Here is a 251,026-nt window from a genome sequence, read left to right as displayed (position 1 = left end):
ATGCATGTTAGCGCGTACAATGATACATTTCCAAGTCTATAAAAACCATCAAGACTGAGTTTTATCACTTTGAAATGCAAGCTGAAAAGTCATCATTGTTGCCAAAACGAATGACGGGCTACTTAGCCTTAAGCAGTGCTAAATGATCTGATATTAATTTCAATCCAATTCCGTTTGATTTTATGAATGTACCACCATGTCGCGAATCGTTTGAACATTATTCTTCATGAAAATGACATGTTTTCTAGTTAAAACGAAGAATTTAATTTTAAAATAACGATATTAGTTACACAAGTGTTGTTTTTAAATCCGGACATATGAATCAAAAAGCCGGTCACTTTTGAATCGAATTCCGGACACTCGTATTCTAAGTAGTTGAATTCAAATTAAATAAAAAAAAATCATTCAAATGTGACCTTTAGACTACATTTTATTAAATTTATTAATGGAAACTCATTATAATGATTTGAAGAATTAACTGTTGAGAATATTTCACATTTCGGTTACTCACTCTCTTTGGTTGCAGTAAGAATCCGATTACCTGTAATAATCATTATCATTGGAGCTATTTTTCCGCAATTATTCAATTTTCATCCGAACATATCCTTTTTCTGGCTTTCCTTTAAGTTTTCTCCGCATTTTCCCTCCCGAATAGTTATTTTTTGAGGCAAAATATAACTTGAACGCGTAGCGTCCGGATATTAACCCGTTAACGCCCAAGGTATCTCACAATTGGAATTCAGCTCCGTTTTTGTTATTCATAGTCGTATTCCCATAAAGTAAACCTTATTTCACCAAAAAATTTCAAGTCTATGGTGGGGATCCAAAAAAATTCTTGAAAGTATGTCGTCCATATCTAGCTGTTCTATAAGTTTATTTTCGAGATTAAGGTGAATATAAATCGAAGCCAAACCTCAAATTTTCAAGAGCACGGATCTGGAGAACCAAACGTCTGTTTAAGCTGGAAACTTAATCGATTGGTCACTAGCAGGTGGTGACCAATCGATTAAGTTTTCAGCTCAAACGGGTATTCGGTTCTCCAGATTTGTGCTCTTGAAAATTTGAGGTTTGGCTTCGATTCATCTTCACCTTAATCAAATATATTTTCATGCAGTTCGACCCATTACAATGTAAACAAGTTGGAAAAACTGCTGGTGAGGGGTAATTCATAAATTACGTCACGTACAGAAGAGGAAGGGGGTTACAATGAAACATGACTATCCATATAAAAATTGGAATCCATACAAAAATTGTGAAACAGAGGAAAATTGTGGAGGATGAATATGGCAAAACTTTGCGTAACGTAATTTATGGACGTACCCTGATAAAGAAATTGCAACATAAAGAATAAAAATTTCAGAGGCGATAGGTGATGCCAGAACTAAATCATTTAGTGACTTCAATTCAATTTTCTGCTCTACCACGTAAGTAAGATACAGACATACATACATTTCCATACATCTACATGTACAATTATGCACACTTAAACCATTTATACCAAAAACAAAACAAAAAATCTTACATCAAATATTTTGATTTAGAAAAAAACCTACAGATGTTTCAAAATAGTCTTCAAAAAGATTATATAAAACTTGCCAGCTGATAATGAAAACATAACTATCAAAATATTTTTTCTGGGTCAAGTTATTAGTATACAATGTGTCTCGGATCTGACAGTGATCGAAATATATATCCGAATTTCCTTAGTGCTGATCAAAAGTTAGTCCTTCAGTCCAATGACAGTCAAATATTGGACTCCAACTATTACATGCTTTACAGATGTGAATATTTGAAGCCAACATTATTCGGCTATAACGTTGAAGTTACTGCATCACTAATGCATATAGTCTCATTCACCGATAGAACCGAATCCACGCGGTCCAAGATTTTTAACACTAGAGCTGGCCGGAATACCTGGGGAGCATACTGAAGCGTGCCCGCTCTAATGTCACAATTCTTGGTCCGAGTGAGTTCAGCAAGGAAGGCTCTTCACTGCTACCTCAACGCGTCGCTGGTTCTAAAAAGTAAACAACCATACAAAACTACGACCAAACAATGGTGAAGACGTTATCAATTTTCTCGAAAACATTCATTTTGGGAATTAAGTAGAATTTTCTGATTAAATTGGCAACAATGCCCTGCAGTAGCGCGTAGTAAATAACTGCTTGTAAACAATATCTTTCAAGCGCATTTATTACCTGTAATTTTGCGAATGTTAATTTTTACTTTTCCACGTTTAAGTCATAAAACTGGTTCTGGACTTAGGTTGGCGGCTATTCAATTTTATTCTCATTTGACAGCCGCCCTTCACCCTTGGAGTTCAGTTCATGGATGGATAAGTCAATTTGTCGGTTTTTTCGTTCTTCACTCCCTTCAAAAGATCAAAAGATCTAAATGGTGTCAAGGTTCATCTAAAAATGTAAGGAGCATTGCATCCGAAATAAGCGATTGTTGCTCGAATCGATAGTAAGTAACCATTGTTTTGATCTAGGCAGACCAATTTCTTATTGGTTGTTTCCTTGATGTTTCGCACAAAATTGCAATTCCCAGCTAATATGTTATTTTGCGAAAATATCTCCTTTAGTTGATCATCGTTTTCGAAGATACCAAATTTTTCATCACTGGACTTCAATCATGAGAATGACTTCCAAACTAAGAAGGTTTTAGGCGAATAGTTTTCTATTAGTTGGATTTCTATTAGTTGGATTTAATCAGTTGACTGATATATAAGCGAGTAGTGCCCAGTAGTGCCATTTAGGTGATTTCCGAAGTAATAAGTTTCCAGGCGCATAGGTCTCATTAAGTTCTCCAACTTTGTCAAAAACACTAACTTCGTATCCAATCTCTAGATTGAGATAAAAGCAAATAATATGTTTGTCTACTAGCGCCACCTTTCGAGAATTGTCCAAACTACTCTGTTTCGGGGCGAATAAATCTCATTTAGTTGAACACTTTTGTCGAAGATACCAATTTCGAGAGTTCGATTTTTTTCAGTCTCATCGCTGGACTGATGTAAAAAAATAAAATATTGGACCACTAGCGCCACCTTGTGAGTGTTTTCCGAACTAATATGGTTTTAGGCGAATAGGATTCATTTAGTTGTTCAACATTGTCCATGACACAAACTTTGTATCTAATCACTTGACTGAGATATTAGCAAATAAAATCTTTGCCCACTAGCGCCATCTTGCGAGTGTTATTATGTTTTATGTGACTAAGTATCATTTAGTTGTTCAACATTGTCGAAGACAACAATTTTGTATCTCATAACAGAACTTAGATGCAAGCAAATACAATATTTGCCCATTAGCGCAATCTAGTGAATGTTTTCCGAACTAATAAGTTTTTGGGCGAATAGATCTCATTCAGTTGAACACATTTGTCGAAGACACCAATGTTGTATCTCATCACTGAACTGAGATATAAATAATCAAAATGTTCGATCGCTAGCGTCATCTTTTGAAAGTATTATGAACTAAAAAGGTTTTAGGCGAATATGTCTCATTTAGTTGATCAACTTTGTCGAAGACATCAATTTTGTATCTTATAACTGGACTGAGATACAAGCAAATAAAATCTCTGCTCACTAGCGCCATCTAGTGAGTGTTTCCCCAATTAGTTTTCTGGTGACTAGATCTCATTCAGTTAAACACATTTGTCGAAGACACCAACGTTGTATATCATCACTGAACTGAGATATAAACAATCAAAATGTTCGACCATTAGCGTTATCTTTTGAGTGTTTTCCGCACAAATAAGGTTTTAGGCGAATAGTTCATATTTAGTTGATCAACTTTATCGAAGACACCAATTTTGTATCTCATAACTGAACTAAGATATAAGTAAACAAAGCTTTAGCTCACTAGTGCCATCTTGGGAGTGTTTTCCGAATTTATAAGGTTCTATGCGAACAAGTATTATTTAGTTGTTCAACTTTGTCGAAGACACCATTTTTGTATCTCATAACTGGGCTAAGATATAAGCAAATAAAGTTTTAGCTCACTAGCGCCATCTTGGGAGTGTTTTCCGAATTTATAAGGTTCTATGCGAACAGGTATTATTTAGTTGTTCAACTTTGTCGAAGACACCAATTTTGTATGTCATCGCTGGACTGAGATATAAACGAAGCAAATATTTGTACGCTGGAAAGTTGTTTCATATGTTGCTTATAAATGCGATATTTGTTGGCGTCTGTGCGCCACCTGGTGAGTTAATTCTGAATTAAAATAGTTACCAAGTGGAAGTCAGCAGTCCTGTGATCAACTTTGCAGAAGACAGTTTTCTCCTAAACCTTTTTATTTTCAAGATATTTGCACTACAAGTACTGTCCTATTTATAGGACGCTGGGCGTTCGGGGCTTCTGTCCTATTTTTAGGACGCTGGGCGGATATGGGTTAAAACAATGGATCACTGAACCGGACACTCATTATTCGCTTGAAAAATATTCTTCTACACTACTTTTCGCCGCTTCGATATATTCAAATTGTTCATTAACTAGTTTGTGCACACTAATGTTACCAACACTGCACAAACAATGCACTCTTCAATAAATTATCGTTCACTCAACGTTCCTCTTAATTTTTGACCAGCTTGAACCACAAAAGCTGCACCGAAAAATAAGTTGTCAAACTGGGGTTACAGTTATGTTTTTATTTTTTTTAATTTTCTGCCAATGATTACTAGATGCGAAATCGTAGTAAAGTGACAAGCAATGTTAAAAAAGTAAGATGTAAATAATGAAAACCACATTATTTTTCAAATTTACATGAAAATCAATGAATGTAGTCGGAGTGTCCGGATATTGATACCGTCCGGATTTTGATTCATCACGGTACTAGTGCCGCCAGGTGGAAAATTTTCGCATTTCAATGACCACCGCATACCGTGATGAATCAAAATCCGGACGGTACCAATATCCGGACACTCTAACAATATTCATTAATTGAAGGAAAGATTAAATGTTTTTTTTTTGCAAGTTTTCAATAAAATCAACTATTTAAGATACTTCTGATCATTTTACTGTTTGTTTTAATCTAGTTAACATTGCCAAATAATTAATAAAATGAAAATTAGTTTCGCTGCTCTGGCTGGACGTCATTTCTTCACAGCGCAGTTACAAACGCACGTCGAGTGTTTATCCGTGAAAAATATGTTTCATTTTCGTTATTAGTGTAGTAATTTCAACTCAAATAGAAATAAAACGATAGTTTTACTATTTAATAACCTTACAGCCGTTCAATATGGTGTAAATGTGTGCTGCGGGGTGTGAAAAGAGGGTGTCCGGGATTATGGCCAATTGTCTCAAATCCGGACATTACATTATATCTCCTACTTAAATTGAAGTGAACGAATATTTTAAAAGTGATAGTGAAGGAAAACTAGCCAAACAACTATAGAAGGCAGCATTAATGGAAATGAAACGAATTATGGGGGAAAACCGTGTGATTTTTTATTACTACCTTTGAACTCTAAGGAAGTGCAGTGCAGGGAATTCAAATATACATTTCACTCATCATTCCTGTATTTCAAGCACTATGAGTCGCATAAATACTTCAAGTTGTATGATATATGGTATTTAATTGAAATTTAACATAATTTCCGTTATTTTTGTGCAAATAAATCAATATCGAAACAATTGTCCGGATTTCGATTCAAAAGTGTCCAGATTTAAAGACAACACTTGCTGCAGGTGTCCGGATTTAAGGACAAGAAATGCTTCCTACCGTGGTGAATCAAAATCCGGACGGTACCAATATCCGGACACTCTGATAATTATCATTAATTAAATGTAGAAACGAGCAATCATTTGTATAATTTTATCCATAACTTCTTCTTTCAAGCCTATTAAGCATTTATGTTACATTCATGATCTAGTTACCTTTGCCTGATAATTAATAAAAATAAAAACAAAAATGTAGCTCCAGTTTGACGTGATTTCTCTGCAGTGTAGGTCATATTACAAAGGAAGCCTTGACGAACGCACAACTACGCGTTGCAATATTCAGTTGACAATAATATGTTTAATCAACCTAATTTTCGAAGTGTTCTGAATAATAAGTGAACGTAACGTATATTTCGAAGTCCTGAAGCACTACATTTGTGATAAAACGTGAAAATATACTCTAAGTGGTATAAAAAGTTACTATCCGGAATTGCAGACAAGTGGCTTGAAATTCGGACATCATTGGGAAGCACTGTATTTTACTTTTGTAAGCCAATATTTTTGAAGTTAGTATACTAGAAAGGCAGACAATATTAAAATTAAAGTGTTACGAGTGATTATAAGTGCTAAGAAAATCAGTGCGATGTGTTATTTGATGTTGTCCAAACACCAATCGCATGTGTTCGCAAGACTCCTGAACAAGTAGAGGTAAATGAACCACAAACTCACTGAAATTTATTTCTTTATGTGCCTCACAGATCAAACGCCTGCATCAAATGATCCTTTAAGTTAAATAAATGCAATTTTATAGATTTTATTCCAATAATCCAAGCTGCGATACAGGTGTCCCGATTTTGATTCACAAGTGTCCGGATTTAAAACCAAGGTATGAGTCAGATGTCCGGATTAAGGGACAGGGCATGGTTGATTATTTTAATGTTTTTCATTATATTTTCATAACTTTTGGCATGAAAATCATCGTTTATACTAAGATCTGGTATATATCTAAATGCGTCAATATTACATTTCAAATTAAATCGAAAAATACTTGTCTAAAACTGAGTTCGAATACTTGTATCTACATAAGTATCCGGGTATTGATGCATCACGGTACCGATTTTCGTTATAAAATCGTTATTTTTGAGGTAAAATATATAACTCTTATAAATATCTGGTGTAAGCTATTCATTAAGAAATAGAACTTTAATTGTTTACCCATAATTCTTATAGAAAATGGTATTTAAACATTTGTCGCTGCTTAAGTGTCCGGGTATTGATGCATCACGGTATTAGGCCTTAATCTACTGAACAATTTTACTGAACATCATGACGGTCGTTACTATGAATTTCGGTCGAAAAGAGTGGTCGTTAAAAGAATCGTAAAAAGAACGGTCGTAAAAAGAGGTTGGAGTGTATTAGCAATTAATGACATATTCGATGGCGGTGATTTTAGCGAGAATTGCTCAATACGAAAAGATCCTGGATTAACCGAGAATCGAACTCAGACACTTTCATCATAGCTTTTCGGTTGAGGAAAACCCTATATTTGTATGTGTTGCACTGTGTAATTAAACAGTTATTAAATTTTATTTTAACCCTACAATTAACTCACTAGGAATGAGGCATGTTAGCGTTGTACCATTCCTTCTGAGTAGTAAATCTTTGAAAGGATTCTTCGGCAGGTAATCTAGAACGCTGTTCCAGAAAGCAGGTGCTTCAACTTCGGCTTCGGCTTCATTCTTTTTACACCCACTAAACTTCGTGCTGGCGCCCAGTTCGTACGAGAGAATGAGTGTTTATTGACTCATTTTTCTCGCATTTTGAATCAAGAGAATGAGTTCTCAAACGCGCAAAACTTCATGAACGTACCCCACAGCACACGTTGCTACTATCATCTGTTCCGAAGCTTTTCCACCCCGGTTGTGGTAGCGTAGGTGCGAGCGGAGGTTTCGAATGCATCTCCTATCTATAGCATGCAGGGCGATGTGTGTAGGTATTGGATGCTGCTGTGTAGAATCTGTCCGGAATTGTTCAGCTGGCGCGCCTAAATAGAACAGGGCACTATTATCATCATCGTCATCGTCAGAACCTGGAGCAGCAGCAGCATAATCATCGGTAGCCGCATCATGACATAGTCTCCTATAAAAGCATTTCCCATGCCAGAACTGGGTTGCATTCGATTTGTGTCTGGCATTTCGGTTGGTGCATTCCAGTGACTCCTAGCGAGACAAAAGATTTCTTATCATCGTCCGTGAAATAGTGATCCGTTCAAACCCTGGGAAAAGCCCTGGTTTTGATTGACGACATCAATCGTTCCGGTATTGTGGGCTTCGTCATCATTGTTATGCTGCTGGGTTGACCGATTGGATATCAGTTCTGCTGCTTCTACCCAATATCCTCGCCAGTTACTGTAGGAGTTGGCGTGACGACGAGTGACGGTTGGTGGTAGTGATTGTTCCAGTTTCCGGTTCGTTCCACGCGACGCATAGTATAGAAGTGGGGGAGTGATAACCGCGCAAGGAGGGGTGAATAGTGGGAAACGGAAGGTGTTAAGTCCTGTCTCTGAGGAAAGGGGACATACAAGTGCCTTTCCACATCGTGCGAAAACCATTCAATCGTTGCTCGTCGAAGCGGAAGGATTGCTATCCTGCGGATATATCCATTGCTGTTAACACAAGAAGGAACAAGCCATTCTATTTTTTTGCGATATAGCAAAAAATAATTGAAGATTTTATTTCATTATCCAAAGCGAGAGATAATTAGCTCATTTGAAGTTACCCACTGTCGGCGCTGAGAACCCTTTTCCAAACGATAAGAAATTTGCATAAATCAACCAGTTGTACGTTCGGGCGGTGCAAACGGAGAAAGACAGTTGCGAAACCTGAGACGAATCTTTTTTTTCGGCAGCAAAGTGTGTGTGTGTTAGGTGTATAAGAAGAACCGGAAGATACGAGAAACTGTGAATCTGATCAACGATAAACTGATTTTCGCTGCCGATTACTTTTTGGAGAAAAAGTTTGGGATTTCGGACGTTCCTGATTTATTAGGTGAGTAAATTTTACGAGCATTGGATACAATCAGTCAGTGTTAAATTACACATACATAAAAGTGAAAGGCATTACAACGAGCAAAATCTAACTATAACTTAAGATACCTGATCAAAATTTGGTAATTATATCGCAAGTGCTGCTTTCAAAATAATTAATGAATAATTAGTTTCCTCATGTTGAGTGTAAACGTTGTATTTCTGTTATAAAAAATAGTAGTCAATAATTATTATACTCGAAGCAATTGACTTATGGTTAACACACTGTGAAAAAAAATAGTCTTTGATAATATTGTTGTTGCTAGCAGTACTGCCATTCCCAAAATGCGATTCTTAAACATAAAAAGTTAGAACTGTTAAAACATTCAAAATCAATCCAAAATTTAATATCCAGAATTATAAGATAAACCGATAAATCATTAAATAATCGATTTAAATCTAAACCAACTTACAGCTTAAAGTTAGAATGGTCTCGAATAGATAGCAGTTTAACACTACGAGCTCCGGAATCAAATATTAGTTGTACCGTAAAAAGGGGTAACTTTGATAATGCGGGTAACTTTGATAGTGCGAGACCCACAACATACTAAACGAAATAACGATGTTTCCGTTAATGAGTTAAGCAAAACGAATGCAAAAGTAAAGAGTATCAGTATGACACTTCATGTCAAAGCTATTTTCGTTGGAATAAAGTGCATTTGAGAATTTATAAGCAAATTAAAAAAAAAAATAGATTTTAGCATTTTTGCAATGCTTATAAACAATCTCTTCTACGATGACTATTTGATGAAGTCATAATCAGTTCGTCACTTATCCTTGACAGCCTAGTTATAGAAGAACATGAATTCGGCCTCAAATCTCTTAGCGAAACCCATTTTTACAAACTGGGACCATTTTTGTAATCTAAGTCAGAAATTTTCATATAGCGTTAAACGCCTAGAGGTATGCAACGCCCTATAAATGTTCCGTAATTCATTCAATTTTGTTCGATTTATACTCCATTATCAAAGTAACCCCAAAGCAAAAAACCGACTTTCGATTACATGAAAAATAATATATACATAAAGAATAAATCTTTTGGAAATCTATCAAGTGCAATCGATAGCTGGGATGTCAGTACTTGTTTTAAAAATATAAATTGTAATTCTTTGAAACAGAATGCATAAATATTGAAGTTTTCTTCGAAAAAAATATCAAAGTTACCCCGTTTTACGGTACCTTAAACTTCAATCAGCTATATCTGAGCAATGGTTCAACCGATTTTCGAAATTCTTTTGCGTATGTCATGTCCATATTCCATAGCTTTGCACGGTTGGACAAATTAGTTCCTAATGGTGTTCAAATTTCCCCTTGCACTAGAAAAATACAATTTTTTTGCACACTGAAGCGGCATGAAAATCGTTGCAAATTTCACCGCAAACATTACCCAGATAACAAGACAAATAGTGAAGATAATAAGAAGCAAGAGGCCTTCCTTAGCCAAGTCGTTAGAGTTCATGGCTACAAATCAAAGCTATCTGAAGGTGTCTGGACAGGGATGCCAAGTATTTTTTTAATCTGGTAGATTTTGAAAAAGTTGTCTGGAAAAATCTGGATCTCCTATTTCGTATATAAAGAACCTTACAAATTCATTACAAAATTTTGTCTGGATCATCCAGATTTTTGTAAAATAGGGCCACAAAAAATATGGAATATTCCAGACAAATCTGGAAGGTTGGTAACGCTGTGTCTGGATTAGATTCCCGGTTGGTCCAGGATCTTTTCATTGTGGAAATTTTCATGACTTCCCTGGGCATAGAGTATTATCGTACTTGCCACACGAAATATGAATGCGAAAATTGCAACTTTGGCAATGACAGCTCTCAGTTGATAACATTGAACTTTAAGCTGAGAAGTAGTCTCTGTCCCAGTGAGGATGTATTGTCAAGAAGAAAAAGAAGAAGAAGCAACAGAACATATTTCGAGCATCCCTAACGAGGCAGTTTTATGTAGATGGATTTCGACAGCCAATACTTCTAGTTCTATGGATAGAATCTTTGACAAAGTATTTGAAATAAGTACATTTTAATCCCTTTTGGATTTGATATTGATAGGTTTCAACTGATCTAAACAGTTTTATCTCTTAATAGTAACATCTTAGTTAAAAACTTCCTTCTGCAATGTATTTTAATAGTTATTTTTGACATTTTTTCGATACAAATTTACTTGTAAAATTGCAAAAAACATGTTTAAGTAGGACTATAAATTTTTGATTACATTCCAAATTAATATTACTGCAAATAAAAAAAAAAACCTTTTTTTCAACTGCTGACAAAAAGTTGAACCGAAATTCAAACTAATGACAATTATTCAGACATTAATTTGATTGCAGCAGTCCGAAGAACATTTTTGGGTTGAAATAAAAATTCGTGATTACACTCAAAACTTATTTTGATCAAAAAACTTCAAGAAATCTAAGGTTTTTAACCTGTTTGCCTACAAATCAAATGCATCGCTTTAAAATTTAGTTTTGAATTTGAAGAGTTGTAATATTTATACTGTTTGCCTCTTTATTAAAATTTGAAGCAATGACATGTAATTTTTGCGGTAAGAATTCGCTTTAAGAAGTTTGTCTAACGTGTTTTGAGTATAAATACAATATTTTGAATACGATCAAAATTTGTTTTCCAAAATAAAACTACTAAATCACTTATATTGTTATAGCTATTTGCCTAAAGATCGACTTTCAAAGCGATGATATGTATGAAAACTCTTGTTATTTTACCTGTTTGCCTGCCAATAGAAATTCATGGTTTTGACGTATTTATTTTTTCCAATCAAGTTGATATGCTAGAAAGTAATAGATTTTTTTACACTTTGAATTTATTTTTTGTAAAAATTTGCTAATAAACCCATTTGCTTGAAAATCAACATTCAAAGCAATCTCTAAGATGTCCATGAGCATAATTAGCACCGTAAAACGGGGTAACTTTGATTGTTTTTTCGAAGAAAACTTTAATATTTATGCATTCTGCTTTAAAGTATTACAATTTATATTGAATCAATTACGGAACATTTATAGGGCATTGCATACTCCTGGGCGTTTAACGCCATATGGAAATTTCTGACTTAGATTACAAAAATGGTCCCAGTTTGTTAAAATGGTTTTTGCTAAGAGATTTGAGACCGAATTAATGTTCTACTACAACTAGGCTGTCAAGGATAAGTGATTTAATATGTTGTGGGTCTCGCACTTTCAAAGTTACCCCGTTTTACGGTAATTAAGACTCATAACTTTTTGTACTTAAAAATCTAAGAAATATTCTATTTTGTTTGCATGTGTTTTTTTTTCGAAATTTGTTTTAGAAAATTTAGATTAACATAAAAAGACTGTTTCAGTAAAAAAAAAATGATTCCTATACATATTTTGGTTCCAATACAAACATGTTTAATGGATTTCAAAATTCAAGTTTATATATAAATGTTTTCGTAGTTTTTGAATTAAATAAATAAGGAGTTGATTCAAGAAATTATTTGTCTGCTCAAACATTTTTACATGTCTTTAATACTAAATATTATAAAAAAAATACATGCCAACGCTTTAAATTTGGATAAACACACAAACAGGATTTCAAAATAGGGGTTTTGGTAGTTTTTTTTTAATTAAAATAAATGTATAGAAATTATCATTTAACAAGCCATGTTATCCACAATTGAATTTATGTAAAAAAAATATCATAGGCTTTAGGGCCTATGACGTTTGGTCGAATGAAATTTGGTCGAATGACGTTTGGTCGAATGAAATTTGGTCGAAAATACATTTAGTCGAAAGGGCATTTGGTCGAATGGACATTTTGTCGAAAATCACTAAAACATATCGTTGAATGACATTTGGTCGATTGACGTTAAGTCGATCGAAAGTTTTGATCGAAAGCCTTATTTGAATAGATCATTTCAAGATTATTTGATGAAATAGACATGCGGTCAAAATGCAACATTTGTACAATGAATTGTATGCCTAGAATTCATTTTATCAAAAGTTCATTTTGAGCAGCCTTAATTATCAACTGTTGTTGGATAAAAGAAAAAGGAAACGTTTTATGAAATCCTTATTTTAAACTTCATAAGGCCTTTTGTTTGTGATTTGATGTTTTGGATTTCAATGGATAATTGAATGCACTTTTGGGACGTACACATTGGCTGAAATATTTTGCTTTAGTAAGTTCATTATTCTTTTATAATATCATCATTCTTTGGAAACTGGTCAACAAGTTATTTTATTACCGTAAAATCGGGTGTAATTGATCAGAAGGGTGAAATTGATCATCGTATCACACGATTTTATTTATTCGTAATGGAGCACAACTATCAATGTAAGCTGCAGTAAATGAACGTTGTTTGTCGTAACTATTGTCGAATTGTGTGTTGTGAAGTTTTTTGCGTTGAAAAATGTGTATTACTATGAAAATAATGTAAATTTCAAAATCATGCACGGTGCAGTATTGAAAAACACCTATAAACTTCTATTTCTAAGCAAGGATTTGAACATAGTATAAACCTGAAAATTTGTGAGGATGCTTGAGATATATCCCCAAACCAGATTTCATCACCAAAACTCGTTCCAATTAGCTCAAATGGTTGAATTAATTGAATTTCTGTTAGATATCATTGAATTCCTTAGGAAATTGCATACATTTAGGCGTTTTCCGCGTAATTCATGAAATTTAACTATTCGTTATTTATATAAATATTGCATTGCTAACAATTTTACAAGCATATTCGGATTCAGGAAGCTCAAATTTATCATGTAGAGTTGTTTTGAAAACTAACAATAATGACATTGACAAGTGATCAATTTCACCCCGAAATGAGATTCCCTGATTTTTTATTTTAGAGATATTTGTTAACACTAAAATGACATTTGTTAGAAAATTTCGGTATATGAGTCGATGAGGTACACCTTCGTACTTGTTTTCCTGCATTTAGTTGTATGGCATTGTTAACATTATAGAATACAGACTAGAAAAACCGTTAAAAATGATCAATTTCACCCGAAATTACGGTACTCAACATTGCAATGTGAACATAATTATTGTTTTTTGAATTTATTATTCTTTCAATATATAATCATCGTTCGTAATGTTGTGCTGGTCTTCTACTGATGGAAGCATTCGGAAAGAGTTCCCGTTTTTTTTTAATTTCCAGGTATTGAAGCTCACCGTAAGGGTAACATATTGTAACCCTGAAATCAGACTCAGAACGACAGGAAAACCATGCTTTTAAGACAATCTTTATGATGAAGTGATTCTTTAGTGTTGGCAACAGGATAAGTTTCTTTGACTTTTGTCAATTAACTTAGTATAACTTCCTGCTACATAACATTCCCTAAACAAATATATGACTTTGTTGATGATTTTGATAACTTCGTGTGAATAACAGAGTTTGCGGTGGAAACTTTAAAAGATTATGATAAGAACACCTATAAATATGTTGATGGAAAATACGTAAACATCGGGTGAGGTAAGACGAGTTGACTGAGGTGACAAAAGTTGGCTCGCATCTATTTGAGATCAACTCGTCTCGACTTGGAGGACAAGCCTGAATGAAAAAGCAGCATGAAATATCGATGAAGCAAAGGCTTGGAACAATGTGTCAGGAGAGTATGGGGTTTCTCCGACATTACCCGGAAGACCATTTACCGGAATGAACCATTTACCGGAAAACCATTACCCGGAAGGACCATTTACCGGAAAATTGATTCTCTATTTCTCGCCTTTTTCATCCAAAAGACAATTTACACCGTCTTCAGCCAGAGGCTGCACAAACTGAACATAACTAACATTAGACAACGGACATACGGAACGACCAGTGGTCAATGAAGAATTTTTCGTTTGACGAAAAGTTTTCTCCGACTGGGGCGGGAATCGAACCCACACTCCGTAGCACAATACACCTAACCGACTGACGCCACTAACCGCACGACTACGAAGCCCACGTCCTTTTAACCGTTTTGCGGTCATTCAGGTCAGTATTTTGACTTGAAATATTTAAAATGATCACCAACGATAATGGACAGGGGATGTTCTGCCTTCAAAATACATAAGCATCGAAGAGGAGACAAAGATATCTTCATACTTGATCATGTCAATATGCACCATCTTCATATGTTTGCATTTCATAGATGATTCATCCTTCTTTTAAAAATAAGCTATTCTTTCAACTTATCTTTGCAGCTTGTCTTGGCTGGATTGGCTAAATTTGGTTACAATTATGTAACTTTATTTTTGACAGTCTCCAAATTTTAAATAATAAGCAATGTTTAAAAAATTTTTGTCGCTTCTGTAAACGTCAATCAACTGAATGCAAATCATCCGTACCTATATCTCTTTTTCTAGAATGACCCATTTCCGGTCATCTGATATTTACCCTTTTTTCTTTGGTTGGCGGTTCTTTCGAGTTCCACCGATCTCGGCATTTTTGGCAAAATTTGTTTAGTCGAAAATTACCAAATATCTTCTTCTTATGATTGCTTCTGTTCTTTCTAGTATATTATCCTGATATTGGATTCGGGGTACAGCCATTCAGAGTTATGACATTCGTAGAAAAATAGCACCATCAAGCAAATTCAAAGGAAAAGTAGATCTATTAAGATTCAATATTTCGGAATCCAGAAATGGACGTTACAATGGCGTATAGTGTCCCTACTCTCGATCATCAAGGCACTCTTAGGTCCCTTAAATCAAGGCGATTTTTTACGGTGACATCGACAAGCACATGCGCTGCATGCACAGTTTGATGAGCGTGTCTAAGCCACAGCGACGCAATTTCGCAGCGTTTTTTTTTTTGTCCTGTCGATCTAGATGGTTTCATATAAGAGTGCTTGCAGCGACTCAACAACGAAATCGCGTCGATTTTTTGTCGATGTCGCTTAAAAAATCGTGTTGATTTGGGGGAGCCTTAAACTGCCCATAACTGCATATTTGTCACATTCGACATTTTTGACGATTTCGAGTTAACACCGTAGAACATCATCAAATCATCAATACTTTCGACTAACTTAATAAAATCTATTAGTTTGTTCTAGAAAGTTCGGAAAAAATACCAAGTTGTTTTGTCACATTGCTTGATATAACCGCATAACAGTCACATTGAGATTATACGTGGGTCTCGTAATGTTGTGACAAAGAAATTTCTATCAGAATTATTTTCTGACTATTCACCCAATATGTGAGACGAGTTGGAGAAAATTTCAGCTTCATATATGCATTGTTGAATTCTCGGTAATTTTTTGAAATTTTGGGGCCTTCCCATACTGACGAGAAATTCACATTTGGTACTCCATTTACTCAGTGCCTACTTTTGTCGAATGTTACAAATATGCAGTTATGGGCAGTAAAGCTAAAATGATAATTGCACTGTTGTATGTCACTTCCCTCGCAAGATTAGTGATTTTTTTTTATTTTTTGATACAATATTTAAATTGGATTCTAAACTGTGATTTGAAGGGAATAACAAAGCCATCATAAAACCAAACATTTTCAAATGCTGAGATCTTCCATTTACTACAATGCACCCAATCTCAATCGTTAGGCGATTTTTTCGATTACAAAACAATATACATAACAAAAGAATTTCTTTTCATTCTTTTTATCCTTGCCTGTAATGTTTAGTTAGTTAGGTTTGAAGACATAGTTTTTCGATCTATAGGGAGCCGGATCCTATTCTTGGCACTTTTGATTCACTTCGGCAGTGAGGTTTTTTGAAAGCTACTTAGTTTATATTTGGCCACAATGTGCGGCGTACTGTAGTGCCTCTTTTTGCAAAAAAAATCAGATTATTCGAGAAAAACCTGTGGAAATGCCCAAGTAGCTCTTCACCCTATCAGGCAATTCTGTTTTAATAAAATCACAAATAAATGACATGTGCAATTAAATTTTGGTACCATAATATTCGTTGCGACAAAGTGAAGCTATTAAGAAAGATCAAGCTGAGGTTGGTAGAATTGAATACCGCCGGTTCAAACATATATCTAGTTGGCAAATTTGACGACGTTTCAGAGCTAGAGTACTTACATACTTGTCAAACTCTGAACGAACAAATGTACTGAAAAAGGACGTCGACAATGGAAGATTTTGCTTTCCGGTACAATTCCGGTAAATGGTTTTTTCCGGGTAATGGTACTAACTGACTACTAACTACTAACTAAATAAAAATGGTTCGACTGTTTTTGGATAACTGTGCCACATGCTGGGTTGTTCCGAATACCGGTTCATTAGTGGAAGTGGCCATGTTATGGACGAATCTGAAACCTGGCTTGCCACATATCAATTTTAATGAATTTTTTAATTCAAATCTAAAGGTGGTTCAGATGTATTTGAATGACTTGACCACATGTTGGATTGTTCCGAATTCCCGATTTCATGGGGGAAATTCCTGGTTTCCTGGTGAAAAGGCCACTAAATTGTCGGTTCTGAAACCTAGCGGGCAACTATAAACTTCATAAGTTCCCAAATCAAGGCTAAAGAAGGGTAATTCAAACGTTCTTGGATGATTTGATAACATGCCAGGTTGTTTTGGATACCCCGTTCCCCAGAGGAAGTGGTCATTATATCTATACCTATCTTGCGATATATCAAACTTCTTGAATTTGCAAATTAAGTCAAAAGAAAAATAATTCAAGAGGTTTTGGATGACCGGGCCACATACTGGGTTATTCCGGATAACTAGTTCTTCGGTGCAAGTGGCAAATATGTTGGCGGTTCTAAAACTTAATTTGCGATGATATTGCAAACCAAGTCCAAAGAAATGTCAATTCGCAGATGAGTTTCTGTCGAGGCTGCAGCTGTAAGAGTCGATATAGGAATTTATTAAATCTTATAAACTCTCTAACTTACTCATCCACTCTTTCTTTCTCTAACTCATATATTTACTCATTATCACACAAACAGAAAACTTTGCTTTCCATCCCAAACTATAAAATCGTATTTCTTCACTTTCCCACACAAGGCTCCGTTTGGCACATGTCATTTGGGGTCATGCACAAATTACGTCACGCTTCAAGGGGGACCCCCTCCCCCCCTTGGAGCGTAACGTAACGAGCCGAGCGTGACTAGCCTTACAAAATTTTCGGAGGACGCATACAAAAAGTGTGAAAAAGGGGGGGAAGGGGGGGCCGAAAAAGTTGAAATTTAGCGTAACATAATTTGTGTACCATCCCTTTGAGCCTTCATTAGGTGCCTTAACGTAGTCTTGAGAATATACGTCCTCTATTTTTGGTACAATATATACACATAAGAATGGTCATCTACAGCAGTATGCTTAGCATATAATTGGTCACACCTATCAGTGGGACTGTTATGCGTAGAAATTCACCAAAAACATCGTATTTCTAGGCCTATTAGTCCCACTTTAAATTTTGTAGCTAAATTTACTTTTATCCCATAACATAAACTCTTGACTCTTATGAACATACTATTCTTTATACTATTGTAAAAATTTTTATTTAATTTACCACACACCTGGTCGATACGAGGCCTAAATGTGTTAAAATCTTTAAACGCGTTTTTCTCGATTGCATATTTTGGAACATGGGGCAATTATGCGTATAACGGCAGTATATTCGATAGAGATCTTGGAGGAGCAAGGACATCCGCACAAATTAATACAATACACCATTTACTCACATGAATGGTTAGGGGCCTTTGGAGTATTTCTAAACTAACCTCTAATCATTTATTACGGTCGTAGATCCCAAGGCCTATATACAATAGAGTCATTGAAGAACCAAATATCCGTAGAAACCAATAAAATGTTCCGATGACTTGTATGAATGGTTAAAATTAATACGACACAGATTAAAAAAAACTATTGATAGACCATTGAACACGCTTGTAGATCCTAAAGCTTGTATTGATGAAGTCCGTGGAGGACCTAGGACATCGGTATGAATTATAACAATACCGTAAAACGGGGTAACTTTGATAGTTTTTTCAAAGAAAACTTGAAAGCCCAAGCATTCGCGTTTTTGTTTTGTGTCTTCTGAGTGATTTCTTTCTCAGTTAGTCTGTATACGTTAAGTAAAGCTGAAAGTGGATTGTAGCTGCTCAGTCAAGGGTGAAAGATCAATTTGTGAGCTCGTTTCATGCTTTTATTTCAAATCTGTAAGATATGTATGATCGCACATTTAATCGTTACAATGGTGGGACGCAAATATGATTTTTCAATGAACTATGAATGTGAACAAAAACTTTTAATGGCTCGACACTATAAATGTCGACTAGCAAAAGATTATTTGGTCGGCGTTAAGTCAGAGTTAACCAAATGACATTGTATTTTAAGAAAAATGGGCTTAAAGTCTAACGCTTTGTATTTTTTTTAACTCGTTACAATTTTTGGTTCAATATTTCTGAACATCTATGTGTTACTTTCAAACAAAATTATGTGAAGTGATAATCATTAAAAATCATAATTCAAACTTATGATAGAACGATTTTTTGATTGACTAGTTGTACTTGGTCCACTCTGACTAAAGTCCACCGTTCCGTGAGTTGGTTCACTCTGATTGAACAATTTCTAGGAAAATTACAATCATTTAGTGCTGGCATGGTCAAATTGGGTGTATATCTCAAAAATAAACAGATTATCAAAATCATTGGGACTATGATAGCTTGAAAATTAAGGTTTTACAGGGCCGGGCATAGAAGACCAAAAATATTCAAATATGTGTTCAGTAGAGTGATGCAAATTTTGAAATGTTTGCTCCTCTATGCTTAAATGATTATAATTATGATAAATAGTATCTTCCCAAAGTTTGAAGTGATTCGGAAGAAATTTGACTGTGCACACGCCATTTGAAGTTTATATGGAGATTACTATGGAAAACGTCAATCTTTTGTGTTCAGCCCTCTATCTCGTCGTCATAATATTTTATGGAAAAGTAAATATATTCTTCTAATGTGAAATCCTCTCAGCTACAACTATGCCGAAGACTACATTTCGATTGGGCGTCAGGATAAATTGCTATTCATAATCATAAAGTGGGTTTGCATTTTGCATGCTTAACCAACTGCTCGGCAGGCAACAGTGGTGCTCCTGGCGGGAAGAATAGATCAAAGTAATCCAGGCTACTATGTTCTACAGCAAAAAAGCAGTGTTGCTCTGAAAGTAATTGAATGATCATCTCAGCATGATTAAGACTTTGTTATCAATAATATCAAATTATCCTTACGTCTCATCGAAATATGGTCTTCTTCAGAGTTGTAGCTGGGAAATTTTCACATGAGATGAGTGTGTTCACTTTTCCATAGATAACTAAGACGAACAGTTAGAGGATTGAACACAAAAGGTTTGCCTTTTCCATAGTAATTTCCATATAAACTTCAAATAGCGTGTGCACAACCAAATTTCTTCCGAAACACTTAAAATTTCGGGAGGATCATTTTTATTATAATTGACATCGTTTAAGCATAGGGGAGCAAAAACTTCAAAATTTGCATCAGTCTAGTGTTCAGTCACAGTGGACCAAGTGTGAAAATCTTGAGTACCGACCAAAATTTACTAGTCCAAAAAGCGGGGTCTAGGACATTTCATACACACACCATAGAAGTACCATAAACTTCTATAAGACTCTGAAATTGACTCAAAAAATGCAATAACACAGCGTAACAAAAATTACATTTTTGCGTGTCTCAAGGATCAAATTATGTGTCTCTAGTAGATTTTGGGTCGCTTAATCTGTTACCGCTCTCAGAAATGTTCCAGCACGTCACTGATACTACTGGTTTTATTGATGTTTACATAAAATTTAAAGTATGATTTATCTTTTTTTTGTGATATAGTCTATCAAACATGCTTAACAGGACTTTTACTTTCAATTTAGATACAATTTAGTTGAAATTTCACTTTAAAATTTAGTTTAAATCGATTTTTTCCAACTTGCTTGCAGTCTGCATATAAAATTTTTCGTTTCTCTTATATGGCAAAATGCAATACCTTTCTTAACGACCAAAAAAATAACATATTACCATAGAAAATATTATGAACTTTGTTGATAAATTACCGTACAAGCTGGCAAACTTGCATGCAAGTTGGCTGAAACAGTCAAATTTTGCATTTTCAACAGTCAATATCTCGAAAACTAGACGTGCCATGATATTTCTGAAAACGGCAATGGACTCAACAACCCTGAAATTAGTAAATGCTTGAGACAAAAACGTGTTCCGCAGTGTAATCAATCAGTTTATTGCTTTTCAACACTTGCTTCGCTCTGTCTGCGAAAAATTGTTGCAATTTCTGAGCAAATCCAAATATGGTAAATGGTCAAAAATCAAAATCAAATGCATCGAATTAAGGTGAAGATGAATCGAAGCCAAACTTCAACTTTTCAAGAGCACGGATCTGGAAAATCAAACATCCGTTTAAGCTGAAAATTTAATCGATTGGCCACAAGCTGGTGGTGACCAATCGATTAGGTTTTCAGCTCAAACGGGTGTTTGGTTCTCCAGATCCGTGTTCTTGAAAATTTGAAGTTTGGCTTCGATTCATCTTTTCCTTAAGTGATATTTATGAATTTCTAGTGATGGATGAGTAGAAGAATCATTCAATGTCGAAAAATCTGACAAATCTCTTGAAATGATTTTCATATCCTCGCATTCCTCAGCGCACTGATCATTTTCGCTGTTATGGTAATGAGCACTTGATCCACTCTGACTGCATACTTTTATTGATTTTTATTAATCACCCAAAGTAGGGGGAGATCCCCCAGTACCGGACAGCACCCAATACCGGACAAAGTCGATAAATTGAGAAATCATGGTCCAATCAAGATGGTTTATTAGAAGAAAAGAAACCTATTATGGAAACTAAGATTTGCATAGAATAACACTTCCTTGAAATATGCAAGCTTTTTTGGAAAAGTTGGAATGTTTGAAAATCGTCAAAAATTTGACGTATTGCCTTAAATTTGAGTCTATTCAGTAATTATTTGGAATATGAAAAAATACTTTGGATCACGCAAGCATAATCCAACATAATCATAATTTCATAGTGTAAATGTATGTTGTACTATAATTGAACAAAATGTTAACAAACTACAATTTCTGCCAAGCACCTCCTGTCCCTCAGTTTCGGACAGTGTCTCAAAATACATCCATTTTTCATGGATTCCGTCGATCATGGTATCAAACATGCAATAAAATTAACAAGAATGCACATTTAGAACATCATCGTAAAATGTGCTATTTTTCATCATATATGAATAGTTTTTAATAAACATCTTGCAAACTAAGAAAAACACAAATCGTTCTTGTAAATGTTGCAAATGCATTGAATTGGCAAAAAAATACTATTCCAATAATAAAAACATTGAGCGATGTTCAAATTTACAGAATTCGATGCATTTTCAGATCGTGTCCGGTATTGGGTCTACAAATGAACTTTAACACTTCACTTTTTGAAAAAAAAAAACTAAAATCACTAAGGTGAGCAAATACCTTTAAACTAGAACTAGATTTTACCTGTAATCGTATACAGGAGGTCATTTTTTAATTGTGTACCTAATCAAATGAAAGGATTGTCAAAATTACAAATTCCTGCTTGTTTGGCAGGTGGTCAATCAATGTGTTTATGTATTGTGTGTGTGAAGGTTAGGTATAAGTCTAAACAGCCAAGAGTACCCATTTCCTTGATCTTTGTTTAGTAATTTATTGTGGTTTTGTTTGAAAATTTCTATGCTTTCCGCTACGTCAAGCTTCCAAGGATTTGAAATATGTCGTAAGAGTTTGATATTTTTTGTGTTAAGGAAATGTTGTTCATTGTAAATATGTTCTGCAACTTTTGATTTGAAATGGTGTACATGTCCTTTTTCTGTGTCTTTGTGTGCTTGTGGACAAATTGGGTGTATATCTCAAAAATAAACAGATTATCAAAATCATTGGGACTATGATAGCTTGAAAATTAAGGTTTTACAGGGCCGGGCATAGAAGACCAAAAATATTCAAATATGTGTTCAGTAGAGTGATGCAAATTTTGAAATGTTTGCTCCTCTATGCTTAAATGATTATAATTATGATAAATAGTATCTTCCCAAAGTTTGAAGTGATTCGGAAGAAATTTGACTGTGCACACGCCATTTGAAGTTTATATGGAGATTACTATGGAAAACGTCAATCTTTTGTGTTCAGCCCTCTATCTCGTCGTCATAATATTTTATGGAAAAGTAAATATATTCTTCTAATGTGAAATCCTCTCAGCTACAACTATGCCGAAGACTACATTTCGATTGGGCGTCAGGATAAATTGCTATTCATAATCATAAAGTGGGTTTGCATTTTGCATGCTTAACCAACTGCTCGGCAGGCAACAGTGGTGCTCCTGGCGGGAAGAATAGATCAAAGTAATCCAGGCTACTATGTTCTACAGCAAAAAAGCAGTGTTGCTCTGAAAGTAATTGAATGATCATCTCAGCATGATTAAGACTTTGTTATCAATAATATCAAATTATCCTTACGTCTCATCGAAATATGGTCTTCTTCAGAGTTGTAGCTGGGAAATTTTCACATGAGATGAGTGTGTTCACTTTTCCATAGATAACTAAGACGAACAGTTAGAGGATTGAACACAAAAGGTTTGCCTTTTCCATAGTAATTTCCATATAAACTTCAAATAGCGTGTGCACAACCAAATTTCTTCCGAAACACTTAAAATTTCGGGAGGATCATTTTTATTATAATTGACATCGTTTAAGCATAGGGGAGCAAAAACTTCAAAATTTGCATCAGTCTAGTGTTCAGTCACAGTGGACCAAGTGTGAAAATCTTGAGTACCGACCAAAATTTACTAGTCCAAAAAGCGGGGTCTAGGACATTTCATACACACACCATAGAAGTACCATAAACTTCTATAAGACTCTGAAATTGACTCAAAAAATGCAATAACACAGCGTAACAAAAATTACATTTTTGCGTGTCTCAAGGATCAAATTATGTGTCTCTAGTAGATTTTGGGTCGCTTAATCTGATACCGCTCTCAGAAATGTTCCAGCACGTCACTGATACTACTGGTTTTATTGATGTTTACATAAAATTTAAAGTATGATTTATCTTTTTTTTGTGATATAGTCTATCAAACATGCTTAACAGGACTTTTACTTTCAATTTAGATACAATTTAGTTGAAATTTCACTTTAAAATTTAGTTTAAATCGATTTTTTCCAACTTGCTTGCAGTCTGCATATAAAATTTTTCGTTTCTCTTATATGGCAAAATGCAATACCTTTCTTAACGACCAAAAAAATAACATATTACCATAGAAAATATTATGAACTTTGTTGATAAATTACCGTACAAGCTGGCAAACTTGCATGCAAGTTGGCTGAAACAGTCAAATTTTGCATTTTCAACAGTCAATATCTCGAAAACTAGACGTGCCATGATATTTCTGAAAACGGCAATGGACTCAACAACCCTGAAATTAGTAAATGCTTGAGACAAAAACGTGTTCCGCAGTGTAATCAATCAGTTTATTGCTTTTCAACACTTGCTTCGCTCTGTCTGCGAAAAATTGTTGCAATTTCTGAGCAAATCCAAATATGGTAAATGGTCAAAAATCAAAATCAAATGCATCGAATTAAGGTGAAGATGAATCGAAGCCAAACTTCAACTTTTCAAGAGCACGGATCTGGAAAATCAAACATCCGTTTAAGCTGAAAATTTAATCGATTGGCCACAAGCTGGTGGTGACCAATCGATTAGGTTTTCAGCTCAAACGGGTGTTTGGTTCTCCAGATCCGTGTTCTTGAAAATTTGAAGTTTGGCTTCGATTCATCTTTTCCTTAAGTGATATTTATGAATTTCTAGTGATGGATGAGTAGAAGAATCATTCAATGTCGAAAAATCTGACAAATCTCTTGAAATGATTTTCATATCCTCGCATTCCTCAGCGCACTGATCATTTTCGCTGTTATGGTAATGAGCACTTGATCCACTCTGACTGCATACTTTTATTGATTTTTATTAATCACCCAAAGTAGGGGGAGATCCCCCAGTACCGGACAGCACCCAATACCGGACAAAGTCGATAAATTGAGAAATCATGGTCCAATCAAGATGGTTTATTAGAAGAAAAGAAACCTATTATGGAAACTAAGATTTGCATAGAATAACACTTCCTTGAAATATGCAAGCTTTTTTGGAAAAGTTGGAATGTTTGAAAATCGTCAAAAATTTGACGTATTGCCTTAAATTTGAGTCTATTCAGTAATTATTTGGAATATGAAAAAATACTTTGGATCACGCAAGCATAATCCAACATAATCATAATTTCATAGTGTAAATGTATGTTGTACTATAATTGAACAAAATGTTAACAAACTACAATTTCTGCCAAGCACCTCCTGTCCCTCAGTTTCGGACAGTGTCTCAAAATACATCCATTTTTCATGGATTCCGTCGATCATGGTATCAAACATGCAATAAAATTAACAAGAATGCACATTTAGAACATCATCGTAAAATGTGCTATTTTTCATCATATATGAATAGTTTTTAATAAACATCTTGCAAACTAAGAAAAACACAAATCGTTCTTGTAAATGTTGCAAATGCATTGAATTGGCAAAAAAATACTATTCCAATAATAAAAACATTGAGCGATGTTCAAATTTACAGAATTCGATGCATTTTCAGATCGTGTCCGGTATTGGGTCTACAAATGAACTTTAACACTTCACTTTTTGAAAAAAAAAAAACTAAAATCACTAAGGTGAGCAAATACCTTTAAACTAGAACTAGATTTTACCTGTAATCGTATACAGGAGGTCATTTTTTAATTGTGTACCTAATCAAATGAAAGGATTGTCAAAATTACAAATTCCTGCTTGTTTGGCAGGTGGTCAATCAATGTGTTTATGTATTGTGTGTGTGAAGGTTAGGTATAAGTCTAAACAGCCAAGAGTACCCATTTCCTTGATCTTTGTTTAGTAATTTATTGTGGTTTTGTTTGAAAATTTCTATGCTTTCCGCTACGTCAAGCTTCCAAGGATTTGAAATATGTCGTATAAGTTTGATATTTTTTGTGTTAAGGAAATGTTGTTCATTGTAAATATGTTCTGCAACTTTTGATTTGAAATGGTGTACATGTCCTTTTTCTGTGTCTTTGTGTGCTTGTGGACATGTACACCATTTCAAATCAAAAGTTGCAGAACATATTTACAATGAACAACATTTCCTTAACACAAAAAATATCAAACTCTTACGACATATTTCAAATCCTTGGAAGCTTGACGTAGCGGAAAGCATAGAAATTTTCAAACTAAACCACAATAAATTACTAAACAAAGATCAAGGAAATGGGTACTCTTGGATGTTTAGACTTATACCTAACCTTCACACATACAATACATAAACACATTGATTGACCACCTGCCAAACAAGCAGGAATTTGTAATTTTGACAATCCTTTCATTTGATTAGGTACACAATTAAAAAATGACCTCCTGTATACGATTACAGGTAAAATCTAGTTCTAACATACCCACACACTTTTTCTAGTATAAATAATAGATCCATGCGATGTTCTCTTCAAGTCGAGCACTCGACACTGAAGAAGTCTGTAAGTCGCAGACGAAATAGGCCTATCTGTCAAGATAAGCAACACATATTAGAGTTTAAAGGTATTTGCTCACCTTAGTGATTTTAGTATTTTATTTTTATTTTTTTTTTCAAAAAGTGAAGTGTTAAAGTTCATTTGTAGTTTTAAACATACTCTAATAATCCCTCCCAAAGTTTAATATAAAAAAGTGTAGCGGTATTGGGTGCCAACTTTTAAGATCGATAAATTTGGTACTAAAATACATCATCAAAATGCAATGTCAAAATTTACATTTTTATTTTCAAATTTATTTTTGTACACTATAAAAATGATAATATTTATCATAAATGAGTAACAAGAGCACATGAATCCAATATATTTTGAATTATGAATTTAGTGGCTTAAGTGTCCGGTACTGGGGGATCTCCCCCTTAATTTATTACATATCTCAGGCAGTTTACAATATTCATCAAATCTGCTCGAAGCGAAATGAAGGTAAGGTAATTCCGCATCTAATAAAAGAATAATACCATTTTCTCATAATTTGTAATTGGTCCCCTCTGACTTAACGCCGATCATTTTTATTGGACAAACTGTGAGTGATTCGCCACTGCAATTGTCGGCTTAAGAGTGTTCTGTGAGATTTTTTTTTTCTTTTCATATAAATAATATCATTTTTTTCTGAAAAGTTGAAATCTTAAGTTTATTTGCCATAAAAAAGGTGGAAATTGGTTGAGCTGTTCAAAAGTTATGATTTTTTTAGAAATAAAAATATAACGCTGAGACCAACATTATGTGCCGATGAAAAATGACTGATTTTTTATTTTCAAAAATATATATCTCAAAAAATAATAAAACCGCACATCGCTGAAGAATTTACAGTAAATGTAAAATTTACTGAACTTTCAAGAAAAAATGAGAACAGCAATAGCCCTTTTGGTCCTGAGGTCTTCGTAACACGAAAAAACGGATATTAATGATATTTTTTTTTTGTAAAAAAGAAACATTTTTTTTAAATTGTATAGTTTTCTTGAAAATTCAAAATCTTTAGCTTTAATTTCCTCCAAGAAAATTGAAAATCGGTCAAGCGGTTCAAAAGTTATAATAATTTAATAAATAAAAATTTTGCAAAATCGGGATTTTTCTGGTCACTCTATTTTTGAAATGGTCTAAATAAAAAAAAATCCAAAAACACATGTATCCTTATTTCATATAAGGAACAAAATAAAAAAAATCACGTAATTTGGTGACCCACTAGATCGGTTTTTCATGGAATGGCTGCTACATGGATTTTTTTTCACATCAATTGAAAATATTATATTTAAAGGTATGTTTATATCACACAAATAATTGTTTATCATGGACTAATCGCTTAACAAAGTGAATCCTGTGACTAAACGATCCACCCCATTCATTAACAAACATCCCTCCAAGTAACCTTTGTGGAGATGCAGAGGAAAACACGGTTTCCAAATAGCAAATGTTACACACTAACATTCCTTCCCTCAATCTCACCTGACTGCAAGGACGTGGCCAGCGCCATTGTTGACCAATTATGCACACTAAAGAAGATTATGTCCAATCCCAGCCGAACTTCTAGTTGATTCTTTGTGCATCTTCACTGACTTCGGTAAATCATGGAATAGCAATCATTGATATGTGTAGTCAGTCTAAACTAAGCTAAGCTAATCCAACATTTATATTTCTGCTTAAACATGTTCGCTGAACACATGTGATTTTTTTTGGCATAGATTACAATCTAATCTATGCCAAAAAAATCACAGGTTATCACTTTGAAAATTGATGTATATGCAAACAGGTAAAAAATCTACGATTTTTTGAAATTTTTATTAAAAAAAGATTTGAGTGTAATCCCCAATTTATATTACAACTCAAAAAAGTTCTCTGCACTAGAAGAATCAAATAACTGTCGAAAAAATTAAACGCAATTGCTTTAAACTATGGTTTATAAGAAAACAGGTATCTTAAAAGGGTATTTTTTCAGTAACATAAGTTATTACACTCAAATCAAAATTTTACATTTCTGCTCGAACATGTTTATGACACTTAATCAAGCGAAATTATGTCGAAAAAATAGCTAAATTGTCACGGACATTAAGTGCATTGTTGTTAATTGCAGATGGAAGTTTTCAACTAGGAAGTGCATAACTTAATAAACTGATCTACTTGAGTTACAAGTAATCTAGATCGCATCTAAAGCGACCAAAATGTAGTGTAACTTATTCCGAAAAACTTTGTCAAAGATACCAAACCTCTTGCATGCATATCCAGAGCACTAGAAGCTTCAGCGGTCGAAATCAGCAGCCTACCCTATTTTTGTTTGGTACAGTTTATGTAATCCTACAAGTCTTGAGAATATGAACAACTTGATCCCGGAGCTTCGCGTAACTTTATGATCCTGGGACTCCTAATGTTAATCATGCTAGATAACACATAATTTATTATAGTGAGTTACTAAAATATCTAGTAAAATGTAATCGTAACCTTATTAACTACTATCACAGATACAGCAAGATAATTGTTACGAAAAAATTATGAAATTCATTCTAAGAATTACCCAAGACCAATTCATGTAAGTAGCATGACGAATTGTTTAATTGGTTATGAAATTTATCGAGTAATAGTAACCGATAAACTAATAGGTTTAAATATCAGATTCAAGTTGCTTCGCACCCGTTTTCCGGAGTATGGGACCTGCTCATGAGAATTTGGCTAGTGCATTTTTGTCGTACCAATTGTTCTAAAATCGTTTCCCTGGTATTTAATTTTGTATTTTTTTGTATTGAGTGCATTACTGTGCTAAAACGATAAAAGTGTTCAGACTAAAATCAGTCAAACCAACATGGGTACCCGGTATGGTTTTATCTCCTTCAATTTAATTCGTCCTCGAATTGGACACACTTGACCGCGATATATCCCACAAAAGTAGAGCTATTAATCATTTCATCCAGGCTTACCCAAGTAGTTTTTATGTGTCAAGCGAGCTGTGTCATGCAAATAGAATAAAAATTGTGGAAAATATTAGCAACCCTGAACTCAATAAGCTGCATATCCAATACACCGAAAATCATGGGTAAAGAGAACGAACAATTAATTATTTCACTCCATTAATATTCTCACTCCTACTTTTCTAAACAATACGCATACCGCATACCGCTGCACATCATATTCGCACAATATGTAACTGGCACGATTGGTCATATGAAATCACCATGAACGCAATTTTTTCATATAATCTACCACTACACTAGATACTCGTAACCTCCTTCGATCTTGATCCAAACTTTTAGAACTTACTGACCTTTCTTAAATTACGTTTGTGACTTGAAAACTCTCTTAGCAATCAAAACTTACTCGCTAATACCCAGCCAGCATGATTCGTTTTAAATCGTAGAGTTTTATTGTTCCTACACTTCGGAACACAATTAAGAGAAGATGGCCTGCATCGTTTTGAAATGGAGCCTTTTTCAACCCCACAATACACCGGCCAAAGAAGTTTTCCTTTCCGCCTTTGTAGGAATGTCTGTACTAAAACAACACGATGCTTTGAAAAGAAGGAAAAAGGAAAACATTCATTCTCGAAGCTGTTGAACGCAAAACAGTAACCAAACAGAATAAAGGAACAACTTAAGAAGCCTTCTTATAAGTTTTTGCTTGTTTAGTCACAGTTTGAATGTTCTTCTGGAGAGAAGTTCTTCCTGTTTCTTGAAATAAAGTCAAGCTGGGCTATCTTAAAGGATGGCGAATAAATGTTTAAGTGTTTTTAAAGCTTCGCGTTGGTAGGCACAATAATACCAGCTGCGCTGGTTCATGGATGGAATGAACAGATTCACACCTAACCAACAGCTTCGAGAACACCTTACAATTATTGTAAACAAATGATTAGAAGTGAGGAAAAAATAGTGGAATTTTAGGTCTTTTTTAAATCTTTCATTAGTATCATTTCATACATTGCTTTTTTTCTTAGATGTTGGTATTCTGTGGTAGCCAATACTATCATCTTATTGAAGAAAGTAAATCAAGATATTATTACTATTTTGTTAATAACATATTACATTGCATATGCCGTAGCCTCCTAAGCAACTTATTTTGTTTTAAACAAAAAAAAATGGTTGTTGAATATTTTCTTTATTGAGTAGAGCATCTTCAAATAAATAATGAATGAAATTCATCGACAACAGCAGCACTCTTTGGTCGGAAATGTATATGAAACCATTTGTCCCTTATATTTGGTATTTACTTTTTTCATAAAAACTTCAAGCGTGGTCCCCATTAAGGTTTACGGATTCCGCTAAAATTTTCCCAGTAGCTCCTGGAAGTCCAAACAAAAAAATTGGGGGTGTAACTCAAATTGTTGAGTGTTTTTTTTATATGAAATGCAATGACCCAATTACTAGTAACCCGATAGTCCGATTTAATGCTACGACATAATATTTGTTCAATAACATATTTTTAATAATAATCATTATTATCTTTATTAGGGAGATTTTCAGCTCACTGCTGGTTCATCTTCTTATAAAAATGAAAATAGTTCTGAAGCTACCTTAAGGGCAGCAGCAGATTACAGAGCATAACTTGATATTTTCTTACTCACAGTTAAACTTATTTTAAAATTTATATGGAAGGGCTTATCAAAAAAAAATGGTGTCAGAGTATTTTAAATGTATATGTTACATGTAAATTTGTGTTAGATACTGTCGAAAATTCTTGCGTATTCTCCGCAAATCTTCGAGAGCCAGACAGTTACTTACGATATGCTCGTTTTCCACAAGATTCGCATTGTCGACGAAACCTGGTTGCTTCTCCGCTCATGTCATGGGATATTCTGCTAAACCTGGTCCTTAATCTTGAAAGAACAACCTGCTCCCTTCGAGTCGGCAGATCTTCCCATGGGTTAGTAGTGTTTTTGACCTTGCGGCATAATAGTGTTTGTTCGCGCCGACATTCCTGTGACCAAGCGTCCCAGATTCGTTTTTTAATCCATGTCTTAATGTCATCTCCGGGAATTTTCATTGATAACTGTGGACTATTTCGACCAGTTCCTGCTCCTACTCGGAACCCACATGAAAGTCACGTCGATCTCAGTTTTATCCAGCGCGGCCTTGATGCCCTGGATGCATGGATGTTTGTTTGTTGGTGACTGGATCGCATCCAGAACACTGGCTGAATCTGTGGCAATTAGGATCGGTTTGTCACCTGGTGAGATAACTGCCTTATAAATTGCCGCTGCTTTAGCCGAGAAGACTGAACAAGCATTTGGTGAACTGAAGCATGGTTGTTTTTTTTTCACCCAGGATTCCTAGACCGACCTTGTCTCCAAGTTTTGAGCAGTCGGTGAATCTGATTTCATGATCCCTATAGGTGTTTGCAATCATCTGAAGAAAGTGAGCTTTCACTCTCTCAGGTATGACCTTTCTATAGAAATTTCTTTTATGGTTCCATTTATCTTTGGGGCTTTGACCGTCCAGCTTCTTGGTCCAACTCGGTGGAGCCCGGCCACCGGTGGAAGCTGCACTTCGGCCACTGAAGCAAGAGCCAAACTTGCTTGCTTAGCTAAGAAGCAAACCGGCCCCTGATCTCTGGTGCGTTCAAGATACCCTATCTTTCGGTAGCAGAGTGTGAGGATGGTCTTGAATTGGAAAGGAAGTACACCCAATTCAGCGCATGCTGACAAAGCTGGGGTTGATGGAAGCAATCCTGACAGGTGGCGAATACACTTATTATAGATAGCTGCTTTATTAGATCAGTGCTAGGTGCTTTATTAGATCGTCGAGGGTTCTACAGGTTACTTCTTTGCCGTGAAGAAGCCGGCTGCACACCATTGCATCAGCGACATTCTTCAAGGTTGCTCGATTGCTTCGTGAACGCTTCTGTGAGATACTTCTTATCATGCTGACTCGGTTTCTGCAGGCTACCTTAACGTGAGCCTGGAACGAATGGTTCCGATCCAAGGTTATTTCAAGAATTTTAACTCGATTCCTCATAGGTATTGGGATCTTATTTATAGAGATTGTAATGTAATGACTTCATCGAATAGAATTCGTTCAGTGTAGCTTGCTATAAATTATGTAAACCTCTGATCACCAATACAATCAATCAGATATCAAATGTGAAATTAATAACGCCTTGTATCGATCATGAAAACTATAACAGATAAAAGCTGCCATCGGAGTGAGCTCTTTTGGCTTTCAGCTATCAAGTACTTAAAGTGTTTTAATCGAGTCTAAGAAAGACAATTAATCTTGGTTCACCCTTACTCTACTCTGCTGCTTTCGTCTACTGCTGTTTGTTCCCCGGTCGGATACTAAAACTTGACGACGAGGCAACCGGACATCAACGCACCAGTGCTGTAAGTAAAAGCTGTCAGTCAGTGTTCCAGCTCAGTTAGAGTGCGGTCGGCTTACAGAACGGTGCGAATGAAGCGTGCGATCGGCAAACAGCGGCAGAAAGAAATACGGAGGTTTGTCCATCAAAATTTGGTATCGTTTTTTTGGTGGTTAAGTAAGTAAAAGCGGTAGATTTTTCGCCGTAAAGTGAGTGATATTACAATTTCGAGAAAACTGTGGATAAATTGTCCGGATATTCAACCTAACCATTGTTCTCGGTGCAGACAAATTTCTGTGATCGGCCATCTTGAATGCAAGCGTCGGTGTATTGTTCTAAAAGCACATAATAAAAATCTTTTATTCCTATCTCAAACGCGACGTGTTGCAAAATATTGATTTAGAAGCATTTATTAAGAGTGATTTATTTTTCATGCAATCATTTAGTTGGTCTGGTGGCTAAAAAAAATCCTACGAGTGTCTATCGGAGTCCGAAAAGTTCGAGGAGTTCGTGAAATCCCTTCCGTTCCACATAGGATTGGCAACGCTAGAGGGCCGGCGATCACAATCCGGTTTATGTGCATAGTGAAAACCATAGCGTCAACGCAGATTCAGTGAAATTCGACACACCCGGCAAAGTGATCGGTGCTCGCTATAGCGTCGTTGCGAGGGGCATCGCTAAGAATAATCAGCCAAGCAACAAACGAGGTCATCGTACTTCACTGGATCAACGACCGGCCGACGTAACAGTGTGTGAGTGAACAGTAATCTGGTGAGTTTTTACGATTTTTTTTCCTTGCCAATCTAACGGAATTCTTATTGGAATTTTATATTTTGATTCTTTACTGCACGTATCGGCAAACTGATTGAAAAACACCCATTTTCCACAATATTTTTCGCTGCCTTTTTCTTTGTAATTTTTTTCAACCCGTGGATTATTGTTTGGCTCTTTTAAAACTATTTCTATACATCTCAATAGAATTTGATTTTGAGACAATGGCATTAAATGGAATTGCTACAATGATTGAACCATATAGAAAGGGCTCATCGTTTTGTGACTGGGTAGAGCGACTTGCCTATTGCTTTGAAGCTAACGAGGTTACCGATGAAATGAAAAAGGCACACTTGATAACATTAGGAGGACCAGTTATGTATTCAGAACTCAAATTATTATATCCAAATGGTGGCTTGGCTACTGCTGTCTATGCGGACATCGTAGCAAAGTTGAAAGCTAGACTTGATAAAATTGAGCCCGATGTGATACAACGTGCTCAATTCAATTCTCGGATCAGGCAAAATGGAGAAACTTTAGAAGATTTCGTATTAGCCCTTAAACTTCAAGCCGAGTTTTGCGGTTTTGGCGATTTTAAGAACATGGCGATACGAGATCGCATTGTAGCTGGTTCAAATGACAAGGCCCTCCAACAAAGGCTACTTAATGAAGAAACCTGAAAAGATTATTACGACGTGGCAAATTGCCGAAAGCAATGCCAAAGCTTTGGGAAACAGGGAAAACAGCTGGGATCAAATTGCCTCTTTGAAAATGGCAGACCCCAACACAGTTGGAGCCGCCATGGGAAAAATAGCTCGTACTTTTGAATTTGCAAAGCAAGGTGAGCACTCTAGAGGTCCTGTTAAAAGCCGTTTAGGTCACAGACAATGGACGGAGCGTCATGGACATTTTGAGCGACGGCGTGATGAATGGGGTAGACCTAGGCCGCTGCAGCTAGAAAAATGGCGAAACCAGGAATACAGAAGGCCATCACGGTTTGCTAACTTCACGTGTGACTACTGCGGAATTAAGGGGCATATTAAAAAACGCTGCTTCAATCTGAAGAATTTGAAAAGAAATGCCGTCAACATGGTGCAGAACCTGAACCCTATTCCAACGGTAGATGAGGACCTGCAGGAGCTAATGAACAGGATGACTGCAAATGATTCAGATTCCGAAGACGACGATATGGACGAAGGTGAGAACGGTAGTGAAGAATTTGAATGCATGAACATCACCTCTATTAACAACATTAATAATCCCTGTTTGTTAGACTTATTTATTGAGGGTAAATTACTTAGCATGGAGATAGATTGTGGGTCTGCTGTGACTGTGATAAACAAGCGACAATATTTTTCTATAATTGACAAACCTTTGAAGAGATGCAATAAAAACTTAGCAGTTGTTAATGGTTCAAAATTAGATGTGCTCGGAGAAGTGATTGTTTCGGTCAAATTGAGAGGGAAAGAAGCAAATTTAAAGCTTTTAGTACTCGATTGTAGCAATAATTTCATTCCACTTTTGGGCCGTTCTTGGTTGGACGTTTTGTTCCCAAACTGGCGAAATTTTTTCTCGAATCATACCTTGATAAACAATTTGATGAACGAAAACAAAGAAGCAGTGATTAATGATTTGAAACAACAGTTTTCTAAAGTTTTTGTTAAGGATTTTTCAACACCTATAGTAGGTTTCAAAGCTGACTTAGTTTTGAGAACCGAAGTTCCTATTTTCAAAAAAGCGTACGATGTACCATACAGATTGAAACAAAAAGTTGACGATTACTTGGATAAGTTAGAAAATCAGCGAGTAATAACTCCAATAAAAACTAGTGAGTGGGCTTCTCCAGTGATAGTTGTTATAAAGAAGAACGATCAAATTAGACTTGTGATAGATTACAAAGTATCGATTAACAAAATGATGATACCTAACACTTACCCACCTCCAACGGCACAGGATTTGTTTGCAAAATTAGCGGGGAGTAAAATGTTTTGGGGGCCCAGATTGCCGTAGCGGTAAACGCGCAGCTATTCAGCATGACCATGCTGAGGGTCGTGGGTTCGAATCCCACTGGTCGAGGATCTTTTCGTAAAGGAAATTTTCTCGATTCCCAGGGCATAGAGTATCTTCGTACCTGCCACACGATATACACATGCAAAAATGGTCAATCGGCAAAGAAAGCTCTCAGTTAATAACTGTGGAAGTGCTCATAAGAACACTAATCTGAGAAGCAGGCTTTGTCCCAGTTGGGACGTAACGCCAGAAAGAAGAAGAAGAAGAAAATGTTTTGTGCCCTTGATCTGGAAGGCGCTTATACCCAGTTAGAGTTAACAGATCGTTCAAAACATTTTATGGTAATTAATACAACTAAAGGGTTGTACACAGTGCTGGGAATGGTAATAGTAGTAGGCTTGAATTTCGCGAAAATCACGTGGCATTCCCAGTACAGTAGTTCTAAAACGTGAATCTCATCAAGTAGCCTATGTTGGGTGAATGAATTTTCTGAATCGTGAGTGTCATTGAAGGCTCTAAATGCGGAAAATGCAGCGGGAAATAGAACATTTTTCTACAGTAATTTTGGGTTGCCCTTTGCAACGGGTGTTTTGCGATTTTCAAGGCTCTTTGCCTACAGCAGCGGTAGGCGTGAGTTTCACTGGCTTTGCTGACTGCGATTGGCTTTGTTTGGCTACTGTAGAATGAATTTCAGATTTTTTCCCAACCCTGGTTGTACACATATAATCGACTACCACAAGGTGCAACATCAAGCGCTGCTATATTTCAACAAATAATGGATCAAGTTTTGCATGGTATTGAGGGGGTTTGCGTTTACTTGGATGACGTGCTGATTTCCGGAAAAAGCATTGAAGATTGTGCTTCCAAATTACGTGAAGTTTTATCAAGATTATCTAAAACTAATATTAAGATAAATTTAGACAAATGCAAGTTTTTTGTAAACGAACTAGATTACCTTGGCCATGTAATAAGTGAACAGGGCTTAAAGCCATGTCCCGAAAAAAATTTCTACAATCATAAACGCAAATGTGCCACAAAATGTAACCGAGTTGAAATCTTTTTTGGGTTTGATTAATTATTATCACAAATTTATACCCAATCTCTCAGCTAAACTGTATCACTTGTAAGGGTATGCGATATGGATTTTTTCCATGTCGATACGAAACGAAACGATACGCGGAATATTTTGCGCTGTTAATGACGAAACGAAACGAAATTTAAAAATGTTTCGTATAACTCGATACGAAATCAAATATCTCACGGAATTTTTCGAAACGAAACGAAATTTTTGAATTTGTTTCGCGGAATACACGTTTAAGTTTTTTTTTCTTGTCAAAAGCTGGAAATTTGACAATAGGCATAAAAACGTATTTTTATATCCTCTACCATATAGAAACCTTAGCGTTGCCCAGCGGAATCCTTACATGTTTTGGTAAAATTCTTTTCTGTTTGTTTGAAATCTTCTTAATAACTTTTTAAGGTTTAATTTCAACATATCTGACACTCACACAAGGCAATGAGTGGGTTTAAGAGGAAAATAACCATCATCGTTCTACACATTTTCAAAACCAAAAAATTTCACTTCAATTTTTTTTTGCTCAAAATTGAAGCAACGTTCATGAACATCTATCATTGCATTACAATTGTTATATGTAATACGATGATAGATTTTCATGAGGATATCTTGAAATTTCAACGTAAAAACTGTTTTTTTTTTTATTTTTGATGATAGCTGATGATTGCATGATGGATTCTTGAGCCTTAATTTAAATGTAGCAACTAAGAAGTGAGTCGAAAAGCAGTTTCAAACATTCAAAACAATCTTAAAAATATTGAGAGGAGATTTTTATAAACGCCTTACAATTTTTTTAATCATGTGGATATGCTAATATATACCATAAAACACGGAATAATGGTCTTCATTTTTTTTTGCTGTACTTTATGCTTTGTGGCTTGAATGAATGTGATTGGGGACACAAGTCGATAAGTGATCATGAAAACACTAAACTGAGAAGCAGACTCTTCCCCAGTTGGAACACAACGCAAGAAAGAAGAAGAAAAATAAGTAGAACAGAGAAATCACTGGAATATTTGCTTTAGTATTTGCTGGAGTATTGAATTAAATTAAATTTTAAAAAATCCATCAAACTAAGAAATCAATCAAGATAAATTAAAAAGAACTGCAAAAGTAGATATTGCGACAGCAACATAACCAGGATTGCCTGTTGGGGTAATTTAGAAGTTCCTAATAAAAAAAAGCCTTGTATAAACTGTGAATTAATTCTTGGAGGGATCAAATCTGGATGAATGCAAACTTTAAGAGTAAACCTTGTAGAAAATACTGAAGGTATTTCTATTATTTTGTAGAGCAAATACTGGAGAAATGATCCTATTCCAAAATCTGTGAAGGAATTTCTGGACGATTTCTGGAAGAAATAAGGATTGTTGATATTATCTCATTTTCAGATTCTTTGTTTTAAACTAACTACAAAATCACATTTTCACTAAATTTTGAGCCTCGAGAGTATTTTAAAAATATTTGAAAATTTCGAAAAATATGTTTTGAACCTGGACTACATAGCATAGAGCAACCGCAAATAAGATTGACAAATTCACCCATGTTCGTTCAGACAATCCGTCTTTCAATGAGCTAAATTTAATGTTTGGCTTCAGTGAATCAAATTGTCATCAATACAGATGAAAAATAAACAAAACAGCATGCTCTATCACAACCGTTTGTCCTAACTTGTGCGGATTGGAATACAATCTAAAGCAAAATTGTCATGATAATCACAAAGTGCAACATTGTTGCAACCTTTTCAACTCGTGATTAATCAGTTATTTTAAACACAAAACCAAATTTGTTCTATAAAAACTGATTTGTTATTTTTACTAAAACAAATCATCAAAATCGATCGAAAGATGGCGAAACTAGAGAATTTCGAAACTTGATAGATTATCAATATTCACATTTTTTTTTAAATTGGGGGTCGTCAGGAAATTATGTCACGTTATAAGAGGAGAGAGGATTTGGTGGTGTGGTACAGCGTGAATAAACCTAGATTCATTTTTCGATATAAAATAATGTATGCATCTTCCTTGTTTAAGGTGAATATAAATCGAAGGCATACCTCAGAATTTCAAGAGCACAAATCTAACGAACCCGACAGCGGGTCAAGCTGAACACTTGATCGATTGGCCATCGAGTAACCAATCGATAGAGTTTTCAGCTTGAATGGACGTCTGGTTCTTTAAATTTGTGCGACAAACAATCGCTGCGATTTCGCTGCTACATGTAGAGTTTTATGACACAACAACGAAATCGTGGAGAGCCTTAACGTTCAACGCTCCGTCATTGTAATCATCGTCATCATTGAAACTTCAAAAGCAGTTTTTCTGTTGAAAACTGAAAATTATTCGATGAAAATGTGTTCACTGTGTTGCGGTTGGAAAACAAAATACTGTGAACACTTTTTCATGTAAAATTTCTTGATTTTGAACGAAAAAACTGCTTTTGAAAATTCTGAAATCAATGACGGATCCTGCCCCCTTAACTCATTGATGCGTGCTATTAGTTTTCTCTTCTATTCTCCTGCTGTTCTTATGCAGAGTTAAAAGTGACGTCATAGCGGGAAAGCACGAAAGAGAACTAATGCGCGCATCAATAATCTGCACCACCTTAGCAAGTTCAGAGCATCAGGGACTCACGCTCCGCAGCTTATTTTGACATTTGTGTACAAACAATTTTTGCGATATATTAACGGATTTGCTCAAAAGGACACGCGATGTTCCCCGGAGGAAACCGTGGTTTTGCTCTCTTCATTCTTATGGAAGATAACATTGCGCTAGTTCATCAAACGCAGTTGTTCCTTTCCTGGGCTATTCGCCGCGAGGAATTTAAGGCAAATGGGCGTTTTTGGAAATTTTACAACGGCAGTGCAGTTTATCATATCCTGCGGACCAGTCAATACTACAGTCATCCCACAGTTATGGATAGCACACGGATATGGATCTAAGTTGGATTAAACGAAGAATATATCATCAAATAGAGTAGCAATTACGCAGAACCCATTTTACCTACGAGAACCATAAATCTATACAGCATCGCAGTCAACAATAACATGCTTAAACACATTTGTTCCATTCGTAGGAAATAAACTGTCATACATATGCCTAGAAGCGTTGATTCATATCTGTGGGGCATTGAAACCCATACCACAGTTATGAATCTAAGATAAGACGATTCCTAAAGAAACGCCAAAACGTATGCTTTCACTAGCACACCATTCAGTTTGCCTCGCAGATAATTTGCTGTTATAGTGTTCTGATACATGATATGAGTCGATTTGATCCATAATACGGACCCATTTTTGACTGTTGCTGCTAGGAGTAGAAGCGAACGCTTTGCTTTTTTTGTTCGAAATTAAACTCGAATTTCGCGAAATTCCGTTTTATTCCGTTTGTTTTCAATTTTCCGTGGAAATATTTTAACAATTTGGCGAAACGAAACGAAATAGCAAAATTCAAATTTCGCCAGTGCGAGTTCCGTGGAATTCCGCGGAATTTCGTTTCGAAGCGTACACAGAAAAAAATATTTAATTTTCAATGTGATGTAAACTGAAGTCTACTGTAAAAATAAATCAAATTCGTGTGTTGTTACAGCATCATGTAAATTTAAATGAATATCCATTCAATTTTCAACTAGAAATGGTTGAATATTACATGATCGTGTAAATTTAAAGTGAATTCGATTGAAAAAATAATTGATTGGTCGTTGAAATTTAGGTTTATTTTGATGCTCCAAATATGTGCATGAAAATAAACTTAAATTTACAACATATTTTTAGCTGTGTATTTGACGGAATCATTCGGTATTTCGCATACCCTTAATCACTTGTACAATCTATTGAAAAAAGATGTGAAATTTGTCTGGGACAGTAAATGCAATAAAGCCTTTAATGATTCTAAGAATGCACTTTTGGAAACCGATCTTCTTGAATTTTATGATCCAAACAAACCTATAGTTGTTGTGTCTGACGCTTCGGGGTATGGTCTTGGAGGAGTCATTGCCCACATAGTAGACGGTATTGAAAAACCAGTAAGTTTTACTTCATTTTCTCTTGATAAATGTCAAAAATCGTACCCTATTTTACATCTGGAGGCTCTTGCTTTAGTTTGCACAATAAAAAAATTTCATAAATACCTTTATGGAAAAAAAATTCTAGTTTTCACAGACCATAAGCCACTTGTAGGGATTTTCGGCAAAAAGGGAAAAAATTCAATTTTTGTTACGCGAATTCAAAGATATGTTTTAGATTTATCTATTTACGACTTCGAAATTCGCTATAGGCCTTCTGCCAAAATGGGTAATGCAGATTTCTGCTCTCGTTTTCCTTTGCCTCAATTGATTCCTAATGAAATACACACAGACTTTGTCAGAAGCATTAATTTCAGTAAAAATATTCCGTTAGATTATGTTAAAGTTGCCAATGCAACCAAGAATGATGAATTTTTACTCAAAGTGATTTCTTACATGAAGAATGGCTGGCCTGACAGAATAGACAATGCATAGGAACCATTCAGGAATTGTTAAAATGAAAAGACTGGCCAGACAATCCGTTTATTGGTTCGGTATCAATTCACAGATAGAAGAATTTGTAAAAGAATATGAAGTGTGTAATAGTACGGCAGTTGTTTCTAAACGAAAAGTAGAATCTGAATGGATTTCTACTACAAGGCCTTTCAGTAGGATTCATGTGGACTTTTTCCATTTCTCCAGTCACACATTTTTATTGATAGTTGACAGCTACTCAAAGTGGGTGGAAATATAATGGATGAAAACCGGTACTGAGTGTGGAAAAGTCCTCAAGAAATTGGTAGCCTTTTTTGCCAGGTTCGGTCTCCCGGACGTGTTAGTTTCCGACGGAGGTCCTCCATTCAACTCATTTGCATTTGTTTGTTTCTTAGAAAATCAAGGAATTAAAGTTTTCAAAAGCCCTCCATACCATCCAGCCAGCAATGGTCAAGCGGAACGGTTTGTGAGAACGGTAAAAGATGTATTGAAAAAATTCTTATTGGAAACAGAGTTCCTAAATCTTGAACTGGAGGATCAGATTAATTTATTTCAAATCAATTACAGAAATAATTCTATATCGGCAGATGGACATTTTCCATCCGAAAAAGTGTTTGCATATATACCAAAAACATTAATTGACCTTTTAAACCCAAAAAAGCATTTTAAAAAACTATTACTAAAACCAGCTAAAACTTTCAATGACGATAATCAACTAGAGGTCGTTTCCAAGTTGAAACGAAAAGATCCTTTAGATGATCTGATGGAAGGCGATGCTATTTGGTATCAGAATCATAAGCCTGGCCATCTAGCCAAATGGGTTAAGGCAATTTACTTAAAACAAATCTCTCAAAATTTGTTCCAGGTGCTAATTGGAAGCGTTGTGGTCACGGCACACAGGGCACAGATTAGGACTACTGGAGTAACGCGAGGAGAGATAAGGCCGAACGTGGTGGTATCCAAGCAAAAATCTATGAACGTGGACGAGAGGCCGAGAGATCAAGTTTCCGACCCTGTAGATTTTGAAATGAATGAGTGCAATAGTGATAAATACCACCAGAAAGAAGAAAATTCTTCTAAGAAAAGAAAAAACCTGCCGACTGGGTGGACGAACCACTTCGGCGTTCGAAAAGAGAAAGAAAAGCAAAAAGAGATAATGCATTTGTGTACAGTAAGTGAGGTAAATACCCTATCAGAATGAATATTTAAGAAAAAAACATTTCCATCGAATTCACAATAATTTCAAATTTTTTGTCAAGTAAAAACAGATCAGAATTATTTTATTTTTATTTTTTCAATACTAGGATAAGAAATATCTAAAAGGTGAAGGAGTTGTAATGTAATGACTTCATCGAATAGAATTCGTTCAGTGTAGCTTGCTATAAATTATGTAAACCTCTGATCACCAATACAATCAATCAGATATCAAATGTGAAATTAATAACGCCTTGTATCGATCATGAAAACTATAAAAGATAAAAGCTGCCATCGGAGTGAGCTCTTTTGGCTTTCAGCTATCAAGTACTTAAAGTGTTTTAATCGAGTCTAAGAAAGACAATTAATCTTGGTTCACCCTTACTCTACTCTGCTGCTTTCGTCTACTGCTGTTTGTTCCCCGGTCGGATACTAAAGAGATGTTTGCCGGTGGTCGATGATTGGAGTTACAAATATGAATTCGCGCGCATTTCTCCGCCGAGACATCAAATCCTGTCTTTTGGTCCATTTTTCCACGTCCGGGAAAAGGCTTACATGTTGCCTGAGATGCCCCATTTAATAAGTTTTTGTAAGATTCCTGACCAAACTCGGTTATAGGCCTTTGCTAGATCTTACTTACCTTACCAGTCAGGCTAAGGCCTGGGTGGCCTCTGCTGTACGTAGGAGACGTCTCCATTCGACTCGGTCCATGGCTGCCCGTCGCCAGCCACGCATTTTGCGAAGGGTCCGCAGATCGTCCTCAACTTGATCGACCCATCTTGCTCGCTGCGCACCACGTCGTCTAGTGCCGGTCGGATTGCTTTCGAGAACCATTTTCAACGGGTTGGTATCCGACATTTTGGTGACATGCCCGGCCCACCGCAGCCTCCCAATTTTTGCGAGGCGGACAATGGTTGGTTCTCCCAGCATGGTTCATCCGCCTTCTCCAAGTTCCGTCTTCCATCTGCACTCCGCCGTAGATGGTCCGCAACACCTTCCGTTCGAAAACACCAAGGACGCGCTGATCCTCTGCAGGTAGGGTCCATGTTTCGTGCCCATAGAGGAGTACCGATCTAATCAGCGTCTTGTAGATGGTCAACATCGTGCGATGGCGAACTTTGCTCGATCGGAGCGTTCAGCGGAGTCCAAAGTAGGCTCGATTTCCAGCAACGATGCGTCTCTGGATTTCTCTGCTGGTGTCGTTGTTGGCGGTCACCAGTGAGCCCAAGTACACGAATTCTTCGACAACCTCGATTTCATCACCGTCAATATGAACTCGAGACGGGGGGCGTGCCGTGTCTTCTCTTGAGCCCCTCGCTATCATGTACTTCGTCTTTGACACATTTATGTTCAGTCCGATTTGCCTAGCTTCAGCCCTTCAAAGTTGCGTGCAACAATATCAATGTCGTCGGCGAAACCAAGTAACTGAACGGACTTTCTGAAAATCGTGCCACTCGTGTCTATCCCCGCTCTTCTTATCACACCCTCTAAAGCAATGTTGAACAGTAAACACGAAAGGCCATTACCTTGCCGTAACCCTCTGTGAGATTCGAAGGGACTCGAGAGTGTCCCTGATACTCGGACTACGCACATCACTCGTTCCATCGTCGCCTTGATCAATCTTATCAGTTTGTCCGGGAAACCGTATTCGTGCATAATCTGCCATAGCTGTTCTCGATCGATTGTATCATAGGCCGATTTAAAATCGATAAATAAATGATGTGTGGGTACATTGTATTCGCGGCATTTCTGCTACACCTGGCGGATGGCGAATATCTGGTCCGTTGTTGCTCGTTCGCTCCAAAAACACGTGTATACTTATTTCGGATAAGGAACAAAATAGAAAATTTTCACGCAATTGGGTGACCCACTAGATCGGTTTTTCATGGAATGGCTGTGTATGTTGTGAGCTTTTAGAAAATTAAACAGCTCGTCCTCAGTACCATTCAAAGAACAAGCGCAAAGAACAAGCGTTTCATTTCATTTTCTTTTCTTTGTGCAATTTGGAAGAATACTTCTTCATTCAATTGTTTTTTTAAAAACAATGGATCACATGAATAAATTAATTTATTACATTTTTGAAAACTTCAAAGCTTTGCAGAAGCGATTTATAAAGAAATGATGAAACCTTATTAAATTCAATGCCATTTCCTTATGTTACTGCATTGATAACTTACGAAGCTTTAAGCCATTTTTGTCACAGGTCAGGTTCAACGCTTTTTTGTGACGCTTCCATGAATCATTATAAAAAAAGTAGTCACTTCTGTACGAATAGCCTACGACGGCATAATAAAAAAAAACTCAAAATCGGCTTATTGTCCACCAAGCACTTCACTTTACTTCCTCAATTTTCTCACTAACTGCAGCCACTTTGTTCTACCGGAAGTCAACGAAAAAGCACTTCACCACCACAAGTATTGACGGGCTCGGTAGGGAGCAACCAACCGTCGGCAACACACAGGTGCAGTCAATCGTCCATATTTTTTACTCTATTTTCGTTTAAAAGAGCCACCCCTTAAACTGATTGGTAAGCTCCAAATTTTCTTCTTTCATAAGGGATAGTAGTTTGGAATGCTGGTGAAAGCCCTGCACTATAAAAGTGTATATCTTTTTCATATGAAATATCTAATTTTCATTTATAGGCTCGTTTTTTAAATATGAAACAAAGTGACAAACAAACTAAAATATGAGACATTTATGTATATTGTAACCAAATTTGACATGAATACAAATTGACTGTACACTTGAAGTTCGATTGTTGTATATTCAAATCAATATGCTTCAGCAAAGTTAGTCCTAAATACTAGAATTAGTTCATAATAACATTATTTCATTCACTTTCATCGGTAGCACACAACTATTCAATACCACTCATTATAGAGCACTCTACCGTACACAATCGATCCTACTTTCGTTTGTGCTTGATGATACCAAAGTGGCTTTATGTCATCATCATGGTCGTCTATTGCCTGCCTCGTTGTGCAATGTTGATAGCCATAAGCTCCAAAGGTGAACTGTCTTTCCAGCAAAAAAAAAAAAAAACTTTCACAGCTACAACACCTGTTTACGGTTCCACCTAGCAGCAAAACGTGGTCAAAAACTGGGTAGAGCAGACACACAACATTTAAATTCACTGCCCTACAGTGGATTGAGGCGTAGGGATAAAAATGAAACACCACAGAATAGTAAGTTTCTACACCATCGTAGGGAGCAAATGTTGACTATAACTAATTGACGGAAAGCTACGCATAAAACACCACGCAGTGAACAAATACGGATCCAAACCTGCAACTTTTAGAATAATAATAAATCTTCGAGCTGTTTAGTGGGATGCCTATAAGTAGATGAAAACCCGGATTTATTACTATACCGTCGATGGGTGTGACAATGAACCTAGGGGGCTAGATTGGGTCAAAACGAAAAAAAAAACGAATTATGAAATATTTCATCTAATAACGCTAATATTACTAAAATTAATACCTCATATGTTAGGGAACATATTATTACAAATAATTCATCAGAATATACATTGTTAGAAAAAGTAGTTTTTGTTCACTATATCAATAAACTTGCATGTTGAAACCTGATGAAATTTACAACATAAAATTTCTTCTGTGCAAAGTATCACGCATGTACTTTAACGTCTATCGTTATATAAGTAGAAGGTTGAAAGTGTTTTCATTACATTTAACACGTATTTTCTGGAATTCATTTGATTTTTCCACAAAAAAAAATCATATTTTTCGGTACGGTGTCAAAATATTAAAAATGGGGGTGAGATTGGGTCAAGCAAGAACGATAGTAAATGTTTTTACAAGTCCACTTTTTTGACATTTTTTTAGTGCCGGATGTTCTCTTTTTGCATTAAGATGTGTTTATTATTGCTAAATACAGCATCGCTGATACATAAAACAAGTCAACTTGAGGATTCCGTGCATTGAATAACAATGCAACGCATTTTGACAACTTCTCAAACTAGCAACTGTGTTTGGTGCGCAGCAACATCGTAAAATTTTATCAAATGGATTGTTTTTTTTTTTGGAATTTAATTATTTATCATTGTTTTCATATTATAGAAACATCTCACGGAAGTACAAATGAGTTGTTTCGCTGAATTACCGGTATTATGATGTCAACATCTGCCTGAAATGTATTGATCGTGGAATGTCGCACCGAAATTTAACTATTTGCGAAGGTTTAAAATAATCACTGGTTCTGTACACCTTTGGGGAAACTGAATAGGCTTTATGGCAATGGGATGAGATTTTGAAGACATTTGAGGGAAAAAACAAGAAAATTTATGTAAACTTGACGATAAATGTTGGGTTTACAAGTTTTTTTCTCATAGCTCTTCTGTTTTTTAGTATATTCGTTTTTAACCTTCGGGCTGTCGCGCTGTTGTATTTTGTACAACAGTTGTGATTTATATGCTATCATTTTGCATCAAACATATTTATCGACACCAAACCAAAATGTATTCCTCAAGAATCTTCTTAAGAACAATACTCGACAGTTTTTATCTGGATTTCAAGATATGACGATTTCAAACTGTGGTTTCCTCGAAACGTATAAGTGCGTTAATGTACATGGAAGTCGCATAATAATTAACGCACTATGTACGTTTCGAGGAAACCACAGTTTGAAATCGTCATATCTCGGAATCCAGATAATATAGAAACTTGGGGTCTTTAGTAAAGTTGTTCTGGAGGTGAAGCGCTATCTGATGGTACCTCATTTAATTTGGAATTTGACCGCTAGGTGGCACTAGTGGGCATGGAATTTTTACTTTTGTTTTGCAGATTTTTCAGGATCCTGGCCATTTAGAAGGATGTCGTCTTCGGCAAAGTTGTTTAGTAAGTTAAGGACTATCATTTTTCGACTTTTTAGACAAGTACCTTTGGCAAAGTTGTTCAGAAGCTCAGGGACTATCATTATTTTAATAAATCTCTAACTTTAAGGACTAAACAAAGAAGGAATTTGAGCTACTGAACAACTCTGTCGAGGACACCATCTTTCTAAGTGATCAGGCTCCTGAGATATTTGCGAAACAAATGTTTTATGCTCATTAGCGCCGCCTAGTAGCAACATTTTTAATCAATTAGCTCAAACAATGATAGTCCTTGAGTGATCGAATAACTTTGCCGAAGACGCCATCTTTCTAAGCGGTCAGGATCATGAGATCTGGGAAACAAAAGCTTAATGCTCACTAGCGCCGCCTAGTGGCAAAATTCCGAATTTCTTGGCTATGATAATGATAGCCCATAAGCTACTGATCAATTTTGCCGAAGACGTCATCTATCTAAGTGGTCAGACTCCTGAGATATTCGCAAAACCAAGGGTGTTGTACAAAGTACAACGCGCGACTACTCGCGTTACAAAAATACGCGCGACGACCGAAAGGTTAAGTGGGTTCGTCATACTTATGAAACATCTTAGATATCTTTTCGTCTTGTTTGCATCATATTTCATCTATATTATTCAGCTGTGAATTGTTTTGCAATTATATTCTCAAAAACAAGTTATTTCAATTACATTGACCCAATGTCACCCCCTTTATGGGTGAGATTAGGTCATTTTTATTTCACTTGTAGTACCGCTGTGAACGAATATTTTTCTTTAATTTTTTGAACAGTTGTTAATGTACCATCAAAGTACATACAAACCAAATTTTGAGTTTATTGGAGTTAAATTGCAATAGTTATTCAATAAATAAATCGTACAAATCCCTTTTTGACCCATTCTCCCCCCAACGACGGTACCATTTAATTTCACTAGATTGTTTGTATTCTTTGTATTTCGACCTTAACTGTAAGGCCGTTTTCAGTGTCGTGTACATGTCGAAGTCGAGTCTAGTACACAACGTCTACTTAACTTTTGGAAGTAAGAAACGGTAACATATAAATAATTTTATTCGAAAATTCAAAAGTTACCATCAGGTCCACCTGCAATTCTTTCAAAGATCCCACCAGGCATCCCATTAAAATTTTCTCCAGGTAATTTGTCAGAAGTTCCTACAGGAATTCTATCAGCAGTTCTTCGAAGGAGTTGTTTTAGGGATATAATCATGTTCGTTCAGAAATCCCATCAGGAGTTTTATCAGGAATCTTACCAGGAATTCCTCCAGAAATTTATTCAGGAATTTCGCATTATATCAGAAGTTCTTCAGGACATTCCATCAGAAGTTCCTTCAGAGATTCCACCTGGAACTTTTCCAGGGATTACATCAGAAGTTCTTCTAAGAATTAAATCAGGAGTTCTTCTGAAGATTACATCAGGAGTTCCTTTACGGATTTCATCAGGACAAGGTGTCTACTATCTGGAAAAACCTGGAAAACCTGGAATTATCACGGAATTTTATTCAACCTGGAAAAAACCTAGAATTCTCAGGGAATTTGAATTACAATCAGGGAAAATATTTTGAGGCAGTAATTACCATTACTTTCCTGAATACTCTCTTCAATAACAAAAATTCGGCTACGCCGCTATCATAACGTTACTTACGTTTTTCAGTGAGGATCTTTTCAGATATGGAACTTTATCGCTTTATCTAAACATCAAATATCTTCAGGTATATTTGATCAGTATTGGATTCACATATCTAGGGCTGGGGGCAGGGTTTTTTTTTCAGAGACTTGGTCTCTATTTTTATTCAAATCTCTAATAAGTCTCTATTTGTGATGAAAGGTCCCTATTTTAACCAATATGGTCTCTAAAGGATCTTTTTCCCTATCTTGCTATTCCGATGCAATATTCTATAAGGCCTCGAGAAACTGTCAGAGCCTGTTACGAGACTATTCAACTAATTCTTTCAAAAATTCTTCACATATTTCTAGAGAAAATGTTCCAAGAATTTTCTTTGTGTTTTCTCCAGATATTTCATCTGGAATACTTTCAGGGACTAATGCAGGATTCTCTCCAGGAATTCTTCAAAAGATTCCTCTACCAATTCTACCAGCAATTTTTCAAAGGATGCTTAAGGGAATGTCACCAGAATTTGATTCAGGACATCCTCGAGCAATTCACCTCCAGTCATTTCCTTAGAGATTACTTCAATTTTTTTTAAAGACTATTCTAGGACTTCCTCGAGATATTTTTTCAATAATTCTTCAACCGAATTTTCCAGCTGTAACTCTATCAGATCTTCCAAAGATTCCCATAGAATATCTTCCAAGAAGCCCGCAAAGGATTATTCATAAGCTTTCAGGTTTTTTTAAAGAATTTCTATGCCATTATGTCCACATTCACTCCAAAGAATTGTTACAAAAAATCCTCGAGTAATTAATCAGTAAATCTATTAGGAACATTTCATATTCGACCTGTGTTTCGTGGTTCCGTTACTTTATTATTTATTTCTGAAATTTCCTTTGCATTTCAACCAAGGATTACAGCTATTTTTCCAAGAAATCCTTCGATCATTCCTACCAATTACTTAGCAATTTCGTTCTTCAAGGAGTTGCTTCACAGAGATTCAATATTGATCTGTTTTTTTTTCAATAATTTAAGCAATTACTTTTAAGTTTTGTCAAGAGTTTCTCTAAAAATCCTTATTTATCAAGAATGACTTAAGAACGTACACAAGTTTTTTTTAGAGGTTACTCTTATATTTGCTTTGGAAATTCATCACGTAAAACTTATGGAAGAATGCTGGGCAAAATCTGTGAAAACTTCATTGAGAAATCTCTTAATTTTACAGGAGGAGTTACTGATACTAGAATTTCCTGGATTTCTTGTTACTGTAATTTGCAAAGAAATCTTAGAAGCTATCTCTGGAGTAATTTCTCAAGATATCCTTAGAGAAATTCGTAATCAAAATCTTAAAGAAATTATGAATGACAATTATGTAAGAAATCTTGAGAAATCCCTGAAGGCATTTCAGGTTGAATATTGCAACATGTTTTAAACGGGAGCCTTAGACGATGTTCTAGGAAACCGATGGGAAAATCACCGAAAAAAAAATCTTGAGGACTAGAGATATTCTCGAAAAATATCTGAAATTATATATGAAGTAATTCCTGGTGGAATCTTCGAGGTAGTTCCTGTGATTTTTTTGGAAAAATTCAGGTTGTTATTTAATTTTGAAATTGTTTATCGGCATATCGGTCTATTTTGCTCGAAGTAAGAGGGAGCATGGAGAAGAAAGCAATGAATACTAGATGCATAGGTACCGTAAGGGAACGGCGAGAGAAATTGGATTAGATGTTGAAGAGGGCATACCATATGAAACAGTATTACTTGAAACGTCACTTCCTTGTGGCTAACGTCCCCTATGGGAACGGCTTGGGTGTGTTTTGAGAATGACACTACCAAGACAGCCAAAAGGAAGGAGGTCTCAAGCGCCCTAATACTGTTTGGCGATCAAGCAGGTTCTATCGATCGATGGCTTATATTATTGGGGAATTATTACACAATCATGGATGGTTTGTCCATATCATGTGTATTTCTCCCCGATAAGCCACACACATGATCATTATTTATGAACTGCGTTTTTATCTTTTTAGCCGTTTGTTATTTTTACATACAAAGGTATCGACCGTGATGATTTTATTTTGAAATTGTTTATCGGCATATCGGTCTATTTTGCTCGAAGTAAGAGGGAGCATGGAGAAGAAAGCAATGAATACTAGATGGATAGGTACCGTAAGGGAACGGCGAGAGAAATTGGATTAGATGTTGAAGAGGGCATACCATATGAAACAGTATTACTTGAAACGTCACTTCCTTGTGGCTAACGTCCCCTATGGGAACGGCTTGGGTGTGTTTTGAGAATGAAACTACCAAGACAGCCAAAAGGAAGGAGGTCTCAAGCGCCCTAATACTGTTTGGCGATCAAGCAGGTTCTATCGATCGATGGCTTATATTATTGGGGAATCATTACACAATCATGGATGGTTTGTCCATATCATGTGTATTTCTCAAAACACACCCAAGCCGTTCCCATAGAGGACGTTAGCCACAAGGAAGTGACGTTTCAAGTAATACTGTTTCATATGGTATGCCCTCTTCAACATCTAATCCAATTTCTCTCGCCGTTCCCTTACGGTACCTATCCATCTAGTATTCATTGCTTTCTTCTCCATGCTCCCTCTTACTTCGAGCAAAATAGACCGATATGCCGATAAACAATTTCAAAATAAAATCATCACGGTCGATACCTTTGTATGTTGTTATTTAAGATATCCAAAATAAAATTCTTAGCGAAATACCTTAGGAAAATTCTTGAAGTGGTTTTATGGGAAATAATTACTAAATGAACTCCTGGAGAAAAAATCAAATCTTCAAAATTGAAATATCTATCCATTTATGTAATTTGAAGAAATCTTCAGAGTTATATCTGGATCTTTGGGCAAATACCTGAGATTATTTCTGATGAAATTCCTTGAGAAAATCATTGAAAAAGCAATCTTACAAACACTATTATTTGTCGTAATATCTCGAGGAAGTTCAAACAAAAAAATATTCTCAGAGAAATGTCAGGTCTGATTCCATAAAAAATCAAACTCTTTTCTCCTGGTTCCTGTTAGGTTTCGATTTGTTTTTTGATTACTGTTAGGTCTCTTTTTTCAAGCAAGAGGTTTCTGAATTTCCTATTTTCACAACACTCAGTCCCTACCAGCCATGCTTCATGAACAATTTCTAAAATTAATGGAAAATATTCTATTTCTGAAAAACTGATTCCGGATAAATTATCTGGAATTCAAACAACTTCGAATTATTTTTTTTAAAATCATGATTTTTTCAGAGCTCTTAAAAGTTTTCGAATGAAATGCAATCAATTAATCATTTACCTAAATTATCACATTTGTAAATGTTATACAGGTCGGATTCGATTAAACGGGAACTTTATTATCCGTTTTCTAAACACGATGATAGACAGAACTTTTACAAACAAAATAAAAAAACACCATCATCATTAAATACAATTCACATGAATATTCGAGTTAAGCTTTAATGTTGTTAGCACATTGTTTTATAATGTCTAGAAGAGTGAATACACTTTAAAACACTTTTTAAAATTTTCATTAGTTTGTTTTGGTCATATCAAATTAGAGTATTTCTTGAACCTGGAGCTAATTTATAAAACCTGGAAAAAACCTGGAAATATCAGGGAATTTCATTTCGGTAAACGAGTAGACACCCTGCGAGGAGTTCCTCCAGTGGTTGCATAAGGAGTTCCTTCATAGATTCCGCCTAGAATTCCTCAAGTAATTCTGTCTAGAGTTTCTCTAGGAATCCATCAGGAGTTCTTCTAAGTCTTTCAACAGGAGTTCTTCTACGGATTTCATCGGGATTTCGTCCAGATGTTCTATTGAGAGTTCCTCCAAGGATTCCATCAGGAGTTCCTCAAGGGATTCCATTAGGAGTTTCTCCAGAGATTACATCAGAAGTTCTTCTAGGGATTGCATCAGAAGTTCCTCCAGGGAATTCATTGGGACATATTCCAGGGAATCTATTGAGAGTTCCTCCAGGAAATCCATTCGGAGTTCATCCAGAAATTTCATCAAGAGCCTCAAGGGATTCCATTAGGTGTTCATCTAGATCCAGTATCCATCTGGATACGAGTTTCTTAACTAGTCTTATAAGAAAATTCGTTCACGCATTCCGACAAGAGTTCCTTCAGGGATTCCATCAGAAATACCTCTAGATATCAGAAGTTCTTCTAGGGAATAAAGCAGGTGTTCTTCTGGAGATTTAATCAGGAATTCTTTTACGGATTTCTTCAGGAGTTCCTCCAGGGATTCCATTAGGAGCTCCTCCAGAGTTTCCACTTGGAATTTCTCCAAGAATTTCGTCAAGAGATTCTCTAGGGATTCCATCAGGAGTTCTTCTAAGTCTTTCAACATGAGTTCTTCTAGGGATTTCATCAGGAGTTCCTCCAGTAGTTTCATCAGGAGTTCATCAAGGGTTTCCTTCAGGAGTTCCTCCAGAGATTACATCAGAAGTTCTTCTAGGAATTACATCAGGAGTTATTTCAGGGATTCTATCAGCAGTTCCTCCAGAGATTCCACCTGGAATTCACTCATATTATCTGGAATCACTCCAGAGCTTTCATCAGGAGTTCCCATTGGTATTACGCCAGGAGTTCCACCAGAAGTTTCATTAGCAGTTCCTCCAGGAATTACATTAGAAGTTCTTTCAGGGCTTACAGCAGGAGTTTCACTAGAGATTCCATTAGGAATTCATTCAGGGATTCCATCCATTTTTTCTCTAGGGATTACACCAGGAGTTCTTCCATTGATTTCGTAATTAGTTTCTGCAGGGATTTCATCAGAAGTTCTTCCATGGATTTTATCAGAAATATTTCTAAGATTCCGGAGGAATGGTCCTCCGGAAATCTAGGGGGTTGGTGTCAGGCCCTGCAAGCCAACCGTAAAAACACATCAGCACAGGAACGTCAATGAGAGAATACGGACCGGAACAATCGGCAAAGACCACAGCGACGAAAAAGGACTAGCGATTGGAAACTCGGTACGTGGAACTGCAAATCTCTCAACTTCATTGGAAATACTCATATACTCTCCGATGTACTGAAGACCCGCAGTTTCGACATCGTAGCGCTGCAGGAGGTGTGCTGGATAGGAGCGTTGGTGCGAACGTTTAGAGGTAATCATACCATCTACCAGATGCGGCAACACACGCGAGCTGGGAACAGCTTTCATAGTGATGGGTGATATGCAAAGGCGCGTGATCGGGTGGTGGCCGATCAATGAACGAATGTGCAAGTTAACAATCAAAGGCTGATTCTTTAACTTCAGCATAATCAACGTGCATAGCCCCGGAAGCACTGATGATGACAAGGACGCATTTTACGCGCAGCTCGAACGCGAGTACGACTGCTGCCGAAGCCACGACGTCAAGATCACCATAGGAGATTTGAACGCTCAGGTTGGCCAGGAGGAGGAGTTCAGACCGACGATTGGTGCAGCAAAACGTGGAACGGTACAGACTGAAGCGGAAACAGCAAACCCGCCTATTCCGGGACAAAAAGCGCCGCCTGGAAGAGGTGGAATGCCAAGAGATGGAGTTGCTGTACCGTTCTCAAGAAACGCTGAAGTTCTATCAGATGCTCAACACATCCCGCAAAGGCTTCGTGCCGCGAGCTAAGATGTGCCGGGATAAAGATGGGAGCATCTTGACGGACGGACGCGAGGTGATCGAAAGGTGGAAGCAGCACTACGATGAAAACCTGAATGGCGCAGAGAACACAGGCACAGAAGGTCAAGACCACGAAGGCGATGGCTACGTCAGCACAGCAGACAGCGGAAACCAACCAGCTCCCACGATAAGGGAAGTTAAGGATGCCATTCAACAGCTCAAGAACAACAAGGCCGCTGGCAAGCCGAACTCATCAAGATGGGCCCGGACAGGTTGGCCGCTTGTCTGCATCGGCTGATAGTCAGAATTTGGGAAACGGAACAACTACCGGAGGAGTGGAAGCAAGACGTTATATGCCCTATCTACAAAAAGGGCGACAAACTGGAGTGTGAAAATTATCGTGCAATCACCATCCTACACGCCGCCTACAAAGTGCTATCCCAGATTCTCTTCCGTCGTCTATCACCTATAGCAAACGAGTTCGTGGGAAGTTATCAAGCAGGTTTCATCGACGGTCGCTCGACAACGGACCAGATCTTTTCCATGCGGCAAATCCTCCAGAAATGCCGTGAGTACCAGGTCCCTACGCACCATTTGTTCATCGATTTCAAGGCGGCATACGATAGTATCGACCGCTTAGAGCTATGGAAAATCATGGACGAGAACAGCTTTCCCGGGAAGCTCAAAGGATGATTAGAGCAACGATGAACGGTATGCAAAACTGCGTGAAGATCTCGTGCGAACACTCCAGTTCGTTCGAGTCTCGGCGGGGACTACGACAGGGCGATGGACTTTCGTGCCTGTTGTTCAATACTGCGCTTGAAGGTGTTATGCGGAGAGCCGGACTTAACAGTCGAGGCACGATTTTCACGAGATCCGGAAAATTTGTTTGCTTCGCGGACGACATGGATATTATTGGGAGAAAATTTGAAACGGTGGCAGATTTGTTCACCCGCCTAAAACGCGAAGCAACAAGAGTCGGGCTAATGGTGAATGCGTCGAAAACAAAGTACATGCTGGTTGGCGGAACTGAGCGCGACAGGACCCGCCTAGGAAGCAGAGTTACGATAGACGGAGATACCTTCGAGGTGGTGGACGAGTTCGTCTACCACGGATCCTTGTTGACGGCTGACAACAATGTTAGTCGGGAAATACGAAGGCGCATCATCAGCGGAAGTCGTGCCTACTATGGGCTCCAGAAGAAACTGCGGTCAAGAAAGATTCACCCCCGCACCAAATGTACGATGTACAAAACGCTCATAAGACCGGTAGTCCTCTACGGGCATGAGGCGTGGACTATGCTCGAGAAGGACTTGCAAGCTCTTGGGGTTTTCGAACGCCGAGTGCTAAGAACGATCTTTGGCGGCGTACAGGAGAACAACGTGTGGCGCGAAGGATGAACCACGAGCTCGCTCAACTCTACGGCGAACCCAGTATCGTGAAGGTAGCTAAAGCTGGAAGGATACGCTGGGCAGGACATGTTGCAAGAATGCCGGACAACAACCCTGTAAAGATGGTGTTCGCCACGAATCTCGTCGGAACAAGAAGGCGTGGTGCGCAGCGAGCTAGGTGGATTGACCAGGTGCACCAGGACCTGGAGAGCGTGGGTCACAGTCGAGGATGGAGAGAAGCGGCAATGAACCGAGTGAATTGGCGAATTATTGTTGGCGAGGCTTTATCAAGATAATTGATCTAAAGCCAAATATGTAAGTAAGTACTTCTAAGATTCTAAAAAGAATTCCTCTTGGAATCAATTAATTGATTTTTTTTTCTCCCAAAATTCCTTAAAGTATAAATCCCGGAATTCCTCCAAAAACTCCGCAAGGATTTTCTCTTAGGATTTCTACTAGAAATCCTCCACATAAATCCTCCAGGGATTCCACTTTTAAATATTTTACCGGTGATTTTTCCAAGAAGTCAAGAGCTGGACCTGAGGTTTTTTCAAAGATTTGTTGAAAAAATCGTTCAGGGATTCCGCCAAGATGTTGTCAAAAGAGTCCACAATGAATTTCTCAAAGGATAAGTAATTCTTTCAGAGACATTAGGAGTCGTCCGTAAACCACGTGGTCATTTATAAGGGGGGGGGGGGAGGGGGATAGGTTGGTCCGGGCAATGAACGCGATCCATACAAATTATAAAAATTGTGTATGAACAAATGACCAAGAGGGGAGAGGGGCGTCTAGAATCTCAAAAAAAAAAAAAAAATGACCACGTGGTTAATGGACTGCCCCTTACCAGTATTTTTTCGATTTATTTCACCAATAATTTTTCGAGAGATGTGTTTCACCAGGAGTGGTTCCAGAGTTGAAAATGGGAATTTAACCACATTTTCACCAGAAAAAAAATATCAGAATTTCGCCAAAAGTTGCATTAGAAACATTTTCAAACCAGGATTTCCCTACTTAGAATTTATTCAAAGTTATTAGAAATACCGCCAGGGATTAATTAACTGGAAATGTTTCCCAGGGGCGCAAGATTTTTCTGGATTCAACTGAAAACCTTCCTTTCTCTACTCTAAATATTCCATAAGAAAGCTTTTACAAAATTCCGTAGAATATTCCTCAAGGAATAACACAGATACTTACACAGAGGATTAAACAAAGCATTTCTCTAGATACCTCCAGGTTCAATCCCTGAGGTGGGCTAAAATGGAAGAATTTTGGAAACGCTTCTGAAATAATCCATAGAAAAGTTTCTGCAGAAATCCTGATAGGAATCACCATAGAAATCGCCTAAGAAATTCACAGTGAATTCCCTGAATAAATTCCTAAATATATACCTGAGAGAACTCCTACATCGTTTGCACTAAATTGTACAATTTTAGGTTGTACAATAGGGTGCCCCATTATAATATGAGAAAAATCGTATTGTAAATGTCTTAAGTTACACCCTCCAGAATGGTCCATTTTGACCCCCAGAAGCTACTGTGAAAGTTTGGCCGAAGAAGTGAGACCGTTAGAAGTGAGGAGAGTCTAAACGATCTTGAAATTTGTTTGGACAGAATCGAGATGAGAATATATATGAGTAATATTGATTTGATGATTCTCTGATTCTCCAATCAATAAAGAAGATATTGCAACAATCCGAATCTTTTTCTTAATTAAATGGTAAGAACTCAGCAAGCATATTGGGATTCAGTTGAGGTTCCCGACTTAGCATATACGTTTTGTATTAAACTATCGTCATTTAAACGAGTGGCCACAGAAGATGAAACATCGAATTTTTAGTTTGGAAATAATTTTCTGCGCAAACAAATCTACGCCTTTAGTTTACCGTTGTACAGTGGTCACACTATAACGGATTACCCGCTATTATGATTCATTTCCATGAGAATTGCATGTGGAACTGGGTGACAAATAATCATGACCCTAGTGTGTGAGCAGTGCACTTATTTTACCCCATTTAGTTCGATGAAATTGAAATCATTATACAAACTAGACATGGAAAGCTGTCAAAATTGTTCAATTTCACCTGAAATTATGGAATTATCCAGGCATAGGCTCTATTGAGATTTTCTTCCTTTAAAAAGCAAAACTGAGCTTCAGTGTCCTTTAGCATCACTTCTGTGTCTAATCGGATACTCGCTTTTCCTTCGTTTGTGGACACCCCATCCCAGGACCTGGTGCCAAGTTATAATTGAATTTCACTCGCTTGAATCGCGCGGCTATCCTTTCATGTTTTGACGGCGATTTGTGTGCCAGTTTCATTTTCCGATTTTATCTGTACGCCAAACGTGTCCCGCTGCATGACACTTGCCAGAATAAAAGTCAGGAATCCATTGCTCAAAAATGGTAATTTGTCCTTCCACGGAACCAATTTGCGCCTCGTTTTGGGCCTCAATCTTCCCGCATTTCAGGGCGAGCCCGCACAGGAGCAGTTTAATTTCGTTTTGATTGAATCATAGCCAAACCAACTGGGATCGCTTTATGCACCCGCAAACGAGAGTCGGAAATAGTACCAAAGGCAGAGACGCTGCGGAAATCTAATCAGGATGTGATATGCAGCGAGGTCACTGCGTCTGGTAAATATTATGAGTTGCTTTGCCTGATGCTTTGGAAGAGCATGGTAAAATGATTCTTATCGCTGTGCATTTTGCATGCAGAACACAATCAGAAAATGAACCACAACTTTGGAAAATGGCACACTTATTCCACAAGCAGATCCACATAAGGTAGGAGCACTGGTTTTCGGCCAGTCTTAGATAAATTTGGGACATAAGGTACATGTTGAATCCAAACTAAAACACAATTGCTTACCATCTACAATGTATTGGGGTGTTTGTCCGCGGACTCCCGAAAAGCTTGCTGAAACGAGCACCTAGCAGCGAGCCGTTATTCTGCGGTTACCAAGGTTGGGAAATAGTGGAATAAAAGGTCAAAGGATAAAACATTGAAAGACAAATGGTTGAAATTGATTTGCCTATTAGGGATTTTTTTCTACTTCGAAAAACGGTTTTGCCTTCGACCAGGATTTTGTTCTTTCGACCTTTTCTCTTACGACTTTCTGTCATTTCGACGTTTTGTCTTTTATATTTTTGTAATAAATTCATATCAGTCATATCCATACCTTTATCTAAATCTATGCTTGACGTATTTAATGGTTTTAAAAACCTTGGATGCATCAAAAGAAAATAGATCCGATAGAGTTTCACCAAACTTCATGAAGATTTATAAATCTAAATTAACTGCTCCTTAATTATGGCTTTTTGGATTCAGCAACCGTAAAAATATGGACCGACTTCGTGAGTACCGTCTCAGACCAAAACCGGGGCTTCTACCCTAATACAGAATTCCAATGGAAACTTTCATCATCATAACCGACCACCATAATAATTGTCTCATTTAATTCAATCGGTATGGTCAACGTTGCAAGAGGGTTAGCTTTTTGATAGTCTATTTATTCTTCTTGTCATGTATCCGTAGATGCATTCCTGACCGTACGGTGCGGGACTCAATAAGATGGAATTGAACAAATTGAAAGCTTGAGCGCTTCAAGATTTCACAGTTTCCATGTCTTACTCGGTGTTAGGGAAATTCTCCAATCGAAAAGCAAAAAATCTCACAGTCAATAGCATTTATATACAAATGTATGTATGTGCTACGCTCATGCGCCAACAGACATGATCTGCGAAAGTATGACAGTAATAATGATGCAGATAGCGCAGGTGAACCTTTATCAACTGTTATGGCAGTCGACAACGAAGACAAATTGCAGAACAGTATCGGGTTCCTCTTAATAACGACAATTGGGTAGCAGACAAAGCAGAGACGACAACAATCCACGTAATGGGCCGATTCTCCATTCAAGAAGTAGTAGAACGCACATACGAGGGTTTCGTGACCATCAAAATTACAGAATCTTCGTGTGTACACTCCGAGCAGTGAGTGACGCTCCATACATGGGTGCAGGAGATCTGATAGTAGCGGTGGCGAGAGCGTGTGACGCAACTATGCCGAGAAAATTGGAGCCAAGGAATCAGCGGCGTCCTGCATACTGATGGAACGACAAACTCAACACCCTTCTGTTGAGAAGGATAGAGTATGGCAATCCGTTGAATATAAAGCTCATAAACAATGAAGGCTTTGCTTAGACATTAATGACAAGTTTAAGAGCATGTTAAAGAAAAATCAGTCTTTCAACGAACGTTAAGCAGTAAACGCAAAAACGAAGACTAGAACCTTAGAATCATTCACTTGGAGAACCACCGGTCACAACACCTTCGTGCAGCCTACTTGAGATCCAGAAGAAGCGTGCAGAGAGCTAGACTGGAAGTCAACATGGAAGAGCGTAAGGTGACCTACCGGTAATCCGCATTCAAACGGGAGATAGTGTCGAGTAAATTGAATTGCCAGTAACACCAGCTAAAATGTGCCCCGACAAACTGAAGTTGATAGTGGATGGTCTCTTTCCTACGCATGCTTCCACCGCGTGGCCACCCACACAGTACGCTGACGTAGGTGAGATGAAGAAAATGCCGGTATCCAAGTTTCTAACGCCGAGCTGATAACGGCTGCGGAAGGATTGAAGCTAAACAAAGCTCAGGATCCAGTTGGCATCCCTAACGTATTGCTAAGGGCAGTAATATTGACGTTCCCAGATTTAGGACGGCGGCGTTTGCAGAAGTGTCTAGCTCCCAGACAGATCGGAGGTGCAGAAGTTGGTGCTGCTTCTAAAACCTAGAAATCCGGCAGGAGATTCTGCTTCATATAGACCAATATTCTTGCTGGTTACTTTCGGTATACTTCTGGAATAGGCAGGCTGACGATTGGCGAGAACGGATTATCAAAAAGGCAGTTCGGGTTCTGTAAACAGACTTCGACGGTGGATGCTGGTCTCCGAATAAAACCGAGTACTGGTTTACGACACAAACCAGGAACGGATGTCAATTAAAGTAATAGCGGGAGATCCTCAGAGATTCATACTTGGTCCAACACTATGGAATACGATGTACGATGGAGGGACAATCGAACGCAATTGACGCTGGCATGGACGTTCCGGCTCATGGTTATACGGGTGGCGAGTCCCTACCGCACTATATCGTCGGAGGCAGTGTGCGTTGTCGCCGGAATGATCCCCATCTGCATCATTCTGGTACCGTATGCTACCATCAAAGGGACACTAGGAATGTGAGGAATACCATCAAATTGGATACAATGGCCAAGTGGCAGCAGGCTGAGTGAAATAACTCGGATAAAGGAAGGTGGACCCACATGCTCATTCTTACCTAACGTGTCAGTGTGGATGAAAGGAAAACATGAAGAAGTCAACTTCATCCTGGCCCAGTTTTTGTAAGGCCATGGATGCTTCCGGAAATATCTGCACAGAGTTTCCACATGGTCCGGTCTATCCAAATATCGAAGAGGCTGCAAAGAAGATTGCGTGAAGACCAGAGAGCTCCGGACTGCGATCAGAGTAGGCTTAATCTTCCGTCGTAGACTAGATCGAGTAGAGTGGGTGTAGCGTAGTATCGGTATTAAGTCGTCGGGGCGTCTGCAAACCGAAAGTCATCCTTCAACCGGAATTGCAGAAATTATCCTGGCACTTGGTTGAACAACGTCCAGTCGGAGTAAGCTGAGTCCGCCGCCGGGGTCTAGCTGAGTAATTCGCGAAGCAGCACCGCCAGATGGTCGTCGGAGCACCTGTGAACAGGGAGCTTCCCACCACCGGAATTGCAGGGTCGACCTCGGCATCTTCCCGGCCAGCATCGGAGTACGCTAAGTCCACCGTCGGAAACTAGTTGAGTAGCGTAGTAGCACCGGCAAAAGGTCGTCGGAGCGCCTGTGAACCGGAAGTTTCTCTCCACCGGAATCGCAGGACCGACCTCGGCATCTGCCCTGATAGCATCGGTTCGGGAGATCTTCCGCCGCCGGGGAAATTTTCGTCGGAGTAGGATCCAGAAGAAGTTCAACAGAACTCTAACGCGAGGCCAGCCCAAAAGAAGTATGCGTCGTCGCACAGAAAGCTGTCCATAACCCTGGCGAGATCTTCAACCGCCATTTGGGCAAAACGAGTAGTCGCAGAGACACCGTAGAAATGTCATAGTGAGCAGCGGCATATCAGCTAAAACTCAGTTGCTGATTGCTCGGCTGTGCGGATCTCAGCAAAAGAATGAAAATCAGCCGAGCTCTACTGAGTGTGTAGGGAAACGGTTTCTTGTCCGTCTCTAGTTTTAGCGTTTGCTATGAACGAATCATTTGAGTGCGATAGATTGAGAATGGAATACAGAAGCAATTAAAAGATACAACTACAAAGAACGAGGAAAGCGCCGGGCCTGAGATTGAACCCATGACCTTCTACTTATGAAGTAGAAGCGGTAGCCATTAGATCACCAACCAAAACCAAAAGGTTTTGACGGCTGTTTGTTCCATATAAGTGAGTACTGAATGTTTATAATATATGTCTCATACACATCAAACGCATATCGTCTTGAGCAGGAAAGCATGTCTAGCACTTATCTATAGAATACTGTATTTTGGTAGGTACTATACCATAATCAAATATTGCTTAGTAATCCAAGTATTCACCACATCATTTTGTATTATTTGGTATTTGAAAATACCTGATGTGGAATACCTTTATTTTGTGTTCTAGGGCAAATTTCTCCTGCTCATCATTATTTTTATACCGATAAGTTGCTATAAAGCTAACTTTTTTCTTGTAAATCTGAAAACTGAAACTGAGTTTCCCAGAAAATCGAACTGAAATCAAATCAACTTTAAATGTTGCAAAAACAAACGAAAACCTGCAGCACGATTCGACCGTGGTACAAAAGATTGAAAATGGCAACGCAGAAGTTTGTTTGATTTCCAATCTTGGTAAAAACTCGAGTCGCAAATGTGCCACCGTTATGCCAGTGGTAGCCAGTCGCTGGGAGATGTAACAAATGTTTAAGTTTAATCAGGTCCAGATTGCCATCCGTTTTGCCGTCCTTCGTTCGGCTTCCAAAGAGGAAGTAGCACATGTGAGTACAAGAGCAAACCGGAACCCGGTGAATATGGGTGTTTGCATTATGGGACAGCATCCTGTTGCCTGCGTGCTATTCTCTACCTTTGTATTGTCGTTGTACGCATATGTGTCCCATGTTACAAAATAATGAACTGATGGACACGTGATTAAATTTTTTTTCATATTGAATATACTCCTGGACGGTAAAAAGTCAAAATGGACAAGACGTAAAATGGGACAATTTTGCGTATAACGGCAGCTCACGGATGGGACCACCATCAATATCGAACGGAAGGTCACCCACTACCGCCAATAACGCCGGATATAGGAACGGGTTAGACGACGGAGGGGGTAAGCGGCACTCGCTTTGCTTACATTGTAATAATTCATACGGCACTAATGCGTAATGCTGACATTATGGTGCACAAATGTATGGTCCAATAATAGCGGCATGGCTATTTGCATTATCATCCACCGGTATCATCCAAAGTCAGGCATGAGGTAAACAATGTCTTCAACCCTCTGCGGTTGCAATTCTGTCGTGTAAATCATGCCGGTAGATCTTTCAAGGGAACTGTATACTTGGCTTTAATTGAGAAATCCTCCTGGATATTAGCTAATTTGCTTCAATTCTTTTCGCTCATCAGTTTTTTTAATTTCAAGCCTAATTTAGGGGTCATGCACAAATTACGTGCAGGGGGGGGGGTCGAGCCAAGCGTGACAAGCCTTACAAAATTTTCGGAGGACTCATACAAAAAGTGTGAAAAGGGGGGGTGGAGGGGGTCGAAAAAGTTTAAATTTAGCGTGACATAATTTGTGTACCATCCCTTATAAGATCCCCACTTAAACCAAAAGATTAAAACTTTTTTATTTAAGTACCGTAAAGTGCCGTAATTCAGCGCAGTTAAGGAATAAAGCGATTCAAATTGTTAACTGAAAAAAAGTATTGCATCAATAAAAAAGCTTTATGAGTGGATCGCTAGCAAATTCAATTTAAATTATGGGAAAAATATAAACTAGACTGTATTCATAATTTAAAATTGAGTTTTTTTTTAAATAGTTCACTTGTACAAATTGCCTAATTCCGCGCACTTTTGAAACGCTTTTCCATATTCCGCGCAGAAGAACGCCTAATTCCGCGCACTCGCGAAGCAATCAAATTAACATTAATTTCAATGTAAGGCAGAATTCATTCATTACGTAACGCTGAAATAGAAAATTTACAACCCCCTCCACCCTCCATAATACTTTTTGTATGAAAAAAAGTAAATTTTTGTATGAGCCGTTTAGTTTTATTTCTTATATTTTTATGACCATCACATGAAACAAAGATAAACATTTGTTATGGTCTTTTTATTAACGTGGCATTGATACTTGTGAATTTCGTATAGGGGAATGTGGGGCAGTTTGGAGACCTTAAGGAAATTCGATAGCAGTGCAGAAAATATTATAGAATAGGGTCCTAAAGCCCTGTCCTGATTTTAGTGCCAAACGCTTAAATTTAGGCCAAAAACACATGTTTACTCAATTTTCTAATGTTTTCCGTTGGTTTAAGCCCAAAAAACATTTTTTTTAGATTTTGTCACATCCTTTGGCTTAAACTCAAATTTTGGGTGTATTTTGTTTTCCGTGTCCCTTACGAAAAGTCAGATAGGAACAACCCCAGTGGTCGATCTAAAACCCTTGTGGTGTTTTTGTCGACTAAGCGAACGTCGAACATGATCAAAAGTGTCAAGGTTCATTTATGGACCAAATTTTTAAATTAAAGTTTAAACATGATATAGCCATTATTTGAGCGGGAAAAATTGCTAAAGTAGTTACAGTAACATGCTTTTTCGTGTTATTAAATAAAAACAAGATTTCATTAAAAATTTTAGGACCCAATTATCAGTATTTTGTACTATTTCCAGCAATTTTTAGATCCGCACGATTTCCGTTGTCCTATAAAGTTCACGAATGAATGAATGATTTTTCAAAATTTGTAATTTTTCGTGTCGATTTTTTATCGACGGGATGATATGAGCACCCTATTTTAGATTGTGAAATTATCTCATAGAATCATGTAATTTAATTATTTTGTTCACTCAACTGGCAAGTAATTAGTGTTTAAAAACGCTTTTTGCAAAAAAATTAAATTTCAAAGAACATTGTAACAATCAATCATCAACATTCTACCATCAGTGCACCAGTTTTCGCTCATGTTCCAGTACCCCGCTCACACTGAAAAATGATAAGTTTACACAACGTAAATTTGAAAACTTTAGCCGCTATACAATTGAAATCGACAAATAGAATCTGTGGACATTTTTTTGTGTATTTACTCAAATTACCTTACTTTTTGATCTCGTGAGCGGACTACTGGAACATGAGCGGATACTGGTAAATACGTTGATGGTATTTCGAGTATAATTTATTCATTTTTCTATTACTTTAGAAAACTGACTTATAACATACATATTGCTTAATTTCCTTGCCAGCTTTGGAGTTGCATTTTACTTCAGTTGAAATTTCAAAAATTTATGCAGTTTCCAAGAGGTGCTCATTCCAATCCATTGGCGAAACCACCCCGACTACCCCTATAGGTATTTGTATTCTGCATTGTTCATACAACACAAGAACCAGTTCGCTTTATTGCTTGGAATCGATATGTCTTAAAAAATTCAATCAATTGTATCCGCTAATGCCACGGGTACCTGAAACTTAAATCTGTTAAGCAAACTAGAAACCTCAGAAGATCCATAAAGTTTATCCATAAATTACGTCTCACAAAATATGGCCATTTGCAATCTCTCTTCCCCGTATATCATACTTTTTGTTATTTGTGGTTCACAATGTTAAGTAAATTATGTGTGCACAGATGTATAGATTCTCTCCTCTTGTGGTTTATTGTTCAGACAACAATTTCAAAATTTTTATGGGCTTTGGTCTTTGGACAAACTTTTCCTCTCACCATGAATGACCACGTGGTTTCTGGACGGTCGCTTTAAGTTTCCCTGTAAGTGAGCTTTCCCGAGATTCTGCTTGCCCGTGAAACGTATTTATGCATGAAGACACTTTTCATTGAAATAGTTAGATGTGAAGACGAATAAAGCATGTTTAACTTGTTTATTGTTCAGCGAAGAACAGTGCGCGGAATTAGGGCATTATAAAAAAACGTGACCTAATTCCGCGCATTACTTTTTGGGGTGAGACTCAATAATTATGCTAATATTTGCTAAGATTTCAAAGAAGCATCATGAAACATATCTGTTGCAAGTAGTTCCATAGAAAATTGCATAAAAAATAAAACATTTTCAATAAAAAAATCGCTTTTGTTTTTGTCCTACAGTCTTAGCACGGACGCTAAGGAAATCATAAAAATGGCGTCAACTTCGACGGGCCTCCACTGATTATTTTTTTACGTCGCGAAAAAATGCCTTATTTGCTTTTATTGATGATTCGAACTTATTCTAAATAGTAGTAGCATCAAATGGCATTGAAAGTTGTTGCAATATTGATGTGTATTTTCATATATAAATCGTTTTGTATGAAATGCGCGGAATTAGGCAATGCGCTGAATTAGGGCACTTTACGGTACTCATATAGCATTCACTTATTGACAGAAAAACAAAACTTTGTCTTAACAGAAACATTTTGTTTTCATACAAATTTCCAGGCTGGCATTTGTGTATGCTTTTTCAACATGAGCTTTATCAACACTAGCAGAAATGCTCATCAAAATATGAAAAATAAAATTTTAATGATTCTTGAATTGCCTACCCAGTATACTGTCCATACTCGCATAACAGTCCCATACTCTATGTGATTTCCTATATAAATGGGACTGTTATGCGATTATGGGCACTATAGAACGAAAGAATCCATAAAAAAAAACTACTTCTAGAATGCCGCTTTGCATACAGTAGTTTGAATCATGATGACCATTTCGAACAAAATGGCATCTAATTAAACAAACACAGGCCAAAAAAGCATTCCGGCCAAACAATATTCATCTCAACATAACTCGACCCAGCTTCTCCCGACACTTCTTCAGTTACGCAGTTGCATGTACTCAACGATCTTCCATAGCAGACTCAGTTCATTCCCAGCTTGCAGTGGGAGTATACCCCTGCCAGCAAAACAAAATCCTCTTAACTGTACAATTTATAACTTCCCGTTGGAAAGTGGCAATGTTCGCCCAGTTCTCCAGCGTCAGATCTCGTGCGAGCGTTGGCCAGTTATAGTTCTAACCTAGGCTGAAGCGTATACCACGGTGCTCCCTAGACCGTTGGGGGTGAGTCTTGTCGCACTCGGCCCCACCAGCTATCATGTACTTTGTCTTGGTCGCATTCAACACCAGTCCAACTATAGCTGCTTTGCGTTTCAGGTGGGTGTACAGTTTTGCCATCTTTTCAAATGTTCGCCCGGCATGTCATCCACGAAGCAAAAAAAATACTGGATCTCATAAAAATCGTAGCCCGTCTGTAAAGCCCGGCTCTCCGCATAACATCTTCTAGCGCAATATTGAACATCAGGCACGAAAGTCCATCACCTTGTAGGGATCCCAACGAACTGGAATGTTCGCCTGAAACCTTCACACAATTTTGTACACCTTCCATCGTTGCTCTTATAAGTCTCGTGAGTTTCCCGGGAAAGCTGTTCTCGTACATAATTTTCCATAGCTCTACGCGGTTGACACTATCGTATGTCGCCTTGAAATTGGTGAAAAGGTGATGCGTTGGGACCTGGTATTCACGACATTTTTTGAGGATTTGCCTAACTGTAAAGATTTGGTCCGTTGTCTATCGGCCGTCAACGAAGGCGGCTTAATAACTTCCCACGAAATCGTGTTGACAGACGACGGAAGATGATCTGGGATAATACTTTGTAGGCCACATTCAAAATGGTGATCGCTCGAAATTTCTCACAATCTAACTTATTGCTTTAATGGCGCTGAGCAGATATTCCATAGCAGACGTGAACTGAAAAAAACCTGTAAAAAAACAGACGTGAACTCATGTTTGCAATTCCTAGAGTGGAATAAAGAGCGCACTGAGTAGAGCTACTTTTGTTTTTGCAGCTGATAATGAACACTGAATCTCTCCATCAACTGTCACTATCAAATGAGCCACATACGCACATCCTGATACACTTTCCCCAGTTAACACAAACTCGTATACGATAGCGCATAAGAATACAACTGTGGTGGCGATATACGTACATGCGCCATAAGGCTGCATGCAAAATGTACGTATATCGCCTCCACATTTATACTCTTATATCCAATCATATACGATGGTGTGTTTACTGGGTCGTCCGTAAATATATAGATCTAGATATCATTGACTTGTTGCGGGTGAAATTCATCGAAGGAAACGTGGAACGCATACTTTGTCAATCTTCCGGTACTGCTTAATCCATCTTATCCGTAGGTCGTATAACTGCTCTGCGATAGGTTCCTCCCAGTGCGTGCCTGTGCGCCAAATTTCCTCTATCAAGATTTTTCCGTGTGCAAGGAAATCCTAATGGATCATACAGCTTTATAATGATACGCAGCATCTGACGCTTCATTGGATTTGTCGACTCGTTACCTAGAACATCCTCAAATCCGTGCTGGTTGAATGTAATGATGTCTTTTAAAGAAATCCACATAGCTCCTAGAACACGCTCGTCTTTGTCCACAGGCAAGGGCTTACTGATTGCTGAACTCGATTCTTTTAGAAGCTCTAATACCTATTTCTTATTGGATAGAATTTTCCCAAGTTCAAAACCAGCTGCTGAGTGTGTCTCTTGCACTTATTTCACGAGCTCCACTGCTTCTTCTACTGAGTAGACACTGTCGAGGAAGTCGTCGACGTAGTGGCTCTTGGTTACCGCTTCTACTGCTTTAGGATACTGTTCACTGCATTCAGACGCATTCCAATTCTTTTTGAACTGCGCTGTACACGCAGCACAGGAGTACCTCTAGTATTTCTAGTACCTCTAAGCTCGTAGAACCGAACATAGCAACGTTGATCACGTATACTCGCATTTTTTTTACTGTTTTTGCAAAGAAACAATTGTGACCAGTGCTGGGAATGGTAATAGTAGTAGGCTTGAATTTTCGCGAAAAGCACGTGGCTCTCCAGTACAGTAGTTCTAAAACGTGAATCTCATCAAGTAGCCTATGTTGGGTGCACGAATTTTCTAAATCATGAATGTCTTGAAGGCTTTAAATGCGGGAAATTCAGCGGGAAATAGAACATTTTTCTACAGTAATTCTGGGTTGCCCTTAGCAACGGGTGTTTTGCTACTTTCAAGGCTTTTTGCCTACAGCAGCGATGGGCATGAGTTTCACTGGCTTTGCTGACTGTGATTGGATTTGCTTGGCTACTGTAGAGTGAATTTCAAGATTTTTCCCAACCCTGATTGTGACCATTTGTATTCATCTCATATGAGAATATGTAGAAACATGTCCCGAGGTTGCTTCCAAAATACTACGAGCTTTTTGATCTTGTTCAGACCTAACGGTCTTTATTACATCGGCTTCCTCTACGGCGAAAAACTTCTTCATCGAATCGTACAGGTCACATTAGCTCATTTCCTGTTCAATGTGGAGATTCAGTTGCTCTACAGTTTCTTCGTACCAAGAATTTCTTCCGTAGACACATCAGCCGAGACGAGCTTTCGTTGCAACGGGATCATTCTTCTCTTCTTCGTGAACCTTCAGACTGATAAGGAGATGTACATATTTAATCCCGATGATAATACCAGGTTTTGCATTAATATAATTGAAGGCTGGCAGACCCTGTAGGTGTGGATAGTCCTTCGACAGCTCACTGTAGTTTAAACATTGACTGGGTCATAATTCACGCACTGTCCGTACGTTGCTTATCTGAAATTAATCCCGGTTACCAGTTCCAAAAATATCGACCCTTTTGGAGCCTTTTAGTGTCTGCCGATCTTGTCCGTCCATCCTAACCAAAAATTGTCCGGGTGGATTTCGATTTCTAACTGAACTGCAGTCGTCTCTTCCAATAATGTCGACGACGACACATGATCCAGAAAAGCGTAGTTTCCACTTGTTTTCCGTTTCCAGAGAGGGTAATTGGCAGATAACGGAAGAGGGAAAACATCACCTCAGACCCAATTCTCACTCCCTCTATTTTATTTCACTTTTTGCATGGCTTCTTCTTCTTATTGGCATTACGTCCTCACTGGGACAAAGCCTGCTTCTCAGCTTAGTGTTCAATGACCACTTAAACAGTTATTAACTGAGAGCTTTCTTTGCCAAAGTTGCAATTTTCGCATTCGTATATCGTTTGGCAGGTACGATGATACTATATGCCCAGGAAAGTCAAGGAAATTTCCACTGCGAAAAGATCCTGTACCGACCGGAAATTGGACCCAGACACCTTTAGCATGGCTTTTCTTTGTAGCCGCGGACTCTAACCGATCGACTAAGGAAGGCCCCATGACTTACATACTTAAATTCGGAAATCGACCTTGGTGAACGGATTCGCCGAGAACCCAACAGATGATATCTCGGTAAAACTGTTACCGAGATCTCGTTAAGCGTCTAACATTGATCGGAATGGCTCATCTCGTAAAAAAGTTCGTTTCATCATTTTTTGATGAAACATTTCCAAAGCGTAAATTGCGCTTCTCCTTCTTATATTCATGAGCTACTGAAAATTAAGATGTTTCGAAAATTGCATTTAGTTCATGCGTAAATTTAACAACTTTTTGAAACAACGATTTCAATGGTTAAGGTTGACACTACCAAAGATTCATGTCTCACATAAGTTGTGCAAGCGATATGAGCAAGGAAAATGTGATTGTTAAGAATGTTCAATTAGGCAACATTAACGAATTACTGTTAAGAATGAAGAATTTCCTTTTGAAATTGCCTACCTTTAGGCGTATTGCGCGGCTCGAGGTGTTTTTAATTTTAAAATAACTCAAAAAGTAAATGACTTGTAAGCGTTTGGCCATCATATTCGACTTCAGAGGCCATGATTTAAGTAAGTAACGAGCTTTTCAATATAATCGAACGTTGATCAATATTACCTCATATCAGCTAAATCAAAAAATCGCCTAAAACATTTATATAAACATGCTTAAAACTTTCACGAAACAAAATACAGTATATGGTCACGTGCTATTGGTGGCAGTACTTGTTTTAAAAATTTAAAACTAGCAGCATCTGCATTTTGAAATGAAATATACAAGTAAAATCCCAAAACCTGATCAATGTTACCCAGGATAACGGTTCCGTAAAACGGGGTATCAAGGATAATGCAGGTAATTATGATAATGTGGAACCCGCAACATACTAAATGAAATAATATAAATTCTGTTGATCAGTCAAGAAAAGCGAATACAAAAGCGAAGAGTATAAGTATGACACTGTTGGAGCTGTTTTCGTTCGAATCAAGAACATTTGAGGCTTTTTATTTGAAATTGATGAGATTCTAGCATTTTTGAACCGCTAACAAACAATCTCTTCTACGTTTTCTATTTGATGCAGTCATAATGAGTTTGTCTCTTATTCCTGATAGCCTAGTTATAGGTTGTGCTTCGTGAAGCCCAAGCAGGACAGTTCGGTTTTGCGTCGTCCGATAGATTTAGCTCACGGTTTCGCGCATGTTTTCGTCGCCGTAGATTTTTTTTTCCTGTTTTGGAGCGTCTTGCTGGGTAGTGCTTCGTGAAGCCCAAGCAGGACAGTTCGGTTTTGCGTCGTCCGGTAGATTTAGCTCACGGTTTCGCGCATGTTTTCATCGCCGGAGATTTTTTTTTCCTGTTCTGGAGCGTCTTGCTGGGTAGTGCTTCGTGAAGCCCAAGCAGGACAGTTTTTACATTCAGAAATGGAATAGTGAAAAGTGAAAAATGAAAAAGTGATTTGTTTGATTTGGGTCCTCAGTACTGTTGATTTTTGGCTGCCCTAAGTTCACCGAACCATCCGGAAGTGACAGGCAGCACATAAATTTAGAGAATCAATCCGGTGAGTTTGTTCCAGTATGATACTTTTTCTTTTGTGAGCCTTCCGAATCGTTTTTGTCCGCGTCGTGGAACTTCTGATCGTTTCTTGAACGGAAAATGTTATTTTCGGAGTTTGATAATTATGTTCAGATTGCGCATTCTGTCCGGGCGGGTGTTACGCAACTAACAATCGGTTGTGGATGCTTTTTAACCGTTCGATGACCCTGGAGGAATCGATTCTGCTTTTCGTATAATTTTGAGCAGAAAAACCGACTGTGTTATCCTAGGGTGTTTAGTTCGAACGCGCTTCCTTTCGTTTTTCGATTATCTAAAAATACAGTACCACCCAGTACAGTTTTTCAATGGGCACAGTACAGTTTTTCAATAGGCGTGATTTTTTTTTTTTTACGCGTATCGTTATTTTATACAATCCGATGACCCTGGAGGGATCGGTTTTGCTTTTTACTGATTATTGAGCAAAAATATTACTGCACAATCGACAAGCATTTCGCGAAATACTATTTATACTATAAATAAGCTATTGTTTTCTCTTTTGATTGCCGGCATTCAAAAGATTAATTTGAAAACGCTTAAACAACAAATATTTATGGTCTATCGCCAGCTTTCTAGGCGAATCCTGACAATATACCTTCCCCAACCTCCAACTCCGTAGCACTTATGAGGGTGTCGCTGAGTCGGTGGCCTCTCATTAAGTAAGTGCTACATCAATATTTCCTTCCCCTATCCCAAGTTACGGTAAAGATGGGCGTGGCCGGGAATAGCGATATTCATGCTTTTAGTATTCTTGTTTATGTTTTGAACAAGGTATACTCCCCTGCCTTGTTCTTGAAAGTAGTCAGGATGAGATTATTAAAAAGAAACATGAATGTTGCTAGTATCCAATCTACGAACTATACCGTAACTACGCTAACGCTAACGCTATTCCTGATAGCCTAGTTATAGTAAAACATGCATTCAGCTCAGATTTCATGTTTTTTTTCCTGAAAATAACGATCTAGGGAGCACCGTGTGTACCAATTGCATGCTTTCTGCTCTCATTGCAATACTTGGGAGGAAATTCCCGGCTGGCAGTAGAGCATCATCGTCATCAAGTGTAGAGCTACCAGGAGCAATCTTCTAACTTTTATAGGACTCGTCTTTTTGAGCAGTGCACTAGACTTTATTCGTCGTATCCGTTTCAGGAGAGGCAGCTGTTTGTGTTTTATTGTTTCTTTTAGGGGCTTAGTAAACATCGAGGTGAATGTGGTGAGACGGAAACATGCTCTAGTTGTAAGACTATTTGAAGGAAGGCTTTATTGGTACTTATTGTGGTAGCTAACAAATGGCGGGTATGAGAATATTTCACAACTTAGTAGAGGAGAGCGGGGTAGATGGTTCCGTTTGGACAATTGACAGCGGCTTCGATTTTTGGTGGAAAATTGTAGCAATTGGTTCTGAAATTTCGAATGGTATTACAGCGATTCACATAGATTCTCAAAGACTTCCATCATAATCCCAGTATTTTCATAAAAATCTCAATATTTTTCATTATATAAACAAAGAAACCCTCAGCAATTGAAATCGAGCGAAATTGGTCGAAAGGGTGGAATTGATCATTGTGCCACTAGGGCGATTCGAAATTGAAAAAGTTTGAAAACCCAATCTCTCATATCTTCCTTACCATCCTTACCATAAAAATAGTGTTCTGTGAAATTTTCAGCTTTCTAGGTGGTGATTTGTAGGTGGCCTAAAGACGATGATTTCCTTATAAATGGAAATTACTATGGAGAAATTAAAATAAAATGTTCAAGATACGTTAGTAGTATAATGTAAGTACAAACTCATCATCTTATAGTGAAAACTCGTTCTTGGGACCTTAATGAAGAATGTTGCTGAAGAAACAAATCCTTTTTGAGCTAATTTTGTTTGGGATTTTTGTAGATGTTTGAAGGAATATAATCCCATATGAAGCCAATTAATAGCAAATAAACTAATGAATATCTCTTCAGCAAATTGCTTTGGTTTGAAGAATGAGTTTTCACTATGGGATGATGAGTTTGCACTTGCATTCAGTTTTAACGTGTTTGTCGGAATTTCTCCATAGTAATTTCCATATACGCCTACATCGGCTTTGGGCCACCTTTAAATCACAACCTTAAAAGCAGAAAGTTTCACAGAACACTATTTTTATGGTAAGGATGGTAAGAAAGATATAGGAGATTGGATTTTCAAACTTTTTCAAAATTTGAACCCCCCTATTGTGCCACACGATATCATTTCATACAAATGAAGTCTCAATAACAATGTAACTTGAATCAGTGTTTCTTGTCTTAACAATTATCGATTTTCAGTTTGCGAAGTTTCATTTTTTCTTCGAAAAAAAGGGTTGTTTTAAAATATTGATATCTCTAAAAATAGCAGATTCTAAATATTTTGATGTCATTGGAAAGATTCTCTTTCTTTCTGTTTATGGTGAAATAACTGTGAGGACGTATTTGTTTGAAAAGATTGATTAACTTTTGAATGCAGTATGCTTTTGTACAAAAAACGTCTATAACTTCAGAAATAATCGAGATAGCTCTTTGGCGGTATCACAAAAAATGCACACAATTGAAAGTTCTTAAAGTGTCCAGTTCAAAGTATGTATAAGAAATTGACGCTTCAGGATACATTCACTTTAAACTACATTTCATATGATAAGACAGTAAACAAAGATAGTTTGCCGAGGACCTGGGATTGAATCCCATAACCGAGATATTCACTCAAAATTTCAGTGACGACTTCCTTCGGAAGGGAACTAAAGCCGTTGGTCCCGAAATCTCGTTAATATTGATAGAAAAAAAGATGGTTTTGCTAGTATAATCAAAATATTTACTATTCATTTTCCCCCTCCAATTAGTTCATCTGAATATTGTCTTTGTTAATATCTTCAACTTTTATTCTCTCGAGGTAGGCGATTCTGGTTGCACATTAGAAATATCCACCAGCTCTAATTGTCCATTTATTAGACTACGGTCTTTCTCCTCCCAATACCATGTTTTCAGAGATCCTTTTGTGTCCGGAATCTGGCTTTAACATTCATACTGCTGTTTTTGCATGAATTATGGTCCCAACGCTTGTCATGAGTATGCAAATAAATTACGACAAATTAAAACATTTTCCCCTGGAACCCCTCCCATGCAAACATGCTGCAGAGAGATGCAGTGTTTGCACAAAGCTTGCCCACGTTTAACTGCAGCCGACTTGGTTCCACTGATGGCTACAGTCCAAGGGAAATGGGAAGCATTTACCTTTACATTTTGTCCGAAATATTAAATACAATTCCACATTTGCTGCACCATGAGCTCTACCACCCACTACCGCTCAGCATCATCCGTTTATGCAGGCCAGTTCCCATTCCAATTCATCCATCATGGACCGATGGTTTTGTACCGCAAAAAGCGGATTATTTTTGTAAATCCGATTTATCAGACAAGAAGATTTAACAAGAAATGTTCGCCCAATTCTGCCCATTTGGATGCAGTACAGGCGGTGGATATCATCCACAAATGACGATAGAATCTATGGAAGGAGAATGCAAGTTTTTTTTTGTTGAAGTAAAGCTCAATTTATTCGTTTTCATGTAGGGAAAGTGTACCAGTTATGGCCATAGTGGTTCCCTATTTGATCATATGTGTAGATTCGAAAACTTTCACATTTTTAATATTTTTGAATGTTTTATCATCAAGATACATCCTTTATCTTACTCCTAAAACACCCAAAAAAAATGCAAAATGTGAATAAATTCAAGTTATCATGTATGGCGAAATAGGGAAACACTATGGCCATAACTGGTACACCTACCCTAAGTAGTTTAAAATATTAAAAAAATAATTTTCAACGTTGTTAGTAAAAAGCTCCTTTATGTTAACCAATCATCAAATGAATTAATTGCCCTTTTCAACTTTTATGTTCACGAGTTGTTTCCCAATATTTTTCCTATCAAAGGTAGGGAAGAATGTTTAGGAGCTAGCCAACGAGGCAAACGAAAAATCAAATATTTATTTATAGTGATAATAGAAACAGCAGGGACAAAAGTCGAAGGGCGTATCAAACCAACCTCGACTTCATATGATCGACAGGGTACTAGATCCTGTATTGACTAGATACTTAACTTCGTCTAACCAAGTTATTTGAACCCCTCTTATCGTGACAACATGTCTACTTAGAGGTTTCAAATTAAACTGCCTTAAGCGATAGAACAGTGCAGTGAAGTGTTACAAAAGCAGTACTTTTCAGTGCTCAAAAAACGGTATTTTTCAGTGCTATAAACACTATTTTATAACTGTTGATCCCTTTACGATCCTTGTTAGGTCTCGTGATTATAAAAAAAACATTATGGCATTTTACGAAAAGGGCTTTCGCAAGAATATTGTTTAGTTCACTTTAACAAAATTGATCCAGAAAATATTAAAGCTCCGTGTGACATAGGAACAATTCCATAAACCTGAAGTTAATTTTAAGAACCCCACTCAATACCGTCGGTGCAAAAAGTGGGGTCATGGTACAAAACATTGCCGCATGGATGCTAAATGCATGATTTGCGGATATTCTTCTCATGCTAAGGTTGTCCGTCCTGTGAAGTAATATACTAAAAAATTTGTATGCGCAAATTGAGAGGGCAACCATAATTCTAACTTTTAGGATAGCCCTTCGCGTTAACGAATCGTCGAGGCTCGCACCAGGCAGATGAACTATAACGTTTTTCATTTCAGGAATTCACCAAGCAGAATCTCCAACAATGTTTATTTTTCATTTTGGCGATGGTGGAATTTTCTACATCCTTAACAAGAAACTCTCAGAGTGTAGCTTATAATTTTTGATGTATATTTAACAAATGTTTTCAATTGTAATATTTTCCTAACAAATGGAAAAATACCTAAAAATACTTATTTTACAACCAGACATACATTCTACAAAAGCTTCCAGCTATCATCCAAATAGCTTGCTTTCCTCCATCAGTAAACTCTTTGGATAGGTTTTCAACAGAATGGTGGTCTAAAATGGACATTCAACCACTCATCAACTTTTACGTGAAAAAATATTTGATTCGTTCCACCAAATCTGGAGGCTATTCTGCTGGTCTTGCTCTTCTAGGCATGGAAAAAGCATTCCACAGTGTTTGGCAAGAGGGCTTGATATGAAGGCTTACATTTTGTTACACACACTTTAGGTTAATTACCGGGCACCATTTTGGGACCAATGTCCCAAATATTCAGAGGAATATCAAAAATCTTTGTTTGTGGATGACACAGGCCTCTCCGCCAAAGTTCTTTGGCCTACGTGGCATCTGTGGTAGATTGGATGATATTATTTCCTAACACAGAACACCTAGTATAAGAAAGAAATGTAATGTTTGGAATGATACTAATGAAGAATTTAAAAAATCTAACCTAAATAAGTTATACCTGATAATTTTACCACCACGTTCATTGTTCATTTTTTCCTGATGGTGGTGCTAATGCAGACAATTCAGCTCGTCGAGCGATATGCCTATCGGTTTTGTTTCGCTTCTATAACAGTCTTTAAGTATATACGTACCCCATTGACTGGAATGCTACCAATGTCAATCTGTAATGAGGGTTGGCGTCTGACAAAAAAAAGTTCATCGAAGAAATCCTATGAATGGAATAAATTCCTGATCCCTGATACGGATCTACTTTTTGGCACCGTTCGGTTCTGGCTCCTGTATATTGTTCTGTGGAACTCGATGGCTCCCTGGAGAGAGCTTGAAACCAGAAACCGTCAATAATTTTGTACCTCTATTGTCTTTAGGCGGCATGGGGATCCAATAAAGATGGGTTCGTTTGTATTCATTGTGCCACAAAACTTCACAAAAGATACGTTCAGATGCTCCAATCGGCAGTTGATATTTGATGGTTGGATATTTTATGGAAGAAATCATCATATTGTGGTTTCTGTGACATAGCGTCTTGGTTGGGACAACCATTACTCTAAATTTCGTTTAAAATTATTAAAACATTTTTATAAATTTTAACAGTTCAACCTTCATTACTTTATTTTTTGCTATTTGCTTGCCCAAAGCAGCTGTGCGTTTTATTTTATTTTTTATTTGTTTATTTCAACGGAGAAAACTGTTAGTTTGCTTCAAAGGATTATTAGATCATGGAACGATCAATTAAACTTTTACATTATTTACTGACTTGATTTTTGAGATGTAAGAGACGCTGTTTAAAGAAAGACACACGAAATATGGGCACAAATTCACCATGCTTCTATTTCAATACTATTGCAGATAAAAGTTGTTTTTTACACATTTGATTCTCACACCCACCTAGGTAGGTGTGCACCTTATTCTTTAAGAATATAGGATAGATGTTCTAATTAGGGATGCCGTAATTCATTTATTTAGTTAACAGTTAAACAGATAACACTGAATCAACAATTTCACACCCCAATACTCGGTTCGTGGCCGCATCTCTCCATCCTCGGTTCTGCCTCATGCTTGCCAAATCGATGCGCACTTGATCCGCCCACCTAGCTCGCTGCGCTCCATGCCTTCTTGTACCAAACAGATCCAAAGCGTACATCATATTTGCAGGGTTGCTGTCCGGCATTCTTGCAACATACCCTGCCCATCGTATGCTTCCAGCTTTGACCACCTTCTAGATACTGTGTTCACCGTAGAGTTGGGTTAGCTCGTGATTAATCCTTCGCCGCCTCACACCCTTTCCCTGCACACCGCCACACATTGGTCCAGCTTTGAAGAATCATGGCAGAAATTGCGCATTCTCAATATTCCACTATTTTTAGCCATTACAAGTGTTTTGGAACATGATTTAGGGTTGAAGACTCTATTTTGGGCATAGTCACAATTTTTTGTTTGTCAAAAAAACAAAAAACAAAAATGCTGTTTTTCATACGTTTTTTGGCTCTCAACTTTTTCAAACAACAATCGTTAATGCAAACCTAGACAAGAAGAATCTTTTTCAATCGATTCCTTAGTCTTAAATGCGTGTTTGAGCTAGATATCTCCGCGGGAAGTGGCAGGGAGCGATTTGTGCGATATAAAGAAACTCTTCTTTAAATATTTGAAGTACCTACAACAATAAGTATTAATTTAATAAGGTTAACGACACTTGAAAATAAATTTGCATCCGAAGATGTTAAATCTATATGAGAATGAGTTATTGACTAGAATAATAACATGCTGAAACCCAAATTTACATGCGTTTTGGTGAAAATTGATTGGTTGAGTTTTTAAGCAAAAATTTAGGTTTTTGGACATGTGCAGCAATTTAACGTCTGAACATGCAGAAAAACATGTTTATTTTTACTTCTCGTACGTATTGTCAACTATCTGATATAGTAGATGAATGTTTGACCTTGTTTTTCAACTAAAAACATAGTTTGTGAATAGGGTTTTTGCCAACTATATGAAAATCTGGACCAATGTGCGCTAAAGATCGTCCTAAGCACCCGGCGTTCAAAGACTCCAAGTGCTTGCAGGTTCTCCTCGAGCATCGTCCACGCTTCATGCCCGTAGAAGACTACCGGTCTTTTGGGCGTGTTGTACAGGGTTTAATGCAGGGTTGAATCTTTTTTGACTACATATTTTTTGATGATGCGCCTCCGTATTTCACGGCTTACATTATAATCAGCCATTAACAAGGATCCAAGATAAACGAACCCGCCGACCACCACGAACGTACACTCCCGTGCATAAGTTTGGGTTCACCCCCTCAAAAACATGCAAAAGTATTCAGTCCACATCTCTGTGATTACACGTCCAATTGAAACTCTCTAAGCCGCATTTGAAAGGCAAAAGGTTATTCTTACTTCGTGTGTATGTTTTCGACAACATTCTTTGAACTTTGTATACTAAATTTTTACTTAAAGTTGTGACTTTTTTCAAAAAACACACTGAAAAATCATATCTTATTTCCTCAGCATTGGCTCGACCAAAATTTTTAATCAAAGTGTCATTACAATTGTAATCTTCACGAAATTTTGGCGGTAAAATCTGGAAAGTATTCAAAATCAATGAAACAGTCAGTCAAGTCATCGTGCAAAAGTTTGGGTTCACCTGAACTTACGTAAATCTGTGAAACCTCAAACCAATCATATACGCGCCATTATTTGCGCTCAAAAAAGCTTTAAACTATTAAAATCGTATAAATTGACGCTTATATTGAGCTGTTCGGTAATCCATCCGCATGGTTATTAAATTAATTAACTCATTACGTGTGGTAAAGATGGACAAATTATGGGTGAAATTATGAAAAAAATCCACGTGCTCGGCTGGGATTTGAACCCAGGACTCTTGTATGCTAGACGAGCGCTTTACCAACTAAGCTACCGAGCCACTTGGTGACCCAATAATTTGTATATCTTTACCACGCGTAATGAGTTAATTAATTTAATAACCATGCGGATTGGATTACCGAACAGCTCAATATAAGCGTCAATTTATATTAGAGTGTTTCTGCCTCTCTGTAGTAGTCATGTCGTCACTTGAGTGAGAACGACAAGTTGATAACCTTCCCACATCTTTACTCTTCCACAATACAGTTGTTGTGGATGCGATGTAGGTACAATAGGCAAACAGTTTCAACACTAAATAAATCGCACTCGCTCTTTCCGCGTGTGTAGTAAAATGAGATGGATGGCGGGAACGTAGCTTGTCCGCTGACGCTGCTGTGATGGCGGCAGCGACGAAGGGTCTGAGCTCGGAGAGTATGGCCGAATTAACGTTGCGGAGGAGGTGGAGGCTGGACGGAAGGCTTCCGATTCAGTCTTCTACGAGAGCCGCAACGATGGTTTGTCGTGCTTCCCGGGTTTGACCGGCTCTTCAGGGTCTAGGCCAACGTACCATCGCACGGCTTTGCCTTGGGAGCTCTGACCGCACGCGATGAAATTAAACCCCTCACCGTCAGATTTGGTCCGATCCGACGTACGACAATTGGCTACGTACAAGGATCGCGCTCTCGGACTCCGTTCACCTGGGTTGTAGCGTAAGGTGAACTTACAACGGTTTTTGGCGACCGTCGGAGATCTTCGTTTGAAAGGTTGACGAACTTCACCTCCCTCCGTTTAGCTACCTTTATGGCGGGCCTTAGTTGATCGCGTGCTCAAATGCTTGACGATGATTGCGCCGGAGACGCCACGGGAAAACCCCAAAACTCCACTTGTCGAAACTCTCAACCAGCCCGTAATACACTAAGCGCTGGCAAGTCCAACGCGAATGGCGAAATTAGCATATTGTCAAGAACGCAAATTATTTTAAACTCAGATAATTACTTTTTTGTACGAATTCACAAACACGATTAGAAGATTCACTCGACCACGGTCAAAACGACCGGAAACAACACGTACAATTTACTACAAATACACACAGACACAAAGAACCGTTTTAACCACTTCACTAAAAAAATCACCTTTTCACACAAAACTACCTTCGGTACGTTAACAAAGGACACAGCAAAATCTAAAAACTCGAAACTTAAAAGCTGCGATAACTTCAATACTCCAGCCTTCTTAAGAACGAAATGACCGAGCTTAAATCTTTTTTGCTTAAAGAAATCTACATTGAACAATCCCCTTTTTGTCTACAGAATCGCGCCAACGAATCTTTCGAATAGCGATCTTGCGTTTATTTGGGTTCGTCAAGATGGTGTAAATGAGTTACATATAGTTACATTTCGTCAATACTTACAGATAGTTATTTTATTTCACAAATTTTACTTAACAATTTCAAACTATTATTTTACTTAAAAAGAGAAAAACGTCGAACCGTTTTTCTGTTACTTCCAATAAACTTAAATTCAAAATATTACCTTAAATTCAACGAATTCATGTCAAAATTATTTTGCTTAAAAAAAGAACGTCCCATCGTTACAGTAGATAATTGCATCCCACTTTTACGTCATCTAGTGTATTTATTTTTTGCTTGATGTGGTCATGTAATTTTAAGATCGGATTTAACTTTATGTCGCATGATTCGCTTCTTTTATGTGGATAGAATTTCACAATAAATTTTCGAAGGCTGTAGATTTTGTCCGTTTTGTTTTGCTTAATTGCTTTTCAAGAATAAAATATCAAATACGTTTATTGAATTCGGCTTGATTTAGTATATGGCTCAAAATAAAATGTTTTTAAACAAGTTTCTGGCTTACTGAGGCTTAAGATTTAGAGGGTCCTCTGATGATTATATGTACAAAGTAAGGTGTCGTTGTCTTGCACTTTGCTAGTCGTGTCTGTTTTGTACTCTCGTTTATGCAGTAGATTTAAGCTGTTTTCGGCATTACCTGAGCTTTTTTTATGAATTTGTTTAATCCGTCTTGTGATGTGTATCCAGTTTGGCTGAAAGTAGATTGACATACCAACGAGCGAGTGAATATTTCTTGGTTTTGTTTTCGACTCGAATGCGTTTTGCCTATATCAATATTGAACAAACAACACTAAGCCGCCATCACTGACCACCGTAGCTTTTCATACTGTCCCCAAACGCAACGTCATCAAATCATCTGAGCGAAGGTTTAGCCATCTATACTTGAAAGCAGTAAGCATCGCTGGAGAGATAGGGTTTGTCGAACCGCAAAATGGCAAATCTATGTACCGCATGTAAAGTTGAATTTTGCGCCGAAGATATAGTGGTATGCTGTAAGATTTGTGATAATCTTCCTCATTTTCACGCAAAATGTGTTGGATTAACCTACGACGAGGGCTGCGCATGCTTACATCAAAATATATTTTGGATGTGTGATACTTGCAGGCATTATATTGAAAATGGTCGTTTCCGCAATACAAAAGTTGAGGCAAAATCTGATGATTTTGCCACAAAATCAGATGTTACCGCAATAAAAGTTGAAATAGAGCGAATAAGCCAGATTGTATCCGAAATGTCATCACACTTTCCTGAACCGAGCAGAATTTCAATTGATGCTGATCCAACTAAAAATTCATCACCATTGTCGTCGACAAAATTAACCGCATCTGATCAAGCCGTGTTCGAAGATTCCAAAGAAGATACCAATCTGGAGCTGTACGTTTCTAATATCGCAGTCGATGTACCCGAGAATGCAGTCATGGAAATGGTGTGTAAATCTTTAGGAGCGAGAGAAGTTCTTGGTGTCAAGCGTTTAGTTTCCGCCGGAACCAATATTTATGAACTGGACTACGTGTCTTACAAAATTACCGTCGACTCTAGATTCCGAAGTTATGCTATGAGGCGAGCAATATGGCCAGATGGAGTTCAATGCCGTGAATTTAGAATCAGCACTAAAACAGTTTGGAGACCTGAAAGTCAAGTAGATCAAAGAATAGTTTGATAATCCAGTTTTGCTATTACATCGTTTGTGTCATTATGTGTGATAATTGATTGTTCTGTTTCTATTGCTTTGTAAAAGTCTGTACAGCACTAAGCGAATGTATGTTTTGGTTTGTTAATTTAGTTAATTTAGTATATAAGGAAATAGTCTGTGCGACATAGTCGAAGATGAATAAACAAATAAATCATTAAATCATTATTTTTGAATCCAAAACGACGATATTCTGTTAAAAACTACTGTTCTATAGCGTTAAAATAAATGCTACCAATATCAATTTTCTGGATGATTTAGGGGTTCCTACCCATTACCAATTCAGTTTCTCTTCTAACCTGATTTTCTTGGCCTCTATAAATTTTAGTTTGTTAAAAACTAATTTCTAATGCTAAGAGCTGGCTACGCTACTGTTCTTGTCCATGATTTTCCATAGCTCTTCGCGGCCGATTCTATCGTATGCCACATTGACATCGATGAAAAGGTGATGCATTGATATTCATGACATTTTTAGACAATTTCCCGTACAGTAAACATATGGTCTGTTTTCGATCAGCCGTTAACCAAGCCGGCTTGATAACTTCCCACGAACTCGTTTACTACAGGTGACAGACGACGGAAGATGATCTGGGATAATACTTTGTAGGCCGCATTTAGGATGGTGATCGCTCAAAAGTTCTCACAATCTAACTCGTCGCCTTTCTTCTAGATGAGGCATATTCCTCCTTCTTTCCACTCGTCCGGTAGCTGTTCTGTTTCCCAGATTTTGCCTTTTAGCCGGTGCAGACAAATGGCCAGCCTTTCCGGGCCCATCTTTACGAGTTCAGCACCGATACCATTCTTACCAGCAGATTTATTGTTCTTAAGCTGGTGAATGGCATCCTTAACCTCCCTCAAAGTGGGGGCTGGTTGGTTTCCATCGCCCGCAGTACTGACGAAAGCATTTCCTCTGTTATTTTGACTTTCATTGCCTGTGCTCTCAGTGCCATTCAGATGTTCGTCGAAGTGCTGCGTCCGCCGTCAAGATGCTCTCATCCTTATCCCTGCACATCTCGGTTTGCGACACGAAGCCGTTGCTGGATGCGTTGAACTTCTGATAGAATTCACGTATTTCTTGAGACTAGCATAGCTGATCCATCTTCTCGCACTCCGTCTCCTCCATGCGGCGTTTTTTCTTCCAAAAGAGGCGGGTCTGCTGTTGCCGATTTCTTAAATCAAAATGTTCAAATAAAACGTTTTAGTTCAAACTATCATCACAAATAACACTCTAAATATCCTTAAGAAAACTACATATATAAAAATATTTATTTGTTGCTATGATTCTCGTTTTAAAAGTCATACCCATACTTTCTGGGATACCCTATACATTTCCGGTTCTCTGTTCTTTCAGTGCTAACATATCTTTGAGCTTTTAGTGGAATACTTCTACTTTAAGAGATATTTTATTTATTTTATACAGGGTTTTCGTGAAAATGCTCTTATATTAAAGGTGAAGCAAGAAGATTCTTTATTTTTTTTTAATTTAGCATTATGCTGCTACAAAACCGATCTTTGAAGATAAATTTACTTTACTCAAAAATAAAACAGAACCGCAAATTCGCAGGTGCTCTGGCCAAACGATCGAATTTATGCATAGGAACGTAATAAAATTTTCACCAACACAACATTTCCTGCATTATGCAAACCCCATTAAGTTCAGTTTAAATCTGCATCCACCCGGTGGCATTCCGTCCAATGTCGTTTATTGCAGGCTAGTGTCATGTCTAGGAGCATGTTGGTGGGATTTTTCCTAGATCCTGTTCGTGCATGCTGCGAGAAACCCGGTGTTAGCTCGATGTCGGCCTGGTTGTGGAACACAGAAGACGTGTCAATGGCTTTTATACTGAACCCCTATCAGCAGCCGGTACCTGGGACATAATTTTTGAGTGTGTATTGAACGTACATGCGGAGAATAGTTTTGGAGTGGTGCCCAGCATGTTAGATGCATCCGGCGGCGAAGTGGTAATAAGAAGATTTAATGTCTGGGATGTTTCGTTCCGAGAATGAATAACGGCTCCCGGTTTCATTTGAAAAGCAGAGAAATGGCTATAAAAATAGATAAAAGAATTGTGCAATTACAAAACTCTCATAAAAAGAGACAGTGACATCATCTTCAGCCATTAAGCTTAACAAACTGTAACATAAAATAAAAAACTGATTATTTTTATCATAAATGGGGAACAAGAACAAATAAAACCAATACTTGTAGAATTATGAATTTACCAGCTTATGTGTCCGCCCTACTTAAATAATTAAAACACGTATTGACGCAGATATTCTAATGTGATCAATCAAAAAGTATGTCTCTTAGTAGACAGATCTGAGTGCAAGAATCCATTTGCTTTAAATTGCTTGCGTATGTAACGTATTTTTTTCCTTTCCCGTTCGAACAATTTATTATCAACATCTTTACGAGAATGAGCTCCATCTTCTTCTACCTTGCCACGATACATTATTAGGGGCACCAGGGGTAAAATGCACCATTGTGGTAAAATGCGCCACCGCAATATTTCCAAGCTAAAAGGTACTCTAGTCAAATTTTAGCGACCTTGGGGTTTAAGATATGATTACCGCAATCTCATGACTGTTTTTCAGTAATTGCGAGATTAATCATGTGACTTCCCTGAAAACCCAATAAAAATAATCCTTTCGACGGAGGACGCATATTATCGCGTTTTCCATTACGAATACGAAAAAAAATCAAACTGACATGAATCATGTCCCACTATCATCAGTCCCAGTCGCTTCCTCAGCCAACAAGTGGCTCACCCCATACTTTCATATTGGATCCAGGACATAAAAAGCACCAAACACAGGAAAACGGTGTGAAAATCCACGAGACACCACATACAGAGCCATCTAAAGGTTGACTCCCACCCACTTCCACTGATAGCGGCAAGAAGGGCTCGGTTTGGTCCTGATCTTTTCTTCCTTTGGCGATGCAAGAAAAACCAAAAACTTTTCTCCCCATCTAACAAGCTACAAGTTTAATAGGCTGACGACGGGACGAGATGGAAGGAACGTACGAATAAATTAGGGCGGCAATCTGAAAAAAGCAAGCAAAACCCAGAAGCGGAAGAAACTTTTGGATTCTGGTGAACTGGAGATGATTTTCCCTTTCCTAGATAGCTCTCTGTTGATTTTGATCATTGCAAAGATTTAACTTTTTCACCTCGCCGCCGTATTAAACAGATCCCATTCATTCGAAAATTTCGTATATTTTATACAGCAGGACATCTTCATGCCGAAATAGTGGGAAGGCAGCCAAATGAAAAATGATTTGACTGGAAATTGACTGATGCTATCCCGACATATCAATGTACCTGCAGGGTTGGCTTGTTTCTACACATGAAATCGAATTTGGCTGTATATTTTCAAAAAGAAAAATTCTATTTAGTTATTTTTTAACGCTTTAGAAAATTATTGCTTTATTCCATATACCTAAAAGAAAAGATTTTTTTTTATGGATTAAATAGAAATTCAATCGTGGAATTTAAAATAAACTATATTTTAAATGGAAGTTTAAATCCTGTTCTGCATGATTGGTGAATAAGATCGCTAATAAATTTGATGAATCGTAGTTTAAATTTCATGTGCTCTATAATAAAATCAATTTTGCACATCTTTAGCGACCTGTAGCTCTATATTGTGACGTGCTGCAACATTTCTGAGAGAAGTATAGATTTTATCAACTCCAAGTATACTAAAGACACATGGTTCGATACTTAAGATATCCAAAATCATGGAAATGTATGATTTTTACAAGATTTGAAAAACGATGCAGGTAAATCACCTTTACGTGGAGGGTCACGAGGTAAAATCTACCGGGGCAGGCACGAACGAATGTCCAGTGGCTAAATGGAAGGCCTGCCCCCCTTAGACCACTGCGAGTTGGGGTGTTGCCAAGAATGTGCGACCGGTGCCGCTTAAAATTCCACCACGACTAAGCAGAATTAACGGTACCGTTTTGATTAAAATTCCGGACAGTGATTTAAGTTAACATTTTCAATAGCAATCCATTGGAATTTTATAATACTTAACTAGTTTTGACGTCTTTCTTACGGTTAAGTGCGTTTAATTAATTTTTTGATTGTTGAACAAATCAATAGTGTTTTTCAAGAGGTGTCTGGATTTTGAATCAAAGTGTCTGGAATATAAAGCAAAAGTATGGTTGTGTCCGGCATAAAAATCATAACGAGGCCGAACATTTCTATTTATTAAAATGAATTCAATCAATTCAATTACCTAATAGCTCTACATGTTTTTCCTCTTCTAGAAACCCATCTACGATTGATTTGGTCTTAACCGACTATAGTCACCTTTGTAGCCAACTCATGCTGATTTTGATTCTGATCATGTCCCTGTTACATTTCAAATATCCCATCAAGTGATTCTCAATCGTATCAGCTCTACTTTTAATTATTTTCGAGCTGACTGTAATATATATTAAATGTATATCGATTACTTTCGATTGATCGTAATATTTTTTTTTACAAACAAAACTTGAAACTTCAAGTTGCTCTTGAAACTTTAATAAATTCCATTGTTGAAGCCAGGGGCATTGCAATACCAAAAAGTGAAGTAAAATTTGAATTCGTGATTATAGACGATGATCTTAAACCCTTGATCCGTCTTAACAATGCACTCGCGATCCTGATATGAAAATTGTATGGTAGGATCTCCGCCATGGAACTTCGACCACGCATTAACTTTTACATGTAGCAAATTTCACCAATTTTTTTCCAACAAATCTGGTATAAAGGCTTGACTTAGAAAATTAAAAAACTTTAATTTTCCACGATTCATTGTTAGAATAATTCAAAGTTATCTGTCAAATCGTACAATTTAGGTTAATTATCAGAACTCCAGGTCTGAAAGATTTCCTGTAAGAGCTGGTGTTCCTCAAGGCAGCATTTTGGGACCAATATTACAGCATATTTTCACATCTGACTTACTTGAATTACTGCAGGGATGTCAGAAATCAACATAACAAAGGCCAAAAGTTTGGATATTTTTCTACATACTTGCAAAAATGGAAGATTTCTCCTAATGCTTCCAAAACTCAACTAATGATATTCCCACATAAACCAAGAGCTCTTTATTTGAAACCTTCAAGTACACATGTTGTCATGTTGAAAGGGGCTCCAATAAATTGGTCAGATGAAGTTAAGTATCTAGGGCTCGTGCTAGATAATAATTTATATTTCAAAAATCACATTGAGGCCATTCAAGTCAAATGTAACATTTATATAAAATGTTCAAGAACAAGCTTTTGATATTCAAACAAATTTTCAGGCCAGTCATGCTGTATGCTGTACTAATATGGACAAGCTGTTGTAATACCAGGAAGAAAGCTCTTCAGAAGATTCAAAATAAAATGATTGAACAATTGAAAATGATTCTGAAGCTTCCTTCCTGGAGTTACATAGAATATCCAATGTTGAACATTGGAACAAATGTCAAACAAAATAACTAATAATTTCAGGCAAAAATCGTTGCAATCTTCTGTTGCCATTCGATTTCTATTCTTTTTTCATTCTATTTCTATTCTATTTCTATTCTTTTTTGTATCTGTGTTTACATTATTATTCGTTTCGTTTCACTACGAAAAGTATTGCAAATTCCGCATATCGTTTCGTTGCGTATCGCCATGGAAAATACTCATATTGCATACCCTTACATCATAGAAACTTTAAGCGTCCGTAATATGAATCAAAACGGCATATTAACTGGATAATATGCGTTGCATCGGCGACATTCTACTCCCTTAGTAGAGTCGGGTGACACTGGCCCGAAACGGCGAGTGGGATAATGGCGCAGGCTGCCCCGTCCCGTAAACTGTGGCAGGCCTTAGAGTACGTTACTAATTCGTCACCTGGTTGTTCCAACTGAGCGGGAGTAGACTCAGATGCAATTACTTGACTTGCAACGATCCGGCTCTGAACATAGTACCCTAGCATGGCCTCCCTACTTGCATAGATTACCATGGGATCATAAAGGCGACTCTTCCAGCGGACTTGGATAGCGGACCATAAGAGATGATCAATTAAAACAAATAAATAGCGGAATGTAAAGGAGAGGCTTCTGGACCCATCAGTAACCGGCTAAGGTTCCCGCTAAGAAAGAAGGCGACCAACATCAAATTAAACTTCCACGGTAGCCGCGTGGTTTGCTACCGTCAGAACCACCACGCTGCTCTTGTGCTCGAAAAACGTGCTTTTTTCACTAGTGTTGTACGAAATACAACAGCGCGATGACTGAAGTGTTAAGAGAGAACAGTGTGGGCAAAAGCCTAGACACTGTGACGACGACACTGGTACTGGCCGCTCCAGTGCAACATGTGAGGTGTTTGATGGCCCGGAACTAATCGAGGCCATAGATGCAATAGGGAGTACCTCCATAAAATGCTGTAAAGCAGGGCTACCCGAGCAGAAGAAAATAATTACTGAATACCAAATTGAGGTATTCCATACCAGATAATTTCCAATACTTACAACCTGAATGAGGTATGAATGAGCCCTGCATAAGAGATAAAATACTTCAAATAATACCTTCTGCATATTCTATACATACCAAGCTGATAATTAGATCAGGTATTGTAATATCTAAATAATACATGATCGATTTTCATATAAAATTGAAATTTTTCAATAGTAGTTCAAAACCTCCAGCAGTCCTCAATAGCTATTGATTACCAAAATGAAGTATTTTTAATTGTTATAAACATTTTTACCAAATACCATTATAATACCAAAATGAGGTATTGTCAACTGAACAATAACTAATTATGGTATGATACCGAAATATGGTATGCATAAGTTATTGCGAGTTATTCTTTCCTCCTCGGGTACGAGAAATCCAAAGCACAACTTGGCAAGGTGCTAGGTAAAAAAACAGTAATTCGTGTCAGACTGAAGTGTTTTCCTTCACATGTTACGCGAATATATCAAATGATACTATTCGATATGCGATTCGAAAGAGGGGACCTTCCGAGGATGAATACGTGGAGCAAAAGCGCATGGTATCTAAAGGAAATGTGACTTACGCAGCCGTCCTCAAGAGGGGAAAAGCTGACACGAACCAAGCTCCGCGATCAAGAGAACATGGCAACAGTGGAGAGGTCAAGAAATCTGTGAAAAAAAGCATTGGGATAGCCCGAACCAGGAAGTGCATTCACACGAACCACAGGTGCAAAGCAATAGCTACCCGTGAATACGACCATGCCCACACAGTTACGGATCACCCACAGGGACGGATCACTTTGGCATTCAACATGGGATAACTCGCTCAAAACATAAACGTTGACGTAAAACATATTTTCCGCATATTATACTATTTGTCTTCTACCATTTGTAATTTTAAGCACAACATTCAACCGCTAAATAACTGTGTTTTAGACAAATGTTTAGTTGGTACCACGCAGCTATCAATATATGGTCGTTTTCTGTAAAAAGTACCGTCAGCATTCATAAGCTCCCACAGGTGGTAAAATTCAAATGTTATAGCATAAAACATGCTCGTTCGCTTCGATTTAGTATAAATTCAACTTTGGAAAACATTTTTCTTGATTGTTGATTCTAAATATCGAATATAAACACTTCTAACTAGCGAGCCATAATAATCCACAAACTAGGAAATGATTGTTTACCACGGTTATGGATCACTTCCAAAGAATGTAGATTTCTGCCGTTTTGAGCATTGAATTCGACATTTTCAGACAATAGCACTAAGGATAAAGCTAATAAAACATCAAGGTTAGTTAATTTCATTCTTTAGCAGACAAAAATGGGTGGAAAACTTGGGTGTCAACTTATGCAATACAGATGCATTGAGTTGAAAATCTCTTGATTTTGCGCACTGATCCGTAATATGTCACAATTTGATCCATAATATGAAAATTGATCCATAATATGGTTTTCAGAAACCGATACAATTTTTATTTTTTATGCAATCCTACGTAAATTTTACAGTCAAAACAGTTTACTAACCGAAGTTCCAACTTGAAACGATTCAATTCGTGCTTTTAAATTACAATTTTACGTTTTCCATGTCGTTTTATTGAATTTTATAGGTTGGACTCCACACTATTTGATCCATAACTGTGGGGTCATGGTACTCGTTGCAACGCTTAAAATTTTCTGATTTCAACAGGAAACTAAAACTGGCCCGGCACAATACTGAGGTGGTGGTAGTGGTGTTCAAGAACCGCAAGTCCAAACAACGGGCACTTATCTCGTTACGTGATTGCACCATAGAGACCAAGCGATCCCTTAGGCATCTTGAGGTAATGATCGATGACAAGCTCAGCTTTGCTAGCCAACCAAGCTCCTGAAAAGCGTGGCGCTATCCATATTAAGGTATGGAGGACCAATCTGGTCAAAAGCACTCAGAACGGGCAGAAACTTAATGCGGTTGGAAAGCACGTACAGGATCATGTGCTTAAAAGTAGCAAGCGCATACCGCAGAGGCCGTAAGCATCATAGCCAGGATGACGCCCATGGGGCTCATCATCAAGGATGATGCTCCAACCAATGAGGTACCAGAGGAGTCCGCACCGCGTGTAAAGAGACAACGCTTAGAGTTTGGCAGCAGGAATGGGATAACTTCACCAAAACTAGATAGACCCATCAGCTAATACCAAATGTATCAGATTGGTGTAAAAGAATCCATGGTGAAGTGAACTTGCATCCGATGCAGTTTCTTTTAGGACATGGTGTCTATAGGAGCAATTCTCGCTGAAACCAGGCGAACTTTATGATATTGATCGCTAGTTTTCGATAAAACTTAAGGGTGGTCCTTTCGGTTTTCTCAAATTGGTGGACCCCTCGTACGCCAGCTAGCTAAATAGTTTGCAAAAAAGCCCAGTTTTTGATAAATCTTGGGTATTTCTTCACGTGATATGTCTCATGTTTCCCATGGAACACATAGAAAACTTAGTGGCATCGCATAGAGAAAGGATATAGCTTTCATTTGGAGTTGAAAAAAATGTTGCGGGCATATTGAACTTGGCCGCCATCTTAAATTTTGTTAGGAAAATCGAATTTTCACCATTAGCGCACCGCTCGTTTTGAATTCTGATATCATCATCAGAAAGCTGAGGAAAAATTGCGTAAGATAGGCTACAAAAACTAGGTGAGCAATGGTATTTACCCTATGAAATGAACGATTTTCTAAATCATGTTTCACGATTTTGACGTATATGACGAGTGCAATCAATGCAATTTTATTTTTGTACAACAAAGAAACTAGTTTTCAATCTTTAGTGTTTTATTCGAGTCGAGTGAAGAATTATAGTATTATTTTGAGTGATAAAATCAGGCGGCCATCTTGGTTTTAAGTAATAGAATGAGTTTTCTCCTTGTTAGCACTCATCATGTTGAATTTTAATGCTACCGTTACACTTCCTCTTCTTCTTGTTCTTCTGTTTCCTGACATTACGTCCCTACTGAAACAGAGCCAGCCTTTCAGCTTAACTAGCTTTAAAAACAAACTATCAAATAGGATTTATTATCGTTTATTTGATACCTGAATGATTCTCCTGCATATCTTCGAGTTGAAAAATAGCATTATTTATTTCATTTATTTGATCTAAAACCAATGATAGAAATTAACAATCAGTTTAACAGCTGAGATAAGATAAGAAAGAAAGAATCTGATTGTTTTTTCAGCGAGGCCCCATAATTCAACATGATGAGCGCTGATATGGTAAAAATCATCAACTGCAACTCAAACTCAATGGCGTCGAAATCCAAGATGGCCGCCGGATTTTCCAACCTCAAAATTATTCACCTACGTTTCGGCCATTACATTCACACTAGAACAAAGCCTGCTTCTCATCTTTAAATTTCGCTATTTTTCACATGTATGTTGAGCGGTAGTAAAAACGGTACTTTATGGTTCAGAAAATCAATGATTTTTTTGCTCAAAACTTAAGATTTCCATTCTAAATTCATGCACTTTGGGCAATGTTTTATGTTAAAACTACAGATATTACCACAAGGCTCCCAACGCGCAATCTATAAACTTCATTTAATGAACAACAATGCATATGGTAAAAATATTTCGTTTATTTCAATCAATGTTTTTGAACAATTTTCATTTATTTAATTTGTTTAATCATTATTCCTGAATTCAAAGATATGCAGAAGAATTATTTTATTATCAAAGATTGCATTATAAAAGAAAATTCCTATTTAATAACCTGTATTTATAACTAATAAAGCTGAGTATCAGGCTCGGTTCCGGAAGGGACGTAATGTCAGGAAAATGAAGAATAATAAGTAGAATCCTCACTTGGTCACGCTTGAAAATCTCAGACCAATTAGCATCTTATGCGCATTATCAAAAGTTTTTGAAAAACTTATGGCGCAACAAATATCGTCTTTCATCGCAGAGAGTTATCTTCTGTCAGATTGTAAAGCTGGCTTTCGCCAGGGCCAAAGTATTAAGACTGCAACTCTACGCGTTTATGATGATTTGGCCGCCACTATTGATAGGAGAGAATCTGCTATTCTGCTACTGCTCGATTTTTCCAAAGCGTTCGATACAATCTCACATCGCAAGATGTGCAAGAAACTAGAAAGGCAATTCAACTTTTCTCACAGTGCCGTGCATTTGGTTGAATCGTATCTAAATGGAAGAACTCAAGCTGTTTATTGTGGAGATCAGGTTTCCGAAACTGGGGTGGTAACGTCGGGTGTGCCGCAAGGTTCTGTAATCGGTCCACTGTTGTTCTGCTGCTACATCAACAATCTCCCAACGGTTTTAAGGTGGTGCTCAATACAAATCTATGCTGACGATGTCCAACTCTACATAAAACGGTTAGGACCATGTTCACGTGAATTGTGTTACCTTTTGTAACAATAAGACTGTTAGTTTGTAAGTTTTTGTTTTTCCTATTATTATTATTTGCATGTCGTCCGTTTTCAAATTTAATTTAAACATAATGTCTTACACATACCCCTAGGTTTAGTACACTACATTACCACAGTACACTACACGAAAATCTGCTGAAAAAAATAGGACAGTTTGAGTTCAGTGGAAGAGAGAAAAAATAAGGGGAAAAGAGGAGAGTTAGTCAGACCTATTGAACGATAGAGGGAGTAGTAGGCGCTAAGCAAATGACTCGTTCTACTTTTGAAGAAGACCTCAGCCAAAGCAGTCGTTTAACAAGATTAAAGTTTATTAAAGAAAAAAAAGTTTGAAGTGAAGTATGTATGAAGAAGTTTAAGGACAGTGGAGAAGTTCTTGAAAAAAAGGAAGATATACGAATCAGGTATACAAAGTCCGTGATCCCTCAAACAGTAGGTTAGGTCTACAGACGAGTGTTTCCTGTGTTTAGGACCCGCAAAGTGCAGCCTGGAGTTCCGTTACACATTCACGGTCGTACGGACACCTTTTCGGCTTGGAAGCCAGTGACGAACCACGAAAGCGATCCAAACGTGCCTGGGATCCAACCCATCCCCCCCTCAGAACAGGTTCAGCGACCTAGAGTACCCTAAAGAGTCATCAGTCATGAAGAGTCATTGTCCTTCGACTCCAGAACCGATATGCTCCAAGTTTTACAGCAGAGACCGGCCGGTATACAAGAATAGCAAGTATAACACACCACACTCACCCACACAGCACTGTAAAGTTTAGGGAATAAAAGTTGAAATTGTACCTCATCAGTTTATTCAGTTACACCCCCCTCCCCCCCATATCCGAGGTCTGATTAGCCAAGTAGGTCCACCCCAGCCGATCTTGAGACCGTAGAAGTGCTCCAGGTCGAGCTAGCCGTAAAAGAGGTCCTTGACGCACCCAACCTCAAAAGGCAGGCCGTTGCTTAGCCAAGCTTGCCGAGGTCTTTGTCCTGGCAACCCACGTGTTGCCCAACCTAGCAGTAACAATTGATAAGGATGATTAACGAAGATCTAGTTAGAGTCGCTGAATGGTCCGATCGTTACGAGTTCCGTGTGAATCATTCGAAAAGCAAAGCACTGTTTATCAAGGGCCGTTGTCGCAACACTATTCTCACCGATTCATTACCTACTATAACAATTAAGGGACAGCCTATTGAATGGACGGATAAATCGATGAATCTTGGTTTTGTGTTCTAGTCTGATCTGGAATGGGATGGCCTTGTCAAACAACAATGTGGTAAAATCTACGGTTGTCTGCGCACACTCTACAGTACCACCTCATCTGCACGCACGGAAGTGCGACTCAAACTATTCAAAGCGCTTATACTTATACGCTTATTATTTCTTATTTGGAGATGCTTTGCATGTCACCCCAAGTGCATGCTGCATGGACATACTATGAGTTGCACTCAACAGCTGTGTACGATATGTTTACGGCCTCAACCATTATAGCAGAGTGAGTCATCTACAGAAAAACTTGCTTGGATGCTAAATACAGCACTTTTACGCATACCATTCCTGCATTTTCTTGTGAAGTCTAGCTAAATCTGAATCCCCAATAGCACTGTATCAGAAACTAATCCCATCTTAAAGCTGCCGATCGCAGAATTTCATCGTTCCGTTGAACAACACGACTAGTTACGCAAGTACAATGTTCGTCAGAGGTGTGGTGAATGGGAATTCCATGCCTCCCGTGATCAAACACTCAACATCGGAAGCAAATTCTAAGAGGGGCTGCCTTGATTTTTGGAATTGTAGACAGTAAGTTAAGAAAAGATAATATTAATAATGTTAGTAGACATAAGTATTGTATGTAATGAAACGTTTTACGACACGGAGGTAGTATTTGAAAAGGGCTTCCCTTACGCTGCCTAATGAATAAACAAACAAACAAACAGTGTTGATAGACTCACACTCAAAATCTCAATCAATACGCTCTCCCGTGAGAGCAAACTCATTAGAGATCTGCTTCGCAAATCTCACGCTTGAGATTTTGATGCAAAATCAACTCAATCAACTCAAACCGTAAAAAATGATTCAGTCGCAAAACCCGGTAAAAACTCGTGAAACCCGAATGTTGTTGTTTACGTTAGAAAGGATTACTATAATTTTACCAGACTAACAAGAAATTATTGCCGTGTGTGAGTAAACTGTGGAAATACGAGACAATGAGTCAAAAAGGTGAGCCAACTCATCCATGATTTTTTGACTGCTGAGTTGCATGATTGACAACTCACGCATGAAAAATCTCAAGCGTGAGTTGTGAGAAATTGAGTTTTTTACAACACTGCAAACAAACTAACAAACAAACAAACAAACAAACTAACTAACCCAATATCCTATCCATGACAACTGTGGATATGCAGAGGTATACTCGGTCTCTAGTAACAACGGTTGTCTAACTAACATTCTGAGTTACCTTCTCAGGGGATCTAGTTGCAGATTTCACCCTGATAAAAAAACAAAAAAAAAAGACAATCTAAAACATCTTTTCAAATAGATACCATGAAGGTTGAGCGATCGCCTATGTTCTGTACTAGATCTGAGCCACCCCAAATAATGTGATGAGCATGAGTGTCACTGCAAACAATCGGCTGAAGGCCTTTTGTTATAACCTGTACGTCAACTCATTTGAAATCATCCGTTTGGAGATGGTTCATTATGTGGTAATTGTAGCGAACAATTGACGTATTTCTTATTAAGGTCAGCAAGATAAACATCGATTTTGACAGCACATAAGGTATGGCCCACTTAGAATTGGAACAAACATGTTTGGTTCTTACAACGACTCTAGTGGTCCAATTTAGAAGCTGAGCCGTCCATGTGTGCTCTATAACAATTATAACATAACATGATTTTTTTTCTCCGCTTAATACGAACGCACTTAAAAAAAAAAAGACATTACACGTTAATGCTTCCAGTGGGCTATTTGCCCTTTGAAGGAAGCACCACGCTAGACAACGGACTAGCATGCAACGCCCAGTGACACAGTCGGAAAACATTCCTCTCGAAAAGTTTTTCGACCTGAGGCGGGAATCGAACCCACTCTCCTTAGCACGATGCGGCTAAATGCCTCGGTGACACTACCCGTACGGCTACGAAGCCCACTTCTGAGAAATTCAACATGGAAGAAGAGAGAAGGGAAACAATTGCACACAAAAATTAGAAAAACCCGTCTTGATCAGGAACAGAAATTGCAAAAGTGTTAGGTGTTTTAATAAATACTGTGTGGCTTGTACTGAATAAGTACGAAGTAACTTTTTTGACAGATCGCAAGTCACAAAGGAAGCGTCGGACAGTTACTGTTCACCGTCAGCTGTGGTAAGTGTTCCCTTAGTTGTGGGTGTTCCCATAGTTGCGGTAGTGCCGTTTTCACTAATGTTATTACATTAGCCACATAACCGACACTGCCAATCGACGTATTGGCTTGTTGATACACGGAATAGTAGAAAAGAGCGTTCAAATTGCTTTAAAACTGATGAAATATCACTAAATTTGCTAAAACTTTACTTACTTGTACCAATAGGTGCGGTAAAGTGTTCTTATAGTGCATTTAGGCGTATTAGGCAGATTAGCAAAGTTTAGTTTCGCAATAAAATGATCGAATACTCGAGTTGTAAAAATTTTGATCTCATATTTAGATTCAGGAGCCCAAATTTAGTAGATAGGGAAGTTTTTTATTCCTAAACCTGCTCTGTTATATGGTGATTAAATTCGTCCCAACGTGTCATTCTATTTTTTTTGATATTGAAACTATTTTTATGATATGTTAAATATTATTTCATGAAAAGTCAATTACATAAACTGATAAAGATCAATGGAGTACTGGTTTTGTCGAAATTTATTTGACAATATTTGAATTAAGAAGGACGCCACAACAAAAAGTTGTAAAGAAATGATCAATTTGCCCCTGGATTACGGTACGTAAGTTTGCTATATTTTCTTTGCTTAAAGTAGCAAAATTTGGTTCCAAACTGTTATCCACACAGAATTTCTCCTTACGGAAGTAAGGTTCTTGAACTACCGCCTTTTTGGCTGTAACATTTTGCAAGAGTCTACAAGGATTGATCGTTGCTGTTCTTTAAGCTGAAGATTGATCTGAGCTGTCCTAACCGTAGTCACTACCCATACTAGGTAGGATAATGCTTTTTGCTATCTAACAACGAAAACGACCAGCAATGGAAAAGAAAACCAGATCGATGTCTATTGAAAAATGCCAATGGCGAAGAAGCACAGCATACACTGTGAAAAACACGTAATACGGCTCGAGAATGAAGAAAAACAGCCGATTATCTCGGAATAACGCAAGGTTTGGTGCAACAACATTTTGTTCATATCTGTTTATATAAAGATATACTTGATACTTGATGGGCTACAATTCGCTACGATGAATCTGCGCCGAATGGATGAGTCTTCTCCACTGGGCTCGGTCCTGGGCCAATCGCTTCCAGTCGCCCTGAACGTTAAGTGCCCTTAAGTCCTCCTCAACCGCAAAAAGCCATCGTGTGCGCGGCCTACCACGAAGTCGGCGGCCTCGTCCGGGTTCTCTGTTGAATATTATCTTTGCTTGTCGTTCTTCCGGCATACGGGCAACGTGACCAGCCCAACGCAGCCTGCCGTGTTTTATGCGCTTGACAATATCCACCTCTTTATACACTTGGTACAACTCGTGATTCATGCGACGCCGCCAGATGCCGTTTTCTAGTTTACCGCCGAGTATTGTTCGCAGCACTTTACGTTCAAACACCCCGAAAGCTCTCCGGTCGACTTCCTTCAATGTCCATGATTCATGGCCATAAAGGACAACCGGAAGGATCAGTGTCTTGTATAACGCGAGTTTTGTTTTCGTTTGCAGGCTACGGGACTTCAGCTGGTTACGGAGCCCGTAGAAAGCCCGACTCGCAGCTGCAATACGTCTTTTCACCTCGCGGGTAACATCATTATCGCATATTCACTAGTGTTCCAAGATACACAAATTCTTCCACCACTTCAAACTTATCACCACCTAGCACCATTTCGCTACCACTAACACGTCCGGACCCACGTTGACCACCAGCTATCATGTACTTCGTTTTTGTGGTGTTGATCGTGAGCCCGATTCTCGCTGTCTCCCTCTTGAAAGGCACGAACACCTCTTCCACTGCCCGACGGTCAATCCCGATGATGTCGATATCGTCCGCGAAGCCAAGGAGCATATGAGAACGTGTGATAATGGTACCGCTTCTCTGCACACCGGCTCTCCTGATAGCACCTTCGAGCGCTATGTTAAACAGCAAGTTAGAAAGAGCGTCACCCTGTTTCAATCCATCTAAGGTTACGAACGATGATGAAATCTCGTCCACCACCCGCACACTTGATTTTGATCCATCAAGCGTTGCACGAATCAGTCTAATCAGCTTCGCCGGAAAGCCATGTTCGGACATAATTTGCCACAACTCGTTTCTCTTCACTGAATCGTACGCTGCTTTGAAATCTACAAACAGATGATGAGTCTGCAAGTTGTACTCCCGGAATTTATCTAGGATTTGACGCAGGGTAAACATTTGATCCGTCGTTGATCGGCCCTCTCGAAAACCAGCTTGGTATTCGCCGACAAAGGACTCCTCATACGGTCTCAATCTGTTGAACAGAACTCCAGACATGATTTTGTACGCCGAATTAAGGAGTGTTATCCCTCGGTAATTGGCGCACTCCAGTCGATGCCCTTTCTTGTACAAAGGGGAAATGAGACCTTCCAACCAACTAGTAGGCATTTGTTCTTCCTCCCATATCCTCGATATGATACGGTGAAGGAGTTCGTGCAGCTGCTCGCTTCCGTGTTTGAGAAGTTCGGCCGGGAGCTCGTCCTTCCCAGCAGCCTTGTTGTTCTTCAGCCCATTGATAGCTTTTTTTACCTCATCTAGCGTTGGAGGTTCCACAGCCTGTCCATCGTCATCGATTTGAATTCTGCTACCAGATCCACTTCCATTATTTCCATTCAACAATGACTCAAAGTACTCTTTCCACCTGGCGGCCACCATTGTCTTATCCGTCAGCAAGTTTCCTTCGCGGTCGTTGCACATGGCGGGAGACGGCGCTGTTTTTCTCCGCACACCATTTACGGACTCGTAGAACCGTCGCATGTTGTTCTCTTCCATAGCTTCTTGCGCCTGAGCAATTACTGCCTCTTCATGCTCCTTTTTCTTTCTGCGATGGATCCGTTTTTCGGCTGCCCTTGCTTCCTTGTACCGCTCTCTGCTCTGACGGGTACCAGACACCAGCATCCGGCTTCTAGCCATGTTCTTCTCGTTCGTCATTCTCTGGCACTCCTCGTCGAACCAACCGTTCCTTGGTCTTCGTTGAGCAGTACCTACCACTTCTCGCGCTACTGTGCTCACTGCTCCGTGGACTGACTCCCACAGATCGCTGAGGTTGACGCTTTCGTCGATTTCGCTAATCCGCTCGTCGAGCTTTTGATGGTAGTCCGCTGCTACACCATCTGCTGACAGGCGTTGGATATTGAAACGCAACGATTGTCGATTTCTAGAACTCTAGACGGTTGATAATCGCGCTCGAATTTTGCTTACAACGAGATAGTGGTCTGAGTCGATATTAGGACCCCTGAAAGTTCTAACATCGATGACGTCGGAAAAATGTCGGCCGTCTACCAGAACATGGTCGATTTGGTTGCAAAGTTCGCCATTTGGGTGTTGCCAGGTGTGCTTGCGGATATCCTTGCGTGCAAAGTAAGTGCTACTGATGGCCATCCCCCTGGTGGCAGCAAAGTTCACTAAACGTAGGCCGTTGTCGTTGGTAACAGAGTGAAGGCTCTCTTTACCAATGATAGGGCGGAAGAAGTCCTCTTTTCCGACCTGCGCATTAGCGTCGCCGATGACAATTTTCACGTCGTGTTTTGGGCATTCTCCATAGGTCTTGTCTAGACATTCGTAAAACGCGTCCTTCACGTCATCGGGTTTGTCGTTAGTCGGTGCATATACGTTGATCAGGCTGTAGTTGAAGAACTTGCCCCGAATCCTCAATACGCAGATCCGCTCGTTGATCGGCCTCCACCTAATAACGCGCTTCATCTGCTTCCCGATCACTATGAAACCGACTCCGTGTTCAGCTTTATCGCCACCGCTGTAATAGATGTTGTATTTGAAAGCGGTGTTAGCGACGGGATCTACCGCTCTGAATTCACGTTCTCCAGATCTTAGCCAACGCACTTCCTGAATAGCAGCCACGCACACGCCAACTTTTCGCAATTCACGAGCCAAAAGGCTCACTCGTCCAGGTTCATTTAAGGTCCTGACGTTCCAGGTACCGAGTTTCCAATCATAGTCCTTATTTCGTTGCCAGGTCGGTTGCCGAAAATAACGTTCGTTTCTTCTTCTTTCTCCATTTTTCGTGGTGGATAATGAATTCGGTATGCTACCTTACCGGGGTCGCGCTACCTACATCACGTTGATGGGACTGCCATCTTAGGTGTAGCTGACGTGATACAGCGTTTCGTACTCAGCCGCTGGATACCAGAACAGACGCTGTTTGAGCCGCACCTCCTAGTGTACAGACGCTCAGAACGCACCTCCTCACTCTAGCTGATGTCAGAAGGACAACAGTGCCCAGGCTGCACTACCAGCTAAGTACGCAACCCTTAGCTGGCGGTCTTTGTCATCATTTGACCCGTGGAAGCGCGAGGTAGGAACTTGTGAGGACCAGAGCTGTGTTGGACGCTCCTTCCTGATTGTCGACTCACCATTTTGCAGCCCATAAAGATATATACTGCCCATAACTGCATATTTTTAACATTCGACAAAAGTAGGCATTGAGTAAATGGGATACCAAGTTTGCATTTTACTACAGTATGGGAGGAAACTAAAATTTCAAAAAATCAATAATAATTCAAAAGTGCTTATTTGAGGCTGAAATGTTGTACAGCTCATATCGCATATTGGGTGAATAGTAAGAAAATAATTCTGATAGAAATTTCGTTGCTACTACATTATGAGGCTCATGTATAATCTCAATGTGACTCTTATGCGGTTACAAATGCCAATGTGACTAAACAACTTTATATTTTTTTCGAATTTTCTAGAACAATCTCACAGATTTTAGTAAGTTGATCGAAAGTATTTATCATTTGATGACTTTCCATGGTATTAACTACAATTTGTCAAAAATGTCGAATGTGACTGTTATGCAGTTATGGGCAGTGTAAGGCTTATAAGGCTTGATAGGGCTTATAGATTTGGATAAGATTTATAGATATATAAGGCTCCACAATTCACAATTCATTGAAACATGCTAATATAAATATTCAAATAAAATAGATAAATAATTTTTCAAGTTTTTCCACTGTTTGATGAAGCCCAACCCTGTACACTCACATCCACATTCATTTATTCACTCACAATGTCGCTCAATATTGGAGGAAATGATCCAAATCCGGCCTCTCCAAGTTCCCGAGTAATAGAATACAAGCCCCGAAGGCTCGGGACAACAAACTTACCCGACTTTGCGGTTCTTGCGATACAGCCGTTCTTCGATGAAATTCGTACTTGTGTATTTGAACTGCAAGGGTTAAGCTATGCGCACAGACAAACAGACGTAACACTTAGAACAAATCTGGATCAAAATCATAGTCACGAGGACTTGTACGCCCAATGCTAAAATCGGTGTGTTTGGCCGACACGCCAACAGATGGCGGTAGTGTGTAAACGTCAAACACGAACAAAAATGAATGCGAGCGCTGCGGGTGGCGGATTGGCCACCTAACATATTTTTAAATTGACCGTTAAAAAGGTGGTCGATGGACAATGATGAGAGTGTGACGTCTGTTTGTCTGTGCTATGCGGTTCGATAGAAAAGGTACGTTCCTCAGAGAGGAATGGAGTAGAAGCCGATTTGTATGCACAGTTCTATTTTGATGGTGACATCTATATATTAACCGATTTGATCCTTGTTTGCTCCGAAGAATGTCAAGAAAGCTTAATCTTCTTTTGGGGGGTTCTGCGTATGGGTGGATAAAAAAAAGTAGAAAGGAATCAATGCTTTGCATCCAGGACGTGACTCTGATAATACTAATGGGATTGGTTTATTTGGGATTGTTGATTTTTCAATATTGCTTGCCAAACCTTTCCGAACCCGCATCAAAGGTTAGTAAAAAAATACGATTTATTGGATTTGAATCTCTACATATTTTATGTTTGGATTAGAATGAATACAAACGCATTTCAGTGCTCATTCAATGATTTGATCAACTGTTGGTAGCGATTGTTTTATTTGAGTAAGAATAACCAGCAAGAATAACACTACGGATTGATTGTTCCGGTGGTAAAAGCCCATCAAACTGGTGGCCTCCAGTTAATGATGTCATGTGGCTAAAAACTTACTAGGGACGTCAAATGAAACCTAACCATACACGGTGCCTGTGGAGGATACACACCATTGTCAATTTGCTTATGTTTCTCCGAAATATTCAGCTTCTCATATCGAGTCTCAAAACGGGATTTAACCTGTTTCGGTCCAGGTTAAGAATTGAATTGAATATCAATATCAAATTATCAGTAAAGCAAAATGAATTGGTCAGTGTTGGTAGACTTTCACTCAAATCTCAATCATTGAGTTTCTGCGTCATCAAGTGGCTCGGTAGCTTAGTTGGTAAAGCGCTCGTCTAGCATATAAGAGTCGTGGGTTCGAATCCCAGCCGAGCAAATAGATTTTGTTTCATGATTTCACACATAATTTATCCATTTTTACCACGTGTAATTAGTAAATCAATTTAAAAACCATGCGGATTGGATTACCGAACAGCTCAAGCCAGCTCAAACAGCTATAAGCCTCAATTTAAAAATACTGTTTTATAGCAATCCAGCGCATTCAGAACGAGACTCTGATTAATCAAAATAACTATAACATAACTTTTGCAACAAATTATGTTTAATCGATTACACTTGCGATGAAGTTTTTGGAGTTTTCAGCGATTAGGAGGAAGTTGATTAATTTTTGACCCGATTTGACCCAGAGGACCTGCTGTATAACTCCTGCCTCCTAGTCAAAATGACTCCTTAAATATTTTTCTTAAAAAAAGATATGTAGATGCACCATTCCCGGACATTTTAGAAAAATTGTGCCCGAAGTGATTTTTTGAAACTAAATCCAGCAAGTAAATATCAATTTTAGCTATCTATATCAAAATATGCAATCACTTACCTATTTTTGCCTGCTCGGGAAGGCACTCTCCTCAAAAGTTATCTGAAAGATGTCGTATACATATTATAATACTCATCTAAGCGTCCAAAATCAAGAAATCAGTTTCGTAGGAAATCAATTTTATATCAATCATTCACCCCAGCGGTAAGAAACTTTTATTAATTAGAACTTTTGTTGCCTGATGCTCCCGGTAAAAGCCACCTTGTCTTGCATGTAAGTGATATCGGTACGTATGAGTATTTACCGACAAACGATCCAACTTTGTACTTTCAACTACTTTACGATGCCGGAGATGGTTGACTGAGTAAACTAATTGACTCTGGGGACTTTCCCCGTTTTGTTTCATATCGTGACACAGGAAATGGTTCAGCAGATGCCTTTAAACGTGATCCATTAGTTCGAACTAGTTCGTTCTTCGTCGTCGCCTTCATCGCCATGTACGGTTCGACGCCGGTTGGCACATTTGGTGAAAGAGTGAGTTATCCCGGATCCAGGATAGAATGAATTGATATTTGCTTGGGGGAGCTCTCTGGTTTAACAGCAAGAACGCTACATGAACAGGGAAATGAATCACAGTAAAACTATTAGGACTTTGAATGTGATGCTACACGGTCCATTAGTTCTACAATGTTTTACAGATGGAGAAAAATGCTCAGCGTGAAAAATATCGAGGAAGGTGGAGGTTTTTCAAAGTAAGGCCATGTCAAAAGTTATTGTATAATAGTCCAAAAATTTGCCCATCATATATTGTCCCACCGCCCTGAAACCGAATTGCGCCGAGGTGACTCGCGCTGCCTCGGGTCTCGAGAAAACAAGAGTTTCAAATAAGTGTTGGTCTTGATTTCTACCGGATGCATAATATTTGAAAAACTTCGAAAAGATATTTAAAAAATAGTGAATTTGCAGTAAAATTAATTACGTAAGAAAATTTTGGCGGTTTTCCAACCCCCGTCTTCCCATGGTAAGGTTTTTTGTATGAAAATGTAAAACATTTTGTATGATGCGTATGAAATCTGTAAATTATTTAAGTCAATAATCGTTGCAATCTTCTAATGCCACGACAAATGAGTTTTATATCTAGGTAAAGTTAGGTAAGTTAATTGAAAGCGATTTTTTTGCTTATAAGCACGGGAAATCAACGGTAAAAATTCTGAGCTGCTACGGCAAATGAAATGTAATATGTTGTTAACAAAATATTAATACAAGCTTAATTTAGTTTAACCAAATTAGAACAACAGAAAACCTAGATATATATAATGAATGTAATGTTTGGAATGATACTAATAAAGGATTTAAAAAATCGTCCCTGCCATACAATATATTCCCAGCAACTCTTTATTGGCTCATCCTTTTTTTTTCAATAAAGAACTGATAAAAAACACACCTAATAAAGCTCTTTAAAAATCTTACGATCAATATCTTCCGTCTGCTCGGAGTCGTCTTAACGGTAGATTAAATGAACAGGACATTGAGTTTCCCACCGTATCACAAGTTTCTTTGCTTGTTATGTTTTCCTTTCCCCAACTTTTCAATCTTATCTTCATTGCACTGCAGACAGAAAGGTGAGGCTTTTCCGATTGTTTCTCGTTTTCATTACGGCTGCCATGGCTTGGGATCTAATTCTCAAGTTCATTATTGTTTCAGGCGAGCTCAGATAACGGCTAGCAGAATGAAAACTACAAAGCAGACCTGCCTTGATAATTTTGTTTTAACCAGTTTGTAGGATTATAGGTGCTTCAGTTCAATGAAAAGCTAAATTTATTTTGGAACTCTTGTTTTGCTCAGCATTTAACAAACATTTAGATTCAGATGATAATTGGCACTCCAAAACAAATTTATGTTTTTGTTAACTAAACATCTATCTCGTTAGGTTCAAACATAAAGTCAAAAATGTTGTATAAATCTCTAGCTTGCAGTGAATAAACAAATTGTACTATTGAGAACTTCACTTGAAATTAACATATTTCATCATATATAAATGTATATCTACAGATAATATTTATTCTTGAAATATTAGGTAACATTGTGAGAAATTCATGCGTTAAACTATTCTTTTGTATCTCTATTATCGAATAATATCTGAATGATGAGTTTTGGAAAGTTCAACCAAGAGAGGTTCATGCATAAATTAGATCTCGCTCCAAAGAGGGAAAGTGTAAAGAAAAGCGTGTTAAGCCTTACCATGTTTTTCAAGCAATGCTTATTACATTTTCTGTTATTGGTTTCTTTTCAGAATTCAGCCCAATAAATTGTAAGGATTATAAAACTTCTAACTGACTCGTTAAACAACAGAAATCAACAAGCATGTCCATCTCCGAATTCCGCAAGAAGAAGCTGTTGTACGTCTTCAACGTTTTCTTTGGTAAGTCAAAGTTTATCAACCTTTACAAAAAAGTATTATAAGACTACATAATGAATAATCGTTGGAACAATGTATTATATGAAGGCTCCTTCAATCTACTGAAATTATTTAATTACTGGCGGTGATTAACAAAATAAGGTTAGCATATTAATAGAGGAATATCTTTTAGGATGATCCATTCAGAGACCTTTTTTATTACAGTGGTTCACATTAGTCTAGCTTAGCACAATCACAATTTTGCGTGTCTCAAGGACCAAACTATATGTTTCTTTCTTGTAAACTAAAGCTTGTTGCATCATTTTTTACCTTTAGAAAAGTCGTCAAAGTTGTATAAAAAACTGTTTTATCAATATTATCATGTGAATTACTGTTTAACTTTTTAACTGATCTAGTTCACCAAGCATGCAGCAATCCACTCAAGCTGCTTTTTGGCTGTGATAATCCAGGTTAGGAACTTTATGAGCATCTTCCACAACTATAAGGAACATATTTTAGCAAAATTAGCAATATTACTATGAAGCACGCTGTCTTTGAGGTTAGGCGAGCTCAAAGCTATTTTATTAAGGGGACAATTATTAGTTTTAACGTTCAACGCTCCGTCATCGTAATCATCGTCATCATCGAAACTTCAAAAGCAGTTTTTCTGGTCAATTGCCCCGAAATAGGCAATGCACGCATAGGCAGTCTCGCTACCATCGACGAAGACGTGGAGCTGCAGGACCTTGATGTCGGATGCCGTCATGCCCGAAAAATAGGCACGCGGTACTTGCACTTCTTCCAGCTCTTTAAATTTTGCGGTCCATGAACGCCATCGCTCCAGAATCTGCTCGTCTACCGTATTGTCCCAACCAGCTTTCGTACGCCAGATGTCTTGGATAATAACTCGGCCGTGGATCAGAAAGTGTGAAAGAAGTCCCAACGGATCGAACTGGCTCATTACACATCGCAGGATGCCTTTTTTGGTGGGAACTACAGTTTCAACGTCGACCTCGCTGGAGAATACGAGAACATCCTCGGCTGCCACCATCACTCACGATCTTTATCGTACCGGCTTCGGTTTCCCCGACCCGTTGCAGAACTGTAGCCGAGATTGAGAGCCAGTTGCGAATAGTGAATCCGCCTCGCTGGTGCACCAGTTTCACCTCCTCTACCACCTGACATGCTTCATCCTCGCTATCAAAGCTATTTAGGTAATCGTCAACATAGTGTCGATGCACGATTGCCTCCGCTGCCTTGGGTACTCCACTGCGTGTTCGGTCCCATTCAAGTTCTTTACAAACTGCGCCGAACATGGCGAGCTTGTTGAGCCGAACGTCGCTACGTCGATTACGAAGGTCCTTGGAGATTTCCCGCTTTGGCTTGGCCAAAGAAATAGCTGGCTGTATCGGTCATCCCGTCGGATCTTGAGCTGATGGAACATTTCCATGATGTCTCCCACTACGGCGATCTTCCGTTCCCGAAATCCATAGAGCACTTCCGGGAGTGGTTGCACTAAATCCGGACCTTTTAGCAGCATGCTGTTCAAGAAATGCCGTCTACTGTTGCTGCCGCATCCCACACGATTCGGATCTTGTTTGGCTTCTTCGGGTTTTGCACTATTCCGACTGGGAGGTACCACAATCTTCTTGGGTCGGTGGCGGCCAACTCTTCTCCGCGGCCTCGTGGATGTACCTCTTCTTTTGGTACTGCTCTATCTGACGTTGTACTTTCTCGAATAGGGCTGGATCCGTGTTGAAGCGCCTTTCAAGACACCGTAGCCGCACTCCACGATGTCGTGGCGCTACAGCAACCCGGTCTCGAAACCGCCTTCGATTCGTCTAGTTGCCTTCTAGAGTGAAGATCGTCCTAATTATTGTGACTCCGATCCACCGAAACTCCTACATTTTCCACCGTGAAGTATTGCTTCACTAGCTCGTGCAGAGTTTTGTCGGAGTCGCAACCACAGATGTGCAAGTTGCAACTCGCGATGTTCGACCCATTCGGCATTGATCTGTAGATTGCCCATCCGAGACGAGTCTTCGCCGCTATAGGCTCTCCTTCTCGTAGTTGTTGAGTGGTGGTGAGATGGGTATTCTTTTCTCCAATTAGTATTCCAGGAGCTCTGTATTCGAAATCTGTGACCGTATTTCCGTAGATGCTCAAAACGATCAGCGAGCTCTTTGTAGTGCAGTATTTGAACCGGTAGTGCCAAAGATTCTACGGTTCTGACGTTTTTGAGCGGATATCTTTTACCGCCTCCGATGCTCGAAATATCCGCCTCCACCTGAAGTGAACCTTCTTCTTCGCGACTGATATTGCTCGTCCAGGTCAGGCAAAGAAGCATTTCCGTTCCTTCAGCCTGTAGAGCAAGGAGCGTTACGGATGAGCCTTCATCGATGAAATCTAGGGTTTCTACGCTTCGTCCCTTACTGAAGAGTCGCATTGGTATCATGCGGAAAAGAGTAGAGCTCTGGGTATGATGAGCGTTCACGCCTTCGGTGGGATTTCTTCGTGGCACTGTCTCATTCCCATGAGGTGCCGCCTTGATTGCGGTTAGCGGACGTTCCGAATCGCTGTGCAGAAGCGGGTGATGCCGAAGTTGGCATCCTTGCAAATTACAACGCGCTGACGATCGACACGGCTTTCTTCCGTGCTTTCCGAGGCAGATCCGGCAAAGAAATTGATTGTGAATGGCTTTCCAGGCTTGGGAACTGTGACCACTATTTATAACAGTTCATCGATTCTACCAGTCAACCAAAACACAAAGCAGCAGCACTGCCGTTATACGCATAATTGTCCCATGTTCCAAAATATGCAATCGAGGAATGTTATGGGAAAAAAGTAAATTAAGCTACGAAATTCAAAGTGGGACTGTTGTACCTAGAAAACAGGGGTTTTTGGAGAATTTCTACGCAAAACAGTCCCACTGATAGTAGTGACCAATTATGTGCTAAGCATACTGCTGTAGATTACCGTTCTTACATATAGATTGAACCTAATGTAGAGGACGTATATCCTCAAAACTATGTTAAGGCACCTAATGAAGGCTCAAGTGACATGTGCCAAACGGAGCCACGTGTGGGGAAGTGATGAAATACGATTTTATAATTTGGGATGGAAAGAAAAGTTTTCTGTATGTGTGATAATAAGAAAATGTATGAGTTAGTCAAAGAAAGAGTGGATGGATAAGTTAGAGAGTTTATTAGATGTAATAAATTCCTATGTCGACTCTTCCAGTTGCAGGCTTGACAGAAACTCATTCTGCGGAGTAAATGTTTAACTCAAAAATCACGACACAAATCTTCACACGTGTGACATTTCTTTGGACTTGGTTTGAAAAATCATGATATTTGATACATCGCAAATTAAGTTTTAGAACAGCCAACATATTTGCCACTTGCACCGAACAACAGAGTATCCAAAACAACCTGACATGTTATCAAGTCATCCAAGATCGTTTGAATTATCCTTCTTTAGCCTTGATTTGTTAACTAATGAAGTTTGTTGTTGCCAGTTAGATTTCAGAACCGACAATTTAGTGGCCATTTCCTCCAGGGAACTAAGAATTCGGAACAATCCGACAAGTGGTCAAGTCATTCAAATACATCTGAACCACCTTTTGATTTGATTTGCAAATTCATGAAAATTGATATGTCGCAAGCCAGGTTTCAGATTCGCCAATATAATGGCTACTTCCCGGTATTTGGAACAACCCAGCATGTAGCCAAGTCATCAAAAACGGTTGAACCGTTTTATTTAGACTTGATTTACTAAATCATGAAGTTGATTTGTCGCAAGCCTTGGACTTGAAATTGAAGTGGTTACTGATTCTTCAAGTGGGATTACCTCAGTACTCTTCATCATGAATCCAAAATTACAGTAAATTTATAATCGATGACTGCGGTTGCAAAAACTAGATGAATTTTGTGATCGGCCCTGAAAATTCATTGAAAAATGGATGGGAAATAATATTTTGATATTGAAAATTTCAATCAAATTTGACGTTAGGCTCGCATGAATGATGAATGCATCACGATAATATAAACACATAAAACAGGTTGTGTTCCACATGGGATGTAAAGCCAACGTAAGAAGATATTCAAAACGATTTTCCCAAACATCCGCTAATTAAAAACTGCTTACTGAATATTTTGTTCGAGATCAGCGCAGCGAATTGTATAATGTGACAATTTTGCGTATAAATACAGTAGTGGGACAGTTATGCGTGGAAATTCAACAATGGGACAAATTGACTTGGCTTGCTTTTCATTGAGTTTTCGAACAAAGTTAATTTTTGGAAAGTGTTTTCTAAAACTATACGTTAAAATAAACTGTTTGATGACAAAAAGTCAAAATGCACAAAAAGTAACATGGGACAATTATGCGTATAACGGCAGAGCAGCATCAATACCATCAGGCGTTGCGCTGCCGACGGTTCACACACTGCTTGAATGTTTTTGTCTCTCCACTCTGACCGTTTTCGGGCAGCCATCCCGAGGTGAATGATGGAAATAAATGTTAAATAAGCCAATCGCTAATATTTCGCTTGTGTTTTCAACTAATTGAAATTTATTAACGCTAAGAGCAAGAGCACAATCATTCCGTTGCGATACATATAAACAAGTTCAATTTTATGCTGCCGTTATCGAGCAAAAATGCAAAACCCCGAAAACCGGAAAAATCGTGTCATTTCGCATTCGGGTTTGAAAAAAACGTTGGGAAGAAGAAGATTACAGTTTTGAAGAGCCGTGACATTTTTTTTGTTTTGAACGGTCATGGTTTGCTTTGGATTTTGATGGTCGTGTGTAAAAATGTGAATGTCGAGGTGGTAAATGTTTGCGACAGTACATTTCCCATCCCTGTGGCTTTCCAACGATCGTCGCGATACATCTTCTTGAAGACTTCGCACTCATTCACTCGATGCTCCTGATTCCCACAGATCAAACATGCAATTGACGAAGCTGTCTTTGCATACTGTACTTTTGGCTTCTTAGGCGACGCTGCACTGGCAGAAGTAGCGTGGGCGTTGAGGACCCCCTTTTGCCTCTCGTCCTTTTTAGGCTTTGCCCCTCTCGGGTCCAACGTGAGGGTGACTTCAACTGCTGCTGATATCAGATTCGACATGTACCGACTAAACACACGGAGATCAACAGCCAAAAACTGGCGCTTGAACGTTACCCACTCGAGCTTCAAGTTCGCTGGGAGCTTATCCACAAGCTTTTGGAGTAGCACCGGGTTTGATAGGTGTAACACTTGTCCCGCTGTCTCCAAATGTTCACAGAAATTCTGCACTGCCATGCCAAAGGCACTATCGTACACAAATTATCCGCCTTCGGGGCCGGAACTTCTCGCACCTTCTGGAGCAGAGCGTAAATAATTTGCTCCGGGCGCCCATACAGCATCTGCAGCGTCTGCATCACTTGCGGCACGAACGTAAGTAACAGCAACCGGCTGCGAACCGCTTCCAAAGCACCGCCCTTCAAGCAACACTGGAGTCTTCCGATATTTTTCACATTGTTGTAGCCGCATGCTTCCGTGAAGGTGTTAAATGCACTGTAAAACATGCGCCACTCTTCCGGATTGCCACTGAACAACGGTAGTTCTTTCGGCATAACGTGACGCGCCGAGAGTTGACGAGAAGTAGGTGCTGATTGATCGATATGCGACGCGGAAGTATTTTGAGCACCAAATGGTGTTTGCGAAATGTATGGGTTGGAAGGCTCATCGGGAGGGCAAGGGGGAAGGAAGCGTAGGACGAGTGTGCATTTATTGTACTGATTTGCGGATAGACTGGCCCTACGATACAGTTTGCATACTGCGAACAAGCTACTTGACCTACTGGTACGTAATTGCTTATGCTACTTGTTACCTGGTATGGTTGGCTTACGTGACCCGATTGCATCGGGTAGCTGGCAAACTGTTCGACTGAGCTGATCGACTATGGCAGACACTGGGTAGAGCTGGTGGGACTTGTCACAGGATTGACTCCATTCGCTGTGGTGATCGGTGTCGACGATCCCGGACGGTTTGCTCCTCCTTCAGGCTGGAAATCGTGCATGAAGCTCAAAATTTTATTGAAATCAGCTGAAAATTATGGAATTTAGAGATGAAATGGTTAAAAAGACAAAAACAGATCATGGATAACAATAAGTTCAACTAGCGAAATCGATTTTAAATACCTATATCTGAATCATATTTGTGTTTTAAATGTTATTAAAATTATATGTTTCCAGAAAAAAAAGCTATTATAAACTACAGAACGATGTCAATCGGATTGGCAATAGTCAGTCGATAGAGCTGTATTCCCTAATCTCGATTATTCGTCTAGCTATATACCAACAATTTGCCAACAAAGATTTCCTAGAGCAACCAACAGTTATCATGACTGGCACAAATGAGTCGGTGACAAATGGTTCACTGGTTATCGGTCCACTTGGAAGCTTGTTCACATCCGTGTGGCAGAGGAAATGGTGATTTGCACTGTAGACACTCCTGTTACACCATTGTACAAATGGAAACTCTACGGAAGTGAAACAGATGAGTGAACCAATTTGTTCTTCAATCTCGATAGGGCTTTGTCGTTGTTGCTGTTGGAGAAAAGCGATAAATCAAGACATAAGTGATTTGTTGAAACTAATCCTTGCTGGGTCAATGTTCGTCCATGCAACAATGAATGAATTCTCGACCTTGTTGATATGAATCTCGATATGAATGATTTGTATCCTTAGTTGGAATTTATCTTGCTTTTGTAACTCGAGAAGGTTGACGCAAATAAATGATTAATGAGCATGAACACAGAATGTGTACATTGCAAGTACAACAGTCTCAATTACCATTAATCGATTTTTGTATAACATTTCTTTATAGATGTCAACCAGAGTGGAGAAATAGATCAGAAGGATTTTGAGCTTGCGATAGAGGTGAGCACTAAAATCAATTGGACTAGAACGTAAATCAACTTTAATAATTATTTTTACTGTTTTTCGTATCTAAAGAAAATTTGCGAGCTTCGTGGTTGGCCAGCTGGAAATCCCAAAAATGCGGAAACTCATGAAAACATGCTAAAAATTTGGGAAGGACTACGAGCCAAGGCGGATAAGGATAACGATGGTCAGGTAAGTCTGTTTTCAAATTGAAACTTACATTGTATCTATGCATGTCTGATTGAAGAGAAAGGCTGGCGATCGCCTGTCAGACCAAGGATAAAGCAGAAGTTTGGCTGAAATTTCCATTACATTATGCGCATTAACTGACTGACAAGGAAAAAAAGCTTTCAACTTACTACTGAGGAAATTCTTTTAATTTAAAGAGGCGTCCGAGGTTCCAGTATAAATGTAAAACCATAGAAAGAAGAAGGAGATGAGAATCTCATATTAAGTTGTATCTCCGTTGTATCTGTTCGCTATTATCTGCCCGTGACAAGTTTATACATTATTCATGAAAACAGTATACATTATGTTTTTCCTGGCAGGCGTTTGATTGATTAAAGGATCAAAACGAATGAGAGCGGGAGCTGAAATAATTTGATTTGATTTATTGCTTCAGAGTTCACAACACTGTATCGAAGAAATCTATTTGAAGTAGTACAGATTCAATGAAAGTACACTTCGTGTTCGAGAATGGTGAGGTATGTGCTCCAGCGGATAACTTAAATCGTTTCAAACAAAAAATATAATAGCAAATTAAATTCATGTATTTTTGCTCTAATAGTATAGCAGATTTTCATATCTTGAATTACTAAATTAAATCATGGTTAGCCCTACTTATAACTTTGGTGTTAGTTTGCTGTTACCTTGTTTGTAACGTCGGGTCCTGATAAGAGTATATAATATCTTTATATTTAAGTACTTCGCTTTCAAATGAACGATCGTTTTTTCCTGATTTATTGACCAACGATTCAAACTAGGTTTGTTCAAACAACTAATAGTTCGAAAGTTATATAAAAAGTACGATGTCACCCTACTGTACTCTTTTTTTCTTTTTATCTACTACCATCAAAGCAATGTAAATAGTTGATACTTAAGTGCTGTTCTGCTTTGAACCATGTTTGTCACTCATTCAATTATCCTGTTTCAAAGCACTGGACTAAATTATCTCCCCTTCTCTATATAGCTCCTGCATCTTAAAGACTACTGAATTCCAAAAAGAAAACAGTGGTTGCAGCACAATCAGCTTTTCTACTCAAATTTTTTTATCGTATTCTCATGGTTGGATTTACACTTATATAAGAACACAGCTTGCTTTATTTAGTACTTCTTATATTGTGTAAATATTTCCGTTTTCATTAAACAATTACATACTTGGAATCGAATCCGGCCATCATCAGTATGGTCCTTTGAAAATGTGCACTCATACACTGAGCTAAGGAAGACCCCGGAATATCATCATCATATCCAATGATCCAACGCGTGCTCGTGTGGCTCTGAAAGGAGAACTCATGAATAGCAAACATTCTTCTCTACTGCTGCACCAAGGGATTGCTCCTTAACGGCAAGGAAAATCGGATGAAAGCAGCACAGAGTAGGTGCATTATCCCTCCCTCGTCGATGCAATCAGGCTATTAGCAGCTCAATTTCTCAGATCTTTGCAGGAAAGGCTGTGTTAAACGAGTTCATGTAGTAATTCATTTATGTATATTTCATAATATCAGAATCAATTGGGGATCAAAAAAGGACTAAATACCAAATGTGAAGTAAAATTCGAATCCGTGATTATAGCCTCTCGATTCGTCTTAGAACGTGAGGAGAAGGCGATTTCAACGCACTCACGATCCTGCTTAGAGAAGATAAGCAGAATCTGCAAAAATAAATTAGGAAACGATTTTTTTCAATCAAGAAATAAAAATTATGAAAATCCAATTTCTCTGTTGGACCCTGGATCTAAGATCTTTTGGAGATTATTAAAAATTTTGAAAAAAAAATCTTAGAAGCCAATTTCGGCCTTGAGAGAGGAAAACAAATTATTACTAACTAATTGAGAAAAAGCTCAAACACTTGCTTCTTCTTCTTGTCATTACGTCCTCACTGGGACAGAGCCTGCTTCTCAGCTAAGTGTTATAATGAGCACTTCCACAGTTATTAACCGAGAGCTTTTTTTTGTCAAGGTTGCCATTTTCGCATTCGTACATCGTTTGGCAGGTACGTTTATACTCTGTGCCCAGGGAAATCAAGGAAATTTCCATTACGAAATGATCCTGGACCGATCAGGAATCGAACCCAGACACCTTCAGCATGGCTTTGCTTTGTAGCCGCAGACTCTGACCTAACCGAGTGGAAGGCACTACAAAAAACCTTGCTATGCAGTTTGAAAGCGCGCACAATTTTAATTTAGAACTCACTAGTCCAATTAAAAATCAAATAACTCAGGATTTCGAAAACATTATCAATCAAGAGGACGTTTTCGAAAATTTCTGGGCGACTGATTTGGAAGAAGTGAGAACTATTATTAATAAATTCAAAAATATGAAAGCCGCTGGTGATGATGGCATTTTCTACATCCTCCTCAAGATACTTTCAGAGAATAGCTTATCATTCTCGGTTGATATATTTAACACATGTTTTCAAATGGAAAAATGACAAAAAATACTGCAGAAGCTTCTAGCTATGGTCAAATCAGCTTGCTGTCCTCCATCATTAAACTTCTTGAAACATTTATTTTGAACCGAAGATTGATCCTCATCAATGAGAACTCATTTTTTGCCAATCAACAGTTCGGATTCCAGCATGTATTTACGACTTTCTCATCAACTTTTATGTGTAACAATTTTGATTCGTTCCAGCAAAACTGAAGACTATTTTACTGATCTTTACTCTTCTAGGCATAGAAAAAGCATTCGACAGTGTTTAGCATGAAGGCTTGATTGTAATTGTAAAAACAAAAAATAATTTTACGACATACAATGTTAGAATAATCCAAAGTTATCTATCAAATCGTACACTTCAGGTGTACGTGATGGACGTGGCGACGTTCGGCTCTACCCCATTTGGCATAATGCCGTTTGGCATAATGCCATTTGGCATAATGCCATTTGGCATAATGTCCATTTGGCATAATAGCCATTTGGCATAACGGCCATTTGGCATAATTAAACGAAATATTATTTTTCTCTCACATTTCAAAACGTTTATTATGGAATTTGAAATATTTGTGTAAAACAAGTTAAGTTTACTAGAAGAAGGGAAAAATATTGACCATGATTTTTAGTTGAAGAAGTAATGTGATGTACAAGGAAACGCATCAAGAAAGATTGGTTGTCACGAAGTGTGCGTTTGAGGCTGATGACAAAAACATCAGCAATGTAAAGTCACATCAGCGCGCAGCGGTTGAGCATATCGTGTAGATGGAGATCCAAGCATATGGGATAATTGATTTCAGTACAGCATCATTAGAAAAGTTTCAAGTTTGATTGTGTTAAAACGCCGAACCGGATCGTTGCGTACAATTTGATCAAATGAAAGAATGGGCTTGACTCCCATAAGTTATGAAATTCCATGTGCGGCTGAGTACTCACTTGGATTTTTTTGAATATCACTTATACGTTATGTATCTAGATGAGAGTTTGATGTGGCAGAACCTGCAAAATAGTGCAGCCGTATTGTTCCAATTTTACAGAAATGAAAATTACGCGGTGGTGCAGAGCAATTAATATAGATTAGTAAATTTCACCTTCTTCCAAACATGAGTTGTTCTTTTGAGTTTTCATTTTAGCTAATCTTACCGTGCTGCTTCGAATTGCTACACCCTTTAAAAGCCGGGCAGTAGCCTGTTTCTAGGTGTTTTTGGACCTTATTCTGACTTTCTCGTAGGGGTGTCGATGGTGTAGTGGTAAGCGAGATAAGCGTGATATCAATTCTCGTCGGCGCCGTTAGGATTTTCTTAGACATTAACTTCCTGATCGCGTCTTCTTTCGGAAGGGAAGAAAAGTATTTAGTCCCAGCCCATTTGCTGATGGTTCGATATGTAGGGTCCCAGGTGTTTGTGGCTGTCTCTCCGGGCGTCGGAATTTTAAGACTTCGGTCCTAGACCCAGCTGATATTTAACAAACAACTGGCCCATAGAAATAAGAAGAAGTGTTTTTTTTTCGTTTGAACTCCGTAATTGCAACTTCTTCTACATTATCCATGCATAAATGCAGCCGAAAAAAAACATTTTTTTTGTTTTAAATAAGGCCGGTTTCCAAGATTCGAAGCGTCCGGGCAATTCGAATCAACACGATACCAAGGCAATCCGATGTAATAAACTTCGATCTTGGCGTGCCTTTGATTCGTTACGCTGCAAACTAAAAAGAACAGTTTATGTTGGAAAGAAGGTATAATTTCTTATTGAGTAATTCGCCATTTGATGAATGCCTAAAGGCTCGCAAATTGTGGAACATGTCATTTGGAAAACACGTACTGTTATAAAATAGGCGAGATTGTCAGTCGTTCAGCGATAGGTTAATTGCCTTACTGAATTATTGACCAACATCAACTGATTTTTGTAGCATTTAAGGCAAAGCATCTCTCCTGAGATTGTCTTTCTTTGAGACATTGGCAGTTCTTTATATTTGGTTAAAAAAATCAATGCTTTTAGAGGCCAAGCTAAACGGTTTCTTATAACTGTGTTTCCAGCTGCGTCAAAATTGTGATATGCAAGCCACGGTCAAAAATTAAACTACAGCCTAGCCTATAGCCTATTATTACAAATAAAAGAAGACAGACTTTCAGAGAGCATTATAAGATTGATAAAAGCGAGTTCACTCTATGGTGCCAAATTTTAAACTCTTCATATTACTCCTTCCTGAAGCGATACGAATAGGTACTCACATCTACAAGTGTGACTTGGAAGGCGCCAGTTGGAACTCGGAAGTGATTCAATTCTTTTGTCCAGACTCAAAAAAGACACATTGGATTTATCGAGTACAAATTTGAGATTTTTTTGTGGAAATGTATTCTTCAAATTATGCCAAATGGCCGTTATGCCAAATGGCCATTATGCCAATTGGTCATTATGCCAAATGGCGTTATGCCAAACGGCATTATGCCAAATGGCATTATGCCAAATGGGGTAGAGCCGCGACGTTCGGATCCGAGAGTTCGTCATGCTTCGCATAATACGTGAAGAACTTGAACCCCATGAGAAGAAGAAGGTCTCGACGAGGAAGAGAGCTCCGAGGAGGAGTAAGTTGTCGAAGGCGTTGAGGAGGAAGAGGAGAGCTCCGAAGCATAAGATAGAAGTAGGTCGCGTCGGAAACGTGGAAAAGGCGATGAATGTCGACGTGTTCATCAACGAGGGCCGACAAAGGCGCAATTGTCCGTCAGGCAGTTTTTATCCAGGAAGTTGCCTACGTTATCCCTGCAACCTGGAGGAGTGTCAAATGTTAATCAGCAGTTACGAGACGTCGACGCAGGTGTGTGGCTTTTCCAACGTGGAGAATCTGGCGCGATTACAAGAGTACCTGAAGGGAGAGGCGCTGGAAACGGTACGGAGTAGGCTGCTCCTGCCGAAATCAGTGTTAAAAATTATCGAGACGCTGCGCATGTTGTACGGCCAGCCAGAGCGACTGCTGAACATGCTACTAACAAAAATCCGTAACGCAGGGCCACCGAAAGCAGATCGGTTGGCGAGTTTCATCAGTTTTGGAGTTTTAGTTCAGTAGCTTACCGTAGTAGTACATGGAAGCTACCGGGTGAACCCGATGCTAATCCAGAAGTTGACCGAGAAGCTATCCGCAGAAACACAGCTTAAATGGATGCAGTACAGGAGGAAGAGAAAACTGGTGACCCTGAGGACACTATCAAACTTCCTCTCGAACATCGTGAAGGATGCAAGCGAAGTAGCGGCGTACGGCGAAGCATCACAGTTTGCTGAGCTACCGTTGAAGAAAGGGAAATCGAGTTAACGAAGGCTATGAGCATGCACACGATGAGGCCGTAGTTCGAGTCCACCGGTGAATCAGAGGACGCCGTGCCGGATATGTGGCAAAATTGACCACCGAATCCGAAACTGCTAGAGGTTCAAACGGTTCCAGCTTGTTGAGAAGCAGTACGCAAGTGGAGGTGGAGCCAATTATTCCTGAATGAGCAGGCTGCAAGCTGAATTTTGGTTACAACATCGACGGCTGCAAGGAGCGCCACATCCCACTCATTAATTCGGGAAGATCAGCTGCGAACTGCTGCATCCAGATGAAACCTTCCGTTATCTTCCGCATGTTGCCCGTCACACTCCACTGCGAAAAGTTCTACGTGAACACGATTGCGTTTCTGGATTAGGGATCGTCGTATTCGCTGGTGGAGAAGTCGCTGATCAACCACCTAGCTGTTCGTAGAGTAACGCAACCGCTACGGATCACATGGACCGCCGGTTTCTCCAGGCTCGAGAAGGACTCACACTGTGTGAGCCTACTCATCTCCGCCAAAGGATCGGAATAGCGCTTCCTGATCAAGGGTGCGCACACCGACGAAAGCTTGAAGCTGCCGCATCACACATTCGACGTTTCGAAAGTGGTTCAGCAATTCGCACACCTCCGAGAACTACCGTTCGTTGGCTTCTAGCCAGCTGCCCCGCAAATACTGATCGGGCTGCGAGATGTTCACCTGTCGGCGCCACTAGAGGCTTGGATGGACGGTGTATGGACCGATCTGAAGAGCCACTATACGCTTTGCTTCCCGAGCCGGAAGAGTACAGAAGAGCGAAAGAAATTTTGAAGAAGACGACGAAGTGGATCGGTGATCGATACGAGTGGTCGGATTCGGTGCATATATCAAGGATTCGAGAAGCAGACGGAGGTTCCTATTCCGGAACGAACCTTCAGAAAAACCGTAGGCGTTCCTCTGGAGATTGGCTCAATCCGACCACTTCGAAGGCTAGATTGGGAAGCTGAAGAAGAATCAACAGCTCCCAACAGAGCAATGTCATAAGCTGGAGAAGTCAAGCAGCTTGTACAACCTGGGTCCATTCCTGGAAGACGATGGAGTGTTGCGGATGGAAGGAAGAGCGGCGCGAGGGTCGTCGTTACCTTTCGAGTTACGCTTCCCGATAATTATACCGAAGCAGCATCCTGTGACGAACAAGCTGCTGTTGCTTCGTAATAGAAATTTCCTTGACTTCCCTGGGCATAGAGTATAATCGTACCTGCCACACGGTATACGAATGCGAAAATGGCAATTTTGGCAAAGAAGGCTCTTAGTGTATAACTGTGGGAGTGCTCATAAGAACACTAAGCTGAGCAGCAGGCTCTGTCCCAGTGAGGGCGTTAATGCCAAGAAGAAATGGAAACCGCTGGAATTCTACTCCGACAACGGCTCGATTGCGTATCTGGCTGCGTACTACGGTGTCAGTTGAGTATATCGTCTACGAAAGGGAGGGGTATGTAAACATAAATTTAAATACAAACGGTTTAAAAAGAAACGTAATTATACAAATTTTGTTTTGTCTTGTTCTTTTATGTTCAAATATATATAGTTTCAAGCCGTTGCATAACCCGCTAGCACTGCTTTGAAAATTCGTTTTCGATAGGGTGATCCAAACCCGAACATCAAGTTAATTATCAGAACTCCTAGTCTGAAAGACTTCCTGTAAAAGCTGGTGTTTATCAGGGCAGCATTTTGGGACCAATATCATATATATAAAATCCCAGAGTTGCCTGTCTGTCAGTAACGCTTTGAAATATTTCACAGAAAAGTATCACTGAGAGCTACAACAGAAATTTTAGAGCACTACAACAGTAAATTTGATTGTTTGAGCATTGTAATTTCATATTGTAGAACACTTTAACAGTTGACAGAATTTTCTAGAGTTTTATGGACCATGTTTCTTCCCCATTCGTAGAATGTTTTAGACCAGGGATTCCCAAACTTTTTTGACTTTCGCCCCCTTGAGGCCTATTGATTTTTGAAATCGCCCCCCTGGTATGTTTTTGGAATATTTGCATTGAACACTTTAATTTGCTTTAAGTTTCGATCGATATATTACCATAAGTGTATCGAAGCTTGGTTAATTAATCAAGATTACTAGTGTAAAGGTGTCAAACATATGTGGTTTCGAAGCATTTTATGTGCCGAAAATCACCTTGACTCGTCCTTATATCCATGACATATGTTCTTGAATTTCAGCAAACGACAATTATGATGTACTTGTCAGTAATTTATATTAGCAAATATAACTAGCCTATGTGTATTACAGGCCTACTGGTTCAGATTTCACGGCACTTAAAATGTTTAGCTCACTTTCTGTATTTTGAAACCTATTAATTTTAATAGTTGGAAGTTATTTTATGTTGAATTAATTACAAAAAAGCTTAAATTCTGAGTAATAAATTTTCACTATTTTGAAATGTTAAATATTATAAAAACATAGGAAAATTAAAAACACATGTTGTTAACTTTTTCACTGCATTGTTAAAAAAAATCCAAAATGTCTGGAAACAAAACATCATTTTTTTTCTTATGGATTTCGAAACCATTTTTGAAAATATATAATAATTTTCACATATTTGTCACTTGTAGATGTAGATCTGAATACAATATCTTTAGAGAAAATTTCAGTTGCAAATACATAAACTAAATGCATATCAAATATAGCTCGTCATTCACATTGTTTGTCCAATATATGTCATTGTGATTATAAATGGAAGATGTACAATAAAAAGAGGGAAAAGGGTTAACTAGTAACCAAATAGTCTTCAGATTATTTGAACATAATCCTCTATTAAATTGAGTATTTTCTCCAAATGTAATACATCTTTGTTTTCAGGTTCCTCACACCTTCGCCCCCTTTCTAGTTTTTTCGCCCCCCAAATTTCATTTTACAAATTTTCGCCCCCCCCTGGACACGAAAATCACCCCCAAGGGCGCTCACTTTGGGAATCACTGTTTTAGACTTTTCATCGTTATCGTGTTCATTTTTGGAAACTTCTCTTTTAAAAAAAGTTAAACAAAATCGAGCTCATCTGGACCAATATATCTATGTTGGCTTTAGGACATTTCGTCGAATGACGTTTGGTCGAATGACATTTGGTCGAAAGTACATTTGGTCGAAAGGACATTTAGTCGAATGGACATTTTATCGAATGGCTTTAGAACACTTATTTTGGTCGAATGATGTTTAGTTGAACGAAAATTTGGTTGAAGCCTTTTTTGAAATGGTTTATTGAAAGATAATTTGGTAGAATTGATGTTTGTTTTGCAAAGTTGATAATGTATTCTTTTGAATAATATGAATCATCAACTGTTGTTCAATTAGAAATGGGACATTTGCTGTAGTCTTCTTTTTAAATTTAATACATTTTTTTATTTGTAATTTGAAGGTATGCCAAAATCTAAAATTTCAATGATTATCCAAATGAACTTTTTAATAGTTTTTTTTTTGTACATTAACTGAAATACTTAGCTCTAGTAAATTTATTATTCTTTCAAAATATCATCATTCTGTGAAAAACTACTCAACAAGTTATTTTATTACCCAACGATGTGAACATAATGTTTTCTTCAAATATTATCCTTTTGAAATATCATTGTTCTTCGTAATGAAGATCAGCTCATCTGATGGAAGCATTCGGAGAGAGAGTTCGGGATCTTTCTTTGCATTCCGGGTCTAGCAGCTCAAGGACGTGGGTAAGAATTTTAAATGCGGAAATCAGAATTAAAATGGAAGGAAAAATTTGCTTTATAGAAAACCTTTATGGCAGAGTGAATGTTATTTGACAAATTTGTCCTGTTTCCATTTAAGATCAGCTTATCTCGAATCTCAAAACATACCTGAACGAGAAAGCAGCATGAAACGTCAAAAACGCAAGAGGTAGATTAATAAGTTGGAAGAGCGTCCATCAAATTGAATATCAAAATTTTGCTAATCACCTATAGATTGTTGGTAAAATGGCTGATACTTTTTCAACTATTCAATCATTCTTGTATAAGTGACAAAACGCTACTCTCGACGGTTGTCAGACTAAACGGTTCGACCAAATATCATATGCTTTCTGTTGCAACTAAACCTTTTCGATCGCATGTCCATTCGACGAAATGTCCGTTCGACCAAATGTACTTTCGACCAAACGTCATTCGACTAAATGTCATTCGACCAAATGTCTTTCGACCAAATGTCATAGATTCATCTATGTTCAATCAAGCTGCAAAAGCAATTTTGTGCAGATATATGCTTTTGACGTTGGATAACGTCTTACGGCAACATACTGGGGTACAATTTCGAAAAACGAAAAATCGCTCGCGTCACGAAAAGTGGTTAGATTTTGACTGTTAATAACTTACTAACGCCCGGATAGATTTTCAAGATTCTTGCACCAATCGATTGGAAATCTTTCTACGAATCTACTCCAACAATGAAAACTATTGATTCTCATGACTAAACTACTAAAAAATTGAGAAGAATCGAAGCATGTCTTATTTTTCATAGAAAAGCACATTTTTCTTGTGTATTCCTGACACAGACATCATTCCGCGATATCTTAGCCACTTTCGTCATTCAAAGGGAAACGCCCCTTTCGGTCTTCATCTTACTTCTCTTTATTATCTCGTGTTCAGTCGAAGCCAACCAAACCAAACCACGCGCGCATCAGTCAATCGTTGACCAACAACCGGAGAAGGACTCATATCGGAATAAATTTTACACGTTCGTCGCTGCTGCTGCTGCTGCTGCTGCTGTTTATTCCCAAGCAATAAGCTGCGGGTTCCGTGTAATCGCTCATCATGGCCCTTGGCATCCAGCTAGCCCATCGAATTCGTGGAGAATGCGTCCAGAAACCTTGACCGTCGGAGGAGTGAGCAAACCATCGAATACAAGGATGGACAAGAAAGCACAAAATTACCGACCGCATTTTAATTTAATCGTCTTCGGTGATCTTTTGGCGTGTTTCTGTCTAACAATGGAATGAAAACCCAGTTTGATCGACGGTGACTACCACCAACCGTCCTTTTCAGGACGACAATTTCATTTTGAAAGTGTTGTGAGAATTTTCCACCGTGAAGAGCGACATCACTGATGATTGGATGTGATTGATTCAGATTTTGGTCAGTCATTTGCACGCAACCATAAATGGGAAATAAATTTCCCATTGTGCGCGCGCGGGGCAATCGTCGACAGTGTGTGCATGAGTCAGATACATTGCGAACGGCACTTGAATGAAGAATCCCTCCCAGTTTGTTTCGCATTTAGAGATGATCGCATAATGCCGTTGTCGCCGTCGCTACCTACATGATACTAGAGCAATCAGTATCAAGTCGTCGAACACAGAGCTAAAACTAATCAGCAACAGCTTTGTTGACGTTTCGATTTGGTAAGACATAGTCGATCGAATGGAAATACGCACACAGAAAAGACCGCGAAAATGCTACCGCCACCCGACCCGAACGACGGGAACCTATGTTAAATTTTGTTTGTCATTCATCTCCGTTGAAAACTAATTATCCGAAACTATAATTGATAACTAAATAAAATATTTAATCAATTGGGGCCCTGAAAAGGGCAGTTGTTTGAAATTGTGCTTCAATGCAATTCAAGCGCGTTCGCCACGGATACGACGAGTATCGAAAGGCTTCGGAACCCACTTAAGCAATCAATCTTAGTGGATCATGCGGGGACCTTCAAGCGGAATATTTGTTTGTTGAGCAAAAGTTACCGCTCATGCCTCTTCTTCCATCGACCGGTTGAAGTGCTAATCGAACCAACCAAATAATAACACAAAATGTTTTTAATAGGTCAGAATTGACATGCAACAAATAGTGTGAAAATTGATTAGAAGAGCACTTATTTTCGACCTACAAGAATTCTGTGCCAATTTTCGGATTTTCATACAAAGTAGGCCAAAACCGTATCGAAAATAGGTCGGTCGAAAATCATCAAAAATGGGTCGAAAATTGGTGCTGTTCTCTTAGAAATCTTTCATAAGTTCGTGACGGTCTCAAGCCAGGAAATAGAAGAAGCTAAAGTTATCCAACGTCACTTTGGCGGTCGTATCTCGGAAACAACCTCTTATTTTTTCAAAAATTCCATGTTACATTGATAAGCCTAATATTTCAAAGCGAAAGAAATCATAAAAAGCAGTTGTTTCAGAATGTATTGACATAACACAAATTATGTGCTGGTTGAAATGCTCGATTTTGTGTGAATCGTTCTCAATTTTGTGTGACTTCGATAAACGTGTTGTTCGGTGATCTAATCGTAAATAAACCATCTTCAAGCAAATTGTAGTTCGGTCGAACTTGGATTGGGTTGGAGTTATATATGTGATTCAGAAGGAGTTTCACCAGTTCCAACCTATAAACACTAGTTTGAATCAGATTATTGTCCGCCAAATAGTTTTTATTTTATTTACAGTGAAACTAAAAACAACATTTCATGTTTACTAACTATGGTGATCCCCCATAACAGCTTTGGAAATTCCTGTTCAATGAGTCGATATTTCCCTGCATCACTACAACAGCATTAGGGCTGTAATTATTCCAGATTAAAACATTACAACAGCATTAAGGCCACGTGCTCAATAGAGTACGGTCTGAGCATAAATTTAGGCGATTTGGCGGTCAATGTCGGGTTACGTTAATAAAATTATAACCATTATCTTCTACTTATAACATTACACCTCCACTGGAACGGAGTATGCTTCTCAGCTTTTGACGTCAACTACGTCTTACGGCAATATACTGGGTGTCAATTGAAAATCTAAAATGCTGCGACCGTCACGAAATTCTGTAAGATTTTGAATGGTAATAACTCAACCATTTATCGGTTTATTCTTACGCAACCAAACTCGTTCATATTGTCTTCCACGATTCCTTTGGGTTGGCTAGTGCACTATAAAAGCAGACCAATTTCTGCTTCTTCGCGCATTCTTCTTTTGACGTTAACTACGTCTTACGGCAATATACTAGGTGTCAATTGAAAATCTTAAATGTTGTGACCGTCACGATATTATGTTAGAGTTGGGGGTGACCCATTTCGCATAAAGACGTTTCGCATAAGGACGTTTCGCATATGGACGTTTGGCATAATGGACGGTTCGCATAAAGCAGTTTCATATAAGAACAGGTAGCATTTTAAAGAAGGCATATAATTCTCTTTATGCCAAACGTCCATTATGCGAAACGTCCACCCATAAAATTATGCGAAACGTCCTTATGCGAAACGTCTTTATGCGAAACGTCCCTCCCCCGTTAGAGTTTGAACTAAAGGAAGGCTGCAACTATGAAAATCGACTTAAATTCAAATGCAATAAATCACTTGGCGTAGTTAACGTCATGCGGTCGTGTCTTGTACACAACCCCCTCTGATTTTTATTTATACAGCACTATCGCAGTTATGAACAGAAAAATTCATTAGTTCATGTTGTCATTTTGCAGTTAAACATAAACATTATCAATCTTTGAGAGATTATGCTTAGCTTTCCGCTTTCAAAATTTCTTAGAGCGTGGCTAGCCACGCTGGGTAAGCTAGTTATACAATATTTTCACATCTGACTTAACTGAGTTACCTCAGGGATGTCAAAAATCTTTGTTTGCGGATGGAACAGTCCTCTCCGTCAAAGGACGAAGCCTGCTTGTCATTTGTAGTAGATTGCAAAAAAGTTTGGATATTTTTTCTTCATACTTGCAAAATCAAAAATTTCCTAATGCTTCCAATACTCAACTAATAATAATCCCACATAAATCGAAAGCTCGTTATTTGAAACCTTCAAGTAGACATGGTGTCATAATGAGAGGGGTTCCAATAAATTGGTAAGATGAAGATAAGTATCTAGCCAAATGTAACATATATAACTTATAGCTTTTGATCTTCAAAAAAAAATTTCAAACCATTCACGTTGTATGCCGTACCAATGTGAACTAGTTGTTGTTATACCAGGAAGAAACCTCTGCAGAAGATTCAAAATAAAATCTTGAAAATGATTCTGAAGCTCCCTCCATGGTATAATACTACTAATAAGTAACATAGAAAATTCAATGTTGAATACAAGTATTAATAATTTTAGACAAAAATCGTTGCTGTCTTCTATTGCCACGATAAATGCGTAAGCAGGTGAAATCAACTCACCCGTAAAAATTATGAATTGCTACGACAAATGAAATGTAATATGTTGTTAACAAAATCAGAATGAAGCTTAATTTCGTTATACCAAATTAAGGTAACATTATTGCCGAACACAGAACACCTAGATATAACAAATAAATGTTATGTTTGAATTGATACTAATAAAAGAAACATGTCGGGACGGGACATTATGTCTTATCTATATGTGCCTTATAATTTACGAGAAATCTAAGTTTTTTTTCGGTACATCATTTAATTTCTGCCAGTATTGATGAAAACATTCGGATACAAACACCCCGTAGAACTGTTTGGTCACACCACTAACGAAGCGGATTTAGTTCTCAAACTGAACAAAAAAAAACATAACGGTCTACCACGCTCGTTTGCTGATGGAGAACATTCGCGTTTCGAAATGGAATGCAAAATGAAATTTCTAATCCCCACTCACTCGTTTGAGATCGCGCGTACTTAATTTCATCATAACCCGACTCAGGAAGCGTTCGAGCAAACACATTTCAGTTTTGCATAGAGCCCGGAGAGCAATGGAATTAGAAAACTTTTCAATCTACCAATCTGCGGACACATTTACTTTAGCCACTTTATGGGATTATAGACTAGAGCTCTTCAGTTTGAGAAACTGCGCTCACTAATCTGATTAGTAATTTCTAGGTTGGCTGCGATTATTACACTCGAGGGGTGACATGTAACCACTCGAATGTTAACCTAGTGTAATTGTACTCAGTGCAATACTTTTACGCAGACTCAACATTGTACGAATTTCTGATACCTAAAAATGGATACTTACTTGTGTGTAATTTTTCATACCTTCAAATAATAGAAGCTTGCCATATTTGACAGAACACTCAATATGAAACATTATTTTGTGAAGAAAGTGTTGAAGTGTGTTCGTCCTCTATTTAAACATTATGATAATAACAATATTCATTGTTATAATAGTAAATATTATATCATTATATTAATGCAAAAAATTGTAAAAAAAAACTTTCGGTTAAATACTGTAGATGGGCTCACAGAACACAAGACTTTGTCCAAGTCGGACCGTAGCGCCAGAAAGAAGAGAATAGTAGTTTACCCAACAAGTTGCAGAATGACGATTTTTACAGCACTAGTCGTACATTTATCCAACGAGGCTTTCCAAGTTGGATGATTACGACGAGTGCTGTAAAAATCGAGTTATGCAACGAGTTGCGTACAACATTTTTTGCAATTTCGTAGAAGACCACTTGAGGGTATCAGAAATAATATCGGAATGCATTCACCAGCATTTTACAATTTCTGAAAAAAATGTTGCGTAATGATTCATTACGTAACTCAAAAGAGTTGCGTAATGAGAAGGCGTTGTGTAATGAATCTTTACAGCACTGGTTTCAGTTGCGTAATGACTATTCCAGCACTGCATACTTCAATGCAGGAAAGTAGGTCGTTTCATGAAAGATTGGTGTGATAAAAAACAGCCTATTTCGATGATAAATTGCAAAGACTACTGACAAAAGTGTACCAGTTATGGCCATAGTGGTTCCCAATTTGGCCATACGTGAAATATAGATGACTTTCACATTTTTTATCTTTTTGAATCTTCTAACATCAAGATATATCTTATATCTTACTGCTAAAACACACAAAACTTTTCAAAATGTGGAAACATTAAAGTTATCACATATGGCGAAATAGAGAACCACTATGGCCATAACTGGTACACCTACCCTATTACCAACTTTATTCAAATAAGCTTTTTTCATCTTTCAGGTTTCAGTGGAAGAATGGTGCAAAATGTGGGACGAATATGCACGCGATCCAAACTCCGTTCTTGATTGGCAACTGAGGTAAGCTATTACTTTGATTCTAATGGCTATATCGCATATAAGTTGAGAAAATAATCAATAGGTGCTGATAGGCGAGTCGAGAATTCCGCGATGTCGTTGGGTTGGTTCTCTTGTCTACTGTTTCTGAACTTTTCAAATGGCCAAGTGATTATTGTGGTTCAAAATGTTCCACATGAGATCGCAATACTTGATTCCATTGCCATATAATTTCACATAAGAACATTCGAAACATATTAAAAAAAATAATCAAGAATCACTGAGCCTATTCTTTCTTAAATTATTGCGTAAATCTCGTGTATTGTTACGAATTGCTTAGGATATTTTGGAGTTTTTAAATCACTTAGAATCTTTTAAAACTTTTGATGTGCTTTGAAAAAAAAAAAATGGTTTCACTCCATCGGTAGCTAATTGGTAATCTTCCCATTCACACAGTTTGATTATAAATGTTTTCAATCGGTCCCTCTTAAAGCATGGAGGCCCGGTATCCATGCTCCCTCGGGCTCCCTGTTTATACCACTGCACAACGCTTAAGAATGCCCCTGTTATCCTTTAACTGAAATTTTGCAAAATTTACCTGAGCTTCATTTTACGAAACCCAACTTAAACAACAAACACAAAATTTTTGATCGATTTCAATCAACGCAAAGCGCTGTGTAAAAACCCTTCGGAAGGGTTTCCCTTCTTCATTCTCAATCGTGTACCATTAAAACCGTTTTGCAACGCAATAAATTGAACCACCGCAATAAAGTAAACTCCAGAATGGAGTTATATTTTCTACCAAATCTAACTCACTGGAGCTCGAAAAGGACAAGCAAAACCACCACATGCCTACCCTTCGCAGTGGCGGCCTCCATACAAAAGTTCGTCAAAACCTCAGAATATGTCCAAAATGGCAACATTTTGATTCGTTTTTTTTTAAGTTGGGTTATTAGAAGTTTGGTCAAGGTTATCTGTATTATCGTTAATCCTACAATATCTGTAAAATAAGGAAAAAGCATCGAGAAATGTGTGAGCCGATTGAAACAATACATTGTATTGTTCAGCTCAAATGATAAAATGTTATTTTAGCCTTATGGTTCTTTTGGCCTAACAGCATTCGACCTAATGCCCTTCGGCCTAACGGAATGCTCCCGAACGAATCTTCTAAATGTAATGGTGATAAAAATTGATGAACTGTCACTACATCTTCTAGCTTTATGAAATTCCCGACAACTCAATTATAGTTTGATTCATTTAAAATTTTCCTTCTTTAGTTGAAGTAAAACACAAAAAAAAAATTTAAAATTAAATTTTGATATGGAAAAATTTTTGAGGTTTTATCTGGCATTCCGCCACTGTGCTGTAAGGACACAGACGACCAAAGCGATGACGACAACTGTAAAACGGATTCGTTATTTCACTTTCCGTTTGGAAGAAGGATGGCTTGCAATCAAGAACTGTTGGAATATGAGGGGTTTTGGGTTTGGTTGGTGATATTTATTACTTTTCGTTGGTTCGTCATAATAATTCCATCGTTTGAATGAATATGATAGAGATTGTTACTTGGGAGTCGGATGACCCCTCAGCAAGACCTGAGTACCGGCGAGCTAGAGCGTGAGCTTTTTGCTCTCAGGATCGGCTTTTCGAGAGGCTAACCAAGGGCTCAATTAAAGGCAACACTCTAAATGCTTTTTACTAGTTTATTTGGTTGTTACTCACAAGATCTGTGTGGGTTGTGTGGGTGTTAGGCGATGGGATGGCCGGCCGGCGCTTACTGCTGCTGCTGCTAGGGTCGTTCGGTCGCTCCGGGGAGGCAGGATGGAGGCGAGGGGTTCACGTAGCCTATCTCGAACTAGGCGGCACGTGGCTGCTCCACTCTTTCGAGATATCGGGTCCTCGAAGGTTATACTTTAGTCGGGAATGGCCTTCGACCGACAATGAGGTGGGAGATTGCGCGGAATGTGCGGAATTCGGAGTCCTATTAGCCCGATCGGGAAGGAACGTCAACCAATCGGGTGTATTATCCGGTTTCTTCGGCGGTATCTGCTTCTAATTTGGGCTGGGCGCCTCAAAACGTTCGTGCAAAGCACTATTGGGTCTTAATGGCATGAAAGGGTTAGGGTAGGTTTGGGGTTAGGTTTATGGGCTACTGGGTTTATTGATTGCTAATTATTTCTTATTATTGAAATAGCATACCTGATTCACTTATCACGTATTTTACGGCGTAATTCTGGATATTTTGTACCACTGGTGGTATTTCCTTAAAGTTTAACTTTAGCTTTTTTAACAGCTTTAGCTGAAATTAAACGTCTTATAGCTTTGGCGGTCACTACAAGAAAGAGACCGAGCCAGTTTTCTATTTCCCCCAGTAGCCTACCCTTTCCGTACCAAATTCCCTTTTTCATCTCTTTTTCTCACAGTCCTTTCGTCAACTCGCGACAACTCCTCGAAAGTTTCCCCTGCAGCAGTTTTTAGTGTGTTGTGTGCAATGTTCTAAATGTATTTTACAAATTTTGTTCTGTTTAACAATCATGATTTCTTTTTAATAATTTTACTTATTTCTCCTAACATATTCAGTGTGCATGCTTATTGTATAGGTTTCTTTTAAGTTTTAATTACTTTTTAGTACATATATAGTTTAAGTTTAATATAGCTTTAAGCGACTAACATTTTAACCTTACTGACAAACTAAACACATAATATATTTTTCTTTTTATTCGGCATTATGATTTAGGATTTTATGCCCCAACGGTAACACTACCTCATCTCCTCCCTCAAAATTAATCAAAACAAAGTTTTGGATTAATTTTTCACTTGTTGGGTTCATTTATAGTCATCTCAGGGTTGAGTCGCAACTTTAATGCTCTCGAGAATTCCCAAAAATCGATATAAATCGCATCTTTTCAACAAACAGTTGCCTTATTTAAAAAAAGGACTTTTGTTTCATCTCCCAATGGCCGAAACATTTGCTTGTTTCGAGGAAGAGGTAATTTTTTTCTTTCTACCAAAACGAAATCTTCTGATGGTTTGATTTACGAATGATATTCTTGCCGAACTGAGAACCATAATTTTAGGTGTGGTGTGATAAATTGAGGTAATTGACTAGGAGTGTGTTATCATAACTTGGAAAAGCAGGGCAGATCACTGGATCCGTAGCTACTGCACATCGCGATTTAGAAATTTTTCATTTGTTATTGTTTTTATACTTGATCGGTTAAAGTTCCCTGTCGCTTCTGCTTCAACCAATAATGATGGACTATTATTCTATTTTAGACGAAACGGGACAGCAATACATATATTGTTTTCGGAACGGCCAGACATTCTAAACCAACAGATTCGCTATTTCACTTACACAATATTTGCTGTACAACTCACAATAACCGACGATCATCTTATTTACGTACGTTGACTTACGAAGGCTCTACACAATTCTGGACACAACATTGGAATTTCTGGACGTATAGACTCTAAATTGACAGTGGAATTGGACAAAAATTACTCTTCATCGGGGACACCGGGTTTCAAATCCGCCGACGAAAATATCCCAAGACTCTTACCTTGATTGTCAATAAGCTCATATGAGCTTGTGCCTCGGCGAGACACAACAGTGCATGGAGTATAAGCTGGACCTAATTTTGCATTATAGGCTTCTCCAGCCACCGACTGCGAAAAGTTTCGCTTATAAACATTCTGTCCCACCTGATATACTGGAGCAGGTTTCCGGAACCGAAGATTATAAGCTCTGGTACTCTTATCATGAGCTTTGGCTAAGTTTTGGCATACTATTCTCTGGATTTGATCATCAACTTTTAATTTCCTCTCTGCTCTTTTAGATTCAGACACATCGGAAGTATCGGGATCACGAAGATGTTCCGTACCCTCGGAAACGATCTCATGTCCGAAAACAATCATATACGGGGTGAGACCCGTAGACGAATGCGACGTATTGTTCAGTGTGTGTTCTACCTCGGAAATTCTCGTATCCCACAAACGCTGGTCGGTTTTAACGTATGTTCGGATACAAGCGTTTATACTCCGGTTCAAACGTTCGACCGGGTTGGCCTGGCTGTGATGCCGGGAGTTGGCCCAGTGCTTCACCTGATAGCGAGACAGAAAGTCCTTGAAAGCATTACTGAGGAAGCTTGTTGCGTTATCGCTTATCAGGATTTCGGAAACCGAGAAGCGGCGAAATCACTGTTCCTCGATAATCTTAATAATAAGATCTGTCGCAATTTTTCTCACAGGAACCAAAACAGTCCACTTCGAAAAGACATCTAACAACACCAGAAGGTGGGTATGGCCAGCTTTAGATCGCGGCAATGATTGAATAAAATCAATCGCCAACATTTGAAAAGGTTTTCTAGCTAGTCGTGGGTTTCCCATGACTGGATGCTGAGAGATTGTAGTGGGTTTGCACTCTTTACAAGTTCGGCATCGCTCAACGTATCTGCGAATCGTGGTGGCCATCTTCGGCCAGAAATATCTCGTGCGAATTTTGTCCAGCAGTTTTTCGTAACCAATATGGAACGCTTCATCGTGCTCTTTTCGGAGAATCTCATCTCGTGATTTCTCCGGAACACAAAGCTTCCATTCGAAACGAAAATCGAGGACTTCGGTCTTACTTGGTACAAATTTGTACAACTTCCCCTCTTCAACCTTGAAATCAACGTTCTCGTCCGGTGCAGAGCGAACCTTGTCATATAGAGAGGAGTACCATGCGTCCCCTTCGCTCAGCGTATCGATCTCCATCGAACGCGAGAGAGCGTCCGGGATAACATTGTCCTTCCCTCTTCTATGCCGAATTTCAAAATCAAAACCCTGCAGCTCGATGCTCCATCGGCTGAGGCGTGACGACGTGCGCCACTTCCCATTCATGATATGGGTGAGTGCGGAAGCATCGGTAATAACGACAAATCGAGTGCTTTCAATATATGGTCGGAATTTGTTGATTGCAGATAGCACTGCTAGACCTTCCTTCTCGGAGGCTGCATATGCTTGCTGTGCCGGAGAGAGTTTTTGCGAGAAGTATGCCACCACTTTCTCGCCACTCTCGTGCTGTTGTGTGAGGATCGCAGCAATAGCACTGTAACTCGCATCGGTCTGAACTTGGAAGGGCAGCTGGAAGTTTGGATTTGCGAGCACTGGTGCTGCAATTAAATTCTCCTTTAGTTCAAGGAAAGCTTTCTCTGCGGTCGTATTCCATACGATCGTTTTAGGCTTTTTTCTCAGGAGATTGGTAAGAGGTGCCGAAATCTCGCTGAATCGGGGAATAAAGCGTCGATAATAATTCGACATTCCCAAAAATCGACGTAAAGCACGAAGTGATGTTGGGCGCTCATAATTAATTATTGCCGATACGCGATCGGGGTTTGGTCGCAATCCGTCGGATGAGATTATGTATCCGAGGTAGGGTAACTCTCTCAGACAAAATTTTGATTTGTCGAGGTTGATGGAGAGGTTGGCCAATCGTAATCGACGGGCCACCTCGGTCAGAGATTGGATGTGTGCTTCGAATGTGCTGCTTACCACGACGATGTCGTCGAGGTAAACGAACACACTCGGTTCCAGTTCACCGTACCCTAAAACTTCGTCCATTAGTCTTGCCAGGGTGGCAGGACTGTTGACTAGGCCAAAGGGTAATCTGGTGAACTGGAACAATCCACGGCCCAACACCGAGAACGCCGTATATTTTCGTGAGCTAGGGTCAAGTGGGATCTGCAAAAAAGCTTTGGTTAAATCGATTGTTGTTAAATATCGACTTGACCCTAGCCTACTCAATATTCGATCTTGGTGTGGTAGAGGATAAGCGTCCCTCCTAGTCCGATCATTTAACCGTCGTGCGTCCAGACACAGGCGCACATCGCCCGAAGGTTTAAGCACAGGAACCGTACTAAGAGCCCAATCGCTCTTGCTTGGTTCTATAACTTTTTGCCTGAGCATATTGTCTAGTTCGTGGTTTATCTTCTGTTGCATAGCGGGGGACGTGGGATAGGGGTTGATTCTCACCGGTGGCGCTTTTTCGAACTCTTCTTTGAGTTCTATTTTGTGAGAGATGAGTGGAGTTACTCCGAGAACTTCTCCTTCAATTGCAACTTTGAAAAGTTGATTTACTTGCTCAAGTCTTTATTTTTGTTCTTCTGTTAGAAGTTCCTGCTCATTTCCTCCTTCCTCTTCTCTAGTTTCCTCATTCCCGAATCCTTCTCTCTCCATTTCTTCCCTCAGCTCGCAGTGTTCGAACTGCACAGTGGGGTGAAGATTGAATACTCTCCAAAAATCATACCCGAGTATTAATCTACGTTGGAGATTTGGAGTGATCAGAGCCTTAATGATTTTTGTCTCATCATTGAAAGTCACTGGTAGGTGTACGTAGCCTTTTACTTCTACTGGAGTTCCAGAAACAGTTTTCAAAGATACATCCGTAGGAAAGATTTTTAAATTAAGAGATTTTATCAGTTTCTTGCATCCTATTCCTAGTATGGAGCGCTGAGCACCACTGTCCAGTAACCCGATCATTTCTCTTCCCATCAAATGAACTTTTGCAAACGGACGGTTGTCTCCATCTACTTTAACAAAAAGCTCGTTAACTTCCACTTCGGGGACATAATCGTCATCCGAAAATGGTTTATAACCGTTTTGCAATAGGTCTTTGTATAGCCGATCGTCTTTTGAAGGATTTAGAGTCGAAGCTTCAGCTTGCCTTCTCAAGCTGAATTCTGCTCGTTTTTTTGGCAGAAAGGGCATTCCGGCGTAATGACGTCCAAAAAACCACACTTGTAGGCTGTTGTCTCTGTGTCACACAGACACACAGACGATATTAACGTTGATTGATCATTGATCTGGTTTTGAAAATATTCCAATGTTCCTTGGGGGACCGACATTTTCCATATATAATGTCTTTGACGGCCATTATGTTTTTGGTCAATTTATCAAAAACTAAAATGTGTACTATACAATACCAGGCAATAAGGAGCTACTCTGAAAAAATCATACAAATCGGTTCAGTATTCTTGGAAAAATCTGAAAATTACGATATGAGGTTTTTTAGAGTTTTCAAGATCTTTATTTGTCCAGAGTGGTACCAGAAACATAAATGCTCATTACTCAAAGACGGCTGCACCAAATTGGTTTATTTTTTCACAACATACTCGCATTAAGGTATCATTTCGAGGAGTGAATATCCGAATACGATAAAAATTTTGTAGCCTGATATATTTACGTGGGTTATGGCTACGCGTCGGTCCCCCAAGGAATTTTGGAATATCTTCGGATCCAAATGACCAATTATCAATATCGACACATATTCGAAAACTAGAAGAGTTTTTTGAGATCTTGTGAAAAAATGGTGCAAAAATAACAAGAAACAAAAAAGTTATCGCGATTTGAATATTTTTTTAGCGGTAAAAAATGAAGCTGCCTGTAGAGGGGTTAATCGTTATTGACATTAACGATAAATTATTCAGATGTTGAATTTATTGACACTAACGATAATTGAGTAGTTCTCAGTCTGTCAAACAAGATACGCGCCTCTGTTATTGTCGCTGTGTTCTTTTTTGTATATTAGGCGTATGAGAGGCCGTTTAACCTACCGATGAGGGTTTCTTCATCCTCATATACCATTGAAATTACTCAGGGGATCATTTCCATTGTCAGCGTTCAATATCTGCTGCAAGTGGTCGTTCTATAGCCACCGTCATTTTATCGGCTATCAAATTCCCGTTTAACCATTTCACATGGCGGACACTGACACGGTATTGTTACGCAAGCCGTGGGCCGATGCATAAAATCTACGCATATCATTCCGGCTTATACTATCTTGTGATTCGTCTGTCACACTTCCCTTGTTGTTATGTCAAGTGATATTCATAACTCTACCTTATGAATCTGGTATCTTTTACTGTTGGGGCAGGATCGTGATTTCCGGCGAGAAACATTCTGGGTTCACAAAAGGACACAATGCACTACTCCACTTAGGCAAGGCTTGGGCACTCAAGATCACCAGAGTCAGTTAAAACTTATTTTTGAGTTAGGAACACTTCTTAATGTAATGACCTTTATTCTTCGGAGGTTGAACTTTTACTGACTGACTTTATTACAAATTCTTCGTCTATTTATCCTACGTTGTGTATAACATATGTATTGCGCAATTTAATTTTAATGCTGCACTTGCATGCAAGTTTGTAGCATAAGGCTTATGACTGACAGAACTGCCTGTTTTTGGGTCATGATCAGTTTGAGAACTGTCATAGCCGCCACCTAAAATTATTCAATTTCACTTTGCCTAAACTCCTGTCATAACAATTCAAGCATAAACAAATCAAAATGTTTACATTCTATATTTCTATGGTTTCATCTGACGGCAACAGACAAATTTTCGTAACAGGACGACGGATGATTCCTTTGCAGGTTTTCAGATCGATGACACGGATGAGTCCATCTGGTCCAGGTATGGTATTGATGATTCTTGCGAGCGGCCATTTCACCGGAGCCAGAAATTCATCAACAACGACGACCATTCTTCCGGGTTGGATTGCAGTGTTTGGTGCGTTGTGCCGATTTTCCTTCTGGAGTTCCTGCAAGTATTCTGTCTTCCACTGATGCCAAAATTGCTGGGCTCTATGCTGGAGACGCTGATAGTGGTCCAATCGGCTGATATCTATATTGCTGATGTCGACATCTGGGAGAACGGTCATTGTAGTGCCAATAAGGAAGTGTGTTGGAGTAAGCACAGCCAAGTCGTTTGGATCCTCGTTTAGTGGAGTTACCGGCCGGGAATTCATTGCTGCCTCAATTTGTGCCAACACGGTGGACATGTCCTCGAACGAGAGCATTGCGTTGCCAAGTTGTCGATGCATGTGTTTTTTAGCTATTTTAACTGCTGCCTCCCACAATCCACCAAAATGTGGGGCTTTAGGTGGCGCCATATGCCACTGAATCCCTTGGCTTGAACAGTAGGTGGCTATTTCTCCGGACGACTTCTCTTTCTGCATCAATTCGTACAATTGGTGAAGGTCATTTTGGGCACTCTGAAAATTTTTCCCGTTATCGGAATAAATGTGTAGAGGGCAACCGCGACGAGCTATGAATCTCCGCAGGGCGGTTAGGAATGCGGGGGTAGAGAGGTCGCTCACGAGCTCTAGATGCACAGCCTTGGTAGCGAATCATACAAAAACACTTATGTAGGCTTTAATTGGTGACGCTCGCTTGTGTATTGGCTTCATGTAGACCGGTCCAGCGTAGTCAATTCCGGTGATCGAAAATGGTCGGCTAGGAGTAATTCAATCTAATGGTAGTTGTCCTGTTTGCTGTTTGGTGGGTGTAGGTGAAGCACGACCACAACGAAAACAGGTTCTCAAAACGCTATTGCCCAAACGGCGTCCTTGGATAAGCCAGTATTCTAGCCGAATTGCTGCTAATGTCACACGACCGCCACCGTGCAACAATTTCAGGTGGGAATGATGGGCAATTTTCCGTGTAAATGGATGGGAACTGGGTAGGAGGATGGGATGTTTGGTCAAGTAAGGCTGCTCCGCTAAGCGCAATCTACCTCCAACTCTAACAATACCTTCAGGATCGATGAATGGGCTTAGAAGGCGTAAGTGTGACCGCTTAGGAACCGCTTTACCTTTCCCCAAGTACCTTATTTCTTCCTCAAAAACATCTGCTTGGGCCAGTCTTACTAATTTTGTGCGAACCATTTCCATTTCATCCACGGTGACGAATGCTGCCTTTCGTGCAGGGTCACTTGACGTTTGTCGAAGACAGGCTTTGATGAAACGAAAACAATATGCTGTCACAAGAATCAATCTGCTGTAGGAGGAGGACGTGCAAAATATTGGGTTTTCATCTTGTTTGTTTTGAACAGCCGCCACCGTTTCTCGCCGTTCTAGGAAGTCCTCAGGTGCCTTCTGCTATTGCGCTCCAACAGGCCAATCTTCCTCGGAAAGTGTCAACCACTCAGGTCCATGGTGCCAAAGATTGCTACCAAGAAAAGCATCAACTGTCATCCCCCTTGATACGAGATCCGCCGGATTTTGCTTTCCAGCGACGTGATGCCAACGCGATTCAGGAACAGTGGTTTGGACTTCGGAAACGCGATTCGCAACGAAAGTGTGCCAAGTGTATGGGGGTGCACGCAACCACTCGAGAACAACGGTTGAATCTGACCAGAAATAGGAGGCTGAGATAGGAATATCCAGTGCCAGGAGAACCTTTTGATGCAGTCTCACTGCAAGAACAGCTGCCGAGAGTTCCAGCCGAGGAATGGACAATCATTTAAGCGGGGCTACTTTCGATTTCGAAGCAATCAGCTGAACGTGAATTTTACCATCGATATTAGTGGAACGAGCATAAATGCATGCGCCGTATGCATGCTGGGATGCATCTGCGAAGGTGTGCAAATGAATCGTAGAATTCGGCAAAAATGCATATCGACCAACCCGGAATGTTGAAAGCTTAGGAAGTTCAGCGCAGTAGGTGTCCCATTTCGCTTGAATAGTGTCGCTTACTTCGTCGTCCCAGCCACAGGGTTGCAACCAAAGCTCTTGCAACAACATCTTTGCTCGAATGACGACAGGTGCTGTAAGACCGAGCGGGTCGAAGTGTTTTGATACAGCCGACAGAATTGATCGTTTCGTGGATCGCTCTCTAGTGGTAACTTGCATGGAATCGAATCTCAGTTGATCGGTCCTGGGTTCCCAACTGACTCCAAGGGTCTTGATGGATTCTTCGTTACCTAATGTCAATGCGAGTTGGGTTCCAATCCGTGATGGTTCAAGGCCTTCTAGTACTGTTGGGTTGTTTGACGCCCACTTTCTTAGCTGAAATCCTCCTTTTTCTATCAGGTCATCTAACTCGTTTCGTAGGCAAATCGCTTCCTCATCCGTCTCTGCTCCCCCTATATAATCATCCACATATAAACCTTTCTTCAATGCGGGACCACCTAGTGGGTATGAGTCCCCTTCATCGGCAGCGAGTTGCTGGAGGGTACGTGTAGCAAGGAACGATGATGGACCCAATCCATAGGTTACCGTTAGGAGCTCATAAACGGAAATGGGTTCGCTAGAATTGAAGCGCCACAGGATTCGAACTAGTGGAACATCTTCATGGTGTAGCAAAACTTGGCGGTACATTTTAGCAATGTCCGCGACAAGCGCTATTGGGTATTTCCGAAAACGGATGATAAGGGTTGACTAATTCATCTTGGATGATTGGTCCTACCAGCAGGGCATCATTTAGGGAATGACCAGTAGTTGTTTTGGCGGATCCGTCGAATACTACTCGAACCTTTGTGGTCGTACTGGCCTCTTTTACAACGGCATGATGAGGTAGGTAATAAGACTGGTGAGATTCGAGATTGGACGAGAGAACCAGCCTCATATGACCTAGGGTTAGATACTCCAGCATAAAAAGTGGTACTCTTCCTTCAGGGCGGGTTCCTTGTAGAGACAATTTTCGAGATCGTGAAAGCGACGAAGAGCAGCTTGTTTTGATTCTCCCAGCATATGGTCAATGTCTGGATGACGGGGCAAGCGAACCTTATACCGGCCTTCTGGAGTTCGAGAAACATTAGCAGTGAAGTGAGTTTCACACTCTTGTTCTTCCAAAGAATATTTGCGATTACCATCTATTTCCTCAATGCTCCAGAAATAGATTAAGATTATAACCCCTAGGGGCAAAGAGGGGCAAGAAAAACTGTTGCACTTCAGAAAGTATGGATAATTTGCAGCTTCATAGTGAGTGACTCATTTCACCGAAACACTCCACATAAAACGGACGAAGCTATAAAAATTTATCAAAATTTTGGAGAATGGTTGCGATGAACATTTTTTGCCACAAGTAACAACTCAATATGTTAAAAATTATATAATTATAGTCAAATCAAATTATTAACCCTACGCTTTCAAATGAAGCCTATTGAGCTTAAATCGGTTTTGATTTTGTTGAGATACAGCTGTTTGAAGTTTGATAGGTAAATCATAGTTGATGAATTCTAAGCAGTCCAATTTTGCTGACTTTCCCGCACTTACGATGCTGCCAAAAATCGAAAACAAAATAAATCTCTCGCAAATTTTGTGAGACCATCAATGAATGATATAAAAGTCTATAAAAATATTAACAAGCGATTTTGAGAACATCAATTTTCGAGGTTTTGTCCGGCCATGCGCCACTGTGCGTCGCACGATATGAGTGAATAAGATTACTAAAGTGTCCCTCTGAGGCCCTACCGGAACCGATTCCAGGGTATCCGAAATGGACCAGATCCTCAAAATTATCCGTTGGATTACAGCTATTATGTTCAGGATAAAAAATCATGCCCTACCAGCAGGGCATCATTTAGGGAATGACCAGTAGTTGTTTTGGCGGATCCGTCGAATACTACTCGAACCTTTGTGGTCGTACTGGCCTCTTTTACAACGGCATGATGAGGTAGGTAATAAGACTGGTGAGATTCGAGATTGGACGAGAGAACCAGCCTCATATGACCTAGGGTTAGATACTCCAGCATAAAAGAGTGGTACTCTTCCTTCAGGGCGGGTTCCTTGTAGAGACAATTTTCGAGATCGTGAAAGCGACGAAGAGCAGCTTGTTTTGATTCTCCCAGCATATGGTCAATGTCTGGATGACGGGGCAAGCGAACCTTATACCGGCCTTCTGGAGTTCGAGAAACATTAGCAGTGAAGTGAGTTTCACACTCTTGTTCTTCCAAAGAATATTTGCGATTACCATCTATTTCCTCAATGCTCCAGAAATTTTCAAGGGCTTTGTGGAGGGGATCGGCAAGGGTAATATTGCAAGCTACTGGGAGAGTTTCGTATGCATTTTGGTTCCTACCGGTGACTATCCAGCCAAAAATGGTATCAATAAGGGCAGGATTGTTTGCCTTCTCAATGCGGGTACCAGGGTTAACGAATGTAAAGAAATGTTCAGCTCCTAGCAGCATGTCAATAGTGCCGGTCTTATTGAAAGTCGGGTCGGCCAAAAACAGATTCTGTGGAGCATGCCAGCCGTCAGTGAGGGTGGATACAACCGGTAAATCAATAGTTATGCGGGGCATTACCAGAAAATCGAGACTATTTTCATAGTCGCACTTCCTCGATCTGATAGTAGCTTTGACGGCGTGCTTGACGCTGGAGGCCGACTCACCTACACCGTAAACTGGAACGTTAATTTTCCTCCGGGGAAGACGAAGAAGTTGACACAGTCTTTCGCTCATAATATTGGATTGCGAGCCATTATCCAATAATGCTCGAGCAGGGTGCGCCGATCCATCAGAGTCGTAAACAATTAAGATGACCGTAGACAGCAAAACATTCGCATTGGATTGTTGTGATGGGTTGCTCGATTGGGCGGTGACAGCGTAGGTAGATGTTGGTGTTCGCTGGTTTGACGTTATGGTATCTCGCTTTTCGGTGGGCTTCGATGTTGATGTTGTTATGCGCGATGTAGAAGGATGCTGCACAGCATCGGTTGGGTGGTATCCAGGGTGGAGTAATGAATGGTGACGTTTTCTAAAAAATCGGCGAGAGAATTTTGACTGGCAGTTGCGAGCAATATGATTTTGGCAAAAGCAGTTATGGCAAAGGCGATTGTTGTTCACCAGATTTAGGCGATCGACAAGGGACATTTTATCGAACTGAGGGCATTGGAACAGTGGATGTTGCTGATCGCATGAATAGCATTTTCGAGGAACGGCTTCTGCGGCGGCATGAGAAACGGTTTTGTAGAACGGTGGGCGGCGAAAAGTGGGTGGTTGCGAATTAGATGCTGGCTGTGCTTGATGATTAACGGACATCGATTCTAACACACGAAGGCGACGCTGAAGAAACTCAATTAGACATCGGTAATCGGGTGTTTCGGCAGTCGTTGCGAAGTCTTCCCATGCTTTAAGTGTACCGTCGTCAAGGCGAAGGCATAGTAGATGCTCGAGCATAGTGCTCCAAGAATCGATAGGCTCTCCAAGCTGGCGTAGGGTTTTGGTGTGACGCTCATACTCATCGACAAGAGAATGCAAAGCGGAGGCGGATTCTTTTATCATGCGGGAGCAATCGAGTAGAGCTTGCAAGTGACGTTTTCTCAGGAAATAGTCGTTGGCGTATCTTGAAACAAGAGTTTGCCAGGCGATTGTGTAATTGGTGGAGCTGATACCAATGGATTCTACTAGTTGAGCGGCTTCTCCCTTGAGCGCCGCGCGAAGATAATGCAATTTCTGAATGTCGTGCACCTCGGGGATAGAATGAATCAGGGCCATGGACGTATCGTGGAAGGCCAGCCACTGGTTGTAATCACCATCGAATTCCGGAAGAAGGTACAATGGGGAGGTACGATTGGAGAGCAGCTTTTATTGCGAAATAGCGGGTTTCGTTGTGGGATCGGTAATAGAGGTTTTGAGCCATACCTTCGTTGGTCGTTTCGAGGTCTTCTAGCTGGGTTTGTACATCATCCAGTCCCATCCACACGGTATCCAAATTATCGAGACGCAGTTTCACACAAAGAAAGACCCGGTAGAGCCGGACAAACAGGGTACAGAAGTTGGAGCGGTACTAACCTTCTCAAGGCTAGTATTGAGCCTTGTATATCTATTCCAAAACTCCTGGAACTGGCGGTTAAAACGATGATTCGGAGACACAGGACACGGCAGGATTCAGTGGTGGCTACTTCGGCCGGAATTGGTGGCTAATATAAGCCGGTGGGGTACCTCAATAGCGTGTAGCGTATCCGGATAAACGGGTCGGTTGAAGCGGTATCGCGGAATCGTGAAAAAATCGAAAAAAATCTAAGCACACCCGCGAGACTTCCTGCACAACTTGTAATTCTACGTACCGTGTGTCTAGCGGTACTAGGCATTGTATTAATCCAATTAATTCTCGATGGCGGAGAGTCACAATAAGGACCCGGGGAAGATGGCGATCTTGTGAATGCCGATGGGGCACACAATGGTACAGAACTATGGCGTCGCAGTCCGTATTGTGATGGCTGAAAATCTGGGAGGAAACCTGATCCTGGTCACGGCACCAAAAAATGTTGGGGCAGGATCTTGATTTCCGGCGGGACACACTCTGGGTTCACAATAGGACACAATGCACTACTCCACTTAGGCAAAGCTTGGGCACTCAAGATCACCAGAGTCTATTAAAACTTATTTTTGAGTTAGGAACACTTCTTAATGTAATGACCTTTATTCTTCGGAGGTTGAACTTTTACTGACTGACTTTATTACAAATTCATCGTCTATTTATCCTACGTTGTGTATAACATATGTATTGCGCAATTTAATTTTAATGCTGCACTTGCATGCAAGTTTGTAGCATAAGGGTTATGACTGACAGCACTGCCTGTTTTTGGGTCATGATCAGTTTGAGAACTGTCATTTACTTATTCGTACCTACGGGATTTCTGATCTATAAATACTGGCTACTGTAGGCACAGATAGAGGACTTCATGAACTGTGGACTGATTAACATAATACAACAACAAGATAATGATCTGAGTCGATATTAACTCTCAAATTCCCAACGTCTGACTTTTCATTAAAAATTAACTTTAAAAAAATCATAACATGGCCAATTATAGACCAATTTTGGATCTTTCCAAAACAAACCGCATAATATTCAAGATTTATTATGTTCCAGAAAAAAATGGGATTGGCTACTTGGTCCCGGAGTTATTCCGGATTCAAATGGGGTATATTCGTTCCAGGAGTGATGGTTCACGTAGATTAAGATTATAACCCCTAGGGGCAAAGAGAGGCAAGAAAAACTGTTGCACTTCAGAAAGTATGGATAATTTGCAGCTTCATAGTGAGTGACTCATTTCACCGAAACACTCCACATAAAACGGACGAAGCTATAAAAATTTATCAAAATTTTGGAGAATGATTGCGATGAACATTTTTTGCCACAAGTAACAACTCAATATGTTAAAAGTTATATAATTATAGTCAAATCAAATGATTAACCCTACGCTTTCAAATGAAGCCTATTGAGCTTAAATCGGTTTTGATTTTGTTGAGATACAGCTGTTTGAAGTTTGATAGGTAAATCATAGTTGATGAATTCTAAGCAGTCCAATTTTGCTGACTTTCCCGCACTTACGATGCTGCCAAAAATCGAAAACAAAATAAATCTCTCGCAAATTTTGTGAGACCATCAATGAATGATATAAAAGTCTGTAAAAATATTAACAAGCGATTTTGAGAACATCAATTTTCGAGGTTTTGTCCGGCCATGCGCCACTGTGCGTCGCACGATATGAGTGAATAAGATTACTAAAGTGTCCCTCTGAGGCCCTACCGGAACCGATTCCAGGGTATCCGAAATGGACCAGATCCTCAAAATTATCCGTTGGATTACAGCTATTATGTTCAGGATAAAAAATCATGAATTTTGAGCCGTCGCACGGTAGTATTCTTTAAGTTTCAGAAGATGTTTTCTTTGGGTACATTCAGGAACCGGTGCCAGGTGACCGAGTATCCGAAATGTCCAGAATCAATGAGAAACAATGACATTCAAGCTTCTTGTAGCTTTATACTTATAAAAAATACACAATGAATAATAATCTTAATCTACGTGAACCATCGCTTCCGGAACGAATATACCCCATTTGAATCCGGAATAACTCCGGAACCAGGTGGCCAATCACATTTCTTCTGGAATATAATAAATCTTGAAGAATATGTTTGTTTGGAACCAAAAGATCTAAACTTGGTCTGTAATTTGCCATGTTATGATTTTTAAAGTTCATTTTTAACACTTCAGTCGTCGCGCTGTTGTATTTTGTACAACAGTGGTGAAAAAACCTCGCTTATCGACTCGATATCGACTCATGGAACCACACTAAAAAAAATCGTGATTACTATGATGGTTCCCTCAATCAACTCAACTTTACATAGCATTTCTGTTCCATGACTCGATATTTCCATGAGTCGATGGTGACTCATGGAGCTTTGACTGTAATTCAAAAATAGTAAGTAGCTAGTGTGTTAAGCAAAAAAAAAAACCCACAACTCACCGTTTTCAAATTAAATTAAAAAATCTCTAAGTTACTACCTTTTATCTTTGTCTCTCTTTGCAAAAAATGGATAAAATTTCATGAATTCGCCAAAAAAAAACTTCATATTATTTACCAAAATTTCTGCCAATTCCAACTACCACAAACTGAGATACAGATCCCCTAACTTGGTCAGGGGAAAAAACAGGGGCCTTCCTTAGCCTAGTGGTTAGAGTCCGCGACTACAAAGCAAAGTCTGAAGGAGTGTAGGATAGATTCCTGGTCGGTCCAGGATCTTTTCGTAATGAAACGTTCCTCGACATCCCTGGGCATGAGTATCATCGTCCTTGCCACACGATATACAAATGCGAAAATGCAAAGAAAGCTCTCAGTTAATAACTGTGGAAGTGCTCATAACAACACTAAGCTGAGAAGCAGGCTCTTCCCCAGTGGGGACGTAATGCCGAGAAGTAGAAAGGAGACGAACCTGGTGTAATGGTTAGAACACACACCTTTCACGCCGAGGACCTGGGATCGAATCCCATCCCCGAGATAGTCACTCAAAATTACAGTGACGACTTCCTTCGGAAGGGAAGTAAAGCCGTTGGTCCCGATATGAACAAGCCAGGGCAAAAAATCTGGTTATAATAAAGATACAAAAACAAGAAGTAGAAGAACTTGGGTATTTTGTATGGAAAACAGCATTTTGTTACTAAATTTTGTCATTGACTGTAACTCTTGAAGAAGTATCCAAGATTTATAACAAAAATGGGAACTTTTGCAAACTGTTAAGCTTGCTGGATTACAAGGAATCCACCAATTTTAGTCAATAAAAACGCTTTTCGAATAGTTGGAGCATGTTGAAGCGATCAGTGACAAAAATTGAATTCTAACTGGCGGTCTGGTTTCAGCGAGAATTACTAAAAGGAAATTATATTAGAAATTTTAGACATCCTTTCTTTGCTTCCATCGTGGAATCATATTTCGAATCAATTTTGAAAATGAAATCCTAGGCAACCGGGCATATACTCTCGACTGCGACTACGAGCAATAATTCAGTCATGGAATCGGCCTCACACCGGAAATATGGCAAAAGCAAAACGTAAATTCAATTTATTTTGATCCTTAAAGGAACTGAATTAAATTAACTTGCTCTTTATCCTAGGATTAGCCGCAAAAATCGTCGGCAGACAGACATTCAAATTGAATTCCGAGGTCTACCTCGGAAAACTCGTTTCTGTGCTCATGATTTAAGATTTATGGGTGGATATTTACGAACGCAAATTATTATTTTTCACACGTTAAATGACATTCACGGTATTCGTATTTTCTACAGGTACATGAACTTTATGTTCGATCTGGAGGACGCATCAACTGATGGCAGCATCGATGCGGAGGAGTTTTCAATCGTGTGTTCCAGTTACGGTCCCGATAAAAACGAGTGTCAAGAGGCCTTCCGGAAAATGTCCCAGGTGAGTTGCCATTCGATTGTGAAATATAAACATATAATGTGATGCTTTACCTCGTAAATGCTACGCATGCTATTTTGAGGTCAGATATGTTGAAAGCCTACAGGAGGCGTATTAGTGAAATATTTTTTTTATTTATAACCACGATGTTCATTGGAGTTCCTAAATTCATTTTAACGAAGAAAACCACATTTTATCCATTTAATTGTTGTTAAATCTTTTCATATGTGCCAAAAATGCACACCAGATACAATTAGAAACTGCCTTTTGCTCATAAACTATAAAAAGACTCTTCATTCAAGAGATTTTAAGTAATTGTTCAACGTTATTCGACGTCCGGATTCATTTTTGTGGAAATTTTTATTATCGCTTAGAAAATCATAAAGATATCCATTTGCAGATTTCGACTTTCGACTTTTTCAGAATTTTTGGTAGTACACTAAGGTCTTTTTTACACGGTTCCCGTGCCGTGCAAAAAAAAATTCCGCTCAAAAAAAAACCGTGCTAATCCCGGAATTTGTGTAAAAATAAACCGTGTTAATTCTGGAATCCGTAGAAAAAGTACCGTGTTAATTCTGAAATCCGTGTAAATAAGAAAAAAAGCCGTGTTAATTCCGAAATCCGTGTAAATAAGTAAAACAAAACCGTGATAATTCCGAATTCCGTGCAAAAAAAAAGTACCGTGGAAATTCCGAAAGGCGTGTAAAAAAAGCCGTGTAAAAATAAAACTTGCAAAAAAAAAACGTGTAAAAAAACATTAGTGTACGCGGAAATTTTCATCTCCTGGTCAGCGAATATTTTTGATTTGCTTTAACTAGATAAGCAGGGAATCCTGAGGAAGACCATACTATGCTATCATAACAGAGCTAGCTAGAATAAGCTTATCTTATTGGATGCTATTAACTAGAAATTGTGAAACTTAATGCTCAATATACTTTAACAGCAGAATTTTATCTCAATTCTGTTCCAAGAGATTAATAATAATCTTTGATGCAATTGCCATTACCATGCATTGGAGGCCGTTTTATGGTTTCATTTATTCAGAAACTGTTTGAACGATATTCATTCGAATTAAAATCAATGCATTAATCCTTTATCGCTTTGAATGGCATTTGAAATTCGGTCATCGATTGGCATAATCAAACAGGCTTTCGGAAAGGAAAATAAATACGCTCATTGCGGGCTTTATGCAGAACCGTTCCGATAGGTCCACCAATGAGCAATGGCTCGGCCCAGTCGATTCCGTGTTTTTGATCACGATAAATATTTATTGAATTTTCATTAAAATAACTGGGTCTCATCATGTGGCAGCGAATGTTTGGGCGGGTAGCTAAGCTCGCAATTTAGTGCACCGTTATGAATCGCATAGCGGGCATGAACGCGACTGTCCTCCTCTTGGACTATGCTTTACTAATAAAAAAAAGCCCGACCAATATGCAGACTCAGAATTTGGCACGTATCATGTGACACTGGGCTGAGCCACTGCTGGTGCGTCCCAATTGGCTGCTGGCCAAAAATCTGGGGAACCAATTGCTAGTTGCAGTGGGAGAATTCTGACTGAAATGGGCACTCACCGCAAATAGCCACTGATTCTCGTATGCTGTTGACTGTGATATACGTAGAGTTTCTAAACTACGAGTAGACGAACAGCAAGTTAACATTGCTCTTTCATAGGAACTTTTATTTCTTTTTCTCGAGGAATTGCGTGTCCACCAGGAAAGAGTCTGCTTCCAGTTATAACATTAGTTTTTTTTTGCCATTTTCCATTTTTTCATTCGAAGATCTTGTGGGATACTCGATAGTACTTTAAGCCCTATGAAATACAGAAAATTTACAAATAGTGAAGGTATCCAGAAACGTCTGGAAATTTGATAAGGACACCTTCAGTATGGCTTTGCTGTATGGTCACGAACAGGACCACAAGACGAAGGAAGACCCCTATGTTAGAATTAAGGCTTCTAAACTACGGTGCACAGTGACGCTCCTTCGTAGATCGAGAATTTACAAACTTTACTAGATGCTCAAAATAATCTTCATGGATATAAAAAAAAATAGTGGGGTCTTGTAGCCTCGAGGTTACGGTTTCGCTTCGTAAGTGGAAGGTCATGGGTTCGATTCCCAATCCCCCCACACAAAAAACTCCGTCCAGCCACCAGAAGACGCCGCACGAAGGACTGTGTATAGGGGAACACATCCATCCTTCGTCAGTATCGGATGGTTACTGAGACACACTGACCCTCTTTGTAGGCTGTTCCCTCACACGACACATACATGGCAAAATGAACCACCGCACACCAATGGACTTCGATATGGATATGGATTGGATCAACGGCAGCACTCTCCTCTACCTGCTCGGTATGAGAGAAATAGCAATAAGAACTAGGATATAAATAGATTCTGTATATATGATCCTCGGCATAGTAGTGGCCAAGTGCACGGAGTGCCTAATAAAAAAAAAAAAAATAAATAAAAAATAAACAAATATTAGATTAAATGATATTTTTCCCCAAGTCAGAAAAAAAGTCTGGTTTTGCATAACAATCAAAATAATGAATGTCAAAAAATTGAACGGGAATTGAGAGCAGAGATACAAGTTCAAGTTTTTAATGGTAGAATAACCAAATAATCAGCAAAAGGGTCATGTACTCATGTCTAGTTCGCTAGTTCGCTGTTGGAGCTTAATGTCGTCCATAACGCTGCTCACTACGACATTTCTACGGTGTCTCTACGACTACTCATTTTGCCCAATTAGCAGTTCAAGTTCTTCCCGGGTTTTTGGATAGCTGAGACGAACTTCCCTTGGACTGGCCTCGCGTCAGAGTTCTATTGCAGTTCTACTAGACGCTTATGTGCATTACGTTGCCATACGACGACTCGTTCTTCGCTGCTGCTGTTCGAGCTCTCCAGGTTGACCAGTTGGATGCCGAGGTCGGTCTAGTGATTCCAGCTGGAGGATGATTTCCGGCTCACTGGCGCTCCGGCGACTCAAGCCGGTGATACGCTACGTACTACTCAGTGTATTTCCCGGCGGAGGAGCTACCCTACTCCGACAAAGATTTCCCCAGCGGTGGAAGATCTAACGAACTGATGCTATCCGGGCAGATGCCGAGGCCGGCCCTGCGGTTCCGGTGGAGGGAAACTTCCGGTTCACAGGCGCCCCGACGACCATTGGCCGGAGCTGTTTCGAGAATTACTCAGCTCGACCCCGGCGGTGGACTCAGTCTACTCCGACTCGACGTTGGTCGGCCAAATGCCAGGATCGGTTCTGCAATTCCGGTTGGAGGATGACTTCCGGTTTGCAGGCGGTCGACGACTTATTACCGATAATTATGCTACGCCCGCTTTACTCGGTCTAGTTTCCGACAGAGGATCTAGCCTACTTCGACCGCGACCCGGAGCTCTCTGGTTTTCACGCCATCCCTTTTGCAGCGACGACATAATCTGCGTTATCCCTCTGTTCACCGCATTCTATGTCCTTTCATGCTGGCACATATTCTGCACGATGTTGTCCGGATTTAGGACGCTTGCAGTTTAAGATATCATCTAGCTTCGTATATCTCTGAATCGAGGGCAGTAGAATATACCATGCTCCAGAGTCTCCTCGATATTTGGACAGACTGCACAATGTGGAGACTATGCATGTCCGAATCTGTGCGGAAATTTCCGGAAGCATCCATGCCCTGACAAAAACTGGGTCAGGAATTAGTTGACTTCTCCATGTTTTCTGGTCATCCACATTGACACGTTAGGCATGAGACTGTGGATCCACCTTCTTTTCTCCGAGTTATTCCGTTCCTGCTGCCACCTCGCCATTGTGTCCAACCTCACATTCCTTGTGTCCCTTTGCTGGTAGCACGCTATGTCCTCAGCCAGAATTATGCAGATGGGGTTCATTCCGGCGATATCGCACAATACCTCCGACGATATAGTGCGGGCACTCGCCACCCGTATAGCCATGAGCCGGAATATACCTGCCAGTTTCTCTCGGTTACGTTTGATTCCCAACGCTGCAGCCCAAACCGGGACTCCGTATCTGAATATGGTACGGTTTCCAGAAGACGTCTCTCCAATGTTGGGCATGAACCTAGCTACAGTGTTAGCTGCTTTCGCTGCCTTTTCGCAGGCATAGTCTACGTGGCTGTTGAAGTTTAGCCTGCCGTCGACCACTACTCCAAGTTGCTTTATTGCAAGAACGACGTCATCATTTATTGCGAACCCGACGATCTCGACTCCATTCGGCAGTGACAAGGTTAGCACTCCATCATACATCATATTCCACAGTATTAGGCCAAGTATGGATCCCCGTGGAACTCCCGCCGTTACTTTCGTTGATATCCGTCCCTGGTTTGTGTCGTAAACCAGCACCCGGTTCTGCATGTAGCCTGTGACGATAGTCTCCCAACTGGCATTGTTGAACGCGTTTTTAACGAATATTGTTACACCGCGCAGAATCGATTGCATCTCCTCTGATGACTGATGACTGTCCGAATAGCATCCACCGTCGAAGTCTTTTAACGGAATTCGAATTGCCGTTTCGATAATCCGTTCTCGTCGTCCATGTAGATAGTCAGCTTGCCGAAGATTACTTTCTCCAGAAGTTTATCAAGAATATTCAGCCAGCATATTGGTCTATATGAAACAGGATCTCCTGGCGGTTTTCCCGGTTTTGGCAGCAATACCAGCTACTACACCTTCCATCTGTTTGGGAAGCAGCCTTCCGCTAGCCACATCTGCAACGCTGTCCTAAATATTTCTGGGAACGCCAAAATTGCTGCCCTTAGCGCTACGTTAGGGATACCATATCGACCGGGAGTATTGTTCAGCTTTATTCCTTTCGCAACCGTTATCAGCTCGGCGTTAGACACTAGGATACCGGCATTTTCTTAGTCTTTTTCAGCATACGGAGTGAGCGGCCACGCGGTGGAAGTATGCTTAGGAAAGAGACCGTCCACTGTCAACTTCAGTTTGCCTGGGCACATTTTAGCTGGTGTTACTGGTCCCTTGATCTTCACCATCACTACTCGATAGGTGTTACCGCAGGGATTTGCATCAGCTTCCCGGCACAACTCCTTGTATCAGTTCGATTTACTCATCGATATCTCCCTTTAAACGCGGCCCTGATCAGCCGGTAGGTCAAATCTACCATACTGGCTTCCAATCTAACTCTCTGCACGCGTCTTCTGGCTCTAAAGCAGGCTGCACGGAGGGTGCTTAGTCTGTCATTCCACCAGTATGCAGGACGCCGCTGATTTCTTGGCACCAATTTTCTCGTTGCGTCACACGCTCTCACCAACGCTTCTCCTGCATCCATGTTTGGAACGTTGTTTACTGCTCGGAGTGTTTTGGCGAAAAGATCCTTATCGAAATGCCTTGTCTTCCACCTTCGTTCTCCATTCCTCCTCTGCCATACTGCACAACTTCTCTGGCCAACGCAGTATTGGTGATCAGTGACGGGCTGCAAAAGGTCACGTCGATGATGGATTCCCTACCGTCTTAGCAAAATGTGCTAGCGAGACCGACGTTGCACAGCCTTATGTCGAGCTTCGCTAAAGCTTCCAGAGAACTGTATACTCTCGCGTTGGTCAGTCTACCCCACTCCACGGCCCAAGCATTCGACCGATCATGTTGTCGGTTAGAACGTGCAACATTTGGTTGTACTGCTCCAGTGAACACCTATGGGTAAGGAGGGGGGGGGGTTAATTTCAACGATCACGAAACCCTCGTATGAGCATTCGACTACTTTTTGGATAGGGAATTGGACCATTACTTGGATTGCCGTCATCTCTTCTCTGCTACTCAATTGCCGTTATCGGGAGGAACCCGATAGGGTTCTGCAATGATTGCAATGTCGCATTTTGTCTCCGTTGTCGACTGCCACAACAGTTGTTGTGCGGCGTCGCAATAATTGAAGTTCACCTTCATCTTCATCATCATTACTATCCTGCCTTCGCCTTCGGATATTTGGGGCATTTGAAGTCACCCGTCGTATGGGCGTTACCATCCTCCGCATGCACGCATTACACAGCATGCACCTAGGTGTCTTCAGACAGTCCCTGCCAAAATGACCTTTTCACCACATTTCCTGCAGTATTCAGACCTGTCCGGCCTGGTGGCCGAAATCCATGCATCTGAAGCATCTCTCCACCGAATTTGTTCCACGAGGGATCAGTTTCAGCGAGCAGACCAACCATCCCACCTTGACTTTACCACACTCGATGAGTTTTTGGCTACTGCGACTGGTAATCGGATCGTCGCTATTTGCATACCCCCGTACGCTTTCCTCAGCCGGTGCTCCTTCAAGGTTGCATTGAGACAACAGTGCACCCCTCACGTCAACTTCTGTTGTGATCTCGTCCAGTTCTCTACATTCGATCATTACCTCCTGGGATAAGGCTCTCACATTTGCCTCGTTGCCCAGCTATTTCGCGACGAGCCCCCGGCCAGCAGAACTCTTGAACGACGTATCGTTTTTCAGGTCAAAGCGCATATCACCTTTCTGGGTGCGCCTGGTTCTCATCACGTTTTCACCCAGCTCATTTAGCTCTGGATCCTCCCTCACTCTCATGAGAATCGCCGCGTAGGTTGTTTTGTTGCTTGCCTCAATGACAAGAGCATCACCCTTGAACCTCACAAGAAGTGACCGTCACTTTTCTTTCTTCTTCGGTTTATTTCTCTTTCTATTCTTCTCCTTACACTTGACTTCTATTCTTCTCCCGACACTTGACTTAGTTCCATTCCTCGTTTGTTCCTATGTAGTCGCCTCTCGTGATCCCATGGTTGTTAATGCAAGCAGGAGCCCATGCTAGGGTTGACACAATCCTTCATGGGAATTTTATTCAGAGCCCGATCGGCGTAAGTCAGGAATGTTACATCTGAGCCTACTACTTACCGAGGTTGGTGACGAGTTTCGAACGTACACTAAGGCCTCCCAAGGTATTATCAGGACGCAGGTAGTCTCCTTTATGGTCCTATTTGCCGTTTCAAGTTGGTGTCACCCTTCCTTACTCAGGGTACTCTACTGTCACTGCCAGCCCATGACTGTTAGTCGACGTATCCAATGTATGTGCCGGTTGGCACTCTAGAGGGCTAAGGCACTTTGAAAGCGATACCAGGTCGCTTGTTCAGGGCTTCTTGCAGATATGTGGTTCAACAGAGCTCACTGCTGAACCCCCGTCACATCCTAGTTAGACCATGCTTGAGTTCCGCAGTCAGAAGTCAGAAGTCAGAGGACCAGAAGCTCGGTCACCTCCCGGAAGAAGTTCTAAAGGTGGTATTCCATAGGCTGTATGGATGAGTTTCGCTTGGGAAAGGGAAGAATCCCAAGCTTCCACTTGGCACTCCCTCTCACTCGAGCTGATGTCAGAAGGACAACAGTGCCCAGGTTTCACTACCAGCTAAGTACGCAACTCTTAGATGGCGGTCTTTGTCATCGTTAGACCCGTGGAAGTGTGAGGTAGGGGCTTGTGAGGACCAGAGCTATGTTAGACGCTCCTTCCTGGTTGTCGACTCACCATTTAGCAACCCCTCGTTTCACTGTGGAAGCGATTGTAAGAGCAAAATGAGAAACAGGCTCTGCCCCAGTTGAGTCGTAACGCCATTAACAACGGCCTCGTGGCCGTGCGGTTAGAGTCGTCAGGCATTTAAGCGCATCGTGTCATGGGGTGTGGGTTCGATTCCCGCTTCAGCCATTGAAACTTTTCGTCAGAAATGTTTCTCGGCTGAGCCACTGGAGCATGCTTGTCCATTGTCTAGTGTTAAGTTACAGTCTGTGCAGCTAAATGGCTGAAGATGGTGTCCGTGTCTTTTTAAAAAATAAGCTATGCATTCTTTACCTACCAACACACTCATTGTACATACGAACAGCAGTTATTTGTTCGCAAATATTTCAGTTAAAAGCAGGCATTGCATTCTCATCTGATCGCTATGATCATTAGGGCGGTTCAAAATTTAAAAATATTTGAAAATCCAATCTCCCATACACTCTTTACCATCCTTACCATAAACATAGTGTTCTGTGACATTTTCAGCTTTGTAGGTGGCGATTTAAAGGTGGTCCAAAGAAAATGTAGGTTTATATGGAAATTACTATAGAGAAATTTTGAGATATTTTCCAAACACGCTAGCACTGTATGTAAGTAGAAAAATACTTATTATTTACTCACTCTCTACTGGTAATGTATGAATGATGTTCCTTGGAAGTCGTGGCTATGTTTTGCATGACAAACAGTGTCGTTGATTGAGCATTTTTTCCGCACAGTTTGCTGAGGTACAAAGATTTGATCTACGATCCAATGAGCCAAAGAGCTAGGTTAAAAATCGATCAAAGAGCTCTAAGATAATATCTAGTTATTCGATCCATATCTTGCTCAGAAGATCGAAAGATGAGATCAAATGTAAAGCCTGGTTAAAAGGGGAAGAAGGGCTGACACGAGTACATACACCAATTTATCAGAACAAAAATGGGGTTTGTCTAGTATTTGCTCGAAATAATCTTCTTCTTTCTTATCCCATTGAAAAAAAGGATTTTTTTTTTCTGCTATGTGCTTATGAGCACTTCCGCATACATTAAATGAGAGCTTTCTTTGTCGATAGATATCATGTGGCTGGTATGAAATCGAGAAAATGGAAAAAAATGAGTTCATGTCCCACCGGATACGTAATCTTTTACCATTATATTATTACAATTACTTTTAATGTTGGCTAACATATCTCTATCTGCCGATATTTCCTTCTCAATTCAACAAAAAAAATCATTGATTCTGTCAATTTCTTTCATTTAGTTACACAAAAAATTATATCACAAATTTTATTGCGAAGTTTATCAAAAGTCCATCAGAAATATTTTCAAAATACACGACAAATGGCGTCACAAATAGTGCTATGTTTTTTTTCTGTAAATTCTGCTTCAAATCCCCGGATAATACAGGAATTTTATTTTCGGAACGAGCAGTAAAGGAATCTGCTGAACAACATTTAGCAAAATATCTGGAACCTTACAAGCTGAACACTCAATCGATTGGTCATTCGTTGGTGGTGATCAATCGATCAAGTTTTTATCTAAAAGCTTCATCCGGTTCTCGAGATTTCTGCTCTTGATGATTTGAGGTATGGTTTCGTTTTATCTTCAACTTAAGGAATATATATTGTTCGTTTTGTTGAGAAATAGATTCTCGTGCACATTTTGAACGTGGAAAAATAAATACTCACACGTCATGACAAATGACACTTAACTAGAAGCACGCAACTTGCATTCAATGTACAATCCAACATAATGCGTTACATGTACGTTACTTGTTGGTTTTGTTAGCTACGACGCCATCCAATATTGGAAAACATGGTGGGAGAATATTTTGGTGTGACAACATTTTTTAGGTGTGAGTCTATTAGAGGGCAAAATCCTCAATAAATAAATTTGTAAAGATCTTCCTTTAAACACTACGTTTTATCATTTCTGCCAATTGTAGAAAGAGAGGAATAAATATTAATTATAATTGACACTAATTACACACCTTCATTAAAAAAAACACGCAACTGAAAATATTTCAGAATGAAAGAAATTTCCGATACATTAAGCGATAATCTATTCCTAAGTTGATTGCATCATCTTTCTCCACCAACGTTGTGAAAATTCCCACATGTTTGCTTGTCTGCCATTCGTTAAATTCATTGCCCAATGGATCAATGCACGAGTTCACTCGTTGACGTTTGAGGGGTGCCGTGTTATTTACGTGACCATGACAACAAGTGAATTCGGCACCGCTCAAGTGTCAAATTAGTGAACTCGTGCATTGGTCCATAGCATGCTTGTTATGCGAAAGGTTTGACATTTGTCGAACTCAGCAACCAATAGGAAGCGAAAACGGATTCCACACGAATATAAATAAGGGCGAACTTTGAGCAGAGGCTCATTCTTGAAACGGATTTCTCGAGCGACACATCGCCTTCCGCTAGCAGCAGCCGCAGCACCGACTACCCGCAGCAGACACTACCCGAGCAGCAGCCGATGAGAGAAATGGAGAACGTGGAGAGGGAAGACGACGACACCAATCATAAATTTTCTGGAATTGAATGCATGTGCAATTTTGATACGGAAGTCCTAGAGGAATTCTGGCAGAATTTTGGAGAATCTAAAAATAGAAGAAGAAATTCTGCTAGATTTCAAGGATAATTTTAAAGAAGATTCTGTTGCAGATTTTTTAAACACATAAGAGAGGTTTCAATTATCCTGTATGTATCCATTCCTAGAGGTAAAATTATAAATAACCACTTATCTTTAATTGTTCCGCTATCCATATGTTGTTTCTACCTGCTTCGACATTTTTTTGTTGCTCTTCCCTTCAAATGACACTTCAACAAAATCCTAGGAATTATGAAAAATTGCAGGATTATTTCACTTCTGCAGTTCTAGCACAATTGTTAGGTTGTGTCAATAGTTTAGTTAATTTTAAGTTAATAGTTAGTCCCTCTAAAAGTTTGTTTGGAATTTTTGCAAGTTGGAAGAAATTGGTTTTTACATCAATCGTAAATAATTTTGTATTATAAAAGATGGATGAAACTTATTAACTTTTTTTAGAAAATCTTACAGCTTTTCTGTAAAGTACATCGTCAAGAATTTTATTAAAAAGTTTCAGGAATTCAACAGTGAACCTTGAATTTTTTGACAAGAATTAAGGAAATTTTTCCAGATTCAATTTAAGCTGAAATTATCTATTTTTTCCCAAATCGAATATTGATATCAAGTGATTCGTAGAGTAATTTGTGAAGAAATCCCTTAAAAAATATTGAGGTATTTCTGGAGTAGTTTTTCAACCTAATATGGAGAGTGGATAATATTTGGCAATGATATGTAGCAATTTTTTAAACCTGAAAGGCTACTGAAATTACTGAAGATTTTTTTGCGAAAAGTTCAAATAAATGTGTTGAAAATGTCTTCTAATAAATCCCGTGAAGGTTCGCTAATGATTGTACCCCGTTTGGCATTAAGTCGTTTGGCATAAGGTCGTTTGGCATAAAACCGTTTGGCATAAAGTCGTTTGGCATAACGGTCGTTTGGCATAATGGCCGTTTGGCATAATGGTCATTTGGCATAATGGTCGTTTGGCATAATGATTGACTTAAAATAAATATCGGCATTTTTAAGCTTTTACCGAGATCAACACCACCGAGCCCATAACAAAAAACATTGGTGGGTTCTTAACAAGCATGGTGTTCGTTCAGAGATTTTCCAAGCTAAGAATTTCAAAAATTGTTGTGACATTAGGGAGCATTACTAAATAAAACTCTTGACGGGTCTCTACACCTCAGAACATAGAGTATCTTTGAGCTTGTTGCGGTATACATATTTGAAAACAGTAAATTGGCAAAGAAAGTTGGCAGTTATTCATCAAGGGAACGCTCATAGAATATTTCGCTGCATATCAAGCTCTTTTCCAGTTTGGACGTAGCAATCGATGAAAATTACTTGATAAAAGAATGGATTTCTCTAAGCTTTAATCCAAGGATTTATCACGGTGTACTATATTTAAGAAGGTGATATATTCCGAAAACTGACAGCTACTTGACGACGTCATTCCTATCCACCTCGAACAAATTTTCGAAAAAATTGATCTAGTGGTCCGGATGGTATATGGTACGATAGGAGTGACGTCACATGTTTTCAACCAAACTTGATGTTTACATCAGTGAAGAGCCTGCCTTGTTAATATTTTATGCCGTGGGATTTATCAATGCGACTTAATGCAAAAATAACACGAGAGCAGAGAGGATCGAAGCGTGCGGTGCTTAACGATGGACGTGAAAACAAATTCGTGCGTCAAATTCAAGAATTTGCATTCATTTTACCAAAATTTAATATATAAATATACGCATCAAGCAGTAGTACAAATTGAGTAGTTTTCGGTGAAACGATAGAAGAGGAGCAATGGAAAATACCTAAAGACAATTGGAATCCATTTTTGGTGACTTTAAAATCTCTGGGTGGCTATGAAACCTTCGATAATCTTGAATATTTGTTGTTGCTGAAAAAACAGAAAAAACGTTTAACACAACCTTGGTTCGGTGGGCAGTACTGGAACATTATGAATGGACTATTGTTTCAAGCACAGTGTTGTTGCTGTTTCCAAAATCGATGGAGTTCCGTCAACGTAAAAGGATGAAGTGGCCTTGGTTTTGCGGATAGACCAACAGTAAGTCTTGGCGCCCGGTAGTAGTATTGCAGTATAGCAGATGGAACAATGCGCCAATAGGCTCTCAAAAATGAAAAATGCAGTCTTTGTTGACTACCGGAAAACTCCCAACGATTGCCTCAAGCGTAACTTGCAATCATTGGCGGTAACAGCGGATCCACGATCCTGGAAAAAAAAGTAGGTGCACTACTGAAATCTGGTAAGATCGTTTTTAATACTTTATACTATCATTCTTGTACAAATTGCACACATGGTCTCATTTTTGATGAGTTTTTAAATTTATGGGAAACAGTTTCGGTTTTGTATACCGGAAAGGGACACAAAATTAGAGTTCATATCGTTTCAGAGAGTGAGAAAAGGCGCTAGAGGCTCTAGAGCCAGGACATGAGGAAGAAATGCCAATGTCCCATCCCAGGAGAACTACAATGGAGTGTGCATTAACTTTCTTAGCAACGCCACTCCCAACGATTTTACCTATACCTAACCCTGAATCGAAACGGTTGGTACGGTTGTCCCCTTTCTTCTTTCTTAAAATTGAAAATTTTTTGGCTATCAATTTATTCATGCGTGAATAACCTAATCGTCATGATTTTTTCAATCTTCTTCAACCCCAAAGTCTGCACAGTGGGCCTGGCCATTTTAATATTTGCATCATATCGTTGATATTCTGCAAATATTAATACTGACAAGAAAATAGCTGAATAAATTTAGGTATTTCCAGGATGCTTTGAATATTGGCTGTGCAAGCGCTTGGATTAGATTAGATTAGAATAGAAATAACACGAGAGCAGATTATTTTTCGTTTAAAATGTTTAAGGCTCTAACGCAAAAAAATCTTTTCACAGCATAGTTCAAATGAACAACACATCTTTAAAAGAAAATATTTGTGGCAAAACTTTTCAACGGTTCAATATAAATTCTAATATTGGAAGTGTACATCAAACCACCGTCTATTATCGAGAGAAGGGAAAATTTGTGATTGAAATATTTTTTCTAGGAAAAAGTAAATGTTGAATATTGGCAGGTTCTAAAGTAATTATCATTCTAACATCTGGCAAGAATTGATAAAACAGCAAAATATGAAAATGGTTAAAATTTAGCTTCACTAAATAATAAAATTTAAAACAGAATAAATATAAAGAACAGCCTATTAGTAAAAGAAGGCAAAATTTATAATTAAACCAATAGAAGAATGGACGCCAAAAATTATTGCGGCATAATAAAACGAAAAGACATAAAAAGTGCGTTCAGAATCATCGAAGTGAAGTGCTACTTTTCCCCGAATTACTGGTTTCCTTAAAAAGTGGTGACGAGAAAGAAAGATAAACAGTCAAATAAGGAAGTATTCTGTCATGCTCGGCTATACACATGTTGGCAAAAATGCTGAGGACGGTATTGTTCGTTTAGTTGAGGAATAGATTATCGTGCACATCTTCAACGAGGAAAAATAAATACTCACACGTCAGTTTATATGGCACTTTCATAGAAGCACGCACCTTGCATTCAATGTACAATCCAACATATGCGTTACATGTGCGTTAGTTGTTGGTTTTGTTAGCTACGACGCCATCCAATATATGGCAAACATGGTGGGAGAATATTTTGGTGGGACAAAATTATTTAGGTGTGAGTCTATTGGAGGGCAAAATCCTCAATAAAACTCGAAAGAACCGCCAACTAAGTAAAGAAGGGTGCATATTAGATGGTCAGTTCTTTCACCACCCTGAAATATATACGACAATTATGAGTGCTAAAACCTTTTCGGGGAAGAGGGCAAGTCGGGGAAACGGGATATTCGGGATATTTGAAATTTTAATTCAACAGTTTTCATACCAATAATTGTGGTTACATCATATTTAGAAAAAAAATAGAACAATTAAAAGAAGGGTAAATTTGTGCTAAATATATAAAAATCTTCAGTGCAAAAATTTGTTCCAATAGCGAAACTCAAAAGGAGAATTAATATTTGAAAGAAGGGTAATTTCTGGATACTATCTATATAAATAAAAATGGAATGGTGTTTGTATGTCACGAAATGGCTCACGAACGGGGCAACGGATTTGGATAACTCTTCCCCCATTTTGTTCGTCAAGGGTTCCGACGTGTTTGTGTGTATAAAAGTTTCAGGATGTTCACCGGGAAAGTAGGAGAAACGGGACTGAACGGAACTGTCATTTTGTATGGGACGATTCATAACGGTTTTCAACAGCCTACTTGATGGCAAGACGAAGTTTGCCGGGACCACTAGTTGACAATAACTTTCCAAATATGCTTAAATTTATTCAAGAGCGAATGATTGTTGAATAAAGTGTCATTTTGTATCAATTGACTCCAAAACAAGCCTGATGTCATCAGAAAGATTCAATAGAAACGTAAAAACGAAAAATTGAGAAATTTTTGGTTTCAGACTCATTATGCCAAACGACTATTATGCCAAACGACCATTATGCCAAACGACCTTTATGCCAAACGACTTTATGCCAAATGACCATTACGCCAAACGACTTTATGCCAAACGGCTTTATGCCAAACGACTTTATGCCAAATGACCTACCACCTCGCTAATGCCGTTTAAAGTAAAAAATGTCTTGAAAATACTTGGATGGATCTCTGGTGAATTTTTCGGAAGAATCGTAAGACGCCATTCCAGGGAAACAATTATAAATATATTTATCCGGAATAATCCCTAAACAAATTAATCGGGAATTTTTGAGACTTTTCGCGAAATAGTTTATGATGGAACAGTTGTACGTGTTTCGCTAGAAACTTTATACAAATGTCTGAATTTTCTTAAATATTTCTGAAGAATTGTAAAATATTTTTGAGAATTTTGAAGGAATGCAAGTACAGTCGACTCTCCATATCTCGATATCTCTCCCTATGTCGATGATTGCTTCGGCCCCTTCATTCTGCAGATTTCTCTCTCCATATCTCGATATCCTCCTTATCTCGATAGCTCCATATCTCGATGTGTTCCTGATGATTTTTCGTTCCCAATTTTCTATCCATATGTCGATATGAATATTATCAAAGGTTACTAGACCAGATTTAAGTGATTCAGCACAATTTGGAAACTCAAAATGAAGTTTGTTTGTATATTATTTTCCTAGTAACGGAGTGATTTTCAATCTAGTGTTCATTAAATTAGTGCTCTTTGTCTGGATCTCTCCCTATCTCGATGGTCCCTTCGATATCGAGATGTGGAGAGACGACTGTAGTTTGAATTGATTTTTACACTCAAAATAATCGACACGTCATTGCTACGTGAAAACATACGTGGTTTTTTTCCATGGCACTTTCCACGTAGCTCTTACGTAGATCATAGGTAACACAGAATGAACGCATGAACTATTGAACTTCATCTGTTCCATCGGAGTTTCACGTAGCAGCTACGTGGATTTCTTCTTCTTCTTCTTTCTGGCGTTACGTCCCAACTGGGACAAAGCCTGCTTCTCAGATTAGTGTTCTTATGAGCACTTCCACAGTTATTAACTGAGAGCTTTCTTTGCCGATTGACCATTTTTGCATGTGTATATCGTGTGGCAGGTACGAAGATACTCTATGCCCTGGGAATCGAGAAAATTTCCTTTACGAAAAGATCCTCGACCAGCGGGATTCGAACCCACGACCCTCAGCATGGTCATGCTGAATAGCTGCGCGTTTACCGCTACGGCTATCTGGGCCCCTACGTGGATTTCTCCGTAGCTTTTACAAAGCCTTCCAATAAATCCTACATAATATTTCAATTAAAGTTATCAACATATTTTTATAAAAGCCACCTGTTTTGCATTGGCTCTGCAGCTGCATAATTTTTCAATTCGGAGAAGAGTGAAACAAACTTAAGAGATCAAATATTTATTACACTCAATCGATAACCATTACAAATTTATTCAACATAGCACAGTGAGTTGAATCACCGCAGGATTTCATTTACTTTCACGAGTGATGCAAATAGTATGGTCCAGTTGAATACGAGCATTTCTGTAGATCGGAACAAAAACTACAATCACATAGTTAGCAATTAAAAAAAAAATACTTACGAACGGCCGTTCTCCGATTGACTAAAGAATCTTTCCGGTACCAGATTCATCTGAAGCTTATTCGATTCAGATGTTTGTGAGTCGGTCTTGCTGCTTAACTTTACGTTAAAAATTGCCATAATCAATCGCAAATCATGTAAAAGGGTAATTAATAAAAGATTAGCCAATATTTAAACCATATTTACCTTGAGGACGATCGATCAAAATCAGATTTAGTTCTTGAAGAAACTAGTGGACACCATCTTCTTATTTGAGATCAACACAGAATGAACACATTGTGCAGATGTCAGAATGAAGTAAGCGCCTACATGGTTTTCACGTAAGTGTGATAGGCTTCCACAGTGAGAATTATCGGGTGGTCTGGTGATCATTACCTTAGTCAGGTAAGATCGTGGTAAAATGAATTCTGATCAATTTACGTGATTTTTCACGTAGCAATGACGTTTGGATTATTTTGAGTGTAGATTATTCTAAAGAAACACTTAGAAAATTTTCTGTAAAAAAATGCAGATAGATGTGTGAAGAACTTCTCTGAGAAATCACTAAAAATAGGTTCCCAATTAAGTCTTGTTTATTTGTTTAAGAATATCAGTAACTTGAAAAAATCAATCCTAGATAATTTTTGCTGTGTTTTTTTTTTCTTCAAACAATTCTTGAAGAATTTCTGAGAGATTTGCTGAAAGATTTGTTTTAAGAATATGTAGAGAAACTTTAGGAATAATCTCAAAAGTAATATTGGAAAACTGTTGGTGAAGAATTCGTGGAAAGAATCCTTGCTTGATGATTTTGAAGACGATTTTGATGGTGGTTAAATTATTAATGAACAATTGAATGAAGTTTTTAACTGAGTAGAATTAGATTTTGGCTCTGGATCGTTTCCGGTTGAGCGTTTAGTATTAGTTTCTTTGTTTTTTTCTTATTTTATAACGTTTTTCGAAAAGATGAAGGAGTTTTGTGCCCATTCGAGAAGGATTTTGGAAAAACATATCACTAAAAAGCATTTTTTCGAAATTTGTGTAAACATTAATAATAGATAAAGATAAAGATAAATAAATAAATGAATGATTTCCTGTGGGAGTCCCAGGAATTACTGAAAACAGGTATAGGAGTTCTTGGAAAAAGCACTGGAACCGTACGGAAATCATTCATGAAGAAATCCTCGATACCTGAAAAATTTATGGAAGAATTACAAAGGGATATTCCTCGTGAGTTCTTTGGGAGAATCTTCTAAGGATTTTTTTTTACTGGATTAGACAAGAGATGAATATTTTCCGTAGTGAAAATTGAAATTTACAAGTATCCCTGTGCAGCGATGTGAGACAAAATCACAATCAAATAAAATCAATTTGTGAAAATCGTGATTGTTACTACCAACATTACTTCTGTAAACCAATAATTTGCTAGGCCACCTACAGAAAAAAACCTTGCTACGCCAATGGTTTTCACGCTCTAGCTCGGTTATTTTTCCTACAATTGCAAACTTGATTTAACTGATAAAAAAAAATATTTATATATATAGGGGATGGTCAATTCTGAAGAATTGTACATTTTGGCGAATGGTTTTCTGGTGAATGAAACTTTCTGGCGGATGTCATTTTAGCGAATAGGTTTCTGGAAAATATCGCACAATCGTATTCAAGCTGTTCTTAAAATTAGGAGCTCCCTAATGAATGTATCACCGAGAAAATAAAGAAACTTGAAGTACTGAGTTCAAGTTCCGCCAGTTACATATTCTTCTAGCATAATATTATAACTATTACACTTAATGTTGCTAACATATTACTATTTGCCGATATTGGATACTTTCCCCCTAAAATTAACTTACTAGGGTCGATGTTCCCTTACCCGAGCAACACACATATTATAATTGTGTATTATCAACTAATATATGACTAATTTTGGTCATATATCAGTTGATAATACACAATTATAACATGTGTGTTGCTGGGGTAGTAGACAGTCCCCTATAGTCGCACTATTGGCTTTTTACGGCCGTTTTGTAATAAATCTTTGCAAAATATTTTTCGACATATAGATCAGGAGGAATTAATCTAAGTACAATTGATACACAACTCGGTTTTGTTCAAAATATGATCGAAATGAATAGTTTTGCTTAAAATCTGAGTTCCCTTGCACCTATAGTATACCTATTGTTCCTATAGTAACAATATTTTTTATATAACAAACTAAATGATGAATTAAGAACAATTTTGTATCAATCGAAAACTTTTGATCCATACTTTAAAGAAAAAATATAAAAGATTTGTAAAAATACGGTTTTGATTTGTATTTTCTCTGCGCCGTGAAACTAAATCTACTATAGAAACATAAATTAGAAGGTTTATGGATAAAAGGCCGAAAGACAAAACGCCGATAGTGAATTACTTCTTTAAAAAAATATTTTCGACCTTATTTTCCTTATTTTTAAATTCGACCTTTTGTCCTTTCGATTTTTTGTCTTTCGACCTTTTGTCTTTCGATCATTTGTCATAGATTCAAGTTAGAAATAGAGCTACTATAGGCACATGTGTTCCTATAGTGGCACAAGCGATAATAAATACAAAAATATGAGTTATCTTAGTTTTCGTATTTTACCTACAAAGCCAAGATAAAAAGATTTCAGATAATGTATAAAAAATGCCGCTGGCATTATTTTTCGATTTTATACGAATAATTGTTCTTAGCTATGCGACTATTGGTGCATCGACCCTATATGTTTCTATTTCCTACTAATGCTACTATAACTTACTCAATGTACTCATTCACCCAAAACAATTCAACCACATTGATTTCGTTTTCCACACTTTCTTTTTCTCCCACCAGGGTGCTGAAGAAGTCGACCGAGAGCAGTTTGCCGTATTGTGGCGTGAGTATTTCTCATCGGATGATCCTGCAGCGCCTGGAAACTTCATTTTTGGCCGAACGGCATTTTAACGTGCATTAGTTAGTTTTAGGAGCGACGAAAGCGTATAGTTGGTTTTGTTCCCTTTGAAACTTTTCTGCTGTTAACACTTCTAAGAACCGGCGGAGAAAATAGAATACTCAACAAATCGCTCAAAACACGAAACCCAGTTTCAATTATATCGATGTAGAGGGTGTTTCCGTTTTTCGTTGAATTCAATGGTATACAGAAATCGAAATTGATAAAAATAAATCACGAAACCAACTCCTAAACCACACACTAGAGATAACGTTCGACGGGAGGAAGTGAAGTTATTTGGGAATTCATTTCGAAAACATCCATCAGAAAATACGTCCAGCAGATGGTGCTCCGGGAGGTGCGCGAGATTTTCCGTTATTAAGTGACGGTACGGGTCATGAATAGCAAAATCAAGCGCGATGACACGGAACAAACGCAGAATGGAATGCACCAGCAGAAAAACGAAGATTCTGCTTTGTGGGAGGGGATTATAGGAGACCTTAGGGAGTGTGGTACGAAAAAGTAGAGTTGAGATGCAGCAGAGTGCCAGAAACAAATAGTCCCCTGCTGCGATCCTGAGCGGTCGTGATGATAATAAATGGAAGAATGTGAAATATGATAAATGGCATTAAAAGCAGTGTCGTTTTTCCTCGAGCTTAGTCACTTTTTGGATTGTTCGGCACCCGAGGCTCTTATGTTTTAGTGTGATGTGAAATCTGGTGAAAAGGATCACCAGGAAGGCTGGTGCAAATTTTTCGAATGGCGCACCTTGCTGAGAAAATGTGATTGCTATCCAAATTCTGAACCATCACGAGGTTTTGTTGGAATAATTCGATGTATTGTAATCTAGTTTGTACTGTACAATGGGGTAACTTTGATAGTTTTTTGAAAGACAGCCTAATTATTTCTGCATTCTGTTCTGAAGATTTTCATTTTGAAAGTTTGAAACAAGTACTGATGTCTTCAATATCGATTGCACGTAACTCACGAGAACTGTTCCAAATAAATGTTTAAAACTTCAAACGTGTACTGTAGATTTCTTTAATATAATTGCATTGCTAAAAAGATTCTACACCATTACCCCGAACGCCATTATCCCGAATTCCTAATCCCCGAACGACCCATTTCCCAGAATGACATTACCCCGAATTTCAATATCATGGAGAAATGTTATAAATATCATCATGTAAAGATAATTATATATTCAAGGATATAGCCGAATGCTTTGGTAATGGAGATGGAATTCAGGGTAATGGTACATTAGGGGTAATGGAATTCGGGGTGATGACATTCGGGGAAATTGCATTCGGGGTAATGGGGTAGAATCGCTTAAACATGTATGCGTGCAAAATTCCATAATTTCATGGAAACTTCGATTTTTGGTTAACAATATCAATTTTTTCCAGTTTATATCTTAATTTCAGATATATTATGAATCATATTAAATGGACATCCCTTGCGCTACAAACTTGAATTACAGTTGCAAATTTTGAGAAGAATCGGATTTCATCTTGTTTTATTTCATGAATTAAAATTATTTGTTTTAATTGCAATTCGCCTGTTGCATGATTGCTGTGGAACTACACTGCAGCTTTAGTCCTGCTTTGTCCTATTTTTGTTTGATTTGGATATATTTAATGGTTATTCCTTCACTAAAAAATACCGTCTCAATTGGTGTATAACCTACTCTAAGATTTCATAATTACTGAAAAACCTTGATGATTATTAGCTGCACTTGTTAAAAAAAATCAGCCTACCGAGCAAAAAATAAACAATTCTCACAAATTCAACTCGCCAAATTACAACAAACATAAATGATTTCCTTTTTTTATTTTTTTTTATGGAATAATCGCAATTCTAGCAAATCTAGAAACTTTCACCTAATCCGGCTATCTGAGGTTCTAATGGGGTTTAGACTCTGTGGTTCTCACTCAACGGTCTATTGTAGATGCACGTCTCGAGGGAGGTAACAGAGAATGTAAGGGGCAAACAACTCTGTACCAAGTATCTGTAGTATTACTTCAGGGCGCTCTATTCGCTATGGCTGCAATTTGTCTCTTCAATGTCACTCACATTTTGAAGCTGGCCACACGCATGGGCCATGTGAGACTAGGGTGGGGCTTATATCCAAAAATCTTCCGTAGTCAGGATTTACAAAGTGGAAAATGATCATCGGTCCCAAAATAACATCCTGTGAAAAAATGAGAATTTTTGGTGAAGGTTTAGAGGTGGCGCAAAGGGCGTATGTGCAGTTTTCCCATTTTAGTGATCTCTGAAAACTTTTGGTATGCTTTTCAGCTTGTTTTGGTGATTTTAGGACCCTCAAGGGCAAAAAATCACCTCAAAATTGCGATATCTCCACTCCTTTAGATGATATTTGACGAAATATATTTTATGCATGCGATTTTTGGCCCTTAAATAGGTTCCGCTGACTGATTACTATGAACCCGTATAAGCATATGAATAGCTGGGGAGAATTCCTATGCTAGTAGAATAGAACAAAGAGCAAAGAAGAATGAGAGAAAGAACAAAGAACACAGAAGAATGTAAGGTGAGGTGGGTTAAACAGGTGGGAGGGTGAAACTAGTGATGTCGTGAGCGTAACTGAGGAATCTTGAAAAATTTCGATTTTACCCAATGAAGAAAAGTTCCAGTAGAAAACGATGATTATATTTATTGACTTAATTTTTTTTCAGTCTTTTTTAACGAGAGTTTTAGCTCTAAGCTAGTTCATCTCGGGACCAACGGGTTAACTTCCCTTCCGAATGATGTCGCTACTGAAATTTTATTGACTATCTCGGGGATGGGATTCGATCCCAGATCCTCAGCGTGAGTGGTGTGTGTTCTAACCACTGCACCAGCTCCGACCCCTTGACATCTATTTAATATTAGCTACTTCAGAGATATTTCGAGCAATTTTTCTTCAAGTAGGGGAAAAGCACCAATTTTTTAAACCACTTTTCGACCCATGCATACGATTTTAGATTACTCTTTATAGAAAAATTGCAGTAACGGCTAAAATGTCTTTAATTCCATGAGAAGTTTCATCATTATTCTCCTGGTAGATATACACTGCACACTTAGTTCAATAATCGTTCGGTTTTTTTTTTGAATGATGATAGCAATTTATCGAAAGAAACCGTTGCAAAATGTACATCCTGAAAATTCAGCCTCACGCAGTATCTATTAAATTCATGACCAATTTATACAATTATTTTTATATACATAGGACATCCTGTGAAAATTCCTTCATGTAGCTCTGTCCTAAAAAAATATGTTTCAGTTCTGTGACGACTTAATTTTTTTTTTCTAGGTGTTTTCAACCTGAAGTGCTTTATCTCTTGCACCCTATAGAAGCTCGTGCACTAATTTGAATTTTGACTACCGATTTTTTCCTTCTGATGTTGTTTATATACATCGATTTCAAATACAGATGTAGAACGATGTATTGAACTTCATCTGCATTTTCGTTTGTCCGAAGTTATGTTGAAGGTGTTCTGGCGAAAGTGAAGTATTGGAAGCCCAAACGCAATTGCTGAAATGGCAATCCAGAAATTCCTGTGGAAATTCTATCAAGTAGAGTTATTGCTAGAAAGCAAAAATCGTTCATAGATTTACCTAATAAGGAAATATCGTGTGGGATCAAAATCCGAACACCCAAGGAATGAATCTAAACCCTTCCACTTCATATAAAACTCCTTCTATTTGTATGAAGTGTACGAATTATGAGCCTGTATGGATTTGGGCCCCCTCTGTCATTTCTTTCAGATTATAAAATTGCAATTGCTGGAGTTATATCAAACGGACATTCTATAATACTAACTTACATATAATCACATCTCATAAATCCAACCGAGATATTTTCACGGCTTCGTAGTTGATTCTAATATAATATCATCAGTTCCACCCTCCCCCCTGTTTAACCCACCCCACCTTTCATTCTTCTGTGTTCTTTGTTCTTTCTCTCATTCTTCTTTGCTCTTTGTTCCATTCTACTAGCATAGGAATCCTCCCCAGCTATTCATATGCTTGGTTGATACTAATCAGTCATTGTAACCTATTTAAGGGCCAAAAATCACATGCATAAAATATATTTCGTCAAATATCATCTAAAGGAGTGGAGATATCGCAATTTTGAGGTGATTTTTTGCCCTTGAGGGTCCTAAAATCACCAAAACAAGCTGAAAAGCTTACCAAAAGTTTTCAGAGATCACTAAAATGGGAAAACTGCACATATGCCCTTTGCGCCACCTCTAAACCTTCACCAAAAATTCTCATTGTTTCACTGGATGTTATTTTGGGACCGATGATCATTTTCCACTTTGTAAATCCTGACTACGGAAGATTTTTGGAAATAAGCCCCACCCTAATGTGAGACTTTTCACTATAGACGCTACTGTGTTTGTTGATTCGATTAACTCCACTGCTCTGCTCGGCATGCTATTCAGGCGAACTGGTTAGATGTCGACGTCGATCAGGCGATTCCGATTGAGGGGTGACTTCCGGTTTGCAAGCGCCCCGACGAACCAAAGCGGTTCGTCGTGATTGATACTTCTCGGCGTAGTTCTCGACGGTGAAGCAAGCCTATACCGATGGTGAGTTCCTCGACGGAGGAATATCTCCCGAGACCGGCAACGTTACGCGTTGTTCATATTCCGTTGTTGGCCGGTGGAGTGCCGAAGTCGACCCAGAGATTCCGGTTGGAGGATGGATTCAGGTTCACTGGCGCTCCGACGACTCAAGCCCCCAACCATGGATTTATCCTACTCGGAAGAAGATTTTCCCAGCGGCGAAAGATCTCCCGAACTGATGCTATCCGGGCAGATGTCATGGTCGGTTCTGTGGTTCCGTTCACAGGCGTCCGAAGACCATTTGTACTATTCGCTGTCTACTCAATTAGTCCCCGTTGGCGGACCTAGTCTGCCTCGACTTTTAACGCGATTCTGGTCGGTTTGGTGCCCAGGTTAGTCCTGTGATTCCCGCAGAGAAAGACTTCTGGTTCGCAGGTTTCTCCGATTATCCATCACCAATACTACGTGACGCCGAGTAGTTCGAGCTAGTTCCCGAGAGGAGGATCTTGACTACTCCGATCGCGGCCCGACGCTCTCTGGTTTGCTCGCCATTTTATTTGCAGTGACGATATGATTTGCGTTATCCCTCTGTTCATCGCGTGTCACGTACTTACGTGTTGACACATTTTCTGCACGATGTTGTCGGGGTTTAAATCTCCATCGCGGCTTCTGAGCATTTCGTTCCGCACTTCCACGTATCTTGGACAGTCAAAACCTACAAAATGCGGTTTCTCCTTCATGTCTAAGCAGTGTGGCGACTCAGCGTGTCCGAATCTATAGACATATTTTCTGAAACATCCGCGCAGACCCACTCGTGCTGTCACCTCGCCATAGATCCGACTCTGGCAATCTTCCGCACGTTTCTGATATCTCTTCATTGGTAGCACTTGATATCCTCCGCCAAAGTGATTTTCTTTTTAATTAACGACACTTTACACCAGAGGAGTTCATTCGTGTCAGAATAGGATGGTTACTTGTTATTTGTATAAATTTGTGTCATGTAGAAACTTCAGTAAGCTCAACGTTGCGTTTTCTTCATCTGCTAGGGCGTTTCTCAAACTGGTTGTGCAAACATTGTTCTCCGTCATTTTTCTTTCATATTTCCTGCACTGCAAAATCAAATGCCGCACGTTCACAAATGTTCCGCAGCATTCGCAGGTTGGTGGGGATTCTCTTTTCAATATAAACGTATGAATAAGCCGCGTATGGACGATCCTCTCCCGTGTTAGCACGATCTGCCCATCGAAGCGTTCCTTGTTCGACTTCCCGCAGCTTGGATTCACGAGAATCGTACCACTGATTGTTCCAGTGGCGTCGTATTAGCTGTTTAACGGCTCTTAGCGCGTCTTCTACTGGGACACTGCATTCTTCCGTTAGGCTGTACGTGCCACCTGTAGTGTGCCAAGCCGCACCTACGGTGTTCTGTTACTTTTACCCATCAGTGTAGGTATACGACAGCCGATTGATGGAAGCGGGTCGTAAGCAGATGTTGCACTACCGGGTGAACTTTATCGGGAGAGTCGCCAGATCTAAATTACTCCTTTTAATATCCTAAACTATTGTTGGTTTTCGTACGTGCCACTCGCGGTTGTTTTGCCTAACAAGGTGGCTGACATTCGGGAGCTCTATTCCCGTTAGTTAAACTAGACGGTCTGATATTTGCCGGATCAAAGGAAGGTTGGCGTTATCAGGACTTTTTGCTGCAATCCGGATGGCCGTCCGCGCTGAGGACTGTATCGCTAGAAAGTCGAATGGCTAAGAGCTCGCCTCGGCCATGATCGATGATATCGGGCTAGTTACAAATGCACCAGAAGCGAAACGAATCATCTTGTTATACGACGAGGCAAGAATCTCCTGAGATGCTGCCAACCTGGAGCAAGAAAGATCGATTGCTACGGGGAAGTTTGGCACCGATTACTTGCAGTATCCGCAGCCGCGACTCACACGCTTTCTTGACCGCCTGGCAGTGGGGTTTGAAGGTAAGCGTCCGATCCAAAGATATGCCCAGTATTCTCAGACGTTTTGTCTTCAAGAAGGCGGATCGATCAATGGCTTTCTTCAATGGATTTCTTTAGCTGGCTCTCGGTGCACATTTGGGCTACAATATAAACTTTGTATCTTCGTCGCAGATTACCGACACCCACACTCTTTGCCCACTTGTCAACCGCTTTCACGGCGACCTGAAGTTTACGGTGCAACCCTTCGTTTTTCGGCCCACGCACAACGAGGAGGATGTCGTTGGCATACAAAAGGACTTCTACTGCAGCCGGTATGATTCGTAAGATGAGTTGCATCGCGACGAGGAAAAGTGTCACGGATAACACGAAAATTTTCCGGCTCCCCGTTCTCAAGTTGGTGTGGGGGGGAGGGGGGTCAAATGTCCTCCTACGGACTCCTGAAACGTTCGCCATGACTTTGTGTTATGGAATATTCCGTGTCGCCAAATCGTATCATACGCCATCGACAGATCCAAGGAGGCTAAAAGGCAGTGCTCGTCGATATTTGGAAGCAATTTCTCCAGCTCGACAAAGTATGTATCAGTGGCACGATTCGCATGAAAAGCCACCCACTCGACTCTAGCTCCGTGATCAAACGGCGGTTAATGATGCGCTCAAACAACTTCAACATGCAGCTGGTGAGCGAGATTGATCGGAAGACAGCCGGTGCGGAGTCCTGGCAATTTGGTTTCATGATGGGAACCTCGATAGTATTCCGCCAGCTGACGGGGAACTCGTCACTTCGCCAAATTACATTGAAGACCTCAAGAAACGTCATCTTCACAGACAGAGAGAGACGTTGAAGAAGAGGGTACTCTATAGAAAAAGCACCTGTTGAGGCGCCTCGCCCTTTGTCGAGAGCCCACAGAAGTTCGGCAAGTGTGATGTCGATGTTGTACACATCGCCGGTGTTAGGTGAAAAATCCATGGACTCTCGTTCAGCTGCCGATTACGCCAACTGGAACGATGGAGGGCCAGCTCTTCCGCTGCTTCTTCGGGTGGCACTCGCGACTTGCACTGCGATCATCCGAATCGCTCTGTTCAGCTTTTCACTGTTCCGCTTCGTTTCCAGTGCCTTGCCCCAAACAGGAACTTCATACCTCAATATCGATGTATGTTTTGTCGTAAGCTGAATGCAGTTTTCCTCCGTTCATCCAGCTCTCGATTGCGTCAATTGTTTCCATCACTAGCATCTCCACTTCTTCCAGCATCTCGTCCATCACTAAACCAACAATCTTCAACTTCCTGGGTAGCTGCAGTATCAAGACTCCGTCGTACATCCCCTTTGAAATAGTTGGACCGAAAATAGAACCTTGAAGGACGACCGCAGTCACTTGCAATAACTCCCGACCTCCTTTTGTTTCGTACACCAAGATTCTGCTCTAGAAGTAGCTCTTCAGGATCTTCCTTATAAAGTTGAGAACATGAATTCTGTGCATTGCTGCGGCGATTGCCTCCCAGCTGGCGCTGTTGAATGCGTTTTTCACATCTATTGCGACCACGGCGCAAGAGACCCTTCATGATTAACTTCAGCTTGTCTGAATATCTCCCGAAACCGGTAACGTTACGCGTTGTTCATACTCCGTTGTTGGCCGATGGATTGCCGAAGTAGGCCCAGAGATTCCGATTGGAGGATGGTTTCCAGTTCACTGGCGCTCCGACGACTCAAGCCGGTGATACGGTCGCACTACTCAGAAAAGCTCCCAACGGTGGACCTATCCTACTCTGACGAAGATTTCCACGGCGGCGGAAGATCTTCCGAACCTATGCTATCCGGGCAAATGCCGAGGTCGATCCTGCGATTCCGGTGGAAGGAAACTTCCGGTTCACAGGCGCCCCGACGATCATTTGCCGGTGCTGTTCCACGATCTACTCAGCTAGTCCCTGGCGGAGGATCTAGCCTACTCCGACTCGATGCTGGTCGGCCAAGTGTCAGGGTCGGTTCTGCAATTCCGGTTGGAGGGTGACTTCCCAGATGCCTCGACGATTTATTACCGATATTACGTTACGTACGTTCTACTCGGTCTTGTCCTCGATGGAGGATCAAGCCTACTCCGATCGCGCCCGATGGTCTCCTCTCATCAACAGACTGACTTATCGAGTGCCGAGGTTAGCCCGACAATTTCGGTGAGAGCTTGGCTTCCGGTGCATCAGCGCCCCGACGACCCGACGTCATGCGCTGCTCTCTGCGTATCGTTTCGCTGCTCTTCTCGCCAGTTGCACTGTAGGCCAGTCATTATTTGCACCACCATGTTGGCCATCATATTCCAAAGATTGGGATCGCTTATCATTCCGGTGACCACACCGTCTACGCTGAAGTACTCACCAAAAGCAGTCGCCACCGTGTTTCGTTCTACGTTGAACCTCGGGCAGTCGAAGACAACATGTTCTGGCGTTTCTTCAATCTCCATACACTCATGACAGAATGGTGAAGACGCATGGCCGAATCAATGCAGATACTGCTTGAAGCAGCCGTGACCTGACAGTTCACTTCTCCGTGCTCCCTGTTCATCCAGGCCGATAGATTCGGGTTGAGCCTGTGGATCCACCTGCCTTTCTCGGAGGCATCCCATTCTTGCTGCCACTTAGCCAGCGAACAAATTCTTGCCAACTTCCTCGCCTGCCAAGTTTCTCTTCGCTGATAGCAGGGGTACCGAGGTACGCAAGGTACCAATGATTTGCCATGCCCAGCATTTACCAACCACATTGTTTAAATATGCGCTTTAAAACTATTTATGCCTCTAGAATTTCATACTTTTATGGAAACTTTGATTTTTTGTTTAACTATATCAAATTTTCTGTTCCAATAGAAATTAAAGTTTGAATTAAAATAAGTGAACATATCTTCCACTACAAACCTGAATTACAGTTGCAAATTTAAGAAGAATGGGTTTTAAACTTGTTTTTATATTAACCGAAATTCTTCGTATTAATTGCAATTTTTCTGTTGAATGCATTCCTTCGAAATAACACTGCAGCTTTAGTCCTGCTCTTCCTATCTTTTCTTTCAATGTTCAATACATCCATGAATTGGTTTTCTTTTACTGATACAAAGAGTAAGGTGGGGCAGAAGTTCGACCTTAGTGGTATAATCAAAGTTTCCAGGGAAACTCAGTGAACCGTCAACATATTGGCTATAATTTTGCTGAACAAACTTGTGTCAAAATATTTACCCATTTTTAGTTATAACAGTTTCAAAATTAATTGTCTTATTCGAACTTTTGACCCACCGGTGGGGCAAGAGTTCGAATCTAGTGTGGAGCAAAAGTTCGCTGGCTAAAACACAAAATATCGATCCTTTTATGATAGGCATACTTTACACCAGCCGTAAACTTAAGTTTGACGAAAAATACACACTAAATTTTCATCAAAAAATTGCTCAAAACCGGTTTAATAGTAATATACTCAAAAATAGCAGTTTTTCACAAAACTATGGGGAAATGTAAAATTTTGGTGACAATTTTCCCACGATCAGACAAATTTAACTGAATTTAAAGATAATATGTGGATTTTAGGCAATTTGCAAAGTTTTCCGTGATTTTATACATGGGTCGAACTTTTGCCCCACTATGGGCCAAAAATTGTTTTCAAGCATCTATGCAAAAACTAATACACCTCAAAGCAACCTTATGATAGGCCTAGAAACGCCCTTACATAAAATATTGAAAAAGATTTTATCTTCAATTGGTTCCATGCAACGAAAGTTTGACCAAAAATTACAATATTCACGTCGGAAAACAACAAAAAGCCATAACTTTTCCAAATCTCAATCGATTTTTATGATATTTGGATAGAAAGTTTCTTACTTGAATAGCATTCGAACCACCATTTATAAGATTTGTTTTGAAATAAGCTGGAAATGTTAAAAAGAAACTCTTACCCCACTCGAACTATTGCCCCACTTTACTCTACTGTCTCAATTGGTACATAATCTACTCCTAAAAAAACCTTGGGATTGGGCATATAATCCTTGTTTGCACTCCTTCGGTACCTGTTCATGGTATACAAATGCTCGAGGGTTTCAGACACCTTGCAAATATGATAAGGAGTTGCTGGACTGAAGGTTCATTACCAATATGTAGAGTCTTTTTTGTTCCTCCAGGTTCGCGAAGTTGTCTGTCCAGCATTAAGGTATGTTTCTTTCAGCAAAACCAATCGAAATTTTCGTTAACAAAAATGACCCAAAGATAATATAATAAACGGGAAGGTTGAGTTGATGCGCCAATCTCTTTTACTTCCTCCTAGAGAACGACATTTTTATTGTGGTTTTATAACATCAAGAATTGATGTGTTTCATCAGGTCGAAAACAAAACGTACTCAACATTTCTCCAATTATCTTTACTAAATTCTTGACAATTGACCAGTCTTAACTTCCTTTTAAAAGTAGAGAATTAAATATTTAAGGAAAACAGTTCGAGAACAACACACATTTATCACTCAACAAATTTGCACTCCTAATAGATAAGCCAAAAACCAATTCTCGATGGTGTACGAAAACTAATGATAAAATATAATAAAATAAAGATGAAGATTGTTGGAATTCAATTTGTCAAACCAAGCAAAATCGAAAAAAAAGGTGTTTTACTAAAACCAGAGATAGGGAAATTTTTATGTGAAAACCATTATTATTGTAATAAAGATATCGAATCACAGAACAAGAAAAAAACGCCACAAAACTACAACACGAACTCTTATGAACGTCAATTCCCAGAATGAGGGCGGATAAATGTCCAACCACATCGTTCGATGAATGTAATACAAACTGTACTGTACGTGTTTGAACAACTTCAGCCATAGCCATTATTGTTTCGGCGTTTGAGTTTGCTTCAGAATGCTCTATCATGATTGTGTTGTCAATAAATCAATTACGAAAACCCCCAAAATGCACAAACAAGGGGAAACAAACAGAATGGTGATAATTCCTACCCAGTAGAAGAGAAAGCTTTCAATATATTGCTACTCATAACGGAAACCTTACAATTTCATAGAGCAGTTCAAGTTTATTCTTAACAAACAGTTTAAAAAAGCGTTTATATCACAACAAAATAGTTATTTAGCTTTATATAAGATCCAACGAATTGATTTGCGTATTCTCTTGTTACGTTGCTTTCAAAAGATATTATGTGACCTTCCTAATTACTTTGATGAAATTTGTAATATCTAATTGTTCAATATTTTAATTCATATGTAGTCTACATTTCCGCTCAATATAACTTCTTGCATAATGCAACACTATTCAAGCTCACACATTCCAATACGGAAAGCTACACTAATTATCTAATTTCTCAATCGACTCTTGATGCCTGTCATTTAAAAATGTATCTCTGGAACAGCATATCGTCGTAGTAGTGTACCTAATCGAAATAATTGGGCTGTTAGATATAAATTCATTGCACGTGAAGATAAATAGGTATTGGTTAGGGGAAATATACGCCGCAAATAGCCTCAAAAACCGACAGAGGATTTACAAAATGTGTAACGAAGGATGAAAATTGGGAAAATTAATTTGCGCGTCCACTTGTTTTTCACATGGGCAACCGTAAGCCCATCACACGGGCAGGAGAAAACTGATGACGATGGTGAGCACAAATCCGTTACGACGGAGTTTTATTAGTCGACGACCTATCACTTACGCAGGAAATGTAGTTCATATTGTCGTACATTGATAGAATAACATTTGGAGTGATTCGATTGACAAAAAGATAGCAAACACGATTTTGCACAGACGAAATCATTTGAAATGGATCTATATTAATGTTGAATGTTAATTGAAATAAAGTGATGAAAAAGAGAATTTGAAGTTTTATGTTGATTTGATGACAAAATCGCTTTTCCCAAAGCAGATTGGTATTTTTTAGTACAGTATCCGAGTGTAACGTATTTATGGTACAATACGGTAAGAGCTCTAATGAAACAACTAATCAGTTTTCAGCCAATTCATTCACTACAACAATAATGCTTAGTCTCTAGGGTGAAAGCATTATTATTCGAACCATCACCAATAACGATTGGAAGGATTAAAAGGAAAAGCAATGGAGGGTTAACGGGGGCAGGGAAATGGGGGAAGGGAGGTAAGGATTTGGATATGCCACGAGGAAAATCGGATCAAGTCAGTCTTTACCAATTGAGACTTGAAGCTATCGAGACGTCTAGAAAAACAGTTAAGAAATACAAGTGTTCCAGCGACTTAGGCAACGTATTAGGAGTACCAGTGATGATATAGCGGTACTAAATAGTACAGTGCAAGTTTCAGAACCACGCCAGGAAACCCGTGAGAGTCAGGTTACCTAACCTGTGAAGAAATATGTGGCATTTGTGTACCCTAAAATCTCCCCAAATTCCCTTTAGGATCCATTTGGTATCGGCTAGGGCCGTTTATGGTTGCCATACCCTCCTGCCAAGGAAACACCCGTTTGAGCAGCCCGTGGTTAACGCCGTTTGTAGCCAGCATACTCAAAACCCCAGGACCACCACCCATGTGGAAAACCGCGATTGGATTGTCCACCCGTAAGCCAAAGCCCCGAGCCAAATCATCCAGCCTGCGACAACAAGTGACTCCATAGCAGTGTGCGCCCCTCGGAATCTACCTGGAAGATCCTCCCCTGCCGGCCAGCCCCGTCTACACACCCACACAAGTAAAATTAATAAAGATAAGAGTAGTTAAAACCGTAATCAAAATTGTTTGGACTTTTGATCAGTGCTAAGAGCCGACGCTGAAGAGAAGAGTTTGAGAACCCCTGGTGACTGCGAGATCTCGTCCCCAGCGAGAGTCTCGAGTTTAACCTAAGAAAGTATAACAAAATAACTAATCGGAAACCAGACGATTAGTCCCTGATGGTGGTGTACCCAGTAGATGGAAAGTTCCCATGTTAAGGAAGGTCTTCCGAAACATGTTCTTAAGTAAGACAGGTTTTTGCGTACCTTAGAGGTTTAAAACGGGGTTCATTAAGTAAGATATTAATATATCCTAGTTTATCCTCTTCTTTTCTGGCATTCATGAAACAACGTAAATCTTAAAGGCTTTCGAATATGATTTTGCTTCAAACAGGTTCTATAGAAAATTATTTATTCAAGAAACACATTATTAAACAACCTTTATTCACATTTGTACAGCTTAATCCACTACCTACGTGTTGGTCCCTATCTACAAAATATGTACTGACTGTCTACCGCCGCAAGCCTCGTGGCAATGAAATCAGAGCACAAAGCCACTATAATCCGTGAAAATTAGCAACCAGAGCGGTGATTATTACTACACTTTTGTGCTTCCCCGAGGGAGGCAGTTATCTGAGTTGGTGGGATTTGCAGGGCTCTCATATACGAATGCTGCTCATGTGAACAAGAAACAACACTATCTGCCCCGGTCGGAAAAGCTATAATAAAATTCAACATAAATACAACAAAACGAGACCAATTTCGGGTGGCGGAAAATGCAATAAAAATAAATAAAAACAACGCATATTTAACAAACAACAATAACAGACAACATCTGGGATAAAAAACGTAACCTTACAGAAACAAATAAAAAATGGTGGGAGTCAAATGGCCACTAGAAAAAAAAGGAATACATTCAATTTATACTTGTACATGGTAATAGGAGAGGAAGTAATAACTGTGCACTATTTATAGCGATGACAAGCTGTTTCCAGATGACCACTAAATTGGTTGGACAACAAAACAACATGACTAAATTGTTAGATTTGATTATTCTTCTGGATGTGAGTCCAAACATCTCATAACTATTTTGCGTGAGAAGTGTACTGAATATTCAGCATGTATCGAGAATGAAACTGCTTTAGAATTGGCTAATTCAATTGATTTTCAAATATAATAGAGTACTTATGATATCGAGCTCTATGTTGTAAGGCATTTATAATGATTTTCACCAGAATTATGTTTAAAATGTGGTATGAAAATTTGTAGAGGTATCTATGTTAAAATGATTTCTAGGTAAGAAACAGTGACAACATTATTTCGTCTTTCAGTATAGGTGGTATCCTCTGCTAAGAATTAATATCACATTATTTAATTGTATAGAGACCTTTTATCTGACTCTAGTTGGTAACAGCTGCTGTAACGTATGACGTAGCATTGAGGACTTTGATCCTGCTTGTTAGTTGCTTGATATGGTGTTCATTATCCACTGGCGGTAGAAAGAGATTTTTGTGTACACGTCTGGATAGTTCTTGAAAGCGCATCCGGATCCAAACGATGTGATGCCAACCAGAATCCATGGGCCGTGTTTGGTAATTCGACACTGCAGTGGACCGCCAGAGTCACCCTAAAACGACAGTAATTTTGCATCAGTTGGCGAGTATGAGTTATCAAGATGAATAGATCGACTTAAAAAGTTTTAAACCAGAAAACACAACATATTCAAATGAATATGTCTGTAAAAGTAACAAATGTTAAAAAATTATAAATAAGAAGACAATAAACTCAAAACAAACATCCATTTGCTTATATAACTTGATTATAAACCATAGAAAGAGAAAGCGTTGAAAAAGCATAACTGTATGGACCAGTGTACGAGTTCACTAATCTGACCTTTGAGCGGTGCCAATTGAACTTGTTACCATGGTCACGTAAAGAACACGACACCACTTAAACACGGATGGGATATCTACACAGTACCGCTAGTAGACAGTCGAGCAGTTATAAAACATCTATGTTTCTGGAGATATCAACAGCTTATGTGACCCTATCCAAGAAATTGTAACCATAGCGACAAGGAACAAGATTGATACTAGTCAACGACCAACACGAAACGATTAGTTCGATGAAGAGCGCCAGAGAGTGACAGACGTAAAGTATGCAACTTTAAGTCTCTCATTTTCTTCGACTTATTAAGGGTTCGATAGTTCAACATTGTAGCGCTGCAGGAAGCTTGCTTGATTGAAAAGGGTCGATAGTACGAACAGGTACATATTCCCGGCTTGAGCTGCAGCTTTGTGAACCAAACGTAACCGAGAGTAGCTGACAGGTACGTTCTGGCTCATGGCTATACGAGTGGTGAGTGCCTACCTACCTTTTTTTTTTTTTTTTTTTTTCCTTCTAAGCAATGGGGGGATAATCTGCTCAACAGACTCCGGACCGAGGTCCGGGAGTGTGGGGTTGGGGACCATTTACTACGTACAAGCAGTAAACAGGACTACACCCCCGACCCACTAAACCATTTCCATTGCCGCCAAACCCTTCGTCTCTCCGGGACCACCAAGAAGGCATTGCTTCGGAGAGGGGCTATTGCACATCGCATCCTCCAGGTTAGCTGCGTAGCCATGCAGCAACGAACATCGATGACACGCTTATGGGGGTCCACCAAGGTAGCATGCTGGCGCATTGCCAGCTTCCCGGGTGGTCCTCACCTCCCGTTGTCCGCTGAAGGCGGGCAGGGTCGACCACTAAGCCCGCGCCCAGCTGCACCGCAGGTATCAAGAACTGATACTGCGGGCTTCGCAATTTGACCTACTGAAGGCTCAGGCCCTATCAGCTAGCACGAGCTGGGATTGCTGACGAAGGGGCCTCCACCTGCCCCGAACAACCAGAGGCTCGTATCCACCCAGTAGGCCGGCGCCACGACAGCAGCGCTACCAGGATGTTCTCCCCGCGGCCACTTAATCGCTGTAAGGGTCGATTTCGACCGTAGGGCACCGGTATGACCTACGTAGCCGACTGCGAACCCTTGGACCACCTGTTGATTAGCGTCTGCACTAGTCACTCCTCGAGTCCACACGCCACCTCCTTTGGAGTTCCGAGACGATGTGGGTGATAGCCGATGAAACGGCATTCCAGCCAAGCTCGTCTGCACACATCCTCTGGACCAAATTGTCCGGAGTCGTGTCCCGACCGCATGTGGCAAACATGCGGTCACGCATTGTGCGGAAACGCGGGCACACGAACAAAACGTGTTCCGCCGTTTCCTCTAAACCTGCACAAACTGGACATTCGGGAGAACCCGCATGACCGAAACGGTGTAGATATTGTCTAAAGCATCCATGACCCGAAAGGACCTGTGTTAGGTGGAATGTTAGTTCCCCATGGCGCCTATTGACCCAGATATCTAACCTCGGAATCAACCTGTGAGTCCACACTCCCTTGGTGGAACTGTCCCACGCACGCTGCCATTTGACCATGGAGGCCAGTCTGGCAGTCCTGCGTATGCCTCTTGTGCCGCGCATTTCGAAGCACTCTATGTCTTCCATGATAAGGATACCAATAGGCATCATACCGGTGATGACACAAAGTGCATCGTGTGACACGGTACGGTACGCGCTCGCAACCCTCAGGCACATTAGCCTATAAGTACTCTCTAGCTTGCTACGGTAGCTATCGGTACTCAAAGCCGTGCCCCAAGCCGGGCCACCATACCTCAGTATGGACGAGGCGACACTGGCCAGAAGCTTACGCTTGCTGGCGTACACCGCAGAGCTATTGGACATCATCCGGGACAGTGCCACAATAGCTGTGGAGGCTCTCTTGCAGGCATAATCGACATGGCTACCGAAGGTAAGCTTGTCGTCGATCATCACCCCCAAGTGTTTGACGGAGCGCTTCGAAGTGATTGTGCAGTCGCCTACACTGATCACCGCTTGCTGCACCGACTTTCGGTTGTTGACAACAACTGCCTCCGTTTTGTGGTGAGCCAATTCCAGTTTCCTGGAGCTCATCCACTCCTCCACAATTGCGATCGAGTGGGCTGCAGTCAATTCCACTTCTTCGATCGATTCACCGTAGACCTCCAGCGTAATATCGTCGGCAAAGCCAACGATGACCACACCCGCCGGGAATTTTAATCTCAACACCTCGTCGTACATGACATTCCATAACACCGGACCCAGGATGGAACCTTGCGGGACTCCTGAGGTTATGTGAAAGCACTTCCGACCCACCTCTGTGTCATAGACTAATACCCGATTCTGGAAGTAACTTCCGAGAATCTTGTACAGGTACTCGGGTATCCCCAGACGCAGGAGCGCATCGGCAATAGCCGCCCAACTGGCACTATTAAATGCATTCCTTACATCCAGAGTCACTACTGCGCAGTAGCGAATACCCCTCCTCTTACGCTGGAGTGCTATCTCAGCGGTTTTCTTAACCGCCAGAATAGCGTCTACAGTGGACCTCCCTTTCCGGAAGCCGAACTGGTTGCCTGAGAGACCATTTACACCCTCGGTGTACCTCGACAGTCTGTTGAGGATGATCTTCTCGAGCACTTTCCCCACCGTGTCAATCAAGCATATTGGTCTATACGCCGACGGGTCACCGGGTGGTTTCCCCGCCTTTGGCAATAGTACCAGGCTCTGCCTCTTCCACGCATCTGGAAATACTCCCTCGTCCAGGCATATCTGCATAGCAGATCTGAACATACCGGGAGCCTCCAAGATTGCGACTTTGAGGGCCAGGTTTGGAACTCCGTCCGGACCTGGTGCCTTCCCCATGCTTAGGGATTTTGCAATCCCTACAAGTTCCTCATCAGTTACTCTATCCTCATCGCCAGCCCCAATCCCCGGCTGTCCTACAAAAGGAGGCCATGGGCTAGGGTTGTGGCGCGGGAAGAGCCCCTCGATGATCCCCTCCAGCATCTGTGGAGACTGCTCCGTAGGAGCAATTGCACCTCTTGTCTTCGCCATTACGATCCTGTAGGCATCACCCCACGGGTTCGCGTTGGCACTCTGACAGAGTCCCTCGAAGCAGGCCTTTTTGCTTGCCCTTATCTCAGACTTCAGCGCGACTTTGGCAGCGGTGAACACCGCCCGTCGTTCTTCACGCTCCTGCTCGGTACGTGCTCGCTGCATCCGTCTCCTGGCCCGTAGGCAGGCACGGCGCAGGTTTGCAATAGCTTGAGTCCACCAGTATGTCGGTGGTCTCCCATTCCTAGGGTGGACTTTTCTAGGCATGGTCGCATCGCATGCACGCGTAAGCACCGCTACCAGTTCGTCCCCGCTTAGGCCGAGTAGGTTACGCTCACGGCGGAGCGCCTCCCTAAGTACTTCATCATCGAAGTACGATGTCTTCCACCTACGAGGGCTTGGCCTTGACCTAGCCGCTTCCTCAACCCGCTGCCTGCTGTTGTTGTAGTCGATACTGTAGCGAACCGCCAGGTGGTCGCTGTGAGTGTAGGCATCGTCTACCCTCCAGTTCGAACTACTCGTTAGGCCAGGACTACAAAAAGTAACGTCGATAATCGACTCCGCTCCGTTACGGCTGAAGGTACTTTTGGCACCAACATTAGCCAGATCGACATCTAGCACGGCCAGTGCCTCTAGCAGGATTTGACCTCGCTGGTTCGTGTTACGGCTTCCCCATTCCACGGCCCAGGCATTGAAGTCACCCGCTATTACAACTGGCCTTCGCCCTGTCAGCGCGGTCGTCATGCAGTCCAGCATCTGCGTGAACCGCTCGGTCGACCAACTCGGAGGCGCATAGCAGCTACAGAAGAGGACCCCGTTTACTTTGGCGATCACGAAGCCCTCGTAGGTAGTAGACACCAACTGCTGGACAGGGTATTTACCCGTTGTCCATATCGCCGCCATTTTTCCGGATCCATCCACGACCCAGTTGCCGTTGCCGGCGGGTACTCGGTATGGGTCCGATATGATGGCGATGTCCGTCCCCCACTCAGCAACTGCCTACCTACCTAATGAGTCCCATATGCATCACTCTGGCAGAGGGCATAGCATGCTACCAGCAAATGGATACATGCATACATACATACATACAATGGAATGTGAGGAACACCATCAGAATGGATTCAATGGCGAGGTGGCAGCAGGAGTGCAATAATTCGGAGAAAGGAAGGTGTCATTCCTAACGTGTCGTTGTGGACGATCAGAAAGCATGGAGAAGTTAACTGCTTCTTGATCCAGTTTTTGCAGGCCATGGATGCTTCCGGAAATATATGCACAGATTCGGTCACGCAGAATCTCCACATTGTCCGGTCTATCCAAATATCGAGGAGTCCCCGGAGCATGTTATATTCGACTGCCCTTAATTCAGGGATACATGAAGCGAGATGATGTCAGAAACCGCAACATGTGCCAGCATAAAAGCACTTGGAATGCGGTGAACAGATGGATAATGCAGATTATTTCGTTTCTGTAAAGGAGATGGCGTGAAGACCGGAGAGCTCCAGCCGCGATTGGAGAAGGCTGAATCTTTCGTCGGGGACTAGATTGAGTAGAGCGCGCGTAGCGTAGTATCGGTAATAAGTCGTCGGTGCGCCTGCGAACCGAAAGTCACTCTCCAACCGGAATTGCAGAAACGACCTTGGCACTTGACCGTCCAACGTCGAGTCGGAGTAGACTGAGTCCACCGCCAGGGTCTAGCTGAGAAATGCGTATATGATCGTCGGGAAGCTTCCCACCACCAGAATCGCAGGACCGACCTTGGCATCTGTCCGGATAGCATCGGTTCGGGAGATCTTCCACCGCCGGGGAAATCTTCGTCGGAGTAAGATAGATCCACCGCTGAGGACTACTCTGAGTAGTACGAGCATATCACCGGTACTCCACCGGCCAGTATCGAAGCATGAAGAAGCGCGTAGCCGGAGTAGGCTAGCGCTACCGTCGGAGACCAGGCCAAGTAGCATCAATCGTTTTCCCAGACAACCAGAAATCGCATGAAAGTTCATGTTACAACTCGTTTATTCATACTAATTACATCAAACTCACAAAACACCGTTGATGAACTCGTCAGGTTGATGAGCTTCCTCGCACAAAACTCTTCTTTTCTGAGTTCATTTGTACATGTTGTTTCGTCCCGTACACTCGTACAAAGTAAGTCGAATCAATCCGTAGCAGCTGTCAAATCGACATTTGTTATCATAAGTTAAGTCGCATATGATCACAGGTTAGTTCGGTGGAATATTTATACACTCGCATTGTATGTTATTATTCATCACATAATATATGCACGCATATCGCCTCCACTTTTGTACGTAGAAGGTCTTTTCGCGACATCTTATAAGTGAAATGTTGCACATACAAAGCCTCCAGGTGATTTCGTTATACGTACATTTTGGTTGTCTGGGTTGAGCCGTCGGGGCGCCAGTGAACTGGAAGTCATCCTCTAACCGGAATCGCTCGTCGTCCAACTGCCAACCAGGAGAGCTCGAACAGCAGCAGTGGAGAATGAGTCGTCGTAGATCAACGAAATGCACATGGGCGTCCAGTAGAAGTTCAATAGAGCTCTGATACGAGCCCTGCCCAAGGGAAGTATGCGTCGTCAGACAGAAAGCTATCCAAAGCCCCGTTGAGATCTTCAACCGTCATTTGGGCAAAACGAGTAGTCACAGACACCAAAATGTAGTGAACAGCGTTTTCGACGACATTATACCATCTACCAGATTTGCGGAAACAGAAATGAGCTGGGCATAGCTTCTATCGTGAAGGGCAAAAGCAGAGGCGCGTGATTGGGTAATGATCAATTGTTAACAGAATGTGCAAGTTGAGGCCATTTCTTCAATATGAGCAATATCAACGTGCACAGCCCTCACCTAGCAAAGGACGATGACGATAAGGACGTTTTCTACGCGCAGCTGTAACGTGAATACGACAACGGAACAAGCCATGATGTCAAAATCGTTATCGGAGATCTTAACGCTCAGGTTGACCATCAGAAGGAATTCGTACCGATTACAGAGAAGATCAGCGCTCACCAGCTTACGATCGAAAACAGCCTAAGCCTACTTTCAGCACAGTGTCCCGTTTCGAAACACCTTGAGACACTTAACAGACAGAATCACACATTGACCACGTTGTGATTGATGGAAGACACTTATCGACGTCAGAATCTATCGCGGCGCAAACATTGATTAAGATTGCAACCTTGTGATGGTTGAAGTACGCCAAAAACTTTCTGTTGAGAACAGCATTCGGTACCGACGTCAGGCACGGTACAATCTGGAACGACTCAAGCTATCCGAGGTCACAACTGATTATACGCAAAGCCATGAAACAGCGTTGTCGAATAAAGGAGAGCTCATCGAAGCTCCTCTTGAGGAGTGCTGGAGTAGTGTCAAAGCATCCATTAACAACGCAACAGAAGGTGCCATTGGGTTCGTGGAAATCAATCGACGAAATGGCAGGTTTGTCAAGACGCTTTTGGACGAGTAGAATGCAGCAAGGTATCCGTCAAAATGTGGAACGATACCACAAGAAACGAATGCAGCGAACCCATCTATTCCGGGATAAAAAAGTGTCGCCTGCAAAAGTTGGAGTGCAAAGAGATGGAGCAGCTTTATCAATGTATCCGGCAAAGGCTTTGTGCCTTGAGACGAAATGAGCCGGGACAAGGATGGACGAACGAGTGGTTATTGAAAAGTGGAAGAGGCCTAACGATGAACACCTGAATGACACAGAAAAGAAAAACCAAGGCAGCAGGATGAATGACTTCAACCGTACGGTGGATGAGGGAGATGTGCCAAATCCTAGAATAAGTGGAGTTAAGAAACAGCTCAAGAATAACAAAGCAGCTGGGAAGGTTGGTATTGGAGTAAAACTTACACTGCGGAACACGATTTTGTCTCAAGCACGAAAATACCACTATTTACTTAATTAAGGGTTGCTGAATCTATTGCCATTTACAGAAATATCATAGCAGTCTAGTTTTTGAGATATTGGCTGTTGAAAATGTCAATTTTGACTATTTCAGCCAACTTGCATGCAAGTTTTCCAGCTTGTATTACAATTTATTTGCTTAATTTGCATCAGAACTCGAACTTCATGTGCATAACAATACTTATCATCGATGTTTATGATACTTCCGATGCTCAAAAGTTATTTTTTGTTGGTTTAGAAAAGTTTTGTATTTTGCCATATAAGAGAAACGAAGAATTTCGTATGGAGACTGCAAGCATGTTGAAAAAATCGATTTAACCTCAATTTAATCGTGCAATTTAAATCAAATTATATCTGAAACGAAAGATAAAGTCCTATTATGCATGCTTGGTAGATTAGTTCATTATATTTTTTGATAAATTATTGTTTAAATTTTATGTAAACATCAATGAAACCAGTGTTTTATACAACTTTGGCGACCTGTAGCTAAAAATTGTGACGTGCTGGAACATTTCTGAGAACATCATCAGATTCAGCAACCCCAAATTTACTAGAGACACATAATTCGATTCTTGAGACACGCAAAAGTGTCATTTTTGTTACGCTGTGTTATCAAAAGAGGCCCAGACAGGTTTGGCTAATAGCTGAACATGGCGTACTATTTGTATCTCGTGCAGCTGAAAGAATAAAATAGACCTTTTTGCGGGGTCTACAGGAGGCTAAAGCTCAGCAACTACCTTCTCATGGTACTGGCTGGGGTACGAGCAACCTTAGAAAAAATCGGGTAACCAATCCCGGTGTAAACTTTGGTCGTATGCTGAATTTGGTTGTATAATGCTTCTGCAAACCTGGAGCGTCTGTACTCCATGTTAGGAGCCAGTGATGCATTTTAACGCGTTCAGTTCGCGTTCCAGTTGATCAAGTAGGCTTGCTCATTGTTCGGTTCAAAAATTTGAACCCTCGAGAGCCAGAAAAGTGAACGCAGATTGTTTTGACACATTTCACGCCATCTTATCATGCTAAAGTTGATTTTAAGGTTCAAAGTAAGAAAAAACAAATTGATTGATGATAAAATTGAATGTATCATTAATTCAAGAAATATTGCCTAGGTAAAACATTAAATTCAGGCTTCAATTACAATTGTAATGATTTGCGATCTGAACGGGCCGTTCGAGGGCAGTGGCATGCTCTGGCTCGAGAGTTCAGAGTTTACTGTGTTCTCGTGCAAAAATTGAACATGCTCCGTTCATTTTTGGCTCACGTTCAGTTCAAAATGCATCACTGTTAGGAGCGGCTCAACACAGTGTCTGATCCCCATGTCAGGGGCGGCTATTCATCGTCCGAGTGTCAGAGAAGGGCTTCAAGCTAGCTGAACGGTGCACTATGGCCCTCAAAACATTTTGAGGGAGTGGTCCTCCGGAAATCTAGGGGGTTAGTATCAGGCCCTGCAAGTCAGCCGTCAAAACATCAAGCAAGCAATAATCAACGAGAGAATACGAACCGGGACAATCGGCGAAGACCACAGCGACGTAAAGGGACTAGCGATTGGAAGCTCGGTACGTGGAACTGCAAATCAATCAACTTCATCGGAAGCACACGCATACTCGCCAATGTGCTGGAAAACCGCGGATTCGACATCGTAGCAGGAGGTATGTTGGAAAAGATCCATGATGCGAACGTTTAGAGATAACCATACCATCCACCAGAACTGCGACAACACATAAGAGCTGGGAGCAACTTTCATAGTGTTTGCCCATGTGCTCTTGGGGATTAGAGCTACGTTGATACTGTGAGATACATTCATTAGCTACAGCTTTGCCGAAGACTGTTTTCAAATAATTAGTTATTGAGTTATAAAACTTTGGCTACAATAAATGACATGTTCTGCAGGCGTCACTGGATATATGCAGTGAAATATAGTGGCCATGATTTGCGAGTGCTATCTTTCGCGCCAGATGTAGCAATGTTACCTGTTCAGAAGTTACATGAGCACTGTTGAAGAATTTGCGATTGGGTATAAATCCATTACCAAATCTCTGAGACGTCCAATTTGAAAACGGTCTTCAGCGAAGTTGTAGATGATGCATGTATCTCACAGTATCAATCCCTAAGAGTACATGGGCAAACACTGTGACCTATTGAAACAATTGCTTGCTTTTCGCATAGTAATTCTCATATAAATTTTGAAGGGCTTGTGCAGTCTCAGTTTTCACCCGCATGAACTCAAATTTTGGGAGGACACTCAGAATTTGATCAAGAATCGAATGAGCGGTATGAAGCTTAAACGATTTTTTGAACCACTCTAGTGAACAGTGCTCAAAGAAGTCCTGCTTTTTGAAGTTTTTGATCGACATGATGAATTCAGGAGAATCAAATAGTCACTCGGCATACTAGTTCAATGAGGTAAATAACAATCTCCGTAAAAGATTGAAGCATACAGGAAACGGCAACAAAGCTTTAAAACTAGAATCATTTAGGAAGAAAAACAAGTAGTGCTGCGAGGTCCTTTCCTAATCGTGAAAACAAGCTGTTGCAAGAGAACGTGGAATGTTACAGGAGGAATCAGAAATAGCAGACCAGCATATTTCAATAGAAAAGACGTCATATGAAGGAAGCAAATTGATGCATGATGTGCAGGTCTCAACAAACGAGGAAGTTTTATCAAATCCTCAACGCATCGTTCAAAGGCTTCATGCCGCGAGTTAAGAGAATTTCCACAGTTGTTAACTGAGAGCTTTTTGATAATACATTTTAAATGAAAGGACGGCCTAGCGAATGTATTGGACATCACACAAACTTTTTGTTTTTTGCTCTTGGGTACAGAAAAAAAACTTAATTTTAGTTTAATATACTCATTTGAGAATGTGTTATGAATATAAATCTCTTAAATACTAAGTATTTGAACTAATAGTTACCACACAGGTGCCACCAGTCCCGTCTACGTTTCCTGCACAAAGATGGCCTCGATGCAGTTTGATGAAATCTCCGTATGCCTCTTCACACCTAAATAAGCAGAAAGAAAACGATTCATGCAAAAACGCATGGACCACTATTATCACAAAAACACAACCATTGACAAGGGAAAAAAATAGCTATTGATGAAACGTGCATACAAAATCGATTGTATGCATTTTCAAATAAAAGTGCACAGCTTTGGGACCAAAGCTTGGAAAACAAACGTAAAACAATACTTTTTACTACTCTGGATGGGGGCCTTCGTCTGCAGCAGGATGTCAGTTAATTCATCATCGATTGTCGACTTGCCCCAACCTGTTGCGAGGCAGTCTACGTACTGGGATGTATCGGGCATGGCACTGAATCCCATTCCGGAGCTTTGCTGGTCCGTGCCGAACTCGTTCCGGTAGTTATCATTCCGATAGAAGGCCCCATGGGTAAATTTATCGTTACGCCGTCGTTTGGCGCCGTGTCGAGTCCCACGACGAATCCCATCGTCATCGTCGTCATCACCATTATCGGATCCATCGGTTTCGCTGTTGTCATCATCGAAATCGGCCGTCTGGTACAGGCGACGTCCCCTTCGGTTCGTTTTCGGGCCTCTTTTGGGCTTGGTGGAATTCCCCCTGTTCATCAGGTGTTCTCGTATCAGAGTGCTCACCACTACCTGTGCGATGATACCCCATTAGGCATAAATACGTTAGCCATACGGACGTTTGCCATTCAGACGATTCCCATAAAGTACAATTGCTATAAAACTTATTTCACAAGAAGACGTTCCCGACTATCAGATCATATCAAAATTATAGCACAAATAAATCATATTGAGTTATAAATATCTCCCATTGATAAAATTTGATGTATTATTTTTCCAATAATTCATAACAAAATTATATCAGAACGTATTAGAATTCATTGTATAACATCATGTTGCAAAATGTTATAACAATTCTTATTACAATCTTGTTATAACTGAAACAGAATTTGAGCTACATTCATCATTATAACAAAATTATATCACTGGTTGTTATGAAAACAGGACATGCACTCAATCGTCCGTATGGTAACCATCCGTATGGCAAACGTATTTATGCCTTTTTTCCCGTCCCCTACCTGTGCTGTTCGAGGTCGACGAGGCAGCTCCCCCAGGAGCCGTAACCGCCGCAGGTAGTTGTCCTCCCGCTCCGGAAGCGGTTCTGGAAAGTTTGGCTCGGTGTCGAAATTGTCCTCTTTGCTCCCATCTCCGCTCGTTGGTGAACTTCCTCCAGTGTTACCGATATCCGGTGGGCGGCCAAGATAGTCGTAGTAAAATAGCTGGCCTGTACCAGGTTTTGATTTCGATCTATCTAGCTCCGGCCGCGGATCGTTGACCAATGTGTTGACTTTGATATCGGCAAATGGGAGGCAAATTTTTTTCACCCTTGTGTTAGGGGCAATGTTGGCCGGTCTGTTCAACTTCAAGAGCACTGAAATGAAGGAAGAAAGTTTTTATGTATGAAAGGCTTTGCAGGACTAGTGCGGTGATGTGGACACCTAAAGAGTTGTTCTTAACATATCGGTAACTCGCTGACATATATGTACGTGAGAACTGTTTGCTGACCTGCTCACATAATGTTTGATCAAAACTGTCGGCACACATTGATTGATAGAAACATGTATACAATACACCTCGTAAAATGAACATTTTTATATATTGCCTAACGCACGTCTTCTTCTTAGAATTTGCTAAAGGACAACTGTTGGTCGCGCCACGTCTACCAGCAACCTTAATACACCCCTGACTGTACCAAGAGATAACGCTAGCCACACCGGTCGATCGATGGAGGATCGTCTGTCTAAGGACGGTCACAGTAGAGGTCATAACGAACAATAATGAACTGTACATGCATAAAACAAATGAAATTCAGTGAAATTGGTTGCTAAAAATTTGTTGCTCCTACTTAAAACTAGATTTAGTTCTACATACAATCTAATTTTCGTTATACTGTTTGCCTAAAGGGTAAAAGTGATAAACTATTAGCCTAGTGTGAATTGAACTTAATTTTCTACTATTTACAAATAGGAATTGAACTACGAGTTTGAGAATTCTATGCAGTTTATATTAGTGCTTTCTTAAATAATCTACGAGGTAAAAAGAGACTGGCACAACACAATGTAAAATTACTAATTATGACTAAATTTATTAAGGTTACTATACATTTATTGGAAAACTACAAACTACTGAATTGTTGGGTGATAGCGAGAAGTACTGAAGTAGGTATTAGGTACAGATCTTGTAACCTTAAACTAATGTCTTCTTCTTGTGCTGCAGGAATTTTGTAACTGGATTAATAAACTTCCATTTCACAAAATTGGGATTTTCGTCTTCTATCGCCAACAAATTACAAAATTCTTCAGTAGACTAAGGAATGGCGAGCAAACATTCCAGCGGTAGCTCCCATGGCCGACGGGATGCCGGTACACAAGGCGGTGTAACCGATGTAGGTGATGCGAATAGTAGCATCAAGAACCATCCGGAGCAAATTCAGCCGGAGACGACAGGACAATTACAGTTGGAGAATGCTGTCCAGCCAAGTACACCTGCAGCGCAAGGACAGACAGTACCACAGACGGTAATCCATCAAAGAAGTATGTCTCAGTCGGAGGTAGTCGCTGAATCTCTTCCTCGCCAACAGCAGCAGGTAATCCCCACCGAAGTGGTGAGTACCGAAAAGGGAGCTATTCATAAGTCTCGTGGAATACAACCCTTAGCTATGAAAAATAAAGATTTAGCTGAGGTTCCCCATATCCCCCCTGTCAACGTGCCTCTCAGACGAAATCCCCCGCGCCGCGTCCGCGAAAAGATCTTGAGCAGTTGCGGGCTATGCACCGAGGCAGACGACGACAGAATGGTCCAGTGTGACGATTGCGAAACTTGGTACCACTTCGAGTGCGTCGACGTAAATGAATCAATCGCCGAAATCAGTTGGTTGTGCCCCGGATGTGCCTACGTGACGGTTATAAAGACCCCAAGTAATAACCGAATATCACAGTGTGCTCCAGGAACTTCACGAAACAACCAGCGTTCGAATCCAGCTCCCAGAGATGCCGCTTCGAACAGGTCGGTTGGTAAATCCAGTAGGCGCAGTGACACTAAAAGAAGAATCGAGCTGCAACTACAAAAACTTGAAGAAGAGAAGACATTGCAGTTGAAGTATCTGGAACAGAAATACAGTTTGTTGGAAGAGCTAGAGAATGAAAGTTCACCTGCGGCAAGCGAAATAAATTCGTTTGTCGACAACGCAACGAAAGTGGAACAATGGATGGCTGACACGGCTAACTGCGGCGATGATTCTGGCCTTGTCGACGTCAACGTAGTAGATGAAGCCGGTTTGAACTACTCTTCGGGCGAAGAGGCAGAACCGGAGTCCAGAGTGAAGTTTTCCGAAGTGCAAGCACACTCTTCCACAAGACTCACAAAATCTAGAATACCGAACAGAACTTTTGATTTGCATATTCCGTTCTCACACCCCTCCCGTGAAGAAACGGTCTCAAATTATCAGCAAATGCAGCGTGCACAATCCACCGGTCGTACGGAAATTCCGTTTTCACACCCTCCACGTGAAGCAATGGTTCAAACCTACCAGCGAATGCCGCGTCACCAAACCACCGGTCGGTCAGAAGTCCACTTTCAAGCCGCAAACCATAGAGAAGCTGCAGCCTATAGGAACCCACAGAATTTCATTCCACAACAAGGTTCTACTCCAGTCCACCAGTCAAGGTCTATGGATCCCGCGGTGATGAACGATAATGAGGATATCGTCTGCTCCCTGAATCGCAGCCAGATGGCCGCGAGACAAGCCGTTTCGAAGGACCTGCCGGAGTTTAGTGGAAATCCAGAAGACTGGCCGCTATTCTTTTCGATCTTCAATTCGTCCACTCAGCTATGTGGATTTTCAAATGAAGAAAATATGCTAAGGCTTCGAAAGTGCCTCACAGGCAAAGCCTTGGATGCAGTCAAGTGCCGCCTACTTCATCCCTCCAACGTACAAGGAGTAATGACCACTCTCAAGATGCTTTACGGGAGGCCCGAAACGATTATACAAGCCATTGTTCGGAAAATCCGCTCGCTACAGTCTCCAAACATCGAAAGGCTGGATACCGTAATCCAGTTTGCGCTAAACGTCGAGAATTTAGTCGCAACAGTCGAAGCATGTGAAATAGGCGATTTCATGTATAATGCATCCCTGAGATACGAGCTGGTGGAACAACTGCCACCAACCCTAAAGCTAGATTGGGCAAAAAATTCCCGCAACAACCCAAGTCCCAACTTGTTGGACTTCAGCTTATGGTTGCGGTCCATTGCGGAGGATGCTAGCGCTGTATCTATTTCTGTTGGCAGTGAATATCGTTCCAGGGCCGGAAAAAAGGACGGTTACTTGAATCTTCACGCTGAAGAGGAGCCAATGGGTAATAAGTCAAATGCTCAAACGACTCAGAAATCTACCAAAGAAGTTATTCGAGAATGCGTGGGATGCAAAGGAAGCTGCACAACTCTTGCGCAGTGTGAACGCTTCAAGGAACTTGGATGTGACTCTAGATGGGCGGTAATAAGGGAGTTCAAGATATGTCGAAAGTGTCTGAGACAACATAACGGACCCTGTAAGCAGCGAAAAGAGTGCGGAACGGACGGCTGTTCATTCCTGCATCACCCTCTACTACATAGCGACAGGAAGCAGTCGACGGGTTCAAACCCTATGTCAGCAGCAACGCCCGCGCAGTCCCAGAGCAATCCGACAACCAATACAAGTCCGACCTGCAACGTACATCAAGCACAGTCTGAAATCTTGTTTAGAATCGTCCCGGTTCTCCTTCATGGCCCATCGAAGACGCTGAAAACATATGCTTTCGTAGACGACGGGTCTGAACTCACGTTGATGGAGCAAGAATTGGCTAACGAGCTTGGAGTACAGGGGCCGAAAAAGTCTCTATGCTTGCGATGGACTGGAGGAACCAATCGAACGGAAGGTCTCTCTCAAGTAGTAAGCCTCCAGGTTTCAAGCATTACTAATCCCACCAACAAATTCGAGCTTTCAGCTGTACATACTGTCGGAAATCTGCAGCTTCGACCGCAAACACTTCTGGTTCCCGAAATGCAGAAAAAATATCGCCATCTTGACGGTTTGCCACTAGAGTCGTATCAAGAAGTAAGCCCTCGTCTCCTCATAGGTTTGGACAATGCCAGTTTGGGAAATGTGATGAAATGTCGCGAAGGAAAGCTAAACGAGCCCATAGCGATCAAGACGCGACTTGGATGGACAATATATGGAAGCTGCTCCAGGGATACAAACGCATCTGCTCAGATCAATCATCACAGCGTAGAACTTCGCCAGTGTGACTGTAAATCGGACGAGGATCTGCACGATACCATGAAGCAGTATTTCTCGTTAGAAAGCTTAGGAATCAGCAAGCCGAACCAACTATTGCTTTCCAATGAAGACCGCAGGGCAAATGATTTGCTGGAAACATTGACCAGACGTACTAACGGACGATATGAATCGGGCCTTCTATGGCGATACGATAACGTCCGACTCCCAGACAGTAGACCTATGGCCCTAAGACGTTGGGAGTGCCTAGACCGTCGTATGCAAAAGGATCGTCAACTTGCTCAGGCTCTAACCGAGAAAGTAAACGACTACTTAGCCAAGGGTTACATCAGGAAACTTTCTACAGAAGAACTTGAGACACGCCACGCCCGAATCTGGTATCTTCCGATGTTTCCCGTTGTAAATCCTAACAAGCCGGGCAAGACAAGGCTTGTCTGGGATGCTGCAGCTACTTCTCATGGAGTTTCTCTAAATTCCGTCCTCTTGAAAGGACCCGACCAGTTAACTTCTCTTCTATCTGTTTTGATTCGGTTTCGTGAGTTTCGGGTGGCAGTCTCAGGAGACATCCGCGAGATGTACCACCAAGTCCAAATAAGGCCAGCAGATCAGCACTGTCAACGTTTCCTTTGGAAAGAGAACGAGACTGATTCATCTCCGAGTACCTACGTTATGCAAGTAATGTCTTTCGGGGCGTGTTGTTCGCCCAGTGTCGCTCAGTACGTCAAAAACACCCATGCAATGAAATATGAGCACAACTACCCCGAAGCAGTCCACGCCATCATTCACCAGCACTATGTTGATGATATGCTGATCAGCGCTGAAACGGAGGATAAGGCGATACAACTAGCGGATGAAGTGAAAAAGATCCACGAATCCGGAGGCTTCGAGATGCGAAATTGGGTCTCGAACTCAACGACGGTTGTTGCAGCGCTAGAAGGAGAGGGGGCTAAGGAGAAAAGCATGAGCATTGGGGAGGCCAATACCAATGAAAAGGTTCTTGGAATGTGGTGGGATACTTCGTCGGATTGCTTCATGTTCAAACTGTCCGCCCGCCACGATGCTACGCTGTTGTCGGGCTGCAAAAGACCTACGAAACGCGAGGTTTTACGCACATTAATGATGGTGTTTGACCCACTCGGGTTAATCAGCCACTTCCTGATGTTTTTGCGAACACTTTTGCAAGAGATCTGGAGATCATCCGTCGACTGGGACGAACAAATTCACGACACTCATTTCGAAAAGTGGCTTTCATGGCTGCGAATTCTTCCTCAAGTGGCAAGTATCCGGATACCTAGATGTTACCGTTCCGTTACGTCCTTGGAAACAGGCGGAATAGTCCAAATGCATACATTTGTAGACGCCAGCGAAAATGGTTTCGCGGCAGCCGTATACCTGAGGTTCGAAGAAGGGAGTATTGTGGAGTGCTCACTGGCGGGAGCGAAAACCAGAGTTGCACCACTAAAATTTATATCGATACCACGTTCCGAACTACAAGCTGCAGTCATAGGAGTACGACTGGCGGACACTATACTTGGATCTCTCACTACCAAAGTTCAGAAGCGCTTTTTCTGGACTGATTCCAGAGACGTAATGTGTTGGCTTCATTCGGACCATCGACGGTATAGCCAGTATGTGGGAGTACGAATCAGCGAAATTCTGGACACAACAAATCTCGGTGATTGGCGTTGGGTACCAACGAAGCTAAATGTTGCGGACGAAGGGACTAAATGGAAGGGCACTCTAGACCTGACAAATTCTAGCCGGTGGTTTCGTGGACCCGAGTTTCTCTGGAAACCGGAAGAAGAATGGCCCGCATCATCACAGTCTGTTCAAGTCACCAACACAGAGCTTCGCCCTTACTTGAACCTTCATATTAAGACCCTCGAACCGATCGTTAATGTGGCTCGCTTCAGCAGGTGGTCTAGATTATTGAAAACTACAGCATACGTGTGCAGAGCTATCAAAAATTTGCAGCGAAGTATTCGGAAAACTTCTCGAACGACCGGACCACTCATTCGCGAAGAACTAGTCAGAGCCGAAAGCTATCTGTATCAGATAGCCCAAAGAAGCACATATGATGAAGAGATCTTGGCGATGTCTTCGAATCCATCAGGACAAATTTCCAAAAGTAGCCCTCTTTTCCGACTTTGTCCTTTCATGGATGAAAAAGGGGTTCTGCGGATCCGTGGACGAACAAATGCTTGCCAGTTTATAGATAGTAGCATCGTCAATCCTATCATTCTTCCTCGTGAGCACGGTATCACAAGACTTCTGGTATTTGACGTTCATCAGAAATTTCTGCACCAAAATCACGAGACAGCAATAAATGAATTGAAACAGCGCTATTACATTCCTCGAGTTAAAGCTGTCTACAAATCGGTACGCAAGAACTGCCAATTCTGCAAAAACGAACGAATTCGTCCCTGCGCGCCGCTGATGGGTGACTTACCATCTTGCCGCCTTGCTGTCTACAGCCGTCCATTCAGTCATATGGGGGTGGACTACTTCGGCCCCATGACGGTTTCCATTGGTCGCCGAACAGAGAAACGCTGGGGCGTCTTAGTCACTTGTCTTACTGTGCGTGCCGTCCATTTGGAAGTTGCGCACTCATTATCTGCCGACTCTTGTATTATGGCTCTTCGCAACGTAATCGCTAGGAGGGGTGTACCGGTCGCCATATACAGTGACCGTGGAACGAATTTTGTGGGGTCCAATACAGAACTGAAAGCCGCTCTCGAGGTGTTGGATCAAGAACAGCTCATAAAGGAATTCACCACAACGCACACGAAATGGAGTTTCATACCTCCTTTGTCTCCTCATATGGGCGGGGCATGGGAGAGATTAGTCCAAACTGTGAAACAGAATCTTGGCAGGCTGCGTTCGAATAGGAGGCTAACTGAAGAAACGTTGAGAAGCATGCTGATAGAAGTTGAGCAAATCGTAAATTCAAGGCCGCTGACCGATATTCCCCTTGACGACGATCAATCTCCTGTACTGACGCCGAACCATTTCATTATGGGGTCATCCAATGGACTACCGCCGTGGACCTGTTTCGATGATAACCCCGTATCATTGAAGGAAAACTGGCGCTTGTCCCAGATCATGGCAAACCAGTTTTGGAAACAGTGGCTCCATGACTATCTACCATCTTTAACTCGTAGAGCTAAATGGTTTACGGAAGTGAAGCCTATCGAGATCAACGACATCGTGGTAATTGTGGACGAACGTCTCCCTCGCAATTGCTGGCCAAAAGGACGAGTGATTGCTACTAAGGTAGCACAGGATGGCCAGGTCAGGGGAGCTACAGTACAGACGATTAGCGGAATATATGAACGACCTGCGGTTAAGCTCGCTGTACTAGACGTTGGCGTAAGAGGAAATGCTACTCAGATGGGTCTTCGGTGCATTAAAGGGGGGAGTGTTGGTCGCGCCACGTCTACCAGCAACCTTAATACACCCCTGACTGTACCAAGAGATAACGCTAGCCACACCGGTCGATCGATGGAGGATCGTCTGTCTAAGGACGGTCACAGTAGAGGTCATAACGAACAATAATGAACTGTACATGCATAAAACAAATGAAATTCAGTGAAATTGGTTGCTAAAAATTTGTTGCTCCTACTTAAAACTAGATTTAGTTCTACATACAATCTAATTTTCGTTATACTGTTTGCCTAAAGGGTAAAAGTGATAAACTATTAGCCTAGTGTGAATTGAACTTAATTTTCTACTATTTACAAATAGGAATTGAACTACGAGTTTGAGAATTCTATGCAGTTTATATTAGTGCTTTCTTAAATAATCTACGAGGTAAAAAGAGACTGGCACAACACAATGTAAAATTACTAATTATGACTAAATTTATTAAGGTTACTATACATTTATTGGAAAACTACAAACTACTGAATTGTTGGGTGATAGCGAGAAGTACTGAAGTAGGTATTAGGTACAGATCTTGTAACCTTAAACTAATGTCTTCTTCTTGTGCTGCAGGAATTTTGTAACTGGATTAATAAACTTCCATTTCACAAAATTGGGATTTTCGTCTTCTATCGCCAACAACAACCATAACGAAATTTATGTTTTCGTTCGGTAAAACTTTTTTTACTGAAGAAGGGTTGTTGCCTAGTGAGAGCAAATGAAGCAATTTAGCTGGTACACAGTCAAATTTACAGTTTTAAGTTGGAAATCGTGTTATATCCTCTATGGTTATACTGATACTCTGTGAGCATAACATTACATCTTCAAGTTTTGTGCCCAATTGTAATCATTAAAATTTATCAACCACATGTATGAAAAAAATCACAAGCGACAGCTTTTGACTTCATGTGATAATCTCGTAATTATGAACCTGAGAAGCAATGTGAGAAAAGCAGTGGAGAAAACTCATCCTTTCGGCGCAGATTCAACGTAGCGAATTGTAGCCCATCAAGTAAGCAAGTATGTGCTCATGCTTAACATTCAAGACTACCCCGCGAGAATATTGCGAAAAGGCTTTTTTTTACACATGTGTGAACGATATACATACTACACAAGAATAGATGCGTGTGCTATGCCGTTTTTGTTAGAAATAAATTCTAATTTTCGCGAAATTCCGTTTTATTCCGTTTGTTTCCAATTTTCCGCGGAGATATTTTTACAATTTGACGAAACGAAACGAAATCGTAAAATAAAAATTCCGCTTGTATGAGTTCCATGGAATTCCGCGGAATTTCATTTCGAAGGGTGTTTAACGGAATCATTCGGTATTTCGCATACCCTTACGCAGGCATTGCAGAATTCGCTCTCATTTGAGTATGAAGCACGATCAAAGCAAGTAAAGAAAAACATCCCATCTGTTGCGTTCCACGATCGTCAATGTATCGCAAGTTGTAACAAGTCTTATAAATAGAAGCAGCGAGCGAGAGCCCCAAAGAGAGAGCGATGATAAAATCCATTTTTCTCGCTTGTTTACCGTTGGGGATAGGTGTTTTTCTTTACTGGCACGATAAACAATCCACGAACTTCCAATAGCAATAGTGTCCCCCAGGATTGGAGCATGTTTAGAGGGGTTTTATCATGCACTACTATCCCCCCAATCTGATCAAAGTTGTAGCAGTATACGATAAACAGTCTTTTTTTTGAGCATTTTGAGAATGTCGTGCTTAGCGCTTGGGGTCACCATACAAATTTGATTTATTTATTTTTGCAATATTATTATAATGATTCTGTGAAATATTTTGAGAATGTATCTGTAACAGTACCTTCGATTGGCGGAGCAAAAAATCTTGAATTTTTACACCATATAACCAATAATCTATAATAATTGTCCATCGACATAAGTGACCACTACAACTCCCTCCGAAAGATCCGCAAACTGTTCGTTAAAATTATCCTGGATCACCGAGCGTTTTTTTTTTCAAACATGGCAAAGATCATAACTATAGAACATAATTTGAATGGTTCATGGACTTAGGTGTCTATAAACCACCTAGATCACCGAGGGGTATTGCAAACTTATTAAAACTCATTATTATACAACATAGAAGATGGTTTTGATTGTTCAAAGACAAAAGTCAAGGCAAGACATTCGGAAGATCTAAATAAAACTACGTGAGTCTAGGTTGATTTTACAAGATGATCATTTTTACGATTGTTCCAGACCCTTGTAAGGGCTTCGAAGTGGAATATAGATTCATGAACAATCCAAATCATGCGGAACGCTTCATAATTATGTGATATGTTTGGAAAAAACCGCAATGGTGCAGGATGATTTTCAGGAAATGACCATTTGTACGGATGTTCCGGATCTTCCAGAGGTTGTTATAGTGACCACTCAGGTCTATAAACAATTCAAATAATCTATTACTTTCTAAAATAAGGAATCCAGATTAGTTTGCAAAAAACCACATCTGTCTTAAATTATTTAAAATGGTCAAAAAAATTTTTTACGGATGTTCTTGTTTTTTCACCGGAGAACCAGGTTGTTTACCATTATGCCAAGTAATCCCCAACATGTGTGTGACAATCCCTTCACTAAGTCCGATAAGATTTGGGTTGCTAGCCAACTAGTTAGTTCAAAAACCATAGCTATTTGATCAGCTTTTAGTGAAGAACGAGTAAAAACGTGACATATTTACATCTCACAAAAACGGGGAAAGTTTCAGCGATAAAAGCCCGTACAACTATTTTCTTCCACCAAAAGCCAAGGTAAGGTAAGGTCGTCATGGAAATTTACGGGTTTAATTAACGAAACGCGACACCATAACTTTACGGCTTGCGTAACTTTTCAAAGAATGGTCTGGTTTTTTTTCTTGACGAGTACGAAGAGAATGCGAAGTCTAAGAGTTCTATAAGAAGTATTCATTTCAAAATGTTAAAAATAAGGGAGTGTTCGTAACAATAATGTGACTATTTGAAAAAAAAAAAACGTTTTCAAAGAATCACTATTTCGTTTGAAAAAACTAAACCTGGACAAAACAATTTCATCAAATACATCACGGTGTGTTTCGTAGAACAAGTTTATTACAAAAAAATAGGTAAGTCTGAAACTTCTCCACAATAAAGTTTAGGTTTCTCGCGTTAATTTGCTGCTAAAACCAAAATAATCGATCGGGGGGTCCAGAGTAATTTTTTTTTGTTTGACTTCGAGAGACTTGCACATATGTTTGAATTTGCCTATCTATGTGTTTATGTACATTAGGGCAGTTCAAAATTAAAAAATGTTTGAGAATTCAATCTCACATATGTTCCTTACTATCCTTACTATAAAAATAGTGTTCTGTGAAATTTGCAGCTTTCTAGGTGGTGATTTAAGGTGGCCCAAAGACAATGTAGGTTTATATGGAAATTACTATGAAGAAATTTTGAGGTACGTTCCAAACACGCTTGTACTGTAATGTAAGTACAAACTTATTATCCCATTGTAAAAGCTCTTTCTTAAAACCATAATAAAGAAATTTGCTGAAGAGAGAAATTCAATTCGACAGATAGCAGAAGAGGTATTCATGAGTTTGTTTGCTATTATTTAGCTTAACCCCTCTACCGGCAGCTTCATTTTTTCAGCACAAAAATATATTTGAATCGTGATAACTTTTTTGTTTCTCAATATTTTTCCACCATTTTTTCACAACTTCTCAAAAAATTCTTCTACTTTTGGAAACTATGTCGGTATTGACCATTGGTCAACTGGTTTTAAAAATATTTCGGTGTTCCTTGGGGGACCGACACTTCCCATATAAAATTTCAATATGATGTTTTAAGAAATTTTCAAGATCTCGTTACGGCTAGAGTGGTACCAAAAATATAAAAGCTCATTGCTCAAAAACAGTTACACCAATTTGTTTAATTTCTTCACAATAGACTTTCATCAAAGTTCAGTTTTGAAAAGCGAATAACCGAATATGAGAAAAAATCTGTAGCCAAAGATAATTACGAGAGTTATGGCTATGCGTCGGTCCCCCAAGGAATTTTGGATTATCTCCGAATATAGATGACCTATGCTCAAAACCGATACAGATTCTGAAAATATGAAAGTTTTTTGAGAAGTTGTGGACATTTTTTTCAAAAATATTGAGAAACAAAAAAGTTATCGCGATTTGAATATTTCGAAAATATGAAGCTGCCGGTAGATGGGTTAATATGGGGTTAAAGTACTGCTAATAAGTAAAAAAATCACAAACCCAATTTAGCCTCATGATGTTAGTTTCTGATCTTTTCATAAGCACTGTGCCATTAAGAAAATAACATAAAAAATATAAGATTTTAAACTTCTCAAATACCATCCAAATTAGCGTATTTTTCAGCATCATGGGGCAAGTATATTACATGCCTTATAACAAGGTTTATCACATGCGAAGCCCTCTACTAGTTAATTCGAATAACTGAAATTGTGTTGTTTGAAAAACGGATAAGTCACTTTTGTATCTAGGGGTCATGCACAAATTACGTCACGCTCCAAGGGGGGGGAAGGGGGTTAAGCCATGCGTGACAAGCCTTACAAAATTATCGGATGACTCGAGAAGCAGACAACCGGTAACTCACTGGTCACTCGCTGGTGGCGACTAATCAATAAAATGTTCAACGCAAAAGGTTGTCAGGTTCTCAAGATACAAATCTACAAACAAGCTCTTGAAAATTTGAGGTTTGATATCGATGCATCTTCACCTATTAAAAATATTTCCTAATAACTTCTTACATCATTATGACCAATTCAAGTACGGTATTTTAAGATTTTTCGTGGACAATAACTAAAATGACGTTTGAGACAGTTTTGCAATTATGCGTATATCATATGTCATATATGCCTATTACAGCTCTTTTGAGCAAGAACAACTTTACCTTCCAAGCCAAGGTGTTCAAATTGTTTGATCTTGCAGTTTGTCCCGCATCTATGTTCAACGCAATGTGTGTCGCTACAAAAACACATATCCATGAATAATTCACACAAAATAAAAAAAAATGTTCTGGACCCCCCGACCGATTATTTTGATTTTGGTCGCAAATGAAAGAGCAAAGTCTAATTGTTTTTAGTTCGAAATTTCAGACTTACCTATTTTTTTGTAATAAAGTTCATCCACAAAGACACCGTGACATACAAACGTATTGTCTTTCATGTTCTGCATAGCTTTGGAAATATTTCAGTGTTCTGAAATTTTGGTATCTTGGCGTAGATGTGCGTGGCATGTGTCTAATATTTGGTGCACCATTCACTTCAGAAATCCTTCTACTTTCTATATGTGCAGTAGTATTTTGAAGTTTCAACAACATTCTTGCTAAAATCACGTCGTAATATTACTACATAAGACATGCTTTTGGAAATCCAGATTATCACCGATATTAGGAGGCCATAGTTGATCTCTGTAGATGCACATCAGAACAACATTAATTTTCCCCTAAGAGAGAGGAGATAGCTGGATTAGATTGCGATCTCAAGCGAACATGTTACCAACTGTCACTGGAAAATCGCACATTAGAAGGGCAGAGTGTGAAAAACCGTCAAAATTCAAGAAAACGTAATTAAAATTTGTAGGTGTTTTTCGATGGTTCCACATTTCAAAAAGTTGAATATCTAAATATATTTGTGTGTTGGTAAACAGCTATTGTTTTGTTACATTCATATCCTTTTTCATAGTAAACAAAAAGAAGTGCATATGATTTCGAACAAATTAAGTTCATCTGACCGTTGTGCACAACCCGAAAAATAAAGAAATAAGTCAAAGAAGGCAAGAAAACATGCCAATTGTCAGTGAGCTGTCTTCTCTCTATCAAGTTAACCCGACCAGAACTAAAATCGGTCAACAATTGACTAATTTACCAATTTTGGAAATTGGACAAATTTGTGTCTTTCCCAGTTATTTTGACAGCCCCCTGTACTTGTTCTGTATCTATATTGTATTGTTATTATGATACTATTTATTGTTCAATGAGCAGTCCCACAGTTACTAACTGAGAGTTTTCTGGCATGTACGATGATACTGTATGCCCAGGGAAGTCAAGGAAAATTCCGTTACGAAAAGATTCTGGCCCGACCGGGAATCGAACCCAGCCATCTTCAGCATGGCTTTGATTCGTGGCCGTGAAATCTAACTACTCGGCTGAGGAAGGCCCCTATTCCAACCACTATGTTTCTAATAAAGCATTAGACCATTGGACCTCAGGTATTCGAAACAAACAATTACTCAAAGTAGACAAGAGAAAGTTGATTATTATTAGCTGATTCTTAACTGTGTCCATCAAATGCTCATACCAAGATCGTGCTTGAAATTGTGATACTTGTCATGCAGGATGATCTTGTCGACTGGAATCCGCTGCTCATATCCGGATTCATGTGACCTGTCGTATTCGCCTAGCACTACTGTCCATAGCGGAGGCAGAGGTAAGTTGAACAAATCGCTGAAATTATTGAAAAGTATCAAAATCAAATGGTGTCACTCTGAAACAAAAATTATGACTACTTATGAATACAGTGAGCCGCCGACAGCACCCAGTTTCGATCGATGAGCACTCCACCACACCAGTGTCCTATAAAACCATAGGAGGGATGCATCAATTCTAGTGAAACCTGCCAAGGGTACTGGCCTTCCAGAGTCGGAATTCCGTGCATAATCTTTGGATTTCGGTTGGCCTCATCCGGATCGCTTTCCATATCTGGTGGTTGCTGTTCTGAAGAGCTTTCCGAAGTTCTGTTGTACAAACTGCTCCAATCGTTGTGGTTTGCAAAGTTGCTGCTGCGAGGTTGTCGGCGAGAGGTTCGAACTCCGCAATCTAAAAATAATAAAAAAGCATATGGAAATTACTGTTGGAGACTAATTGTAAAATGTGAGATAATTAACTATGCAAGGAGAACTCAAGCGGTTTTTAGTGAAAACTATTCACTGATGGTAAGTATTACTCTAATAATGAGGAAGGTCACTTGAGTAAGATTCATGGATATATATATATATATACACTTCCGTGCATAAGTTTGGGTACACCCCCTAAAACCATAGTAAAGTGTTTTGTCCATATATCTGTGATTACACGTCCAATTGAGGGATTCCACGGAGGCATGCAAGTCGATTCTGATCGACCATTTCAAAAATATCTGAAACTTTGCACAGTTTTTCAGTTCCATCTAAATCGTCATTTTCCGATATCAAATCTTCAAGTTGAGTCACGACTAACTTTTCAAAAGGGTGTATGTGAAAATGGTTCAAAAATATTCAAAAAGCTGCACAGCAAAAACGGTTCGTTCGATTGTTAGACAACTAAAGAAACAAAGTTAGACAACTAAATAAAGATTCCAAAAAAATACACACGGTAAAAAAAAATTTTGTTTGCATTAAAAAACATCATTTTTGTCACAAAAACTCAAATATCTCAAAACCCTATCGGAATACCAACGTAATTTTTTGAGGGAAAACGGTCCATTATATTAGCTATCTACCATAAAAATTTGGTGATGGTAAGCCAATAAACAAGGGGCCCAGATAGCCGTAGCGGTAAACGCGCAGCTATTCAGCTAGACCAAGCTGAGGGTCGTGGGTTCGAATCCCACCGGTCGAGGATCTTTTCGGGTTGGAAATTTTCTCGACTTCCCAGGGCATAAAGTATCATCGTACCTGCCACACGATATACGCATGCAAAAATGGTCATTGGCATAGTAAGCTCTCAGTTAATAACTGTGGAAGTGCTCACAAGAACACTAAGCTGAGAAGCAGGCTCTGTCCCAGTGGAGACGTAACGCCAGAAAGAAGAAGAAGCCAATAAACAAAAAAGTTATGACATTTCAAATATTTCACAAATTTGACACTTAGTGAAATTTTTTTTTTTTTCATTGTTATTTTTTTTTAGGACCGCAGTTTGTTGCTGAATTTTTTGTTAAGGGTACCACATGAGGTTAACAAGTTGTTTTCATGATATTTTATTTAATTATTCATAACTATTATAGCATCTATTAGAAAGTTAGACGCGATCCAGTGTTGTGATCTAAAGTCTTGATAGTGTCATATTTTTTATTGTACGTAACTGAAGAAAAATTCTCTCAATAGTGTTGAAACCTTTTGATAAAAGAAACCTATAAGAAATCTAATATTGAAGACAAAAGCTACAAAAAAAGTTTTCTATACAGGTATACGACTAGTTTACCTGCAAAAAGTTTACCTCGTAGAGAACAAGGCGGGTCTATACCCAGGTGATCTAGTATACGTAAAGCAGGTCGGTTTTCTCGGCGCTGGTTATCTCCACAAAGTTAAAATCTGATTACACCTGGGTATAGACCCGCCTTGGTAGAGAATAGACTTTGTTAATCATATTTGGGAGAAAGCGAGTAACTTCAACAACATCAAAAACATGAACATACTCACGAAAAAGCTAAAAATATACTACCACTATGGTTATAAAAGATTTAATTGTAAAATTTTTCTTCAGTCAAGCAAACGACACCAAACTAGTCAGTAAAAACTTAAAAGTGATTTTGTTTATTAAAATCTAACGAGCAACATGAGTAGTCGCTTTCTCAACTGTTGCAGGCCGTTTGCAGAAAAACAAGTGTTCGAAAGAGCTACGAAATCTCACCGAAAGCACCATAGATAAACTGAAAGCGGCTGGTTATGCTCCAATGTCTACATTGAATACAAATTTACGCATTTATACGTCCTGCCGTTTAAACGTTGACAAACGGGCAATCTGTACATCATCGGTGGATCAGGTTGCAGGAAGTTCGAAAACAACAACAACAACTGAGGAATTACTAGATGCACCGACAACAACTGAGGAGTTACCAGAAGTACCAAGTGCAGATAGTCTTGCCACGGTACCATCAGCGACATCCGTTTCAACAAATCAATCAGAAGATGAAAGCATCCAGAAGGTCAACATCGAACGCTTCAACGAAGGTATAGCTGGAATAAAAGTGACTCCGATTAAATGGACGAAGATGGGTTACGTCAATTATCCCGAGAAAAAATACCGTGAAATTAACGAAGCTGTACGAAGAAACCTCTTCAAATTAGGACCTAAGGATGTGGAAAATACAGACTACGATGAGGTAATTATGAATATGAAGGAAAGGTTCTCGAATCTAGCCACGACAAGGCAAGAAAAATTATTGATTTTGTCGATGCTGCCAAGCTCGTGGTCTATTCAAGACGCCATTGATAAGTTTAAAACCAATAGAAATACAGCAAAAGAGGCAAAACAATTCAAAAATAACTGTCTTGCAACCAAAAATGCTAGGTCGAGTACTTCATTAACAGATGAGACAAAAGAAAAAATAATTCAATATTTTGAAGACGATGAAGTAAATAGAGCTATGCCTGGCCAAAAAGATTATGTATCTGTAAAAAAAGATGGAAAGCGTCAAGCAATCCAAAAACGATTAATGATGACTACTTTGAAAGAAGCGTATACACGCTTCAAGGAAATTAACGAAAATATTAAGGTAGGTTTTTCCTCATTTGCAAGCCTTCGTCCAAGGCAATGCAAGCTTCTATCCAATTCAGGAACACATAATGTTTGTGTGTGCACAACACACGAAAATATTAACCTAATCTTACATAGTTTGAAAAGAATCAATTTATCAAAGGATATTAAAATGTTAACTGGTAGTCTTTTGTGTGAAAATACAACATCAAATTGCTATCTACGATCTTGTTCGGTTTGTCCAGATTCTCCATCATTGGAAAATACTTTATTCGCTGAGTTTGAAGAAAATTATATTGATCAGTTATCATTTGAGCAATGGGTGACCACGGATAGGTGTGACCTAGAAACTATTGTAAAACCTGTAGATGAGTTTGTGTCATTTTTTTGCTTGAAATTAGAAAGTTTAATTCCTCACGACTTTATTAAAACAGAGCAATCCCGCTTTTTAAAAAATACGAAAAATACATTACAAGATGGTGAATTTTTAGTCATTTGTGATTTTTCTGAAAACTATAGCTTTGTATTGCAAGATGAAGTGCAGTCCCATCACTGGAACGTACAACAAGCTACAATTCATCCATTCGTTATTTATTTCAATGGAAGTACGCAAATTGAACATTTTAGTTTTATTGTAATTTCCGAAGATTTAAGACACGACTCAGTATCTGTAAATTTGTTCATTGCCAAAATGATTAACTTTTTACGCGTTGATAAGGATAAAGAAATCAGAAAGATATATTTCATGTCTGATGGAGCAGCATCGCAGTACAAAAACCGTAAGAATTTTTCGAGCCTATGTCAATTTAAATCAAAGTACGGAATTGATGCAGAATGGCATTTCTTTGCTACGTCACATGGCAAAGGTCCTTGTGATGCTATTTGAGGAACCATAAAGCGCATGGCCACAAGAGCAAGTTTAGCCAAAGAACGTGAGCATCCAATTAAAACTGCAAAAGAACTATTTGATTGGGCGAATCGCAGAAAAGAAGAAGATTTAACAAAATTATCATTTTGTTTTACTACTACTGAAGAGTACGAATTAACGGCATCAGAGCTCAGCGAGCAATATAATAACGCAAAAACGATCCAAGGAACCCAAAAATTTCACTGTTTCATTCCATTGTCAGAAAATAAAATTAAAGCAAAACTATACTCGAACTGTACTGATAATGATGCAAAAGTGTTCGATATTGTAAAAAAATTGAATAACAATAAATAAATAAATAAGTATTAATAAAATGTTTTCATGATCTCATAACGCATACCCAAATCCAAAACTTTTAAAGTTTATATATAACATTTAGAAACTCATTGATCATACTCTAAAAAAAAACATCCTGGTAAAAAAAAATTATTTTCGTGTAATCTGTTAATTCATTTTAATTTATACATATATACATATACATATAATATTTATACATATACATAATATTTATACACATAATATACATAATACTAATGAATACATGAAAACGACTTGTTTAATTCACGCAAGGCCCTTAACAATAAAATCAGCAACAAACTGCGGTTCCCGTAATAATTTACACCGAAAAAAAAATTTTTTTTCTACTAAATGTGAAAATTGTGACATGTTTGAAATGTCATAACTTTTTGGTTTACCATCACCAAATTTTTATGGTAGATAGCTAATATAATGGACCGTTTTCCCTCAAAAAATTACGTTGGTATTCCGATAGGGTTTTGAGATATTTGAGTTTTTGTGTCAAAAAATATGTTTTTTAATGCAAAAAAAAAAAATTTTTTTTACTGTGTGTATTTTTTTTTTGGAATCTTTATTTAGTTGTCTAACTTTGTTTCTTTAGTTGTCTAACAATCGAACGAACCGTTTTTGCTGTGCAGCTTTTTGAATATTTTTGAACCATTTTCACATACACCCTTTTGAAAAGTTAGTCGTGACTCAACTTGAAGATTTGATATCGGAAAATGACGATTTAGATGGAACTGGAAAACTGTGCAAAGTTTCAGCTCAATAGAAAAAAATGAATTAAAAAATTTACCAAATTTTGGTGCTGTTGCTTGGAATCACTCAATTGCAACTCTCCATACACACTCAATCTGTTCGGTAAAAATAACTGGGTTTTTGAACTACCGAAAAAGTCAGTAAACAAAAAAAAAATGTCAGCAATCGAAAAACAGAGATTTTTTACTAAAATTTTGCAGAGAGCTTTCTTTTTATATCATATATCGATAAAAAATTAAACATGGTGAAATTTGCTTTTCAATTACGCGTGGCGACAGTTTTCATTTTTCTGACTTTTTCGGTACTTCCAAAACCCAGAAAAATTTTACCGACCCCAGTAATTTAATCTAAGTGTGTAGCTCATTCGGAAGGCAATTAGTTATTCTTAGTTCATAGGTATTTTTCCAAAAACATTTTTTGAATTTTGTATGCTGAACTTTCACTTAAAGTTGAGACATTTTTCAAAAAACACGCTGAAAAAAATATAATCTATTTCTTTAGCATTATTTTATAACAATTGTGTACAATAAGGATCTCAAGAGATCTGGATTCGTTCTCTAACTTTCCAGAGCAAGTTCATCGATGAATGGGGCCATCGAAACATCAGACTTTTTGCAATCGTCCATTATCCAAGTCGAAGTCGAATGGATTCGCTACTATGATCGTTTTCGCGAGTAATTCATTAATTAAGAAAATCCTGACTAAGGCCTTGGTGCTTTAATAAGCATCTTTGATAACTTACTTATTCCTTGGATTTTTACAACATTTATTTATTTCTGACCAATTAGCTTTTGATCAACAATAATCCATCATCCTCCTATGCATACAGAAAAGCCATTATATTCAATATAAATTTATGTGTACAACACAGCTTTCACTTGCTTGAAGTGCATTGGTTGTTTTTCACTGGACATTTCCTTCCGTCCTTTACCAATTTATCATAATTTCTTCTTATAAATACTATCCCTGCGCTACCTGCATGAGGAAGCTATACGTGCTCAACAGATGGTCGCTTTGCATGATCATATCGATCATTAGTGGCTACGTCTCGTCAGGAAATTGAAGTGATGACAGTACCCAACCTGGCCCAAGTCCAAGCGCACCACGCTCTTCGCAGTCCCACTGAGTATGATTATGATGTAACGTTGTAGTACGCCAAAAGCAGGCCTTCACTACCGTGGCCATCCACCCAGATATCAAATCCTCGTTAATGCATCTCATTATCCACACCTCCGGTCCGCTGCGCTTTGCACTGACTACACCTAGGCTATAAACAATGTGAGTAGACCTGGTAACAAGTTTCCTAACAGTTTATCATAGACATTCCTTCGTAGATGCCGGCAGAAGCGTGCGATGAAAAATTACGAAATTCACTTTTCCTTTCAACCTTCTCGTTCCGCAGTGGGCGAACTCTGCCAGAAGACGCGAACGTGTGCAAAAGGAAATGCGCGGTTACCTCACAAGAGATTTTTCTTCTGCCAACATGATCGTGCGCAAACCCAGCGATTTTACATGTTTAACCGTTGGTCTGTGTTCTGGGGTCAAGTTGACCCGAGATCGCTCTGTAGGGCTGTAGATTTTCTGTTAGTGAATCGATTAGTATTTTTTGCACGTTGGTGCGTATCCAATAGTTTTTTTGTACGGTGGGGTCATATTGACTTTAAACGAATTTTCGCTTTTTTAACTGTTGGGGAAAAGTTGGTTTGTTTACTTTGCAAGAGAATTTTAAAAAAATGTTGCAGGATTTTTGTTTAAAAAAAAATCAGAGGGGGTTGTGTACAAGACACGACCGCATGACGTTAACTACGCCATGTGACTTGCTGCAATCAAATTTTAGTCAATTGTCATAATTGCAGCCTTTCTTTAATTATAATTTAAGGCTGGTTTGCTACTGACAAGTAAAGGAATCGCCTATCTCGATGCGTGGAAAATTTCTTCACAGATACGGTCCAGAAAATCACAATTTTCTGATCGCAGTACTCAGTTGCGAAGAGATGTCATTTCAGAGGAGGAACATGGATGACATTTTTCTCTGTAGGAAATTTCTTGGCCAGTTAAGGAATTTCATTACTTTTCTTGAGAGAAACAGCATACTTAGCTTTAGAATGTAATGGTTTGTGCATTTAAGAACAGGGAGGAGCTCTCCGTCCGGAGAAGTGCTTCAGTCATCGATATCGTCATCGCCACCGTAAATTTCAATTTGCCGTATAGTCAATTATTCATGAAAAGGGCTGTTTTAACGGTGGAAGGTCATTTGGCATGAAGTCGTTTGGCATAATGGTCATTTGGCATAAAGTCGTTTGGCATAATGGTCGTTTGGCATAATAGTCGTTCGGCATAATGAGTCTGAAACCAAGAATTTATTAAGATGACATTCGTTTTTACGTTTCTATTGGCATCAGGCTTGTTTTGGAGTCCATTGTAAAAAAAAACACTTTATTCAACAATCATATGCTCTTGGATAAACTAAAGCATATTAGGAAAGTTATTGCCAATACCCAGACTACCAAAATGTACGTATAACGAAATCACCTGGAGGCTTTGTATGTGCAACATTTCACTTATAAGATGTCGCGAAAAGGCCTTCTACGTACAAAAGTAAATATTCCACCGAACTAACCTGTGATCTTATGCGACTTAACTTATGGTAACAAATGTCGATTTGACAGCTGGTACGGATTGATTCGACTTACTTTGTACGAGTGTAGGGGACGGAACAAAATGTACAAATGAACTCAGAAAAGAAGTGTTTTATGCGAGGAAGCTCATCAATCTGACGAGTTTATCAACGGTGTTTTGCGAGTTTGATGTAATTAGTATGAATAAACGAGTTGTAACATGAACTTTCATGCGATTTCTGGTTGTCTGGGATATTATGTGATGAATAATAACATACAATGCGAGTGTATAAATATTCAACCGTACTAACCTGTGATCTTATGCGACTTAACATATGAAAACAAACGTTGATTGGACAGCTGCTACGGATTGATTCGACTTACTTTGTACGAGTATACGAGATGAAACAAAATGTACGAATGAACTCAGAAAAAAATGTTTACCCTTTTTTTAAACATTCTATGTTTTTTTCCAAACATGATGTAACCATAATTATAGGTATAAAGAGTGTTGATTTAAAATTTAAATAAATTTCACCTCCTTTTATACAAAGGCTGGTTTTTGGTGCTATATTGTAGATAATTTTTGTTTCCAACTGACACAAGGGAGGCAATCGATAACATTGATTTGCTCTAGTTATTGGCGAAAAGAGAAATCGATTACTGCAGTAACTTTGATGGGTTGTGTTACTTTTCCCCGACTGTCGTTACCCTGAACGTAAGTTCTCGGAATGCCAGTTCCCTGAATATCCCGTTTTCCCGATTAGCCTTCGTCCCAGAATAGTTTTTGGCACTCATAATTGTCGTAACTTTATACACCCTTCTTTATTTGATTCGCGGTTCTTTCGAGTTTTACCGTGCTCAGCATTTTTGCCAACATGTGTATAGCCAAAAATGACAGAATACCTCCTTCCTTTGATTGCTTATCGTTCTTTCTCGTTCACTATCCAGCCACTGAAGACTATTATAGCTTCTATTTAAATTGCACCACTTTTCGGGGAACTGATGATTATGATCGCAGTTTGTGATGTCTTTTCGTTGTATTATGCCACGATTATGTTAGGCGTCCAATCGTCTATTGGTTTGATCATAAATTTTGCCTTCTTTTAAAAATAGGCTGTTCTTTATATTTATACTGTTTCAAAATTGTTTTATTTAGTAAAGCTAAATGCCATCCATTTTTATATTTTGCTGTATTATCAATTCTTGAATGATAATTACGTTAGAATCTGCCAAAAGGTATTCAATATATTTTTTTTTTCTTGCGAATACATGATCTCTTTTCTCTTCTTTCGATAATAGACGGTGTTCTGACGTACACTTCCAAAATTAAAATTGATATTGAATCGTTCAAAAGTTTTGCCACACATATTTTTTTAAATGTGTTGGTCGCTTGAGTTATGCCGTGGGAACATTTTTTTTTTTTGAGTTAGAGCCTCAAACATTTTAAACGAAAAATTATATGCTCTCTTATATAGGTTATTTTTGCATTATGCTGTAATAATAGGTCTTTGGATAAGAGCTTCAAATATTTTGCAAATAAATTTTCCCTTCTTTTATCAAGCAATTTTCATCGAGTGTTACGTCCAAACTGGGACAGGGTTTGATTTGCTGCGAAATATTCTATGAGCGAAATATTCTACTGCGAACTTGCTTTGCCAATTTAATATTTTCAAATATGTATATCGCAACAAGCTCAGAGATACTCTATGTTCTGAGAAAGAATTATCATCCAGAAAAGATCTTCCACCAGACCCGTTACGAGTTTCAATTAGTTATGCTCTCTAATGTCACAACCATTTTTGACATTCATAGCTTGGAAAATCTCTTAACGAACACCATGTTTATTGAAAACCTACTAAATTTTTTTGCTGTGGAATCGGTGGTGTTGATCTCGGTAAAAGATTCAAAAATACCAATACTCATTCTAAGTCATTCACAACTTTATGCCAAACGGCTTTATGCCAAACGACCTTATGCCAAACGGAGTACAATCGATTTAGCTGATAGATTCGAGTAACACCCAATTTCCAATAGTTTATCGTCAAAAATCAATAGTTTTCTCTATTTGATTAAAATGTTGTATACATTTCCGACCGGTTGGAGGGAAAATATTGAAAATCTACCGATAAATGGCTGAGTTATTAGCGTTCAAAATCTAACATAATTTCGTGACGGTAGCAACACTTTAGATTTTCAATTGACACCCAGTAATATGCCCGTAAGACGTAGTTAACATAAAAAAACACACACTAAATTAGGCTAAAAATAAAGCTTTAATTATTTGTTCAGTGAACTCGGAATTCTGTATTTTCAATATTTAAACATTTAAACGGTATACTTCGAAAGTTCTAGTAGAAATCTAATGTATCAACATTTTGAACCTAGTGAGTCGCAAGGAATATGCCAGATGGCTAGGTGGGTCGCGCACTCGAGAAGTTTAGGAACCTATCTTAGATCAATTTTCAGCATAACATATCAGCAACGATCAATCTTTGTATAATAATCCAAAATGGCACTGCTCAAGTGACGCTAGTTCACCTTGTGGACCCAGTTTTTTTTTCTACTTTCAGCAAACATGAAATGGAAAACTTGCGGGCCATGCCTCGTGAATGTGTGCTCGTAAATAGCACTATCGTTGCTACACTCATTTCTCGTTAATTAACAGAGATGTATGTGCTGTCAAAATTGATATTTCTGTTGGTAACATCAATAGAAAATTCGTCCATCGTTCGCTGTATTAACCACACGATAAACTATCTCTAACAGATGATTTCAAACGAGGTGTCGTACACTGTTGAAGAAAAGACCTTCTGCTGATTGTGAGCAGAGATGCTGATACTCAACACATCATCTTCTTTGCATTAACGTCCCCACTGGGACAGAGCTGGCTACTCAGCGTAGTGTTCTAAGAGCACTTCCACAGTTATTGTCTGAGAGCTATTTTCTTTGCCTTAGTTGCCATTTTCGCATTCGTATATCGTGTGGCAGGTACGATGATACTTTATACTCAGGGAAGTCAAGGAAATTTCCATTACGAAAAGATTCTGGACCGACCGGGATTCGAACCCAGACACCTTCAGCATGGCTTTGCTTTGCAGCCGCGGACTCTAACCACTCGGGTAAGGAAGGCCCCTCATCATCATCTGGAGCAGCTTAATAGTCAATTTGAGAAGCTCTAGTCTGGTGGAATTCTTAAGTAGTACAAATCTTGGAATGCTTATTAAAGGAAATCGTTCAACCTTCATGGTATCTGCTGGAGAAGAAGTGTTACACATTATACTCTGCTCGAACCCCGAATGAGCCATTATCCCAAATAGTTCAGAATTTAGCATAGTATTTTTTGGTGGCAATATGATTGGACTGAGCATGGTTTGTATGTATGCATTTGTAATGAAAGTTGGCAAGCAAAACCTAAACCTGTGGACCTAAAATTTTTATTAGTTGTTTTTTTTTTCTTTCTAAATATTCTGTTGGTAGATATTACCCCACTATTATCTTTATCAGAGATTTTACTTTCTTTTGGCCGATCTATCAATTCTTTTGTCGTGTTTATTATTATTATTATCTTTATTAACGAGACTTCCAGCCTGAGATTGGTGCCTATTGGCATCATAGCTGCAAGTATTTCATCAGAGATATTCCCTTTTTTAAATGGGCTGTTCTTTTGAGTTATTGATACAAAAGTTAGCCACTGATATTTTCTAATACTGTTAATTTTACAACAATTAGCTATACTGTTGTATGTTATTAATAAGAGATATGGCAGCACTCCAGTAATACTCAAGGGATTATTATAACGACCAAAATATTAAATTTCTTTTGAATATGGATTTGTTTTTGTTACTTGTAAGCTTAGATCTCTTATAGAGCTGCTCAACAGCTGTTATCGGAATTCAGCTAAAGAATTTAATTGTTTTTCGAAATTCAGCTAAAGAACTCTGCATTCTAGAGCCTTCTATTCTACATTCCAGAAATTTTGGTCAAATTGGTCATCGAAATTCAAAATTCATTATCGTCACTGCAAATAAAATATGAACAAGGAAATAATAGCGTAATAATATAGTGTTTTTTGCAATTTCATAGTTTTTAATTTCTTAAGAAATTTTCCCTCCTTTTCAATAGCCTATATTGTTGTGCAAATTTTGGAACATACGCTGAAGTCTCGACAAATGAAAAGTATTGTGGCAGGGGATCAAACCACCCAAATAGTAAACAATTTGCCCCAAAACCGTTGTAACAATTGTAAGACACAGCAATAGGTTGTTCAAGAACCTTCTGGACTACATCGAAGACCAGACAGCCGTAGTAGTAAACGCACAACTAGTTAGAAAAATCAAGTTAAGGGTCGTGGATTCGAATTCAACCGCTCGAGAATCTTTTCGGTTTGAATGTTTTTTTTCGATTTCCCAGGGCGTGGAGTGTATTCGTACTTGTTACAAGATATACACACTGAAAATGATCAATCGATAAAAAAGCTCTTAGTTAATATTTGTGGAAGTGCTAATAGCAAAACTAAGAAGCAGGTTCTACTTCAGCTGGAACGTAACGCCAGGAAGAAGAAGTTACAACTCCGCTGTAACAAAACCTGCTACTCACCCTAATATTCTCACGAGCATTTCCACAGTTATTAACTTAGAGTTAGCTTAGTCAATTAATCATTTTGCATAAGTCTGTTGAGTGGCAAGCACAAATATACTCTATGCCCTCGATCGTCGGATTTGAACCTGTCACCTTCAGAATGATCTTACTGTGCGTTAAGGGCTATGCATATTTGGGTTGTATACGTAAGTTAAGATCGAACCCTTACCGATCCTCAACAATCATCCATACACCAATCGCTTTATTGGTGTATCATCATTTTCATCATTCCCGGCAACAACAACAACAACGACGACGTCCACCACACCGACGACGATAGCCCAGCTAGTAGAACGGAAACAATAGTCTAGCATCAGCATTTCATCACCCGACAACATTTACATGAACAACCACCGAACGAGACCACTAAACGAAGCCACAGCCCTTTGGACCCGCGGCATCAGCAGTTCTTCCATAGCAACAGCATAAGCATTGCAATAGGTAGTGAAGTTTGATCGTAATTAATAATTGAATAAAGGTTCAGTTCGTTTTAGGCAGTAGATCGAATAAGTTCTTTTTTTAAAACTTAGTCTGGGTGACACCCTTCTTCACTGGCGCAGTCGGCAGTTCTAGCGTGGAGTAGTTAAAGTGTAGTGAAAAGTGTTCTTATCCGAAATCATCGGCGGCTTACCGAGGAGCAAAGGAGGAAACACCTAAACTACAGATTTTAGTGCACCGGCGGTTTACCGAGACACCAAAATCATCTTTAACGAAGCTTCACACCTGCTAGAAGACATCGAACCATCCGAGGGAACATCGGACAATCAAACCATCCGAGGGAATATCGGACAATCGAACCATCCGAGGGAATATCGGACAATTTAACCATCCGAGGGAACATCGGATAAAACCGTAAGTAGAATTAAGCTTTTTTATGTAAGTGATTATCAGAGTGATTTAAGTGAATGATCAAAATAACAAAATATAAGAAAAAATATCTATTATAGTGACAGAAAAATAATTAATTTAGCTTTTTTTATATCCAAATTTAAAACAAAAATCCTAGAAAACATAAATTCTCTTCACCTGTATTTTTTTTTTTTACCATTTTTTGAAAGGATTTTTTTTTTTAATCAATTTTGACTTCAAGTGTGAAAAATGGCAAAGTTTGACGAGAACCGTGACTTGATCACTATCCAAGTCGGAGAGTTAGAAATCCAGATCAGAGAATTAATGGGTATAATGCAACAACGCGACTCTAGAATAACAGAGTTGGAAGCGTTCGCTACGCACCAACAATCAATTGCAAATGAAGCCGCTGTTGTGCAGCAACAAAATTCGATAGAAGGCGCCTTGCGAGCCCTTCAGACTCCACAAATTATTAGGATGTTGCCACCATTTGATGGTAACCCCATTAAATTACATTCATTCATAAGATCTATTGATGATCTTATGCCTGAAATTTCAAAAGTCAAGAACACTCCAGCTTACACTGTATGGCTTCTTGCCATCAGATCCAAAATTATAGGAGACGCTGACAATGTTCTAGAATTTTATGGCACTAGCACAGACTGGGACGAAATTAAAAACAGTCTGATTACACACTACAGCGACAAAAGAGATGAAGTATCTCTCACAAAGGACCTGTTTAAAATTACACAAGCGGATAAGGAGATTGAAGATTTCTATAAGGTAATAACTTTTATGTTGTCTCTTATGGTAAATCAATTAAATTTAAACGAACACAACAGTGACGTAAGAGCCGCGAAAAATCTATTTTACCAGGAAATAGGCCTGAAAGTGTTTCTTGCAGGGCTCAATGAACCGGTAGGCACTGTCATCCGTGCTCAATGTCCCACATCGTTGAAAGACGCTTTAAGACGATGTATTGAAGAAAGAAACTTTTATTATCACAAACAATCTTATACCCCACCTGTCCCTACTAGGAACAAATTTCAAAACAAATTTTCAAACCCATTTTCAAGATTTCAGCAAACTCCGGTAACACAAAATTCGTTTCCAAGTTACCCAATCCAAACTAATCCATTCCAACGCGTCGCACCAATCCAACGTCCACAACAACTACAGCACACCCCTCAACAGTTCTCTCCATTCCAACCTCAAGTACCATTTCAACGTACATTTTCTCCCAGTCAACCAAATCATTCTCAAAGACCACAACAACCTGGCCCATCCAATCCATTCAACCGAAATCCTAACCAATTTAGTAAACCTCCTTCCGGAACCTATCGTCCTCCAAAACCCACTCCAATGGAAATCGACCAGTCATTGAGAAGTTTAAAAGTAAATTATATGAATAGACCAAATTTTCATGAAGTAAATTGGACAGAACCAATCGATTACTACGGTCAATATAGTGAGCCATCTAACTGTTACCAATATGATGCAACTAATTATGAGCAAGTTAATATCAATAATAGTTCCGAAGAACAACCCGTTACTGAACCAGAGGGTGATACCTTAAATTTTCAGATGGAATTGCCCGAAACACCAGAAACATGAACAGTAATAATTTTCTACCCTATATAAAAATGAAAACTAAATTTGGCGAACTAAAGTTTTTAGTTGACACTGGTGCCAACAAGAACTACGTGGATCCTGACAAAATTAGCACATGTTTTCTGAAAAACTGTACACCTACAGGAGTCAAAAATATCAATGGGAAACACAACATTAACAAATGTGTTGAAATCGAAATGTTTAACCAACCACTAACCTTTTACGCTTTGAAATTCCATCCATACTTCGACGGACTGATTGGATACGAATCACTCAGAAATCTAAAAGCAGAAATTATCTAATACTCTCAAACTTCCTACTACATCAGTTAACATGCTTCGAAAATACCCCGATTCATTTAGTCGCAATCTAAATGCATATGAAGAAATTCCATTACCTCTAAAAACGAATGTATCGAATGGCGACTTTTTCGTCGAACATCCACTTCCTCTAACAGACGAAGTAATGATTCTACCAGGACTCTACACAGCAAAAGACAACAAAGCTACAGTTCTTTTGAAAAATTGCTGTGAAGTTCCAGTGAAAATCAGCCCTATTCGACTCATTTTCTCCGAATTGAATAATTTTGAAGTAGTGCAAAAAGTTGAAAATTATGAACCTGGATACGTATTTGATAACACATCAATAGATCCTAGATTGAAAAATCAGCTTCGAATCGACCATTTAAACATAGAAGAGAAGCGAAAATTGATCAATTTGATTTCGAAATTTCCAAGTGTTTTCTATTTGGAAGGTGACAATCTAAGCTTTACGAACGTCATTAAACATAGAATAGAAACCAAAGACGATCTACCCGTTCATGCAAAAAGCTACAGGTCATAAAGAGGAGGTACAAAAACAAGTTTCTAAGATGCTGTCTCAAGGCATCATACGTCCCAGCACGTCTCCTTGGTGCTCTCCAATTTGGATCGTACCAAAGAAATTAGATGCATCTGGACAACAGAAGTGGAGATTAGTAGTCGACTATAGAAAACTTAATGAAAAGACTATAGATGACAAATACCCACTACCCAACATAACCGAAATATTAGACAAACTAGGAAAATGCCAATATTTCACAACATTGGACCTAGCATCTGGCTTTCACCAGATCGAAGTTCACCCAGATGATATCCAGAAAACAGCCTTTTCCGTAGAACATGGATTATACGAATACTTAAGAATGCCATTTGGACTGAAAAATGCTCCAGCAACTTTTCAGCGTGTCATGGATCACGTACTCCGTGACCTAATTGGAAAATGTTGTCTTGTTTATATGGATGACATTATTATTTTTTCTGTTTCTCTTCAAGAACATATTGAAAATTTGACAAAAATATTTATGGCATTGGAAAAAGTAAACCTCAAAATACAGCTAGATAAAAGTGAATTCCTTAAGAAAGAAGTGGCATTTCTAGGCCATATTGTGACAGATAATGGCGTTAAACCAAATCTAAGCAAAATCGAAGCAATTCAAAATTGGCCTATCCCCAAAAACCAGAAAGAACTAAGAGGCTTTCTAGGAATTTTAGGATATTATCGTAGATTCGTTCGCGATTTCGCCAGAATAACAAAACCTCTCACTGATCAACTGAGGAAAGGCGAACACGTAGAGCACACAGATATTTTTTTAAAAACATTCGTTGCATGCAAAAAACTTTTAACTCAAAGCGATATCCTTCAATATCCAGATTTCGAAAAACCATTCGTGTTAACCACAGATGCTAGTAATTTTGCTCTAGGTGCCGTTCTATCCCAAAGTGCTATTGGACAAGACAGACCCGTAGCATATGCGTCTAGAACATTGACGAAAACCGAAGAAAGATATTCAGCAATAGAAAAAGAATTATTAGCGATCGTATGGGCAACTCAATATTTTAGACCCTACCTTTTTGGTAGAAAATTTACATTATACACGGATCACCAACCTTTAACATACGCACTAAACCTCAAAACACTCAATACAAAACTAGTTAAATGGCGTCTACAGTTATTAGAATATGATTTTGAAATAAAACACCGACCCGGTAAGCAAAACGTTGTCGCTGATGCTCTATCGAGGATAACACATGATATCAACGTGAACGAAGATGATTCCGACTCAGACGACTGTTCAGTGCATTCTGCTGATACAGATGACTCTGAATTCATCAAATGTACAGAAAAACCAATAAATTTTTTTCACAACCAAATTATTTTAAAAATTGACCCTAACGAATCTGAGACATACGAAGAAATTTTCCCTCGTGTGTACCGAAGAACTATTACGAAAATAACATTTGGTGTACCACTTTTAATTCGAATTTTGAAAGAATACATGGATCCCAGACGATCAAACTGCATTATGTGTCCTGAAAACGTGATACAATCCTTACAAATTGTATACAAAAACTATTTAAGTAGATGCAAAACTTTCAAACTCTGCATATCACAAAAAATTCTCATTGATCTACCAAACTTAGAAGATCAAAACTCAATTATCGAGGATACCCACGAAACAGCTGACAGAGGTATTCGTGAAAATCTGGAGGAGATAAAAAGGAGATTCTTTTTTCCTAATATGAAAAGGAAAGTTAGGAAGTACATCATCCTATGTGATACTTGTAATAAAGCAAAATACGAGAGAAAACCTTACAAAATTAAATTTGGTGAAACCCCTATACCGAAACAACCCATTGAAATTATTCACATAGATATCTACATCGCTCAACCAAATTTGTTTTTATCTGTAGTGGACAAGTTCACAAGGTATGGAACATTAATCCCAATAAAATCAAGATCAATTGCGGATATACGAAAGGCTATAATAAAATACATAACACTGTACGGCACTCCAAGCTTGATTGTCTCGCATAACGAACCAGCAATTAAGTCCATCGAAATTCGAGGACTACTCTCAGATCTCAATATACAACAATATGTTACTCCTTCGAACCACAGTCAAACAAACGGAATAGTCGAAAGATTTCATTCGACAATAACCGAAATTTTTAACGCTAATAAACACAAATACGGTGAAGTGTCAAACAAAGAAAAATTTTTAATCGCATGTTCTTTATACAATAACAGCATCCATACAGCTACCAACATGAAACCACGTGAAATTTTATATGCAGCCAAAAATGGACAGGAGAGACCGATAGAAATGGAACGCCTTGTTGAACTTCGTGACAAGTTGTACGACGAAGTTCAAGTACAACTAACCAAGACACAAAACTCACAGAATCTGTACCACAACAGGAAGCGAGAGGATCCGCCAAAACTAAAACAAAACGAATTGGCATACAACCGCATCCAAGGAGTGAAGTCGAAAATTAAGGACCGCTACCAACAAGTGCGAGTACGATCTAACCGGAAACACACGTACAAAGATATCCTAAGTCGAAAATTGCATAAAGAAAAACTGCGACGAATCCGAAAGTAACACCACAGAATCTCTAATGTGTTTTTTCATTTGTTTTCTCTTTTTAGATGACGTTTATTTGGAATATCCTGATAACAACCACATTCCTTACTCAGCTATCCCAACCACAATCCATCCACGTCATTAATCTCAAACAAAACCCCGGTCTTTTAACCATAGAAACTGGCAACAGTTTTATAAAAATAGGCAATCACAGATTGTTTCATATCCTAGAACTGGATAATTACGAACCTATTTTAAGAAAATTGCTTGCTAATATCCAAGGAATACGGACATTCTCAAATTTTACTGATATGTTTGAAATCTTAGAATCGAAATATGGAACCGTTCACAGTTTATTCAATAATCTTCGGCCAAAGCAAAGAAATAAAAGAGGATTATTTAATTTTCTCGGAACTGGAATAAAAAGAATTACAGGAAATATGGACCATAACGACTATGAACAAATTTCGAAAAATATTTTTGAACTGCAGATCAAGAACAAAAGACTTATTAACGAAAACAACGAACAGCTTAAAATTAATCTACAACTCCAAAATAGAATCAATTCCATTATCAACCGTTTAAATCAACAACAGAGTGAAATAACTAAAAACATTATATCAGCTAGATTTGAAAACGAAACCAACAAAAACTTTAAATTATTTAGAGAAATTTTGAAAATCAATTACAACTTAGACAACCTTAAATCACATTTAGAAGACATTTTTGAATCAATTCAGTTAGCAAGAACTAACATTATTCCCAAACAAATACTTTCAATTGAAGAGTTAGGATTTGTTTCAGATATATTAGAAGAACAAAACATTAGGACGAACAGTTTAGATCAAATTTATGAATATTTAGAATTGTCAGCATTTTATAACCATTCAAAACTAATATTTGTTGTGTCAATTCCAAAAATAGAAAAAGCTATGTACACACATTTTTTCCTAGAACCTCTTCCAGTAGTAGATAAAATTTTAAAACTTCCTGCTAATGCTGCTTTGCAAAGCGACAACAGAACATATTTCATCAAGAAGGATTGCCTGCGAATCGAAAGGACAAGGCTGTGCAATCTAAGCAGCCTAGAGGACATAACCGGCGACCTATGCTACTCAAACCTACTAAGAGGACTATCAGGAAACTGTACTTTCGTAAAATGCTATCAATCAACGGAGATCAAAGCGATCATGGACAATTACCTTGTCGCTAAAAACATCAATAACACAGAAATCGAATCGAATTGTGGTCTTTCAAAACGAAACTTATCTGGAACGTATTTGATAGAGTTCCACAATTGCTCTGTCATAATAAATGGCACCAAGTTCTCAAATGTCGAAGCAAACAAATCAGAACCGACATTTGTTATGCCATTAGATGGTTTACGTATCAATGAACAGACCCTGGAAATCTAGAATAATATAGAAGAAATTCACATCCATAATAGACATCGGATTGAAGCATTAACTAAGGAACACAAAATTCAGACATACACATCTCTAAGTATGTCGACCGTATGTTTTCTTCTAAGTATCGTTACAGGTCTTTCATGGATTTCGAGAAAACGCAGACAGATATCTCTTCATATTGGAGCATCCATGGAGTCTAAAAGCAAACCAGAAATTAAACCTGAGACCAGTACAATTCGGGACGAATCGTCTCCAAAAGGGGGAGTAGTTAAGATCGAACCCTTACCGATCCTCAACAATCATCCATACACCAATCGCTTTATTGGTGTATCATCATTTTCATCATTCCCGGCAACAACAACAACAACGACGACGTCCACCACACCGACGACGATAGCCCAGCTAGTAGAACGGAAACAGTAGTCTAGCATCAGCATTTCATCACCCGACAACATTTACGTGAACAACCACCGAACGAGACCACTAAACGAAGCCACAGCCCTTTGGACCCGCGGCATCAGCAGTTCTTCCACAGCAACAGCATAAGCATTGCAATAGGTAGTGAAGTTTGATCTTAATTAATAATTGAATAAAGGTTCAGTTCGTTTTAGGCAGTAGATCGAATAAGTTCTTTTTTTAAAACTTAGTCTGGGTGACACCCTTCTTCACTCGTATATTATCCTATTGATCGAAATTCCACATCACAATACTCCACAATTATCCATATCAAAATATTATACTTTCGGGATAGTAACCCATTCGGGTAATGGCGTTTGGGGTAGTGGCGTTCGGGGTAGTGTCATAGAATTGATGAATCATTATCTGATTATCTTCTTTGAACACATGAATGTAAATTCACAGACTTAGCATTTTAATACTCCACAAACTGGGAATTGGTTGCGACCAAATTCCATAAATTCTCTCCGTCCATTGGAAATCCTAGTGATTTGTGTATTTCCACTTCTGGTGAATTGGGACACAATTGTCTTTGCTCCGAGTGATCTCTCAATTGCTTGTCACTCTCCTCATAGGAAATTTTGCACACAACTCCCTTTGCGGAAGAGTGGATGTCTGGTTATTTGTAAAGAAGTATGTCAGATATTCTGGTTGATTGGCAACTGCCGACTCAACTAACACATGTCAAACGTTCAGCGTGCTGACTAATTTGTGTTTGATAGTTGTGATTCCGATTATGGAACTTCATATCCCCTGATATGCAACTGTCCAGTTTTTGCGCAAATGCGATTCCAAATACTTGGTAAACACTTATAAAATGAAACTGATTCCAGAAGCCTGAATATTCAGGGCATTCTGTCATTCTTAACCCACTGTGGTAATGAGCTATAGGCTCTCTTTACGCTCATGCGTTTTTCAGTGCCCTTTTTAGGGCGCTGTTCGAACCCATTGTGCCTCTGGAGCCGGCCTTCTGATATCTGATACCTGATGACTGAAAAAATTCACATTTTTTTTTATTTAAAAGCTTATGTTATTATGTTTTACAGATAGGATAGAAACATAGGTTGTTACAAACTTGATGCAGGGTGTTGTTAAAATAACTAAAATCATAACGAAAAGGTATATGCGTTGTAAGAAAAGTTCTCACTGATCTGAACTTAACGAACAAATTTGCCGAAAACACCTGCTTTCTAACTATTCTGCATCTTATATATGAGTTTGTATGATTTGAATCTTACTAGCACTTCTTTGTTGTAGAATATTAAACTAAGGAAACCTGCAGTGTAGAGACTTAGTATTAATCAATCCGAAGGAATCGATTTTCCAAATATGCAGATTATAGAACCATCCTAAATTCTAGTTGTAGAACGCAATTGTTGTTTGGTGATATCAGAAAATCATGTGTTTTGAAGTAGTGCCATTATGCGGTGAAATTCTCAATTCACTGATGCGAAGCGTCTAATGAATTAAGCGTTCTACGTTCACAAATTTCGCTATTTTTGGACCTTTTCCACACTAATCACCTATCTGGATTTGTATTTTGAGTCAATATGATCCTAAGGCACAGAAAACGATACTTTTTTTAATACAGACAAAAGGTTAAGAGCGATGGATAGAGCGCCAGGTAGTAATCACTGCAGGAAATTTAAACCTGCTGAGCACCAATAACCATCGATCACAGATGTTTCGCGTGATTTGCAAAATGCAAATTAACGATCATGTGGGAGTTGTAAAACCACTCGAGGCTGTGGCACTGAACCAGGTTAGGCTGTCAGCCGGAATCGTGTAATGCCAATTTATGCGAGTACAATAACAAGTAAAAGTCCGACCTTTCTTCGTGATGCAGGCTCGTCATTGCTTTTTGCAATCATTCACCACCATCCATATGGTCAATTTTTTGTTACTGGGGGTATCGTGATCAGCATACGGTTGAAGTAGTTGAGGTAGGTCGTATGTGGAATCGTAGGGGTTTTTACGCTAGGTTTCAATTACTGAACTTCCATCAAAGGGGGACAGAGAATCTTTATTTGGTTTTCAAGCTTTTGGTAATTACACTCAACTACAGTACACGTTTGATAAGCGCAAGGAGATGGCATTACGTCCTCACTGGGGCCTGCTTCTCAGATTAGTGTTCAATAAACACTTCCACAGTTATTAATTGAGAGCTTTCTATGCCAAAGATGCCTTTTTCGCATTCGTATATCGTGTGCCAGGTAGGATGATACTCTATGCCAGGGAAGCCAAGGAAATTTCCATTACAAAAGATCCTGGACCGACCGGGAATCGAACCCAGACACCTTCAGCATGGCTTTGCTTTGTAGCCGCGGACTCTAACCACTCGGCTGAGGAATGCTCCTTAGGTGGCAACATAGGTGCAACATCGTAATATCACATTTCTATCAGTAAAAATCCAGTTCTGCAACGAGTTGCTCACACAGGCTCTGTCTCAGTGGAAACGTGCCCCAAATATTGCGCAGAAGCTCCTTGAAAGAGAGATCTTTCAAGAATTCACCCTGCGATACTTCAAGGAATACTAGGAGCTGTTCCATAGATTACACCATAAATAGTTTAAGAGATTCTTACAATAAATCCTGCAAAATTCATTGAAGGAGTTTCGCCAGCTATTTTGTGAGCCGGGTTGAAGCAAATAATTGTACTGATGTTCATCTCAGACCTCTCATTGCGGACAATTATCAAAGATTATAATAAGAATTTGATAATTCCACTAATTTATGAGTGAAGAATAAGAGCTTGAGCTTGAGCTTGATTGGCCGCCCGTGGATGCACTCCAGTATTGCCAGATCAGCTGCACTTACACAAGGAACCAACCGAATGACTGCTTGGGACTAACAGGCATCCTCAGTGTATAAGTGCTGGTGATCTTCTATTTTTAGGCAACAATGGCACCTGCCACGTCAGAATGCAGACCAATGAGGGGGAGGGGGAGGAATTGATGATGCATTGAACTGACTCCCACGTAGACCGTATATTCCACTGCATCCACGTCAGTTCATGCGGGAGTGTATGGATTGGGGGAAAGGCATGGCAGAGAGGTTTGCTTTTGTGGTTAGCAGACTGCCTATGTATCAGGCGTAAGAAAGGCGTGCGCGTGGAAGTAGGAAGCGTTAGGGAAACGGTTTCTTGTCCGTCTCTGGTTCTAGCGTTTGCTATGAACGAATAGTTTGAGTGTGATATATTTAGAATGGAAGATAGAAGCAAGTGAGAGATATACAACTACAAAGTACGAGGAAAGGGACGGGCCTGGGATTGAACCCATGACCTTCTGCATATGAAGCAGAAGCGGTAGCCATCAGACCACCAACCCCGTCTTTAAATTTATGAGTGAAGAATAAGAAGCCAAGAAGTGAAAATTGTTGACCAGAAACGTTCACAACTCAGTATTTACCTACCGCAACTGACGGCATTCTGTTTTATGAAAATATAGACTGTTCTCATTACTGTCTTCTAGCCTACTGGCCTTACTGTAGATGCAGTTAACTAAAATTCTAGATAAATGTTTTTACTCTAACTCATCCCATGAGTGAGATTCAGTCAATTGAAAATAAAACATTTGTCACGGGGTAAATAGCCGCTATAAAAATAAAAGTGAATCAATACATTGATGTTTTTGTCCAACCAATCACTCAATTAATCAATTATTGTATCAATAAACCCATATTGACCGTGTCTGACCGAATCATCGCCATTATATCAGTTGTATGTGCATACATAGAAAAAACAAACAGAAAATGTTTCAGCTATGCCTGACCGTAATGCCTTTTCATCTCTCTATTTTGTTTTTCACATCTTTTTCGTTGGCAATGATTTCCTCCTTTCTTTCATCTCAATCATTAGCACCTCGTTGGCCGACGGATCAAAAATGCACGGAGAAATCATTTTTTCATCTGCCACTGCAGTGCACTGGTTTCACACGCCCCCGGTGGGTGGCCAATTGTGTAATATATTAATTATCCAATTGATTCGAAATGATGCGAGCAACACATTAAAACACAATAAGAGTTGGAATTTAAATGCTATTTTATTGTTTCATTTTGTTTTGGATTTTTTCCCATTAAGAGGAGGCAAACAAGTATGTTATCGTTGCTTCTTCTGTGATGACTTGCGGTTTACTGCTGGCCGATATTGTTGGTTTGCCGGTATTGTACGATCCGAAACACTGGTTGGAATCAAACGCAGTGTTGATATAATTATCATTTTACCGACGATGGTTGAAAACAGTGATAATTAACTTTTCATCAGTAACCTACTGATCGATATTGTGGATTATGCAGTGAGATGAATGATTTAAAATGCTTATTTTTTGCATTGCACTAACGCGTGTATGAATTGTGGGGGTCTTCCTTAGCCGAGTGATTAGAGTTCGCGGCTACAAAGCAAAACCACGCTGAAGGTGTCTGGGTTCGATTCCCGGACGATTCAATATCTTTTCACATTGCAATTTCATTGACTTCTCTGGGCAAATAGTATCATCGTACCTGCCAGACGATATACGAATGCGAAAATGGCAATTTGGCGAATAAAGCTCTCAGTTAATAACGGTGGAAGTGCTCATAAGAACACTAAACTGAGAAGCAGGCCCTGTCCCAGTGGGGGCAATAAGAAGAACAATATTAATCAAACAACCTTCAGCACAAATAATTATCAATAAATCAGCATCAGGAAGCAGTAGAGACGAAATTCCAGGAGGCCAATTAAACCAAACGTAGAGCTTTGCCAGTTGGGGAGTTGAATAGGATATATTGGGATTCACAGTAGCCTTTGATGAACTTCCAGAAAACTGTAGGTATATCCGTAAACTGTAAAATCTAAATCCTTGGCAGGCCTGAAAAAGCACTCCAAATCCGTCGCCTGGTAGAGCCAACTTTGCGGGAATAGGCCAATACCTGACTTGCGCCGATCCAGCTCTAAACATAGTACCGCTTGGAAGACTATGTCAACCCTAGCATGCCCACCTTGCTTGTATAAACACCCGGGTAGAGGTGAATAACAATCTGGTGGGGGTTCGACTGTAACATTATCTCGTTCGGATTTAACGGCTACGCAGTCTTTTCGGGAATAAAACGAGGTTTATTACTTGCCCAACGTTTCGACACGGGGTTGGTGTCTTTTTCAGGGGGAACTGGAAGTGTGTATATATGCTACTAATAATGTTGTCCGTTAAATAGTCTCGTCAGTAAAACTTGCACTAATTCTGTCGTTTTTGGTCTTAAGATTAGTCTAACTGTAACTGTCTGGTAAATTTGTTGTAGGTACATGCTGTAAAATTATTTTAAATTGTTTTAAAAATGTTATAACATCGTTGACCGTTTTTGAAAAATCTTACACTTGGGTGGTTTTTTTTTTTGTAAACTTATAACGGACTATTGGCTAATGGAGAAAATTTCTTTTTGGCGACCCTTCCATCTATGCTTCAATGTCTATTGGTATCAAAGATGCCCTATCGGAATAATTTAGATTTGGTCTACTATCTGTCGTTCTGTGTTAGTTCTATTGCATGTGTTTGTATGCTTTAAGCTGTGTAACATCGCTGCATAAGTAGTGTTGAGTCGATCTACGTCTGTTCGTTTATTAACTGTGTAGCTTGTGTTTGTGATGTGGCACATTTCTAGGAATGGTAAAAGTGTGGGTTTATAGCTATGATCAATAATTTGTGTTTTGTCAAGATTGAATCTGTTGTTGTGCTCTATACAATGTTGAATTAATGCTGTCGTGGTTTCTATAACTGATCTAGTAGCTTCTTCAGTGTGTGTCTGGTTGTCATTCATATTTTTTTCTAGTTTATTCATATTGCTTCTATGTCCTGTTAGTCTTCTGTTTAGGTTGTCTCGTGTCATTTCAATATAGCAACTATCGCAATCGTTGCATGGAATTTTGTAAATAACATTGCTAATTTCTCCTCTACTTATAGGATGCTTAACCGTGGTGTGCAGCTGTTTGATCGTTCGATGTTGCCTTGTCGTGATGGTGATGTTGGGATAGTCTTTCCTGAGTGTTTTGGCGATGCGTTCAGAGAGAACTGATACGTACAGAATCGCTCGATATTGTTTAACTTCGTTTGTTGTCATTTCAGGTTGGTTGGTTGTTCGTGATGTGCTGTTTTCTTGGGCGATGTTGGTCATTTGGTGGTTATTGGACGTTGCATCAGTGTGGGAACTGCGGTTTACGTTGTCGAGAAGGATGGAATCTTGACGAGATGAATTGATCTGTGTGCTGTTTGTTGATGTGATGACTAGTTGGGTGGGCGGCTGACATGATGGTTGGCATTGGGTTGGGGTTGTGGGTTGTGCGGGAGATAGCTGGTACGATGGTCGGCTGGTATTCAGTGTTTGCGGAATCTGACGTTGTTGATTGGGGTGGGTGGATTTTAAGTGATTGGAAACGCCGGATTGAGGTTAGGTTCGTTGCGGTATTTGGTGATGTACAAGTTCCAGTTCCCCATGAAGAAGACCCCAACCCGTGTCGAAACATCGTTTTGTTCCCGAAAAGACTGCGTAGCCGTTAAATCCGAACGAAGTGAACAACAAAATACACCTGATTCTGTTTTTGCACGGGGGATGCGTACCGTGCAAAAAAAGTTTTCAGTTCAAAATTTCAAAAACCGTGCAAAAAAAGTAACACCAGTTCTCGACGTTTCATGCAAAAGAAGGAAAAGGAATGGAAACTTTTTTTGCACGACCGTGTAAAAAAAATCCGTGCAAAAACAGAATCGGGTGTAATGATAAAATATGAACAAATTTTGCAATCATATCTAGTTTAACCATTATTATGTTATTGATGTATGACATTAAATATCTCAGCATTAGCAAAACTTACAATCATAGCAAAATTTGTCATTGGTATGTTATACTTGAAAGTCATGTAATAACTTATCAAACACAAAATATACTATCACGGTAAAAATTGTTATTTGTGCAAAAATACTAATGAAAACATTAAATATCTAAAGAATAACAAACTTTGCCATCACAGTGAAATATGACATCATTTTCAAATTCAATATACTCCAACAAACTAATATCAAATTTTGCCATAAAAACTTTTTTTTTTTTTAATTTATTTATTAGTATCATTCCAAACATTACATTCATTTCTTATATCTAGGTGTTCTGTGTTATTAGACAACACTCTCATCCTAATTTGGAAAAACAAATTTAAGATTTTATTAACATTTTGTTAACAACACATAACATTTCATTTGCCGTAGCAGTTCAGATTTTTTACAGGTGAATTGATTTCACCTGCTTATAAGAGAAAAAAAACGCTTTAAATATACTTAACCTAACTTAACCTAAACATATAACGCATTAATCGTGGCAATAGAAGATTGTAACGAATTTTGCCTGAAATTATTATTTATTTTATTTGACATTTGTTCCAATGTTTCAACATTGGATATTCTATGTAACTCATTGGTACTATACCAGGGAGGAAGCCTCAGAATCATTTTCAAAATTTTATTTTGAATTCTCTGCAGAGCTTTCTTCCTGGTATTACAACAGCTAGTCCATAATGGTACAGCATACAACATGGCTGGCCTGAAAATTTGTTTGAATATCAAAAGCATGTTCTTAAGACAAAGTTTTGATTTTCTATAAATAAGGGGATAAAGACATTTTACATATTTATTACATTTGGCTTGAATGCCCTCAATGTGACTTTTGAAAGTTAAATTCTTATCAAGCATGAGCCCTAGATACTTAACTTCATCTGACCAATTTATTAAAATCCCTCTCATCGTGACAACATGTCTACTTGAAGGTTTCAAATAAAGAGCTTTTGGTTTATGTGGGATGCCATAATAACTCATTTTACTATTCGTATGATATTCATTCAAATTTAAAACTTTGAAAAGTTTTTTACAGGCAAGCAAAAAGTTTATTTTTCAACCATGCTGAATTTAGATATTAGAGACAAAGAACTAAAATTTCCATTATTTTTAACTACTCATGAATAGCTTATTTAGTTATTGTTTTGATATCAATTTCTAAATAATAACATATTTTGTTATTTACTGATGCCTATATTTGTTATTATTTTGTTATAGCAATGGCGAATAATGATATTTTTTAGTTTTTACGCCATACAGACTGAGTTATTAGTTTTGTTATTGTAACTCTTGTTTAAAAAACAAAGAACAAATTTTGCTATTCAAACATTCTATTTTAATAGTAAATTTTGTTATTCATTTGCCATTCTCCACTACCCGGGTAACCATGAGATCACAAGGGCTAAATTCCAGCAGATATGGATATCGTCTCTATGAATTCCAACAATTCTATTTTATTTTTTCAGATAACGATCGCTTGCTTGGTAAATGAAATGTAATGTGTTGTTAAAAAAATGTAAATGAAAGCTCAATTCTGTTAAACCAAATTATGATGATAGTGTTTTCTAACACAGAACGCCTAGATATAAAATGAATGTAATGTTTGGAAGATACTGATAAAGAATTAAAAAAAGAAAAAAAAAACATACCCGACTATTTGGTCATTTTTCATTTGATTTTCTCAAAACAACCCTCAGTTGACTTTAAAAATGTACCAGAAATTCTGGTGACTGATATATTCATGATATGTGATATGTGAAAAGAGAAACTGGTTACGAGTAGGTGTGGCCATTCCAGAGCTCCTGACACAGGTTCTACATGGGCTTTTTTGGGAACATATCCGGCATTAATGAGACCCCCTTCTACAGTTGCCTCAGGATCGGCATATACGCGTGATTAACCGCGACCAAGAAAACACTTGAATACCGATTAACACCACTGAAACCCAGGTTGCACACAGCTGTACCGTTTATTACTTCCCTCCACTTTTTTACAGCCTATCTTCCACTATCTCTTCTTCTCTTCTTCTGGTGGCGGGGCCCCTTCTTTATTCCGCTACCACACCTTCGTCCTTCCTTCGACGTCGCCGGTTCGCTCTTCTTCTCGGATGGATTACGACCGCGACTCCTCTTTCCAATGGCTTCCTACTCTCTCTCCTTCGCTTTCCTTGGACTTGGCTTGAGGGTGTAGCGTCGCTGCTGACAAAATGGCGTGCACAGCTGCGACACAAGGCACTTTCTCGCTTGTTTGGCAGTCTCGGGTGTAACGAACGAGCACTGCAGCGCACTTCGAGGCGGTAGGACCAATGTCTTCGAGTCAACTACACGCACTCCACGGCCTCCGCTCTACGTCAAGGTAACAGCCAAGGTCACTTCAAGAGCGGCACTAAATGTAACACCAAGGGTAAAACCAAGGGTGCTGCGGGTATTTGGAGGACAAATGGGGGGTGTTTTAATGATTGGTGCGAACGGGCTCTGGTCGAGGGACTATTACCTGGATGTTCCGGAGTTTTTCACTTCTACCACTGTCTATTTCCTTAAACCTCTTTCTCTAGCTTGGGTTTGAGTTTTCTAATTTTGTCACAGACGTCTATCTCGCTTAACATATGGCTCGATAATGCTGCACAGCAATGGGAGATGTCCTTTTCAGAAATCTTGACCTATAGTTTCCCGCATTATGATAAATTCGCCCCATCACTCCTTCTACACCACCCCCAATGGCCGCCCATTCTGCTCGTCCAGCGATGCCTGGTAATGAGTAGCGGAACTATTGTCTATGTGGCTGCATGCTGTCTAGTGGGCGATGGGTGGTGATGCTAACAAATACTCAAACACTTTCTTGGTTGTCTCAGCTTGAGCTTGAGCTTGATTGGCCGCCCGTGGATACTACTCCAGTATCACCAGATCAGCTGCGCTTACACAAGGAACCAACCGAATGACTGCTTGGGACTAACAGGCATCCTCAGTTTATAAGTGCTGATAATCTTCTATTTTTAAGCGACAATGGTGCCTGCCACGTCAGAATGCAGACCAATGTGGGGAAGGGGTAGGAATCGATTATGCATTATACTGGCTCCCACGTAGACCGTATATACCACTGTAGTTCATGCGGGAGTGTTTGGATTGGGAGAAAGGCATGGCAGAGAGGTATGCTTTTGTGGTTAGCAGACTGCCTATGAATCAGGCGTAAGGAAGAGCATTCGCGTGCAAGAATGGAAGCGTAGGGAAACGGTTTCTTTTCCGTCTCTGGTTCTAGCGTTTGCTATGAACGAATAGTTTGAGTGGGACAGATTTAGAATGGAAGATAGAAGCAAGTGAGAGATATACAACTACAAAGTACGAGGAAAGGGACGGGTCTGGGATTGAACCCATGACCTTCAGGTTATGAAGCAGAAGCGGTAGCCATCAGACCACCAACCCCGTCTTCAGACCACCAACCCCGTCTCAAACACTTTCTTGGTTGTCTCATACAAAATACACGGAACACACTATATCGCGAAAATCTCAACAATCTCGGACAGACAGACACACCACTGGTTACAATTGTCTGAATATTCATAAATTTCAAATTATGTGTCCCTGGTATGATTGGCGTTGCTGTATCTGATGCCGTTCTCAGAAATGTTCCAGCACGTCACAATTTTTAGATACAGGTCGCCAAAGTTGTAAAAAACACTGTTTTCATTTATGTTCACATGTAATTTAAAGTACGATTCATCAAACTTTTTTGTGATCCAATTCACCAAGCATGCAATATAGGACTTAAACTTTTAATTCAGATGTAATTTGGTTGAAATTTCACGATTAAATTTATATTAAATCGATTTTTTCTACATGATTACAGTCGCCATACAAAGTTCTTCATTTCTCTTATATGACAAAATACAATACTTTCCGACACCACCAAAAAATAACTGTTAAGCATGAAAAGTGCTATGAACTTCGTTGATAACAATTGTTTTACACATGAAGTTTGAATTCTGTGGCAAATTAAGCCAAAAAATTGCCATACAAGCGGACAAACTTGCATGCAAGTTGGGTGAAATAGCCAAATTTTGCATTTTCAACGGTCAATATATCAAAAACTAGACGTGCTATGATATTTTTGAAAGCGGCAATGGGTTCAGCAACCCTCAATCAAGTAAATAGCGGTATTTTGGTGCTTGAGACAAAAACGTGTTCCGCAGTGTAATCCAATCTTCGTGGTTATTAAATTAATTAATTCATTACGCGTGGGTGGTTTAAATTCTAAACTTGTAACCAACTGAGTTATTGGATCACCAAGTGGCTCAGTAGCTTAGTTGGTAAAGAGCTCGTAGCATACAAGAGTCCTGGGTTCGAAATGAGCGGTAGGATTGACGGAATGGACATTTGGTCAAATTTACTCTTTATATGGGTAATAGGTTGTTCTCTTTATTAATACTGTTAAAAATAATTATTGGCGGTAAATAAGCCGAAGGTTCGTATGTAAAAGGGACATCATCATTCATTAGAGTTATTTTTATGGTGTATTCATGGGGAGTTTTATAAAGGATGCCTTTTTATGTTTGTAACACATTTATTGAGAAACACTGAGTAACTAACAAAGAAACTTTTGATGATATTGATCATTCGAAGCTCACATCAGATTCTTGGTACCAGTCTATTCGCAAAATAGGCCCTCTTGGAACCTGTGGGAAGTGCTCAGAATTGGCAAAATATTTTTACACAGAGCCTTTTCCTCAATTATGGACATGTTCTGTAGAATTCACGAAGATTGATACGTTGAATCTGTTCATACAGTGTTTTTTCTTCATCTATTGATAAGTTCTATCAAATTTACAAAATTGTAACGTCGCACATTATGTTTTGCACTGAAAACAAAATGTCTCCAAAGGGACCCAGGTGGAACCGGCTTAAGGACGTTTCATCGAATACCATTTGGTCGAATGACGTTTGGTCGAATGACATTTGGTCGAAAGTACATTTGGTCGAATGGACATTTGGTCGAATGACTTAAGAACACTTCCTCAAATGACATTTGGTCTAATGACGTTTAGTTAAACGAAAATTTTGTCTAAATTATTTAAAAATTGTTTACTGAAAGATCATTTGGAAAAATTGGTTAACGTTTTCTTTGCAAAGTTGGTAAAATAACGTATAAATACGTATCCTTTATAAAAATCTGAATTTTTAACTGTTGTTGAATGTAAAATGGGACATTTTATATAGCCATATTATAAAAACTTATACATATATTTGTTTGTGATTTGAAGTTATGCCAATATCTAGGACTTTGTTAATTTTCCATATGATTTTTTTAACAGTAGTTTTTTTTACATTAACTGAAATATCGTCATTCTTTGAAAAACTCATCTATAAGTTATTGTATTATTCAACAATGTGAACATGATGATTTTTTCCTTCTTTTACTGACATGTTCTCCCAAATTCATGAAGATTGAGACGTCGCACGATTTGTTTTAAGCATGAAACGGAAATTTCCCCTAAGGGGCTCCAGCGAAACCGGATTTGATGTTCCGGAAGGGTCCACTTATTCAAATTATGTTTAATTGGTTTAATTGAAGACAATTGATCATTTTCAAACGTTTAATATATAAACTTCGGTGTTTCAACTGCAATAAATAAATAATAATAATCACATTTCCGAAATTTGGCACTACTGGTGATCCCAGTACAACCCGGAATACCTCCGGCATGGTTACAATTTCAACATTGTCCGTTTATGACAAATAACTGGTACCTTTTTAAAGTCAACTAAAGTTCCCAAAAATATCGAATGGAAATTGATGAATTGACAGCTATATGGAAATTCCTTGTCGAAGGTCGGGACGTATAGGTTAATAAAAACTTAGTTTTCAATTTATGATGTTGGTGTTGTCTAGAACAGAACACCGATGTAAAAGAAATGAATGGAATGTTTAAAATGATGCTAATAAAGAAAAAAAAAACAATGTACAAGTATGAAATGAGACCGACCTGAACTCATAACATTCAGCTAATGAAGCAGAAGCAGTAGCCATTAGACCACCAACCCCGCCTTTAGCTCATTACGCGTGGTAAAAATGGATAAACTATGAGCGAATTTTGTTTTTTTCATATTTTTATTCATAATTTATTTATCCTGACCATGCGTTATTAGTTTATTAATCCTACGATTGTTTTATTTAGGCTGAAACAAATTTTTTTTTTATGTCCGAGACCACTTGGAAGGTACGAGGGGGGGGGAATAGAAAATTAATAAGGAAATCAAAAGAAATTTATTTTTTTCAAACTTTTATTTTTAACGATAGTTGTTAAATTGTTTTCAATATTCATCTGGATCATTATTTTATCTGTTTTTTTACTTTAAAATTAAAAAAAAAAACTTAACTGATGTCAAAAAATGATGAATTTTTTTTATCCTCACCTTCAAATTTTCGGATTTTTGAAGGGGGGAGGCGACATAAAAGAAAATTGATATTCAGGGATCCATTTTATAACTCCCCCGAGATTCCCTTGGGAACCCCTGGAGAACTCATGGCTTCCAACCACTCCCGGAAAACTAGCTCAGTAACATGAGACCCCTGAACTGTGTCGCAGGGTCGCCATGTTACTGGGTAATCGGAGGGGCTTCGCGAACAAAGTATGAAAACTCTAGAATATTCACATTTCTAACATTTATTGAGCCCTTGTGTGGCGTGTGGGTGTGGGTTGAACAGTTTGTGTGGCGTGTAAGCGAGATGGGGAATGCTGTACTCACTGCTGCAGCTACCGGTTCTTCGTCTTCATCGCGTTGGCCCACACGGCTGCTCCTGCACTACCGTGTGGCCAGAAACTCGCAGCGAGGCTGCTCGGGGTTGGTGATGGCGGAATGGCTGTTCCAGCGGACGTTGCTGGTGATGGTTTTAGTGAACAGGCGTCTTCCTTCATAGGCGTAATCGGCACGGCCCAGGACGATACCGGAATGACCGTGCCGAGAAGGGACCCTCCTTGGTGGTTAAAGCCGAAGGCCTGAGGGAATTGTCCGGAATCGGACGAGGACGAATCCTTTGCTGTTAGACTCGGAAGCCATCTTGACTTCCGAGCCGCCGTGTGTTGCCCGTTCTTAATCAACGGATACGAGGTCCTGTTAAAGGAAAGGTTCACCGTCAGGGCGGCCAAAAGGTAAATCCTAGACCTGTTTACCTGAACGGAGACAGGCTAGCATCCCAAGTCCATCCCCTACTAAAGAGGGAGGGGGGGGGTGCTTTCGAATTGCACTGCACTAAACTACTTCACGATCTGAACACACGGACGCCTGATATTACTCTCACCAATCTTCCAATTTTAGAAGATGCCCAAGTAACACAACTTGTTTTATAAATGAATAAAATACTTAATTCATACAAATTGGTATGTTTTGTGGTGAATATGGATAACTTTATTTTGTACACTTATATCACCGAAACAGCGCAAAAAATGGCGGCTTATAAAACATCTTTCATGTTATAGAAGATGTTTCCCAATACATCATTAGAACATACAATTATGTGTTAAAGATGTATTACATAACATCACTAATACTTACTTGCTATATTGAAGCTAAGAAGATGTATTGTTTTACATATTACATCTATTTTTGTTTTGATAGCATCAGTTCAAAACAAAATCAAAATAATGAAAGCGAACTTTTTTTTTCTCTTCACGAATTGCTTATGGTGATTATTAACTTTTCTTCTGTTGATTCCCAATAGTGTACTCAAACTGTGTGCGGCTCCAGATTTATTGTGAAATGCACAATTTTATTAATTGTAAATTCATGCGCCTCAATGAAATGGAAAAACAAAACAAACTATCCTAAAAATATGTGTGCCATCATAGAATTTTTCAGCGGATCAATTCCCAATGTCAGAAACACAATATGGCGTCTTCCTCACGAAGCCTGCAGTGCCGTCAAAAAATGTTCGGATGTTTATCGATTAAATATTCTAAACTTTCTATGAAAATCATGTTACTAAGTAACATCCACATTAATATCAATCGAACTACCCTGAATAACACACTACTTGTGGATAATAACAATGTGTTTATTGCGCTCACTTCTCAAATTGACATTCGGACAGCATAAACCAAACGACTTTATATACTGTGCCGTGGCAATTTTTTGAACCGTCAATGTTGCCCCCGGCAAATTTTTACTTTGCATTCGTACGTACCACGTGGCAACTGAAGCGCTTGTATAGTTTGTTTGAACAACGTATTTACGACGTAAAAATAACATGCATAAATCGCAAATCATCAAGTTGGCTCAAACAGGTGTTTATAATGCGCTATTGACGTTTTACTTAGCATCTCATTTTCATGAAAGGTAATGAAGTCATATACTTGTATAATCAACGTATTCAATACGCATCAGAAACATATGTTTTTTGATTGAACTTTGTGAGGCAACTTGTAATCATCAAACCTTACAATGACCGTATTTCACCACAAGATGTTTTTCAATAGGATTATAATACTGTTGTAACACATCATATGTCAATATCTCGAATTGCATCGAATGCAATCGCTGTAGCTTAGCTGTGATGACGATGGACTTCAAAGAATAACAGAGCATGTGCTACTGTATAGAATGCTTGCATTTATATTGGTGAACAATCTCGGCTCCACTATGCATTACTTGGTGGTGTAGTGATAAGGTATTGACTTCTGTCACATGTTCGAGACCGGAAGAAAACTTTTTTTTTAAATTTTCATCAAATTTTTGTGGCATCGTATGTCTGATTGTAAATTTAAGGAAAAGTCGTGCAAAGTGCTCATAAAGCCTCCACTTTGATAGGTGTAAAATGGTTTGTAAAGTTTATGCCAGCTGAAAATTGTCCTATTGTCACCTTAAAAATTAAGATCAAAACTTTGAGCGTCATACGGGAGTAGGTTAGAAAGGCCCGGGTCAATATGAAGAACTTGCCTGATGTTAATGCATCTTCATGGTGTTTGAATGTTGTTGTTATATTAACGCTCATGAAGCTACTATAATAATACCTAGACCGTTTGATTTTTTTCTAATTCATGATCTTGAATTACATGTTTTTCGAATACTGTACTATAGCTCATATATAACACAAGATGTTATATAATACTCAAATAGAGCTTCAATATAACAATATATCGTTAATGCTGCACAAAAAAATGTATTTGGTGTTACTTGGGTGGCAGCGCTCAGCAATTTGATCTCATTGTGGGTTTTCTTTATGCACCATTTTTGTGAGAGATCTGCAAATCCCCTTCAGCAATGTCTGTGGATTTGCTTACAGCGGTACGCAGATTTCTCGCTTCTGTGTAACCTACTGTATTTACATCTAAAAACGTGAATTTTCACAACAACATAAACTCATACGCACATGAAAATCTAAAAACTGGAACCAACCGGTTACAATTTATTCAAAAACAGCTGTGTCAACTGTCTGTTTGTACTAAGTAGGGTTTTGTTCTTCTTCGCCGTAAGCGCTACTATTCGTCGTATCAAACTTTAAATGTTCCACTACGGCGGATATTCAAACTTACCTGCAACACAAATTCATTATCCAAGTGTAATTTTGTGAAAGCTGTTATGGTTTGTACACTTGTACACCAAAAATGCAATAAAAGTACTGTATTTCGGTAAATAACTTCAGTTCAATTATCCACTTTGCACTTTTTCACCGAAATCGCATGGACGAACACGATTTGAGAGGAATGCTTAGCGATCGACTGAGCCACACCACTTTCCAACACAAGTTTTTTCCCGCCCCCGTGGGTGACTTACTTCGCCGGGCACTCATTTTCACTATGGAAATCCTTCGTACTTCTTCACTGAAGAATTTCATTCCAATCACACGCCGTAAAACTTCAATAAATCGTCAAATTTTACGAAATTTCCTCAACCACCGCGTATAATTGAGAATGTAAACAAAGTTTAACCCTTTGGGGCCGGCGCGGTCATATATGACCGCAGTACAAAAAAGGCTGTAAAACAAGAACCAATGAACAAATGTATATACTGTCTTCGGAAAAGTTGTCCCAAATATACTCTTTTATCAGAGAAAAATATGAAGTATATGCCTTTATGACCTAATTGACAACCTAGAACATCCTGAACATCCTGAAGTTTGGAAAATTGAACTATAAGTACATACGAAGCGTGAAATGCTGTTTGTGAACATAAATGATGTTCAGGCTAGATAATACTGAATTACTCTTTTAACGAAAACACTATTTCACTTGCTTTGCTATGTCCTGGGATGTTCTAGGACTTCCAAACTGTCCTGAAGCACACTCTTTGCAAGCTACAACCGTAACAGTAATTGTTTGGGTTAAAAACAATAACATTACAAATTCAAATAGAATCTACCAACCTCTGAGAATCTCAAGAGCTATTTAAAGGAACTTTTGGGATATTCCAGGCCCTCCAAATTACCCTGGAGTTCAGAACTTCAGGTCTACACTTGTTCCAGTAGTTATTTTCTCTAAACTGAGTGAAGTTATATAATCTACAATGTTTACTGAACCTTGTCACGGATCAAAAGGCTACTTCAAGAAACGTTTGAGGTATTCCAGGCCCTCCAAATTACCCTGGAAATCTGAATTTCATGTCTACATTTATTCCAGTAGTATTTCTTGCTAAACTGGGTGAAGTTATATAATCTATCATGTTCACTGAACTTTCGCACGTATCAATAGGATGTTTTAAAGAACGTTTGGAGTATTCCGGGCCCTCCAAATTACCCTGGAGTTCAGAACTTCAGGGCTACACTACACTTATTCCAGAAATTTATCTCGCTAAACTGAGTGAATTTATAAAATCTTTCCTGTTCACTAAACCTTTTCATGCATCTATAGGCTGTTTCAAGGAACGTTTGGGATATTATAGGTGCTCCAAATTACCCTGGAGTTCAGAACTTCAGGTCTACACTTTTTCCAGTATTTTTTCTTGCTAAACTGAGTAGATATATATAACTTACCAAGTTTACTGAACCTTGTCACGGATCAATTCAAGGAACGTTTGGGGTATTCTAGGCCCTCCAAAATACCCTAGTGTTCGTAACTTTAGGTTTACATTTGTTTCAGTAATTTATCTCACTAAACTGAGTGAAGTTATATAATCTAACATGCTCACTAAACCATCTCATGGATCAATAAGCTCTTTCAAGGAACGTTTGGGATATTCCAGGCCCTCCAAATTACCCTGGAGTTCAGAACTTCAGGTCTGCACTTGTTCAAGTAATTTATCTCGCTAAACTGAGTGAAGTTATAAAAACTAACATGTTCACTGAATTTTCTCACGGATCAATTAGCTGTTTTAAGGAACGTTTGGGGTATTCCGAGCCACCCAGATTACCCCGGAGTTCAGAAAATCAGATCTGCAATTGTTCTAGTAATTTTTCTTACTAAACGATAAAGTTATTTAATGTTCACTGAGCTTTCTCACAAATCAAGCTATTTCAAGGAACGTTTGGAGTATTCCAGGCCCTCCAAATTACCCTGGAGTTCAGAACTACAGGTCTTCCCTTGTTCCAGTAATTTTTCTTTCTAAACTGAGTGAAGTTATATAATCTACTATGTTGACTGGACCTTCTCATGGATCAATATGCTGTTTCAAGGAACGATTGAGGTTGCAGATCCTTCAAAATTTCCCCAGGACTTCAGAACTTCAGGTCTACTATTTTTCCAGTAATATTTCCTTCTAAACTGAGTGAAGTTATATAATCTACCATGTTCACTGAACCTTCTCACAGACCAATTGGCTATTTCAAGGAACGTTGGTGATATTCCAGGCCCTCCAATTTACCCTGGAGTTCAGAACTTCAGGTCTACCCTTGTTCCAGTATCTTTTCTCGCTAAAATGATCAAAGTTTTCCCTTTGGGGCCGGCACGGTCACGCAGTCGGAAAATGGCTGTATAAAAAGAACCAATGAATAAAATTTACTGTCTTCGGAAAAGTCCTTGCAAATATACTTCCCTGTCAGGGAAAAATTTTAGGTGTATGCCTTAATGTCCTACTTGGCAACCTAGAACATCCTGAACATGCAGAAGTCTGACAAATAGAATAATCAGTATAAAAGTAGCTTAAAATGCCTTTTGTAAATACAATTGATGTTCGTACTTGGTAATACATACCTATTATGTCAAGAAAAACGCTGCTTCACATGCCTTTTCATGTCATGGCAAAAAGTTTACCAAGTGCTTAACTGACAATAAGGCAATCCGTGAGACAGCTGTGATCAGCTAAATTTTTTTGTTTACCATGAATTTTTGACAATCATCGCTTGAGGAACAAAGGAGATTGGTAAGCACTGATGACGCTTAACGAAATTTCGGTAAGTTTAGTGTTCACTGTGCTTGCACTTTGAGCTGTCAACCCAATCGCGAAGTCTCCTCATGGACAGTCTTACAGTCCACACTGCCATCTGTTGCAAGAACCGCGCGAAGGACTGTCTGCCATGATGGATTTTTAGTTGACGTTTGCCTAACACGCACACTACTACACGAATTGCCTGTAAGTTGTGTTCGCATCATTCAGCAACGTGTACACTATCAAAAGTCAAAGCGGTCGAACACTAGCGCCTCTGGTGGAACGATCGAGTCGGTCAAATGAAATTCAAATTCATCGTTAAACGCATGTATCATGAGCTTCTCAAGAGTGTTACGTCTGTTTATCTTTGACAGTACAGTAGTGACGCCTCTACACGGATAGTCGTGTTGCACGATTGCAAAAAAAGAAGTAGAGCTCGAGATTTGTATGACGATTACCGGATCTTTTCGTAAAGGAAAGAGTCTTGACTTCCTTGGGCACAGAGTATGGGCGCATGCCTGCCACACGATATATCCATGCAAAAAGGTCATTAGCTGAGAAAGATCTCAGGTAATAAATGTGGAAGTGCTAAACTAACACTAAGCTGAGAAGCCAGCTTCCTCCCAGTGGGAACGATATGCCAAGAAAAAAGAAGAATATTCGTCGACAAACACATGTATTCAAAACGTGTTTCTACTCGTTTACGCATTTAGACTTTACTAACGTTTTCACATATTGTTCTCAAACAAAAGGTGAAAAGCAGGGGGGTTGAAAATAGTATATTTTTACGTGACATAATTTATGGATGCTTCCCAATAGATGTCGCTAATTATGACTGGAAACTTTGTCGAATACACCATGTTTCGGAAGTGCTTCGTTTCGTGGTTATTAATTTATTACCACTAAATCCTGACTCTCATCGCGTTGTAGATCTTATGTACTGAACATCCCGACAAGTTAGATAATCTAGAACATTCGAACTGATCTGATAATGTTTGCTGAACACTCAGAAGGTTCAGAATATACGGTAGATTACAGTTCATCACCTTGTATGATGAACAAGGTTGTTATTACAAGCATAGACTTCAAGTTATGAACTCAAGAGCAGTTTGGAAGACCTAGCACCTCCCAAAAAAATATTTGTCATCATTTCTTGTTATGTTTAGCATTTTGAGCACCAAAACTATTGAGAGGCGTTCAAAAAACTGTATAATAGTTCTTGTAAAAAATCAGGCCCCAAAGGGTTAATCCGTCGTACTGAGAAAAAAAAGCTTGTGCGCATCAATGTGTGCGCGATTCTCGACGTAAAAATACGGTTTCTTTGATTGTGTTGTTTTCGCACTGCCCATAACTGCAAAACAGTCACATTCGACATTTTTGACAAAATGGAGTTAATATCATGGAGAGTCATCAAATGGTAAATACTTTCGATCAACTTACTGAAAACTGTGAGATTGTTTTAGAAAATTCGAAAAAAATACCAAGTTGTTTTGTCACATTGGTAATTTTAACCGCATAACAGTCACATTGAGATTACAAATAGGCCTCGTAATGTGATAGCAATGAAATTTCTATCAGAATTATTTTCTGACAATTCACCCAGCATGCGATATGAGTTGTACAAAATATCAGCCTCAAATAAGCACTTTTGAGTTCCTGGTAATTTTTAGAAATTTTCGTTTCCTCCCATACTGCCATAAAATGCATACTTGGTTTTCCATTTACTCAATGCCTACTTTTGTCGAATGTTACAAATATGCAGTTATGGGCAGCGCAGTACTGTGAGCAAATGCCATAATTGTACGGTCAAAAGGAATTGTGTTCATATGTTTGGGCTGAATTTTGATAACGAACAATGAATTTTAAGGGAAATTAGGATATTCCATCATGCTGAAGGAATGGAGGGAGATGCCAGTAGAACTATATATTCTAGAAACATTTTATTATAGCTTTGATATGTTGTGTTTTAACCATTCAATACACACAGTGAGCCGTATGTTGTGAGACGAATCTGGAAACTGATTGCGACGGAATTGAAAACGATACGACGGACTGAGAATACGGTAAGATGCATTTCCTTTGCATTATTTCCAAAAAGAGATCAATATTTATCAAAATGTTATTGTACAATGCTAAAGCCGTTTTAACAAAGAATTGTTTGGCATCGGTTTGTGTCAGCATCATTCACTGCAATACTGGGAAAATTGCAGTTCTCACTGATCAATACGATGGATACTAGCACATCACCCTATGCATTTTTCGATACCGATAAACTCACTGTACGATCGCTCTTGGGTTGAACCACACTGCCAAAGCTTCCCGCGTCTTCCGTCCATTTTTCTTCCGAAAGTGTTCAAGTGCAAACCGTATTATTATTTTTGTTTTCGTTCATTCATCTTTGCCCCCGAGGCAACCCGGAGAAGCGTCAGAAGTTGGTCAGTCGTGTGTTATCGATTATCCGGCATCATTACCATTATCAACGGAGCAGTGATTGGCACCATGGCACACCCCAAAGGTGTTACAACATCGTCGAAAATTCGTGCCAATGGCAATCCCCTCGTTTCCACCTTCATTCAATCTGTGCCAACTATTCCAACGAGCGCATTACGTCATTGGGGCTCAAGTTTGGGGCGAATGGTTTTTGCTTTTCTCGACTGCTGTCGTTTTCATTCATAACGTGGTGGAAAATTATTACCGGTGCACCGATGGTGGCGCAGTTTTTGAACCCGGTTCAAGAGGTGATACTTCTTTCGAGTTACTGTGAAGAATGAAAGCTGTGGTTTTAAATATGCTAGAATGTTGAACTTTTTGCAAGGTCCAAATAAAACACTAAGGGCCGATTTCTTCACCTTCGCTTTGGCCATAAACTACGTTTACCCATATGGTTAAACTTGGTTTAAGGCATAAGCGGTAGTGAAGAAATCGCTCATAAGAACTTTAATATTTGTGTTGAAAGGAGAATTGAGGTGAAAAGGTTTAAAAATGTAGAACATAGGGCAAATGCAATTTAAATGACCATCGAAGTTCTCACGAAGCCAACTTTCAATAAAATGCGATATCTCGATATCGAAATATAGTATATCGAGCTATAAAGAGTTGACTATATTTGGTTCTTGTTCAGTTTAGCTAAAACTTACATAAAATGTAATTGCACACAATCTGCTTTCTTTCGCAGAACAACAGGACATTGAATAGATGACTTATTTCATTTTTGCAAGCGTTCTTTATTTAATTTTCTAGAATTAAAATAGGGTCGATGTTTCCTTAGTGGACAGTCCCCTATTGTTTAGTAGTAGCATGAGGATTTTACCCACCCTGAAATACACCTCTGTTAGAATCATTAGGTCGAATGAGAAATGTAAGGATTACGATCAGAGAGCGAGGGTTATTACGTCACTACACGATCGCGACGGGTCGATCGGTAGGAGATTAAAGATTGCAATCTAGTGCTAATTCAGGCAAAGTGGTGAACAGTCACCAAGGTTTTATACCAAGGACATTGCACATATGTATATTTGACTTAACTGTTAAAATAAATGTAATATTGAGGATTTGTTCTTAAAGTTAATAAATGTAGTTTTTGCTGTGAATAAATAGTGTTTAACGCGAATATAGTGTTTAAATATTGTCCAGTTACCAAACGAACGCTTTGAGGAAAGCAATGGCTAAATCCCTATAGACTTGAATCCCAGGAAACGGAGAAGGCGTTGGCAATCCCTATCTACTCACGGATTGTTCTTTCGGAGGCCTTAACCCCCCTACGATGTTGCGGGTCGGTGGATCTAAGCCCCAACACCTATAGTCACACTTGTAGCTTTTTACGGCCGTTTTGCTATAAATCTTTTCAAAACATTTTTTGACATGAAGGGCAGGAGCTATTTATCTAAGTACCATTGATACACAGCTTGAATTTGTTCAAAAATTATCGAAATAAGGTACCGCGGGGCAAGTGGGAACGAAAAAAACGATAGTTCAAACAAATTGTTCAATAAAATTTTCAAATGTGATTATTTTTCAAATCCAATAACACAATCACGTTTTGGCAACATATTTGCTGGTGTGTGCATGAACCTAATCGAATAATTTCGAAATTGTGAAAACCTTGGAAGAAAGTTTTAGAATGAGCCATTGGACGCAGTTACCTCGCTAAACGGGGCAAGTGGGACACATCCAGTTTCATGCGTCAATCCACATCAGTAAGTCAACCATTACAATAATAGGATTGATAAGTCATAGATTTTAAATTTTAAGCACATTTTTGATGTACATAAGGGATCAACCATAAAATACGTTACATTTTTGGAAGAAACTCTTTATTTAATAGTATGTCACCTCACATTTGATATTAACTGAAAATTCCTCACTATACGCGTAAAGAGGAATTAAACATGTCCAAATATATAATTTATAAGTTGTTAATTAGAATGTAGCACACAAACAATCAAAAATTGACGGAATTATAAATTTGTTTTGTTATTATTTATATGCATGGCAGAAAACCATCTTATAGGATGGAATTGTTTTCCATCACTACTTAATTTGGTAGAAATAACATATAAAGTTCAAATAAAAAAGAAAAGTAATCGTTCTCATGATGCATTTCAAATTTCAGCTGTGTGTTTGTTCAATTTTGAAGTCGTATTTCAAAAATAAAAAATAAATTAAGAAATAAAGAATAATAACACTTTTCTTCTCCCTCTTATGCA

At 39.2% G+C, this 251,026-nt stretch overlaps 2 protein-coding genes across 4 annotated transcripts; one reads left to right on the top strand and one right to left on the bottom strand.

The window, feature by feature from the left end:
* Nucleotides 1-7,830: 7,830 nt before the first annotated feature.
* On the top strand, nt 7,831-167,466 carry LOC5573875 (calexcitin-1). 3 transcript variants are annotated; one of them, XM_021854276.1, is made up of 8 exons: nt 7,831-7,980; nt 8,570-8,709; nt 106,329-106,457; nt 113,304-113,356; nt 113,432-113,551; nt 129,225-129,301; nt 147,603-147,738; nt 166,784-167,466. In XM_021854276.1, exons 3-8 carry the CDS (start codon nt 106,400-106,402, stop codon nt 166,892-166,894), a joined length of 555 nt encoding a protein of 184 aa, XP_021709968.1. In that variant the 5' UTR covers nt 7,831-7,980; nt 8,570-8,709; nt 106,329-106,399; the 3' UTR covers nt 166,895-167,466. The 3 variants fall into 3 exon arrangements, with proteins under 3 accessions (XP_021709968.1, XP_021709949.1, XP_021709959.1); XM_021854257.1 differs by having other exon boundaries at nt 8,412-8,709; XM_021854267.1 differs by having other exon boundaries at nt 8,375-8,709.
* A 13,993-nt stretch (nt 167,467-181,459) lies between these two features.
* LOC110679488 lies at nt 181,460-207,617 on the bottom strand. The gene is made up of 6 exons (XM_021854252.1): nt 207,263-207,617; nt 207,055-207,200; nt 193,075-193,427; nt 192,198-192,628; nt 191,922-192,009; nt 181,460-181,730 (listed from the first exon to the last, which is right to left on the bottom strand). Exons 1-6 carry the CDS (start codon nt 207,451-207,453, stop codon nt 181,563-181,565), a joined length of 1,377 nt encoding a protein of 458 aa, XP_021709944.1. The 5' UTR covers nt 207,454-207,617; the 3' UTR covers nt 181,460-181,562.
* Nucleotides 207,618-251,026: the final 43,409 nt, after the last annotated feature.

This window comes from Aedes aegypti, chromosome 1 (genome assembly GCF_002204515.2).
Source record: "Aedes aegypti strain LVP_AGWG chromosome 1, AaegL5.0 Primary Assembly, whole genome shotgun sequence".
Classification (NCBI taxonomy): Eukaryota; Metazoa; Arthropoda; class Insecta; order Diptera; family Culicidae; genus Aedes; species Aedes aegypti.
The sequence above is the reverse complement of the archived record's forward strand: the minus strand, read 5'-3'. Positions and strand labels throughout refer to the sequence as shown.

Excerpts from the sequence above, each read along its gene's own strand:
- LOC5573875 (XM_021854276.1), top strand. The coding sequence starts at position 106,400 with ATGTCCATCTCCGAATTCCGCAAGAAGAAGCTGTTGTACGTCTTCAAC. Across the intron at positions 113,357-113,431 it reads ATTTTGAGCTTGCGATAGAG|AAAATTTGCGAGCTTCGTGG; the intron begins GTGAGCACTAAA and ends TCGTATCTAAAG. Across the intron at positions 113,552-129,224 it reads ATAAGGATAACGATGGTCAG|GTTTCAGTGGAAGAATGGTG; the intron begins GTAAGTCTGTTT and ends TTCATCTTTCAG.
- LOC110679488 (XM_021854252.1), bottom strand. The coding sequence starts at position 207,453 with ATGGAAAGCGATCCGGATGAGGCCAACCGAAATCCAAAGATTATGCAC. Across the intron at positions 207,201-207,262 it reads GCGGCTCACTGTATTCATAA|CGATTTGTTCAACTTACCTC; the intron begins GTAGTCATAATT and ends CAATAATTTCAG. Across the intron at positions 192,010-192,197 it reads CCCATCCAGAGTAGTAAAAA|GTGTGAAGAGGCATACGGAG; the intron begins GTATTGTTTTAC and ends CTGCTTATTTAG.